General features: G+C 45.6%; 3 protein-coding genes across 4 annotated transcripts; 2 read left to right on the top strand and 1 right to left on the bottom strand.

The window, feature by feature from the left end:
- The first annotated feature begins 14,100 nt into the window (after positions 1 to 14,100).
- USP43 (ubiquitin specific peptidase 43) lies at positions 14,101 to 55,228 on the top strand. The gene is made up of 15 exons (XM_044299004.1): positions 14,101 to 14,968; positions 28,222 to 28,356; positions 37,713 to 37,801; positions 38,101 to 38,193; positions 39,558 to 39,693; positions 40,652 to 40,799; positions 41,312 to 41,468; positions 45,561 to 45,672; positions 46,016 to 46,119; positions 46,510 to 46,587; positions 49,849 to 49,975; positions 50,105 to 50,453; positions 50,568 to 50,726; positions 51,076 to 51,231; positions 51,323 to 55,228. Exons 1-15 carry the CDS (start codon positions 14,363 to 14,365, stop codon positions 52,321 to 52,323), a joined length of 3,450 nt encoding a protein of 1,149 aa, XP_044154939.1. The 5' UTR covers positions 14,101 to 14,362; the 3' UTR covers positions 52,324 to 55,228.
- A 12,725-nt stretch (positions 55,229 to 67,953) lies between these two features.
- Positions 67,954 to 83,702, top strand: LOC122939777 (testis-expressed protein 47-like). Its single transcript, XM_044295898.1, has 7 exons — positions 67,954 to 68,313; positions 69,249 to 69,321; positions 71,234 to 71,328; positions 71,666 to 71,730; positions 79,712 to 79,913; positions 80,115 to 80,271; positions 83,589 to 83,702. Exons 1-7 carry the CDS (start codon positions 68,191 to 68,193, stop codon positions 83,645 to 83,647), a joined length of 774 nt encoding a protein of 257 aa, XP_044151833.1. The 5' UTR covers positions 67,954 to 68,190; the 3' UTR covers positions 83,648 to 83,702.
- A 3,076-nt stretch (positions 83,703 to 86,778) lies between these two features.
- On the bottom strand, positions 86,779 to 244,907 carry ARHGAP44 (Rho GTPase activating protein 44). Of its 2 annotated transcripts, XM_044296188.1 has the most exons (21): positions 244,533 to 244,907; positions 140,749 to 140,788; positions 140,427 to 140,531; positions 132,489 to 132,565; positions 132,140 to 132,251; positions 131,679 to 131,755; positions 127,922 to 128,039; positions 126,952 to 127,020; positions 125,580 to 125,661; positions 125,072 to 125,199; positions 123,944 to 124,055; positions 122,869 to 122,950; positions 111,099 to 111,179; positions 110,142 to 110,255; positions 108,972 to 109,063; positions 108,672 to 108,852; positions 102,695 to 102,910; positions 98,519 to 98,950; positions 96,863 to 96,996; positions 96,362 to 96,709; positions 86,779 to 89,584 (listed from the first exon to the last, which is right to left on the bottom strand). In XM_044296188.1, the coding sequence occupies exons 1-21, from the start codon at positions 244,583 to 244,585 to the stop codon at positions 89,442 to 89,444; spliced, it is 2,796 nt and encodes a 931-aa protein (XP_044152123.1). In that variant the 5' UTR covers positions 244,586 to 244,907; the 3' UTR covers positions 86,779 to 89,441. The 2 variants fall into 2 exon arrangements, with proteins under 2 accessions (XP_044152123.1, XP_044152124.1); XM_044296189.1 differs by lacking the exons at positions 98,519 to 98,950; positions 102,695 to 102,910.
- Positions 244,908 to 247,066: the final 2,159 nt, after the last annotated feature.

The raw sequence follows: 247,066 nt of genomic DNA, 5'->3' as shown, positions 1-247,066 counted from the left end.
CTATCATATTCCCCTGTAAGAGATCAGGGCTGCCAGGCAGCAGGGGGCAGCCCCCCCCCCCCTCCCCAGTTTGAATATCGTTGGTGGCACAGTGTGCCCCCACCATGGCCCCCCCCCTCCCTCCCTCTATTGTATTAAATCGTTGGTGGCACAGTGTGCCAACCACCATCGGCCCCCCTCCCTCTATTGTATTAAATCGTTGGTGGCACAGTGTGCCAACCACCATCGCCCCCCCCCCTCCCTCTATAGCAGTAACATTGGTGGCAGTGTGCGGTCTCAACAGTAGAAGATTCATACTTTACCTGCTTGCTGCTGCGATGTCTGTGTCCGGCCGGGAGCTCCTCCTACTGGTAAGTGAAAGGTCTGTGCGGTGCATTGCTAAAGAACTGTCACTTACCAGTAGGAGGAGCTCCCGGCCGTTCACAGACATCGCAGCAGCAAGCAGGTAAGTATGAATCTTCTACTGTTGAGACCGCACACTGCCACCAATGTTACTGCTATAGAGGGAGGGAGGGGGGCCGATGGTGGTTGGCACACTGTGCCACAAACGATTTAATACAATAGAGGGAGGGAGGGGGGGCCGATGGTGGTTGGCACACTGTGCCACCAACGATTTAATACAATAGAGGGAGGGAGGGGGGCCGATGGTGGTTGGCACACTGTGCCACCAACGATATTCAAACTGGGGAGGAGGGGGGGGGGTCTGCCCCCTGCTGCCTGGCAGCCCTGATCTCTTACAGGGGAATATGATAGTACAATTAACCCCTTTAGGTGCCGCACCTGAAGGGGTTAATTGTGCTATCATATCCCCCTGTAAGAGATCGGGTGCTGCCAGGCAGCAGGGGGCAGTCTTGTACAAAGTTTGCAGTGTATTCTAACTAGAAGCGTCCCCATCACCATGGGAACGCTTCTGTGTTAGAATATACTGTCGGAAATGAGTTTTCACGAAGTGAAAACTTAGATCAGAAAAAGCTTTTATGCAGACGGATCTTCGGATCCGTCTGTATGAAAGCAACCTACGGCCACGGATCACGGACACGGATGCCAATCTTGTGTGCATCCGTGTTCTTTCACGGACCCATTGACTTGAATGGGTCCGTGAACCGTTGTCCGTCAAAAAAATAGGACAGGTCATATTTTTTTGACGGACAGGATACACGGATCACGGCCTCGGCTGCAAAACGGTGCATTTTCCGATTTTTCCACGGACCCATTGAAAGTCAATGGGTCCGCGAAAAAAAACGGAAAACGGCACAACGGCCACGGATGCACACAACGGTCGTGTGCATGAGGCCTTACCCGGAGTGTTCCCTTAGTGGACGGTCCTGTCATCTGGCCATGAGGTCCTCTCCTGGGGGATCAAGTATGGATGACGCTGAGGAGCTGCGAGTCCACACCTCATAGACATGTCCACGTCTTCTCTTGTGTGGAAATAAAAGACATTTCTGCTCCGATATCCTTGTATGAATTGTCACCGATGGAAGTCAGGCCCAGCCAGAATTACCGGACTGGGGGAGGGGGTTACTTATAAAACGTCGTCCGTTTTCAGGAACCCATCCGGTCTTCCATGGCACCTACATAGAAAATCACTAAATCAGAGCACATGGTGAATTAACATATATTTTAAAGCATACTTAGTTTTTTTTTTAGTTATCAAGATCTCTGCTTTCTGTCAATGAATGGGCTGAAAACCGTACAGAACTAGTACTTCCTACAGCTGAGGGTTGACGACAATTAAGACCCTGCCAAACGGCACGTATATAGGTCTGTGTGTTCTAATGGAGCCCTGACCTAAAGGGGAACTCCATTGACCTATAGACTGTATGTGGGGGTCATAAAATCACTTATATACCTGCGTGAGCCCACCCAGTGAGTAGCTAAAGGCCCAAAAAGTCCTTCTAGATAGTGATCGTTCCCCTGGACGGTTCCCATTAGGGCTCATGCCATGACCGTGATTGGCCCGGAAGGTCAGGGGAGCCGCGGCCGACACACGGTTTGAACCGCAAAATCGTTCGGTTGCTGGTCACTGTGTGCGTGTAGGGGGGAGGGGCTCACAGGTTCCGTTATGCACAAGAACGTAGTTTCTTTCCGTGTCCGTTCCGTTTTTTTTTTGCAACCTGTAAGCGGAACCATTCACTTCAATGAGTTAACAAAAAAACGGAAATTACTCTGTGTGCATTCTGTTTTCCGTGTGTCTACATGGCTGTTCCGCAAGAAAGATAGAACATGTCCTACTCGTGACCATTCGTGGACAAGGATCGGCATTGTTACATTGTATCAGCAAAAAAACTGATGCAATATGGATGGCACACAGACATCATCCGTGTTTTTTGTGGATCTGCGTTTTGTGGACTGCAAAATATGTATGGTGGCCCTAAGGCCTCATGCTCACGACTGTGGTTTGGGTCTGCATGCTATCCGCTTTTTCTGTGGGTTGGATGCAGACCCGCGCCCCACAAAAAAATTATAAAAAATAGAACATCTTATTCTTGTCCGTATCATGGATAGGACGGCTCTATTGAGGGCTCATCAATCAGGATCCGCAAAACGGACACAGTCGTGTGCATGAGGCCGAAGGGTATATTCACACATTTATCAAGTTCACCTCTTTTTATAAGTACTATTAGACTGGCGATTTGATTCGCCTCTCAGTCTTCTGTCAAGTCTTATTGATGAATTAGACTAGGCGCAATGGCGCACATTTACTAAGGGACTTGCAACTATTGTAGGCGTAAAATAGTCGGGCCGATTTTACGCCTCATCCGCCAGTTGGACGAGGCGTACAAATCACTTAGACTGCCCTAATTTATTTGTGAACGAAAAATAGTCGCATATGTGCGGAAAAAAGACACACTTCTCCCTGGAAAAAAAAAGTTGCACTTCACCTCTCAAAACTGTCGAAGAAAAATGAGCTGAATGGAGTAAAAATTAGACCGTTTTTGCGACTAATTCAGTGATAAAAAAGACGAAGACGCACCTACATAAATAGACTGAAAAAAGTTGCAAAAACTCGACAACTAGTAAATGCGACTAATACAATTAAGACTGTTTAAGGGCTCATGCACACGACCATATGTACTTTGCGGTCCGCAAAACACGGATCCGCCAAAAATACGGATGACGTCCATCTGCATAACGGAACAGCCGGCCCTTCATAGAACAGTATTATCCTTGTCCGTAATGCAGATAATAGGACATGTTCTATTTTTTCGCGGAACGGACAGAAGTAAGCTTCCATTTTTTTTTTGTGGACCCATTGAAATGAATGGTTCGCAAAAAAAAAAAAAAACGGGACACGGGAAGAAAATACGTTTATGTGCATACTAAAAACAGGCGCAGACACTATAATAAAGGTGCTCCACGGCGGTTTTATCTGAATCTGCATATGGCGGCACTGTGATGGGTGACGGGGTGCACACACCTGGAACCAATTACTATATTACGAAACCATGGGGAAACCAGCACTGGAGGCGGTACCATCTGCTATGCGTGAATGTCCCCGAATCCGATTAACCTCCATGTGTCATCCTGCGTCACTGGGGAGAAGATGGAGTTTCTGCTCCACCCAAAGACCAGACTTCCAGGAATCTCAGGTTATACGTGGCCGACATTCCCAGGTGAGCTCACACATACCATCACCTCGTACTCATCCCAGCGGTATGTGCCATGAGGGCATCACAGAGCCCTGGAGGGAGGAGGAGGTCCGCTGCTGGGGGCGCTATATCTTACCTGTTAAATATGGCGGATATCGAATGGCTGAAAAGGTGGTGAATTATCCGATTTTCAGAAACAATGAACGACGCCCATAGACCGGAACATACGAGACTCATCTGTAAGGGTCTGTTCACACATCGCCGCTTTAGAAAGGCTAGAAGAACATTCAGACCGCTGGGTCTTGTGATAATCTGCCAAAAACGTCTTTAAAACATTTTACGATGAATTTGGATCATTTAAGGTGGCCGGTAAGGTGTGGTAAAAAAAATCTGTACATGTGCGGCCCTGATGGGGTTAATAACGATATACTGACATGCAGATGGCTACCGTGTATAGATATCATCATATAAGCCAATGGGTCGGAAATTCTTTTGGATCCGTAGGCTCCAGTGCTATACTTTGCCCACTAGATGGCAGTACAGACCCCACCACAGCATTGTGAATTGCATTCTTAAAGGGAACCTGTCACCTGGAAAAGACCATTTGCACTAATCACAGTACCTTAAACTATCTCTCATAGTGTGCCCAAAGATGTATTCATATCTTCTTTCTGCGTTGTGCTGTCTCATAAAATCGACTTATAAAACTGTGTTTAGCACCTTTTTGAAGTCGTGCTGAAGTCACGGGGGCAGCGGCCTCCTTGACTTAACCGTCGGATAAGCCCGCCCCTATGCCGCTCCTCCGCATATTGATAGACATTTTTCCCTGTAGCCGTGACCGCGCTCTTCTCGCGCATGCGTCGTGCGTGTCCTGCCACAGCATGATCCCGGCTACGGCTCCCTCCCTCCCTGGCATCTTCTTGTTCACTGCGCCTGCGCCGTTCCTATACAGCACGCTCGCGCCCATCGCTTCTCTCCTGCGGCGTGAGCGCGATCACTGTCTGCTTGCACTGCAGCGCAGGCGCAGTGAACATGCAGATGCCAGGGAGGGAGGGAGCCGTAGCCAGGATCGCGCTGCAGCAGGACGCGCACGGCGCATGCGCGAGAAGAGCGCGGTCATGACTACAGGGAAAAATGTCCATCAATATGCGGAGGAGCGGCATAGGGGCGGGCTTATCCGACGGTTGAGTCAAGGAGGCCGCTGCCCCCGTGACTTCAGCACGACTTCAAAAAGGTGGCAAACACAGTTTTATAAGTCGATTTTATGAGACCGCATAATGCAGAAAGAAGATATGAATACATCTTTGGGCACACTATGAGAGATACTTTAAGGTACTGTGATTAGTGTAAATTGTCTTTTCCAGGTGACAGGTTCCCTTTAAAGGAGAACGCCGCACTAAAAGTGAACATTCAGCTGGAGTTGCCTCTGTTGGTCACGTCCTGACAAGATCAATAATCTCACCCCTGATCAAACTGCACACGGACTCTGGATGTCCCTTTTATTTGGAGCCATGATGTCTAGTGTTGGTCGAGCACCAAAGTGCTCGGGTGCTCGAGTAGAACACCTCGGGATGCTCGGGTGCTCGGCACAATGGAAGTCAATGGGAGAACCCGAGCATTAAACCAGGCATCCTCTGCTCTGAAGAGGGGAGGGGGTCTGGTTCACAGGAAAAGGTCAGAAATGGATGAAAACACCACTGAAATGGTTCGGGAACAGCATGGGGAGGATGTCTGGATGCATCTTGGACTCCCAGGTCGCGGATGGGAACGATGTTGTCCGAGTAGTACGCCACTTTTACAGACTGACAATAATACGCACCAAACCGAAGATAAAATCGGTTAGGAAACATTCTTTCCTGTATATTTACTTGTATATAAAGTGCAAGTGCTGCCAAATATTACAAGGAAGAGGCACTCCGATACAACCTGTATATCACATAAAGGAGGGCCTCATTCACATTGTGGTACAATTGTTCATGTAGTGGGGACTCCTACACTCATAAAGCCTATGCACTAAGTGATAGGGCTGCCAAAGATTACAAGGAATCGGTACTCCAAAACACCCTTTGTTACACATAAAGGAGGGCATCACACACAGCCTTGAAAAATATTGATGGCCTGCTGGTGACCCTCAAAAACAGGCATGCTCAACCTGCGGCCCTCTAGCTGTTGTAAAACTACAACTCCCACAATGCCCTGCTGTAGGCTGATAGCTGTAGGCTGTTCAGGCATGCTGGGAGTTGTAGTTTTGCAACAGCTGGAGGGCCACAGGTTAAGCGTGCCTGCTCTAAAACATTAGGGGCGAGGGCCTGCTGAGCTGACCCTCTAACACATTATGGGCGAGGGTCTGCTGCTGATCTGACCATCTGAAACATTATGGGCGAAGGCCTGCTGGTGACCCTCTAAAACATTAGGGATGAGGACCCGCTGCTGAGCTAACCCTCTAAAACATAAGAAGTGAGGGCAGACTAATAAGCATGTTGATATGATGGAGGAGGAGGATGAGGAAGATTAAACCATACACCCTTTTTGTGGTGGAAGGGGTGCATGGGAATACAGTGTATTCAATACACCATAAAAACACATTTAGAGTGCCTTCATGTTCAGCCGCTTTCCTCTGGTGGACTAGAGAAGTCAGGGGCCATCCAGGCCTTGTTCATTGTGATAAGAGTCAACCGGTCAGCATTTTCAGTTGACAGTCGGATGCGCTTATCAGATATTATACCGCCAGCAGCACTAAATACCCACTCTGACAAAACGCTGGTGGCAGGGCAGGCCAGCACCTCCAAGGCGTAGAGCGCCAGTTCGTGCCACGTGTCCAGCTTGGACACCCAGTTGTTGTAAGGCACAGAGGGATCACTGGGGACACTGACACGGCCTGCTATGTTCTCCTTCACCATCTTCCAAAACCTTTCCCTCCTTGTGACACTAGTCCGCACATCAGGGTGAGGGTGCTGGCGGGGTGTCATGAAACTGCCCAAGGCCTTGGAGAGTGTTGCCCTGCGTCTGTTGGAACTGCTGTGTGTTCCCCTCGTCTCCCCTCCTCGGTTGCCCAAGGAACTATGTACTCTGCCGCCAGCGTAGTCAGCTGGAAATTTTTGTAGCAATTTTTCCACAAGGACCTTCTGGTATTCACCATTTTGCTCGTCCTCTCCACCACAGGAATGAGAGATGAGAAGTTCTCTTTGTAACGGGGGTCGAGAAGGGTGAACAACCAGAAATCCGTGTTGGATAAATGCGTACAACACGAGGGTCACGAGAAAAGCAGCCTAACATAAAGTCCGCCATGTGTGCCAGAGTCCCAACAGGCAAGACTTCGCTGTCCTCATCAGGAGGATGACTCTCAATCTCCTCATCCTCTTCTGCCCATCCACACTGAATCAATGGAATAAACCTGCTGTGGGTACTACCCTCTGTAGCGGAGGCAACCGTCTCCTGCTCCTCCTCCTCATCCAATTCACACTGAGAAGACGAAGGTGGTCTGACTATCACCCTGTGTACTGTCAACCCCCATTTCCACCTCTTCCACATGCAAAGCGTCCAAGTAGACACAGAATTTGGATGGCGACGCTGATAATAGCGTTATCGCCGCTCAACATCTGTGTCGATTTCTAAAAGTTGTGTAAAACCTCACAGAGTCAGACATCCATGCCCACTCATCGCTTGTGAAGAGCGGAAGCTGACTGGAAAGGCGACGACCATGTTGCAGCTGGAATTCCAATACTGCCCTCTGCTGCTCCCAAAGCCTGGCCAACATGTGGAACATGGAGTTCTAGCGCTTGCTTACGTCGCACAACGGCCGGTGAGCTGGCAATTGTAAGCGCTGCTGCAGCGTCGTCAGATCGGCAGAAGCTGTCGATGACTTGCGGAAATGGGCACACACGCGGCGCACCTTCACCAGTAGCTCAGGGAAATTGGGGTAGGTTTTGAGAAACCGCTGAACCACTAGGTTGAACACGTGGGATGGTTGAACACTAGCCATGGTATGTGTGTGAGCTTGCCGAGCTCCAGAGCCGCCACCAAGTTACGGCCATTTTCAGACACAACCATGCCAGGATGTAGGTTGAGTGGCGAGAACCACAGCTCAGTCTGGTCTCTTATCCCCTGCCACAGCTCTGCGGCGGTGTGCTGTTTGTCACCTAAACAGATCAGTTTAAGCACGGCCTGTTGCCGCTTCCCCACTGCAGTGCTACACTGCTTCCAGCTACTGACTGATGGCTGACTGGTGCTGCAAGATGAGAATTCAGAGGTGGAAGTGGAGGAGAAGGTGGGGTTATAGCCACTAACGTAGGTGGCGGTGGAAATCCTGATGGAAGTAGGGCCCGCAATCATTGGCGTCGGTAGCACCTGTGCCATCCCAGGGCACGACTCGCTCCCGGCCTCCACAACGTTCACCCAGTGTGCCGTCAGGGAAATGTAGCGTCCCTGGCAACTAGCACTTGTCCATGTGTCAGTCGTTAAGTGGACCTTCCCCATAACTGCCTTGGTCAGGGCACGGGTGATGTTAGGGGACACATGCTGGTGTAAGGCTGGGACTGCACACCGGGAAAAATATTGGCGGCTGGGGACAGAGTACCGCGAGACAGCCACCGCCATCAGGCTGCGGAAAGCCTCAGTGTCCTCAAGCCTGAATGGCAACATTTCCAGGTCCAGCAATTTCAAAAGCTGCGCATTTAGTTCTATGGCCTGTAGGTAGCTGGGTATTTGCGCTTTCGTTAAAATGCCTGGGGAAAGGACATCTGTACGCTGCGCTGGGACACAGAAGTAGATGTGCTATCTGATGGTGTTCGCGAAGGTCCAGGTGCAGAGCGGGAGGCATCCGGGGGATGGACAGGGGGAACGTAACACAGGGGAAGAAGAGGCAATGGTGTGACCCGCAGACACTGATTGTGGACCCAGGCATTCGGCCCACCTATCAGGGTGCTTTGATGCCATGTAGCGGATCATGCTGGTGGTGGTGAGGTTGCTAGTGTTCACGCCCCTGCTCATTTTGGTAAAAAAAAAATTCGACTAAGGCCCCATGCACACGGCCGTTGTTCACAGCCGTGTGCGGGCCATGGAACCGCAGCCTGGATCCCTCCTGAGAGCAGGAGCGCACGGCGTCACTGGTTGCTATGACGCCGTGCGCTCCCTGCTGCCGCCGCAATACAGTAATACACTGGTATAGATCGTACCAGTGTATTACTGTACTGTGCCGGCAGCAGGGAGCGCACGGCGTCATAGCAACCAATGACGCCGTGCGCTCCTGCTCTCAGGAGGGATCCAGGCCGCGGTTCCACGGCCCGCACACGGCTGTGAACAACGGCCGTGTGCATGGGGCCTAAATGTCACTGATATTTAGGATGCACAAACGTTATACAGGAGATGTAGCGCAGATAATGTCGCTGTCTGCAGCGGCCAAACAATTGCAAGCTATTTAGCGCAATTGAAAAACCCAGTAACTCAGTATGTCTTCCGTATCGGTTCCTTTTTTGCGGAACCATCTATTGGAAATGTTATGCCCAGCCCAATTTTTTCTATGTAATTACTGTATACTGTACATGGCATACGGAAAAACAGAATGGAACCAGAAACACTACTGAAACAAAAAACGGAAAAACAGATCCGTTAAAAACGGCCCGCAAAACACTGGAAAAGCCAGGGAACCTGTCACCAGAATTTTGTGTATAGAGCTGAGGACATGGCTGCTAGATGGCCGCTAGCACATCCGCAATACCCAGTCCCCATAGCTCTGTGTGCTTTTATTGTGTAAAAACCCCCGATTTGATACATATGCAAATTAACCTGAGATGAGTCAGAGCTTGAAAATATGACTCTTCTCTGGTCACACAAGTAAGATATGACTCTTTTATGTTAATTTGCATATGTATCAAATCGGGTTTTTTTTACACAATAAAAGCACACAGAGCTATGGGGACTGGGTATTGCGGATGTGCTAGCGGCCATCTAGCAGCCCATGTCCTCAGCTCTATACACAAAATCCCGGTGACAGGTTCCCTTTAAGGCCTCTTGCACACAACCGTATGGCTTTTTCAGTATTTTGCGGTCCGCAAAAAATGGATCCGAAAAAAATCCGGATGACGTCCATGTGCATTCCATTTTTTTTGCGGAACGGAACAGCTGGCCCCTGATAGAACAGTACTATCCTTGTCCATTATGCGGACAATAATAGGACATGTTCTATCTTTGAACGGAACGTTAAAAACAGAAGGCATACAGAGTACCTTCCATTTTTTTTGCGGATCCATTGAAATGAATGGTTCTGTATACAGTCCATATACGGAACGCAAAAAACAGAATGTAAATGGAAAAAAATAATAGTTTGTGTGCAAGAGGCCTAAGGCCTCATGAACACGACCGTTCCATTTTTTGCGGTCCGCAAAATACGGAAGCAGCCTGTGTGCCTTCCGCAATTTGCGGAACGGAACGGGCGGCCCATTGTAGACATGCCTATTCTTGTCCGCAAAACGGACAAGAATAGGACATGCTATATTTTTTGGGCGGGGCCTCGGAACGGAGCAAAGGATGCGGACAGCACACGGAGTGCTGTCCGCATCTTTTGCGGCCCATTGAAGTGAATGGGTCCGCACCCGAGCCACAAAAACTGCAGCTCAGATGCAGACCCGAAAAACGGTTGTGTGCATGAGGCCTAACACTGAGCCGAACATGTGTCATCGGATCGTATATAGCATCTGATGATGCTTTCCGGCCAGCCAATCACTGTAATGCCAGCCGCCAACATGGCTACGGTATTACAGTGAGTGGCAGTACTTACCTGCACGTTTATTAGCTGCGTAGCAGCCAACTAACGTGCGCGGAGGAGACTCGAGCTCGCCCAACACTGATGTGTGAACGTGAATTTGCACATTTGGGGCACTCCACTTCCATCTATGTAGCCGCTCATAAGCCTGTGGTATAACGTGGCTGCTGTATAGCGGTATCGGGCGCTATATTACTACACTTTATTCCCTGCTGCGTTCACATGTGGTGGATTTTTATCTTCAGTGATTTAAACAAATTCGGCCAAAATTAACGATTTTGCAAGACCGTTCTAAAAACATGGCGGCTGAAGACTTTTGGACACAAATGTCGTTTTTTGTGATTTTTTTTAATGTTTTTGCGCCACATTCTACACATAGGAGTGTCAAGTGTTTGGCATGGGCGTGCCAGGGGCCTCGCCCCCAACAAATTTACTAACATTTACGCCTGGAAGCAGTCAGGGGCTGGTCTGGTTCTTCCGCCAGCCACACCGGCTGCACCTAATTTATGAGGAGGTGCGTGCATCTCCTGACAGCGCAAAAGGGGAGTAAAAAGCCGTTTTTTTGTAAATGACCCCCAAGGAACAGTTCGGGGAAAGTAATCCATAGAGTTTTGTCCTGCCGCTGCTTCTGACTACAGCCTGGCAGTGCAAGAGTTAACCAGCCAAGCAGGATCCTGCTGTGAGGACTCTGCTGTTTCCGCTCCCCTGAGCAGCCATTTCCTGGTGATGTCACTCCGATGATGTCACTCACAATGAGGCTTCACCAGGAGGAAGTATCTGACCTCAGGCTGTACAACAATAGGTGGGAGACCTGAAGAAGGACAAGAATCCTCCCCCTCCATGACCTCTGTACATGATGAGGAGTGTAGTACTGTGTGTGTCACATGGTGGGCTTAGGCGCACTAGCTCAGCAGGACTCTTTCCCACATCATAGGCTTAGATACATCCACTCAGCAGACAGTATCACACATGATAGGCTTAGATACATCTGCTCAACAGACGGTATCACAAATTATAGGCTTAGATACATTTACTCGGCAGACAGTATCACACATAATAGACTTAGATACATCTGCTCAGCAGCCAGTATCACACATGATAGGCTTGTATACAAAGGTTCAGAAGACTATAGCCAACAGGACAGGCTTAGATACACAAGAGCAGCAATCAGTATCTCACATTGTTGTCCCCACCAACTATACCGTACAGTAGCACACAAGATAGGCTCAGATACATTGAACAGTATCACACATGATAAGCTTAGATACATTGGACAGTATCACACATGGTAGGCTTAGATACACAGCTCAGCAGACAGTATCACAAATGATAAGATTATATACCCAGTTTAGCAGACAGTATCACACAGGATAGGATTAGATACACAGCTCAGCAGACAGTATCACATATGATAGGATTAGATACACAGCTCAGCAGGCAGTATCACACATGCTATGATTAGATACACAGCTCAGCAGACAGTATCACACAGGATAGGATTAGATACACAGCTCAGCAGACAGTATCACATATGATAGGATTAGATACCCAGTTTAGCAGACAGTATCACACAGGATAGGATTAGATACACAGCTCAGCAGGCAGTATCACACATGATAGGATTAGATACACAGCTCAGCAGACAGTATCACACAGGATAGGATTAGATACACAGCTCAGCAGGCAGTATCACACATGATAGGATTAGATACACAGCTCAGGAGACAGTATCACATATGATAGGATTAGATACACAGCTCAGCAGACAGTATCACACATGATAGGATTAGATACACAGCTCAGCAGACAGTATCACACAGGATAGGATTAGATACACAGCTCAGCAGACAGTATCACACAGGATAGGATTAGATACACAGCTCAGCAGACAGTATCACACATGATAGGATTAGATACACAGCTCAGCAGACAGTATCACACATGATAGGATTAGATACACAGCTCAGCAGGCAGTATTACAAAGGATTAGATACACAGCTCAGCAGACAGTATCACACAGGATAGGATTAGATACAGCAGCTCAGCAGACAGTATCACACATGATAGGATTAGATACACAGCTCAGCAGGCAGTATCACACATGATAAGCTTAGATACACAGCTCAGCAGACTGTATCACACATGATAGGATTAGATACACAGCTCAGCAGACAGTATCACACAGGATAGGATTAGATACACAGCTCAGCAGACAGTATCACACATGGTAGGATTAGATACACAGCTCAGCAGACAGTATCACACAGGATAGGATTAGATACACAGCTCAGCAGACAGTATCACACAGGATAGGATTAGATACACAGCTCAGCAGACAGTATCACACATGATAGGATTAGATACACAGCTCAGCAGACAGTATCACACATGATAGGCTTAGATACACAGCTCAGCAGACAGTGTCACATGATATGATGAGATACAGAAACTTAACAGACAATATGATCACACGACAGGCTTAGATACATCAGTTCAGCAGACAGTATCACACATTATAGATTAGATACAATTGCTCAGTGGTGCCGAAGTTACAGGCTCGTGCACACGACATGTATTTTCTTTCCGTGTCTGTTCCATTTTTTTGCGGACTGTATGTGGAACCATTCACTTCTATGGGTCCTCAAAAAATTGAAATGGAAATGCATTCCATTTCTATATGTCCCTTCCGCAAAAAAATAGAAGATGTCCTATTATTGTCCGCATTACGGACAATTAGGGGACAGATGTTCCATTCCGCAAAATACGGAATGTACACGGACGTCATCCAATTTTTGCGGACCTCAAAATACATACGGTCGTGTGCAGGAGCCCTTATACTTTGCAGCATTTTCCCCCATGATCCTGCCTGATGCACTTTATGGATCTATTAAAGTATTTTTCTGACATGTGCTATACACACCCATACAGGTCTATGGGGCTATTCATACATCCGTTTTTTTTCCCACCGATCCGTGTGCCCGATCCGAGAAGCTCAGCGCTTTCCTACCCTGGTCCGTTTTTTTGCCGATCAGAATAGCCCGTTCAAGTCTGTGGGAGTGAGAAAAGAAAACAGGCTGAAACCATAATTTTTTCCCATTTAGGCCTCTTGCACACGACCGTATGTATTTTGCGGTCCTCAAAAAACGGATCAGCGAAAAAAACGGAGGACGTCTGTGTGCATTCTGTATTTTACGGAACGGAACAGCTGGCTCCTAATAGAACAGTCCTATCCTTGTCTGTAATACGGACAATAATAGGACATGTACTATTTTTTGGCGGAACGGAAATACGGAAACGGAATGCACATGAAGTAACTTCAGTTTTTTTTGCGGACCCATTGAAATTAATAGTTCCGTATACGGTCTGCAAAAAAACCGGAACAGAAACTGAAAAAATATACGGTCGTGTGCAAGAGGCATTATTCGTGCAAAATCGGACATGGCGGTTTGAATAAGGCCTTATCCGCACGGTATGTGGGACCCTGGCCTGTGCACAGCTTCACACATGGCAGCTCCTGTCCATCAAGCCTTGATCCCTCTTTTGTCCATAGATTATCAGGGAGCTGATTAGGAGGCTCAGGCGACGAATGACACAGCGTGTGCGGAATTTGTCAAGCTGTCTTCTCCAGTAGTCACCAGCAGAGGCTCCCCCCACCCCCTGCACAAACCTGTCTGCCTGCCTCCTACTGCTTCCCTTCTGAAAGTAAAGCCCAGCTAATAATATTCCTAGACTGGAGGTGGAGCAGAGCCCAGGCAGCAGATCCACACAGCAGAGCTGACACCGCTGAGCTCCAGGACAGGATGGTCACACACCTGCCCCGGCCAGGTAGGACGTGTCCACCTCTATGGGGTGACAGGTTTCCCCTTCCCGCAGTCATGGGGAGATTGGATCTGTAATTCAGGCTTGTAGCAATAGCCACCTGAAGTCCTGCTTCCTTCTTCCTGGTCAACCTGTGCACAGCCCTGCAGGTAGAGTAGAGTCTGCAAGACTCCCAGGTGAAGAAGAAGACATGGAGGAGCAACACAAGGAGAGCAAAGACAAGAGCCAGGGCTCCAAGAAGCTCTTCAGGAGCAAGTCCCTCAGGTCTGTGGGAAATTTCATGCAGAGGATCCTGAAAACTTTGAGCAATTTGTCTCACCTGGTGGATGGAGAGCATAACAACTTGAACGTGGAGGATGACGATGGGGGCTTCAAGCAGAAAACCTACCCCGGAGAAGCCAAAGGCTCTGCAAATGAGGATTATAGAGTTGTCCAAGGAGGTGACGGCAACAATAACCTGGGTAAAGCTCATGTGATGCTTAAATCTCAGGAGAGGTCTTCCTTGAGCTCAGAGGACAAGGTTCCTGGCGTCCAGGGGCTGAAGAACCATGGAAACACCTGCTTTATGAATGCTGTGGTCCAGTGCTTGAGTAACACTGACCTCCTGGCGGAGTACCTGGGGATGGAGCAGTTCAGGGCAGAACTCAACAGGACTAAGGGGGATGAGGGTCTTCAGAAGGGGTCTACAGAGGAGAACTCACTGGTTGGAAAAGGGGAGGTCACTGAGAGGTTGGCCACCTTGGTCAGAGGCCTATGGACATTTGAGTACACCCCTCAACTTTCTGCAGAGTTTAAGGTGAGTGCCAAATTCTCATGACATTCAACTACTTGGGTTAACCTCTTCACTGCCTGCAAGTTTTCATACCTGTCCTCACTAATAGTCCTATATGGTTCTATAGATACTGGTTAATCACCGGTTAATCATCTGCAATAAGGATTACTTATTATCTACAGAGCGATGATGTCATCGCTGACCGATTATAACCTTATCATTCACAGACAGACGCTCTCTTGTTCTGCCGGGTGATTAACACTTCACAAACACTCATTAGTTTGTTTTAGCTAGTTTTGGTCACGTGACCAGGACCGGAGCTGTTGTCGGATCTTGATTGCGTGATCTACTGACTGATAAGTCTTTTACATGGTTGTGCTGCTCAGCAAAATGCTGCCTCTGTCCCATCCACATTTTTTGCAGACCCATTGACTTCAGTGGGTCCGTGGTCCGCATTTTGTGGCCAAGTATAGGTCGTGTTCTATCTTTTTGCGGAACGGACATAGGAATTCAATGTGAATATGGCCTTACAACATGGTAGATATGGAGCACCCAGTGTGATATGGAGCAGCCATGATGATTTTACTGACCTAAAAGGTCTGTCATCGCCCCACACCCCCAAACTTACCAGGTGCCAATTATAATCCTGGTGTCTTCTTATAGGGCTACACCCCCTATGGCTATGCCAATGCTCACCATCGTTAAATAATTAGGCTACTAAGGGCTAATCCCGTGCCCTGACCACTTAATTTTGATGGCCCATCTGTGCGGCCATCGAACATTGTGGCCAGCTCCTGTACAGTAGGTCAACGATGAGCAATGGCCACCATCCACTAGAAGCCAAGTGAGACATAGGACAGTGGACAGTCAGGAAACGTTGCCCATGGTGACCTACCTACAGAAATGCCTCAATGATGTCCCTATTGACTCCCCCAGGATGAGCGTCAAGGTGACCGATCTAAGGTGTCGGCTTAAAGTGGAGGCACGGGAATTATCCAATTGATAAAATGCTGCGTACAATTAAATTAAAAGCCTCTGCGTCCCCGGAGAGGATCCTTTTATCATCCGCTAGAGGCTTTCCCAGCCTGAGATGTACGTGATGTGTAGAGTGTCCCTCCGTGGACGTGTTTAACCTCCTCACTGCCAGAGAAAAGCAGATACGGCAATAGGCAGCCCTGAGAACATCTGTGAGGTCAGTTTTTTCTGATACACAGCAACAAATCCCCAGCGTAGCTGAATGATAAAGTTCTATCTTCCTGCAGCCACCACTACAGGGAGCCCACTGCATACTGTGCTATTATTGACTTCCATGGCTCTCAGTGGGCTCCACCTAGTGGTGGCTGCTGGCAGGCTGAATGTTGTGATTTACCTATGCTGGGGATTTGGAGCTCTGTGTCAGACAATCTGAGCTCCAACCCCTGTAAAAGTACATTAAGAAATGAATCGGTAAAGAATGTCAGACCTTTAGAAATGAGATGTCATCAAACGTCGCCTTTCCTAAAGGTTAGATCTTCACATTTCCAAAACTGCTGGAGACAGAGTAAGCCAGGCACACGTTTAGTTTTCTGTATTTGCCCCAACCAGGGCAAAGTGGCTTGTTGGTGCCACATGCCACCTCCTTGAGCTAAGGAGAGGTGACCATGTAAGATGGGACCACGTAGTGAAGGGTGTAACAAGTAGACGTGGGGTTCCATGAATGGAGACTCGCTCCACCATGACCACCTTCAGCAAGACATCGAATGCTTAAGATATTGAAGTCTACCGTATGCCCTGTGTCTTCCATCATCCATGGGGAGTGGAGGTGAGCCCCACAATAGGTGCTACCCTGGAAGCTATGTCCATGCCCCACATGGAACTCAAAATGGTCTGTCTTATTTTGTAACTACGTTTCAATCTGTCTCTAAAAGTTACATCACTACCAGAAGTCTTCTTCATAATCTCAATGCCAGGTGTCTGCAGGAATAGGGTAAAGCCACCCATATGAACAATCTTAATCTTCCTTCATGGAGACCACCAGACCTGACAAACCCTTTAAAGATGGTGTGTTTTCTGTTTTGCTGATAATCTATTGTCTTAATGTACTCGCTTGCCCCATAGCAAGATTGTGACACTGTAACCTGATGTCTCATCGCGCACAGAGCCTCTGTCGCTGGAGCGGGGAATGCGAACTGGGCGCGATACCAGGCATGTATAGTATATCACTTGCATATCCTATTCGTGAGCTGGCAGCTGCTGAATGGGGGGGGGGCCCTGCAGGTACCAGCTCAGTTGTACTACTACACCGCACCAGTATTTTGTACCGCCTTTGTACCACCCCTGGTTTTCTGCATGGTGGATGCATTCCTAAATCTCGGTGCTAATTCTGTATATATGGACACCACGGTAGAACTTCTTCTATTGAACGAGACCTCTAATGACCAGATTTATGGAGAAGCCCTGTGTTATTATGGTGGAAAGACAATGTTGCAGGAAGGCACAAACTGTGCACAGGCTGCTGTATAGGCCCGAGCTAGACTTGTGTGGAAGACGTGACCTGGAATGTTGCCTATTTAGTGGTGCCTGTGTACAGTACCAAACTGGGTCTCCTAGGGTCCCATCAGAGAAGATTAGTCTTGAGACCCAACCCCTATATCATCAATTACATTTTTAATAAGTTTTAAATCACAGAAATAGACCCCATAGATCTTTGGGACCTACTATGGTATTAGAGCTTGGGCCCTCTGGTGGGCCAGTCCGACCCTGGTCCCAACCCCCACACAGTGGAAACGGGTTTGTCAGCATTGTTTGGGATGTCCATCAGGTCCACCTCTGTCCAGCGCTTCCTGTTGTCCAGGGCTCGTCTCCTGTCTGAACAAACACATAGACTGTTCGTACACGGCCACATCTACAGGGCGCGGGTGAACTCCCGAACTGGTTTGTCCACATTGCACCTGTGTAATCCCAGTAACGGCTCCTTTCCAGTCGTCGCTGGACTGTCTTGTTGGTGACGCTCACAGTAACATAAACCTTTGAACTGAGTCTCCAGGCTGCAGGGTAATTACTGGGCAATATCCTACTGGAAAGTGGTCTGACGGGGGGGGGGGGGGGGGGGGCGCTGTCAAGCTTATACAAAGATTTATACTTTGTGCATTTTTAAAAACTGTGACATCACTGTGTGCATTATCCTGTAGTGACATCACTGTGTACATTACCCTGTACTGTGACATCACTGTGTACATTATCCTGTATTGTTACATCACTGTGTACATTATCCCTGTACTGTGACATCACTGTGTACATTATCCCTGTACTGTGACATCACTGTGTACATTATCCTGTACTGTGACATCACTGTGTACATTATCCCTGTACTGTGACATCACTGTGTGCATAATCTTGTACTGTGACATCACTATGTACATTATCCCTGTACTGTGACATCACTGTGTACATTATCCTGTACTGTGACATCACTGTGTACATTATCCCTGTACTGTGACATCACTGTGCACATTATCCTGTACTGTGACATCACTGTGTACATTATCCTGTATTGTGACATCACTGTGTGTATTATCCTGTACTGTGACATCACTGTGTACATTATTCCTGTACTGTGACATCACTGTGTACATTATCCCTGTACTGTGACATCACTGTGTACATTATCCTGTACTGTGACATCACTGTACATTGTCCTGTGCTGTGACATCACTGTGTACATTATCCTGTACTGTGAGCATTATCCCTGTACTGTGACATCACTGTGTGCGCTATCCTTGTACTGTGACATCACTGTGTGCGCTATCCTTGTGCTGTGACATCACTGTGTGCGCTATCCTTGTGCTGTGACATCACTGTGTGCGCTATCCTTGTGCTGTGACATCACTGTACATTATCCCTGTACTGTGACATCACTGTGTACATTATCCCTGTACTGTGACATCACTGTGTACATTATCCTGTACTGTGACATCACTATGTACATTATCCCTGCAATGTGACATCACTGTGTACATTATCCTGTACTGTGACATCACTGTGTACATTATCCTGTACTGTGACATCACTGTGTGTATTATCCTGTACTGTGACATCACTGTGTGCGCTGTCCTTGTGCTGTGACATCACTGTGTGCGCTGTCCCTCGGACAGTGCTCTTTCCCTCACTATCATACACTTACTTTGTACCTCGCTGCTCGGGTATTCGCACTTGGCTCCTGGCTGCACTTGACACACCGGTTTGGAATGTGTGGGACTTGGTAATGGAGGACGGGTATCGTGCCAGGCTCTCTGCTCTTGCGTCATGGGAATGGAGTGCTTTGGCCCCTCGTTCACCCCTGAGGCGATGCAGGGAGACAATGCTCCTTGTTCCTGCGCACATGTTTACATCCTACCTGCTGCACCTGACAATGGCGCCATTTACGACATACAATGCTATAGGAATAAATAAGTGATGAAATTTGACTTGGAAAGTGACAATCCCTTTTATGCGCCAGAAATGTGCACAGAGCAGTTGTCACTTCCCTTCCCTCAACTCTTCTTGATAGCCCAGCAGGGGGCGACAATGAGGTCATGGAAAGCTCCCCAAGATTAAGGAAAATATGAAATCCGGATTCCATCCAGGGGCACGATGGGAGTCATAGTCAATATAAAACGAGGCTACGACTGCACATGCTGATTAGGCCTCATGCACACGACCGTGCTGTGTTTTACAGTCCACAAAACACGGACGCTGCCTGTGTGCGTTCCGCATTTTGCGGATCGGAACAGGCGCCCATAAAAGAAATGACTATTCTTGTATGCAAAACGGACTACAATAGGACATGTTCTTTTTTTTTTTTTTTTTTTTGTGGGTCCACGGAACGGAGTAACCGATGGAGTGCGGACAACAGCACACGGAGTGCAGTCTGCATCTTTTACGGCCCAATTGAAGTGAATGGGTCCGCACCCGAGCCGCAAAAAAATGCAGCTAGGATGCGGACCAGAACAACGGTCGTGTGCATGAGGCCTAATCAGAAGTCTTCTCAAGGGGCTAAATATGTCTAGAAATGTCACTTATGAGCGGAATGTAAGGAATGAAGAGAACAACAGGAGGAGGCAATGTGGGCAGGACGCATCCGTCACCTCATATATCACCTTCCTATACACAGTGATATGGAGCATGCTGGTATAACCTGGGCATCTCCTGTATATAATTATATATGTACAGCTGGTATAAGTTATACATCTTCCTGTATATAGTGATATGGACCGTGCTGGTATAACCTGGGCATCTCCTGTATATAATTATATATGTACAGCTGGTATAAGTTATACATCTTCTTGTATATAGTGATATGGACCATGCTGGTATAACCTGGGCATTTCCTGTATATAATTATGTATGTACAGCTGGTATAAGTTATACATCTTCTGCATATAGTGATATGGACCATGCTGGTATAACCTGGGCATTTCCTGTATATAATTATGTATGTACAGCTGGTATAAGTTATACATCTTCTTGTATATAGTGATATGGACCATGCTGGTATAACCTGGGTATCTCCTGTATATAATTATATATGTACAGCTCGTATAAGTTATACATCTTCTTGTATATAGTGATATGGACCATGCTGGTATAACCTGGGTATCTCCTGTATATAATTATATATGTACAGCTCGTATAAGTTATACATCTTCTTGTATATAGTGATATGGACCATGCTGGTATAACCTGGGCATCTCCTGTATATAGTTATATATGTACAGCTGGTATAAGTTATACATCTTCTTGTATATAGTGATATGGAGCATGCTGGTATAACCTGGGCATCTCCTGTATATAATTATATATGTACAGCTGGTATAACCTGGGTATCTCCTGTATATAATTATACATGTACAGCTGGTATAAGTTATACATCTTCTTGTATATAGTGATATGGACCATGCTGGTATAACCTGGGCATCTCCTGTATATAATTATATATGTACAGCTGGTATAAGTTATACATCTTCTTGTATATAGTGATATGGACCATGCTGGTATAACCTGGGCATCTCCTGTATATAATTATATATGTACAGCTGGTATAAGTTATACATCTTCTTGTATATAGTGATATGGACCATGCTGGTATAACCTGGGCATCTCCTGTATATAATTATATATGTACAGCTGGTATAAGTTATACATCTTCTTGGATATAGTGATATGGACCATGCTGGTATAACCTGGGTATCTCCTGTATATAATTATATATGTACAGCTGGTATAAGTTATACATCTTCTTGTATATAGTGATATGGACCATGCTGGTATAACCTGGGCATCTCCTGTATATAATTATATATGTACAGCTGGTATAAGTTATACATCTTTTTGTATATAGTGATATGGACCATGCTGGTATAACCTGGGCATCTCCTGTATATAATTATATATGTACAGCTGGTATAACCTGGGTATCTCCTGTATATAATTATACATGTACAGCTGGTATAAGTTATACATCTTCTTGTATATAGTGATATGGACCATGCTGGTATAACCTGGGCATCTCCTGTATATAATTATATATGTACAGCTGGTATAAGTTATACATCTTCTTGTATATAGTGATATGGACCATGCTGGTATAACCTGGGCATCTCCTGTATATAATTATATATGTACAGCTGGTATAAGTTATACATCTTCTTGGATATAGTGATATGGACCATGCTGGTATAACCTGGGTATCTCCTGTATATAATTATATATGTACAGCTGGTATAAGTTATACATCTTCTTGTATATAGTGATATGGACCATGCTGGTATAACCTGGGCATCTCCTGTATATAATTATATATGTACAGCTGGTATAAGTTATACATCTTTTTGTATATAGTGATATGGACCATGCTGGTATAACCTGGGCATCTCCTGTATATAATTATATATGTACAGCTGGTATAAGTTATACATCTTCTTGGATATAGTGATATGGACCATGCTGGTATAACCTGGGCATCTCCTGTATATAATTATATATGTACAGCTGGTATAAGTTATACATCTTCTTGTATATAGTGATATGGACCATGCTGGTATAACCTGGGCATCTCCTGTATATAATTATATATGTACAGCTGGTATAAGTTATACATCTTCTTGGATATAGTGATATGGACCATGCTGGTATAACCTGGGTATCTCCTGTATATAATTATATATGTACAGCTGGTATAAGTTATACATCTTCCTGTATATAGTGATATGGACCATGCTGGTATAACCTGGGCATCTCTTGTATATAGTTATATATGTACAGCTGGTATAAGTTATACATATTCTTGTATATAGTGATATGGAGCATGCTGGTATAACCTGGGCATCTCCTGTATATAATTATATATGTACAGCTGGTATAAGTTATACATCTTCTTGTATATAGTGATATGGACCATGCTGGTATAACCTGGGCATCTCTTGTATATAGTTATATATGTACAGCTGGTATAAGTTATACATCTTCTTGTATATAGTGATATGGACCATGCTGGTATAACCTGGGCATCTCTTGTATATAGTTATATATGTACAGCTGGTATAAGTTATACATCTTCTTGTATATAGTGATATGGACCATGCTGGTATAACCTGGGCATCTCCTGTATATAATTATATATGTACAGCTGGTATAAGTTATACATCTTCTTGTATATAGTGATATAGAGCATGCTGGTATAACCTGGGTATAGCCTGTATATAATTATATATGTACAGCTGGTATAAGTTATACATCTTCTTGTATATAGTGATATGGACCATGCTGGTATAACCTGGGTATATCCTGTATATAATGATATATGTACAGCTGGTATAAGTTATACATCTTCTTGTATACAGTGATATGGAGCATGCTGGTATAACCTGGGCAGCTCCTGTATATAATTATATATGTACAGCTGGTACAAGTTATACATCTTCTTGTATATAGTGATATGGTCCATGCTGGTATAACCTGGGTATCTCCTGTATATAATTATATATGTACAGCTGGTATAAGTTATACATCTGCTTGTATATAGTGATATGGAACATGCTGGTATAACCTGGGTATCTCCTGTATATAATTATATACAGTACAAACCAAAAGTTTGGACACACCTTCTCATTCAAAGAGTTTTCTTTATTTTCATGACTATTAAAATTGTAGATTCACACTGAAGGCATCAAAACTATGAATTAACACATGTGGAATTATATACATAACAAGTGTGAAACAACTGAAAACATGTCATATTCTAGGTTCTTCAAAGTAGCCACCTTTTGCTTTGATTACTGCTTTGCACAGTCTTGGCATTCTCTTGATGAGCTTCAAGAGGTAGTCACCTGAAATGGTCTTCCAACAGTCTTGAAGGAGTTCCCAGAGATGCTTAGCACTTGTTGGCCCTTTTGCCTTCACGCTGCGGTGCAGCTCACGCCAAACCATCTCGATTGGGTTCAGGTCCGGTGACTGTGGAGGCCAGGTCATCTGGCGCAGCACCCCATTACTCTCCTTCATGGTCAAATAGCCCTTACACAGCCTGGAGGTGTGTTTGGGGTCATTGTCCTGTTGAAAAATAAATGATGGTCCAACTAAACGCAAACCGGATGGAATAGCATGTTGCTGCAAGATGCTGTGGTAGCCATGCTGGTTCAGTATGCCTTCAATTTTGAATAAATCCCCAACAGTGTCACCAGGAAAGCACCCCCACACCATCACACCTCCTCCTCCATGCTTCACGGTGGGAACCAGGCATGTAGAGTCCATCCGTTCACCTTTTCTGCGTCACACAAAGACACGGTGGTTGGAACCAAAGATCTCAAATTTGGACTCATCAGACCAAAGCACAGATTTCCACTGGTCTAATGTCCATTCCTTGTGTTCTTTAGCCCAAACAAGTCTCTTCTGCTTGTTGCCTGTCCTTAGCAGTGGTTTCCTAGCAGATATTCTACCATGAAGGCCTGATTCACACAGTCTCCTCTTAACAGTTGTTCTAGAGATGTGTCTGCTGCTAGAACTCTGTGTGGCATTGACCTGGTCTCTAATCTGAGCTGCTGTTAACCTGCGATTTCTGAGGCTGGTGACTCGGATGAACTTATCCTCCGCAGCAGAGGTAACTCTTGGTCTTCCTTTCCTGGGGCGGTCCTCATGTGAGCCAGTTTCTTTGTAGCGCTTGATGGTTTTTGTGACTGCACTTGGGGACACTTTCAAATTTTTCCCAATTTTTCGGACTGACTGACCTTCATTTCTTAAAGTAATGATGGCCACTCGTTTTTCTTTACTTAGCTGCTTTCTTCTTGCCATAATACAAATTCTAACAGTCTATTCAGTAGGACTATCAGCTGTGTATCCACCTGACTTCTCCACAACGCAACTGATGGTCCCAACCCCATTTATAAGGCAAGAAATCCCACTTATTAAACCTGACAGGGCACACCTGTGAAGTGAAAACCATTTCAGGTGACTACCTCTTGACGCTCATCAAGAGAATGCCAAGAGTGTGCAAAGCAGTAATCAAAGCAAAAGGTGGCTACTTTGAAGAACCTAGAATATGACATATTTTCAGTTGTTTCACACTTTTTTGTTATGTATATAATTCCACATGTGTTAATTCATAGTTTTGATGCCTTCAGTGTGAATCTACAATTTTCATAGTCATGAAAATAAAGAAAACTCTTTGAATGAGAAGGTGTGTCCAAACTTTTGGTCTGTACTGTATTTACAGCTGCTATAAGTTATACATCTTCTTGTATATAGTGATATCAACCAAATTCCCCCCCCCCCCCCTTCCCCGCACACTCCTGCTCCACCACACTGGACCTCAGGGCTTCTGTGGTCGAGAACAGTGAACTGGTCTAACCAGGAGGGCAGCCTGCCAGAGGAGGAAATGATGGCGCACAGGGTGTTTACTGCAGCCATGCCGTGTGTCACCACCTACTCAGCTCCGCAGACTGTATCACGCATGGCAGGATTAGATACTCAGCTCCGCAGACTGTATCACGCATGGCAGGATTAGATACTCAGCTCCGCAGACTGTATCACGCATGGCAGGATTAGATACTCAGCTCCGCAGACAGTATCACACATGATAGGATTAGATACACAGCTCAGCAGACAAGTATCACACAGGATAGGATTAGATACACAGCTCAGCAGACAGTATCACACATGATAGGATTAGATACACAGCTCAGCAGACAGCATCACACATGGCAGGATTAGATACTCAGCTCCGCAGACAGTATCACACATGATAGGATTAGATACACAGCTCAGCAGACAGTATCACACATGATAGGATTAGATACACAGCTCAGCAGACAGTATCACACATGATCGGAGCTGAGTATCTAATCCTCAGACTGTATCACACATGATAGGATTAGATACACAGCTCAGCAGACAAGTATCACACATGATAGGATTAGATACACAGCTCAGCAGACAGTATCACACATGATAGGATTAGATACACTGCTCAGCAGACAGTATCACACATGATGGGATTAGATACACAGCTCAGCAGACAGTATCACACATGATAGGATTAGATACACAGCTCAGCAGACAGTATCACACATGATAGGATTAGATACACAGCTCAGCAGACAGTATCACACATGATCGGAGCTGAGTATCTAATCCTCAGACTGTATCACACATGATAGGATTAGATACACAGCTCAGCAGACAAGTATCACACATGATAGGATTAGATACACAGCTCAGCAGACAGTATCACACATGATAGGATTAGATACACAGCTCAGCAGACAGTATCACACATGATAGGATTAGATACACTGCTCAGCAGACAGTATCACACATGATGGGATTAGATACACAGCTCAGCAGACAGTATCACACATGATAGGATTAGATACACAGCTCAGCAGACAGTATCACACATGATAGGATTAGATACACAGCTCAGCAGACAGTATCACACATGATAGGATTAGATACACTGCTCAGCAGACAGTATCACACATGATGGGATTAGATACACAGCTCAGCAGACAGTATCACACATGATAGGATTAGATACACAGCTCAGCAGACTGTATCGCACATGCAGGATTAGATACACATTTCAGCAGACAGTATCACTCATGATAGGCATAGCCACGTCGCCTCAGCAGACAGTATCACACATTACCTAGATACACTGTTCCTGGAGCCTGTCATGCATACATGTTCTCTACGAGTGTCTCTAGGTGAGCGGTGACATGTTTGGAGGATGAGTCAGGGACATGCTGTGTCTATATTTACCTTCCCTAGCCGTCCTCTAGTGACCTGTCCTTGTAGTATCCTGTATACAGGGAAGGGGACTGGGACCATGCTGTGGGGGGCGTGTCCTGTATGCAGGGAAGGGGATTGGGACTATGCTGCAGGGACTATATGTCATGTGTACAGGGAGGGGGAGTGAGACCATGCTGTGTGTGTGTGGGGGGGGGCGTCCTGTATACAGGGAAGCGGAGGACCACTGGGGCCATGCTGTGGGCGATGTGTCCTGTATAGGGGGACTGGGACTATGCTGAAAGGACTATAGGTCCTGTATACAGGGAGGAGGACTGGGACCATGCTGTGGGGGGCGTGTCCTGTATACAGGGAGGAGGACTGGGACCATGCTGTGGGGGGCATGTCCTGTATACAGGGAGGAGGACTGGGACCATGCTGTGGGGGGCGTGTCCTGTATACAGGGAGGAGGACTGGGACCATGCTGTGGGGGGTATGTCCTATATACAGGGAGGAGGACGGACCATGCTGCAGGGACTATAGGTCCTGTATACAGGTAGGAGGAAACCTGGGACCATGCTGTGGGGGGAAAGCCTGTCCTGTATACAGGGTGGAGGACTGGGAACATGCTGCAGGGACTATAGGACCAGTATACAGGGATGAGATTGGGACCATGCTGTGGGGGGGCGTGTCCTGTATAGAAGGAAGAGGACTGGGACCATGCTGTAGGGGGGCGTGTCCTGTATAGAAGTAAGAGGACTGGGACCATGCTGTAGGGGGGCGTGTCCTGTATAGAAGGAAGAGGACTGGGACCATGCTGTGGATTAGATCTGGGGCTCAATATAGCATTCCTGTGTTATTTGGCTTGCAGTGTGGACATTGAGGTGCGGTAATGGCTCAGGTATGTCAGACTGGTTATACTGAGTAAGGAATTCCAGCAATGGCCTAAGATCCATCCAAGATGGAGACTCTGCTCACATCTGACTACACGGAAAACAAAAACATTGGTGGAAACTGCGTAAAAGAAAAACTCTCCTGTCGCCTATAGCAACCAATCACAGCAGAGCTTTTATTTTTAAAGAGCTGAATATGAAATGAAAGCTGCGCTGCGATTGGTTGCTATGGGCAACGGGACAATTTCATATATGTCTGCCATAGTTTTTTATAAAAGCATGAAGCTATTGTGGGGTTTCGCTCAGGTAGATAGGGTAAGCGGTCGCAGTACAGAGGCAAAATACAAGTTCTTAAAACGTCAGTGTTTATTCACACTTGAGGCAGTTGCACAAATCAGCACGTAACTTTTGCAGCCTTTGTGTTAATTCACACACAATGGAAAGTTCATATAACACAAGTCACCTTGCTGGCAGTTCTGCCTCCAGTAGTCCACGGCAGGCTTTAGGGGGCCTGTTTCCCCAGCGTGCAGCTCTCAGCCCTCCAGCGTGGCACAAAGCCTTTAGATGCTAAAAAACAGAGACATCTCTGCTGAGCCCAGCTGCCTATTTAAGGACAGCCAGGTGCTGCCAAAACCTGAAGCGGTACTTATACTTCGGTCCGATATTTGACCTCACCTGGCTGGAAACCAGCCCAGCCGCACAACCCCTCACTGTGTCACACTATATAAAGGAGAGAGGGCCCTGTATAGGACCCCTTCCTCCTACTCATGGTTCACACTGTTAGGCCGTTCCTTCTAGGGATAGGAGTCCTGAGTCCTCCCAACTGTTTCCCGATATGTTATTTTTGGGACAACCCCGAGACACAGGAATGTAGCTATAGTGAAGCAAAGGTAGTACTCACCAGAGGGTGAGGGTGTTGTAGATGGGGTCCATTTTACAGATTTTTTTTATTGGGGCCCCAAAGCTTCAAGATGTGTGTTGGGGGCAAGGCAAACTGATAAAGGGGTCAGGGGGCACTCCGGCCTTTCCTCCTAAAATTCATGGGCAGTCCCAAGATGGAATAGCGACGAGAATTTTAATGTTGACCCCCTGCAGTTTTTGCAATTCCTGTCCCCGATCGGTAACCAACTCTCTTCTCTCTTCCAGAATGTCGTGGCCAAGTATGGCTCCCAGTTTCGGGGGAATTCACAACACGATGCCTTGGAGTTTCTTCTGTGGCTACTGGACCGGGTCCATGAAGATCTCAACTCACCATCTCAGAAGTCCAAGATGTCGGTCAAGGTTGGTCTACTGTGGAAAAACTGGTGTGTCCCTCTGCAGAGTCTGACACAGTCCAATCAGTGCTGCCGGTGTCAGACTGTGCAGTGACCCCCCCCCCCCAACTGGTAACACCCAGCTGGACCTATAGTTATCTCATTCGAGTAAAGGGGTGGCATAGAAAGTAAGGTAATCTCTCAACATAGAAATGTTAAACCTAAAGAGCACGTGTCAGCAGGATCAACCCTATTAAGCTAGACATGCTTCCTGTTAGGGTTGATCCTGCCGATTAAAATGATACCTGTCTTGTGAAAATTTATTGTAATGTTATTGAGAAAAAAAGACTTTAGAGCACTGAGGGTGGGGTTAACCCCCTCATTGCTCCTCCATCTTTTTTCTCAGGAACTCCACAACCGATTTTCACAAGATGGGTACCATTTTGATCGTCAGGATCAACCCTACCAGGCTGTATAGGTTTAATAGGATTGATTCTGTTGATAGATGCACCAAATTTAGCAAACGTAGTGCTACGTTTGATAAATTTGGTGCTTCAGTACACTTAGGGTGGGGCCTAACCTCTCGGTGCTCCTCAGCTCCCTAATGTTGGCCCTGCCCCAGCGGTGCACTGAAGTCTTCATTTGTCTGATGAATAAAAGTCTTTTTTCTTTGGAACGCCACAAATCGATTTACACAAGACATGTATCATTTTAATCGGCAGGATCAACCCTACCAGGCTGTATAGGTTTAATAGGGTTGATCCTGTTCACAGATGCACCAAATTTATCAAACATAGTAGTGCAACATTTGATACATTTAGTGCAAATGACGGCAAAGCAGACTCCTGCAGAATTGACGGCTCAGTTTTCCTCCTCCCATCGTATGGAATCACCGACTAATCTTCTCTTCATTATAATTTGTGATGTTTTTGAGCCCCTCTTAATTGGCTCCTGCAAATCCTCCCCAGACAAATCTGTTCATCTGCACCAGCGCTGTCAGGAACATGGAGGGGGATTCATTTTACATAGTTGGGCCATTATGGAATATCAATGTGATTTATCAATCTAGGAGATGGTGAAAGTGGAGCAAAAAGGGGGCACCATGAGGGGCCAAGGCTGACTTTACCCTTAAAGCGGTTGTGCAGGCATAGCTTATAGGTGCAATGGGTGGAGCTTAGCAGTGCAACAGGGTGGAGCTTAGTATGATGGAGTGGGGCTTATAGTTGCAATGGGGGTGGAGCTAATCCATGCAATGGAACAGAGTTTATATGTGCAATGGGAGTGGAGCTAATCCGTGCAACGGAACAGAGCTTATAGGTGCAATGGGTGGAGCTTAGTTATATGGGCAAAAAAATACACAATGCAACATTACTCTGCAAACCAAATAAAGTACAACAATTGCCAAAATAATAGAAAGTATTTTGGTGCAAATGCTACGCTAATAAATTTGAGATGCTTGGCAAATCATTTTGTACAAAATTATTTGGGCCCGTCTGCCAAACGTCAAGGCGATCTCAATAAGAGCCCAAATAATTTTGTACAAAATGATTTGCCAAGCATCTCAAATTTATTAGCGTAGCATTTGCACCAAAATACTTTCTATTATTTTGGCAATTGTTGTACTTTATTTGGTTTGCAGAGTAATGTTGCATTGTATATTTTTTTGCCTTTGTGCTTTCAGCCATAGCAACGCGCACTGGATGTGCTGACTGACCCACGATTTTTCTTTGGAGCTTAGTTATATGTGTTGGAGTTTATAGGTGCAAGTGGGTGGAGCTTATAGTTGTATTGGGGTGGAGCTTAGCTGTGCAACAGTGCAGAGTTTTTAAGTAAAATAAGGCGGAGCATATAGGTACAATGGGTGGAGCATAGTGATCTGGATTGGAGCTTATAGGTGCAATGGGGTGGGGCTTATAAGTTTAATGGGGTGGGACTTATAGTTGTAATGGGGCGGAGCTTGGCTGTGCAAAGTTTTTAGGTGCAATAAGGCGGAGCTTATAGGTGCCATAGGACATGACTCCTAGGTACAGCGAGGGGTGTTTTTTATGTAATTCTGGGGAATATTTTTTAATATTCTTTTTAATATTTTTTTTCAATTTTTGCTTTCCTTTTATTTTTTTTCAAGAATTATTTTTTTTTATTTCACGAAAACCTAATAGAGACCTTTTTTTTTTCTATTATTTGGAGTGAGGAAATATCCTGTCGTGAAAACATCCCGATTATAACATGACTCGTTGGGGGAGGGGGGTGTAAAAAAATAAATAAAAAAATCAGCATCTCCATCCATCCATTAGTCCTGGTCCTCAGTGCCTGTCTTGCCTCAGGCATGTAGGAGACGTGTGTCAGTGTAATGTTTGCCTCTGCTGTTCCCATTAGGTACATACGGTAATACCGCCGCGTGCGCTGCATTTCCCTCCGACGCCTGGATAAGACTTTTTAAAAATGTATGTCCCAGTGTGTGAGCTGGAGTTCACTGCCGGGCCGTGCGGCGGTCAGTAAGCTTCCGTGGCGAGCCTCCAAAAGAAATAAAGAATCTGCTTAACCCCTTCCCTGCTGGGCAGATTGGTCTCTGTATACAGTGCCGATGACTGTCCTTCCTGGCGACCTGGGGGTTAAATGATGAATTAGTTAATGCTCCCCTGTGCAGTCTTCCAGGCTCATTGACGTGCGTGCTATCATCTGCACTCACGTCTCCCGTCACTTTCTGCTACCAGAAGAGTCGGTGTACTGCGGGGGGGAACGACGTGACCTATAACTGGCGCACGTTATAATGGGCGTCACTGGTTTTAAAATCTGAAGCGTGTCAATTGAATTTGCGCGTAAAATCTGCATGCTATACTGGAGAAATAGATTTTTCTGCGCGTGTGCTGTGGATCCGCGAGGAAATCTGGGAAACGGCGGTGGAAAAATCCATCCTGTGTGCTGGCGGCATTCTTTTCACCCAATAGGGCGCCCTGACTACCGAGGCTGTATGTATTATATGGGCACTGGTCTTTTCGGATTTTGTCATGGGGCCCCTGACCCTGCAGATATAGAATATACCGTACGTAGATATATTTCTCTAGCCCTTACTGCTTTACTGGTGACTGACTGACTCTGAGCACTCAGTGATTCACATGTATTGGGGTCTGGGCAGTTCGGACACTGGGTACATACAGTGCATTGCAGGTGTCTGAGGGGGTGACCCCCTCCCCCCCATTCTCTTCCTGCGTACACCAGGCTTCCACCATGAGAGGCCTGAGCAGACGGCGGCGTCCCCGGTGTCGCCCGGCGCCCTGCCAGCGAGGCTGAATCCTGGGATTAGGCAGAAGCTCTGGACAATGGAGGCTCCATCAGGCGTGGAATCGCATTGTACCTCTCACCTCCGAGCTCGAGGTCACTTCCTCGCGTGGTAAATGGCGCAGCAGGAAGCGCTGTAGACGCCGGGATCGGGGAGGTGTTAACCGTTTAGTGTCGTCTGTTATCTCTATTATTCAGCTGTCTGAATGGTTTGTGCGGAGCTGTAGGGGGGCATCCAGGGGGACGAATTTTGGCGAGGAGAATCTGAGATAAATCCGCGCTCTATAGAGATTTTTTAAGGGTACGTGCAATTTTGCAGAAATCCGCTGCGGAATCCAAAGCCTTGGCGGCGCATTAACCACTGCCGCTTCCATGCATAAAAAAACTCCAGTTAAATAGATTCAAAACTAAAAAAACTCCAGTTGGAAAAAATTGGGCGTGGATTTCACGTGGATATTTTTGCATGAAATACCCTTAAAATCCCATACATTTTGCTACAACTGTAAACAACACAGATTTTCCAGACGTAAACTCCGTTGAGCGGTATACACTACGTCACCCAGCTTTTCCGGACACAGATATATAAAAACTTTTTTTTTTACCTTATATAAACTTATTTAATGTATTTTATATTTAATTCTTTCCATATTTTTCTCATGTGGCTCGTTAGTACACGACCCCGTCCTCTTTGGCCATCACGCTCGGTCATGTGACCCGGCTCCTTCCTGCTTATATATATATTTACATAGTAAATAAGACATTCTTCCAGGCTGGCGGGAAGGGAGAGGAGCGTCTCTCTGGCCCACGGAGGATGTGTTCTCACAGGTGTATGGCAGGCGCTGGTAGCTGTCTTCTGCAGAGCTGACAGTCTGATTCCAGGCAGGCAGTGGTACTGAAGGCCTCGCCTGGAGCAACACGGTTTTATTGCATGGATTATAAATAATATGTGGTGCATGCGTCGGGGGACTTTCCTACAAACTGCACGCGATGGGAAGCCCTGGAAATAACGAGGCTCCAAACTGGGGGGGGTTGGAGGGGTAACTGACAGCTCCTTAGCTTCAGACCAAAATCTGTAACTGATCCTCCAGCATAGGGCCACTGACATACTGACTCTGGCCAGGCTGAGCTCCAGCCGTTGTCAGCCGGATCAACCCCATGGAACCTCATTGGTGGGGTTAACCCTGCTGATTAAAATGATACCTGTCTTGTGGAAATCGGTTGTGGCGTTCCTGAGGGGGGGAAAAAAATACTTTTACAGAGGGGCGGGGCCTTCTCCTTGGCTCCGCAGCAGCTAGCCCTGCCCCTGCAGTGCATGAAAGCCCTCATTTGCATAAAGGGTTAAAGTCTTTTTAGAGAGGGAATGCTGAAAACGATTTTCACAAGAAAGGTATCATTTTAATCAGCAGGACAAACCCTACCAGGCAGCATGCCTGATTTAATGGTGTTGAGCCTGCTGAGAGGTGCTATTTAAATAGTGGGCTCCATTTTACAGCCAAAGGATGCAAATAGGTTAGTTTGGGCAGCTTTTCCCGTACCTATGGATATGCCGGGCTCTGAGACCTTACAGTTAAAGGACCCACACCTACCATCAGTCCATTGGGACTCCCTGAATAGTAACACCCCTGGGTTTAAGGTTTTCAATAACCCACCTTATGCGGCAGGTCCCTGTGATCATCAGATGTACTGTAGCATGCTCATCTTGTAGCGGCGGGGTGTCAGCAGTACCCAGCAATAGACAGATGGGTGAGGAGCTTGTATTTTGCAGCTTGTACTTGGCAGAACTCTCATTAACGGATCTACCATGCTTCCTTAACAATCCTCTTACGGCCCCCTCCCCTCCATACAATCACTTCCATCAATTCCTTGAATTTCTTTCATTCTACTCAACCCCCCTCACCCCAACCCCACCTCCTGCTGAACGGCACTGTTAACCCTTGTCATGCCAACACATAAAAGTACTCTTATGGTGTCTGATGCCAATTAGCTTTGACCGGCTGCCACCTCGGTTTCCTCGCAGTGCAGGGAGGGGGCGTCTGTTGTAGTGGGTGTCATCCATCTGCTTATCATAGTTGCCCAATTATAAAAAAACACACACATGAAAAAAAAACATTGTAGGATTTACCGCACATAATCCCTCACAGGAGCTTATCCTCCGTACTACAGCTGACTGCACACAATCTACACAAGAAGAAATCCATTGTCTACCCATTATTGTCATAAAGTCTTCAGGTTTTTTTTTTTTGGTTTTTTTTACCCTCAGAAGGGGAGACTGTGCGGGCATCAGTAATTATCTTACTACCATTATAATATTATGTGGTCATCTGGGCAGCAGTATTATAGTAGTTATATTCTTGTACATAGGAGCAGTATTATAATAGTTATATTCTTGTACATAGGAGCAGTATTATAGTAGTTATATTCTTGTACATAGGGGCAGTATTATAGTAGTTATATTCTTGTACATAGGAGGCAGTATTATAATAGTTATATTCTTGTACATAGGAGCAGTGTTATAGTAGTTATATTCTTGTACATAGGAGCAGTATTATAGTAGTTATATTCCTGCACATAGGAGGCGGTATTATAGTGGTTATATTCTTGTACATAGGAGCAGTATTATAGTAGTTATATTCTTATACATAAGAGACAGTATTATAGTAGTTATATTCTTGTACATAGGAGCAGTATTATAGTAGTTATATTCTTGTACATAGGAGCAGTATTATAGTAGTTATATTCTTGTACATAGGAGCAGTATTATAGTAGTTATATTCTTGTACATAGGAGCAGTATTATAGTGGTTATATTCTTGTACATAGGAGCAGTATTATAGTAGTTATATTCTTGTACATAGGAGCAGTATTATAGTAGTTATATTCTTGTACATAGGAGGCAGTATTATAGTAGTTATATTCTTGTACATAGGAGGCAGTATTATAGTAGTTATATTCTTGTACATAGGAGCAGTATTATAGTAGTTATATTCTTGTACATAAGAGACAGTATTATAGTAGTTATATTTTTGTACATAGGAGGCAGTATTATAGTAGATATACTCTTGTACATAGGAGCAGTATTATAGTAGTTATATTCTTGTACATTTAGAGCAGTATTATAGTAGTTATATTCTTGTACTGTTCATAGGAGGCAGTATTATAGTAGTTATATTCTTGTACATAGGAGGCAGTATTATAGTAGTTATATTCTTGTACATAAGAGACAGTATTATAGTAGTTATATTTTTGTACATAGGAGGCAGTATTATAGTAGATATACTCTTGTACATAGGAGCAGTATTATAGTAGTTATATTCTTGTACATTTAGAGCAGTATTATAGTAGTTATATTCTTGTACATAGGAGCAGTATTATAGTAGATATATTCTTGTACATAGGAGCAGTATTATAGTAGTTATATTCTTGTACATAGGAGCAGTATTATAGTAGTTATATTCTTGTACATAGGAGCAGTATTATAGTAGTTATATTCTTGTAAATAGGAGCAGTATTATAGTAGTTATATTCTTGTACATAGGAGGCAGTATTATAGTAGTTCTATTCTTTGACAATTTTCTTTTTATTGAAAATATGAACATCAAAGCAGATCATAAGTGAACAGTTCTCACAGTTCGCCACATACAGCATAAACGCCACAAGCCGCTGTAAGAGAGCGGGATTACAGCTCCATGGTACACACAAAAATATTGATCAAGCAGGTAGTAAATAATCACAGTAAAGACATAAGTTCTAGGTCCGACCTGCAGGAGTACCTGCACATGGTTCAAGGCATCATCAGTATCGCAAAGTGATCCACTTCTTTAATAACATTAGAGATTAAGGAAGGAGGGAGGGTGGAAAAAATAGGAAGGCCGGAACAGGGTGTAGGGAGAGGAGGAAAGGAAGAGGAGGGAAGGGAAGAAACTGCAGGGAGGGGAACGAGAACAAAAACCCATCCATGTGCCCTGTATATCTAGCGCCTTGAAAGTGTTTCCCAGTTTGGTGTCCTATCACTAGGAGCGTTTAGAGAAATCCTGATCGCTACTTTTATAAAAACGATCTATCAGGAGAGAGAAAGCTCGTAGCCGACTCCATCAAAGACCTATCGGTGTGTCCCTAAATCTCTTGACACTATCTAATGTACACTACTCGACTCCCCTGAACAGGAACCAAGGGGTCCACATTTTCACAAATTTGTTGTGGCTCCTATTCTCCCAACTCGCTAACTCCTCCATCCGACATATATGATAGTAGTTCTATTCTTTTACATAAGAGCAGTATTATAGTAGTTCTATTCTTGTACATAAGAGCAGTATTATAGTAGTTATATTCATGTACATAGGAGCAGTATTATAGTAGTTATATTCTTGTACATAGGAGCAGTATTATAGTAGTTATATTCTTGTACATAGGAGCAGTATTATAGTAGTTATATTCTTGTACATAGGAGCAGTATTATAGTAGTTATATTCTTGTACATAGGAGCAGTATTATAGTAGTTATATTCTTGTACATAGGAGGCAGTATTATGGTAGTTATATTCTTGTACATAGGAGGCAGTATTATAGTAATTATATTTTTGTACATAGGAGGCAGTATTATAGTAGTTATATTCTTGTACATAGGAGCAGTATTATAGTAGTTATATTCTTGTACATAGGAGCAGTATTATAGTAGTTATATTCTTGTACATAGGAGGCAGTATTATGGTAGTTATATTCTTGTACATAGGAGGCAGTATTATAGTAATTATATTTTTGTACATAGGAGGCAGTATTATAGTAGTTATATTCTTGTACATAGGAGCAGTATTATAGTAGTTATATTCTTGTACATAGGAGGCAGTATTATAGTAGTTATATTCTTGTACATAGGAGCAGTATTATAGTAGTTATATTCTTGTACATAGGAGCAGTATTATAGTAGTTATATTCTTGTACATAGGAGGCAGTATTATAGTAGTTATATTCTTGTACATAGGAGCAGTATTATAGTAGTTATATTCTTGTAAATAGGAGCAGTATTATAGTAGTTATATTCTTGTACATAGGAGGCAGTATTATAGTAGTTATATTCTTGTACATAGAAGCAGTATTATATTCCTGTACATAGGAAGCAGTATTATAGTAGTTCTATTCTTGTACATAAGAGCAGTATTATAGTAGTTCTATTCTTGTACATAGGAGCAGTATTATAGTAGTTATATTCATGTACATAGGAGCAGTATTATAGTAGTTATATTCTTGTACATAGGAGCAGTATTATAGTAGTTATATTCTTGTACATAGGAGCAGTATTATAGTAGTTATATTCTTGTACACAGGAAGCAGTATTATAGTAGTTATATTCTTGTACATAGGAGGCAGTATTATAGTAGTTATATTCCTGTATATAGGAGCAGTATTATAGTAGTTATATTCTTGTACATAGGAGCAGTATTATAGTAGTTATATTCTTGTACATAGGAGCAGTATTATAGTAGTTATATTCTTGTACATAGGAGCAGTATTATTGTAGTTATATTCTTGTACATTTTCACATTGTACACGTTCCCATGAGAAGTGCTGTCATATACATGGTGGTCTTAGAAGGCCTTATATTAGTAGTACCTGAGGGTTGACAAATATATCAGGATATGACAACTACTGCTTCATCCTAAACCTGTTCCCAAGGACCAAGCCACTGACTTGAGTAGGGATGAGCGAACTTGTGTTTTCAGCATACAAGGTTTGGGTTATCTAAAAATTCGGTTATGGATTTTGCTACCACGGACCATAACTTTATGGTCCGTGGTAGCGAAATCCATAACGGAATTCTTCGATAACCTGAACCTTGTACGCTGAACTTGAATGACAAGTTTGCGCAACACTACTAAGGAAGATACTGCTGCTCCCACTTCCTCAACTAAGCCATCCAGTACCTTTCATCAGTCTGAGCCCTGCCTCCACCTGTTAGACAATTGTTAACCCTTTATGTTCCAGGTCCTTCCAACAAACCAGGTCATGTCCTGTCCTGACCACAGCGGGAAGCATTACTGTAGGATTACATTTTTATATTGTATATTTTATATTCTTTATTTTTTACAGTATTGATTATTTGTATTCTGCAGCCCCCGGGTTCCGATCACGGCTCTGTGAGCTCCGTACCCTCCTCACCCACGGAGAGCTTTGTCAAAGAGCATTTTCAAGCTCAGTACAGGTACGTTAGAGAGTAAACATTTCAACTTTTAGTATAATAAAAAAAAATATATTGTTTTATTTTTTTTACTTTTTTGTCCATTTGTTTTGAATAATTATATAGATTATGATGTCATCTGGTGTCATTTTGCTGCCCAAAAGAGAGATAATAGCCGTTCCTCCCAGTGGTTAAGGAGCTGACACCACTGTAATTACCTATCCACAGACACCTCGCCTGGCTCCATATTATCTATATATAGAATTGACGACTGTTTGTTATATTTTGCATCCAGGTCAGGATTAATCTCTTTGTCCTTTCAGATCTTCCCTCACTTGTCCGCACTGCCAGAAGCAGAGCGACACTTATGACCCCTTCCTGTGCGTTTCTTTGCCCATTCCCCTGCGACAGACAAGGTGAGGAAATATCATAAGTATATTCTAGGTTTCTTCCATTTTTTTTTTCACGTTTAAGGCTTTTTTGTGGTAAAAATGAATTATTCAGTGTTGCAGTTTCCATATTGTCCACTAGATGTCAGTACCACAGGTAGCCTAATAAAGCTAATAAAGACCATCTCTCTTTACAGCCTGTTGTAAAACTTAACATAATCATTGTGTATCAGTTATATTATAAAGCAGAGTCTGGCCAATGGCGTTTTTTTTTCTTAAGTTACTAATATGGGTGACAATATTTGTTTTTTGACCCGTGGAAAAGACTCATTTTATTAATAACTATTTATTATCAGAGAATACGGAGTTACAAATGGTACAAAAATTGAGTCTTTGCTCAATTTCACGGCAAGTGGGTAGGCGGTCTGCAATTAGGGCCGTAAGGGTACTTTCACACTAGCGTTATTCTTCTCCGGTGCTGAGTTCCGTCCTAGGGGCTCAATCAGGGAAAAGTACTGATCAGTTTTATCCTAATGCATTCTGAATGGAGATGGAGAGCAATCCGTTCAGGATGCTTTAGGATGTCTTCAGTTCAGTCTTTTTGCCTTTTCAGGACGGAGATAATACCGCAGTATGCTAAAATTCTGAAAACGTGCAGGAACACTTGCGGGAATGCCGGATCTGGCATTTTTTCCCATTGAAATGGATTAATGCCGGATCCAGCTCCGAGTGTTCCAGCAAAACGGATCAGTTTTTGCTGTCTGCGCATGCTCAGATCGAAAAAAATATGAAAAATATAAATGCCGGATCCGTTTTTCCGGATTACACCGGAGAGACGGATCTCTCATTTCAATGCATTTGTCAGACAGATCAGGATCCTGATCCGTCGGACAAATGCCATCAGTTTGCATATGTTTTTACGGATCCGGCAGGCACTTCCGGCGATGTAACTGCCTGCCAGGATCCTCTGCCGCAAGTGTGAAAGTACCCCAATATGAAATTATACAGGACGTAGTGAGGGAAGGCATCAAATAATTACAGTTTGTCGCTTCACATAATATCTCTGACTCCCACTCTCTATATGTGTCTTGATAAGAGCCAGCAATGGAGCGGAAGGGGTTAAGCTGCCTCCGACTATGACCCAGCGGAACTGTGTTATTACGTGGATTACTGGGAATTGTAGTTTACTAATCACAGCAATTAAATGTCATTATTATTATTTACTTTTTTTACACATTACTCATGAAATTACTGAAAATGTTTTCTGGGTATTTTTTTTAATCTGTTTTTTTCCAGTCTATAATTATGCGTTTCTTAATTCTATGGGGTGCTGGGAAGTCAATATGGCCACCATATTGATCCTATGTTCATTTTTTATTTTTTTTTTTTAGAGCCCTGAACGTTACTTTAGTTTTCCAAACCAAGCAGCAGCGGTTCCTCCGCATAGGTCTGGCCGTGCCGTTGTTTGGCACCGTTGCAAGTCTACGTCAGATGGTGGCCGATCTGGGCAAAGTTCCTTCAGATCAGGTAATATCTTTTGTGATTTAGCAAAAACTAGATATTTCCTTAGCCTGGCATCCGATTGTCCAGTACTTTATGGACAAGACACTGATTGTCTTCTCAGGTATGGTTTATCGTTTAACCCTTTCCTGCACATTGACCTGATAGTATGCATGTAAGCTCTGCATGGGACTGGCCAAACCCACCGAGAACACCCACTGATAGATGCGGCTTACATAAGCCCTGCCCATTTATGGCCTGGGACAGCCCGAATTTGCCAGGACTGTCTCTGAAAATTAGGGAAAGTCCCTGCAAATTTGGCAACTATGGGTATGTCAATGGTCTTAAAGGGGTTATCCAGGATTTTCATAATGGTGGCCTATCCTCAGGATGGGTTAGTTCCAAATTTACCAACTGCAAAGTAGGTAAGTATGCTGCTCGGTGCCACAATCAAACCTGATCCAGACCAGGGGTGCACCAAGCCTTTCTGCTGCCTGAAGTGAAAACTGAAACAGCCCCCCCAACCCCCCAATGCCAATTTCTTATACTGACCCCTTCCCTCCAGGCATACTGTTAAAGACATACTTGGAAAACATTACATACAGAGCTACAAAACATACAGGGTCATACAGTGCCACATACTGTGCCCACTGTGCTTCCCAGTACTGCAGATAATCCCCCTTCTGCTGCCACCCTCTTGTCTCTACCTGGTGCTGCCTGAGGCAATCGCCTCAACTCGCCTCATTGGTGGTGCTCACCCCTGATCCCAACAATGTGCGGCATCATATCACTGTGAAGACAGCCTGGGCCCAGACAGAGATCCCTAGGGCTGTCTCTCATACATAAATATGCCAGTTTATTGTAATAAAATAAAAAAAATCAACATAAATATAAAGTCCCTTTATGGGTAAAAAAAGGAAAAAAAAATACATTTAAAAGATAATTTCAGAAAATGAGGTAACCCTCCTATACCTGGTCTCTGCAGGTGATCCTCGTTGAGTTACACTCCAGCGGCTTCCAAAGATCCTTCTCCGATGATGAAGACCTGAACACCATTGCTGAAGGAGACCCGATCTACGCCATTCAGGTCCCTCTGGCCTTAAACAAACTATCGGCCTCTAGTAGGAGCTCAGGTGGGTTCCAAAGCTGAAGGGTCAGGCTGCTGCCTTAAAGGGCATCTCCACTGAAAATGGAAAACCTTAGTTATGGGTTAAATTATGAACTATTATGGGCAGAATTCCACTTTCCTTTAGCTAAGTCATCCTATCTATCTCCCAATCATCCAATTTTTCATTGGATTGTCCCATGGAATGGGTCATAAGGTGGGTGGTGCTTAAATAATTTTGCATAAAGTAGGTGGTCCTGGGCAAATTGTGGGCATGGCTTAAAAGTGCCCTATCAATAGTCAAGAAAATGTTGGGAGGCATTATGGAACTGTCTGGTGAGGTTGCTAACAGTGGCCGTGGCTGTGACAACATGGAGAAGAGGCTGGCAGTCCCATAAATCACTTGTTATCGTACAAGATCTGATCAGAACTTCAAATGGTGTCACAAGTGATAAACCCACGGTCTGCTGGGAGGATTCTGTGTCGTTGCTGGAGTTACTGGTAATTGTGGTGAACTGGTCTAATTCTTCCGTCTTGCAGGGTATCCTCACAGCCTTCCCTCCTCCCCCCGCTGCTTCGATCAAGATGTGCCAAAGTTACCTGGAGGAGGCTCCATCTCATCTGAGTTCCTGGCATCAAGTTCTAAACTTCTTCTACTTCTGTGCAATTTGGAAAGTGGGAGTCAGCAGGCAGCAAGGTACATCTGCAGGGCTTAAAGGGAAAGTCCATTTGATCTTGGATTTTATGTATGCCTGTTGCTCCCTGGTATCAGCTATTCCAGGCTGAGGAAAGTCTAGACCAGGGATGGCCAACCTGCGCAAAAATATTTATGTTCCACACCAACATATAAGCAAGGTATCTTATTGTTCCTGATTTATTCAAAAAACATTCTCCGTCAGTTTTATCTGGAGTTATGGTCATCTTTACAGAGTCATGATATTAATAAATCCCAGAGTTGCCGCTTGGTGGTTGATTCCTATGTGAACCACGCGGTTAAAATTGATATTTTTGACCACTGAGGAAGAAACCTATGAAGGTTTCGAAACGCGTCTGGGAGAGAGATAAAAAAACACAGCAAAAGTTAAAGAACGCAAGGTCCTGTATCAAGGGGTAAGGCCTCATGCACACGGCCGTTGTGCGGTCCCCAATGCACGGGCAACATCCGTGCAGGGGGCCCGACCCACTCAACTTGAATGGGTCCGTGGTGTGTCCGCACCATAAAAAAAAATGACATGTCATATTTATTTGCGGTGTGGAACAACAGAAAGAAACACCACGTAAACACTCCGCAGTGCTTCCGGTGTTCCGTGACTCTGTACCGCATCTCCGAAATGGTGGACCCATTCAAGTAAATGGGTCCGCATCCGTGATGCGGGGTGCACACGGCTGTCTGCATGAGGCCTAATCCTGAAGCTACGGAGCACGATCGGCTTTTCAGAGACACACCACCCACATGCGCCAGGGGTTAGGTGCCGGCCCCCACGAGCAGCACCCAGCGCGAATACAAGCGGCCTGATCAGCAGAGCGATCTATGCTAACAAAGTCATCTAAATCTATAAACAACATTGGAAATCCGGTAAGAGGACAACATCATTACTTACCAGACCCTTCTTTATGACTGTCTGCATTACTTCTGAAAGTGAGCGACTAAGGGTACTTTCACACTTGCGGCAGGACGGATCCGACATGCTGTTCACCATGTCGGATCCGTCCTGCGGCTATTTCGCCGTGCCCGCGGACCGCCGCTCCGTCCCCATTGACTATAATGGGGACGGGGGCGGAGTTCCGGCGCAGCACGGCGCTGCACGGAGAAAGGCCGCCGGACTAAAATTACTGCATGTCAGGCTTTTTAGTCCGGCGGCTTTCTCCGTGCACCGCCGTGCTGCGCCGGAGCTCCGCCCCCGTCCCCATTGTAGTCAATGGGGACGGAGCGGCGGTCCGCGGGCACGGCGAAATAGCCGCAGGACGGATCCGACATGGTGAACAGCATGTCGGATCCGTCCTGCCGCAAGTGTGAAACTAGCCTAAGTAACAACTGCAGTAACTCGCGTAAATAACCGCGTGGTTCACATAGGAATCAACCACCAAGCGGCAACTCTGGGATTTATTAATATCATGACTCTGTAAAGACGACCATAATAATACTACCATAAGTCCAGATAAAAACGACGGAGAATGTTTTCTGATTAAATCAGGAACAATAAGATACCTTGCTTATATGTTGGTGTGGAACATAAATATTTTTTGCCAGTGCGTGAGCTCCGCGCTGATAGCAATTAGCGGGACCGTGACTATGCTGTGCGTTCTGATAAATGTGATTATATACAAAGCCTATACTAGTATAGCATCATTTTAAATTGCGTTTTATAAATAGGGATTTATTGCGAGTAATGTATGGAATATAATGTTATGTATACTGGTTTTTAAAGGATTAAATATTATTACATTATAGAGACAGCCAATTAGTGATACAGTCTAGAATATCCCAGACCCCATAATCACTGCTGTACATTTCGTATCTCCATTGCTGAGAACCTACGAATTCTTTACTAAAGGAGACCTGTCCGAAGGTTCTCATCTCTGAGATGCGATGAATATTTACATGTACTGATCCTGAGTTACATCCTGTATTATACTCCAGAGCTGCACTCACTGTTCTGCTGGTGCAGTCACTGTGTACATACATTACTTATCCTGTACTGATCCTGAGTTACATCCTGTATTATACTCCAGAGCTGCACTCACTATTCTGCTGGTGGAGTCACTATGTACATACATTACATAACTTATCCTGTACTGATCCTGAGTTACATCCTGTATTATACTCCAGAGCTGCACTCACTATTCTGCTGGTGCAGTCACTGTGCACATACATTACATTACTTATCCTGTACTGATCCTGAGTTACATCCTGTATTATACTCCAGAGCTGCACTCACTATTCTGCTGGTGCAGTCACTGTGTAAATACATTACATTACTTATCCTGTACTGATCCTGAGTTACATCCTGTATTATACTCCAGAGCTGCACTCACTATTCTGCTGGTGCAGTCACTGTGTACATACATTACAATACTTATCCTGTACTGATCCTGAGTGACATCCTGTATTATACTCCAGAGCTGTGCTCACTATTCTGCTGGTGCAGTCACTGTGCACATACATTACATTACTTATCCTGTACTGATCCTGAGTTACATCCTGTATTATACGCCAGAGCTGAACTCACTATTCTGCTGGTGCAGTCACTGTGTACATACATTACATTACTTATCCTGAGTTACATCCTGTATTATACTCCAGAGCTGCACTCACTATTCTGCTGGTGCAGTCACTGTGTACATACATTACATTACTTATCCTGTACTGATCCTGAGTTACATCCTGTATTATACCCCAGAGCTGCACTCACTATTCTGCTAGTGCAGTCACTGTGTACATACATTACATTACTTATCCTGTACTGATCCTGAGTTACATCCTGTATTATACTCCAGAGCTGCACTCACTATTCTGCTGGTGCAGTCACTGTGTACATACATTACATTACTGATCCTGTACTGATCCTGAGTTACATCCTGTATTATACTCCAGAGCTGCACTCACTATTCTGCTGGTGCAGTCGCTGTGTACATACATTACATTACTTATCCTGTACTGATCCTGAGTTACATCCTGTATTATACTCCAGAGCTGCACTCACTATTCTGCTGGTGCAGTCACTGTGTATATACATTACATTACTTATCCTGTACTGATCCTGAGTTACATCCTGTATTATACTCCAGAGCTGCACTCACTATTCTGCTGGTGGAGTCACTGTGTACATACATTACATTACTTATCCTGTACTGATTCTGAGTTACATCCTGTATTATACTCCAGAGCTGAACTCACTATTCTGCTGGTGGAGTCACTGTGTGCATACATTACATTACTTATCCTGTACTGATCCTGAGTTACATCCAGTATTATACTCCAGAGCTGCACTCACTATTCTGCTGGTGCAGTCACTGTGTACATACATTACATTACTTATCCTGTACTGATTCTGAGTTACATCCTGTATTATACTCCAGAGCTGAACTCACTATTCTGCTGGTGCAGTCACTGTGTACATACATTACATTACTTATCCTGTACTAATCCTGAGTTACATCCTGTATTATACTCCAGAGCTGCACTTACTATTCTGCTGGTGCAGTCACTGTGTACATACATTACATTACTTATCCTGTACTGATCCTGAGTTATATCTGTATTATACTCCAGAGCTGCACTCACTATTCTGCTGGTGCAGTCACTGTGTACATGCATTACATTACTTATCCTGTACTGATCCTGAGTTACATCCTGTATTATACTCCAGAGCAGCACTCACTATTCTGCTGGTGCAGTCACTGTGTACATACATTACAATACTTATCCTGTACTGATCCTGAGTGACATCCTGTATTATACTCCAGAGCTGTGCTCACTATTCTGCTGGTGCAGTCACTGTGTACATACATTACAATACTTATCCTGTACTGATCCTGAGTGTCATCCTGTATTATACTCCAGAGCTGCACTCACTATTCTGCTGGTGCAGTCACTGTGTACATACATTACATTACTTATCCTGAGTTACATCTTGTATTATACTCCAGAGCTGCACTCACTATTCTGCTCTTGGAGTACAGTCATTTCCCAGAATGGTATATCTATGGGGCGTTTAATTCTACATGAATTGTGCAGTGAAGGTCTTGGATATGGAGGAGGAACTTATTTTTGTCTTGTTTTGGCCAGGTTTGGACCGCCACTGGTTTTACGGGAGGACAGGGCAGTATCCTGGGATCAACTGGAGCAAAGCATCTTGGGAAAGATCCGATATTTGATGAAGAGTGACGCTCACCCTTCAGTACGTTCCCTTAAAGATACTGTGGGACCTAGCAAGTCACCACATGGGAAATAAAGGGGTGTCCAGGATTTGGAAAACAGGACCGCTTTCTTCGGAGAACAGCGCCACACCTGTCCACAGGTTGAGTGTGGTATTGAAGATCAGCCTCCATGTCCTTGGTGGAGATGAGCTGCAGTACTAGCAGTAACCTATGGTCAGGTGTGGCGCTGTATCTAGGAGAAAGCAGCCACGTCTTTCTAATCCCGCTCTACCCCTTTACCTCCACAGGTTTTGCAGTTCTAGTCTGTGGCTGCTTTGCTGTTGTATTGCAGAAATTCTTTTCATCTCTGTTCTCTACCTATAGGGCGGAGGAGTGATCTTCAATGTCTGTGTGGTGGGGGCGCCAGTGAGCAGCTGTTATTTGTCATCCAAGGATGCCCGACCCCTTCAGCACCCATCCGTGAGCAGGTTAGTGGGACATTAGACCACCCTAAAACGTGACTGCACCCCCATATGCCAAATGAGGCAACAGCGCAAAGCGGAGTTCCTAAAATATCTGCAGCCAGTAGCTTCCAGTATAATATTTGGATAGTGCTGGCACTGGAAGGGTTGCTTGCACCTGTCCTTTCAGTGGCTGCCACCTGCTGGCCATTTTCGGGTACTGCAACCTCTTGTCACATGAAGGACATTTTGCAATGTGAATTATGGAAAAGGTTGTGCTGCGGCGATTCCAGCTCTGACCCGGCGGGTGTAGTAGTCCGAGGAAGTAGTAGTAGAAGTGCAGAGAACGAAGCAGCGTAAAGATACCCGCGTGGCATGGCCCGACCCGTCACTGACCTCTTCTTCTTATTATGGAAGGGCTCTGCAACTATGCGGGACTGGAGGACCACCTCATGTGAAGCTGGCTATAGAATGGGAGCCCAGAGTCAAAGAGAGGTATGTAAAGGTGTTAATACACATACGACATCCATCCATATAGGTACATACATGCACACATACCAGTGGGATAAGCCCTGCCTCCCAGTAGTTGGCTTTTTACCTCTTGACACGGTCCAACATATACAGGAGTATACATTAATATGCACGCCTGTACGTTCATACACACTTATACATTTATACACACAGACTCTACTGCAAACACACACGCCTGTACATACATATATACACACCTATGCAGGAGTGCCCGTGCATTCTTATATATACACATGAATGCCTGTACATTCGTATACACACATGCACACTTGAATATACATTCATACGCACACAGACTTGCTTGTGCATTTATACTCTCACACAGACACCTGTATATTCATACACAGACTCATGCCTCTATATGCAGACACTCACACCTGTACACCCATACATACACAAAAACATGAATATACATTCATTCATTAATATGCAGGCTTGCCCTGTGCATTCATACACTCGTGTATACACCTGTACATTCAACCACACCGAAGCCTGTGCTTTCATACATACACACATATGCCTGTATATTCCTTTACACACGCACACCTCTAAATTTATACACACAAACAGACGTACACTTGTACATTCATACACGCATGCCAGCACCTGTGCAATCATACACACACCCCCCTGTACAGGCATACACACATGTACACCTGTAGATTTATACACACATACATGCACCTCTGTGCGTTCATACACACATGTACACCTGTAGATTTATACACACATACATGCACCTCTGTGCGTTCATACACACATGTACACCTGTAGATTTATACGCACATACATGCACCTCTGTGCGTTCATACACACATGTACACCTGTAGATTTATACGCACATACATGCACCTCTGTGCGTTCATACACACATGTACACCTGTAGATTTATACACACATACATGCACCTCTGTGCGTTCATACACACTCAAGCCTGTGCTTTCATACATACACACGTCTGTACATTCTTTTACACACACCTGCCTCTAAATGTATATACACATGTAATCTTACCTGCACATTCATAAACCCATTCGCCTGTATATTCATATATACATTCACACTTACAGTGCTGCCCATATCTATTCATACCCCTGGCAAATTTTGACTTAAAGCTACTTTTATTCAACCAGCAAGTAATTTTTTGACAGGAAATGACATAGGTGTCTCCCAAAAGATAATACGATGATGTACAAGGGGCATTATTGTGGGGAAAAAACATTTCTCAGCTTTTTACATTTGAGCAAAAAGTGTCCAGCCCAAAATTATTCATCCCCTTCTCAATAATCAATAGAAAAGCCTTTATTGGCTATTACAGCAATCAAACGCTTCCTATAATTGCAGACCAGCTTTTTGCATGTCTCCACAGGTATTTTTGCCTATTCATCTTTAGCAATGAGCTCCAAATCTTTCAGGTTGGAGGGTCTTCTTGCCATCACCCTGATCTTTAGCTCCCTCCACAGATTCTCAATTGGATTCCAGTCTGGACTCTGGCTGGGCCGCTCCAAAACGTTAAAGGGATTCTGTCACCTCCCCTCAGCCAAAAAACGATTTAAAAGCAGCCATGCAGCACAGCTTACCTGGATTAGGCTGTGCTCTTTTATCTTGAAATCCGTCCAGCAGTTACTTCAAAAAACGACTTTGATCAATAAGGAAATGCGTCCTGAAGGTGCCCAGAGGGGCGTTTTTTTCTTCTTAGTGAGCCCAGTACCGCCCCTCTTTCAGTGCCCAGCCCGCCTTCCTTGTATTTTCTAACCGCCGCCCCCAGCCTGCCACAGCCTCCCCTCCCTCTCCTCCCCCTCCCCTCCCTCACGCCGAACGAAGTCTCGCACAGGCGCAGTACCCACTGAGGGCTGCGCCTGTGCGATCATCAGGAGACTGAGGGCAGGAGCTTCATCCTCGTCACTGGGCATGCGCCGAGCCCAGTGACGTCCGATGCTCGCTCTTCCCTGCTGACTGAGGGAAGAGCGAGCATCGGACGTCACTGGGCTCGGCGCATGCCCAGTGACGAAGATGAAGCTGCCGCCCTCAGTCTCCTGATGATCGCACAGGCGCAGCCCTCAGTGGGTACTGCGCCTGTGCGAGAGTTCGTTCGGCGTGAGGGAGGGGGAGGAGAGGGAGGGGAGGCTGTGGCAGGCTGGAGGCGGTTAGAAAATACAAGGAAGGTGGGCTGGGTACTGAAAGAGGGGCGGTACTGGGCTCGCTAAGAAGAAAAAAATTTCCTTATTGATCAAAGTCGTTTTTTGAAGTAACTGCTGGACGGATTTCAAGATAAAAGAGCACAGCCTAATCCAGGTAAGCTGTGCTGCATGGCTGCTTTTAAATCGTTTTTTGGCTGAGGGGAGGTGACAGAATCCCTTTAATGTTGTTGTTGCTAACCATTTCTTCACTATTTTTGCTGAAATGTCCACTGGTGCCCAAGGCCACGTTTCTCTGCAGACTGCCTGATGTTGTCGTTGAGAATCCCCATGTATTGCTCTTTTTTTCATGGTGCCCTTTACTGTGATTAGGTTTCCTGGTCCATTGGCTGAAAAACACCCCCAAAGCATTAGGTTCCCACCACCATGTTTGACAGTGGGGATGGTGTTCTATGGGTTGAAGGCTTCTCCTTTTTTACGCCAAATGAAGGAAACATCACTGTGACCAAACAATTCAATTTTTGTTTAATCTGACCATAACACAGAAGACCAGAAGTCTTCTTCTTCTTTGTCCAGGTGAGCTTTTGCAAAGGCCAAGCGAGCTTTGTGCTTTATCTAGAGAAGTGGTGTCCGTTGGATTGTCTGCCTTGAGACATTGCCACCAGCAGAGCCCAGATTCACCAGGATGTCCTTGGTGGTGATCCTTGGATTCTTTTTCACCTCTCTAACTATCCTCCTGGCCAGCACAGGTGTCACTTTTGGCTTCCGACCACGTCCTCTGAGATTTTCCACAGTGCGGAACATCTTGTATTTTTTGCTCAAATGTAAATAAAAGCTGAGAAATGTTTTTTCCACAATAATGCCTCTTGTACATCTTATTATCTTTTGGGAGACACCTATGTCATTTCCCGTCAAAAAATTACTTACTGGTTGAATAAAAGTAACTAAGTCAAAATTTGCCTGGGGTATGAATAATTATGGGCAGCACTGTATATACACATAGATCCATGCATGCAATATACACCCCCATACATAATCTGTAGTGTAGCCACAGATTATCTTATCCCATTATATGATTCTCTTGAAGATTATTTGGGAGTATACAGGAGGAAGTGGTTCAGGATGATGAATCTGTAAGAAGTCAACAACTGGATCACCAGCAGCAGACCTGCACCCTAAACGAGTGCTTCCAGCTGTATACAAAGGAGGAGCAGGTAACGCACAGCGGTGTATACTGAACAGCAGCCGATCTGGTTGCTTTTTACAACCGAAAATAAAGACGCATTGAATAGCGCTATTATATTTTAGTAACTGGTGTCATATGTTAACCCTTTCTGTCCTAGTTGGCTCCAGATGATGCTTGGAGGTGTCCCCACTGTAAGGTGCTGCAGCAAGGTACAGTCAAACTGAGCCTATGGACCCTCCCAGATATTCTCATCATTCATCTCAAGAGGTTCCGGCAGGTCGGTGGCCGCAGGAACAAGTTGTCTACTCTAGTCAAGTTCCCCTTGAGAGGGCTGGATATGGCACCACATGTCGTTAAGCGAGGCCAGGGAAGCAAACGTCCCTTAGGACAATGGTCATCCTGGAAGCAGCCTTCATACCAACTGGACAATGGGAACCTGGATGTACTATATGATTTGTACGCAGTGTGTAACCATCATGGAAACTTACAGGGAGGTCACTACACAGGTAGGTCCCAAAACCATCCTGATGTGTCAGAAATCGCCTTTGCGGGGTACACTGAAACTTGGGGTGTGGTTGATATAGAATTGCGTATATCATGATATGCTCTCGTGCCCTCAGCCTACTGCCGGAACTCTGTGGATGCCCGCTGGTACAGTTACGATGACAGCAATGTGGAACACGTTATTGAGGATGAGGTCTGCACCCGAGGGGCCTATCTTCTATTCTATCAAAAGAGGAATGCCATTCCAGTCTGGTCTGCCAGCAGCTCTGCTAAAGGTATGGTCTGCTGTATTTTGGTCTCCTCATACTGTATCTCATGGTGCTAAGTGAGACTTGATGAAGATCAGGAGAAGGAAGTGGGTTGTCGGTGGCTGGTTGTTCCTAGTCTCTCTATGACCTCAGGAGCTATACTGGGTGAGCTTAGATAGTCTATGTACTCCATATCACAAGCTGGAAATATAAATCTCATGAAGGGTAGAACCCCATTCACACCTCCAAGGTGGACATGGTGGTGAACTTCAGGTAAACAGCGATCTTGAAAAGATTTAAGGAGTAGAATTGGTGAGCCTTGACTATAGAATATTGACCTTGCAAGAGATGTACTCATTATTTGATGTAACTGCAGGGTCCACAAGCTCGGCCATGTCTGATCACTGGGTCTTAAGGCTGAACGGAAGCAAAAGAGAGAGCCTTGGGTCTCGAGCAACAACTAACTCCACTCCAGTACCGAAAATACCAGACTCTCCCATCTTTCTTGAGAAGGAAATGAACATGGAGAAAGGTATGGACATTTCCTTTTATGGATATGTCTAGGAAGATGCCTACTTGTCTTGATAGTTCATGTTATTAAGCTGTTCTCCCATGTATTGTAGGGTCAAAGTCTTTTGCCCGAGGAGTGAAAGGCCGCAGTGCAAGTATGAGAGTGTCTTCAGCTTCTAAACTGAAGTTGAGCATCAGTAAAGCCATGCCTCTCAGGTGGTCATTTGGATCTAAGGACAAGGCGAAGCCTGAGACTCGTGAGCTAGTGGAATACTTGGAATCGGGAAGACGACCGAAGTACACCAATGAGCCCATTGTGCCCATGATGACTAATGCAGAAAAATCAGCCAACGGAGTTCCTCTAAACTTAAGCCAATCAAATGGCAATGGTGCCAATGGGAAAAGCTCTACAAATGAACAGTCCAGACCATTATCCTCATCTACAAAGATGGACACCTTAAGGGGTAAACCAAAGGAGAAACTGTCCCATCAGGATAGTACTGTGCAAGCTAGAAAGGCATATGGGTCTACACAGTCCCAAAGCAAAGACAGAACCTCAAGTGGTGAAAGTCCAGTTGTTTCACCCCCAAATAATGCTGTGAAAGTCAAAGCTTCTTCAGGTCAAAAGGGAGATATTAACCAAAAACACCATACAAAAGATAACAGAGCAGACAAGACCAAACCCTCTGAAGGAGAATCAGACGGGAAGTCAAACAAGTTGAGGACCAATTTATTGAAGAAAGAGCAAAGGAGACAGAGTAACTCTGAGATCCCAACCCTATCCGAGCTCCATAATGGCATCTCAAGGACTTCACTATCTAATGGGGTTGTAGTGTCTGATGGGAGAACTAGTGGTACGATGCCCTGGAAGCAGAAAGAGGATCTCTCCAACAATAAATCTATAATGGACATCAGAAGATCGCATAGTTCAACCAGTGTCCAGACAAAAGCAGACTGGACCATGAAGAAGTCCCTGTACAGAAATGGAAGTGCAACTCATCAGTCATCCAGACAGGTAGTCGCTGAGAAGACATCTTCAAGTCCTCTGCAAAGAATGAAATACCAAACTTCCTCCCTTGGCAGGAAGAAAACTGTGCCTGAGTCCAGCTTCTAATGACTGCTCACATCTAATGGGCCTAATGGCCGATTTGGGATAAAATTGGCACCATACTAAAACTTTCGTATAACCCCATCTGCCATCTGGTATAGGACTACGTGTTACTTGTTCACAAAATTCACTACAGTTACCTTCATCCTTCAAAATTGTTCAAAGTGGATAAGATGGTCCTGATCTTCTAGCAGAAGACTCTCGATGATCGAGCAGGTCTTCCATGTTTCATATCAACCTGCATAGCAGGAGAAACCTCCTTCCTATTCAAATTAGCTCTCCTCCAGAAGGAAGAATAGTGCCACCTATGGGTAAGTAAATGTCTCGCCCTTTTAATCAGCCGTGGAGCATGACTTAGGACTTCATCTAGTCATGTTTCAAGGCTCTTTTATGGGTTGGACATTGGCTCTCAGGATAGCTACCTACAGGTGGCACTAGAGAGAGAGTTTTTTGTGACATTAATTTCCTAGGAATTGGCGATGCCCCCAACATATGAAGAATGATTTCATGTGCAATAATGGCCACCGTTACTACATAAAATGGCCACCGAAATAATTTTTTGTGGATCAAAATGCAAACTTTTTCACATTTTTACATTCCACATTATTACAGACCACATCATAGGACGCACACTGTATATGGCAGGATATTATACTCATGTAGATATTGTATTATTTTTTTTACAGAAAAATCTACTGAGATGAAGACAGTATAAACAGACCAGTAAATATTTGTGAAGGAGTCCTCTGTGTTTTTATAAATAAAGTTATAACAGAGGATCACATGACCTCGCCCAAACATTGTAATTTATATATACTTTATATTACAATATATTAACTTTTCACTTGCTTGTTTCAAGTACCTTTTAACAAGTAACAACTGAAAAAAAAACCTTAAAGGGTGTGTCTACTTCTGCAACCACAGTTTTTTTTTATTGTGCCAATGCATTTGTTGCAAAAAATTAAGCAACTTTGCAAATAGTTTTGCTCAAAAATCTCCAACTCTCTTGTGTCTACAGTTCCTTTGCAGCCCAATGTGTCTCCATGGTGACAGACAACAAACCAACTGTGTGTAGTCTAGTCCTGCAGACACACTCCATTTTGCCATTTCCTAACTATAGGGTCAGACTACACATGGGTTTATTGTAGTCTGTCACCATGGATACACACAGATCTGCAGAAGAGCTGTAGACACAATACTTTTAATCAGGGCTTTTTGCACAGTTGCTTTGTCTTTTAGCCTTAGAGCAATAAAATGTTTGCAAAATTATTCATACCCTTTATAAAATATATATTTGTAATAGCTTAATATTATGCTTAGACATAATACAGCACACACAGTACAATATTTAATCTCAGGTGAGGCTAAAATATACACACATTGTAACGTTCCATTAATCCAGAATCTAAAAGTTGGGGATTTTTAATTGCATAGATTACACTACTAACCAGTAACCGGGCAGATTCTGGATTAAAGGAATTCTATGTGTATGTACTTAGCATCTATTCATATATGAAGGATTGATCCAAAAATGTAAATTTTTCTTCCGACCCCAGAGAACTTTGTAAATCTGTAGAGTTTCGCACATAATCTGAATGTTAATCCACCTCAGGTTTTCAGATACATTCTTAAAGGGGAAAAAAATTAATCTCAACATTTTTGCACTGAATCAAGTGGGATCGTCCCCTGAAAATGGTTTTATGGAATAATAAATAAAAAAAAAATTGTTTTCTTTCTATATGTGGAAATGTAATATATTTAATATGAAAAAGGTGGCAGCCATTTTAAAGGTTTTATGGGATAATCTGAATGTATGACTGCCCCCTGGTCTTGGTACCTGGTATACTTTAAGCACTGTGTCTATATCTCCTTAGAAGACATTTTTTTTAACACATATCACAACATTTTAAGACCAAATTGTACGACCTTTTAAACCCACCCCCCGTTATGTTCGGCACTCCCATTTTATGCAGATATACATAAGCTCTGCCCCTTCATGATCCCGTTTGCTGGATAGTCATGCACAAACGACTGTTGGGAGGTATGAAATTATATAACTTGTTTTTAAAGAAAATTAAGAGGTCATTCACAAATTTTTAACGTTATCAGTCAAAGCAATAACGCCACCTAGAGGCTATAAGAGCACATTGCCCATCATTAGGACAACACAATGTACAAGTCATTTATGTCTAATGAAATGCATCGTGGGGAGAAATATACTTAAAGGGATTGTCCAGGATTTGAAAACATGGCTATTTTCTTCCAGAAACAGCACCACCACTGTCCTTAGGTTGTATCTGGTATTTCAGTTCAGCTCCACTGAAGTGAATCTGATCAGGTGTGAAGCTGTTATTGAAAGAAGTTAGCCATGTTTTTCTATTCATGGACAAACCCTTTAAATTTACACAAGAGACTCAAAATGGTGACTTGGTGAAAGAAAAAAAATGACAGAATAATGGCGTAAATCACTACTATTTCAATATTTATTTTTTAATGGTCCAAACAATATATAAAAAAACAAAAAAAACTAAAATACAAAATAATAAAAAACAAAAATTACTTGAAATATAAAATGAAAAATAATGAAAAAAAATAAATAAAATTTTATAAAAATAAAAAATGGCTGCCACCGAGGTAGATTGCACACTGAAGGATTCTGGGTAAGGACAATCTCATACTGCGGGAGATGAATGTCAAGTCTATTTATTAAAGCTGCATCTTATGGCTGGATATATGATGTCTGTCGCTATACAGGCCTTATGAAGGCAAACATTTTGGTAAGAGAGACATGTACAAAAATTTTGTCAGGTGTTTTTACTATGAACTTCTATGCAAAAATTATTTTTCTGGATTGTTTTTTTTTGTATCTATTTCTATTTGTGTCTTTTTTTTTTTCCAAATTAAAATGTAATTCTCCAAAATGTGTGTGTTGCTTTTATTTAGTTTGTAACCATGGGATAGATAATCTGGGCCCAACCTATGGCACCTGTGTGAAGTTGTGAAGCATGTTCTTAAATTTCAAAAAGAAATACACCATTCGTTTGTGCTGGTTTGTGCCGCAAAAATGAACGTTTGTGCCGGTTCGGTTCCGGAGATATTGCGCGTTAGATTTTTATGAAGCCCCGCCCACTTTCCACCCCATGTTCTTAAATGTCAAAAAGAAATACACCATTCGTTTGTGCTGCAAAAATGAACGTTTGCGCCGCATTGCTTTCCGAGATATTGCATGCTTGATTTGATGAAACCCCTCCCACTTTCCACCCCATGTTTTTAACCCTGACCCTAGACCCCCCAGGTGTGCTGCAGCTTGCACCCCTCCCACCCCCCCCCCCCACAACTTTTTTGGGGGCACAAGCATATAATTTTATTTTTTTCTGCGTACGCTGACTGTGGCCGGAACTCTTAGCGTCCAGCCACTGTTAGCGCATCACACACCCCACCGCTGATCAACTTCGGACGGTTGATTAGTGAGTTTGAATAAAAAAAATAAAAAATGTGGCCTTTTTTTTATTTTTTTTGTCTGTTAGGTTTAGGGTAAGTTCGCGAACACCCGTCCTCCCACACACACGCACACCAAATAAAGTTTATCACGCACACACACACTCCCCTATGGCCCTCCGGATGTTCTCGGCTAAGGAGGCATACGCCCAGCTTGCCTCCGAGTCCGAAAGCCCCAGTGAGGATGAGGATGACCCCACTTTCCTTTTGTCATCCGCGTCCTCATCATCTAGCGATGATGATGAGACCCCAAGGTGGCGGAGACGCCGCCAGGCGGAGCAAGGGGACCGCCATGCTAGGGACCCTGTGGCCCACACTAGTACGAGAAGCTCTGGGGCTCGTACTAGTTTTCCGGCCCACCAGTTAAGTCCACCGGAGCCCCCTGCCGGTGAACTTGTCTGGTATACCCCAGAGCGTTTTGAGCCTGTGATTCCTGATTTTGTAGGCCAACCAGGAATCCAGATTTCCACAGTGGGCTTCACTGAATATGACTATTTTAGTATTTTTTTCAGTGACCACTTTGTAAATCTGACGGTGGAGCAAACAAACCTGTACGCCCCAAAGTTCATTGCTCAACACCCGGGCTCCTTTTTGGCTAGGCCCGGTGGCTGGACTCTGGTCTGCAGCCAAGATGAAGACGTTTTGGGGCCTCGTGCTGCACATGGGCCTAGTCAAGAAACCTAGTGTCAGGCATTACTGGAGTGGGGACGTCCTCTACCAGACCCCACTTTACAATTATGCAGATAATGCAGCATGTCCCCCCAAGGTGATCCTGCCTATGACCGCCTGTACAAAATCAGGCAGGTCATCGATCACTTTGGGGCCAAATTTGTGCAGGCCTATGTACCTGGAAGGGAAGTCCCGGTTGATAAGTCTCTCATTGCTTTCAAGGGGAGACTCATTATCCACCAATATGTTCCCTCTAAGCGGGCGAGGTATGGCGTGAAGCTGTACAAACTTTGTGAGAGTACCTCAGGGTGCACTTACAAGTTTTGTGTGCAGTGGCGTCTCTAGCTTTCAAATTTTGGGGGGGGCACACTGGGGGCCAGGACAAAAGTGGGGGCGGGGGCAGCTATAACAACGATATATTTACACAAGTACGCTTAGAAATTCTGCGATACTTTACCCAATACCTAAAACCGCAAAACAGGGAAGAAAAGTCCAGCTGTCTGTGGTTTAAAAAATAAATAAATAAAAATCACACAGATTTCAACATGTCCTAGCTGCCTGTGGATGACACTTTTATAGGGAGGGGGATCTGTGGATGACACAGCTATGGGGGGGGGGGGGGAATCTGTGGATGACACATACCGTATATAGCAGTGATGGCGAACCTTTGAGAGGCCGAGTGCCCAAACTGCAACCCAAAACCCACATATTTATCGCAAAGTGCCAACGCGGCAATGTAACCTGAATACTACATAACACCCTGCGCTGATGAATTCCAGGAAAAGTCTAAGTCATATTGGTACACCATAGACTGTTTCCAGGGTGTTGGTGCCCACAGAGAGGGCTACGAGTGCCGCCTCTGGCACCCGTGCCATAGGTTCGCCATCACTGGTATATAGCATCTTATGCTATATGTGTCATCCACAGATCCACCCCATGACAGTGTCATCCCCATTTCCCCCTCTATAACAGTGTCATCCACAGATCTCCCTCCCCGCCACTCACAGGAGTGTACATATGACATTTCTAAACTGTAATCCATATCCTGCAGTAACTTTAAATCAGGATTAAGCGGCCGGTCATCTCTACTAGTACCTTAACCTTACACCACTCGGCTAGCTTCGGTAACAGGGCCAGGCTACAGCCTACAGGTCCTGCCTGTTAGTTGTTATCGAGCAAGTGCTGATTTCTGCAGGTCAGAGGATACGGATTACAGTTTAGAAGAAATGTACACTCCTGTGAGCCGCGGTCCAGTGGCGGATCCAGAGCCTGGTTTTGGGGGGGGCACTTCCAGATTATTTTCTGTCCGCCGCCACAGAACAAGGGTGCTTATAGAACAGACTACACAGTGTAGCGGTATACTGTATATTGTGTGGCACAGTGTATGCTATATGTGTATAACAAACATACTTCACATGAAAACTTACAGTTACTTGGCTTGGCCCTTGGGGATCTCGGACGCCACTTCCACACTTTGGCCGGGGGCTCGGTGGAGCTGATGTTGTGTTTAATCCTAATGAGAAAGATTTCATAATAAGGATTTGGAGAAGGGGCAGAGGGATAGCAGAGCAGGAAGAGGCTGGTGCTGCTACTAGGGGGTCATACCATGGGAGAGTAATAAAGCCCACCATAATGCCCCCCATAGAAATAATTCTCCTTATAATGTGACAGTGCAAAAATACCCCCTTGTAATGCCCCAAGTTGAGCTAATGTCCCCCATAATGTGCCAGTATAAAATAGTGCCCCCAGTAAATGCCCCCATAGTGCTCCTCTCCCCCTTCCTCCTAGTGCCCCCCATAATGTACCAGTATAAAATGCCCCATATATAGTGCCCCAGTAGATGCCCTCAGTGTCCCCCATAATTTGCAAGTATAAAATACCCCTTCTTAGTGCCCCCGTAGATGACTCCATAGTACTCCTCTCCCCCCTTCCCCATAGTACCCACCATAATGTGTCCCAGTATAAAATGCTACTGTACAGAGCCCCCCATATAAAATACCCCTTCTTTGTGGCCTCAGTTGATGCCCCTATAGTGCCCACCAATAACATGCCAGTAACAAGTGCCCCCATCACGTGCCAGTAACAAGAGCCAGCCATCACGTGCCAGTAACAAGAGCCAGCCATCACGTGCCAGTAACAAGAACCCCCATCACGTGCCAGTAACAACAGCCCCCATCACGTGCCAGTAATAAGCCCCCCATCACGTGCCAGTAATAAGCCCCCCATCACGTGCCAGTAATAAGCCCCCATCACGTGCCAGTAATAAGCCCCCCATCACGTGCCAGTAATAAGCCCCCCCAATGTGCCAGTAATAAACCGCCCCCCCAATGTGCCAGTAATAAGCCGCCCCCCATGTGCCAGTAATAAGCCGCCCCCCAATGTGCCAGTAATAAGCTGCCTCCCAATGTGCCAGTAATAAGCCCCCCCCCCCCCAATTTGCCAGTAACACTGTTGTAAAAAAAAAAAAAACATACCTCCATGTCAGCGATGCGATGAAGGCCTCTTCCGGCCTGTGTCCCGCGCTGTATGGCTCAGGCGGCGCGATGACGTCATCGCGCCGCCTGCGCCGGCCTCTGATAGGCTGCAGGCACTAGGCCGGCAGCCTATCAGAGAAAGGGGAAGGGACACACCTCTCCCTCCCCTGCACCGCCGCAGCACATGCCGGCAGATGACTATGGAGATGAGCGCAATGGAAGAGCTCATCTCCCTGTGCCCGACTGCAGCGGCTCACTTGTGGGGGGCACGGGCATTTTAGTTGGGGGGGCACAGCATGATGTAGGGGGGGCCGTGGCACCCTCTGCCCCCCCCCCCCCCCCGGCGACGCCACTATCTGTGTGTACGAGGGGCCAGATTCCCGTATTCAACCCCCAGAATGTCCCCCCACTCTGGGTGTTAGCGGGAAACTTGTGTGGGACCTTATGCACCCACTGCTAGATAAGGGTTACCACCTGTACGTGGATAACTTTTATACTAGTATCCCCTTGTTCCAGTCTCTCGCCACCAGATCCACGTCCGCTTGTGGGACCGTGCGGAAAAATCAACGCAGCCTCCCTACCCATCCCCTCCAGGTACCTATCCCTAGGGGTGCGACCTGTGCACTTAACAGTGGAAACCTGTTGCTGGTCAGATATAAGGACAAGAGGGATGTCCTTGTACTGTCCACAATCCACGGTAACGGCATCGTCCCTGTGCGAGGTACCGTGGCAACGGTCCTCAAGCCCGATTGCATCGTCGACTACAATCGGTATATGGGAGGAGTTGATCTCCCTGATCAAGTCCTCAAGCCATTTTACGCCATGCGCAAAACCCGGGCATGGTATAAAAAAGTTGCTGTCTGTATGGTGCAGATTGCCTTGTACAACTCTTTTGTGCTGTCCCGAAGCGCTGGCAACACAGGGACATTCCTTCTGTTCTATGAGACAGTCCTCAAGGACCTGATATTTTCTGACCGGGAAAGAGCAGGCCGGAGTACCTCGGGAACTGGAGGCGCCTGGATCGTCCCTGGCCAACACTTTCCAGGTGTGGTCCCCCATACTGGAAAGAAGGGCGGACCCAAAAAAGGTGCAGAGTGTGTCACAGGAGGGGGATACGGAAAGACACCACTACTCAGTGTGACATGTGCCCCGAACATCCGGGCCTCTGCATTATTGGTTGCTTCAGGGAGTACCAGACTTCCATGGAGTACTAAATTTATGTTCCCCTTCCCCATTTTAGCCACTGACAATCGGATAAAAAACTATGGTTCCCTTACATCCTAACCAGTGGCACAGATGGGGTATTCTGCCCCTGTGGACTGGTTAGGACAGGTGGAAGTTTTAATTTAGGAGTTTTTTTTTTTCACTCAGTGCTAAAAAATAAGCTTTAGAGGTTTAGCCCGCCACCTTTGTGGGCGGGGCTTCTGTTTGGCGCCCAAACACCCTATTTAAACTTGGTGAGGCTCCAGGTTCAGCCTCCTGGAGCTCAGTTATCTGTTAACCTTGAGTTGTGTGGTTGGTGCTAGAGTTGTTTGCGTGCAAACCTCTGTCTCGCTGAAAACCTTTTTTACTTTTCAATAGAGCTTGCTAGGATCTTCTGGGTAAAGATCCTGAAGCTTGCGGTTAAAGGTCTTTTTTTCTTGAATTATGCTTAAATTCATATCTCTTCTATTTTCAGCCATGTCTTCTACCGGGAACGGTGAGCGAGAGCCCGGCAGGAAGTCCACGGGCAAGAGACGTCACCTGCAGTGTCATGACTGCCAGATCGTGCTGGAGGACTCCTACAATTTTTCCCGGTGCCCACCCTGTAGGGCCAAGACTCTCCCCCAGCTGGAGCCATCGGTCCTCGACGTGGTCGATTGGGCTAAGGGCTATATGGAGACCAATATGAACGCCTCCATACAAGAGCTGAAGAATACCCTGGTTTCCAAACGCCATCGTTCCCTCCTCCCCCCAGCGGGTGATGGAGGTATCAGGGTGTCAGGAGGCGAGAGATGGTTCAGCCTCTTCCTCCTCGGATGAGGAGGACGGGTTTTCATATTTTTTCCCGCTGGAGAAGGCCCAGCGGCTACTAAAATCCGTCCGGTCGGGGGACCAGGACGTTGATCCGGGGGAAGCCTCATCCTCTGCCTCTAGGGGGCCTAGGGCCTTTAAAGCAGATGATTCTCTCCTGTCCCTCATGAAGACGGAATGGAGAAAGCCGGAGAAGGGTCCAGTGTTGACCAAAAGATTCAAGGCTGTGTTTTGGTCAACACTGTTCAAAGAGGATCAAGTATCTTCCTGGGGGCCTGTCCCCAAGGTGGACATGGCAATTGCAAAACTTTCTAGGAGGACCCTGATCCCATCAGACGACGGGTCAAGTTTGCAAGACCCAATGGACCGGAAGGCGGACTGCGCCCTTAGGCGCGCTTATTCCTCAGCCTCGGCCTCCGCCTCGGTTGCGATTTCTTCGTCTGAACTGGCGAACTTTTTGAAAACTAGATTCAACCAGATTCAGTCTGACCTAGACCACGGGGTCTCTAGGGACGACATTCTGGCCTCATGTAAGACGGCCAGCCTTGCCATAGACTTCCTGTGTGACGCAGCTCCACAACAGTTGAAGCTGGCATCTAAGTCCATGGCTCTCTCAACCGCGGGCAGGCGTCCGCTTTGGTTGAAACCTTGGAAGGCCGATACGACCTCAAAGCACAATCTCTGTCCCATGGCATATGAACCCGGCAAACTTTTTGGTGCAGAGCTTGACCAAATAATGGAAGGGCTGTCGGACAAGAAGGGCAAGTCCCTTCCCCAGCAGTCCTTTCGTGGTCGGGGCAAGGGGTTTAGTTCCAGGGCGGAACCTCAACCCAGAGCCCAGAGGAATTGGGGCTCTCGTAGAGGAGGAAAATCCTCTCGGGGTTCTAGACCCCCCAAGAAGTCCTCGGCGCTCTGATTGCGGGCCTCCTCGAGGCTCTTGGTATTTAGCCGGTCTGACTGGAAATCCCAGGATCCCTTCTCCTCACATTCCCGTAGTCGGTCGCCTACAGAACTTTCTACCTTGTTGGCGGCAGGATCATATCCAGGACAGTTGGGTCCTGCGGGTAATTTCTCAGGGCTACCTTGTGGACTTGAGCAGTCCGTCTTCGGACAAGTTCGTCCAAACAAGGCTTCTTCCCTGCAACAAGCAAAAGATTCTAGAAAATTACGTGCTAGAATACTTCCAGAAGGAGGCCTTAGAAGAGGTTCCTCTCCAAGAGAGGGGAACAGGTATCTACTCCCCAGTTTTCCTGGTACCCAAGAATACCGGAGGTTGGAGGATGATTATAGATTTGAGGTTCTTCAACCGTTTCATAAAACAAAAGAAGTTCCGTATGGAAACTATCCAGTCAGTGACCAATCTTCTTATGCCGGGAGATTTCTTGGCAACCTTAGACCTCAGGTATGCCTATCTCCTTACCTTTTTTTTCCTTTTTTCGCTCCAAAGAGCCTGGCTGTTTGTAGTACTGATTACGAGTAGTGATAGGAGACGGTTGGATCCCACAGCAGTGAATCAAGGGGTGGGGGGGTGGGTATAATGGGGTTAATTATGTGGATTGATATATGACTATTCACTATTTTTAAAGTATGTGTAATGGAATTTATATTTTTGGGCTCAGAAAAACAATAAAGAATTGAATTTTAAAAAAAAGGGATGCTTATCTCCATATTCCCATCCATCCTGGGTCCAGAAGATTCTTAAGGATCGCGGTAAACATCGGGGGGTCCTAAAACATTTTCAGTTTGTGGCCCTCCCGTTTGGGATTTCTTCAGCCCCACACACTTTCACCAAAGTGGTGGTCTCTGTGGTGGCCGCGCTAAGGCTTCAGGGCCTCAGTATAGTTCCATACCTGGACGACTGGCTCCTCAGAGCTCCTTCCCAGGCGATCCTGTCCCAACACATCCAACAGGCTGTCACATTCCTGCATCTGTTGGGATGGATAATCAATTGGGACAAATCCCAACTTCAACCAGCCACCTCGGTAAGGTTCCTGGTGGATTCAGTCAGGATGACGATTCATCTCACTCCCGAAAGAAGGCAATCCGTGCAACAGACAGCCCGTTCTCTTTCCGTACCAAAACAAGTAACGATTCGAACATGGATGAAAATGTTGGGACTAATGTCTTCAACCGCTCAGGCGGTACCTTGGGCATTATGGCACTTACGTCCGCTCCAGTCGGAAGTACTAGCCAAGTGGAATCACAGTCCAGTGGGACTCAATTCCGTGCTCTCACTGCCTTACAAAGTCCGATACTCTCTAAGGTGGTGGGCCCACCTCAAGGACGGCAAGTCCCTGATCCAGCCCTCTTGGATCATACTTACTTCAGACGCATCCCTAGTAGGCTGGGGTGCGCATCTTCAGGACATGACAGTCCAGGGAACTTGGACACCTCAGGAGAGGTTATTGTCATCAAATCTCCTGGAGATCAGAGCAATCAGACTAGCTCTTTTTCATTTTGCTCCCTTCATTCGAGGGAAGGCAGTGAAGGTACAATCAGACAGCATGACCGCTGTGCTGTATATCAACAAGCAGGGAGGCACGAGGTCACAAAGTCTCCTGAGAGAGATAGGGGTGATATTGGATTAGGCAGAATTGAACCTCACCCACTTATCAGCCGTTCACATTCGCGGAGTTCTCAATGTGATTGCGGATCGCCTGAGCCGAGGTCTTCCAACCGGAGAATGGTCACTTATCCAGAGGTCTTCAAGGAGATAACGCTCAGGTGGGGCATGCCAGAGATCGATCTCATGGCAACGAGGTTCAACACCAAGGTAGAGAGGTATTGCTCCCTTTACAGGGAGGACAACCCGGTGGCTATAGATGCTCTGTCAATCCCATAGAGGTTCAGGCTGGCCTACATCTTCCCTCCAATTTCCTTGATACCAAGGGTCTTGATGAAAATCAGGCAGGACCAAGCGTCAGTTATCGCCATTATCCCATACTGGCCGAAAAGAGCTTTGTTTACCCAACTCTTACAGATGAGTCGGGGTCAATTTCTGAGGCTTCCCCCAGAGAGAGTACTGGTGTCGGGGGACACCCAGATCTCCTCAAATCTTCAAATGTTCAACCTGACGGCCTGGAGGTTGATCAGTCCCTTCCAAGGATAGAAGGGCTATCAGGGTCTGTCTTGAGAACCTTAGAGCATTCCAGATCAGAAGCTACCAATAAGGCCTACTCCAGAATCTGGAAGATCTTTTCATCCTGGTGTACAAGGCATCAGCAAACATCCGCTGAAGCTCCCATCCCGATAATTCTTCAATTTCTCCAAGACGGTCTGGACAGGGGGCTATCACCAGCTACCCTTAAAGTGCAGATTTCAGCAATCTCTGCTTGTCTCAACAGAGCTATTTCTCAAGACCCCCTTATCAAGAGATTCCTGAGGGGAGCCTCAAGATTAAAGCCTACAGTAATCAGACCTATCCCTGTTTGGGATTTATCGGTCGTGCTCAGGGGGTTGTCATCTCCCCCCTTTGAGCCCCTAGAGGAGGCGGGATTCAAGTTCCTGACCTGGAAGATCACCTTCTTGTTGGCTGTCACCTCTGCAAAGCGAGTTGGGGAACTCCAGGCTTTTTCGGCCTTTGAGCCTTATACAAAGTTCCTGCAGGATCGGGTACTTCTCAAATTTTTGCCTACTTTCATCCCAAAGGTTCCTTCCTTTGACAATATCAACCAGGTGATCTCCCTGCCAACATTGGCTCCACCCCCCTCCTCTGAGGAAAGAGGGCTCCATACCCTCGACATTTCGAGATGTCTTAGGATTTACCTGGAACGCTCCAAGGTATTTAGGAAGGATGAAAACCTCCTTATCCTTTTTTCCGGTGCCCATAAAGGGAGGAAAGCCTCTAAGCCTTCCATCAGTCGCTGGATTAAAGAGGCAATTCGGGAGTCTTATATGTCTCAGGGCTCGGAGCCCCCTGAATTTGTAAGGGCCCACTCTACTCGAGCAGTGGCCACTTCTTTTGCAGACAGAAGCTCGATCCCATTGGACGTGATCTGTAAGTCAGCTTCTTGGAGTTCTCACTCCACTTTTATCTCACACTATAGAGTGGATACTAAAATACATAGTTATTCCTCATTTGGCCGGACAGTGTTATCTTCCGCCAGGCATGAGGACCCTCCCATGGGGGTTTCTACTAGCTCAATCCCCATCTGTGCCACTGGTTAGGACGTAAGGGAATCGTTAATTTTTAACGATAATTTGTTTTCCCTTAGTCCTAACAGTGGCACACAAATTTCCCCCCCTTTTTTCTATTTTAATTGTGGTTATTTTTGTCTACTTGTAATTACACGAGGTTCTGAGGGTCACACCCCTCTTTATTGGGGGCAGGGAGGGCGTGTATATGTCAGTTTTTTATTATTTCATTAAAACTTCCACCTGTCCTAACCAGTCCACAGGGACAGAATACCCCATCTGTGCCACTGTTAGGACTAAGGGAAAACAAATTATCGTTAGAAATTAATGATTCTCAGACTTGAGACACTAAACGAAAAAGAAAAAAATATTTAGTAAAACTAAAATAAATAAAAAAAAGTAGACATATTAGGTATCGCCACATCCGTAAGAATCTGCTCTATAAAAATACCCCATGACCTAACCCCTCAGATGAACATGGTCAAAAAATAAAATTAAAACGGTGCAACGGTGATGTAAGGTGACAAGAAAAAACTTTTTTTGCACCGTTTTTATTTTATTAACAATGTTCATCTGAGGGGTTAGGTCATGGGGTATTTTTATAGAGCAGATTCTTGATGCGGCGATACCTAATATGTCTACTTTTTTATTTATTTTAGTTTTCCTAAATATTTTTGAAAAAAGATTTTTTGGGTTTTAGTGTCTCAAGTCTGAGAACCATAGTTTTTTTTTATCCGATTGTCAGTGGCTAAATTGGGGAAGGGTAACATAAATTTAGTACTCCATGGATGATCGGGCACGTGTCACACTGAGTGGTGGTGTCCTTCCATATCCCCTTCCTGTGACACGCTCTGCACCTTTTTTGGGTCCGTCCCTTCTTTCCAGTTTGCGGCGTAAACGTTCATTTTTGCAGCACAAACGCAGCACAAACGAATGCTGTATTTCTTTTTGAAATTTAAAAAACATGGGGTGGAAAGTGGGCGGGGTTTCAGCAAATCAAGCGCGCAATATCTCGGAAACTAAAGAGGCGCAAAGGTTCATTTTTGAGGCACAAACCAGCACAAATGAATGGTGTATTTGTTCTTGAAATTTAAGAACATGGGGTGCCAACTTCACACAGGTACCTATGGCTCCCCGGGTCACACCAGATGAGGAGTCCTTGGTATTCTTAAAGGGGTATTCCGACTTTTTTATGCTGATGACCTCTCCTATGGATCTGATTGGTGGGGGCTTCTTGTAGCTTACTCTAAGCCCGTGGTGGCGAACCATTTAGAGTCTGAGTGCCCAAATTGCAACCCAAAACCCACTTGTTTATCGCAAAGTGCCAACACTCCATATTTAACCTGAATACCAATATAGTATATCATTTAGGCTGAGTTCACATCGTTATAGGAGCAGGAGAACGGAAAGGACGGATTCGGCACATAACTGAACCGAATGGAGCCTACGGACCCCATAGACTATACTGGGGTCCGTTAGGTTTTCGCTCAGAGGAAGATTTTTGAAGCGGAGACAAAAGTCCCGCGCACACAACTTTTGTCTCCGCTCCAAAATCATCTTTTGAGCGGAAACCGAACGGACCCCATTATAGTCTATGGGGTCCGTATGCTCCGTTATGTGCCGAATCCATCCTTTCCGTTCTCCTGCTGCTATAACGGAGCAGGAGAACAGAAAGGCTGAACGGTGATGTGAACTCAGCCTTAGCTATAATCGCCTGCCTACATTCAGTGCGCTGCCTGTGCTGTGCGTGGTGCGCCCTGCGCTGATGAATGGCAGGAAAAGTCTAAGGCATATTGGTACACCATTATCCAGGGGGCAGGTGCCCACAGAGAGGGCCATAGGTTCGCCACCGCTGCCCTAGGCCAATGACATCACGTTCCTCAGTCACATGGCCTAGGTGCAGCTCAGCCCTATTCAAGTGATTGGGGCTGAGCGTGATACCAAGCACAGCCACTACACAATGTATGGCGCTGTGCTTGGTGAGCTGTAAGGAGGCTGCGGTGCGATCTCCTCAAACAGCTGATTGGAGGGGGTCCTGAGCATAGGTCATCAGTATAAAAAAGTCAGAAAACCCCTTTAAAGGAACATTCCAAGTGCCCAGGGACTGAGAGGGCAGTGCATGACTAATATTATTGGTGTCCTATTCTCTGCCCCTATTAGGTCCTGCACTAGGCATCAGTTTTTCTTGGAGTTCCCCTTTAATAAACGGTCACACGGGAAAGATTTGTCCCAGAACATCCACATCACCCCTCTATTCCCTATACAGCTTGTTACATATAGCGGTTATCCAAGATCAGAAAAACATGGCTGCCTTCTGCCAGAAACAGCGCCTCGCCTGTCCATGGGTTGTGTCTGGTATTGCAGCTCCTCTCCATTCAAGTGAACGGCACTGAACGGCAATATCTCACACAACCCATGGACAGGCGTGGCGCTGTTTCTGGCAGAAGGCAGCCATGTTTTTCTGATCCTGGATAACCGAGCATGCTGCGGTCAAAACTCACAGGAGAATGGCTGCAACACCAAGCCTTAGGACCCAGAACACTACATCAGATATGGGAAATATATGAAACTTTTTCATTTATTTTTTTTATCCTTTAAAAAGGTTGATATATTTTTTTCCAATTTTTTTTAAATAAAATCTGAAATGCAAATTTAAAAATCAGTCAAAAGCCCCAGGAAGGCAAGTAATTACTGACTATTCACCAGTTACTCGGCAACAGGAGTCTGGCTGGACGGCAACCGAAAATACCAACAAGCCAGACAAAGAGGCAGTAAATCCGAGCAGATCCGTCCTGTTGCCAAGATACCACAAGCGTAAATAACCCGGGTGTTAGAAAACTCCCCGCGCTCTCAAGCCTGGACCTTACACACACTTAACTTTTTAAAGCATACAGATTTTTGACTTTTAACTTTTTCTTTTTATGTTGCAATTTTTCGATCTTTTTTAATTGCATGCATTATTTTTGAAATTAGAAATATATATATATTATATTTTTTTTTTTACTGATTGCATAACCCCAAAAGACACAGATTTGTCTTCTACTTCTTTTTGAGACCCAGTATTTTTTTTTCTTCGCAACTAAACATGGAAGCTGGGAAGACCAGGGCGCCATCATGGAAGCCGGAACCAACTCCAGAAAAAATAGGGACGAGCTTCTTTCATCAGCTGCTCAACAAGCGCATGGTCTTGAACGCCCGGGATGATGTGGTCAGTCTGGTGCTCCCTCTAACTTTTTGTATAAGGAAAGGGGGTCCATAAAGTTAATTTAATGCAAAAGCCGACAGACCTTTAGTTTTGAGTTTGACTATGGGCATGTGTTATTTGCTAAAATGTAACCCTTATTAGATTTTGCCATCTAGTGGTGACAAGAGGAATTGCCATTGCCTTTGTATAGCTGCATCTTTTAGTTTTCAATGATATTATCTCATTATATTGTAATATATTAATAAATGTTATTTTTATATATACTATGCAACTTTTTTAGATGTTGTCTTTGTCTCTTCTACTTGTGTCTCCGCTGTTATCGCCGCTGACACACGGATACAGTTTCCGTCGCTTGGGACCTAGGCATAATTTTATTCATTAGACAAGCTATTTACAGTACTTTGCAAAAATATTCCACCCCCTTAGAAAGTCAATAGATTTGTGTCCCTTATGTAGCATAAACAGAATTTGTAGTTACTCCATCGAGAAGGGTTGTATCCCTATGACAGTACTTCCTGTCCCTTTATTCTGACAACTCAAGTGTTATCATGGGGATACTCGGCCCGATTGAAAACAGTCAGAAATCTGATAAAACATTTTTTTTAATGTAATGAAGTAAAGTAAAGGTGTATGGTCTCCTTTACCGTGGAGGTGATCAGCTGGAAGGCGCATGCTATAATCCTGCCGAGGACCGGCAGTTATAAGAAGTTACATTGTTGCATTTGCTATTACATTATTACTGTGTCCTTCTCCCATACCATGTAGATTGTAAGCCCTCACGGGCAGGGCCCTCTCTCCTTCTGTACCAGTTTGGAACTCGTCTTGTTCATGATTAGTGCAATTGTCTGTATTATGTATGTGCACCGTTTATCATATGTACAGCGCTATGGAATGAATGGCGCTATAATAATAATAATTATTATTATGTTTCCATCTAGAAATCCCTTCTGCACCGGCTGGTATTCGTCTCTAAGATCTCCCCCGATCTGGCCGATAAGAGAAAACTCGGAGGTAAATGATGAGAATTATATGTGATGTTTTTAAAAAGTCCCCATAACTGTCATTAATCCTTCTTTGTGAATTTTTTGGGGTAAACCCACAATGGTGGTCATGGACAGATTAGATTATCTACAGCTCTACTTAAATGTCTGCTCTTTCTTGGCGGACCCCTATTACTGGTCCCAAAACCAGGGCCCACCTAAGGATCTAGTGGACCATCGGCCAGCCTAAAAATTCCTGGAAATTATTGAAGGGCATCTGTCAGCAGTTTTGTACCTATGACACTGGCTGACCTGTTACATGTGCACTTGGCAGCTGAAGACATCTGTGTTGGTCCCATTTTCATATGTGTCCACATTGCTGAGAACAATCATGTTCTATAATAGGCAAAGGAGCCTCTAGGAGCAATGGGGGCGTTACCGTTACACCTAGAGGCTCTGCTCTCTCTGCAACTGCCGAGCTCTCTTGCACTTTACAGGACCAGGCAGTGAAAAAGTAATCACACCTGACCCTGTCAATCAAAGTGCAAGAGAGCTCGGCAGTTGCAGTGAGAGCAGAGCCTCTAGGTGTAACGGTAACGCCCCCGTTGCTCCTAGAGGCTCATTTGCATATAGTAAAACAGCATTTTTCTCAGCAATGTGGACACATATGAACATGGGACCAACACAGATGTCTTCAGCTGCCAAGTGCACATGTAACAGGTCATACAGTGTCATAGGTACAAAACTGCTGACAGATGCCCTTTAACATACAATAGTAACAATACTGAAGACATCACAGTCTCAGGGTGGGGATGGGAGATACCACTTATATACCTGACTCCCCCATACACATACAGACTGCTTGTGTTTTTATTGGGGAATAAGTCGCTGTCAGACTCTTTTAATAGCAGCTTATTTCCCATGGGAACAAAGAATCGGACACATTGAAATCCAACATGTCCGATCCCTCTTTCCCGCTGAGTCTTGACACTCATACACATTAGTCGCTGAGATCAGTAGGTTAGGCTGACTTACCTCTAATGTGTTTATGGGCACCTTAAAGTGGTTGTCCAGGATTTTAGCATTGATGACCTATTCTCAGGATAGGCCATCAACATCTAAATATCAGGGGTCCAACGCCCTGCATCCTCGACAAATCGGCTGTCTCGGAGCAGTGCAGTGGACGGAGCTGGTGACTGCGGCGCTGCTCCCATTCGCCCAATTCCAGGGCTGGAGCTAGCGCTGAACAGCTGATTGACAGGGGCGGGTTTCCTGTGGAAAGGCCTCAAGCACACAAATGTATTTTCTTTCTGTGTCCGTTCCCTTTTTTTGCGGACTGTATACGGAACCACTCATTTCAATGGGTCTGCAAAAAAAACAGAAGTTACACCGTATGCATTTCTTTTCCGTATTTCCGTTCCGCAAAAAAATAGAACATGTCCTATTATTGTCCGCATTATCGCCAAGGATAGGACTGTTCTATTAGGGGCCAGCTGTTCCGTTCCGAAAAATACGGAATGCACACAGACGGCATCCGTATTTTTCTGTGGATCTGTTTTTTGCAGACCGCAAAATACATACGGTCGTGTGCATGAGGCCTAAGCCTGATGTTATGTGTTGGCTTGTAGCCCCAAACTACACTATCAGCACCAAAGATGGCAGATCAGGACCTTGCCAGGTTTTCGATTATCTTGACCAAGCCTTGAGCATCATGGTTTTGCGGTTGATGTTGTGTCTGTTGTAGTAATAGATAATCTATGTCAGGGCTGGCCAACCTGCGGCTCTCCAGCTGTTGTAAAACTACAATTCCCACCATGCCCTGCTGAAGGCTGATAGTTGTAGACAATCTGGACATGCTGGGAGATGTAGTTTTGCAACAGCTTGAGAGCCGCAGGTTGGCAATCCCTGATCTATGTTATAATATATGTTATCTCATATCACAGAGTACTGGGAACAGCAATTCCAGCGGTATAACTGGGGCGAAAACGTAACCGGTCTTCTGCTCTTGTATCCTGCATACACCATCCACTGCCTTGAGGTAAAAAACGACCCTACTCAAAGGGGTACACACCACAGAGGTGTAGACTATGAGGCCAATAGAGAGAGGGTGTCCGGCCATGGTTGATCCCACTCCCTTTGCTATTTGGGGCAAAACCCTGTGCATCACGGGTAGAATTGGCCCAATGGTCATGGAAAGAAATGTAAATCAGGGCCTTCAGGCACCATAAAGGAAATCCCAATTTGTGACACAAACTAACCCATGGCTAATACTGACTCACTGAACCACCCAGTACTACATCCCCCATCATGTTATCAAGTCTCAATAGGTTATGAAAACAAGAGAAATATTCTTAACACAACTTCTTTTATTTCAGTCTAGCGGAGATGTCCTCTACTGCGTTATCAGAGACCTTCAACGAATGAAGACACAAGGGGACAGGTCAGAATTATGGACCATTGGTCGGGTAATACCAAGATATTTACTGTGATTCTAATAAAACATTAGAACCCCCCCCCCTTTCCAAACCTGAAGGGGTTGAGCAGGAGTAGAAAATGATGGTCGCTTTCCCAGACATAGACATACTGTAGCCCATGGTCAAGTTTGCAGCTTTTCCTGGAAGAAAGCAGCCATGTTTTGATAATTCTGAAAAATCCTTTTAAGCCTTTGAAGACAAGGACATTTTTGGCCTTAAATGGAGTCTGTCAGCAGTTTTGACCTCATTTAGTGAGGGATCAAAAAATGTTTTTGGGGTTTTGTTCTTTTTTTGGCAACACACTTGTATGAGGACTTTTTGTTCCTACTTGGTACTGTTTTTGGGTCTATATATACACTCACCTAAAGAATTATTAGGAACACCTGTTCTATTTCTCATTAATGCGATTATCTAGTCAACCAATCACATGGCAGTTGCTTCAATGCATGTAGGGTTGTGGTCCTGGTCAAGACAATCTCCTGAACTCCAAACTGAATGTCAGAATGGGAAAGAAAGGTGGGCTACAACAGCAGAAGACCCCACCGGGTACCACTCATCTCCACTACAAATAGGAAAAAGAGGCTACAATTTGCACAAGCTCACCAAAATTGGACTGTTGAAGACTGGAAAAATGTTGCCTGGTCTGATGAGTCTCGATTTCTGTTGAGACATTCAAATGGTAGAGTCCGAATTTGGCGTAAACAGAATGAGAACATGTATCCATCATGCCTTGTTACCACTGTGCAGGCTGGTGGTGGTGGTGTAATGGTGTGGGGGATGTTTCTGGGCACACTTTAGGCTCCTTAGTGCCAATTGGCCATCGTTTAAATGCCACGGGCTACCTGAGCATTGTTTCTGACCATGTCCATCCCTTCATGACCACCATGTACCCATCCTCTGATGGCTACTTCCAGCAGGATAATGCACCATGTCACAAAGCTCAAATCATTTCAAATTGGTTTCTTGAACATGACAATGAGTTCACTGTACTAAAATGGCCCCACAGTCACCAGATCTCAACCCAATAGAGCATCTTTGGGATGTGGTGGATCGGGAGCTTTGTGCCCTGGATGTGCATTCCTCAAATCTCCATCAACTGCAAGATGCTATCCTATCAATATGGGCCAACATTTCTAAAGAATGCTATCAGCACCTTGTTGAATCAATGCCACGTAGAATTAAGGCAGTTCTGAAGGCAAAAGGGGGTCCAACACCGTATTAGTATGGTGTTCCTAATAATTCTTTAGATGAGTGTGTGTATGTATATATATATATATATATATATATATATATATATATATATATATATACACACACACACACACACACTCACAATCACTGATGGAAATCACTGACCAAAACGAGGCTTTAGTGAGGAATTTGTAATAATTACATGATTTTCCTATTTTATGACGTAAAGTCATGATTTTATTAAAGACACGGAGGCGAGTATTGCATTAACTCTCTTTACTGTCCACCATAGCAGCAAAGAATGAAAAGTACAATCATGAAGAAAAAAAACATAGCAACCAGCTCCACCCCTACATTCCAGTATATATGGGCACAACCCCCTGGAGTCCTCCTCTTTCTTTGCGCGACCGCATCACCACGAAGCTCACTGAAACTGGAACCCCGACATGGATCCGAACCGAAGAAACGACTCTTGAATGACATCCTCAACGGAGGGAGGCCACGAACTAGTGACGGCAACAAACTCGAACAGGAACTAGGATGATCACTTCCCAGCGTAAGCTCGTCTCAACCTGAGGGCAGAAACAAATGGAATAAAAAAAAACAACTGGTTGCTAGCAAAAGTGTAGCCAACAGACATAGTCAGAAAACACATCACACGTGCAATTCACAATACTACGTAATACAATAGTAAATCTAGACATCCAAAAACCCAGGGTGGGAAAGGGAGGGCAAAACTCGCCTCCCTTTTTTTTAATAAAATCATGACTTTACGTCATAAAATAGGAAAATCATGTAATTTTATAACAAGACACGAAGGCTCATATTGCAAGTTCAAAGCTGAGAAATTACAGTCTCAAAAGCGTGTGACTGAGGTCGGAAATAAAACTCCCGAAACGTGGAGACTCTAGGACCAGTCTGCCTAGCCTCATGACATCCTCAAGGCGGGCTCCTGAAATCGTCATAGATGTAGCCGACGCACCGCGAACCGAATGTGCCGTAAAGATACCCGTGTCAATGCCCAGCCAGGCCGAGAATCCACTTCACCCAGCGCGAGAGAGTAACACTGGTGACCGGAGAATGAGGCCTGCGAAAAGACACAAACAAATGGGGAATTCAGGAGAACGTAGCGCAGAAGTGCGAGACTCATATTCCTGCAAGCAGGCCACTGGACATAGCTGAGGCGAGTGCGGGAAGTAAGGATACTACTACCGAGCGGATATTAGTTTTAGTCCGTCTGGAAATATTAAAGTGCACGCCCTCCTGGAGTAAACGAACGAGCGTCGACATCCTAAGCTCGTACGTCTGAGACTCTCTTACAAGAGATCCAAGCAAAACAACTGTGGCCAGTTGAGCGGATAGCTGGCGGAGGGACAACTGGGAATTAGACGACCACCCAGAAAGAAAATTCAAAACCACACACACGTCCCAGGTGGCCGAAAACCTAGGCCTGGGGGGACGGGAAAGGCGAGACCCCTTCAACAAACGACACACCAGGGGGTGTTGACCCGCAGGACAACCCTCAAAGCCCTCGTGTCGAGAAGAGATAGCCGACCTGTACAAGTTGATAGTACGATAGGCCTTACCTGCGTCATAGAGCGAGGACAAAAAAGATAGGATAGAGCTCACAGGCGCTCGAACGGGATCCACATTGCATGCTCCGCTCCAACGCGCCCAAGAGTCCCAAGCGGCTCTATAAGCACGTCGAGTCCCTGGGGCCCACGCGCTCTCCAGTAGGAAGACAGTCGTCTCTGAAACGTCTGACATCTCACTGGGGATCCCGAGACCCTGCATGTGAGAAGGCGAAGGGTACCCAATTGCAAGAGAGGATGAGGGTCCCCCGCTGGGTCCAGAAGGAGGGAGGGGAAGTCTGGAAGGAGAAGTGGAAAGTCGACCAAGAGGTCCAACAACTGAGGGAACCAAGACTGGGATCTCCAAAGAGGCAGTACCAGGATCACCTCCGCAGATTGTCGCCACACTTGAAGAAGAACCCGTGGAATGAGGGCAAATGGAGAGAAAGCATACATTAACGTCCCTTCCCAAGACTGCAGGAATGCGTCCACCGCCTCTGCAAGAGGGTCTGGCCGCCAACTGAAGAATTTGGGTACCTGAGCGTTCAACCTGGACGCAAACAGATCTACAGAGGGAAGACCCCAACGAGATGACAAAGCCTGGAACACTGCCCCATCCAACTTCCAATCGCTGGAATCCCGAATGTAACGAGAACTCCAGTCTGCCAACACGTTGTGGAGACCGGGAAGATGCTCCGCCACCACCATGATGCCCCTGGAAAGGCAGAACTCCCAGAAATCCTTCGCCAGGTAGGTTAATACTGAGGAGCGTGTCCCGCCCATACCGTTGACATATCGAACCGCGGAGACGTTGTCCATCCGCAGTCTGATACAAGTTGTGACAACGCCATTGGCGAAACTGCGAATCGCTAGCGATCCCGCTAACAACTCCAGTTCGTTGATATGGAGGCGGGCTTCTTCTGGAGACCAAGGACCCCCTGTGGACACTCCATTGCAGTGTGCCCCCCACCCGTGTAGGCTGGCGTCTGATTCTATGATCAGGTCGGGCTGAGGACCAAAGATTGCCTTGCCGTTCCAGATCGAGAGATTCTGGATCCACCACCGCAATTCGTCCTTCGTATCCCTGTCTAAGGAAATGGTGTCGGCATAGGAGGCACCCGCATGAAGGTGGGCGATCTTGAGCCGTTGAAGGGCCCGATAGTGTAAGAGGGCTGGGAACACCGCTTGGATGGAGGAAGCCAGAAGCCCAATCAACCGAGCCAGATGGCGAAGGGACAAAAGCGGACGAAGCAAGGCATGGCGAAGCTCCTTGCGGATGCTGCGCACTTTGGTCAGGGGAAGACTGAGCGTAAGGGCAACCGAATCCACTCTGAACCCCAGGAACTCCATCGAAGTGGAGGGGATCAGACAAGACTTCTCCTGATTGATAATGAACCCCAGATCCGAAAGAAGGGTGACAGCCATGGAGAGGTGCCTGCGAAGCATAGAGCGACATTGAGCCATGATGAGAATGTCGTCTAAATAGACTATCATGCGGACTCCTCTGCTGCGGAGCCAGGCCACCACCGGTTTCATCACCTTGGTGAAACACCACGGGGCGGAGGATAGGCCGAATGGCAGGCAAGTAAACCGCCACATCTCCTCTCCCCACCTGAAGCGGAGCAAGTCTCTGGAAACCGGGGATACCGGGACAGTCAAGTACGCGTCCTTGAGGTCTAATTTGACCATCAAGTTGCCGGGCAAGAGCATGTCTCGTAAAAGATGGATGCCCTCCATCTTGAAGTGACGATACCTCACGATAGAGTTTAGTGGTCTCAAATTGATGACGGGGCGCATCTGACCCCCTTTCTTTTGCACCAGGAAGATGTTGCTGACAATACCCCCGGAGTGTGCAGACGTGCGCTCTATTGCCCCCTTGTGAGACAATTCGGTCAGCTCCCCATGGAGCTGATGTAAGGTCGGCCTGGACAAACGAATTGGAGGGGGAGGAGGAAGGTGCGACGGAACGTCTGCTAGCGCTATCACGAAACCCCTGATGGTGTCCAGAACCCAAGGGTCTGAGGTGATCTTTAACCAAGCTTGGAAAAAGAAACGGAGTCTGCCCCCTACAAAATTTGTCAAAGAAGGCAACAGAGGCAGAAGATTGGGACTTACCCACTGGTCGTCTTGAGTTGGGAGCTCCACGGAATCCTCTAGATCGTCCCGGGAAACCTCTAGAGGGGAAAAACGACGGCTGGTACCGCTAATCTTGAAGGGAGGACCGGTTAGTATAGGAGCCTCTTCCCGAGCCGCGGGAATGGAAGTTGGACCGGCCGGACAGACGGCCCCTGGAACTGCCGGCCCTTCCAGAAAAACTATGGGTAAAGACCTTCCTCATGGAGGTCTGGGCTTTGTCTAGCGCTGTAAAAGCGCCGACATACTTCCCTAGTTCCTTGATAAAGGATTCTCCAAATAATAAGCCCTGGGCCTCTTTGCCCGCTTCAGAAAGAGCTAGATTAGAAAGCTTAGGGCTCTATTTTCATTAATATGGCCTTGCGTCTCTCTATGGCCAGGGAAGTGTTAACATTTCCTGTTAGACAAATTGCCCTCTGGATCCAGCCTCCTAACTCCACTGGATCTACCTGCCTACCTTCGTCTTTGGCGGACTCCGCCATATCAAAGATCCTTGTAAGTGGGCCAGTAAGGTCCAGGAGTTTATCTTGGACGGCCCTAAGGGCAGAATCCAATCCCTTTTTTGGGTTAAACCCTGTTTTAGCGAGAAACTGGACCATTTTGGGATCCACTGTGGGCGTCTCGCACACCTTGTGAGGGATTAACGGCCGTGGACATTCCGCACGTAACTTGTTACGAGACTCCTTGGTTAAAGGAGCGCGTATCTTGGACTCCAAATACTGTGCCACGTGAGTAGCAGGGAGCCACTCAGCGGAACGGGGATGATGGAGCTCCTCTGGGTTAAAGAGCGGTTCTCCTAAAGTGTCTATCCGGAGGTCCCCATGAACAGTCTGCTCCTCTAACGGAGTAGCTGAGGCCGATAAAGCTCCTAAAGGGGACTGGACTACCCTCACATCGGCCAATTCTCCGTGTGAGTCATATGCCGACTCGTCAAATGCCTCCTCAAGGGATTCCCTCTCGGAATCAGACTCTGGCTCAGGCAGGGTCCTGGCCGACTTCCACGCACGAGAACGTTCTGCCTGGTGTGGACAGGCTCTTTTCCGCGGGACAACCGCGTTACCTTGGGATGGAGTTAAACCATCATTCTGAGATGTTCTGGAGGCTGAGGGGGTCCCCACATTTGGTGCTGACATGCTAGCCTGCGCACAGATGGCCTGAGATATGGACTGTGTCAAGGCTGAGGACATGGACCCCATGGCTGCGAGAATCGCATCAGAAATAGATTGATGCAGGGTCGCATTTTGCATAGCAGGATGAATAGCATCTGTTCCACTTTCTAGATTTGGGGGCATATGGGGGGCTGGGAGGTTATTCTGGGCTGGAGAAGACATGATAGGAATTAGAAACTGCGGCAGGAGTAAGTCACCCCAGACCTCAGTAAGTAGCAGAGTGTGAAAGGCAAGAGAAAAAACCTGTGAATAAAAGAGAAAAAACGGGCTAAGTACAGGCGATTAAGAGAAAGATCAGGCGCAGACAAAATGGGGAAAAAACGACTCACCGGACCAAATGCAGCCGAACGGTGAGGTTAAATTGTGCGGCAGAGATAATGGCGACGGAACCCACAAGCTGCCAGCGTGAGGGGAACTAAGAATGCGTCGCAACTCCCGCGAGATAAGCCTATCAGGGGAGAGGACACTGCCGCAAGATCTCGGCTAAACTAGAAAAACTAAGATGGCGCCCGAAATCTCACTCTCGCGAGACTTCAGGCGCACCAAGACGGGACGAGAAAATGGCCGAACGGACGCGCGCAAGGCCACAGAGATAACAGAGGTGAGAGAGGGGGGGGGGGGGGGGTAGTGTGCGCAACGGAGACACACACAGGAGGCGCGCGAACGAAGCGCCGGGGGGAAACCGCCGACGAGCGGCAAGAGGGAGAAACAAAAGAGCCTAAAGGGGGGAAGATAACCCCAGAAGGGGATAAAAACCCTGAAAACTCACCAAACTATAATAAGGGAACGAAAGGAGGCTAAAGAGAAAACCCTACAAGTACACAGAACACCTTAAGGAGTAACCTTACCACAGAAATCAGAATAAAACCCCAACTGTACATATATATCACAATTAACAGCTGAGGAACCTAGGTACTTATCTGCTATGGTAGCAGCAAAGAAAGAGGAGGACTCCAGGGGGTTGTGCCCATATATACTGGAATGTAGGGGTGGAGCTGGTTGCTATGGTTTTTTCTTCATGATTGTACTGTTCATTCTTTGCTGCTATGGTGGACAGTAAAGAGAGTTAATGCAATATGAGCCTCCGTGTCTTGTTATAAAATTTATATTTTGACGTAAATACTAAATAAAATGCTTTTTGGTACTTTTATGTTATTCTTAGCCCCTTCATCAATCACCTCAAATAATGTGCTAGATTTATAGAATAGGCTGTTATGGTGATGCCCATCAAATGTATAATAAAATGTATTATATGAAAATACCTTAGCAAGCCCTAATAAGGGCGGGTTCACATCAACATTATAACGGAAAGCAACGTAATTCATAACAGGACTTTCTTTTCCGTCCTGCATAACGGAAACCAGATGGATCCGTTATGCTGCCCATAGACTTCTATTATTGCGGATCAAAACGGAATGCCTCTAAAGGTTTCCGTTTTGAATTCTGTCTTATGAATTCCATTATTTTTCGTAATAACGTAAAGCAATAACGGAATTCATAACGTTGATGTGAACCCGCCCTAACAGGCATCCTAGAGACAGGCTTAAGGTCCTTCAATGGACCCTGAGCTGACTGTGAGGACATCTTGATTGCAGGGTCACAGTGGCAATGCCCCACTGACAGAGTGCAGTTATAATACACGGTGCGGATCGTCTGATGACAATTGTGCCCGCTGAGGAAGATAACTAGTGATTCCTTGTGTTAATTTTAACTTTGTAGACATGTCAAAAAATTGGACGGATCTGGTGGGTACAACTGAAATGTCACACCAACCACTGGTACCAGACATCTGCCCATCTATGGCTACCTTTAAGGTGGCAACCATGAGGGATCTGTTTCATTACTAAATGCTATTCCCATTTGTTTGTTTTTACCCCCATCAGGGCGCTAGTCTTGGACCCTAAAATCGTGGTGATGTCTCATAACATCCCCAGTCGCCTGTTTAGTCAGTGGAGCTACAAAGTTTTGAATGTTCCTGGTCAGTATTTGGGAGATAAGTTCAACGAGGAGGCCACCGATGGGATCATCAATGAGTGTCTGACCAAGATACTGAAGATCGGGAAGCACCTCACAAAATACCCCAAGGTCAGTGGGGGCAAGGGAGTCAAAAATAGCTTCAAAAAATGTCCCAAAGTTAATTAACATAGGAAATAAACATAAAAACATACAATAAAGCAAACAAAAACAGCAACAACAAAAAAAAGTCTCATGGATACTATTCTCCACTTACTTCAAATTATGCATGAGGACGACCAAATATTTTGATTGTTAAAATTATTTTTCCAGGGCTCCAAAAATATTCCAGATTCCGTGTTTGAGAAGATCTCGGATCTGATGATACCTCAGACCTCCATCTTACATCTTCTCCAGTGTAAAGATCTGCTTACGCCAGAACAGTTCCTGAAGATGTATGACACCCCCCTACATATAATGCTGGACTCCGGTAAGTCTCCAACCCTCTTCCTGGAGGCAGGGCTTTCATTACATGACATGTTCCTTTTTGCAGAACATAAAATAAGGTCCTAATGGAACTGGTGACAAGCCAGATGTGTGACGGTCCTTCAAAAATGTAAATTCAAAAAAGTGCAATTTTAGTAGATTGCCAGCAGGTGGCACCATGTAGTAATATCACATACACGTTGAAATTACATTTTTGAGTGTTTGCTTTATTAAAAAGCAATAATGTGCACAATGAAACATCTGAAGTCGATTCGCATAAAACACTGTATGGAGCTCCTGCTCCGTACAGTATTAGAACAAAGTTTTATGCGAATCGACTTTGGATGTTTCATTCGAAGTTGATTCGCTCATCTCTATCCACGATGAATGTAAAAATATTTTTACAAAATCATGTAGTAAATGACAATCTCTAATAAAGCTAGAACCAGCCCTGTACCTCACATGGATCCAGAGATCTTCATTCATTGTTCCAACTGCTCTGCCAGATTTATTTCAAGTTTGCAGCTCAGGGGTGTGTCCTGTCTGCTACAGCTGGTGGCAGTTGAAGGATGGAACTGAGCATGTGCGTCCACCTCAGTGAGCTGGACAGAGAAATTAGAAAAAGAGCAAAACAGCAATTGAGTGCTATACAGATAGATTTCATGGATTAGTTTACTGGCTAAACTAAATTTTTTATTACATTGGTTTGAAAACTGTAGAATACTTTTTTGAGGGACAACCCGTTTAATCTGTTAAATGGCTGCCTTAAATAGCATTTGCTGAATCCTGTTAGGCTGAATACTAGGTGTTAGTGTTGTGGAGGGGATATTTTGTTATTTTCTAAACCTGTTTATCTGGTTAAAGGACATTTATTTGGGAGCTTAAACCAGTCTACGGTGTAGGTTTCTGAAATCCAAGGGGGAGGTAAAGTAATGTCCCTCTGTAGACTGTAACTCCCAGCATGCCGTGCTTCAGTAGATGCCTTGCCATAGCTTCATGCTGCACTTATCTAACAGACTGACATGCTGAAGAGCCTGTATGTTAACCCCAAATACTGCATGTATTAATAGATTTTACACAGATATCATAATTATGGTCACATAGTTAGAAAAGTCAATGTTTTGGTCTTGTAGGCCCCGTTTCAAGCCTACTATTAACCACATCCCTTTTATCTTATTAACCTTTCCTACACAGTCGAGTCCCATCATTCTGACCAGCAGCTAATATCCAGAGTAGCCATCATGTACAGCACGGACAGCAGCTAGACGGGCTGGGGGGGACTCAATAAGGTCCTGGTAGGTGACCACAGGTATCTGGAGCCATGCTGACTGCAGTGCATCCCACAGCTGCTGGAGAAGGGAGGATCCATAGAGCGAACACAACCATCGATAGGGGGTCCCACAGATGCCCAAAGCCACGGTAGTACTGGGAAGTCTTAGTCATGCTCTTCCAACCAATGTCAGACATTTTTAGCCGTGTGACATGTCGCATTGTCTTGCTGGAAGGTCCTATCCATCCCAGGGAAGACAATCAGCATGTATGGGTGTATATGATCTGCAAGGATGGATTCATACCCAGATCTGTTGAGAGTGACTTCCACAGGGATGAGTGGCCCAGAGAATTCCAGGAAAACCTTCCCCGGACCATAACGCTGCCACCACCAGCTTGTGTCCTTCCAGTAATGGCTGCAGGGTGTTTGTTCTCTGATGTTTCTCGCCTGACACGCCGACGTCCACCCGTTCCATGAAGCAGAAAATGTGGTTTATCGGAAAAGACAACCCTCTGCCAATCAGCGGAGGTCCAATTCTGATACTACTGCAAAAATTGAAACCTTTTCTGCCGATGCAGCTTGGTTATCAGAGGTGCAGTGACCATCTGTCTGCTACACAGGAGCGTTCTCTGAACTGTTGTGCTAGACACACGTCTGGTCGCCCCTGGATCATTTTGGCGGTGAGCTGCTCCTCTGTAGCGTGTCAGTCCGCCCTCGTGCACCTTCGTAGCTGATGTTCACCTCTCACATCAATGACACGTGGTGCTCCACAGTTGCTTATTCTCAATGGAGCTATTTGTCCACTCACAATACACTGTTTCCACAGTAGCGCATGAACAGTTCACACTGCGCAGTTTCAGAAATACCACCACCCTTGGCCTGAAAGCCAATAATCATCCCTTTTTTGCAATTCTAATAAATTGCCCCTTTTACCCATGACAACGATGAGGGATAGGTGTGTAGACAGCCTATCACACACCTTATATACCCACCAAGCCAGTTCAGCACACCTTATATACCCACCTAGCCAGCTCAGCACACCTTATATACCCACCGAGCCAGCTCAGCACACCTTATATACCCACCGAGCCAGCTCAGCACACCTTATATACCCACCGAGCCAGCTCAGCACACCTTATATACCCACCGAGCCAGCTCAGCACACCTTATATACCCACCGAGCCAGCTCAGCACACCTTATATACCCACCGAGCCAGCTCAGCACACCTTATATACCCACCGAGCAAGCTCAGCACACCTTATATACCCACCGAGCCAGCTCAGCACACCTTATATACCCACCGAGCCAGCTCAGCACACGGGACTTCCTTCCTGAGCTACACACTGCTGACGTTGAAAGTAGGAGGTGGTCATAATTAGTTTTGAGCGAAATGAGCTTCAGATGCTTCATCCGAAATAGCTTCATTCAAAACTTCAGAATAATACTGCACGGAAATCCGTCTCCGTACAGTATTAGAATGTGAAGTCGAGCGTGACTTCGTTGAATAACTTCGGTAGTTGATTTTTAAAATGGAAAACCACTTTAAAACTTGAAAACTTTCAAAACCAACTACCGAAGTTATTCAACGAAGTCACGCGCGACTTCACAAATAACTTACTTCGGCTCATCGGAGCCCATACATTCTAATACTGTACGGAGACGGATCTCCGTACAGTATTATTCCAAAGTTTTTGAACCAAGCTACTATGGATGAAACAACGTTCAACACTAGTTAGAATAATGGGACTTGACTGTGTATTTAAAGGGGAACTTCACCCAATGTAAACAATTCACCAATGACTTTTATAATACTTACCTAACTTTCCGAAGCCTGTCTGGCAGATAAACAACTTAGTGACATCTCTATATGTATAAGAAAAAAAAATAATGCAAAAGAAAAAAATGGTAAAAAACATTTACCTTAACAAAAAAAAAAAAAAAAAAGACTAAACGATTATTGCAATTTATATGGAATAAAAATAATGCACCAGACATGTCCTAAAACATAAAAACTAATTACATATCCTAATTACATGAATTTTTTTTACAGATCGTGTTTGGCCTGCTGCGGTTCATTTAACACCTGTGAAGACCCGAACGCTTCAATGATGAGAACTACTTTACAGCATAGCTAGGGCAGTATATGGTGGTACACAGAGTGGAAGTGCTACAATTTGTTGGAAGAGAAAAATGAACTTGGAATTATTCATAAAACCAGTTATAGATTTTCTAACTGAAATAAAAAATTGTTGTTTTTTTTTACTTTTCACTCATTCATGACCTAAAAATTTACAAACTATTCAAAAAACTCAACTGACGATCCATAAATTCACTGGTACAACAGTATCTTATAGTTCTCATACCACGACAGCTTTAGAAGGTCTTATAGGCCATGCAGAATCAGTTCTGGGAAAAGGTTCCTAACACGGCTAGCCCTGTACCTAACTTGGAGCCAGAGATCTCTATTCATTGCTCTTCTAGATTTATTTTTAGCTCATGAGTGTGTCCTTTTTGCTGCAGCTTTATCTCTATTACAGCTCAGAGGACACGTCCTTTCTGCTGCAGCTTTATCTCTATTACAGCTCAGAGGACACGTCCTTTCTGCTGCAGCTTTCTCCCTATCACAGCTCAGAGGACACGGCCTTTCTGCTGCAGCTTTCTCCCTATCACAGCTCAGAGGACATGTCCTTTCTGTTGCAGCTTTCTCCTTATTACAGCTCAGAGGACACGCCCTTTTTGCTGCAGCTTTCTCCCTATCACAGCTCAGAGGACACGTCCTTTCTGCTGCAGCTTTCTCCCTATCACAGCTCAGAGGACACGTCCTTTCTGCTGCAGCTTTCTCCCTATCACAGCTCAGAGGACACGTCCTTTCTGCTGCAGCTTTCTCCCTATCACAGCTCAGAGGACACGTCCTTTCTGCTGCAGCTTTCTCCCTATCACAGCTCAGAGGACACGGCCTTTCTGCTGCAGCTTTCTCCCTATTACAGCTCAGAGGACACGTCCTTTCTGCTGCAGCTTTCTTCCTATCACAGCTCAGAGGACACGTCCTTTCTGCTGCAGCTTTATCCCTATTACAGCTCAGAGGACACGTCCTTTCTGCTGCAGCTTTCTCCCTATCACAGCTCAGAGGACACGTCCTTTCTGCTGCAGCTTTCTCCTTATTACAGCTCAGAGGACACGTCCTTTTTGCTGCAGCTTTCTCCCTATCACAGTTCAGAGGACACGTCCTTTCTGCTGCAGCTTTCTTCCTATCACAGCTCAGAGGACACGGCCTTTCTGCTGCAGCTTTATCCCTATTACAGCTCAGAGGACACGTCCTTTCTGCTGCAGCTATCTCCTTATCACATGTCCTTTCTGCTGCAGTTCTCGCCCTATTACAGCTCAGTGAGTGTGTTTATTCTCAGGTAGCATTTCCTTTCTGCTGCAGTTCTCTCCCTGTTACTGTCACACCTTCTAACTTAGATACAGCTGCTGCTCAGTTGAAGAATGGAAGTAAGCATGTGTGACCACCTCTGACAGGTGGACAGAAACATAAAGGAAAAGAACAAACAGCAGGTGACACTAGATAGATAGATTTTATTGAACTGAATAACTTAGCGGTTATACTACATTTTTAATTACTTGCAATTACAAAACTTATTCAGGTCCAGGTGCTGGTTTGAAAAGTGCATTATATTTTTCATGGGACAACCCCTTTAAGTTTCTGGCACACGGGAGGAAGTCCAAGTAGAAACCCACACAGATTCGACGCCGATGTTGCCCTTGGTCTGATTTGAACCCAGGACTCCAAAGCAAAACAATAGCGCTAACCACCATAGTGTTGAAGAAAACTGCTAGAAATGTCACAGTATAAACAGTACACAAAAAATGATAGTGTTTTTAATAAAGACACAAATTATGCTTTAAAATAAAAAATAAAATGAGCTTGAACTTAAAGAGGTTGTCCGGGCCCTTTCATATTGATGACCCATCCTCAGGTCCTGCCGATCCGATATTGGTTACCAATCCAGAGGAGAGGTCATCAATATGAAAAAAGCCCAGAGAACCCCTTTAAAACTAGAAAATGTAATTATGGTGGAAAGTTAGCGAAAAGTATAAGGCCACTTTGACACCTGCGGCAGTGTGATCCAGCAGGCAGTTCCGTCGTCGGAACTGGCCGCCGGATCCGCCAATCTGGATGTGGCTGAAAGCATTTGTGAGACGCATCCGGATGCAGATCCGTCTCACAAATGCATTGCAAGAACGGATCAGTCTCTCCGCTTGTCATGCGGACAGATGGATCCGTCTTGTATCTTTTTTCACATTTTTACCGGTCTTCGCATGCGCAGACCGGAAGGACGGATCTGGCATTCCGGTATTTTGATTACTAATACATTCCTATGGGGAAAAATGCTGGATCCGGCATTCAGGCAAGTCTTCAGTTTTTTTCGCCGGAGGTAAAACCGTAGCATGCTGCGGTATTATCTCCGTCCTGATCAGTCAAAACGACTGAACTGAAGACTTCCTGAACGGATTACTCTCCATTCAGAATGCATGGAGATATGCCTGATCAGTTCTTTTCCGGTAGAGAGCCCCTGTGACGGAACTCTATGCCGGAAAAGAAAAACGCTAGTGTGGAAGTACCCTAAAATATTACTGCACTGGATGTTTCTTCCTGTACTGATAATTAGGAATAGGACCTTGATTTTTTTAAATTTATTATGAAAATGTTGAAAGGTCAGCAGTTTTGTCCCTATGACACTGGCTGACCTGTTACATGTGCACTCGGCAGCTGCAGACATCTGTGTTGGTCCCATGTTCATATGTGCCCACATTGCTGAGAAAAATTATGTTTTATTATATGCAAATGAGCCTTCTAGGAGCAAAGGGGGCGTTACCATTACACCTAGAGGCTCAGCACTCTCTGCAACTGCCACGCCCTCTCCACTTTGATTGACAGGACCAAGTGTGATAACATTTCCATTGCCTGGCCCGATCAAAGTGCAGAGGGAATGGCAGTTGCAGAGAGAGCTGAGCTTCTAGGTGTAATGGCAACACCCCCATTGCTCCTACAGGCTCATTTGCATATATTACAACATAATTTTTCTCAGCAATGCGGACACATATGAACAACACAGATGTCTTCAGCTGCCAAGTGCACATGTAACAGGTCAGCCAGTGTTATAGGTACAAAACTGCTGACAGATGCCGTTTAATGCCCCCTAATTCATAAGAATTAACCACACCACAAAATGTTTGATTTTATAGGTATTTTATTTTTTCTTTTATATATAAAAAAGACAACTTTAGAGCATTCGCTCTCGGAGGGAAGGGGAGGAGCGATGGTTTAGGGCCTGTTGGTGTTACCACAGATGGGTACGCACAGATACAATATAGTAATTGGCAGGATTATCACATGTTCAGACACAACATGGAGGGTATCGCCTTCAGGTGAAATCCACAGACTGTACACGCCGAAATACTAAAAAGGTGACGCCATATTGTATTTTCAGCAGTGCAGTCCTGGGTGTTCCGTTGACGTGTTGCATACATGGTTGGTAGTACTGTACAACAATAACATTTTACATGGATAACATGGTGCCACTAGGGTGAAAATTGTGCATAAGAACCTCCAACGGTAACACACACACAGGGCGGTAAAATATTTTATTTCAAAAAGGAAAAAAACTAAAGTTTGTTTGAGCCCTCCAAATTCACCAACATTGTGGATTTTTTTCATTATAGTCTTCATAGATTTCACACGAATATTGAACACACATTTTTGAGGATCGGGGAAAATGTCTACACTAGTTTTTGATTCACTCTTCCCATAAGTCCAGGTTTAGGATGGGGCACTTTGGCCGACGAGGGGACAGTAGAGGGGGAATTCACAACGTGAAATTGTCTGAATTATTTTATCAGATATTTGTTCAAATAGGCAAATTCACAATTTGTTCGAAGAGACTTCAAAATCTGACCAGGTTTTTGGCAAGTTTGTTGTTCACAAAAAAATAAAAAATAAAGTAAAATAAAACACAATGGGTTTTCTATAGATTGTTCAACCATTGCTTAAGATAAAATGTAAACATTTCAGTGTAACAGGAAAAATAGATATAAAACTGGAGATGAGAGACAGGACGAGGAATTCCTTTTCTATTATTTACAGATATTTTTTGGAAAATACAGCCCGACGGAGCAGCATTTTACTTTTTTTTACAATTATACATTAGGATCTTCTATAGATAACAAATACATATATACATGACTCAATGCCGTATGCTTATTTTCCTCTCTCCTATAGCAGACCATTAACACCTGACCTCATACACTCACGCATACACAAGCAAAATAAAAATAAAAAAATCATATAGCAATTTCTCCATAGATATCTATAATATAGTATTTTTTTAGAAAATATTTTTTTTCAACTAATCCCATCCACAGGCCATAAAAACCTTCCAATATGACGTAGGTGATTGTATTTATATTAAGTATATTTTTTTTAGGTAATCTGTCATTTTCAAAAAAATGTACAGGCAGCATATTTTTTTCACATATAATATAAATGTGGTTCAAAGAGTGAGCCAAAGTTATCCCATTGTGAAAAACTAAAATAAAATAAAAAATCTATGAATGCTGTTAGGGATGTTTCTAATCAAGAATAATTAAAAAATTTTTTTTAAATCATACTGCAATTAAAATAAGAAAAACAATTGGTGGTGGGGGGGATATTTAATTAATAAATTCAGATAATTATAGTAACAAATAAATATTTTGGCACTATGGTTGACTCTCGTAACTAACGGAGAAACTGTTTAAAAAGTGTAGTCAATTTTTAAATTTTTTAAGTGTCAAATGAAAAATGAAATTCAATAAACTCCAGAAGTTTTGGGGATTTTTTTCCCCCTCAAATGAGAAAAAATGTAAAAAACAAAAACAAAAAAAAAGGAAAATAAAAGTTACTTTTGAACTTAGTCCATACTTAAAAATAAAAGACATACACACACTAAAATAAACACAATTATTAAATTAACAAAATAGTACACCCTTCTAAAAGTAACAAAACTCCATTACATCCATAAATCTATATTTCAAAATGTAAAAAATTAACTTACGGTACTTTTTAAACTCTGTCCGTATTATTGACTTATATTGGAAATTTAAGGCCAGGGTCGTATATACCCTGCCATGTGTTACAGTACTGAAACGCAAGAGCGAAACTGAGGCCAGAACTGATCCTATATGGGATCGTTGATCTCATCCGGGGCATCTGTTTTGAAGCTGGACAGAAAAATGTTGCATGCCCGGCGCTATCAGGCTATGGACAACGGGTCAACAGCTTAATTCTAGAGGGACAGAAGTTTTCAGTTTGGCTTCTATTTTAGTGTATTATTATATGGGGTTGAAACAAGTAGGTGAAATGTTCTCAAGTTGAATCTTCTGTAACCATATTTCTAGGAGCTTTTGAAAATTTTTGGATACCTCAAGTCCACCAAATGCTATGAAAAGCTGCATAACCAAAAATATCTCGATTACAAAAAGTAAAATCACTCTTCACATGGTACATAATCAAGGCAATATAGGATCACAGCTTTACACTGCAGCATTGATAAGGAACATAGCATTCTTAAGGATTTGGGATCGGCCACAATTTATTTTCACCCCTTGCTTAGAGGTCTCAAGGATATCATATGTATTAGGGCTTCAACAGGGGCATTTAAAATAAATGGGCAATTTAAAAAAATATTTTCCAGAAATCTTTTTTTTTACTTTTAGAGGGAAAATTAAAGCCCTATTCTAGTAAGGCCTATGAAAAAAGGAAAAAAATATCCCAAGGCACCCCCTGTTAACTGCACACCGGGCTCATTTACAGATTGGCACAAGTTTGGCTGTAGATCGTGGTGGGCACAGATTGAGCTTAGCGTCAGAGGGCCGTGCTCTCCGAGTCCTCATCCGATTCCGTCCTGCCTTCGGCCGAGCGCCTCTGCTGTTCCTCTTTCATGGCATCACGTTTCAAGGCAGTATCGATTTCAATTAGAATAGATGGAATGTCAAAATGGATGATATCTGGAAAGCAATGGGGGATATTAGTATAGCTTTTTGGATGCATTGGTTTTTAGTTTGTTATTTAGAACTCACTTGCCTGAAATCCTCTATCCCTAACCTAAATACATATCATTTCCCCAATACTTTGCAAGCTAATCCTTGATTTACTTGTCCAAGGCTAAGGCTGAATTTAGAGATGAGCGAATTTTATATTTTGAAATTCGTTCACGCTTCGTTTGGTGGTAAAAGCTGAATTGCGTTATGGATTCCGTTACCGCGAACCATAATGCAATTTTATGACGGAATGCCTTTAGAGGCATTCCGTTTTTCATTCCGTCATAATAGAAGTCTATGGGCTGCAAAACTGATCCGTCCCGTTTCCGTTTTGCAGGGGAGTCCTCTCCTGCATAACGGACACGGGACGGATCCGTTTTGCAGCCCATAGACTTCTATTATGACGGAATAAATAACGGAATGCCTCTAAAGGCATTCCGTCATAAAATTGCATTATGGTTCGCGGTAACGGAATCCATAACGCAATTCAGCTTTTACCACCAAACGAAGCGTGAACGAATTTCATAACATTAAATTCGCTCATCTCTAGCTGTATTCACACACTCTATTTTTCATGTAGTTTCTGCAGTAAATTTTGAAGTTTAGGGAAAAAAGTTTTACTGTGATTAAAAAATACAAAAAATACAGCAAAAATATAATGTGTGAATGCCTCCCCAATATTATAAATTTTGCTCAGGGGTTTATAACATGCCCCGTGCTCAATGATGCATGCAGTTGCCAATCAGTTCATCTATAGGTTTCATAAGTTAATAAAAACTAGTTCCTTGTCTATCCTTACTACCAACATCATCAAAAAGTCATGGGATTTGGCTACCTATGGTTGTCCTGCCATGTTGCAATAAATCTAGAAGGCATCTGTCCAAACTCATCACCAACCCACCTGTTTGCAGCCTATAATCATCTTAAATCAGGATTTTTAACAAAATTTTGTAGCCAAAAATTTGAATTTGAAAACCATTTATTTTAAAGCTGATTTTTTTTTTTTTTACATTCTTAAAGGGGGTTGTCCAACTAAAAAACATCTTTAAAATAGCGCAGCGTGGTGTACATAAATTAATAACAAAATAAAACTCCACTCACCTGAACGATTCCCCTTCTGCTCCTGTCCAGAGGCCCAGTTCTCCATCATTCTCTACTTCCTGCTGCCCTGACGATCTCCTGACACAGGAAATGTGACCTCTGCAAGCTTCTGGCTGCAGTCACGTGTCCCTGTCCCCTTGTTTTTATGGTGGATTCTCAGGGCTGTATTAGATTAAACGATCTAGCAGAGGATTGTCAGGAGGGAATCCTGTTCCGCTAGCGGAGGAGACCACTGCTATTAGATGCAGCGATCTCCTCCATAGCATGGGTAGGAGGGATCATTATGCCATCACTCGTCCCCATGCTGACTAGTTGTTTGCCGGCACATATTGTGATCAGGCTGCATGATCTGCTGCAGGGAACCAATGATTTTTAAGCTTGCTCGTTCATTGGGTAATCGGCGGCAGTATTAGACTGCCAGATCATTCCTGTGAAAGCTCGTTAACGATTAACTGGCTGACAATCGGCCAGTCTAATATAGGCTTAGGGTACGGGAATAAATAGGCTTACGATGACAAAGTGAATAAAAGGTTTACTAAGCAGTGATAAAGGCATAATACACACAAAACATACACAGATCAGCATGAAGTAAAGAAACAATAATTTAACCTGCAGTCAATTCTTGGTAAACTCCTGCCAGCATTTAAGATGGTAGATACAAAAGACAGGTAGTTCTCACACAGGTGTCTTCTTTGGAGCCTTTTCTCTGTTACATGTAGCCATCCTTTATACCCCTGAGGCCTCTTTCACACGGGCGTTGCGGGGAAATGTGCGGGTGCGTTGCGGGAACACGCACAATTTTTCAGCGCGAGTGCAAAACATTGTAATGCGCGAGAAAAATCGCGCATGTTTGGTACCCAAACCCGAACTTCTTCACAGAAGTTCGGGCTTGGGATCGGTGTTTTGTAGATTGTATTATTTTCCCTTATAACATGGTTATAAGGGAAAATAATAGCATTCTGAATACAGACTGCTTAGTATAATAGCGCTGGAGGGATTACATTTAAAAAAAATAATAATTTAACTCACCTTAATCCACTTGATCGCGCAGCCGGCTTCTCTTCTGTCTTCATCTTAGCTTTGTGCAGCAACAGGACCTGTGGTGACGTCACTCCGGTCATCACATGATCCATCACATGATCTTTTACCATGGTGATGGATCATGTGATGACCGGAGTGACGTCACCACAGGTCCTGTTACTGCACACAGCACAGAAGAGATGCCGGCTGCGCGATCAAGTGGATTAAGGTGAGTTAAATTTTTTTTATTTTTTTATTTTAACCCCTCCAGCGCTATTTTACTATGCATTCTGTATTCAGAATGCTATTATTTTCCCTTGTAACCATGTTATAAGGGAAAATAATAATGATTGGGTCTCCATCCCGATCGTCTCCTAGCAACCGTGCGTGAAAATCGCACCACATCCGCATTTGCTTGCGGATGCTTGCGATTTTCACGCAACCCCATTCATTTCTATGGGGCCTGCGTTACGTGAAAAACGCACAAAATAGAGCATGCTGCGATTTTCACGCAACGCACAAGTGATGCGTGAAAATCACCGCTCATGTGAACAGCCCCATAGAAATGAATGCGTCGGTATTCAGTGCGGGTGCAGTGCGTTCAACTCGCGCAACGCATCCGCGCGGAATACTCGCCTGTGTGAAAGGGGCCTTAGAATCTTCCAGTGTGCAGTGAACTCAGCCCATAGAAATGCGGCCTTGTGCCCATCTGTACTAGGAACTACAAAAAAGTACTACATTAAAAAGTAATAACTGAAGGGAAAGAAACACAAAAATTAACCTTAAAGCAGATTTTCTGCATATGTCTTTTATCACTGCTTAGTAAAGCTTTTATTCATTTGGCCATTCTTTAAGCCTCTTTAGTCCTGTACATTTGACTCCACAGAAAAGCACCCACATGTCCCTGTCTTGTGATGTCCCTGCTGCAGCAGGATGTAGAAAATGGTGGAGGACAGGGCTGCCTCAGTACAGGAGTGATGGGGGATCTGTGCGGTGAGATCTTTTAAAGATTTTTTATTTTTTTACCCAAAAACACCTTGTTAGTCTACGGTAATTTGTTTTGCGGGACACAGGGTTTTCTTGCTGGTTCAAATTAGACCTGCAATTTTTTATTTATTTTTTTTGATCTTATGTAAAGACAAATGAGCAGAAAAGAAATATTAACTCCAATGGGAGCAGTGCTGCAGTTACCAGCTCTGTCCACTACACAATGGATGGCACTGTGTAGGTCTGATACAAGGTAACAGCTGATCGTCGAGGATGTAGAGTGTCGGATGCTACTAATCTGATATTTATGGCCTATATTGAGGATGGGCCACCCATATAAAACTTTTGGACAACCCCTTTAAGGTTCTGGTGAGCAGGGTTAGGGTTAGATGTCCCCATATACAAATAAAGCGCTTTAGGTCACAGTCTCTATGAATCTATATGCAAGAACATGCAGTGAGAAGATAGCTTGTGTTCTCTCTGCATGCTCACCAGCCCCTTCTGCCGCAGGCCGCCCTGTGATGTCATCAATGACATAATGGGTTTATTAGACAACTGCCCGAATACAGACGCAGCGCTTGGTTTTCTTATAGGAAACTATTTCCATAACTAGTTGGGCTCAAAATACAGACCATGTGCCTACCGCATTTTGCGGAACGGAAAATCCTTCTCCATGATAGAAATGCCTGTTCTTGTCCGGAAATAGGGGGAAGAATAGGACGTTCTATCTTTTTTGCGGCCCCATGGAAATGAATGGGTCCGCATCCTATCCATAAAATTTCGGAACGGTTGCGGACAGAAATAGACGGTCGTGTGAATGGGACCCTAAGTCTGTTGAAATGACATAAAACTGTCGGAGTGAGGGTGTTTTTCTAATTCTGTACAGCCCTTTACCAAGCACCTGTCATCAGGATCAACCCTACTGAATTAGACATACCGTCTGGTAGCGTTGATTCTGCCAGCTAAAATAATACTCTTCTTGTGAAATGCGATGGTGGCATTCCCAAGGAAAAAGGCGTTTTATTCTTTAAGCAGGGGGTGGCTTCAGTTCACCAGGGGGCGTGGCCAGCACCGAAAAGCCGAGGGGCACCGCACCGCCCCTTGGTGCACCGAAGACCTCAACTACAGAAAGAATAAAAAAAAATTTTTTCTCAGGAATGCCGCAACCAATTTGCAAGGCAGACAGGATCAACTCTAGCAGGCAGTATGTCTGGCTTAATATCGTTGATCCGGCTTACAGGTGCTCTTTAAATCCATGTCCTCTACATTCAGTACTGTTAATACCACGGACACCACAAAATAACTAAAATTTATAATACAACCAACACAACTCCAAAAAGACCCAGACACCTGTCTCACCGACACTTCTAACTAGACAAAGCCTTCAATAAGCAACGGGACGACCAAAAACATCTGGAAACAAGGGGTAGAACATTACAGATCATCCTAATAGGATCTTGCATTGGTGGACTTTATATTTTTTTTTGACAAGCGTTAAGAGAGACTGAGCCATGCAGTTTTTGGCTTGCAGACTCATGCGAAGGCTGCTGCCAGTGGGAGAGTTAGTGCCGAGGTTGTACATATAGCCGTCAGGGGTCCGTTACTTCCCACCAACCTGCGTTCCCCTAAGTAAGTTATATGGATATCAAATTTAAACACACAGGATCGTCTTTGGCAAGTTCTTTAAAAAAATGAACATGACACAGTGTAAAGCGGTGCCACGTATGACCGTGATGTCAGCACATTGCATGTTCATTCTCAAAAAGTCTGAAGGGGGGAAAAAAATTGTGGTTTTAGGACTCTCTTTGTGACAGCTATGTGTAGAAGCGTTGACCGAAGGTGGGAAATAGGCAACAGTGCAGCAGTGATGGGCAACCAAATCCAGATGAAGGGCTAGCTAGGATTTTCATGGCTGAAGAATGCCCTCTAACACAAGCACTACAGACCTATTAAACACGTGAGGTCCTGAGAGAGTGACTTTACCAAGATACCATACCTTCTATAAAGCTTGGGACTAGTTGCCAATTATTTTATGTTTTCAGGATACTTGTTCTGTTTGGTAACCCTAATGAAGGGTAGTTGTTGAGATTTACAGTATAACAAGTTTTCTTTACTGATCTTGAGTCATTTCCTATAGTCAAGTCACATCTAGAGGTGCCTTTAGAATTCTGATGGTTGCCATTGGAGACAGACTACAGTTGATTTGCACTCTGTAGTCAGATGAATGCTTGAGCTGCTGACAGCCATTCCTCCCATACCCATATAGCACCAGCTTATCTCCTGTGCAAACAACAAAGCTTCAGGGTATTTTCAAATCCATCAAGTTTGACGCTTCCTTCCCCTGACACCTGATGTTGGGGAACAGACGGGACACACCAATACACAGGTTTGGCTGAGTTTCATCTAAAGCTGGCCATTCACATTAAAGTAATGTTGTCCAAACCTGACAATTTCGGCAAGACAAGCCAACCATGTAATGTGTATAGGGATGAACCGATTCTCCCCCAACAGGAGATGTCAGGGAAAAGAAGGGTCAGGCTGTTACAGCAGAACTCTCTAGATTCGGCATAGCTGGAAATTACCACAATGCTCGCCGGTACTGTTGACTATAATGGGATCCAGGTATGGCTAGTATCACACTAGCGTTACAGGACTCCGGCAGGCTGTTCTGGCAAAGAACAGCTAGCCGGAGCTCTCTAGATTCGGCATAACCGGATGTTACCACAGTGCCCTCCAGCAAAATTGTGGTATCATCTGGCTATGCTGGAATGCTGGATCCACAGAGCTCCAGTTGGCCGTTCTTAGCCGGAACAGTCTGCCAAAGACCTGTGATGCTAGTGTGAAACTAGTCATACCTGATCGATCCTGTTGTTCTTGGGTAGATAAGCCAGTAAGAGAGTAGTCTGGTATTGGCCTACTCCCTTCACCCTATACAGAACACATGCATGCTTGGCCAAAACATGGATACAGAGGGAACAGATGTTGCCCAAATATGCATTCAGGTGACTACTCGCTAAAGTGTATGGGCAACTTAGCTGCAAGAATTATCCAGGTGAATATAGCTTTGGATGTGACTGGAGTATAAGACATCATGTTACTCAAAGTTATATGGAAATTTAAACTGTGAAATGGTGTAATAAGTTGGAGCTTTCTTGTATATTTGAGGCAGATAAAAAAAAATGGAAATATGATAAACTGCGCATGTGCTTAGAGGACACAATGACAAATGGTTACATTTTGGTTGCTCAAGACTACTGGTAGCATATGGTCAAGGTGGGTGTGAAACGGTTGGAGCTCCAGCTTACCAGGAGATTCCCCCTCACACATATCCAACACAGCGCCACTCACGTCAAACGGCTGCGAGGAAACGGGAAGGGAGAACGAGGGGAGACAGAGGGAACACAACATAAAAAGAAAACAAAAAAAAACAAAAAACATAACGCTTAGTGCTATTTGTTGGTGGGAGATGGAAAGTGAGAAAAATGGGCAATTTTTATTTTTAGAAAATTATTTCAAAAAGTTGGCATTTTATTTTCTCCCTTAAATATAAAACAATGCTGTGATAAGATGTTTTTTTTCCCCTCTTAAATATCTACACATAATTGGGAGACACACATGCCAACGAGGACTACTTACCTGTAGACATGCTATCTCCAGGAGACAGGCCATCTAAGATACTGTTGTCTGAAGACTGAGGACTGGAAGCAGACTGACTCGTGGGAGGCTGTGGAGGGGGAAGTGAGGGTCTCTGTCTTGGTTTAGGAGTAGGACGGGATTTTGTTAAAGTGCTGGTCACTGGAGGCGGAGACGCCAGGCTCGGCGTCAAAGCGAGAGAAACTTGGTAGTTGAGTCCATAGGGTGATGGTGTGCTAGGAGGGGTTGGGGAAAGACTGACGGGAGAAGGTTGACCCGTTGACTGATCTGACACTGCCCCTGTCTGAGTGTACGTGATTTTGGGTGGAACAGGTGCTAGTTTCTTAGACACTATGGACAGAAAAAAAAGGATGTTATATAAGGTAAGGTCAACATCGTCCAACCACAATGGCATGAGTCTATTGGGTCTATGTAGTTCGGCGTGGAGAGGACCATCTTATGTCATCCTCTGCCGCTACCTACCAAGTTGCATCTCAAATGTACCTTTCCTAAGAGAATGAGGACTTTGCTCTGTTGATAGTTGGTTCAGCCCCATTCCACCTGTGGACACCATATGACCAGTGCTAGGACTTCCCTTTGGCCCAGATACAGGAGAAATCTCCTTCCCTTTCAATGTACTGCAAAATAAAATCGCAAACGTCGTAAAAGAGATACTCGGAATCAGACTAAATTATTTTTGGACAAAGTAGACACGATCAAGTGAAATCAGACATCTTAACTACTTACTCTACAGACAGACTTTCCATAAATTTAAGAAAGACTGATTCTAAAGATTACTCCTGTCTCACATGGTTTTCAATCAGAATGGACATTTCTGGAAGATCACTACGACCTCTGCTGACACACAATAAATTTAGAGAACGTACCTAGAAAGTTTTGTCTACAGCTCCATCAAACTCTTCCTTTTCCACTCAATCAATTATTAAGGGAGGGGGATTGGCAGTCTAAGTTCAATAAAGCATATGATGTTCTAATATAAAAAGTAATAAATTCCGATTCATGTCGGAAAGGTAAAATATTATTTTATATTCTAGACAGCAGCTTAAACCAGTGGTTTCCAACATGACCCTTAAAAAAGTAATTCTACTCCTGGGAACCCCCTACTACCATTCCCACCTCAAAGATACTTGGAATAGGGTGGGGTACTGCATTCTATAATCTGGCTGACCCTGTTAGACTGGGATATCTGTACTAACTCTGGGGCGACAGTGGGATGGATCTTTCTGTTGAATGGTTCTCTCAAAAAGAAGTTGAACACAAGCTGTCCTACTTCAAAGATCCTCATCGATCAGCTGAAATCTGCAGGAGGACCTGGTGAGAAGTGCTCGATTCTCCTGCATTGCACTAAATAAAACTAAATGGGATGTCTGAAAAAAGCACTGATGTGTTGGGTCCTCTTAGGAGACAGACACTCTTTGAAGCTGTAATCTTCTCTTAACCACGCAGATTTTTTCATCGTCGCTTTCCAAGGGCTATAACTTTTTTGTTTTTCCATCAATCTACCTGTATGAGGGCTTGTTTTTTGCAGGGCAAGTTATAGTTTTTAATGCACCATTTTGGGTGCATATAATCATTGATTAAAGCCAGCGATCTAGTCTAAGACCCTTTTGCTGCGTCTGTAAAAAGGCGTATTGGTGGTCACTAAGGGGGTAAACTGATGAAGGTGGGGGCCACCTCCGTCAACATATCCTTTTACAAGTAATTAGAACCTATTGGACCTCGAAAGCTTTACTGTAATGGAATCCATTCACAGAGTGAAGACTCCACGACTCTTGATCACAGATTCGTGTTTGCTCATTTTTGAGACTTTTATTTTTTTATTTTTATATGAGGCTGACATTCATTTTTATGGGACTGACTCATGCCGCTGAGTCATTTTGTCCCCTTAGCAAAGACATTCATTTCCTTCATACTTGGTGGATATTTTAAGCTCCACAAGGCCCTTGAGGGGATTTGCTGCAGCTTTAAAATGAAGCCACCGAAAAACTGCTGAATTCTTCTCGGCTGTTTGGATGATTACCTGGCAAAGCATACATCGTTTCTGTTTTATTTTTTACTAAGCAAGTCTTTCAATGCAACATCTTGTCCCATGGAGGCGCAGTTTTTACAATGACATACATCAAACCTGTATTCAATTACCTAGTCAGCTTGGTTCCCTTGTCTCGAGCGCAGGAACAGCTGAGCCATGGGGGCGAGGCTGACATAGCGGGAAGGTTAGGGGTGCCAGATGGGTCGGGTTTGGTTAGGACGAGTGGGGTTTTGATGTAGAGCGGTGAGACGTTAGGCTCAGAAGCGTGAGGATCAGAGAGGGAGCTTTGCTTAGTGAGGTGTAAAAAGCAAGGTTTGGGGTTCGAGTTTATGTCAAGCTTTGGAGGGGAAGGAGGCAAAGTTTGGCTGTAGCCAGACCACCGAAAGGTAGAGGTGGCATCAGGCTTGGCAGATGGTGGAGCTTTAGGAGGGTGAGGATGGAGGGTAGGGTGCTGTGAGCTTGGGTACGAGAGGGGTCGGTCTTCTTCAGGGGAAGGATAGTTGTAACAGGAATCCGACCACTGGGGCGAAATCTCATCTCCGCTGTACTCGAAGGAGGGGGGAAGAGCGATAAAAGGAACACAGGAACAACAAAACAAAAAAAATTGAAACAGAAGACAAGAGAAAAAATATTTGTACATGGAATAACCCAACAAGAGAGTAAAAAAAGTGGTCAGAAGTGCAAAACGCGTAGGATGGTAGGTGAGGAGGTTCTATCTGCAAGAAAAGCCATTCGCTCTGCAGGTAATGGAGAGGATGAGTGCGGATGAAGTCAAGGTCAGTGGCAGACAGGAGCACAGATGGTCAACGCTCACAAACAACGGTACGAATGGAAGAAAGTCACGAGACATGCAATTCAGTATCCAGACAACACACAAATACGGACACAGCACATATGCAGGGTTCTTTTTATGTTCAAAACTATTTTTCGCAAATTTTTTGAGCAATGATTGATATTGTAAGTAACAGGTTTTATGGGGTTAATCGATGGATTATTCTAATGAAAAAAATGTATTCTAGAAAAAAAATCCTTACTAAAAACAGCTCCAAACCACACAGTATAAATCTGCATATAATGCTTTGCAAATACTTTTATTTATACATGACCACCAGTCACTTCCAGAGCTGCATTCAGAATTCTGATGGTGTCCTATTGCTCTCGGGCTTCACAAGGTCACATTTTTTTACTTCTGTATCTGAACGGAGTAACATTCTGTAACACAGGACCGGGAGGTGCGTCAAAAAGAATTGTGAACGCAGCTCTGCTAGTAAATGGAGTAGAAGACAAGATGAAGCTCAAGGTTAGAAAAAGGTGAGTAAAGTATTGTAAAGTCAATCTGACGATGATCAGATAGAAATACTGACTACTGGTGTCTTGTGTTTAACAACTTGATCCAAGGGAATAGGCAGAGTGTTACTTTAATTTAGGAGGGTGTTAGCTAGCCCTCAAATCAAAGTAATGACGGATATTGGGATGCCAGACATTTGTATACTGGTGAACAATTCAGCTTACAACCTGCTCCTAGTTTCAGACTTTTCTCATGTGCACATGTCCCTCCCATTATTACATGACGATTGGTGTGTCTAGGATGCTGCTGTCTTTCTTAGGCCTCATGCACACGAACGTAAATAGTTTTTGTGTCTGTCCTGTTTTTTTGGGCGGATAGGATAGGGACCCATTCATTTCAATGGGTCTGTAAAAAAACACGGACAGCAGGCCGTGTTGTCAGTATGTCCATTCCGAAGCCCCACAAAAAAATAGAACATGTCCTATCCTTGTCCGTTTTGTGGACAAGGATAGCTATTGTTACAATGGATCCGCAAAAAAAATAAAAATTGATGTAACACTGGCGCCATCCGTATTTTTTGTGGATCCGCAATTTGCGGACTGCCAAACACATACGGTCATGTGAATGTAACCTTATGCAAAATGCCATGTGTGTGCTTTCCTCCCTATCTACAAATTGTGTGATCTGTCTTCCTTGGATGATTTCCCCCTCCCTACACTCCAACCTCCTTCCCCTCCCTGCTGATATCTCTAACACTGAAAGAAGGGAGGGGGAGAGCAGAGAGAGAGTGAGAGCTGTCACAAAGGACTCATCGATTTCTGTCAGATTCAGCAGCCTCAGCAGCTAGGCGATGGACTTACACACACTTTGCAGAAGCAAAATAGTAGGAAATGTGTAATAAATACTACAGGTATTTAGAAATTGCTCAAGTTTCGGGATCCCATGTGAGTGTAATAAGAGGAAATGGGGTATTGGGGGTGATCTGTTGTCACCCCTGGAGTGAGGGTAGAGTTTATGATCTGTAACATAGTTATACTACTGTATACAACCACCAAACAGCTTCCATAGCGCAAAAAGTGCTAAAAACAGAACCCTTGCTGATTCGGTGGAGTTAAATGATATATCAGATGATCCCTCTCAGGGTGGGGCTTTTTAATGGAAGTAATAACACTCACTATTGAATTATAAGATGTCCCTAATAGTGACAGGTTCTCTTCAAAGTGGATATCCTCAAACTCTATTTCTTAATGTAAACAGGTCTGAAATCTGTAGTAATTATTGTCTCATTAAATGACAATAATAGCCAGAGATTAGTTTTTTCTGATATAGAGTTCCAAATCCCCTGCGTAGTCATACGTATCCGACTGCCTGTCGTCACCACTAGAGGAAACTCACTGTATACACAATATGCACTAAGCTCCCTCTAGTGGTGACGACAGGCAGCTAGAAACTGGACATTATGTCAGAAAAACAAGACAGAAATATTAAGAAATAATTGATATAGAATTTGGAACCTAAAAAAGTCACATGAGGATAAAAAGGTGGAGCATCCCTCTAAGGAAGGGATATATGGCAGGTGTGATGATTACACTGTATTAACATGTCTCCCTTTACAGATGACATAATATCAGGTTAGTTTTGTTAGAAGGGGACGGGACAGGTATGAGGTGACATGTTAGAGGTAGGGGGCCGAGCTATGTCCAGTGTAAATAAATCAGTGATATAGATATTGATTATTAAAAAGAAGCCGAACAGCAGCGTTAGACCGTGGGTCAGCCATGAAGCAGATGAGTGAGGCGTAAAATTGGGGCCACACGTATGCCAAAGCTGAATGGTATTGCTTAAAGGGGTTTTCAGTTTTTTTTCATATTGATGACCTATCCTCAGGATAGGTCATTAATATCAGATTGGCGGGGGTCCGACACCCAGCATCACCACCGATCATGTGGTTGAAGAGAAGGCCGCGCACCGTGCGAGAGCAGCTTCCCTGTCGACGGCGAGCTGGTGTAACTACAAGCTGTCCCATTCATTTCCCGTTCCCATTCAAGTGTATACTACAGAGCCGTCCCATTGAAATGAATGGGACCGCTTGTAGTTACACCTGCGCTGTCAACGAAAAGGAAGGAAAACAAGCAAGGGAAGGCTGCGCCCGCACGGAGCGCGGCCTTCTTTTCAACCAGCTGATCGGCGGGAGTGTCAGGTGTCGGACCCCTGCCGATTTGATATTGATGATCTAGCCTGAGGATAGGTCATCCATATTAAAATCCCGGAAAACCCCTTTAATGTTTAGGCCGCTTTTAGGTCATAAATAAGGGAGAGACCTTCCCCTGAGGTCAACTTTAAAAAACTAATGGCCACTCTCGATTGGGGGGAGATTATTAAAGGCTGTGCGCCAGTTTTTAGGCACAAAAAAAAAACTTTTTGTGCAAAAAATGTCAAAACTAAACTTGTTTTCTTTAAAGCAGATGTCCCATAACTAATGTAAAAATGAGAATCAGACATCATATGGTACTTATGACAATCTCTTTTTAACAAAGCAAGAACCAGCTCTGTACCTCACATGGATCCAGAGATCCCCCCTCTTTCATTGCACCAGTTGCCACTACAGTGCCACCCTTGGCTGTGTCTGGTATTGCAAGTAAAGCATTTCCATATTTAAGTTTTATGTAATAGTAAGCCTGTAAAATGCTGTTCAGTGGTAGAGGTATAAATCTGTATCACAGATTTCTCTCACATCTACTTGATGCACAAAAGAGATTTTCTGGTGGAAGGACAATAATACAAAAGGGGAGAAATGGCTTTTCCCCCTCAAGTTACAGACATAGGGGAAAAATTGTTAAAATATTACTAAATCTTAACTCAAAATGCATAAAAAAGGGTCCTAAAAAATGAGAAAAAAAAATGAACCTAAAAGCGGTCTTGGGGGAGAAAGTTCGTTACTGAGGGCAGGTTGGCTCAAAGCAAAGCGTGTGGTGATGATCGTTGGTTGAGATCTTACCTTGTCCTCTCGGGACCTGGCTGGGAGCCGCTACTGGGAGGAGTGGGGGAGGGAGACTCTACAGACAGGTCGGGATTTGGTGATTGAGGTGTGGCTGCGGTATCGAGCGGAGGAGGAGCAGGGGGTTGAATGGCGGGCGGGGTGGAGGGGCCTTTGCGGACTAAGGAAGAGCTGCGGCGGGCAACCCAAGAGGTGTCCATCACCCTGACGCCCATGCTATGGGGGGAATACAAAGACATCTGCTTACCATCTCTACAAGGGAGGTTAAAGAAAGAAAGAGACTGAGCCAATATCACGGTACAACGGGCTCCCCAACAGGAGGGGAACAAAGGACAAACAGAAGCATAAAATAAGGTTACAGCAATAAAACATATACATCACAGTGAAGCACATTAACCACCTTCATAAAAAAAATAGCAATACATAGATCAGTATTCAAACAGAAACCCATCGTTCATAGCACACACTCTCGGAAGGTCGGAAGTATAAAATGGCACCTAAGGCCCCAAAGACCACCTTGAAAATGGGGGCTATATGTACTTGTTCGTACTCCTCAGCTACAGGGCATTCAAATTCGATGAGAGCAAGTGGTATACCCAATGGTTCCGCTGACAGAAATCCTACCTTCCACACATGTTTTTGTTTGACAGGACGGTGGAAATTGGCAAAAACATAAAACATACACAAAAAGACAATTCAATAATAGCAATAGACAACAGTGAGGTAAACGTCTACCTGTCCAAAGCACTGGGTCAATGACAGGGCTGTACTTGGTTGGACTGGATGACCAGCCTTACCAGAACGTATAGGTGGTTAGCCAAACTGTCCAAGGGTGAGCTTTTCAGACCCTGAGTCAACCGACCACAGGTACAGCACAGTCCACTGCCATCTCAATGTATTGGGTGGCATTAAAGGTATCATCAGCCCCAATATGACATAGCTAGGTCAAAACTAAAACAAATGGAGGTTGTCCTAAGGACCTCAATGTCTCCTTAGTCATATAGAAGGAACTTCCAATAATTATGTTCCCTCATCTTGCCATCAACAGAGTACAGGCTGCCATTCATGACAGTCCATGGTCCGTCAATGGACTCTAAATTGTTGCAATCTGACCAACGGATGGAGGGCCACCATGAATGGTCATTTCTCTATGGTCTTGGAAGAGCAAAGGTCATACACACAAGAGACACTGGTGGAGGTGCTACATGAAAGTCACAGTGAGATCTGGTACAATAGACATGCACATAGTGAAGGACTGAGGGAGCTGTGGGACAAGATTACACACTACGCATTTCAGGAGGACATCCCGGAGGTACATCTTACCTCTGAATTTTCCTAAGGCTGCATGGACAAAAACACAAATAATGTTAGAGCGGGGTCAGGGCTGAAAGGACAGGACAGGGCCGTCTTCAGGTGGAGGGTGCCCCTGATGAGGGAACTATAGGTCTAACTCCGAGTCTTTTATAATTTATTTAGCAACCCTGCAAATACTGTACCTACCTTACCTCCTACTGATCCAGTCATATCATGTCTTATACTCCAGTGACCTCCAGAGCTGCAATCAGAATTCTGATGTCAATTTAGATCCCATCATGCATTTCACTCTGCTGAACTCTATTATGGGATATATTGACTACTAAGCAGTGTCTGGTGCAAACGCTGTATTTTCTACACTGCAGACACTGAACCAGCAGGGAGTGATGTGAGATTTTATCAGGAAATTAGTGGAATTCAGCTCTAGCTGCGAGTGGAGTATAAGATACTTGGAGATGGCGTGGAAAGCAAAATATCTCCGCCGTTTCACAAGGTACAATGATGTGCACAACTAGAGCTACACATGTGTAAGAGCTTTATATTAACCTACAGTGTTCTTTGTGTAGGGGCTCGATGCCATACCGAATATACAGATGCAGCATTACCATGGTAACCAACCAAATTACTATGAAATTTCCTGAAAACGTGGGAAGGTTTAAGAGCTGAATACTCTAGCATCATTCAGAGGATAGAAAGTGGCAGGTCCATATGTTAAAGGGCATCTGTCAGCAGTTTTGTACCTATGACGCTGGCTGACCTGTTACATGTGCGCTTGGCAGCTGAAGACATCTGTGTTGGTCCTATGTTCATATGTGCCCGCATTGCTGAGAAAAATGATGTTTTACTATATGCAAATGAGCCTCTAGGAGCAATGGGGGCGTTACCATTACACCTAGAGGCTCAGCTCTCTCTGCAACTGCCGCAACCTCTGCACTTTGAGCCGGCCAGGCAGTGAAAACATCATCAAACTGATTATATATTTCTTCTTTATAGATGTACCAATTATTCCATCTCCTGGTGTATTACTTAATATGACTCATTACTTTATCCTATATGTCTAAATATTCGTCTCTCTATAGGTCACCAAATATTATCTATAGTGGCATTGTCGATTCTAATGTGCCTAGGTACCTATACTATATATACACTTATTCACACATGGCATTTATATTTTTTCCCCTATATCTGATATAATGTCTGTCCCTATAATCCACCACATTTGGCATGCTGGCGAGAGGATAATAGAACCTCCTCTGGGACATGACCCAGCATTCCCCGCCTCTCCAGATCTGACAGCGCAGCACACAGCAGGCTTGAGCATTTGACACGCAGGTGGAACGCACGTCGGCTCCACCCGTGTCACGTGACTCACGCCGCACGTGACCAGCGTGCCCGGCGTCCCTCGTTGTTTTAAGGGCGCGCTCTCTATGATATTGCCCAGCATCCAGAGCTACTTACTACAGGGAGCCAGCTACAGGTAAATACCGATGGTGCCTTAACCCCTTGCCGCCCGAACAATCCTCCCACTTTTTGAATATGTACTTAATAAGATCGCCTCTGTATTATGCCTACCTTACTGCTGCTCCTGCTAGCGCTGTCTAGTTCATTCGATTACCACTGGCCATACAGACAGGCATATATACACACATATATACTACCTATACATATATATTGGCCCAACTATGTTACGAGTCAGTAAGGTCTTGTGACCTACTATGAGAACAACAGACCGCATTCTTGTATATTACCATGCCATTATTACAACCTCTATACCATAGTTGGTTATACGATTTTGTTCACTCCCAGACTTTAAAGGGAACCTGTCATGTGGATATTTGATTATAATCTAACTAATTATATACAATCATTAACTACTAAAAAGTACATTAGATGTATTCACTTACTGGTGTGACAGATGGTTACCTCATAATATACACACAAAGATGCCGCATGCTAATGAGCTGATTTGAGTCCAGCGTGATGTCATCGAGTCCAGCGTTTATTTAATTCAGAGCTATAGCCACTCCCCTGCCCACCTGCTGATGATTCATATGGAAAAAAAACTGTCAATCAGCAGCAGGTGGGCGGGAAGAGCCAGGAGCTCATAAATATTCAGGACTCATCATTATCAGCTGGAGCTTTTCAATCCAAGATGTTGGCAGATTGACTGGGTCAATTAAAGAAAGTGACCCAGCATTTTGCTAAGAGAATCAGTCACTTATTTATGTTGCCCTTAGTTAGGACACCATAAAACTGGTGACAGGTTCCCTTTAACAAGCTGTCTCTTGCTTTTAGTTCCTTCACACCTTTATATTTCTTCACTATGTTCTGATTTTGTGTTCTATAAAAAAATCGTATTTATTTTATTTTTTCATCATCAATTTTTGATCTCTATGCATGTACCCTACTGCTCACGGAAGTACGTATCGCTTTGTTTTAGATTATAGACCGCTGAAGAAGGCCCTGACAGGCGGAAACGTCCGGTCGCCATATTGATTTATATATGCCTGCCTTATATACCCTGTAACTGCACTGGATCATGATGATCATAATGATGATACAAGATTAAAACATAACCTAACGGCAAAGAAAAATACGGTGTGCTGCAATTTTCTACTACTTGATTACGACTACCAAGTCCTTGCTGGCACCAGCAATAACGGTGTGCGGTACTCCAAATTTAACAGAGTGAAAACATCATCATGCCTGGCCCTGTCAATCAAAGTGCAGAGAGCTCGGCAGTTGCAAAGAGAGCAGAGCCTCCAGGTGTAATGGTAACGCCCCCGTTGCTCCTAGAGGCTCATTTGCATATAGCAAAACAGCATTTTTCTCAGCAATGTGGACACATGAACATGGGACCAACACAGATGCCTTCAGCTGCCAAGTGCACATGTAACAGGTCAGCCAGTGTCATAGGTACAAAACTGCTGACAGATGCCCTTTAGGGGGTTGTCCGACAGGATTAACTTTATATATGGGGCAGAAAGGGTTAAAAAAAAATGAATAATTACTCACCTCACTGATCTCCTGCAGCTGATGTGGGCACCACTGTATCCAATGATTAGCTGAGCAGCCATCTGCTACCATTTCCCAAGTGTCCAGCCAGTGGGGACCAGAGGGGAGCAGACAGGTGTCACAATTGGTGGCAGTGGGCTGACTAATGCCTTTTTAACCTATTCTATCCCACATATTAAAAAATGTAATCCCGATGGACAACCCCTTTAAGTGCATATAGGAACAGTAGTCTCAGGGTTAAAGATAAGCCACATCGAAGAGCGAAAATCTAGCCCCCAAGAAGAGAGAGTTGGAGAAGGAAACTTGTAAGAAACACCATATTCTATCGGTAAGTGATGGCCCAAACAGCCTCCGTTACAGCATTTTACTTGTTATAGCAGCAGCTTGTGCTCCGGAGCTGTTCTTCCTACTAACAGCTAAAAGAGGAAAAGTTTCAACTTTTGATCTCTGTCATCCAGTCATAGAAGCAGCATACATGCATGGACGGGCCAACGCGCCATACCAACCATCTACCTTCGAAGGAGAAAGTGGGCGCTATTCTGCTATTTAATTAAAGGGCTGTGATAGTCAATACAGGTCACAATTCTATTGGGAAGGCAGATTTAGAGTTTAGTTTCTACTATGCAACCGGCTGCATAAAAACGAGCCATTCTGTTGAGAGCGGGCAGGACGACTGAGCAGCCACCCACCATCATCTCTCTTAAAACACTGCTGCGAATCACTGGCCTCCACGGGGGATCTGGGTAATCTGCAGACGCTTCGCTTTTCATCTTGGTAAATTTTTCTTGGCAGATGAAACACAGTCCTAGCAACGTGGCGACCTAACACAGGCTGCCTACCAAGCCACGGAGCGGCCACCTCGAGACGCCCAGTGGGTGACCTGAGATCATACGTTTCCAGCAGAACGCCGCTCGATACTTGGCAAGTGATTGCAGAAAAGAGCAAAGTACTGTCCAGCCTCATCCCGTTAATGCACCTTCACGAGGCGCAGTTGTGGTTTTATCCCATACGTACAGCTCACTCATACGCTTTAAAATTTTCAAGATCTCTGCTTGCTGTTGGCTGAAAACACCATCCTGACCTAGTCCTGCTCATTACATTACAATGTATCACAGCCATGGTCAAAATGAGTCCAGCTTCTGGATAGTTTTTATTCATTGACTGCGCTGCCATTCAATTCATAGCCAAGCGCTGTAATCACCTTCTCTTTGGAGGTCCTTTAAAGATGTGTGACAGTCACTCCATTCCTTTGGGGGGGACTCAGGGACCACCGGTTTTGTGATATTTAGGGGTCCTGGCAGTCGGACTCCTACTAACCAGATGCTTATCCTCTGGATGTTTGTTAGGGTGGGACAACCCTTTTAAATTCCAACCAGAATTATAATCCAGAGCTGCGTTCACAATTCTGCTGGTCATCATTGGAAACAGTCAACAAGCATGTCGACAGACACACCCCTAGCTTAGCTGAGCTGTAATAATGTGGAGGGGGGGGGGGTAAATTTTATACTCATGTCTTGCAAATAGCAAACAGTGACCCATACTGTAATGTAAGCAAAGTAACTACCTATTAAAAATGTGCAAAATACCACAAATTACATAAAAGCCAATCTCATTGGATAGTAACACATGATAAAATAAAATGCTATACCCATCCTTCTTGTAGAACTCCAGCATCATGTTATCGGTCGCCACGCTGAGCGGTCGCCTGGCCTGGTCATGCTGCTTGCGGTCTGAGTGATCCATATCCGGGGAGGGCATGGAGCTGTAGTTGGCATTGTGGTTGGTGTGCACGGGGCTGCCGTAGTTCCCCGTCACATTAAACTCTATATCTGTTGGAAACATTTTTAATTATTAAAGAGAGTCTGACTGTGCTGCGCCAGACCACCGGAGCGTACACGGAGCGCCAGACAATATAAAAAATGCCGTTATCTGTAGTCTGTGCACTCACCGCCTGGGAAGAACCAGTCAGCATGTTGGATTATAGGCTCAATGATCCCTACAATCTGTAAGGACACTGTGGTCATCATTTCAGTGATATTGCTACATGAAGGAAGAGATAAAAAACATTATAACAAACATAAAAGATCATAATTACCCTGAGAATGTGTTATAACGGATAAACATAAAAACAGCTAAAATGTACAATACAAATTCACTAGAAACTGTGAACAAGCTGCTGTTGACGGACCTGCTTTAATTATTTTGTATAATTTGTTTGTATAATTGTGCCCTGCTATGAACGGACTGCAGATTTGATACCAATGTGATTCCAAAGACATACTGATAGGGACCTTAGATTGTGAGCCCCATTGGGGACAGTTGGATGATAATGTCTGTAAAGCGCTGCGGAATTAGTAGCGCTATATAAGTGTATAATAATAATAATAATAATAATATTAGACTAGGGGCTCGTTCACACAACCGTGTGAAGCCCGTTGCTATAATGCGGACCTGCAATACACGGGCACCGTTCTGTGGCCATTCCGCATCACGGATGCCGACCCATTCATTTCAATGGGTCCGCAAATCCGGAGATGCAGAAAGGTGCGGAGCGGAAGAACGGAACACTACGGAACCACTACGGAGTACTTTCTGGGGTTTCGTTCCGTGCTTCCGAACCGCAAAAAGATAGAACTTGCTCTATCTTTTTGCGGAACAGGAGGATCGCGGACCTGTTCAAGTGAATGGGTCTGCGATCCCCATGTGCCTGCCCCACGGACGATGCCTGTGCATTGTGGACCGCAATTTGCGGTCCACAGGATGGGCATGGGCTTCACACGTTCGTGTGAACGAGTCCTAAGGGCGCCACTCGAACATGCTACCTAACAGCATTAGCACCGTATTATGTATTTTTTTTGATCATTTTTATGTTTATGTATCAATTTGTCCTAGGCATTCACTTTATTATTAGAATAAAGTCACTATGAGATCTGTCAGGAGCATTTTGCCTGCAACCATTCTGCTTACTGATGGTTTCCAGGTAACAACCTTTTTTGTTAACCCTGCACATATTAAAAAACGGAAAGAAAAACCAATACTGTCCTTCACAATAACAGATGGTAGACACATTGTTCATCACCTCACAACTTTAAACGTATCAGAACGTCTGGCCACTTACCCTTCTGCTTGTGGCCAGAGAAGATTAGGCCCCAATACAATGGCCATATTGCTGGGAGTCATCTTGTTAGCGTCCTGATATTCTGTTAACTTGGACAGAAACTTGATCACATACCTGAAATGAAAGTAAGAAGAGTTTCATGGGAATTAAAATGTAAGTAAAACCTCTCCAAAGTAAAAAAAAAACAAAAAACCTAAAGTAAAATTTAAGTAAAACCTCCCAAAGTTACAATTAAGTAAAACCTCCCCAAAGTAAAATTTAAGCAAAATCTCTACAAAGTAAAATGAAAGTAAAACTCAAAATACCATTTAAGTGAAACCTCCTCAAAGTAAAAATTAAGCAAACTTTCCCCAAAGTAAAATTTAAGTAAAACCACTCCAAAGTAGAATTTAAGTGAACCCTCTTCAAAGTGAAATTTACGTAAAACCTCCACAAAGTAAAATTTAAGTAAAAAATCTTTAAAGTTAAATTTATGCAAAAAATCTTCAAAGTACAATTGAGTTAAATTTTCTCTACACAAAAATTTAAGTAAAAGCACTCTAAAGTAAAATGTATGTAAATCCTCTGCAAAGTAAAATTTATGTAAATCCTCGGCAAAGTAAAATTTAAGTAAAACCTACCAAAACTAAAATTTAATCAAAACCTTCCCAAAGAAAAATTTAAGTAAAACCTCTAAAAAGTTAAATTTAAGTGAAACTTCCCCAAAGTAAAATTTACGTAAAAAACTCCACAAAGCAAAATTTAAGTTAACCCTTACCAAAATAGACTGCCATTTAGCCAGACCAGATATTTTCTGTGACACATTTTTCACTATATATTATGCACACTGGTCATCTTGATCACTTTTAGGTGGTCGTCTTAATCAATGGTTATCTTCAACTTGAATTCAGAGTCATGGCCATTTATTCTCCAGGACAGCCCCCCCCCCCCCCAATAACAGGAATCCCTTTCACTTACTTGAAGTTGTTGTAATTGGGTTTTGGAAGTTTCTCACATGCGTTCCACAAAGCCTGCAGCCTCTTGTCCTGGTCCTGGATGCTGAGGTAGGGAAATACGGAAAGAGAAGGACTATAATTAGGAGGACCCCATCACATATATATTTTTAACATGTAAGGACTATTCCTACTCTGATGATACCAGTGTGGGGCAGTGATGACTATATGGGTTGAACAATGCAGAATCCAAACATTTTAGTAAGGTCCCAAAACATGTCAAAGCTTGATGATAGCTTCTAAAAACAACAAGCAGAATAGTGAGTGCAGCTCTGCAGTATAATAGAACATGTAACCTAGGATCAGTACAGGATAAGTAATGTAATGTATGTACACAGTGACTGCACCAGCAGAATAGTGAGTACAGCTCTGGAGTATAATACAGGATGTAACTCAGGATCAGTACAGGATAAGTAATGTAATGTATGTACACAGTGACTGCACCAGCAGAATAGTGAGTGCAGCTCTGGAGTATAATACAGGATGTAACTCAGGATCAGTACAGGATAAGTAATGTATGTACACAGTGACTCCACCAGCAGAATAGTGACTGCAGCTGTGGAGTATAATACAGGATGTAACTCAGGATCAGTACAGGATAAGTAATGTAATGTATGTACACAGTGACTCCACCAGCAGAATAGTGAGTGCAGCTCTGGAGTATAATACAGGATGTAACTCAGGATCAGTACAGGATAAGTAATGTAATGTATGTGCACAGTGACTCCACCAGCAGAATAGTGAGTGCAGCTCTGGAGTATAATACAGGATGTAACTCGGGATCAGTACAGGATAAGTAATGTAATGTATGTACACAGTGACTGCACCAGCAGAATACTGAGTGCAGCTCTGGAGTATAATACTGGATGTAACTCAGGATCAGTACAGGATAAGTAATGTATGTACACAGTGACTCCACCAGCAGAATAGTGAGTGCAGCTCTGGAGTATAATACAGGATGTAACTCAGGATCAGTACAGGATAAGTAATGTAATGTATGTACACAGTGACTGCACCAGCAGAATAGGGAGTGCAGCTCTGGAGTATAATACAGGATGTAACTCAGGATCAGTACAGGATAAGTAATGTATGTACACAGTGACTGCACCAGCAGAATAGTGAGTGCAGCTCTGGAGTATAATACAGGATGTAACTCAGGATCAGTACAGGATAAGTAATGTAACGTATGTACACAGTGACTCCACCAGCAGAATAGTGAGTGCAGCTCTGGAGTATAATACAGGATGTAACTCAGGATCAGTACAGGATAAGTAATGTATGTACACAGTGACTGCACCAGCAGAATAGTGAGTGCAGCTCTGAGGAGAATACAGGATGTAACTCAGGATCAGTACAGGATAAGTAATGTAATGTATGTACACAGTGACTGCACCAGCAGAATAGTGAGTGCAGCTCTGGAGTATAATACAGGATGTAACTCAGGATCAGTACAGGATAAGTAATGTATGTACACAGTGACTGCACCAGCAGAATAGTGAGTGCAGCTCTGGAGTATAATACAGGATGTACTCAGGATCAGTACAGGATAAGTAATGTATGTACACAGTGACTGCACCAGCAGAATAGTGAGTGCAGCTCTGGAGTATAATACAGTATGTAACTCAGGATCAGTACAGGATAAGTAATGTAATGTATGTACACAGTGACTGCACCAGCAGAATAGTGAGTGCAGCTCTGGAGTATAATACAGGATGTAACTCAGGATCAGTACAGGATAAGTAATGTAATGTATGTACACAGTGACTGCACCAGCAGAATAGTGAGTGCAGCTCTGGAGTATAATACAGGATGTAACTCAGGATCAGTACAGGATAAGTAATGTATGTACACAGTGACTGCACCAGCAGAATAGTGAGTGCAGCTCTGGAGTATAATACAGGATGTAACTCAGGATCAGTACAGGATAAGTAATAATGTATGTACACAGTGACTGCACCAGCAGAATAGTGAGTGCAGCTCTGGAGTATAATACAGGATGTAACTCAGGATCAGTACAGGATAAGTAATGTAATGTATGTACACAGTGACCCCACCAGCAGAATAGTGAGTGCAGCTCTGGAGTATAATACAGGATGTAACTCAGGATCAGTACAGGATAAGTAATGTATGTACACAGTGACTGCACCAGCAGAATAGTGAGTGCAGTTCTGAAGGAGAATACAGGATGTAACTCAGGATCAGTACAGGATAAGTAATGTAATGTATTGTACACAGTGACTGCACCAGCAGAATAGTGAGTGCAGCTCTGGAGTATAATACAGGATGTAACTCAGGATCAGTACAGGATAAGTAATGTAATGTATGTACACAGTGACTGCACCAGCAGAATAGTGAGTGCAGTTCTGAAGGAGAATACAGGATGTAACTCAGGATCAGTACAGGATAAGTAATGTAATGTATGTACACAGTGACTGCACCAGCAGAATAGTGAGTGCAGCTCTGGAGTATAATACAGGATCAGTACAGGATAAGTAATGTAATGCATGTACACAGTGACTCCACCAGCAGAATAGTGAGTGCAGCTCTGGAGTATAATACAGGATGTAACTCAGGATCAGTACAGGATAAGTAATGTAATGTATTGTACACAGTGACTGCACCAGCAGAATAGTGAGTGCAGCTCTGGAGTATAATACAGGATGTAACTCAGGATCAGTACAGGATAAGTAATGTATGTACACAGTGACTGCACCAGCAGAATAGTGAGTGCAGCTCTGGACCAGCTGTTCCTGAGCTGCGATTACCTGTGGGTGTGGTCGCCTGTGGCTGTGTGTAGCTGCTGCTGCTGCTCCTGAGCGTTTGGAGGAAAATCTATCCACCTGAGGCCGGCTCTCTCCTCCCCAGGGGGAGAGTGGGTTCTCAGGCATGAGCGAGGGAAGCAAGCCCCAGGCTCCTGTTCCCAGCGGCAGGCCTTCAGGGGACAGGAGAAGCCAGCGTTTGGCCTGCATGGAGGACTCAGGGGTAAGAAGATCTGGCAGGAGTCGCAGTAATGTGGCTTCTGTCTCCCCTGAGTCTGAGGGTAGTAGGAAGAGCCGCAAGGCTGGATCCGCTAAGGAGGACCCGAATGCCAGCATGGGTGAGAGTGGCCCTTCCGGGGCCCAGCAAAAGCCGAGTGTTCACGGAGGTGAAGCAGATCTTGAGGAGGAAGGCTGGGGCGTACTGAGGGCCCGGGAGTCCATTTCCACCTACGGATCCTGGGTCATGAGCCACCTCCGTGAGTACGAAGACGCGACTAAGACCCTGAGGAGGCTCCGGGAGGAGCTGCGCGGCTTGAGGTCTTGTGTTGGAGTGGCCCCAAAGAGGAAGAAGCAGGGGCTGGAGAGCCAAATAAAGCAGCTACAAGCTGACATTGGCGAGATTGAGCAAAGGCGGACTGTACTCCGAGATAAAAGCGGCCCGTTTAAGGAAAAACTCCTAAACGAGGAACGTTTTCGGAAGATGGCGGAGGAGAAGGGGCAGATGGGGCAGCAGCCTGACAGCCAGGTGGAGAAGGAACCAGTCGTGCAGGAGGAGGATGATGATGATGACCAGCAAGATCCACCTGGCAGCCTGCAGGAGCAGATTCCGTACAGTGGGCCCCCTGCACGCCAAATAGCAAGGTCACCCAGCTGCGGCTCGGGGGATGAGTATGAGACCTGCGGCCCGGGAGGGGCCCTAGTGGAGGAGATCCAGCTCCTGGAGTCCCCAGTGCGTTTCCAGGACTTATGCTTTGGTGATGAGTTGCCACCGGAGACGCCTGGGGAAGGAAAGAAAAAGGCTAAGAAGACCAAGCTCCAGGAGCAGGTAAGATATGTATACACCCCCCTCCCTGGGACCCCCGGGTCGACCGCAGGGCCGGCTCACTGTATTAGCCCCTCTTCTCAGCCCAGCCCGTGTCCTGCAGTGGACTCGGTGCAGGAGAGAGGGGAGAGCGAGGTATCCGATATGGTGGTGAGCTCCGTCTCTGTTTGCAGTAACGGGGATGGAGCTGGTGCGACACCGGCTGAAAAGCCGGACAGGAAGGTTACTGCGGAGGATGAGAGAAAAATCTCTGGCGCTGGAGTTTGCTCCCTGATGGGAGGAGGGGGTGGCTCCACGCCACAGATGGCTGCAGGAGCTCCGATGGCTCCAACCGCTGATGACGCTGTTCCCTCGGGCCAGCAGAGGCATGAAGGAGCTGTCGGAGCTATGACGGTTACGCCTCCCAATGAAGGTCAAGAACTGAGGCCAAAGCCTTTGTTTTGCATTGGCGCTGCTGGTTCAGATGAGCGGCGCCATGAAAGAACAGATCAGCAGCCTTTGGATCAGCGGCGCCCGGTAATGGATCAGCGGCGTCCAAAAGTTGTAAATGGTAGTACTGAGGAAGCGGAGGGCAATGATAAAAGTGGGGTTGGGGCTGTGGTCTGTCTTTTGGGGGCAGCTCCGACCCCAGGGCCCAGTGATGCTGAGGTACCAATAATTACACCAAAACACACCGGTTCAGCCAGTATGAGTGAGGGAGCAGGTGGGGGGCAGAAAATTATTTTTAATAAAAATATGTCTGGGGGTTTGGATGGTGGAGTGAATGGTGTTAGGAGGGAAGGAAGGGAGGTCGCAGAATCTGTTGTAAGTAAGGCTGGTTTGGGGATGGAAGATATGGAAGTGGGTGGTGGAGGGTCTTTGGTAAGCGGGGAGGGTGTGGAACCTGGTCCGGTTGCCCCCCCGGCTGTGGCAGCCCCTGTGCGCAGTTTTGCTACTGTCACGGCCGGGGTGAGTAGGGGACCCTCCTTGTCCTCTGGCTCTGGGGACGGCGTTTTGCAGCGGCGTCTTCTGGAGGCTCTAAAGAGAGGGGAGAGCACAATCAATGTAGAGGGGAGGGAGGTTGATCTATCCTTTTGGATAGATAGGCATGGCCTCTCAGCCTTCCGAGAGCAAAGGAGCGGGGAGACCACGTGGTCCCTCCCGACAGCTGGGCAGGGTGCTCTCCGTAGGAATGTGGTCCGTCTGAGGTGGAGGGGCAGTGATACATGTCCTTCAAGATCAGAAGTTGTTGAGCTCCTTCTAAAGATGGGCTTCAAGGCGACAGACATCTACGCCTTGATACATCCCTATGGGACCCCTGAGTTCGATGTCAGCTTTGTTCGGCCGGAGGGACTTGAGCTCTTCTGGTCGAACTATGAGATGGCAAAGGACGAGCCCAGCTGGCGAGATTTTGCCGTCCAGGCAGTGTCTCGTCAGAACAATGTGAAGAGGGTGACCGTTCTAACCCGTAACGAGTCACTCTCGTGTATTGACATCATGACGTGGCTCGGCCGATATGGGGAGGTGGTGGAGGTTCCCAAGAAGAACAGGGATGAACATGGCATCTGGTCTGGGGCCTGGACGTTCATGGTAAAACTTAGGCTTTTAGGAAACACAGTTACTCACATACCATCTGCCACCTTCCTTGGAAGGGATCGCATCCAGATTTTCTACCAGGGTCAGCCGAAGCTCTGTCACAGATGCGGCAGCCCCACACACTTCAGTGCTAACTGCACTGTACAGAAGTGCGCGCTGTGTGGGGAGATTGGCCACCTCGCTGCATCATGTGCAGAGATTAGGTGTCACCTGTGTGGTGACTTAGGTCACCCATTCAGTCGCTGCCCTCATTCCTTTGCCAATGCGGTCAATGCCCCGGCGGGAGGAAGCCGTGAGGCCAATTCTACTGGGGCAGGGGCTGGCAGAAGTGAAGGAACAGAGGGGCCAGGGAAGAAAAGTAAGCAAAAGACGCCTGCCCAACTGAGGCGTCAGGAAAATCGCTGAAGGGAGAGGGAGATGGGTGAATCCCGGGAACCTCAGGCAACTGGGGAAGCTGGGATGACCCCTGATCTCACCCCTGAGACTGCTGCTACTGCTGAGGCCCAAAGGGACAGTGAGCTGGATGAGGAAATTAGGAGGATCCAGGAAGAGGAAGGTGCCATCTCCTCATTATCCCCCCATGACGGGGGAAGTGGGGGATGGCAAAAGCAGGGTAATAAACGTACAGGGAAAAAGGGAGATTTAAGATCTTCTCCCACCCGCCAGATGCCAAAGGAAGGTACAACCAACCCCCCTCTGATTAGTCTCTCAAACCGGTTCCAAGCCATTGGTGACACCTCCCCCTCCTCAGGGGAGGGAGCCGGTGGGGAGGTTTCGGGAGTCGCGGTGACACCTGGGCCTGCGGGGGACGCCGAGCCTCCTTCTACTGGGGAAAACATGTCCTCAGGGGTGGGGGCTGGCTTGGAGTCAGAGCACAAGGGCAGAGGTGAAATGGACACATCTGTTTGTTTGAAGAGGGGTAAGCCATCATCTGATGAAAAAGTTGGTGGGGGCAGTGGGAAAAGAAAGCCATCTAATTCAATCACCCATGATGGCGGCACTCACTCCGTTGACGCTGGCGTCCATTAATGTCGCCAGCATTAAGTCAGATACGGCTAGATTTGCGGCCTTTGATTTTTTCAGCCGGGTTGAAGCTGACATTTTGTTTTTGCAGGAGACCAGGCTGCCACATTTGGCATCTGTATTTAAAGCTAAAAGGGAGTGGCGACGTGGATCCTCCTACTGGTCTCTTGCGGCCGAGCCGTATAGCGGGGTGGCAGTCCTTTTTACTGCACCGGTAGAATGCCGACGGGTTATTGAATTAGAAATGGGGAGGTGCCTGATCCTGGATGTCCTCATGAGGGGACAAGAACTTCGTCTAATTAACATCTATGGTCCCCAGTCCAAGTGGGACCGTAAGTGTCTCTTCATGAGGATCAAGCCCTATCTTTTTACAAGTCGGCAGGTGGTCTTTGGAGGGGACTTCAATACTGTCACGAGGCCCCAGGATAGGGGAGGTTCCAGGGACAAGCTGACTTACGACAGCATTGCGCTTAATAAAATAGCTAGTGAGGCTCGTCTGGTGGATGTCCACATCCGGCACACCCCAGGCCACCCGGGGTTCACCTATCATAGGGCTAGTTGTAGGTCTAGAATAGACAGGTTTTATTTAAAGGAGGAAGCCGTCTCTTCAGCCGTGTCCGCTGTGGAGGTGGAGTTCTCCGACCACTGTATGATTTTGTTTTCTCTGAATGTTGCAGAGACCCCCCGAATGGGAAGGGGCTACTGGAGGCTCAATTCGTCTCTCTTGGAAGAAGCGGAGATAAGACAGTCCTTTGAGGATTTCGTTCAGAGCCAGGTACCATTGCTGGATCTCTGCGGCAGTAAGTCTGAGTGGTGGGAGATCTTCAAGGAAAGGGTGGGGAGATTCTTCCGCCAGCTCTCGAGCCTCAGGAGTCTGAGTAAGTATCGCCTGTATCAGGGCCTGAGGAGGAAACTCGAACGTCTTGTCTCGACTGGGGGTAGCCGTGAGGAGATCTCCAGAGTGAAGTCTTTGCTTATGAGGTGTCAGTACGATAGGCACGCATCTTTGGTTTTTGAGAGGGATTACGGGAAATACCGCTCGCCCGACCCTTACAAAAACTGCAGGATGTCAGTGAGTAGTAAGATTGTGTCAGGACTGATTGATAGTACGGGTTCTCTGAGAAGGTCCAGATCAGGGATCCTGGAGGTTGTCAGATCCTTTTACTCACATCTCATGGCAAGGAGGGATCTTGATCGTGATAAGATATCGGCTTTCCTGACTGAAACTGTCCCTGAACCAGGGGTAGACCCCTCTCTTGACGGTTTGACGGAAATGATCAGTGAAGAGGAAGTCAGTCTGGTGATTGAGGGGCTTGCTCCCAAAAAAATCACCTGGTCCGGATGGCTTAACATCTGAGTTTTACAAGACCTTTAAGGACACCTTAGTTCCCCTCTTGACTGAGGTATTAAATGAGTGTCTCTCCTCGGGTACTCTACCAAAGTCAATGAGGAGGTCGGCCCTGATCATCCTGTCAAAGGGTAAAGATCCTTTCCACATTGAGAATTGGCGTCCCATAGCGCTCCTCGGTGTGGACAGAAAGATTTTGGCAAAGGTGCTATTTAATCGGCTGGTGAAGTTTGCACCCCAGCTCCTTTCTGGGGCCCAGCATTGCTCTGTTCCCGGCCACAGTACTTTTAGTGCTGTGCTCAGTGTCCGGGAGGCCGTGGAGCAGGGCAGGGCAGGTCACTGGAAGGGGTACATGCTGTCCTTGGATCAGGCAAAAGCATTTGATCGTGTTAACCACGAGTACCTCTGGTCTGTCCTTCTGAGATATGGCCTGCCTGGGGGGTTTGTTGATTGGCTTAAGACCTTGTATGCAGGGGCAGAGAGTTTCCCGCTTGTGAATGGTTGGATTGGGCGTCCTTTTGGGGTGGGATCTGGGGTTCGCCAGGGTTGTCCTCTGAGCCCGCTTTTGTACGTGTTCGCGATCGATCCCTTCCTTAGAGGGGTTGATCGTGGGCCGTTGGCGGGCATCGGGATGGACCGGGCGGCTCCGGAGACTACACTGAGGGTGGTGGCGTATGCTGATGACGTAACTATCTTTGTGTCTTCGAGAGGGGAGGCAGAGTGGGTACTGTCTGAGGTAGAGCGCTACTCAGAGTCATCTGGGTCCAAGATCAACCGAGATAAGTGTGAGAGTCTCTGGCTGGGAGGTGGAGATCCTGGTTTTGATCTCCCGGACACCCTTCCAGAGCCCCAGGAATCTACAAAAGTCCTCGGCATTGAATTTGGCCAGGGGGATTACCCCCATCAAAACTGGGATAGCAGGCTTAAGATTGCCGCTCAGAAGGTGGACCAGTGGAAGGGTTGGTCTTTAACCCTCAGGGAAAGGGTGAACATTATCAAAACCTACCTGATCCCTTTGCTGTTATATCTGGGCAGTGTGTGCGTCTTGCCGGAACCTTTCTGGACTCGGGTCTACAGTCTGTTCTTCCAGATGTTATGGGGAAACAGACTGAACCTTGTCAAGAGGGAGGTTACTTACCGTACGAGGAGACTAGGAGGGTTGGGTATGGTCAACCCTGTGGTGTTCCTGGTGAACACCTTTATTAAGATTAATCTCTCGAACCTCTGGCAAGAGAGGGCTCCTCTGTGGGTAGCCTCCTGTCGGGGATGGTTTCGGCCTTTCTTCCAGGAATGGGAGACAGGGGGGCAAGTGAAGGATCTCCGCACACCACATGGGCATCTCCCGGCTTATGCTGCCCTGGTTCTGAAGGTATTACGTCGGTGGGGTCTGGGGATGTGGGAAATCAGGACTCAGTCAAGGAGACTCCTTGACCAGAGGGTTCTGTTGACCCATTTCCAGAAACCTCTGGCCCTCAGGGACTGCCCAGGTCGGGATCTGAGGGTTGGGTTACGGCTTTTAAATTCCAATAGGATCCCCTTGAAGTTCTTTGACTTGACTTGGCGCTGCTTCCATGGGAAACTGTGTGTGAGGGACAATCTGAAGTGTAGGAGCTCTGAGGACAGGGGGTGTCCCCGTGAGGAGTGCGGTGGTGTGCTGGAAAGCATGGACCACTTCCTGCTTCATTGTCCCTTTAACACAGAGGTTTACACCAGGGTGGGGACCTCCATTGGCTGGCCTAGGCTGGTCACTCTCTCCTATGCGGAATGGGCCTATGGAGCATTCAGACACCTGGGTGGTAGGGACCTTTGCACTTTATTCCTAGTCAGCTCAGTGGTCAGGTACTACACGTGGCATGCACGGTGTTTAGTTTCGACGCAACGCAAAATCCTCCCCGAGGATGAGGTGGTTAGGAACATTCTCGGAGACCTGGTGAAGGTGCGCTCTCTGGAGTACGAGAGGTTGGGGGCGGGTAGAGCCTCTCTCCTCTGGAGGGGTTTTGCCTTTAGGGTACCCTAGCCTGTTGTCTCCCCTCCCGGTGGTGGGCTGAAGCTGACACTGTAGATTTTTGTTTTGTTTTGGTGGCTGTATGAGGACATAGGGCTTGCAGGCGCCAAACTTGGGCTTTAATGGGTTGTGTGTGGCTGAAAAGCCTCACGGTGGGTGGTGAGGTTAAGGTCTACTATGTAATGTACTATGTAATGTAGTTTATATGTCTTTATGTCTATATATATTTGTATATTTGTATAGGTTGAGTTGTCGGGTGTAGTGTTAGGTTGGGTGGTGGGTAAATGGGGGGAGGGTTCCATGGAACATTGGGGACTTTGGGACATATAAGAAAATCCTGGGCTGGTTCATGGACGTCTATTATCATGTACTGGGGGCATGGGATGCGGGACCAGCTCAGGGACCCAAAAAAAAAAATAAAAAAAATAAAATAAAAATATATATATATATAATATAAAAAAAATAAAAAAAATTGTGTGTTGCATTGGGGTGGTGGTGGGTGGGCTTTTTGTAAGTTTAACTTCTGTATTTGTTAAGTGTAGGTAGGTGCAACCGGATCAGGAAGGTTAGTACATGTACATAGATATTGTAAATATTGTACATAGCTGGTGTTCTGTGGCGAGTGGGCTGGACCGGTGCTGTCTGCGCCGCGCTGAGGAGCATCATGTCCTGTATGGTTGGTTTGGTCTCTGTTTTATATATTTATTTATCTGTTTGTTTTAAAATTTTAATAAAAGAAATACAGGATGTAACTCAGGATAAGTAATGTAATGTATGTACACAGTGACTCCACCAGCAGAATAGTGAGTGCAGCTCTGGAGTATAATACAGGACGTAACTCAGGATCAGTAATGTAATGTATGTACACAGTGACTGCACCAGCAGAATAGTGAGAGCAGCTCTGGAGTATAATACAGGATGTACCTCAGGATCAGTACAGGATAAGTAATGTATGTACACAGTGACTGCACCAGCAGAATAGTGAGTGCAGCTCTGGAGTATAATACAGGAGGTAACTCAAGATCAGTACAGGATAAGTAATGTATGTACACAGTGACTGCACCAGCAGAATAGTGAGTGCAGCTTTGGAGTATAATACAGGATCAGTACAGGATAAGTAATGTAATGTATGTACACAGTGACTCCACCAGCAGAATAGTGAGTGCAGCTCTGGAGTATAATACAGGATGTAACTCAGGATCAGTACAGGATAAGTAATGTAATGTATGTACACAGTGACTGCACCAGCAGAATAGTGAGTGCAGCTCTGGAATATAATACAGGATGTAACTCAGGATCAGTACAGGATAAGTAATGTAATGTATTGTACACAGTGACTGCACCAGCAGAATAGTGAGTGCAGCTCTGGAGTATAATACAGGATCAGTACAGGATAAGTAATGTAATGTATGTACACAGTGACTCCACCAGCAGAATAGTGAGTGCAGCTCTGGAGTATAATACAGGATGTAACTAAGGATCAGTACAGGATAAGTAATGTAATGTATGTACACAATGACTGCACCAGCAGAATAGTGAGTGCAGCTCTGGAGTATAATACAGGATGTAACTCAGGATCAGTACAGGATAAGTAATGTAATGTATGTACACAGTGACTGCACCAGCAGAATAGTGAGTGCAGCTCTGGAGTATAATACAGGATGTAACTCAGGATCAGTACAGGATAAGTAATGTAATGTATGTACACAATGACTGCACCAGCAGAATAGTGAGTGCAGCTCTGGAGTATAATACAGGATGTAACTCAGGATCAGTACAGGATAAGTAATGTAATGTATGTACACAGTGACTCCACCAGCAGAATAGTGAGCGCAGCTCTGGGGTATAATACAGGTGTATTCTCGCCCTACATTTCAGTTGCCTACAACATTATGAATTAAAGATGAAATAATCAGAAATTGAATTGTGGTATTGTACAGTATTTCCTTTGAGGAGGCTGATAAACAGAAACACTAAACTTACTTGGAAGCTTGGATCCATTCCTCATAAAGCTCAAAGGTCATGAGTGGTTCAGGAAGCTCTCGGAGGTAAGACTTCAGTGCTCCTGAAACAAAGGGCACAATCTCAGTAATGCAATGGTTAATGGAGATTTACCTAAAAATATGGCTGAGCTGTGAGACAAGAGGGAATGGCGGTAATGGGGAGGTTAAGCGCAGTATACATGCACTGATCTGTTTAAAGGGGTTGCCTCATTTCAGCAAATAGCATTTATTATGTAGAGGAAGTTAAATGGGTAATCCAACCCCTATAATTCCTCCCAAAATGCTCGGGCCCCTCATACTGGTTATACTTGCCCCGCTCCATGGCACCCGCGGCGCTTCTGATGCCTGAACGGCCGCCGCTGCATCACCCTGTAGCGCGGATCAAAACATCCGTCGACAGGGGGAGGGAGGTGTTGGGAGCCAATAGCAGGCCATGATGGGAACGAGCCTCCCTAGCATGCCCCTATCAGACATGCAGTGGCGGCTGTGCTGGCATCAGAAGCGACATGGGTGCCAGGGAGTATAACCAGTATGAGGGGCTCGGGCATTTTGGGGGGCATTATAGTGGTTGAATAACCCCTTTAATACAAGCCACTTACTAATCTATTGTGATTGTCCATATTGCTGACTGGATTAATTTTTCCATCACATTATACACTGCCCGTTTCCATGGTTACGACCACCCTGCAATCCATCAGCGGTGGTCGTGCTTGCACACTATAGGAAAAAGCACAAGCCTATGTGCTGGCCCACGGTCCCGACCACCAGAGATGCCAACGCTTTTTTCTACAGTGTGCATGCACGACCATCGCTGATGGATTGCAGGGTGGTCGTAACCATGGAAACCAGCAGTGTATAATGTGATGGAAAAGTGAATCCAGCCAGCAATGGAAGCAATATGGACAGTCACAATACATCAGTAAGTGCCGGGAATTAACTTTCTCTACATGATAAATGCCACTTGCTGAAGTGAGATAAGCGGTGGCCTCATTCAGCACTACAAACAATGGGCAGCATTGGCGTCTGCCGCGCCACCTGGTGGAGACACAACCGACCTGCAATAGCGTGGGGGTCAGCGGAGTATTCAGCTACGTCCACCACACAGCAATCCAGGGCGGCTTTCAACTTCTTTAACTTGGAGGCAGATGGGGCCACTCGGAACAAGCCCTAGAGGAGAAGAGAAGGTTGTCGAGAAGAAGCGGGTACACGTAGGTACGCTGGCCATAGCAAGCAATCGGGTCACCTCTCCCCAAAGGGCCTTGGAAAATGAGCGCTGAAATCTGATTGGTTCCTAAAAGCAACCCCATCCGTTTTTCCTTTCCAATTCCTACAACTCGCGGAGCTGCCGTCTTCGAATGATCGTGGGGCATCGCCTCACCTTTAAATCGATTTGCAGTTCTCGGCATACGAGTTTGCACATAAGCGAAACTTTGCCAGGAATGCAGGCTACCCCACGGGAAGTGGAAATGAGTCCCAGCTGCTGCATTTCAAAGCTCTGCCATTCCTGTCCTCTCCCTTTTCCTCTGACCTACGATTAACTTGGAAATATGTTTGACGGAGCGGGAGGCGAGGGGACGGAGTGAGCAGATGTGACATGGGGAGGCTGACAACTTTCCAATGCACCTAGCACTTCACTTCCTCACCACCAACAGGATCTTATCTGTACACTATATACTTTTATATAAGATCTCTGCTTGCTGCCAGCGTTAATCCTGTCGCTTTTTCTATTCTAATGCCTGCATCTCCCCAAATATACTACAGCAGCAGAGCATGCTTTGCACGATGGGGACTGGTCGGAGATGAAATTCTGAATGCAGCTTTAGCTGTGACTGGAGTAGAAGACACGATCAGAGTCGCAGGTGAAATCTTGGCAGTATTAGGGTACTATCACGCAAGCTACTGCTGGTTGTCGGGGTGCACCTATGTATGTGCAACCTCACAAGTACAGATACCGCCCTGCAATTAGCGGTAACCACAGTGCGGTATTCATGACTAGGCGGCATACACATATTTATGTGATGCAAAGGGCCACGGGCTCTTTTACGGTGACATATCCAGCAAGAAGTACATGCCAAACGGCTTTGGCGCTGCTGATCTGCGTGCAATCAGGAGAGTAACAACAGATGGAGTGGAGTTTATTGTAAACAGGCTGAGAATCCAGCGCCGGCCGCGCTCCTTCCTACCTCCTCCTGCATTCCACACTCCAGGAGCATGGTGACACAAGCCTCGATGGGGAAGGCGATCTCCCGGCCGCTCACTGTCAAATGTTCATCTAAGGGCTTTCCGAATGATGGCTTTTCAATCCAGGCCTCTGCAGGGGGAAAGACACGGACACTGAGCGGCCTATTCCAACGCCCATGCAGAACACAAGGGGTTAAAGACGTTTATCAGGATCTCCAGTACGTAGAGACTCCTACGTACTGGAGGTGTTACACTCCTCCCCCCCCCCCCCCCCCTCCTGTTCAAAATTTCTGCTTGCTGTCACTGAATGGAGACATTCCTGTGCACACCCCAGAGGCTGTAAAACCAGCCCGTATCACGACCTACTGACAAAGCATGCAGGATGTGTTCCCGAAAAAAGCGACTTCTGATACACTGTCCTGCCCCGTTCACAGCAAGCAGAGGTCTTGAAAATGACACAAAGTGTATTAAAAAGCTGCAGAAATGTGCATTGTAGAATGATTTACTCACCCTGCTGAGCCTTGATCTGCGGCAGGACGGCTTGCAGTAAAGCAAGGGACTTCCTGTGGTACTCGGCCTGCACTTCTATTAGCTGCGGGAGACGCACAAATCCTTTTTAATATAACGTATTATACGTCATTACCACTGACAGATCAGCTGCATGCAACACTCACACCAAGGATACGTGGGCTTCTATATGTTCGCATCACATGGGGAATGCCCGGGAAACATGGCAGCCCGGCCCATCAACCTACGGTACTGCCATTTACAAGGCTGTTAGTATAGTATCAGTCATGAGAAACATAAGACTACTTACCTGCAGTTATTTTTTTCTGCAACATCATATAATGTGTTTTAAAGGGGTATTCCGGTTAGAACAAAATCCACGCATGAGGGACAACTGTTTCATCCGACCACCGGGATCTCTACCGATTAAAAATAAGGGGACCTCTGACTCCCCCCCCCCCCCCTTTGAGGGGTCGACCATGTGCACAGCCGCTCTATTCACCTCTATAGGACTGACGGAGATAGCCAAATACAGCGATCTCTATCTCCAGCAGTCCCTTCGAGAATGTATGGAGCGGTGGTGTGCATGCATAATGGGTCCCCTGATCTCGTGACTGATGGTGGCCCGAAATAAGAGTTATCCTCCGGATAGGGCATAACTTGTTCTAAATGGAACGCCCCTTTAAAAGGGTTTTCCGAGATTTGAAAACTGATGACCTATCCTCAGGATAGGCCTACGGTATCTGATTGGTGTGGAGGCCGACACTCGGGACCCACATTAGCTGTTTGAGAAGGCGCCGGAGCTCGTAGTAGCGCCGCAGCCTTCTCCAGCTTTCCCTAGGCCAGTGACGTCACATTCATCGGTCACATGGCCTAGGCGCAGCTCAGTCCCAATGAAGTGAATGGGGTTAATACCAAGCAGAGCTGCTATACAATGGACGGGTGATCGGCGGGTGTCCCAGGTCAGACATCCACCGATCAGATATGGAAGATAGCTAATCAGTTCCACAAGCCTGGAAAACCCCTTTAAGTATATGAAGTATCTATAATTAAAAAAAAACTGATCAGTGGGGGTCTGGAGCAGACCACTGAAACGAAGGGGCAGAAGCACTAGCCAGACGCATTTCCCCTTTCTGATTTATGTCTCCTCGGAGAGGTAGGATGAGCGCCATTCAGGATCACATGCAGTTCTTGCTCACCAAGTCCAAGGCAAAGGCAAGCGGAGCCGATCAGAAATGAAGCGAGTGGAGCACTTCTGCCGCTCGATCGATACCCTAACCTCACTGATCAAGACCCCCATGAGACTATTTGGGATTATGCCGTCATGTGAACCAGCGGTTCTGCGCACGCATACAGCGTTATGGCATCAGCTTACCGTCTGAAAGTAGTTTGCATAGTCTATTTCTTTGGCCACAAAGCTGTACATATCCGCCGACAGCTGATCCTAAGGAAAAAGAAACCGTTTATATACTACACATGGACTGGTGCAGCAGAAGGATCAAACTAAGATAAACCATTATACTGTACAATCCTAACCCCGAGATATAGTTGAGAGGGAATCTTAAGGTCTGAAACAAGATTTAAGGGGGTTTTCTGGGCACCTGTGTCTCTATGCTTATGTTCAGGCACAGTCTGGCACAGTTCTGCCTTGCACCTTTGTGTTGATGCTGCTAGGGCTTGCTATGGGTGGGAATAGCAATGTGAAGCACAACAGTTCTCCGCCGTCTGTCAGATGTTACTTTTATTCGCTATTCTTTTGCTCACTGACTCTGAATGATCTGCTGCCCAGCATGTGAAACACAATCCCTCCTGAGACATCAAGGAGGAAAGCATGGAGCAGAATAAGAGGCATATGATGTGTGAAGTCCTGTACTACAGGGAAGGAAAGTATGTAGAGTACTGGAGTAACACAAGTAGGTGATAAACACCGGAAGCGTGGTCAAGTGACTGCTTACAGAGGCATCTCCGCTACAGACACTACAACTGTAAGTGATCAGTTTTACTGCATGCAAACCGTTTGCACACAATTTTTAAACATCGACAGACAGCGCCACTCTATCCGCAGGTTGTGTGTTGTATTGCAGCTCAGCCTCATTTACATCAATGAAACTGAGCTGCAGACACAACCCATAGACAGATGTGGCGCAATAAGCATCCACGTTTTTAAAATACTGAACAATTCCTTTAATGGTCTTTTTTTCACCCACAGTCTTGAATTCTATCTAACCCCTTTATTTGACTTTCTTCTCCATGCCTTTCAACCATGGGTTAAAACCCTCTATCGCATGGTCCGGACCTCATGTCTCCTGTACTGCTTACTGTAAGATTATACATACATCACCCACCCTACAGATCTCCACACGGTTTGCCGCCTCTTCCATCTCTTCCCTGAGTGCATCAGCCTTGGCCCCAGAGGGTTGCAGGTTGCTGGAGATCCCGGACGACTTAGCAGATTGCTGCCACCTGCACACAACAAGGGACATGTCTCCAATAATGTTATAAACTGGGGAGCAATGCTATAGTCCTGCCTATGAGCGTCACACTAATTCCTGCACGTCCCCACTACCGTCACTTATTACCAGGCTTTGTCTTCAGCCATTAGGTCTTTATGTTATTCTTCTACCTGCATTATCCGAAAAACGCATGTTCCTTCTGAGCACAGTGACTCATCCCAGGTTTGGAGCGAGGTTGTCTCCAACCAGTGAGTCATTCAGGTCCTGAGCTTCTCATACACACTGCATAATGGGTCATAATAGGAAATTTGGACCTTTTTCAAGGTCTTGATGCTTCTTGCCCCCACTACCACCCCCTTTCCAAGGAGAGATGAGCCCTAGGCAAGTTACCACAACCTGGGGCCAACCTGACCTAGCTGCTTTGGTTACCTCTAGAGCAGGGGGGGGGTCAACAACCTTCACATCTCCAGGTGTTGTCAAACTACAATTCCCAGCATTCCCTCCATTCTCTTTTATGGGATTTCTGAGAACAGCTGAGCAAGTGTGCATTCTGGGAGTTGTAGTTTCCACAATGGCTGGAGTGCACCAGGTTGATGACCCCGGCTCTAAAGTATAATCAGGTGATGACGTTGCATAGTAGACTATAAGGCAATATGCTCTGTACAGATAGAGCCAGCAGGGGGCAACAGAGAGAATTTTTTTTTACAGGTTAAAGGGGTATTCCCATCTAATAAAGTAAAGGTATAGGTTCAGCAGGTGATAGCTACTGACCCTGCACATGGACTAGTGCAACGGCATGAACAGATTAGGATAAATAGGTTGGATAGAACCGGCACTCAAAACAATCGGAATACACGTGGAAATTGAATAAAAATATTTATTAAGCAATAAACACTATATCCTGTGTGCATGGCCATGTACTAAAATTTATCCACTCACTCACGTAAGACAAAGAAGTGTTGTAAGACTCACGAAAGTGAAACAGCCAACACAGGTCTCTCACGAGAGTAGAGACGGGATCCAAGCAAAAACTGGACCCGATACAAACACAGCGGAGAAAGGCTGAAGCGTGGGACGCCACGGCAGAAATCCTTCCGCAGACCTAACCGAGTAAACCTACACGGGACACAGCGAGTAATACAAATCTAAGTGGAACTATACCGAATCGCTGCACGAGAGGCGGCATAAGAACGGTGATAACAGACGTGCTGGACAATTGACTTTTCGTATACAGCGTACTCAGACCCTGAGACCACTATAGGTGATGGACAATCTAGTCATGGTGTAAAACACAGACCATCCCTGAATATCTTCTATCCCATACCCTTTACGGTGGCATAAGATTTTAATTGTATGCATTTGGGACTATGTGAGATCTGCATGAGAATATACGCTACCGAATATACCTGCAGCACAACATTTACTAGCTCTGGTCTGCTCTGTCGCAGACGACTGTGATCCAACAGCCTTACCCAATTGGGGGGACACGGATGCAGCCCTCTGTGCCTAGCACTCAGATCATTGTGCCCTAGAGATATATACTCCTCTGGTTGACACATATGTTATATATGTTTTTTTATATGTTTTTTATATATGAATTTTACCCTGGTGCACACACAGGATATAGTGTTTATTGTTTAATAAATATTTTTATTCAATTTCCACGTGTATTCCGATTGCTTTGAGTGCCGGTTCTATCCAACCTATACTATACCTATCAGAATCAGGGGGTGTTTCTTTGAACCTGTGCACCTGCCGTGTCAAATCAGAGTGAGCCACCTGCTTTGTACTCCTTGTTAACCAGATTAGGATAAATCATTGTTATACTAGAGGCTCTGAAATATAGTTGAGGGGGAATCTTACTGGCTGATATGTATGTGTCACATGCTGTATGAACAAGAGATTGAGGTCTAAAACAAGATTTAAGGTTTTTTTCTGGGCAGATGTATGTGTCTATTCTTATTTTCAGGCACAGTTATTTTCATTGTCTGGCTCAGTTCTGTGCTGCACCTTTTTGATGCTGCTAGGCCTTGCTATGGGTGGGATTAGCAATGTGAAGGACTACAATTCTCAAAAATCTTCTACCGTCTCACAGATGTCACTTTTATTTGCTAGTTTACTATTCTTTTGCTCATTGGCTCTGCATTATCAGCTGCCCAGCATGTGAAACACAATCCTTCCTGAAGCAAGAATCAAGGAGGAATAGTGGTGATAAAAGGCATTTGACGTGTGAAGTCCAAAACATTCTCCCAAAAACTCATGTTCCTTCTGAGAACTGTGACTAATCCCAGCTTTGAAGCGCATGAGTCTCCAAATGGGTCTCACATTCAGTGGGAGACTCCGTGAGTGATTCAAGTGCGCATACACACTGCATAATGGGCCATAATGGGCAGTTTAGACCTTTTGGAGGTCTTGAAGCGAAATCCCCCCAACTCCCTACCCAAGTTTCGATTACCCATGGAGAAATGAAGCATAACCCGGGGCCAACCTGACCTGGGCCCCATACTAGCTACTTTGGCTACCCACAGAGCAGGGATCAGCAAACTTCAACAGTCCAGCTGTTGTGAAACTATAACTCCCAGCATGCTCCATTCTCATCTATGGGATTTCTGGGAATCGCTGAGCACAAGTGTGTATGCTGGGAGTTGTAGTTTCACAAGGGCAGGAGTGACGAAGGTTGCTGACCCCTGCTTTAAAGTATAACGGTCCAGCAGGTGATAGCTACTGACATTGCACGGCAGTCTATAAGGCAATGGAATATGCTTTGTACAGATAGAGCCAGCAGGGGGCAGCAGAGAGAACACATTTTTACAGGTTAAAAGGGTATTCCCATCTAATAAAGTAAAGGTATATTCCTAGGATATGATATCATGTTATGATCTGTGGGGGTCCTACCTCTGGGACCCCCGACCCTGAGAATGAAAAGAGTACAGCCATCATCTTCTAAAATGGAAATACCTCTTTAAATCTCCATAAAACCTAGAACTTAAGTACATAACTGTATTTAACCTATACTGATTAAGAGTTACACCAGGTCTTAGATTCCAAAATAATTACGTATGCAGCTTTGGATGTGACTATTTTCACACTGGCGTTTTGGCGTTCCGTTTGTGAGATCCGTTCAGGGCTATCACAAGCGGTCCAAAACGGATCAGTTTTGCCCTAATGCATTCTGAATGGAAAAGGATCCGCTCAGGATGCATCAGTTTTCCTCCGATCAGTCACCATAACCCTCCGGAGGCGGACACCAAAACACTGCTTTCTGACGAAACTGGGCCAAACGGTCCTGACACACAAAGTAAGTCAATGGGGACGGATCCGTTTTCACTGACACAATCTGGCACAATAGAAAACGGATCCGTCCTCCATTGACTTTCAATGGTGTTCAAGACAGATCCATCTTGGCTATGTTACAGATAATACAAATGGATCCGTTCTGAACGGATGCATGGCGTTGTATTATCTGAACGGATCCGTCTGGGCAGATCCATGACGGATCCACAGCAAACGTGAGCGTGAAAGTAGCTTAAGAGGTGACATAACTAAAGATCATGTACAAGATACATAACATCACATGTAGAATTAACCCAAAAAATGGGGTCCAGAAATGGAGATGCCCTTGAAGGGTGCCCATAATGCAGCCATTTACCTTGCTCTAGAAGAATCCATGTCCAATACTAATTTGGCTAAGTGTTTCCTCTGTTTCTGGATATTGGGGATCTCCACCTGGAATAGTCAAGATGCAAGAATCAATACAACGTATAAGAAATCACAGCACACGTTACCTTTAATAAGACCACCCCTTCAAAGGGGAACTCCATTGGAATTGATGAGCTGACCGGACACGCATTGGTCTGTGATCTCAGCCGATAAAAGGGCTCTACAGTGATCAAACCCCTTTAGCACTGCTCAGAAATGTGCTGAGAAAGCTCTGAGTGGTGCCAAAGGGGTTTTATATACAATCCTTCCATTCTGGATATCGGTGGTGCTCTGCTATCTCAGAAGTCACCAATGTGATTGACCCACATGGGTCTATGACCTTTCAAAAGATCGCACTGATCTGGAGTTCCCCTTTAAGCATGCACAGAAGAGACACCTATAACCTCGTACCTCTGAGAGTACGAACAGCGGGTCCACCACATCTCTCTCGACCTCCTGCTCGAAATGGATGAGCTCCTGTGCTAGTTTGTCCTCTGCTTCCCCGCACAGCTTCAGCATCTTCCTAGAGTGGGAGAAGGAAAAACTATTTAGAAAACCAGGAACTCTCGCTGCCAGCACACACATCTGCTTCCTGTAGTGCTACTTCCTCACAGGTATGGGTCATACATAGAAAGCTCCCCTAGGGAGCATAAAATAATAAGTCACACATGCAAGGATGTTTCCATTCACTGACAGCAAGTAAAATACTGAATGGAGTGAAAAGAATCAAAGACTGGTATCAAGCATTTAGGAGTCTTACCCAAGTAAAGAGTCATCCCCTAAGACGGCTGATCCTTCCATGAGACACTGGGCCAAGGTTATAAGAGGTAACTTTTTCTATGGGAATAAAAGAAGGAAATGAGGAGAAATACACTACTGGAAAATGATAAAACAGCACTTAAGATAAAAAGCACATCTTACAGTATGAAGGATGTTTCATTCAGTGATCAAAGTTCAAACATCCTTACTTTATATACAGATGCTCCACAGACTTTTTTGTCTGGCATCACTGTTGTTTTTCATCTAACATCACAGTTGTATTTTTTGTCTAGAACCACAATAGTTTTTTCTGCTGGCATCAGTTTTTTTTCCATCTGGCACCATTGTCGTTTTTGTTTGTCTGGCATCACTGCTGTTTTTTTCCCGTCTGGCATCAATTCTTTGTTTGCCTGGCATCACTGTTTTGTTTTGTCTGGCATCACAATTTTTTTGACTGGCATCACTGTTTAATTTTTTGTCAAGCATCACAGTTATTTTTTTTTGTCTGGAACCATAATTGTTTTTTCTGCTGGCATCAGTTTTTTTTTTTTTGTCTGGCGGCATTGCTGTTTTTGTTCGTCTGGCATCACTGCTGTTTTTTTTCTGTCTGGCATCACAATTTTTTTTGCCTGGCATCACAATTTTTTTTGCCTGGTATCACAATTTTTTTTGCCTGGCATCACTGCTGTTTTTTTTCTGTCTAGCGTCACTCTTTTATTTTGTCTGGCATCACTTTTATTTTTTTGTCTAGCATCACTGTTGTGAATATTGGAGGAGCAGTTCCTGTAGTTCATCAGTGGTGTGGATAGCGGTAGAGTGGGTCCTGGACAGTCTAGACCTGTGATGGCTAACCTTCGGCACTCCAGCTGTGGTAAAACTATGACTCCCAAGATGTACACTTGCTTGGCTGTTCTCAGAACTCCATAGAAACGAATGGAGCATGCTGGGAGTCGTAGTTTCACCACAGCTGGAGTGCCGGAGGTTAGCCATCACTGGACTCTAGACAGACAGATGCACTGAAAGATTGCCATACAAGAAGAGCTGCTGTATCTCAAAGTACAGCCACGGCATCACATACTGGTTGTGCAGTAGCCTCGGACCATAGGAAACAATCTACTTAAAGCAGGATTGCATTTAAACACTCCACTAGCCACTGACCTCTCATCAGAGCGTGCCGCAAGAAAGCCCACTGGAGGCATGAATGGAAAACAGTAGGGTTCAGTGATGAGAGCAGGTTCTGCCTTGGTACTAATGATGGCCCCATCAGAGTTTGCAGGAGAACCAGAAAGCGCCTACTGCCATCATGCATAGTGCGGAGACAGACTGGACCAGCACCAGGTGCTGTGGTGTAGGGTGCCATGACCTACCCTGCCCGTTCCCATCTAGTATTTGTGAAGGAAACCCTGACCAGCCTTCGGTATGTCCACGACATTGTGGAACCAGTCCTACTGCCTTTTTGTCTCCATTAGACGTGGTGTTCCAATACAATAACTGCCCGCTATACAGCGTGCCCATCAGAGCCTCCAGCAGCTCGATCTCCAGGTCTCTCCCCCATCAGAGACTGGATGGGGCGATGGATCTCCCATATTCTCCTTGGCTGAACGACGGGTCCAAGAGGAGGACATCCACCATCTGTATGACCGCTACCATGCTGTGACCTAGAAAGGCCTGGGCACCACGTGCTGTCCGCAAACCTAAAGCTAATTCTGTGTACACAAGCACGTGCTACAATCGGACGCACACCAAAAGTACAATGTGTAAAACCAATTAAAAACCAGGAACTGGAAATCCATATTTAATAACCAAAAAAGATTCTTATTTGGGGCGACACCCGACGGCTGGATATATCGTGCGATTACTGATGCAATTACCTTTAGGGCTCGTGCACACGTGTCCGTTCTGTCTTTTTTGCGGGCCATATGCGGAACCATTCATTTCAATTGGCGGTCTGCAAATTGAGGATCCACCAAACACGAATACCGGCCGCCTGCTTTCTGTATTTTGTGGCTGGACCCTAATAGAACAGTCCTATCCTTGTCCGTAATGCAGACAATAATAGGACATGTTCTATTTTTGTCAGGAACTGACATGCAGACACAAAACGCACACGGAGTCAATTCCATTTTTTTGCGGCCTCCACATACCGGCTGCAAAAAAAAAAAAAAAGGGACGGACACAGACAAAAATATGTTTGCGTGCATGAGCCCTTAATGTGACCCTGCCTCTTTAACCACCTCCGGACCGCCTAACGCAGATGTGCGGTCCGGAGGTGGCAGCCCTGCGCACAGTCACGCATATATGACTGTTACAGGGGGGGGTGATCAGTGACAGGGGGGTGATCACCCTGATCACCCCCTGTCATTGATAACCTCCCTGTAAGGCTCCATTCAGACGTCCGCATGTGTTTTGTGGATCCGATCCATGTATCCATGTATCCGTAAAAAATCATGCGGATGTCTGAATGGAGCCTTACAGGGGGGGGTGATCAGTGACAGGGGGGTGATCACCCCCTGTCATTGATAACCCCCCTGTAAGGCTCCATTCAGACGTCCGCATGTGTTTTGTGGAATCCTATCCATGGATCCGTAAAAATCATGCGGACATCTGAATGGAGCCTTACAGGGGAAGGTGATCAGTGACAGGGGGGTGATAACCCTGATCACCCCCTGTCATTGATAACCCCCCCCCTGTAAGGCTCCATTCAGACGTCCGCATGTGTTTTGCGGATCCGATCCATGGATCCGTAAAAATTATACGGACGTCTGAATGGAGCCTTACCAGGGGGGTGATCAATGACAGGGGGGTGATCCGGGAGTCTATATGGGTGATTACCCCCCTGTCATTGATCACCCCCCCTGTCATTGATCACCCCCCCCCTGTAAGGCTCCATTCAGACGTCCGCATGTGTTTTGCGGATCCGATCCATGGATCCGTAAAAATTATATGGACGTCTGAATGGAGCCTTACCAGGGGGGTGATCAATGACAGGGGGGTGATCCGGGAGTCTATATGGGTGATTACCCCCCTGTCATTGATCACCCCCCTGTCATTGATCACCCCCCCTGTCATTGATCACCCCCCCCCCTGTAAGGCTCCATTCAGACATTTTTTTGGGCACAAGTTAGCGGAAATTTTTTGTTTGTTTTTGTTTTTTCTTACTAAGTCTCATATTCTACTAACTTGTGTCAAAAAATAAAATCTCACATGGACGCACCATACCCCTCACGGAATCCAAATGCGTAAACATTTTTAGACATTTATATTCCAGACTTCTTCTCACGCTTTAGGGCCCCTAAAAAGCCAGGGCAGTATAAATACCCCACATGTGACCCCATTTCGGAAAGAAGACACCCCAAGGTATTCGCTGAGGGGCATGGCGAGTTCATGAAAGATTGAAATTTTTGTCCTAAGTTAGCGGAAAGGGAGACTTTGTGAGAAAAAAACCAAAAAAATCAATTTCCGCTAACTTATGCAAAAAATAAAAAATTTCTAGGAACTCGCCAGGCCCCTCATTGAATACCTTGGGGTGTCTTCTTTCCAAAGTGGGGTCACATGTGGGGTATTTATACTGCCCTGGCTTTTTAGGGGCCCGAAAGTGTGAGAAGAAGTCTGGGATCCAAATGTCTAAAAATGCCCTCCTAAAAGGAATTTGGGCCCCTTTGCGCATCTAGGCTGCAAAAAAGTGTCACACATCTGGTATCGCCGTACTCAGGAGAAGTTGGGGAATGTGTTTTGGGGTGTCATTTTAGCGGAAAATGATGATTTTTCTTTTTTCCTTACAAAGTCTCATATTCCACTAACTTGCGACAAAAAATAAAAAATTCTAGGAACTCGCCATGCCCCTCACAGAATACCTTGGGGTGTCTTCTTTCCAAAATGGGGTCACTTGTGGCGTAGTTATACTGCCCTGGCAATTTAGGGGCCCAAATGTGTGAGAAGAACTTTGCAATCAAAACGTGTAAAAAATGGCCGGTGAAATCCAAAAGGTGCACTTTGGAATATGTGCCCCTTTGCCCACCTTGGCAGCAAAAAAGTGTGACACATCTGGTATCGCCGTACTCAGGAGACGTTGGGGAATGTGTTTTGGGGTGTCATTTTACATATACCCATGCTGGGTGAGAAAAATATCTTGGCAAAAGACAACTTTTCCAATTTTTTTATACAAAGTTGGCATTTGACCAAGATATTTTTCTCACCCAGCATGGGTATATGTAAAATGACACCCCAAAACACATTCCCCAACTTCTCCTGAGTACGACGATACCAGATGTGTGACACTTTTTTGCTGCCAAGGTGGGCAAAGGGGCACATATTCCAAAGTGCACCTTTCGGATTTCACCGGTCATTTTTTGCACATTTTGATTGCAAAGTTCTTCTCACACATTTGGGCCCCTAAATTGCCAGGGCAGTATAACTACGCCACAAGTGACCCCATTTTGGAAAGAAGACACCCCAAGGTATTCTGTGAGGGGCATGGCGAGTTCCTAGAATTTTTTATTTTTTGTCGCAAGTTAGTGGAATATGAGACTTTGTAAGAAAAAAATAAAAAAATAAAATCATCATCATTTTCCGCTAACTTGTGACAAAAAATAAAAAGTTCTATGAACTCACTATGCCCATCAGCGAATACCTTGGGGTGTCTACTTTCCGAAATGGGGTCATTTGTGGGGTTTTTCTACTGTTTGGGCATTGTAGAACCTCAGGAATCATGACAGGTGCTCAGAAAGTCAGAGCTGTTTCAAAAAGCGGAAATTCACATTTTTGTACCATAGTTTGTAAACGCTATAACTTTTACCCAAACCATTTTTTTTTTTGCCCAAACATTTTTTTTTTATCAAGGACATGTAGAACAATAAATTTGGCAAAAAATTTATGTATGGATGTCGTTTTTTTTGCAAAATTTTTACAGCTGAAAGTGAAAAATGACATTTTTTTGAAAAAAAATCGTTACATTTTGATTAATAACAAAAAAAGTAAAAATGTCAGCAGCAATAAAATACCATCAAATGAAAGCTCTATTAGTGAGAAGAAAAGGAGGTAAAATTCATTTGGGTGGTAAGTTGCATGACCGAGCGATAAACGGTGAAAGGAGTGTAGTGCCGAAGTGTAAAAAGTGCTCTGGTCATGAAGGGGGTTTCACCTAGCGGGGCTGAAGTGGTTAAAAAAGAGCATCACAATGACTGCGTATTAGGGCTCATGAACAAGAACGTATTTTCTTTCCGTGTCTGTCTAGTTTTTTTGCGGACCGTATGCGGAACCATTCATTTCAATGGGTCCATGAAAAAAAAAAACGGAAGTGCATTCCATTTCTGTATGTCCATTCCGCAAAACAATAGAACATGTCCTATTATTGTCTGCATAATGGACAAGGTTAGGGCTGTTCTGTTCCGTTCCACAAAATACGGAATGCACGTGGACGTCATCTGTATTTTTTGCGGATTCGTGTTTTGCGGACCGCAAAATACATACGGTTGTGTGCATGGGGCCTTAACCGTACGCACTGCGGTATCTGCTTAATAATACCAGACAATGAAGGCTACATAAAACAGCGAACCAAAAATGTAGCATTAGTTAGGAGCTTACTTTACACCAAATATTGGGACAATTTAACTGCATGGTAACTGTTAAGTTACACCCCTTTAGAAAATGTCTCCACTGCGCTCTGCATTACCCTAAGTTCACACCTGAGCGTTTTACAGCGCGTTCAAACGCGCTGTAAAACGCTCAACACGTGAAAACCAATGCTTCCCTATGGCCCTGGTTCACACTTGAGCGTTTTACAGCGTGTTTGAACGCGCTGTAAAACGCCCGACGCATAAACAAGTTCTTGAACTGTGCGGCCTGCAGCATTATGGGGAAACTGTGCGGCCTGCAGCATTATGGGGAAACTGTGCGGCCTGCAGCTTTATGGGGAAACTGTGCGGCCTGCAGCATTATGGGGAAACTGTGCGGCCTGCAGCATTATGGGGAAACTGTGCGGCCTGCAGCATTATGGGGAAACTGTGCGGCCTGCAGCATTATGGGGAAACTGTGCGGCCTGCAGCATTATGGGGAAACTGTGCGGCCTGCAGCATTATGGGGAAACTGTGCGGCCTGCAGCATTATGGGGAAACTGTGCGGCCTGCAGCATTATGGGGAAACTGTGCGGCCTGCAGCATTATGGGGAAACTGTGCGGCCTGCAGCATTATGGGGAAACTGTGCGGCCTGCAGCATTATGGGGGCACTGTGTGTCCTGCAGCATTATGGCGGCACTGTGTGTCCTGCAGCATTATGGCGGCACTGTGTGTCCTGCAGCATTATGGGGGCACTGTGTGTCCTGCAGCATTATGGGGGCAGTGTGTGTCCTGCAGCATTATGGGGGCACTGTGTGTCCTGCAGCATTATGGGGAAACTGTGCGGCCTGCAGCATTATGGGGAAACTGTGCGGCCTGCAGCATTATGGGGAAACTGTGCGGCCTGCAGCATTATGGGGAAACTGTGCGGCCTGCAGCATTATGGGGAAACTGTGCGGCCTGCAGCATTATGGGGAAACTGTGCGGCCTGCAGCATTATGGGGGCACTGTGCGGCCTGCAGCATTATGGGGGCACTGTGTGTCCTGCAGCATTATGGGGGCACTGTGTGTCCTGCAGCATTATGGGGGCACTGTGTGTCCTGCAGCATTATGGGGGCACTGTGTGTCCTGCAGCATTATGGGGCACTGTGTGTCCTGCAGCATTATGGGGGCACTGTGTGTCCTGCAGCATTATGGGGGCACTGTGTGTCCTGCAGCATTATGGGGGCACTGTGTGTCCTGCAGCATTATGGGGACACTGTGTGTCCTGCAGCATTATGGGGGCACTGTGTGTCCTGCAGCATTATGGGGGCACTGTGTGTCCTGCAGCATTATGGGGAAACTGTGTGTCCTGCAGCATTATGGGGAAACTGTGTCCTGCTGCATTATGGGGAAACTGTGCGGCCTGCAGCATTATGGGGAAACTGTGCGGCCTGCAGCATTATGGGGAAACTGTGCGGCCTGCAGCATTATGGGGAAACTGTGCGGCCTGCAGCATTATGGGGAAACTGTGAGTCCTGCAGCATTATGGGGAAACTGTGCGGCCTGCAGCATTATGGGGAAACTGTGCGGCCTGCAGCATTATGGGGAAACTGTGCGGCCTGCAGCATTATGGGGAAACTGTGCGGCCTGCAGCATTATGGGGAAACTGTGCGGCCTGCAGCATTATGGGGAAACTGTGCGGCCTGCAGCATTATGGGGGCACTGTGTGTCCTGCAGCATTATGGGGGCACTGTGTGTCCTGCAGCATTATGGGGGCACTGTGTGTCCTGCAGCATTATGGGGAAACTGTGCGGCCTGCAGCATTATGGGGAAACTGTGTGGCCTGCAGCATTAGGGGGCACTGTGTGGCCTGCAGCATTAGGGGGCACTGTGTGGCCTGCAGCATTAGGGGGCACTGTGCGGCCTGCAGCATTAGGGGGCACTGTGCGGCCTGCAGCATTATGTGGAAACTGAACTGTGCGGCCTGCAGCATTATGGGGAAACTGTGCGGCCTGCAGCATTATGGGGCACTGTGTGTCCTGCAACATTATGGGGGCACTGTGTGTCCTGCAGCATTATGGGGGCACTGTGTGGCCTGCAGCATTATGGGGGCACTGTGTGGCCTGCAGCATTAGGGGGCACTGTGTGGCCTGCAGCATTAGGGGGCACTGTGCGGCCTGCAGCATTAGGGGGCACTGTGCGGCCTGCAGCATTATGGGGGCACTGTGCGGCCTGCAGCATTATGGGGGCACTGTGCGGCCTGCAGCATTATGGGGGCACTGTGCGGCCTGCAGCATTATGGGGAAACTGTGTGTCCTGCTGCATTATGGGGGCACTGTGCGGCCTGCAGCATTATGGGGGCACTGTGCGGCCTGCTGCATTATGGGGGCACTGTATGACTTACCGATCTTTTATCCGTGTCGGTTCCTTGCTGGCCTTGTAAACACGCGGTCAGTTTCTTGTGGGTGCTGTGGGTGACCTGTTTAACCAGCTCCAGACGTTTCTCCACCTGTGAGGAGGCAGAAGGAATAAGCTCAGCTCCTCCTTGATGTAACATGGTGGGGGGTGATTTTACCTAACAGGTGACCCCATAACCGGCCAATGGTAGAACCAACAGGAAACCAAAATACTGAATGATGTCCCATTAATGTGCTGGCGGACGTAACCTGGTATGTGGTCACAGAGGTGGTGTACATATATGCGGGTGAGTCCACAGAGACACCTACCTGTAGTAGATCTTCACTCAGCACCTCTGTCTTCTCAGCCCTGAAAGAAAAGATGAAACATAAATTGTAGCGCCACACACTACATAAATAATACTGATAACCCAGCGCTGCACAAGTATGACGGCTCTATTCCTAACATGATGGTAAAAGGGTAGGTACAAAGAGTGATGTGCCCGCTCTGCCATCTTCACCCACCACTGACTGTGGGGGATGGGAAGCGCGGCACTTCCATGAATTATCACGGGCTGGGTCATCGATCTGCATTAACACCGCTGCGCGGCTGGTGCTCACCACAGTCAATGCGCCACGGAGGAGGTCACATCTGACTACGAGATAACCAAAAACAAGAATGAACCCGCTCGCACCTCCTCATGCTATGCTTAGATCTAATAACTGCTTCTCAGCGCAATCGATAGTATACCGCCCCCTATGTTGCATGAGGCATTAGTACACATTTTGATCAAAAAGTATAAGCCCACGAAAAGGTTGCCTCTTCGAGTGGAAACCTACTCGAAATTTGGCACGGCACTGCATGGCGACCACCGGCACCACAGCACCGCACCAGCAGACGGCGAGACACCCCTGCTGCTTGCCGGTGCCACCCTGGCACTGGGCGCCACCAACCCACCAGCATAGCAACAATGGCCGCCACGCAGGAACGCACCACGTGAACAGTTGTCAAAGCTCACCTTATCATATGCTCTCAGGAACTCCAGCTGGTAGACTATGAGATCCCCGAGACAAACACCATCATCACATAGACTGCACAGACTCACTGCCGTCCCCAAAGAGAACAGCGCACTTATTTACTGAAATCCTCTGTGCTGCTATGCAAGTCTTGGTCTGTGACCTACAAGATCAGCATAATCCTCTCCTGAAATACTCTGTGCTGCTGAGGGCGACCCTGTTACTTCCACTATGTAACTCTCAGTCCTTGACCTCCACAAGATCAGCTCACCAGTCTCCAGAAATCCTCTGTGCTGCTGGGAGGACCCTGCTCTTGAAATCCTCTGTGCTGCTGGGAGGATCCTGTTTCTTTTACTATGTAACTCCTAGTCTGTGATGTCCACAAGAACAGCACACCTGTTTCCTGAAATCCTCTGTGCTGCTGGGAGGACCCTGCTCTTTCCACTATGTAACTCTCAGTATGTAACCTCCCACAAGATCAGCACACTCCTCTCTTGAAATCCTCTGTGCTGCTGGGAGGACCCTGCTTCTTCCACTATTTAACCCTCAGTCTGTGACGTCCACAAGATCAGCACACCTGTCTCCTGAAATCCTCTGTGCTGCTGGGAGGACCCTGCTTCTTCCACTATTTAACTCTCAGTCTGTGACGTCCACAAGATCAGCGCACTCCTCTCCTGAAATCATCTGTGCTGCTGGGAGAACCCTGCTCCTTCCACTATTTAACTCTCAGTCTGTGACGTCCACAAGATCAGCACACTCATCTCCTGAAATCCTCCGTGCTGCTGGAAGGACCCTGCTCTTTCCACTGCGTAACTCTCCATCTGTAACCTCCCACAATATCAGCACACTCCTCTGCTGAAACACTCTGTGCTGCTTAAAACCGCCTCACATCATGTCATTGCTGCCTCTTGCATTTCAGTCATCATAATCACATGTGCAGCTAGGTCTACCCCCCACAAGATCAGGATCTTCTTCTCCTGAAATACTCTGTTCTGCTTAGAATACCCTACCCGCCTCATGCAAGATCTGCACATCCCACTTCTGAAATACTCTGCCCTTCTAGGAGAGGGCCCTGCTCCTTCCACTATGTATGTCTGAGTTTATAATCCCACATAAATTCAGGACACTTGGTCCCTGAAATACTCTGTGCTGCTGGGGGATTCTGCTCCTACTGTTATATAGTTCAGCCTGTTACCGCCGTCGAGCCTCAGTGCTCCTCCCCACATCATGGCCCTCACAGAGCGCCGCTGCCTTCTCAAAACAGCTGATCGGCGGGGGTTTGGGTAGTCGGACCCCCATCGATCGGAAAATCGTGGAAAACCCTTTTAAATACTCTGTGCTGCTGCTTCTGATTCCACTGTATAGGTCTATTAACAGCTAAATCAAGCTCATATATGAGACTTCTGTGATAACAGGCAAGGAAAGATGCCAAGTGATTCTGCTCCTGGCAGTACAGAGCACTGCACAACGAGGGTCAGCGCCCACTAGTACCCCCATCCCGCCGGCGTCCCCTGCCGCGCGCCTTGTGTCACTATGTAGTAATCTCGCCACGCTTGGTAATTAGAGCAAATTAAAAAATATCAATGCTTCATGGCAGGACTGGGGAGGACTCATCCGGGAGGGGGCTGCAGGCTCCAGCCGTATCACACTCCAGCAGGCATCTTATAAATGTCTAAGTGGAGGATGTCTGCCCCCCGGACACACGGCTCACCACAAGCAGACACGAAGATCCAAAATCCTGTATTCCTGGCATGGTGGAGATAGGAACCAGACAATGCAGCCCCAGAGCCCCGGGAACGAGCACACGTGCTGCGCTGCTGAGAGGTGTATCTAATCCCATCATGTGTGATACTGTCTGCTGAGCTGTGTATCTAATCCTATCCTGTGTGATACTGTCTGCTGAGAGGTGTATCTAATCCCATCATGTGTGATACTGTCTGCTGAGCTGTGTATCTAATCCTATCCTGTGTGATACTGTCTGCTGAGCTGTATATCTAATCCTATCATGTGTGATACTGTCTGCTGAGCTGTGTATCTAATCCTATCCTGCGTGATACTGTCTACTGAGCTGTGTATCTAATCCTATCCTGTGTGATACTGTCTGCTGAGCTGTGTATCTAATCCTATCCTGTGTGATACTGTCTGCTGAGCTGTGTATCTAATCCTATCCTGTGTGATACTGTCTGCTGAGCTGTGTATCTAATCCTATCATGTGTGATACTGTCTGCTGAGCTGTGTATCTAATCCTATCCTGCGTGATACTGTCTACTGAGCTGTGTATCTAATCCTATCCTGTGTGATACTGTCTGCTGAGCTGTGTATCTAATCCTATCCTGTGTGATACTGTCTGCTGAGCTGTGTATCTAATCCTATCCTGTGTGATACTGTCTGCTGAGCTGTGTATCTAATCCTATCATGTGTGATACTGTCTGCTGATCTGTGTATCTAAGCCCATCCTGTGTGATACTGTCTGCTGAGCTGTGTATCTAATCCTATCATGTGTGATACTGACTGCTGAGCTGTGTATCTAATCCTATCATGCGTGATACTGTCTCCTGAGCTGTGTATCTAAGCCCATCCTGTGTGATACTGTCTGCTGAGCTGTGTATCTAATCCTATCATGCGTGATACTGTCTCCTGAGCTGTGTATCTAATCCCATCATGTGTGATACTGTCTGCTGAGCTGTGTATCTAATCCTATCATGTGTGATACTGTCTGCTGAGCTGTGTATCTAATCCTATCATGTGTAATACTGTCTGCTTAGCCGCGTATCTAATCCTATCATGCGTGATACTGTCTCCTGAGCTGTGTATCTAACCCTATCATGTGTGATACAGTCTGCTGAGCTGTGTATCTAATCCTATCATGTGTGATACAGTCTGCTGAGCTGTGTATCTAATCCTATCATGCGTGATACTGACTGCTGAGCTGTGTATCTAATCCTATCATGCGTGATACTGTCTCCTGAGCTGTGTATCTAAGCCCATCCTGTGTGATACTGTCTGCTGAGCTGTGTATCTAATCCTATCATGCGTGATACTGTCTCCTGAGCTGTGTATCTAATCCTATCATGTGTGATACTGTCTGCTAAGCTGTGTATCTAATGCTATCACATGTGATACTGTCTGCTGAGCTGTGTATCTAATGCTATCACATGTGATACTGTCTGCTGAGCTGTGTATCTAATCCTATCATATGTGATACTGTTTGCTGAGCTGTGTATCTAATCCTATCATGCGTGATACTGTCTCCTGAGCTGTGTATCTAATCCTATCATGCGTGATACTGTGTCCTGAGCTGTGTATCTAATCCTATCATGTGTGATACTGTCTGCTGAGCTGTGTATCTAATGCTATCACATGTGATACTGTCTGCTGAGCTGTGTATCTAATCCTACCATGTGTGATACTGTCTGCTGAGCTGTGTATCTAATGCTATCACATGTGATACTGTCTGCTGAGCTGTGTATCTAATCCTACCATATGTGATACTGTCTGCTGAGCTGTGTATCTAATGCTATCACATGTGATACTGTCTGCTGAGCTGTGTATCTAATCCTATCATATGTGATACTGTTTGCTGAGCTGTGTATCTAATCCTATCATGTGTGACACTGTCTGCTGAGCTGTGTATCTAATCCTATCATGTGTGACACTGTCTGCTGAGCTGTGTATCTGATCCTACCATGTGTGATACTGTCTCCTGAGCTGTGTATCTAATCCTATCATGCGTGATACTGTCTCCTGAGCTGTGTATCTAATCCTATCATGTGTAACACTGTCTGCTGAGCTGTGTATCTAATCCTATCCTGTGTGATACTGCCTGCTGAGCTGTGTATCTAATCTTATGTGTGACACTGTCTGCTGAGCTGTGTATCTAATCCTATCATGTGTGATACTGTCTGCTGATCTGTGTATCTAAGCCCATCCTGTGTGATACTGTCTGCTGAGCTGTGTATCTAATCCTATCATGTGTGATACTGACTGCTGAGCTGTGTATCTAATCCTATCATGCGTGATACTGTCTCCTGAGCTGTGTATCTAAGCCCATCCTGTGTGATACTGTCTGCTGAGCTGTGTATCTAATCCTATCATGCGTGATACTGTCTCCTGAGCTGTGTATCTAATCCTATCATGTGTGATACTGTCTGCTGAGCTGTGTATCTAATCCTATCCTGTGTGATACTGTCTGCTGAGCTGTGTATCTAATCCTATCATGTGTGATACTGTCTGCTGAGCTGTGTATCTAATCCTATCCTGCGTGATACTGTCTACTGAGCTGTGTATCTAATCCTATCCTGTGTGATACTGTCTGCTGAGCTGTGTATCTAATCCTATCCTGTGTGATACTGTCTGCTGAGCTGTGTATCTAATCCTATCATGTGTGATACTGTCTGCTGATCTGTGTATCTAAGCCCATCCTGTGTGATACTGTCTGCTGAGCTGTGTATCTAATCCTATCATGTGTGATACTGACTGCTGAGCTGTGTATCTAATCCTATCATGCGTGATACTGTCTCCTGAGCTGTGTATCTAAGCCCATCCTGTGTGATACTGTCTGCTGAGCTGTGTATCTAATCCTATCATGCGTGATACTGTCTCCTGAGCTGTGTATCTAATCCCATCATGTGTGATACTGTCTGCTGAGCTGTGTATCTAATCCTATCATGTGTGATACTGTCTGCTGAGCTGTGTATCTAATCCTATCATGTGTAATACTGTCTGCTTAGCCGCGTATCTAATCCTATCATGCGTGATACTGTCTCCTGAGCTGTGTATCTAACCCTATCATGTGTGATACAGTCTGCTGAGCTGTGTATCTAATCCTATCATGTGTGATACAGTCTGCTGAGCTGTGTATCTAATCCTATCATGCGTGATACTGACTGCTGAGCTGTGTATCTAATCCTATCATGCGTGATACTGTCTCCTGAGCTGTGTATCTAAGCCCATCCTGTGTGATACTGTCTGCTGAGCTGTGTATCTAATCCTATCATGCGTGATACTGTCTCCTGAGCTGTGTATCTAATCCTATCATGTGTGATACTGTCTGCTAAGCTGTGTATCTAATGCTATCACATGTGATACTGTCTGCTGAGCTGTGTATCTAATGCTATCACATGTGATACTGTCTGCTGAGCTGTGTATCTAATCCTATCATATGTGATACTGTTTGCTGAGCTGTGTATCTAATCCTATCATGCGTGATACTGTCTCCTGAGCTGTGTATCTAATCCTATCATGCGTGATACTGTCTCCTGAGCTGTGTATCTAATCCTATCATGTGTGATACTGTCTGCTAAGCTGTGTATCTAATCCTACCATGTGTGATACTGTCTGCTGAGCTGTGTATCTAATGCTATCACATGTGATACTGTCTGCTGAGCTGTGTATCTAATCCTACCATATGTGATACTGTCTGCTGAGCTGTGTATCTAATGCTATCACATGTGATACTGTCTGCTGAGCTGTGTATCTAATCCTATCATATGTGATACTGTCTGCTGAGCTGTGTATCTAATCCTATCAAGTGTGATACCGTCTGCTTAGGCTACTTTCACACTAGCGTTCGTCGGTCCGCTCGTGAGCTCCGTTTGAAGGGGCTCACGAGCGGACCCGAACGCAGCCGTCCAGCCCTGATGCAGTCTGAATGGAGCGGATCCGCTCAGACTGCATCAGTCTGGCGGCGTTCAGCCTCCGCTCCGCTCGCCTCCGCACGGACAGGCGGACAGCTGAACGCTGCTTGCAGCGTTCGGGTGTCCGCCTGGCCGTGCGGAGGCGAGCGGATCCGTTCAGACTTACAATGTAAGTCAATGGGAACGGATCCGCTTGAAGAGGTCACCATATGGCTCAATCTTCAAGCGGATCCGTCCCCCATTGACTTTACATTGAAAGTCTGAACGGATCCGCTCAGGCTACTTGCGCACTTAGAAAATTTTCTAAGTTATTAATGCAGACGGATCCGTTCAGAACGGATCCGATCAAGCGCAAGTGTGAAAGTAGCCTGAGCTGTGTATCTAAGCCCATCCTGTGTGATACTGTCTGTTGAGCTGTGTATCTAATCCCATCATGTGTGATACTGTCTGCTGAGCTGTGTATCCAAGTCTATCATGTGTGATACTGTCTGCTGAGCTGTGTATCTAATCCTATCATGTGTGATACTGTCTGCTGAACTGTGTATCTAATCCTTTCATGTGTGATACAGTCTGCTGAGCTGTGTATCTAATCCTATCATGTGTAATACTGTCTGCTGAGCTGTGTATCTAATCCTATCATGTGTGATACTGTCTGCTGAGCTGTGTATCTAATCCTATCATGTGTGACACTGTCTGCTGAGCTGTGTATCTAATCCTATCATGTGTGACACTGTCTGCTGAGCTGTGTATCTGATCCTACCATGTGTGATACTGTCTGCTGAGCTGTGTATCTAATCTTATCATGTGTAACACTGTCTGCTGAGCTGTGTATCTAATCCTATCCTGTGTGATACTGCCTGCTGAGCTGTGTATCTAATCTTATGTGTGACACTGTCTGCTGAGCTGTGTATCTAATCTTATCATGTGTGACACTGTCTGCTGAGCTGTGTATCTAATCCTATCCTGTGTGATACTGTCTGCTGAGCTGTGTATCTAATCCTATCATGTGTGATACTGTCTGCTGAGCTGTGTATCTAATCCTATCATGTGTGATACTGTCTGCTGAGTGGTGTATCTAATCCTATCATGTGTGATACTGTCTGCTGAGCTGTGTATCTAATCCTCTCCTGTGTGATACTGTCTGCTGAGCTGGTGTATCTAATCCTATCATGTGTAATACTGTCTGCTGAGCTGGTGTATCTAATCCTATCATGTGTGATACTGTCTGCTGAGCTGGTGTATCTAATCCTATCATGTGTAATACTGTCTGCTGAGCTGCTGTATCTAATCCTATCATGTGTGATACTGTCTGCTGAGCTGGTGTATCTAATCCTATCATGTGTAATACTGTCTGCTGAGCTGTGTATCTAATCCTATCATGTGTGGTACTGTCTGCTGAGCTGTGTATCTAATCCTATCATGTGTGATACTACCTGCTGAGCTGTGTATCTAATCCTATCATGTGAGATACTGTCTGCTGAGCTGTGTATCTAATCCTATCCTGTGTGATACTGTCTGCTGAGCTGTGTATCTAATCCTATCATGTGTGATACTGTCTGCTGAGCTGTGTATCTAATCCTATCATGTGTGATACTGTCTGCTGAGCTGTGTATCCAATCCTAGCATGTGTGATACAGTCTGCTGAGCTGTGTATCTAATCCTATCATGTGTGATACTGTCTGCTGAGCTGGTGTATCTAATCCTATCATGTGTAATACTGTCTGCTGAGCTGTGTATCTAATCCTATCATGTGTGATACTGCCTGCTGAGCTGTGTATCCAATCCTAGCATGTGTGATACTGTCTGCTGAGCTGTGTATCTAAGCCTGTCACGTGTGATACTGTCTGTTGAATCCCTGTATCTAAGCCTGTCATGTGTGATACTTTCTGCTGAGCTGTGTATCCAATCCTAGCATGTGTGATACAGTCTGCTGAGCTGTGTATCTAATCCTATCATGTGTGATACTGTCTGCTGAGCTGTGTATCCAATCCTAGCATGTGTGATACTGTCTGCTGAGCTGTGTATCTAATCCTATCCTGTGTGATACTGTCTGCTGAGCTGTGTATCTAATCCTATCATGTGTAATACTGTCTGCTTAGCCGCGTATCTAATCCTATCATGCGTGATACTGTCTCCTGAGCTGTGTATCTAACCCTATCATGTGTGATACAGTCTGCTGAGCTGTGTATCTAATCCTATCATGTGTGATACAGTCTGCTGAGCTGTGTATCTAATCCTATCATGCGTGATACTGACTGCTGAGCTGTGTATCTAATCCTATCATGCGTGATACTGTCTCCTGAGCTGTGTATCTAAGCCCATCCTGTGTGATACTGTCTGCTGAGCTGTGTATCTAATCCTATCATGCGTGATACTGTCTCCTGAGCTGTGTATCTAATCCTATCATGTGTGATACTGTCTGCTAAGCTGTGTATCTAATGCTATCACATGTGATACTGTCTGCTGAGCTGTGTATCTAATGCTATCACATGTGATACTGTCTGCTGAGCTGTGTATCTAATCCTATCATATGTGATACTGTTTGCTGAGCTGTGTATCTAATCCTATCATGCGTGATACTGTCTCCTGAGCTGTGTATCTAATCCTATCATGCGTGATACTGTCTCCTGAGCTGTGTATCTAATCCTATCATGTGTGATACTGTCTGCTAAGCTGTGTATCTAATCCTACCATGTGTGATACTGTCTGCTGAGCTGTGTATCTAATGCTATCACATGTGATACTGTCTGCTGAGCTGTGTATCTAATCCTACCATATGTGATACTGTCTGCTGAGCTGTGTATCTAATGCTATCACATGTGATACTGTCTGCTGAGCTGTGTATCTAATCCTATCATATGTGATACTGTCTGCTGAGCTGTGTATCTAATCCTATCAAGTGTGATACCGTCTGCTTAGGCTACTTTCACACTTGCGTTCGTCGGTCCGCTCGTGAGCTCCGTTTGAAGGGGCTCACGAGCGGACCCGAACGCAGCCGTCCAGCCCTGATGCAGTCTGAATGGAGCGGATCCGCTCAGACTGCATCAGTCTGGCGGCGTTCAGCCTCCGCTCCGCTCGCCTCCGCACGGACAGGCGGACAGCTGAACGCTGCTTGCAGCGTTCGGGTGTCCGCCTGGCCGTGCGGAGGCGAGCGGATCCGTTCAGACTTACAATGTAAGTCAATGGGAACGGATCCGCTTGAAGAGGTCACCATATGGCTCAATCTTCAAGCGGATCCGTCCCCCATTGACTTTACATTGAAAGTCTGAACGGATCCGCTCAGGCTACTTGCGCACTTAGAAAATTTTCTAAGTTATTAATGCAGACGGATCCGTTCAGAACGGATCCGATCAAGCGCAAGTGTGAAAGTAGCCTGAGCTGTGTATCTAAGCCCATCCTGTGTGATACTGTCTGTTGAGCTGTGTATCTAATCCCATCATGTGTGATACTGTCTGCTGAGCTGTGTATCCAAGTCTATCATGTGTGATACTGTCTGCTGAGCTGTGTATCTAATCCTATCATGTGTGATACTGTCTGCTGAACTGTGTATCTAATCCTTTCATGTGTGATACAGTCTGCTGAGCTGTGTATCTAATCCTATCATGTGTAATACTGTCTGCTGAGCTGTGTATCTAATCCTATCATGTGTGATACTGTCTGCTGAGCTGTGTATCTAATCCTATCATGTGTGACACTGTCTGCTGAGCTGTGTATCTAATCCTATCATGTGTGGTACTGTCTGCTGAGCTGTGTATCTAATCCTATCATGTGTGATACTACCTGCTGAGCTGTGTATCTAATCCTATCATGTGAGATACTGTCTGCTGAGCTGTGTATCTAATCCTATCCTGTGTGATACTGTCTGCTGAGCTGTGTATCTAATCCTATCATGTGTGATACTGTCTGCTGAGCTGTGTATCTAATCCTATCATGTGTGATACTGTCTGCTGAGCTGTGTATCCAATCCTAGCATGTGTGATACAGTCTGCTGAGCTGTGTATCTAATCCTATCATGTGTGATACTGTCTGCTGAGCTGGTGTATCTAATCCTATCATGTGTAATACTGTCTGCTGAGCTGTGTATCTAATCCTATCATGTGTGATACTGCCTGCTGAGCTGTGTATCCAATCCTAGCATGTGTGATACTGTCTGCTGAGCTGTGTATCTAAGCCTGTCACGTGTGATACTGTCTGTTGAATCCCTGTATCTAAGCCTGTCATGTGTGATACTTTCTGCTGAGCTGTGTATCCAATCCTAGCATGTGTGATACAGTCTGCTGAGCTGTGTATCTAATCCTATCATGTGTGATACTGTCTGCTGAGCTGTGTATCCAATCCTAGCATGTGTGATACTGTCTGCTGAGCTGTGTATCTAATCCTATCCTGTGTGATACTGTCTGCTGAGCTGTGTATCTAATCCTATCATGTGTGATACTGTCTGCTGAGCTGCGTATCTAATCCTATCATGTGTGATACTGTCTGCTGAGCTGTGTATCTAATCCTACCATGTGTGATACTGTCCGCTGAGCTGTGTATCTAATCCTATCATGTGTAATACTGTCTGCTGAGCTGTGTATCTAATCCTATCATGTGTGGTACTGTCTGCTGAGCTGTGTATCTAATCCTATCATGTGTGATACTACCTGCTGAGCTGTGTATCTAATCCTATCATGTGAGATACTGTCTGCTGAGCTGTGTATCTAATCCTATCCTGTGTGATACTGTCTGCTGAGCTGTGTATCTAATCCTATCATGTGTGATACTGTCTGCTGAGCTGTGTATCTAATCCTATCATGTGTGATACTGTCTGCTGAGCTGTGTATCCAATCCTAGCATGTGTGATACAGTCTGCTGAGCTGTGTATCTAATCCTATCATGTGTGATACTGTCTGCTGAGCTGGTGTATCTAATCCTATCATGTGTAATACTGTCTGCTGAGCTGTGTATCTAATCCTATCATGTGTGATACTGCCTGCTGAGCTGTGTATCCAATCCTAGCATGTGTGATACTGTCTGCTGAGCTGTGTATCTAAGCCTGTCACGTGTGATACTGTCTGTTGAATCCCTGTATCTAAGCCTGTCATGTGTGATACTTTCTGCTGAGCTGTGTATCCAATCCTAGCATGTGTGATACAGTCTGCTGAGCTGTGTATCTAATCCTATCATGTGTGATACTGTCTGCTGAGCTGTGTATCCAATCCTAGCATGTGTGATACTGTCTGCTGAGCTGTGTATCTAATCCTATCCTGTGTGATACTGTCTGCTGAGCTGTGTATCTAATCCTATCATGTGTGATACTGTCTGCTGAGCTGCGTATCTAATCCTATCATGTGTGATACTGTCTGCTGAGCTGTGTATCTAATCCTACCATGTGTGATACTGTCTGCTGAGCTGTGTATCTAATCCTATCCTGTGTGATACTGTCTGCTGAGCTGTGTATCTAATCCTATCATGTGTGATACTGTCTGCTGAGCTGCGTATCTAATCCTATCATGTGTAATACTGTCTGCTGAGCTGTGTATCTAATCCTATTATGTGTGATACTGTCTGCAGAGTCATGTATCTAATCCTATCCTGTGTGATACTGTCTGCTAAACAGTATCTAAATCTATCAAATGTAATACTGTCTGTTGAGCTGTGTATCTAAGCCTATCATGGGTGATACTGCCTTGTAACTGGTGTACCTAAATCTATCATATCATTGCTGAGCTGCAGTATCTAAGTATTTCATGTGTGATACTATCAAAGCCTACCATGTGTGAGACTGTCTGATGATTTGGCATATCTAAGCCTACAATGTGTGATAGTGCCTATGATACAGTGTGTATCTAAGCTCATCATGTGTGATACTGTTTGTTGATCCAGTGTATCTAAGCTTATCATGTGTGATATTATTTGCTACGCTGCTATATCTAAGCCTTTTATGTGTGTTACTGTATACTGGGCTGTGTATCTATGCTGGACATGTATGATACTATAGGCGGATTCAATGTATATAAGTCTACCATGTGTGATACTGTGTATCTAAGACTATCGTGTGATACTGTCTGCTGAGCTACAGTACAGTATCTAAACCTATCAGAAACAATATATGAATAGAGGGCTTCCTACTGCCGACACCCCAACCCTGGGATCAATGCTGACCAGACTGGAGATGGCAGGAAAGGTCCATAAGGCTACTTTCACACTAGCGTTCGGGTGTCCGCTTGTGAGTTCCGTTTGAAGGCTCTCACAAGCGGCCCCGAACGCATCCGTCCAGCCCTAATGCATTCTGAGTGGATGCGGATCCGCTCAGAATGCATCAGTCTGGCAGCGCTCAGCCTCCGCTCCGCTCAGCAGGCGGACACCTGAACGCTGCTTGCAGCATTCGGGTGTCCGCCTGGCCGTGCGGAGGCGAGCGGATCCGGCCAGACTTACAATGTAAGTCAATGGGGACGGATCCGTTTGAAGATGACACACTATGGCTCAATCTTCAAACGGATCCGTCCCCCATTGACTTTACATTGAAAGTCTGGACGGATCCGTCTGAGGCTACTTTCACACTTAGAAATTTTTTAACAATATAATGCAGACGGATCCGTTCTGAACGCAAGTGTGAAAGTAGCCTAAGGCTACTTTCACAGTAGCGTTCGATCGGATCCGTTCTGAACGGATCCGATCATATTAATGCAGACGGAGGCTCCGTTCAGTACGGATCCGTCTGCATTAATAACTTAGAAAAAATTCTAAGTGTGAAAATAGCCTCGTACGGATCCGTCCAGACTTTCAATGTAAAGTCAATGGGGGACGGATCCGCCTGAAGATTGAGCCATATGGTGACCTCTTCAAGCGGATCCGTTCCCATTGACTTACATTGTAAGTCTGAACGGATCCGCTCGCCTCCGCACGGCCAGGCGGACACCCGAACGCTGCAAGCAGCGTTCAGCTGTCCGCCTGTCCGTGCGGAGCGGAGGCTGAACGCCGCCAGACTGATGCAGTCTGAGCGGATCCGCATCCATTCAGACTGCATCAGGGCTGGACGGAAGCGTTCGGGTCCGCTCGTGAGCCCCTTCAAACGGAGCTCACGAGCGGACCGACGAACGCTAGTGTGAAAGTAGCCTAAATTGGGCCACGTACACAGAGACACTCTCTATTATATCCCTGGTCCTCTACACCACCCTCATAGCGATCAAAGAGGTCTTAGTGGTATCAAAACCCCCAGGTTTTTCTCTACAGAAAATTCCAGTAAAGAAATAAAAATGCAGGCTTTCATAAAACACATCCCAAAAAACCAGTAATCAAACCTTCAAAGCAAAGTTCCCTACAGTCAATGGTCATAAATTGTTTCATGTCCGTGATCACAACTAAAAGGCCAAACAGTAAATTACGACTCCCATCATTGTTGCCCAACACCAGTCAGGTCAGTGCCTCTACTTATAATAACCGGGCACAATATAAACCAGTCAGCACTATTATACAATAAACAATGGTATGTTCACACATAAATGAAAGCTGGATACAATAAAACCTTCAGCAACCTGTCATAATGAGTTACAACGACTGCCCACTAAGAAGAAATTTAACTGCACTACACTTACAGTGGATATAAAAAGTCTACACACCCCTGTAAAAATGTCAGGTTTCTGTGATGTCAAAAAATTAGACAAAGATAAATCATTTCAGAACTTTTTCCACCTTTAATGTGACCTATAAACTGTACAACTCAATTGCAAAACAAACTGAAATCTTTTAGGTGGAGGGAAGAAAACAAAAAACAAAACAATAATAATGTGGTTGCATAAGTGTGCACACCCTCTTATAACTGGGGATGTAGCTGTGTTCAGAATTAAGCAATCACATTCAGAATCCTGTTAGATAGGAGTCAGCATACACCGGCCATCATTTAGAGTGACTCTGATTAACCCCAAATAAAGTTCTGCTGCTCGAGTTGGTCTTTCCTGAAGTTTACTTAGTTGCATCCCACAGCAATAGCCATGGTCCACAGAGAGCTTCCAAAGCATCAGAGGGATCTCATTGTTAGAAGGTATCAGTCCGGAGAAGGGTACAAAAGGATTTCCAAGGCATTAGATATACCATGGAACACAGTGAAGACCGTCATCATCAAGTGGAGAAAATATGGCCCAACAGTGACATTACCAAGAACTGGACGTGGTCTGGGAGGCGACCAAGAGGCCTACAGCAACATTACAGGAGCTGCAGGAATATCTGGCAAGTACTGGCTGTGTGGTACATGTGACAACAATCTCCCGTGTTCTTCATATGTCTGGGCTATGGGGTAGAGTGGCAAGACGAAAGCCTTTTCTTACGATGGAAAACATCCAAGCCAGGCTACATTTTGCAAAAACGCATCTGAAGTCTCCCAAAAGCATGTGGGAAAAGGTGTTCTGGTCTGATGAAACCAAGGTTGAACTTCTTGGCCACAATTCCAAAAGATATGTTTGGCGCAAAAACAACACTTCACATCACCAAAAGAACACCATCCCCACAGTGAAGCATGGTGGTGGCAGCATCATGCCAAGGGGCTGTTTTTCTTCAGCTGGAACTGGGGCCTTAGTTAAAGGGGTTCTGCACTTTCATTTAACTGATGATCTATACCTCTGGATAGATCATCAGCTTCTGATCGTCGGGGGTCCGACACCCAGGACCCCCGCCGATCAGCTGTTTGAGAAGGCAGCGGTGCTCCAGCAGCGCTGCGGCCTTCTCACTATTTACTGACGGCCCACTGACGTCACTACTAGTATCAACTAGCGTGGGCGGGGCTAAGGGCGGGGCTAAGCGCCGCTGCCTTCTCAAACAGCAGATCGGCGGGGGTCCTGGGTGTCGGACCCCCGACGATCAGAAGCTGATGATCTATCCAGAGGATAGCTCATCAGTTAAATGAAAGTGCAGAACCCCTTTAAGCTAGAGGGAATTATGGACAGTTCCAAATACCAGTCAATATTGGCACAAAACCTTCCGGCTTCTGCTAGAAAGCTGAACATGAAGAGGAACTTTATCTTTCAGCATGACAACGACCCAAAGCATACATCCAAATCAACAAAGGAATGGCTTCACCAGAAGAAGATTAAAGTTTCGTAATGGCCCAGCCAGAGCCCAGACCTGAATCCGATTGAAAATCTGTGGGGTGATCTGAAGAGGGCTGTGCCCAGGAGATGCCCTCGCAATCTGACAGATTTGGAGGGGTTTTTGCCAAGAAGAGTGGGCAAATCTTGCCAAGTCAAAATGTGCCATGCTGATAGACTCATACCCCAAAAGAGTGCTGTAATAAAATCAAAAGGTGCTTCACCAAAGTATTAGTTTAAGGGTGTGCACATTTATGCAACCATATTATTTTATTTTTAAATATATTTTTTTCCCTCTACCAAATAAATTTCACTTTGTTTTTCAATTGAGTTGTACAGTTTATAGGTCACATTAAAGGTGGAAAAAGTTCTGAAATGATTTATCTTTGTCTTTTGATTTACATAACAGAAACCTAACATTTTAGCAGGGGTGTGTAGACTTTTTATATCCACTGAATATACAAGAATACAACCACTATAATACTGCTTCTTTGTATAAAAATATAACTACTATAAAACTGCCTCCTATGTACAAGAATATAAATATTATAATACTGCTCCTATGTACAAGAATATAACTACTATAATACTGCTCCTATGTACAAGAATATAACTACTTTAATACTGCCTCCTATGTACAAGAATATTACTACTATAATACTGCTCCTCTGTACAAAAATATAACTACTATAATACTGCTCCTATGTACAAGAATATAACTACTATAATACTGCTCCTATGTACAAGAATATAACTACTATAATACTGCTCCTATGTACAAGAACATAACTACTATAATACAGCCTCCTATGTACAAGAACATAACTACTGTAATACTGCCTCCTGTGTACTAGAACATAACTACTGTAATACTGCCTCCTGTGTACAAGAATATAACTACTATAATACTGCTCCTATGTACAAGAATATAACTACTATAATACTGCTCCTATGTACTAGAACATAACTACTATAATACTGCCTCCTGTGTACTAGAATATAACTACTATAATATTGCCTCCTATGTACAAGAATATAACTACTATAATACTGCCTCCTATCTACAAGAATATAACTACTATAATACTGCCTCCTGTGTACAAGAATATAACTACTATAATACTGCCTCCTGTGTACTAGAATATAACTACTATAATACTGCCTCCTGTGTACTAGAATATAACTACTATAATATTGCCTCCTATGTACAAGAATATAACTACTATAATACTGCCTCCTATCTACAAGAATATAACTACTATAATACTGCCTCCTGTGTACTAGAATATAACTACTATAATATTGCCTCCTGTGTACAAGAATATAACTACTATAATACTGCCTCCTGTGTACAAGAATATAACTACTATAATACTGCCTCCTATTTACAAGAATATAACTACTATAATACTGCCTCCTGTGTACTAGAATATAACTACTATAATACTGCCTCCTGTGTACTAGAATATAACTACTATAATGCTGCCTCCTGTGTACAAGAATATAACTACTACAATACTGCCTCCTGTGTACAAGAATATAACTATTATAATACTGCTCCTATGTACTAGAATATAACTACTATAATGCTGCCTCCTGTGTACAAGAATATAACTACTATAATACTGCCTCCTGTGTACTAGAATATAACTACTATAATACTGCTCCTATGTACAAGAATATAACTACTATAATACTGCTCCTATATACAAGAATATAACTACTATAATACTGCTCCTATATACAAGAATATAACTACTATAATACTGCTCCTATGTACAATAATATAACTACTATAATACTGCTCCTATGTACAATAATATAACTACTATAATACTGCTCCTAGGGTGTGGCAGTTTTATTGGTCACTATCCACACTATGTACAAGAATAAGGACCATGATGAGGTATGAACAGTAATGTATTACATACGATGCATTCCTGATGAAGACACTGTAAGGCTGTGGGCAATGTTTCGTTTGGGAGCCGAGTTTCGAAACTCGTTTGTGTTTCTACTGGAATATTTCGGTTCACTCGCCAGCCAGGGGCCTAATAAAAAATTCTGTGTCAGAGAAGAATATAACACACGATGCTGGTCTCTTCCCGAGCAGCGCTGAGCAGGCGCTCATGTGGCTATCCTCCGCCATTCTCCGAATCTCTCCTGTCAAACTGCATCAGCTCGATAAGCCGTGAAGACTGCACAGTGTGGGGGAGCCAAGATCCTGGCTGTGCACTCTCGTGCCTATAGGAGAATGGAGGATTCTGGGAAGAGCGAGTGTCGCTGCCGCCCTGTATGAAGCTAAGTGAATGGGACAGGACGTCATTGTGCTGAGCTTTGTGTGATCGTCTTATGTGATGGCCTGCGGAGGGGGAGAAGACAGCGGCTATTAAGGAATAGATGTACTTCGACTTTGTTAATGTATTTTTTTATTGTTGTTGGAGAGAATTGTGACTGTATGCCATGAGCTTACATCACACCTGCAGAGCAAGATACCGTACGTAAAATGCCATCAGGCCGTCAATGCGAAGGTCGACTTCAAAAACGTGTTGTATTTCTCAAAGACGTAGAAATGAAAATCTGCAACTCGCATTTCTAAGGTGCACGTGCCAGCGAACCCCCACATGGAATAGACCCTGTGATTCATTAAAGCTAATACATAGAATTCCAAAAGGAATCTATGGAGACATTAAATCTGATGTGCAGTGCAAAGTCAACAGTCAATTATTCAGAACAGAATATTTACTCCTCATACAAATGGCAAGAATTAACTCCTTTCACTTACATTAGATGTGGAACATCAAGCAAATCTGTCAGGAATTTTAATGCAGAATTTTTGTCATGTTGTCAATATACTAAATACATTAATAGTTATTTATAATAGTTACTTATGTACACACATTCATTTACTAAAGCGCCCAATTCTGGGCAGTATTTTATTGTAACAGTTATAGTTTCGAACACAGAAGGAAGTATTATAGTAGTTATATTCTTGTACATGGGAGGCAGTATTATAGTAGTTATATTCTTGTACATAGGAGCAGTATTATAGAAGTTCTATTAATGCACATAGAGGGCAGTATTATAGTAGTTATATCCTTGTACATAAGAGTAGTATTATAGTAGTTATATTCTTGTACATAGGAGCAGTATTATAGTAGTTATATTCTTGTACATATGAGGCAGTATTATAGTATTTATATTTTTGTACATAGGAGCAGTATTATAGTAGTTATATTCTTGAACATAGGAGGCAGTATTCTAGTAGTTATATTCTTGTACATAGGAGCAGTATTATAGTAGTTATATTCTTGTACATAGGAGGCAGTATTATAGTAGTTATATTCTTGTACATAGGAGCAGTATTATAGTAGTTATATTCTTGAACATAGGAGGCAGTATTCTAGTAGTTATATTCTTGTACATAGGAGCAGTATTATAGTAGTTATATTCTTGTACATAGGAGGCAGTATTATAGTAGTTATATTCTTGTACATAGGAGCAGTATTATAGTAGTTATATTCTTGTACATAGGAGGCAGTTTTATAGTAGTTACAGTCTTGCACATAGGAGCAGAAATATAGTAGTTATATTATTGTACATAGGAGCGGTATTATAGTAGTTATATTATTGTACATAGGAGGCAGTATTATAGTAGTTATATACTTGTACATAGGAGGCAGTATTATAGTAGTTATATTCTTGTACATAGGAGGCAGTATTATAGTAGTTATATTCTAGTACATAGGAGCAGTATTATAGTAGTTATATTCTTGTACATAGGAGCAGTATTATAGTAGTTATATTCTTGTACATAGGAGGCAGTATTATAGTAGTGTGGGGACTCACTCTGGTAGACAGGATTAGCGGACGCAGTATAAAGGCAACAACAAGTTCTTTGGATCAAACAGTCCAGTGTTTTATTCACACTTTAGGCAAGTGACAAAACAAGCAGTCATATTCAAACAAAAAGTCACCTTGCGGTGTTGATGGTAATTCACACCATGCGGCAATTCTGCCTCAAAAAGTCTTTGCCGATAGCAGCACCAACCTGTTTTTACGCCAAACAGATAACAAGCCTTCATCCAGACACAAGGCTCCCAGATCCCAACACAGAGACCTGGCTTTTGAGCCCAGCTGCCTATTTAAGGACAGCCAGGTGCTGGCTGTAAGTCAGCCCAGCAGCACATGCTAAGAGGAAAATACCTGTTTTCCCAGACCAGACCTCTCACTGTGTCACAGTAGTTATATTATTGTACATATGAGTAGTATTATAGTAGTTATATTCTTATACATAGGAGCAGTAGTACAGTATATTCTTGTACATAGGCAGTAGTATTATAGTAATTATATTTTTGTACATAGGCAGTAGTATTATAGTAATTAAAAGAAATACTAAAAATTTATAGTAAAAAAAACTATTATCAGACCCTAGCCTAGAGGGACCCCGCCCCCTCTTAGTGGTAACGGTTTGTTTATTTATTTACCACTCTCTTAATACAAATCACTCGGCGATGTCATAATAATCTGGATCTGATGATTGGACTCATTACTAAATAATCAGGCACAGAATACAACAGTTCATCTGAAGATCTGTTCCCAGTCTCCATAAGTGACACAGTGGAAGGAGCCAACTTCAGAAAATGAACTTCAGTTCAATTAATTATTGGCCAACTCACAGCTCACGCTTTCATGGCAGATTCTCCGAATTTATTGGCCTGAGAAGGCGAGCATTTTGCTTTTATTTCCATACGCCTTTTTGGGATAATTCAAGGCTGCTAGAAATTGTAAGTGCGGTAGATTAGACGCCAAACAAAAGCAACAAGGAATAAGCGAGCACAAACAAAGCACAAAGAGGCTAAATGAATCGGAGCTGGAAACAAAAAACTTATATGAATGAGCTGATTAAACAGTAATTGTGTAACGTTTAAAGAGGTTTTATGTTTTTATGTAAATAAATGTTATCAATGTAGCAAATTCTACAAATTTCTGATATATGATTTGTTTCCATTTTTCAAAATCTCTGCTTGCTGCCAATTAATGGTAGAATTCCTGTTTGCAGAGGAATGCACAGAAATAGTCGTTTATAGGACTTTATTCATATGGGCGCTGCTTTAAGAGTATCAGTTACATGCCATATCAGCAACACTCCTGGGTCTGTCCTCTCGGACACTTATTATTGGCTTCAGTACTTGTGAGAGTCAGCAATGAAGCTTCTGACTGTGACAACCACAGATGCACCGATTCCATAACAGTGCGTCATCCACAGATCCCCCATAACAGCGCGCCATCCACAGATCCCCCATAACAGTGTGTCATCCACACATCCCCCATAACAGTGTGTCATCCACACATCCCCCATAACAGTGTGTCATCCACAGATCCCCCATAACAGTGTCTCATCCACAGATCCCCCATAACAGCGCGTCATCCACAGATCCCCCATAACAGCGCGCCATCCACAGATCCCCCATAACAGCGCGCCATCCACAGATCCCCCATAACAGCGCGCCATCCACAGATCCCCCATAACAGCGCGCCATCCACACATCCCCCATAACAGCGCGCAATCCACACATCCCCCATAACAGTGTGTCATCCACACATCCCCCATAACAGTGTGTCATCCACAGATCCCCCATAACAGTGTGTCATCCACAGATCCCCCATAAGTGTGTCATCCACAGATCCCCCATAACAGTGTGTCATCCACAGATCCCCCATAACAGTGTGTCATCCACACATCCCCCATAAGTGTGTCATCCACACATCCCCCATAACAGTGTCATCCACAGATTCCCCATAACAGTGTGTCATCCACAGATTCCCCCATAACAGTGTGTCATCCACAGATCCCCCATAACAGTGTGTCATCCACAGATCCCCCATAACAGTGTGTCATCCACAGATTCCCCCATAACAGTGTGTCATCCACAGATCCCCCATAACAGTGTGTCATCCACAGATCTCCCATAACAGTGTGTCATCCACAGATCCCCCATAACAGTGTGTCATCCACAGATCCCCCATAACAGTGTGTCATCCACAGATTCCCCCATAACAGTGTGCCATCCACAGATTCCCCATAACAGTGTGTCATCCACAGATCCCCCATAACAATGTGACATTTTGACTATACATAATCAGAACCTCTCCTATATAAGAGATTGCCATCATCAAATCAACTGTTTGTTGAAGCATAGGGCGTACACCCAATACTCCTTTATGCAGTAAAAATGCAACTGTTTTAATCCAATTAAGACTAGATCCCCTTCCTCCTCCTACAAAGCAAGTGAATCAGTGTCTGCCATTACATACAATTTGCCGGGCCATGCAGAAAATACCCAGCTGTGTGCTGAGCGCTGGACAGTCCTGCCAGCTGTATACATGGATGACATTGTAATTACTCCTCCTATATATTACAATATATAAATCTGGTGGATCAGCTCAACCATAGTGGTCCATATCACTATATACAAGAGATGCCCAGGTTCTACCAGCATGGTCCATATCACTATATACAAGAAGATGTATACCTTATACCAGCTGTACATGTATAATTATATACAGGAGATGCCCAGGTTATACCAGCATGGTCCATATCACTATATACAAGAGATGCCCAGGTTCTACCAGCATGGTCCATATTACTATATACAAGAAGATGTATAACGTATACCAGCTGTACATATATAATTATATACAGGAGATGCCCAGGTTATACCAGCATGGTCCATATCACTATATACAAGAAGATGTATAACTTATACCAGCTGTACATATATAATTATATACAGGAGATGCCCAGGTTATACCAGCATGGCCCATATCACTATATACAAGAAGATGTATAACTTATACCAGCTGTACATATATAATTATATACAGGAGATGCCCAGGTTATACCAGCATGGTCCATATCACTATATACAGGAAGATGTATAACTTATACCAGCTGTACATATATAATTATATACAGGAGATGCCCAGGTTATACCAGCATGGTCCATATCACTATATACAAGAAGATGTATAACTTATACCAGCTGTACATATATAATTATATACAGGAGATGCCCAGGTTATACCAGCATGGTCCATATCACTATATACAAGAAGATGTATAACTTATACCAGCTGTACATATATAATTATATACAGGAGATACCCAGGTTATACCAGCATGGTCCATATCACTATATACAAGAAGATGTATAACTTATACCAGCTGTACATATATAATTATATACAGGAGATGCCCAGGTTATACCAGCATGGTCCATATCACTATATACAAGAAGATGTATAACTTATACCAGCTGTACATATATAATTATATACAGGAGATGCCCAGGTTATACCAGCATGCTCCATATCACTATATACAAGAAGATGTATAACTTATACCAGCTGTACATATATAACTATATACAGGAGATGCCCAGGTTATACCAGCATGCTCCATATCACTGTATACAAGAAGATGTATAACTTATACCAGCTGTGCATATATTATTATATACAGGAGATGCCCAGGTTATACCAGCATGGTCCATATCACTGTATACAAGAAGATGTATAACTTATAAAAGCTGTACAGGTTATAAAAGTATAAGTGATATAACTTAAGACTAAGGTCAGTGAGTTGACAGCTATGAAGACTACTTATGGCAGGAACTGAGAAGGAAAGTAGGCCAATTGTAGAAAAACCTGGAGTCAGCATTAAGACGTCTTAGGCTAGTGTCACGCTTCGGTGTGAGAGGAAAACACCACACAGAGCATAAAAGGGAAGGGGGGGAACAGGGAATCAGGCCTGAGAACTAGGGAAGGAAGATGGACACCTCCTAGTAGAACCCTAACCAAAATCCAGACTGACTACCAGTATGAACAGACACCAGAGGTAGGTGTGTTAATAGGCAGGGATACCTAGAGTCCTATCTATCTTTATAGAACCCTGGTACTAATGTCAGGGATGAGACTACCTGTTCCTTCAAAAGGAAGGACGAACAGGAGTCTCCTTCAGGCCTAATACAAACAATAGGGAAATGCAACACACAGAACCCAAACAAAATACAAAAAGGGAAAGGAAAGACTTAACTTCAAAAGGTGTTATGGAAGCACCAGGAACTCAGCCGAGATCCACACACCAGCAATCCACAACTGAAACTGAAGCTATAAACCACACAGCATTGTGGGAGAAGCAACAATAAATAAGGAAGGTTAAATGACCACATTAGCAACACCTGAGGCAAGGGGTGAGGCCATTACCAGAAACAACACAGACGCCTATTGATCCACAAGGAAAACCTGTCAGATCAAACCACGTGTTGTCAGTCTCGCCCATCTCCTGCCACCTGTCATGGGAACGCCCGTGACAGTACACCCCCTTCTACAGGTGACCTCCGGGCAACCAGGACTAACCTTATCTGGGTGAGGCCTGTGAAAAGCTTTCACTAAACGACAGGCATTCATGTCAGATGTCGGTACCCACATCCTCTCCTCTGGTCCACAACCCTTTCAGTGAACAAGATACTGAAGAGATCTACGGAGATCTGAAATTCCAAACTGCCGTCCACCATGAGAGAAGCGGGTGGCAAGGAAGACGGCTCCAAAGGTTCAACATATCTCTTCAACAAAGATTTGTGAAACACATTATGAATTTTCAAGGCCTGAGGAAGTTCAAGATGAAAAGCTACAGGATTAATAATGGTAGTGATCTTATATGGACCAATAAATCCTGGACTCAAATCCAAGAAGGTACCTTCAACTTAACGTTTCTTGTGGATAGCCACACAGAATCACTCACTCTTATGTTTGGACCATTCATATGTTTCCTGTCAGCCACACGTTTATACTTGTTGCTAGGAATCGAACCGATATTGAATTTTTAGGGCCGATACCGATAATTTGTGAACTTATAGGCCGATAGACGATAATTTATACCGATATTATGTGAATTTTCATTTTTGAAAAAAATAAAAAAAGTTCCTGCTGAAAAGCCGGAATTAGACTTACCGGTAATTCAGTTTCCACGAGATCACCACGACGGCTACAAGGAGATTGACCCCTGACCTCTGTAGGGGCAGGAACAGAGAGAGGGTTTAAATCCCCCCCTCCCACCACCAGCACCAGTGTGTCCAAAATTACAGAGACAGAAATAAGTGGTGAGAACAGAAAATTAATGAACCGAGAGGGTATTACTTCATAACCTCCCAGGTAAGACTAAGGAAGGGTAGGGAATATATGTGCCGTCGTGGTGATCTCGTGGAAACTGAATTACCGGTAAGTCTAATTCCGGCTTTCCACCTCATCACCACGACGGCTACAAGGAGATATAAAAAATTATAGCTTAGGGGGGGACGACCGCCTGAAGGACCTTACGTCCAAAAGACAAGTCTGAAGTAGATAGGTCTAACCTATAGTGTTTAGTAAAGGTGTGGATGTTAGACCAAGTAGCAGCTTTACAGATATCCTCAAGAGAAGCTCCGGCCCGCTCGGCCTGGGAGGAGGACATAGCCCGGGTAGAGTGAGCTCTCAAATTTGGGGGGCACGACAGACCTTGGGACTCATAGGAGATGGAAATAGAATCCTTTATCCACCGTGCTAAGGAGGACCTGGAGGCTTTTTGACCCTTATTCTTACCTGAGAATAAGACAAACAGGTTGCTGGATTTACGGAAACCTTTTGATACCTCGAGATACCGTAAGACAGAACGTCTTACATCTAGAGAGTGGAAGCTAGATTCCCTAGTATTAGAGGGATTACTGCAAAAGGAGGGTAAGACTATCTCCTGGTTACGGTGGAAATCTGATACCACTTTAGGCAAAAAACCTGGATCTAACTTAAGAATGATTCTGTCATCGGTGATACGGAGATAGGGTTCCTGTATCGATAGTGCTTGGATCTCGCCTAGCCTTCTTGCGGACGTGATGGCCACCAAGAATGCAGTCTTAAGCGATAGATGTTTGGTGGAACAACTAGATAGGGGCTCAAACGGAGCAAGAGTCAAGCCAGTGAGTACCGTATTGAGGTCCCAGTTGGGGATCCTAGATTTTAGAGAGGGACGTAGTCGGGAGGCAGCTCTCATGAATCTTTTAATCCAGCGATGACTGGCTAGATCTTGATCAAAGAAGCAGGCAAGTGCCGAGACCTGTACCCTCAGGGTAGAGGGTCTAAGACCTAATTCAAGCCCCTGCTGGAGGAAGTCCAAGATTTTCAAAAAATTGGGCGGCTCTAAATTTGGGGCAGGGTTGCCCATCCAGGTACAGAATCTCTTCCAGATCTTTAAGTAAATTTAGAAGGTAACCTTCTTTCTACTCGCTTTTAGGGTGGCTATCACTCGGTCTGAGAGCCCCTGGGACTTCAACCACTGGACCTCAGGATCCATGCTGATAACCTGAGGAAGCTCGGATCTGGGTGTAGGATTGGCCCCTGGTGAAGCAGGTCCCTCCTGGAGGGAAGAGGCCATGGATCCTCTACTGATAGATTTTTTAAAGAAGAGAACCAGCTCCTTTTCGGCCAGTAGGGGGCTATCAGAATTAGTGTCGTATCTTCTAGGTAGAGTTTCTGGATTATCCTGGGAAGTAGAGGCAAAGGTGGGAATGCATAACTGAGATCCCAGTCCCAATGAATCGTCAGCGCATCCAGCGCCCAGGGATTGTCCCGTGGGTTTAGCGAACAGAACGTTGGTACCTTCGCGTTCTTTTTGGAGGCGAACAGATCCACTTGTGGGGTGCCCCATCTTTCTGCCAAAACCTGAAATACTTCTTGATTCAGGGACCACTCGGTATGATCTATTGACTGGCGACTGAGATAGTCTGCTTCTACGTTCAGTATTCCTTTTAGGTGAATTGCGGAGATAGAACTCACATGGGATTCTGCCCAGTTGAAGATCTTTCTTGCAATAGACATCAGTTTCTCCGATCTCGTGCCTCCCTGGTGAGAGAGATAAGCCACAGTCGTCGTGTTGTCTGAAAGGATCTTTACGTGCTGACCCACCAGAAGAGTCTCTGCAGCCTTCAGGGCTTTCCAGACTGCTTCCAGCTCTCTGAAATTGGAGGACTGAGAGCGGATTGTTGGACTCCAGGAACCTTGGAACAAATGATCTCCTACTTTCGCTCCCCATCCTTTTCCGCTTGCATCCGTAAGTACTTGAATGTAGGGAATCTTCTCCCAGGCAACTCCCAAGGACAGATTGCTTGTGCTTCTCCACCAATTCAGGGAGGTCTTCACCGCTAGGGGAATCAGAACTTTGTGATCCAAGGAGGACTGTTGTTTGTTCCAAGTTCTGAGGATCCATGCTTGGAGGGATCGGAAGTGGGCCTGACTCCATGGGATGGACATGATACAAGACGAGAGCAGACCCAGGAGGCTCATAGCTTCCCTTATGGGACATGACCTCCTGTTCTGGAAACGTCGAACCTGTAATTGAAGGTTTTTGACCTTGTCTGGTGGAAGGAAGGTATGCTGGGTTCGGGAATCCAGGATGACGCCCAAGAACTGGATAGTGCTGGAGGGCACCAGGTTCGATTTTTTCATGTTCACCAACCAACCCAGATCTTGAGTGAGAGACAGGAAGGTTTGTAGGTCTGTTCTGAGTTTGTTCTCCGAATTCCCAATTAGTAGGAAATCGTCCAGGTACGGTATAATCACCAGACCTTTGTGTCTCAGGAAGGCCACCATCTCGACTACCAGCTTTGTAAACACTCTGGGTGCAGATGATATCCCAAAGGGGAGGGCCGTAAACTGGAAGTGATGAGTTACTCCCTTGAGGTCCTGGATGGCGAACCTCAAGAACCTTTGTGACTCTGGATGAATTGGGACGTGATAGTAGGCGTCCTGAAGGTCTACTGAGCACATCAGGGCGTTCCTCCCTATTAACGGAATCAGGGACTTCAGGGATTCCATCCTGAACTTCCGATAAATTACAAACTTGTTCAGGGCTTTCAAGTTTATAATTGTGCGGAATGAGCCCTACCAAAACTCTCTACCAAAAACAGGTTCGAATAGAACCCTTGCTTTTGCTGTGTTGACGGGACTTGTACTATCACGTTCGTCGCCAGAAGACCTTGGACCCCTTGCAGAATCTTTTTGCGCACTTTGGGGGAACTTGGGTTGGTGACAATAAAGCGGTTTGGGGGAGATGAAGAAAGTTCGATGTGGTACCCGGATTTTATTATGTCCCGAACCCAAGGGTTCCGGGTAGTGGACTCCCAAGGAGTCAGAAAATTCTTCAATCTCCCCCCAACTCTGGCGTCACTGCTTGTCCGAGGGCTTATTCTGGGAGGAGGAGGGGTTGCTTCTACCCCTGCCCCCTTTTGGGTAACTCCAGCGTCCTGACTTCCCTTTATCCTTAAAGGGTCTATTCTGGCTGGTGGGGGCCCGAAAAGGATATCTCCTTTTATAGGGTCTCTCCTCTGGGAACCCCTTTTTTTTTGTCCGCCGCTTTCTCCAGGATACGGTCTAGGACAGGCCCAAAGACATATTCCCCCGAGAACGGGATGGAGCATAGTTTCATCTTTGATGTGTTGTCGCCTGACCAGCTCTTCATCCACAAGGCCCGGCGGGCCGCATTAGAGAGCCCTGCATCCTTTGCCGCAAATCTGACAGACTCGGCTGAGGTGTCTGCCATAAATGCTGTGGCGGATTTCAATAGGGGGAGGGACCTTAGGATCTCATCCCTGGAAGTATTATCTCTGATGTGAGATTCCAGTTCCTCTAGCCACAGCCTCATGGATCTTGCCACTGAGGTAGCTGCGATGTTTGTTTTTAAAGTGAACATCGCCGCTTCCCACGATTTTTTTAGGAGGCTATCTGCCTTCCTATCCATGGGATCGCGCAGCTGAGAAGTGTCTTCGAACGGCAAGGCAGTCTTCTTATTGACCTTTGCGACTTGAATGTCGACCTTTGGTGTTTCACTGAAAATTTTTGCTTCGCTTGAGTCAAACAATAGCCGGTTCTTAAAGGACCTGGACACCCCCAACCTCTTTTCCGGGTTGGACCACTCGTCAAGTACCATATCACGTATGTTCTCGTTTATTGGGAACACCCGGGTCTTTTTAACCCTGAGTCTCCCAAACATCTCATCCTGGACCGAGTGGGCTCTAGGAGTTTCTTCAACCCCCATAGTGGCCCGGGCCGCCTTTAGAAGATCTGGCATCTCATCCAATGAAAAGCAGAATCTTCTATCTGATTCCGAAGTATCAATATCAGAGGAGGCCCCCTCGTCCTCCCAGGCTCTAGATGATGAGGCATCTTCCTCTATCATCTCCGGGTCTGATAAGGAAGGAGATGGACCCCTACGTCTTTTTGGTGGAGGTGCATCCCTGGGTGAAGGCATCTGGGATAAGGAGGTTCTTACTTCCTCATGGATCATGGACCTTAATTCGTTAAAGAAGGAAGGCTGTTCTTCAGCGATAACGCTAGAGATGCAGTCTTTGCAAAGCTTTTTGCGATAGTCGTCCGGAAGCCGTTTAAGGCAGGACACACACTTTGACTGTTTTCTGATTTTTTTCTGGGCCTCCTTAGCGACCTGGGAAGAATAACCCCCATTAGCCATCTAGGTATACATGGAACTAACAGACAGAAGCCCCAAGCCAGAGAAGTGGAGGAGGAGGAACAGGCAACCTGGTACAGTGTCTAGGAACAAGTAACAGGGTGGAACAAAGCGCTTCCCCACAGGGGAACTTACTGCAGGCGGCACAGAAGGGTCTCCAGGGGAGCGGGGTTCGGTCGACATGACTGCACGCTGCTCCGATGTACGCCGGTACACTGAGACATTCGGCACCGCTGGCGCCGAAAATTTGAATGTGAGACGCCTCTGAATGACGTCACTTCCCTCGTCCACCGGAAGTGACGTCTGCCGCTTTCCTGAAGCGCTTAGGCGCGCACCCGGCGATAGCCAAGCAGGCCCGGCGGGAGACGCGACCCGGGAGCAGGCTCACATATCGTAATGGAGCGAGTCCTCCCTCCTTCACCCCTGCCCAGCGTTAGTACGAGGACCGCAGGAGGGCAGGGGGAACACCCGGTAGGTGTCAGGACGTTACATTCTCTTCATCTCCCCGCAGGGAGACTCTCTCTGCCCCTGTCCTCTGTAGGGACAGGAAACACTGGTGCTGGTGGTGGGAGGGGGGGGATTTAAACCCTCTCTCTGTTCCTGCCCCTACAGAGGTCAGGGGTCAATCTCCTTGTAGCCGTCGTGGTGATGAGGTGGAAATGAATATGTTTATTGTTAACCAGTAGATTTTTTTGGGGGTAAATCTTTCTTTTTCATTTATACTTAATATTTTATTAATTTTTTTAATAACTTTTAGCCCCCTTAGGGACTAGAACCCTTGTCCTATTCACCCTGATAGAGCTCTATCAGGGTGAATAGGAGCTCACACTGTCCCTGCTGCTCTGTGCTTTGTGCATACAGCAGCATGGAGCTTACTATGGCAGCCAGGGCTGGCTGCCATGGTAACCGATCGGAGCCCCAGGCTTACACAGCTGGGGTTCCGATCGGAGGAGGAGTGGAGAGGGGACCCTGTGGCCACTGCCACCAATGATTAATACTGGGGGGGGTTTGGTGGGGGGGGGGCGCACTGCGCCACCAATGTTATTAATACTGTGGTGGGGTGGGGGGGCGCACTGCGCCACCAATGATTAACACTGGGGGGCTTGGGGGGCGCACTGCGCCACCAATGAAGATAAATCTCTCATTTATTCATATACAGGAGGCGGGAGCTGCAGAATCACATAGCCTGCTCCTGACCTCTATGAGCAATAGCTGTGATCTGCGGTAGTTAACCCCTCAGGTGCCGCGGATCACAGCTATTGCTCATAGAGGTCGGGAGCCGGCTATGTGATTCTGCAGCTCCCGCCTCCTGTATATGAATAAATGAGAGATTTATCTTGATTGGTGGCGCAGTGGCCATAACCCCTCCCCTTCTCTTGTCCCCTGTTCTCCCATTGGTGGCAGCAGCAGCACAGGGGGGAGGGAGACACTGCTTCCTTCTCCCCTGTGCTGTTGAGGGAACACGGAGAGCGCTGACAGCAGCACGATCTGTGTTCCCCATAAGCTATCGGAATATCGGCAAAATAAATGCCGATACCGATAACAGTCAAAATCCTCAATATCGGCCGATAATATCGGTGAAACCGATAATCAGTCGATCTCTACTTGTTGTCCATATTCATCAAGTTATTTAGAATTTTCCGCCATATAGATGACAATGATGACAAAAACGTTCCTCCTCAGGGATACAAGATGTATCAGAACCAGAAAATGTGCCAAACTGTGGGTGAAACCCATATGCCCCAAAAAACAGTGACTTACCAGTGGACTCCTGTCTACGATTGTTTATGGCGAACTCTGCCAAAGACAAAAACGAAGACCACTCCTCCTGGTTCTCAGAGACAAAACATCTCAAGTAAGTCTCAAGACTTTGATTAGTGCGTTCCGTCTGTCCGTTCGACTGAGGATAAAAAGCCGAAGAAAAGGACAGTTGTGCCCCCAGTCTAGTACAGAACGCCTTCCAGAATCTGGAAACAAACTGACCCACGATCCGAGACCACATCAGAAGGAATGCCATGGAGTTTCACAATGTTATCAACAAACACTTGTGCAAGTGTTTTAGCATTAGGTAGTCCCGGCAACACTATAAACTGCACCATTTTACTAAAGCGATCAACTACCCCCAGAATAACTGTCTTTCCTGAAGAATTTGTTAAATCAGTGATAAAATCCATGGATAAGTGAGTCCATGGTCTGAACGGGATAGGCAACGGAAGTAGAGATCCGGAAGGCCGAGTATGTGTCACCTTAGTACATGCACAGGTACTACAGGCTGACACATAATCCTCAACACACTTACGCAACCCCGGTCACCGGAATCTACGAGAGATGAAGTCGTCAGTGAATCTACTCCTATGGTGTCCCGTAAGAACCATACAGTGATGTTCCTCAAACACCTTGTGATGCAATTCTGATGGCACAAACAGTTTCCTAGAGGGACAAGAATCTGTTTAGTCTCCCTGGGCCTCTTACACCTTCACCTCTAGGTCAGGGTAAAGAGCGGATATCACCACCCCTTCTGACAGTATAGGACTCGGATTTTCAAAATCACCACCTCCAGGAAAACTAGGTGACAAGGCATCTGTCTTGACGTTCTTAACCCCAGGACGATAGGTGACAATGACGCTTGTCTCGGGTTCAGTCGTTTAGCTGACTCCAGGTAAGCCAAGTTTTCGTGATCTGTGAACACCGTGATCGGATGAATCGCCGCTTCCAACTGAGGCCATCCCTCAAAAGCCAACTTAATGGCCAGTAACTTTCTGTTACCCACATCATAATTTCTCTCTGCGGAAGATAATATTTTTTTAGAGAAAAAGGCACATTTACACCATTTAGCAGGTGACGGGCCCTGCGATAAAACTGCTCCTACCCCCACCTCGGACGAGTCCACTTCCACAATGAAAGGTTGTGATACATCCGGCTGCACCAATATAGGGGCAGAAGCATTCCTTAATTGCAGAAAAGGCTCGCAACGCCGACTCAGACAACACAGACATCTTCTTAGTCATGTCAGTTAAGGGTTTTACTATTGTCGAATAATTCTGAATACATTTTCCGTAATAGTTGGTGAACCCCAAAAAACGCATAAGAGCCTTCAGATTTTCAGGTCGATCCCAGTCCAATACAGCACGGACTTTCTCTGGATCCATTCGAAAAACCGATGACAGCAGGTAGCCCAAAAACTGCACCTTGTGTACAGCAAAAACACACTTCTCTAATTCTGCGTAAAATGTATTGTCTTTTAGGATCTGTAACACCCATCTAACGTAATCCTGATGTATCTCCACGTCTGGAGAATAAATTAGAATGTCATCCAAATACACGACTACAAACCTCCCCACAAGGTGATGAAAAATATAAGGAGGATTGGTCAACCTGAAAGGCATGACCAGGTTCTCAAAGTGCCCCTCAGGAGTATTAAAAGCCGTATTCCATTCATCCCCTTCCTTCATCCTAACCAGATTATATGGCCCCCTTAAATGCAACTTGGAGAAAACCTTGGCACTAATAATCTGATTAAACAAATCGGGAATCAAAGGAAGAGGGTAAGGATCACGGACAGTAATCCGATTGAGACATGGCCGAAGACCTCTGTCCTTTTTTTTTTAACAAAAAAGAACCCTGCTGCCACAGGAAACTTGGAAGGTCTTATGTGTCCTTTAGCCAAACTATTGGCAACATACTCTCTCTTGGCAAGTCTTTCAGGTTCAGAAAGGTTATTTAACCTAGATTTTGGCAATTTAGCTCTGGGAATAAGATTGATATTCCCAATGCGGAGGTAAATCCTGGCATCCACTCTCAGAAAACACGTTGGCCAAATGAGATATAAAAGAGGGTAATGTCTTAGTAGCTAAAACAGAAAAAGATGTATTAAGTCAATTGTCAATGCAATAATCCCCCCCCAATCCAGAATCTGTCTAGCTTGCCAATCGATGGTTGGATTGTGCTTGCTTAACCACGGTAGGGTTGTTTCGGGTATCGAATTTTCGATACCCAATCGATACTTTTGCCTGGTATCAACCTCGATACCAGGATTTGCCTTGTTTCGATACTAGGCTTTGCTATTGCGCAGTCTAGTATCAGAGAACAAGGAGCGCTCTGCTCTTAGCGTCCTCCGTGTTCTCCTCAGCAGCACAGGGGAGAAGGAAGCAGTCTCTCCCTCCACCCTGTGCCACTGCCACCAATGAGGAGAGAGGGTTGGGCGCACTGCACCACCAATGAAAGTAAATGTTGAATACAAATCCCGGAGGCGGGTGCTGGCGGGGATCTGTGATTAGCGGCAGTTACCCCCTCAGGTGTCGCACCCGCCTCCTGTATTAAATGTTAATTATATTATAATTGGTGGCGCAGTGCACCCCTCCCCTGAATCCCCCCAATATCGAAATCATTGGTGGCGCAGTGCGTCCCCTCACCTCAACCCCCCAGTATTAAAATCATTAATGGTGCAGTGCGCACCCTCCCCTCAACCCCCCCTCAGGTATTAAAATCATTGGTGGCGCAGTGCACCCCCAAACCCCCCACCCCCCAGTATTAAAATCATTGATGGCAGTGGCCACAGGGTCCCATCCCCTTCTCCCCATTGGTGGCAGTGGCAGCTCCGATTGGAGCCCCAGCAGTGTAATCCTGGGGCTCCGATCGGTTACCATGGCAGCCAGGACGCTACTGAAGCCTTGGCCGCCATAGTCACCTCCCTGCTGCTGTGTGTACTATGCACAGGGTAGCAGGCAGAGTGTGTGGTCCTATTCACCCTGATAGAGCTCTATCAGGGTGAATAGGACAAGAGATTAAAAGATCCCAGGTTCTGGCCCCTAAGGGGGAAAATAGTTATTAAATAAAAAGTAAAAAAAATAAAAATATATAAATATTAAGTATAAATCACCCACTTTCCCAATTTTACATATAAAATATAAATAAATAAATCACATTTCGCCACGCCTGAAAAGTCCAAACTATTAAAATATAAAAAACATGTCCTATGCGGCGAGTGCCGTAACAGAAAAATTTTAATTAAAAAAGGCGCGATTTGCCATTTTATTTGTCACCTTGCCCCCCCAAAAAGTAGGATCGGACTGTTCTATTATGTTCCATAAAATGCGGAATGCACGCAGCTTTTTTTTGTGTTTTTATTTTTTTTGCGTGGTATCGAATGGTATTGAGTATCGCAATACTTTTTTATGGTATCGAAAACGAATAAATAACCCTAAACCACGGTAAACCCAGAACCACTGGTGCAGTGAGACCCTCCAACACAAAACACGAGAAATTCTTGATGAAAGTCACCCACTCTTAATCTGATATCATGCACCACTTGAGATAAACACTTCTGAGCTAGAGGTGTAGAATCAATAGCAAAAACCGAAATGATTTTCTAATGCACTTGGTGACAACCCCTCCATACGGACAAAATGCGCATCAATCAGGTTCACCCGGCCCCACTGTTGATAAACACCTCAATCCCCACAGTTTTTTACTCTAGCGCTACCTCAGTAGTCAGGAGAAATCGGGTACTACCAGTAAAACACAAATGCCCATTTTTTGACTGTCCTCTCACCCCTCCAAGAGTCAGATGGGAATTAAATGTCCCTCTTTTTTCCGTTGAATGCATGGACATACTCTGATAAAATGTCCCTTTTGTCCGCAGAAAAAACACACTCCCTTCCTATTATCAGTATATTTAAAAGCAGATCCAGGAGTAGCTCCCCCTAATTGCATGGGTTCGTCCCCAGACATGAACCCAGGAGTAGCTTCACCCAAATTATCAGAGGACGACGATACATCATGTCATAGTAGGTCCTGAGAGTGAGGGCCCCTAGATCTCTCTTTCTCAGGCGTCTATCCATGCGTATAGCCAGAGACATAGCAGCCTCCAAAGATACTGGGGTTTCATGAAAGGCCAAGGCATCCTTTAGCCGCTCTGATAACCCTTGACAAAACTGGCTACGGAGGGCGCCTAATAAACTCAGAGCAATAAATCTCAGGGGAATGATCACCCTGACGAAGGACACGCAGCTTGGTTTCGGCTAGAGAGGTCTGATCCGGATCATCATAGATAAGACCCAAAGCTTCGAAAAATTAATCTACCGACCGGAGAGACTGAGATCCGGTCGGCAGAGAAAAATCCCATGACGGCGCATCCCTCTTAAGCAAGGAGATAACCACACCGACTCGCTGTTTCTCATCCCCAAATGAGTGTGGACGTAGCCTAAAATACAGTTTGCACACCTCCCTAAACAAAATGAAATTATCACTTCCCCCAGAGAATCTGTCCGGGAGTGCAACTTTAGGTTTAAGACAGGCCTGGTAAACACCACTAGGACCAGCAGCCTGTCGTCTCATCTGCGAGACGTCATGCGAAGGTCAGCTACCGCCAAAGACAGCACTTGCAGCTAACCTGCCAGTGCAGCAATAGGATCCATGACTGCACACAAACAAAAAATTTACGGTTTTAGTGGTCTATAATGTCACGCCTCGGTGTGAGAGGAAAACACCACACAGAGCATAAAAGGGAAGGGGGGAACAGGGAATCAGGCCTGAGAACTAGGGAAGGAAGATGGACACCTCCTAGTAGAACCCTAACCAAAATCCTGACTACCAGTATAAAACAGACCCCAGAGGTAGGTGTGTTCATACGCAGGAATACCTAGAGTCCTATGTAGCACTATAGAACCCTGGTACTAATGGCAAAGACGAGATTACCTGTTTCTCCAAAAGGAAGGACTAACAGGAGTCTCCTTCAGGCCTAATACAAACAATAGGGAAATGCAACACACAGAACCCAAACGAAATAGAAAAAGGGAAAGGAAAGACTTAACTTCAAAGGAGCTATGGAAGCACCAGGAACTCAGCTGGGATCCACACACCAGCAATCCACAACTGAAACTGAAGCTATAAACCACACAGCATTGTGGGACAGGGCTGAAACGATTACTCGATTGAATCGAGTAATTCGACACAAAAAATGAGAATTTTTTGCATTGAGGATTCGTTTGTGTCATGTGACCACGGAGCGGGAGTGAAGCGCTTGCTATTACTTACCGCTCTGTGGTCACCCGCCGGCCTGTACTGCGCTGCACTTTCAGCCCTGACACATCGTCAGGACATAGTGCACGTATGCGTCCACTATGACCCGACGCTGTGTGACGTCAGTGCAGCGCGCGGAGAAGATGGAGGACCTGCGGAGCCCCTACAGGAAAGGTAAGTACTGGCCACTCCATGTCCACAACCTCATTGCAAGAAACAGCTAAGTAGGAGTGAGGACGCTGCCATGAGCACACTGCAGAGATCTGGGGTGACATGATGCGGGCAAGGAGGATCCGGGTGGCCGGGGACTGCAGGCGATGCGCACTTGCGAGCTTCATTACTGCTGAGCTCAGGGCTTCCACAGCCTGGACAGACAGTCTATGAAAAGCATCCTGACTGGGCGGCGGGACTGCGAGCGAGCGGCACTTACACTGCGCAGTCAATGGGACGATTAGCAAGAAGCTGAAGAGTCTTGAGCAAGGCACAGTCAGCATGGAGTGGCCGTATGTAATGAACACCAGGGTGTGAGCTGCAGGCTCAGCAATAATAGGAATGGAAACTACTATAGGGAGCCCCCCCATAAATATGAATTCTTTTTATTTATTAGAGTACTCGATTAATCATAAAAATAAATCTGTAGAATACTTGATTAGTAAAATAATCGTTTACTGCAGTCAGCCCTATTGTGGGAGGAGCAACAATAAATAAGGAAGGTTAAATGAACACATTAGCAACACCTGAGGCAAGGGGTATGGCCATTACCAGAAACAACACAGACGCCTACTGATCCACAAGGAAACCCTGTCAGAACAAACCACCAATCTCCTGCCACCTGTCGCGGGAACTCCCGTGACAGATAGCTTCACACTAGTGTTCGGGAGATACCACAGGCTGTTTCGGCAGGGAACACCCTGCCAGGTGTCTCCGAATCCGGCAGTGCCGGAAGCTATAGTACATCAACTATAATGAGGACCGATGGAAATCGGGCTTTAACCCAGCAGGTATGCTGAGAAGAACATAACTTCCTTACACTGTAATATATTTTCTGGATCAGTTCCTCCATTTGCTGATATTGTGCCCTCATAATGAGATGGACGGCTCCTTATAAGTCACTCCTCTGATACAAACACTACTCAAAAAAAAAGTGAGGGATATTTGTCTTGCAGGTGAAATTTCAGGATGAACCTAAAATGACCTCTAACCTTTACAGGTGAACTTAATGTGATCTTCTCTAAACTTCTGAAGGCACATGTCCAACTGTTCAATGTTTCAGTATTTTTTGCACAACTTTCTGTTCTCTAACAAGGAGCTTAGCGGCTAAATTCACAACAGGTGTTTGATCCATGAATCGCCCAATAAATTTCCTGGTTCAATTAGAATTGGTATTAAACAGTCCTCCTCATCATGCTGTTCACATTTTGAAGACACCTAGAAATTGATCAACGGTACTTCACCATTGCGAGGCTTCAAGCAGAATGTTCTCAGACGTAAGTGGCAACTGAGCTTAGAGTTTCACAGAGTGTCATCAGCAGGGTGTAACAGAGATACAGAGATACTGGAAGAGTCACAGAGAGGAAGAGAAGTGGACGTCCTTTGGCCACATCCCACACTGATGACCTCTTCATTGTGAACAATGCCCTGCGGAACCGGATGATGGATGCCACACAACTCCAGGCACATTTAAAGGGGTTCTGCACTTTCATTTAACTGATGATCTATCCTCTGGATAGATCATCAGCTTCTGATCGGCGGGGGTCCGACACCCGGGACCCCCGCCGATCAGCTGTTTGAGAAGGCAGCGGCGCTCCAGCAGCGCCGCGGCCTTCTCACTGTTTACCGCCGGGCCGCCCGCCCACTGACGTCACGACTTGTATCAACTAGAGTGGGCGCGGCTAAGCTCCATTCAAGCGAACAGAGCTTAGCCGCGCCCACTCTAGTTGATACAAGTCGTGACGTCAGTGGGCGGCCCGGCGATAAACAGTGAGAAGGCCGCGGCGCTGCTGGAGCGCCGCTGCCTTCTCAAACAGCTGATCGGCGGGGGTCCCGGGTGTCGGACCTCCGCCGATCAGAAGCTGATGATCTATCCAGAGGATAGATCATCAGTTAATTGAAAGTGCAGAACCCCTTTAAGGGAGGTGAGAGGCACCCAAGTGTCACATCAGATCATTCGATACAGTTTACATCAGAGTGGTCTGCATGCTAGATGACCTGCAAGGGTACCTGACCACGCCACCAGGCACAGGCGTCATCATCTTGCATGGGCCAGGGAGCATCTATGTTGGACGAGGGACCAGTGGGCTTCGCTGCCGTTTCCTGTTTTCATCATTCACACTGAGCAGATATGATGGCCGCCAACGATGTTCGAGCTGTCAAGGAGAGTGCTATGCATCAGCCACTGTTGTCACCAGACGAGCCTCTGGTGGTGGTGGTGTTACAGTGTGGGCAGGTGCGTTTAGTCAATACAGAACTGCCCTACACTTTTCTGAATGATACAGTGAAATGCCCATACTACTTGAAGAACATCATTAATCCAGTCATTGTGTCTCTGCATAAACAACACAGGCCTAATTTCATCTTCATGGAGGACAATGCGCCAGCTCATCAATATCGCATCATTAGGGAACGGCTGCCGGAGACTGGGGGATCTCAAATGGAGTGGCCTGCACTTTCTCCAGACCTGAATCCCATTGAAAACCTATCCCTGTTTCGCTGTGTAGAGGCTCGTAACCCCACAGCCTCAATGACCCGAGGGCCGCCCTTCAAGAAGAGTGGGATGCCATGCCTCAGCAGACAATAAGACGGCTTGTGAACGGCAGGAGACGTCGTTGTCAAGCTGTAATTGATACTCAAGGCCACATGACAAGTTATTGAGACACTGACATTTTTGTGGCAGTATACCCACCACTGGTGTTGGCTTTTGTTTCAATAAATTGTTTGAGATGAGGAAATCTCCATTGCTGCTTCTAATTAAATGCCCGACTTTCATCATATAATATCACCTGAGCGGGAACTTTTTACGTTTTCCATAAATTTTACCGAAAGCCAAATATCCCTAACTTTTTGTGAGTAGTGTATAATGAAACTGTTGGTCTCTGGAAAAGAGATCCTGAAAACCTAAGAAACTAATACCGAAAGCATATTTCAAAATTCAAGAACTTTTCATGGCACAATAGTTAACATTAATTAGCTGAAAACGGATTATCCCCGTAAAAGAGTAATAATCATGGGGTGTCACTTTTACATATACACCCTGTATGGATGAGCTCAATGGGAAACCGTTTATGGAAAAGGGTGGATTACTTTTGCTACTGGGCCAATTACCTCTATGTAGATCCATGCTGGGCAGCATTGTCATAAAGCATCAATGAGAAACCCTTAGGGTACTTTCACACTAGCGTTATTCTTTTCCGGCATTGAGTTCCGTCCTAGGGGATCAATACTGGAAAAGAACTGATCAGTTTTATCCTAATGCATTCTGAATGGAGAGCAATCCGTTCAGGATGCTTTAGGATGTCTTCAGTTCAGTCTTGTTCCTTTTCAGGACGGAGATAATACCACAGCATGCTGCGGTTTTATCTCTGTCCAAAATTTCGTAACACTTGCTGGAATGCCGGATCTGGCATTTTTTCCCATTGACATGCATTAATGGCGGATCCGGCCCAGAGTGTTCCAGAAAATAGATCCGTTTTTGCGGTCTGCGCATGCTCAGACTGCAAAAAAGTGTGAAAAAATAAATGCCGGATCCGTTTTTCCGGACAACACCGGAGAGACGGATCCGGGAATTTCAATGCATTTGTCAGACGGATCAGGATTCTGATCCGTCTGACAAATGCCATCAGTTTGCATACGTTTTGACGGATCCGGCAGGCAGTTCCGGTGACGGAACTGCCTGCCGGAATCCGCTGCCGCAAGTGTGAAAGTACCCTAACTTTTTGGGTTGGGAGTGAAGGGAGAACCATTCTGAAACCATAACTCAGCTCAGCAAAAGAGCATTCACACAAATGTTTGCAAGATGTGATCCCACGGACATGAATGGGTGTGCATCCAGTACGCAAAAAAATGCGGTCGTTTAAATGGGGCCTACAGGGTTAACAGAAACAGGGAGGGATCATTTAATTGAGGTCCACACTGAGTAGAAATTTTATAAAGGGAGGAATTGCCCTTTACAAGCTATTAAGATGAAATACAACATCTGGGACAGTGGAGAACAGGAGTGGTACAGCATAGTACTGGATACAATAGGAGAAGGGATCATCTTTACTTCCTATTCACAGACCTGAGCAGAAGTATTAGAACTTGAGGAACCGGTATCCAGAGAACAGTATATATTACAACATGCGACCTGAATTCTGGAACGCTGCTTTGTGTTGAAAATCACAGACTCACTATAGCATTTTTAAATATTCAGTCCTGTAATACTATAATAATACTGCCTCCTATGTACAAGAATATAAAAACTATAATACTGCCTCCTATGTACAAGAATATAACTACTATAATACCGCCTCCTATGTACAAGAATATAACTACTATAATACTGCCTCCTATGTACAAGAATATAACTACTATAATACTGCTCCTATGTACAAGAATATAACTACTATAATACTGCTCCTATGTACAAGAATATAACTACTATAATACTGCTCCTATGTACAAGAATATAACTACTATAATACTGCTCCTATGTACAAGAATATAACTACTATGATACTGCCTCCTATGTACAAGAATATAACTACTATAATACTGCCTCCTATGTACAAGAATATAACTACTATAAACACTACCTCCTATATACAAGACTATAACTACTATAATACTCCTCCTATGTACAAGAATATAACTACTATAATACTGCTCCTATGTACAAGAATATAACTACTATAATACTGCCTCCTATGTACAAGAATATAACTGCTATAATACTACTCCTATGTACAAGAATATAACTACTATAATACTGCCTCCTATGTACAAGAATATAACTACTATAATACTGCCTCCTATGTACAAGAATATAACTACTATAATACTGCTCCTATGTACAAGAATATAACTACTATAATACGGCCCCTATGTACAAGAATATAACTACTATAATACGGCCTCCTATGTACAAGAATATAACTACTATAATACTGCTCCTATGTACAAGAATATAACTACTATAATACTGCTCCTATGTACAAGAATATAACTACTATAATACTGCCTCTTATGTACAAGTATATAACTACTATAATACTGCTCCTATGTACAAGAATATAACTACTATAATACTGCCTCTTATGTACAAGTATATAACTACTATAATACTGCTTCTATGTACAAGAATATAACTACTATAATACGGCCTCCTATGTACAAGAATATAACTACTATAATACTGCCTCCTATGTACAAGAATATAACTACTATAATACTGCTCCTATGTACAAGAATATAACTACTATAATACTGCTCTATGTACAAAAATATAACTACTATTAGGGCTCTTTCACACCTGCGTTCTTTTCTTCCGGCATAGAGTTCCGTCGTCGGGGCTCTATGCCGGAAGAATCCTGATCAGGATTATCCTAATGCATTCTGAATGGAGTGAAATCCGTTCAGGATGCATCAGGATGTCTTCAGTTCCGGAACGGAACGTTTTTTGGCCGGAGAAAATACCGCAGCATGCTGCGCTTTTTGCTTCGGGCAAAAAAACTGAAGACTTGCCGCAAGGCCGGATCCGGAATGAATGCCCATTGAAAGGCATTGATCCGGACTTAAGCTAAACGTCGTTTCGGCGCATTGCCGGATACGACGTTTAGCTTTTTTAGAGTGGTTACCATGGCTGCCGGGACGCTAAAGTCCCGGCAGCCATGGTAAAGTGTAGCGGGGAGCAGCATACTTACCATCCGTGCGGCTCCCGGGGCGCTCCAGAGTGACGTCAGGGCACCCCAGGCGCATGGATGACGTGATCGCATGGCACGTCATCCATGCGCATGGGGCGCTCTGACGTCACTCTGGAGCGCCCCGGGAGCCGCACGGATGGTAAGTATGCTGCTCCCCCGCTCCCCGCTACACTTTACCATGGCCCGCTACACTCCTACTATGGCAACCAGGACTTTAATAGCGTCCTGGGTGCCATAGTAACACTGAAAGCATTTTGAAGACGGATCCGTCTTCAAATGCTTTCAGTACACTTGCGTTTTTCCGGATCCGGCGTGTAATTCCGGCAAGTGGAGTACACGCCAGATCCGGACAACGCAAGTGTGAAAGAGGCCTAATACTGCTTCTATGTACAAGAATATAACTACTATAATACTGCCTCCATGTACAAGAATATAACTACTATAATAATGTTCCTATGTATAAAAATATAACTACTATAATACTGCTCCTATGTACAAGAATATAACTACTATAAAACTGCTTCTATGTACAAGAATATAACTACTATAATACTGCCTCCTATGTACAAGAATATAACTACTATAATACTGCCTCCTATGTACAAAAATATAACTACTATAATACTGCCTCCTATGTACAAGAATATAACTATAATACTGCCTCCTATGTACAAGAATATAACTACTATAAAACTGCTTCCATGTACAAGAATATAACTACCGTATTTTTCGCCGTATAAGACGCACCTAGGTTTTTGGGGAGGAAAGTAAGAAAAAAAAAATTTTTAACCAAAAGGTGTGCTGTGGGTTTGGAACTAGGTGGTCTGTGGATGGCACTATTACTGGGGATCTGTGGATGACGGACACTGTTATGGGGGGATCTGTGGATGACGGACACTGTTATGGGGGGATCTGTGGATGACGGACACTGTTATGGGGGGATCTGTGGATGACGGACACTGTTATGGGGGGATCTGTGGATGACGGACACTGTTATGGGGGGATCTGTGGATGACGGACACTGTTATGGGGGGATCTGTGGATGACGGACACTGTTATGGGGGGATCTGTGGATGACGGACACTGTTATGGGGGGATCTGTGGATGACGGACACTGTTATGGGGGGATCTGTGGATGACGGACACTTATGGGGGGATCTGTGGATGACGTACACTTATGGGGGGGATCTGTGGATGACGGACACTGTTATGGGGGCAACTGTGGATGACGGACACTGTTATGGGGGAACTGTGGATGACAGACACTGTTATGGGGGGGGATCTGTGGCTGGCACTGTTACAGGGGGGGGGATCTGTGGATGGCACTGTTATACATGTGTCATCCACAGACCCTCCCAGCCCATAACTGTGCCATCCACAGATCCCCCGCCGCTCCAGTATACTAATATAATATGTCTGATTTAATTAATGGTTATTAAATATGCATCTTTATTCCTAATAGTACCTTAAATCCTAAGCGCTTCAGTACAATGCCGGCAGGCCGGGCAGCCGGCGCGGCGCGTCACTCACTGACGTCACTTGCCTGCGCCGCCTGCTTCATTCATAAAGTAGGCGGCGCAGGCACGTCACATCAGGGAGTTACGCTGCCGCCCGCCCGGCCTGCATTGTACGGATGCGCTTAGGATTTAAGGTACTATTAGGCATAAAGGGGCATAATTATTAACCATTAATTGAATATGACATATTTTATTAGTACACCGGAGCGGCGGGGCGGGCCTTTAGTACAGTGACTGCACCGCCCCGCCGCTATTGCCGGCCCCAGCTCCTCCTCCCAGTCCCTCCCAGAGTCCCCGCTCGCTTTACATCGCTGCCAGCGATGTAAAACTGACTGCATTCGCCGTATAAGACGCAGGGGCATTTTCCCCCCATTTTGGGGGAAGAAAAAGTGTGTCTTATACGGCGAAAAATACGGTACTATAATACTGCCTCCTATGTACAAAAATAGAACTACTATAATACTGCCTCCTATGTACAAGAATAAAACTACTATAATACTGCCTCCTATGTACAAGGATATAACTACTATAATACTACTCCTATGTACAAGAATATAACTACTATAAAACTGCCTCCTATGTACAAGAATATAACTACTTTAATACTGCCTCCTATGTACAAGAATATAACTACTTTAATACTGCCTCCTATGTACAAGAATATAACTACTTTAATACTGCTCCTATGTACAAGAATATAACTACTATAATACTGCCTCCTATGTACAAGAATATAACTACTATAATACTGCCTCCTATGTACAAGAATATAACTACTATAATACTGCCTCCTATGTACAAGAATATAACTACTATAATACTGCCTCCTATGTACAAGAATATAACTATAATACTGCCTCCTATGTACAAGAATATAACTACTATAAAACTGCTTCCATGTACAAGAATATAACTACTATAATACTGCCTCCTATGTACAAAAATACAACTACTATAATACTGCCTCCTATGTACAAGAATAAAACTACTATAATACTGCCTCCTATGTATAAAAATAGAACTACTATAATACTGCCTCCTATGTACAAGGATATAACTACTATAATACTACTCCTATGTACAAGAATATAACTACTATAAAACTGCCTCCTATGTACAAGAATATAACTACTATAAAACTGCCTCCTATGTACAAGAATATAACTACTTTAATACTGCTCCTATGTACAAGAATATAACTACTATAATACTGTGTCAATGTACAGTGGCATGCAAAAATTTGGGCACCCCTGGTCACAATTACTGTGAACAGCTATACAAGTTGAAATGATCTTCAAAAGGCATAGTATAAAGATGACACATTTGTAGTGTCCCACTAGGTAAATGTGGGTACTACACAAGGGTCAATTGGGCCACGTTGTTCCCACCTCCTGCGGGACAGGGTCATTGTATTTTATATGATGTTTTTATGTGCATTTTCCCTGTAATCTCTGTGTATCAGGCCTGTTAGGGGGAGTTCCTCCTCCTAGACAGTAGAGGGAGCTAGGGGACCCCTAGTATTTATAGTCAGGCTCAGCTCAGGGAGAGTCAGTGAAGGGTCTGTGTAGAGTCAGAAGTCAGGGTGGACTTTAGCTAGGCATCAGCTGAAGTGGAGTTTCTGACATGCAGCTAGATAGCCCAGGCTTCTAGCTTGCCACCAGGAGAAGGGTTTACCTCCTGAGAGAAACTAAGTTCCTCCAAAGTACAGTGCAGAGCAAAAGTGATTCCAGCCGAACCAGAGAGCTGAAGGGCAAAAGGATCTATTTAAAGCAAGGAGACATATACCTGAGGAAGTTTTCCCTAACCAAGGATGAAGCCAGCAATAGGGCATACGGGCCTTGGGATAAAGACAGACAGGATTCTGAGGAAAGTGCAGCCTGATCTGTAAGTGTTTTACCCTCTGAGTATCTTGCAAGAACATTGTGCCTGCCATTGATGTGAAGCCTGCTTGTGACTGCTTCTTACATATGGAACTTTGACAAAAGACTGTATATAGTTAACTGTTCCAGTAAACAGAAGTTTTGGTTCACCACAACATCGCGTTCCTCAATTATTCCTACCATAAATCGGTGTGCCACCGTTACCGGCACTGGCGTCACAAATTTAAAGGGATCTTGCCACCGGCACATTAAAAAAAACTGCAACATCCAGGGCACCTCACCTACGATCAGGCCTGGTCCCTATACACAGAGAGTGCCCCAGAGGACCCCTGTGCCAGCCTCTCCATCACTGCTGTACGTCTGCCCAGGGTATGTCAATGTAAATATTTTATTTGTAATAGAACGTAGACGACAGATCAAACGTTTAATCCGAGTAAATGTATCATTTTAAAGGAAAAATATGTTGATTCAAATTTTCACTGTGTCAATAAATCCCCAAAAAGTTGGGACAAGTAGCAATTAGAGGCTGGAAAAAGTAAATTTGAGCATAACGAAGAGCTGGAAGACCAATTAACACTAATTAGGTCAATTCGCAACATGATTGGGTATAAAAAGAGCTTCTCAGAGTGGCAGTGTCTCTCAGAAGCCAAGATGGGTAGAGGATCACCAATTCCCACAATGTTGCGCAGAAAGATAGTGGAGCAATATCAGAAAGGTGTTACCCAGCGAAAAATTGCAAAGACTTTGTATCTATCATCATCCACTGTGCATAACATCATCCGAAGATTCAGAGAATCTGGAACAATCTCTGTGCGTAAGGGTCAAGGCCGTAAAACCATACTGGATGCCCGTGATCTCCGGGCCCTTAAACGACACTGCACCACAAACAGGAATGCTACTGTAAAGGAAATCACAGAATGGGCTCAGGAATACTTCCAGAAACCATTGTCAGTGAACACAATCCACCGTGCCATCCGCCGTTGCCAGCTGAAACTCTACAGTGCAAAGAAGAAGCCATTTCTAAGCAAGATCCACAAGCTCAGGCGTTTTCACTGGGCCAGGGATCATTTAAAATGGAGTGTGGCAAAATAGAAGACTGTTCTGCGGTCAGACGAGTCACGATTCGAAGTTCTTTTTGGAAATCTGGGACGCCATGTCATCCGGACCAAAGAGGACAAGGACAACCCAAGTTGTTATCAACGCTCAGTTCAGAAGCCTGCATCTCTGATGGTATGGGGTTGCATGAGTGTGTGTGGCATGGGCAGCTTGCATGTCTGGAAAGGCACCATCAATGCAGAAAAATATATTCAGGTTCTAGAACAACATATGCTCCCATCCAGACGTCATCTCTTTTAGGGAAGACCCTGCCTTTTTCAACAAGATAATGCCAGACCACATTCTGCATCAATCACAACATCATGGCTGCGTAGGAGAAGGATCCGGGTACTGAAATGGCCAGTCTGCAGTCCAGATCTTTCACCTATAGAGAACATTTGGCGCATCATAAAGAGGAAGGTGCAACAAAGAAGGCCCAAGACGATTGAACAGTTAGAGGCCTGTATTAGACAAGAATGGGAGAGCATTCCTATTTCTGAACTTGAGAAACTGGTCTCCTCGGTCCCCGGACGTCTGTTGAGTGTTGTAAGAAGAAGGGGAGATGCCACACAGTGGAGAAAATGGCCTTGTCCCAACTTTTTTAGGATTTGTTGACACCATGAAATTCTGATTCAACATATTTTTCCCTTAAAATGGTACATTTTCTCAGTTTAAACTTTTGTTCCGTGATTTATGTTCTATTCTGAATAAAATATTAGAAGTTGGCACCTCCACATCATTGCATTCAGTTTTTATTCACGATTTGTATAGTGTCCCAACTTTTTTGGAATCCGGTTTGTACTATAACCACCCTCGGTTAGTAACTACCCCTGTGACCTCACCATTCGCCTCACCCTGCAGGGCTGCGTACGGCACATTTCCTTTGTATTTTAAGGAAAACCAATATTTTATTTTCATCTTTTACTTTTTCAAAATAACAAAAGGACCCCAAGCAAAAATGTGCGCACCCTGCATGGTTAGTACCTAGTAGCACCCACTTTGGCTAGTATCACAGCTTGTAATCGCTTTTTGTAGCAGTCAAGAGTCTTTCAGTTCTTCCTTGAGGGATTTTCATCCATTCAGCCAAGAGTCTTCCAGTTCTGTGACATCCTGGGTGTCATCTTGCACGATCTGCTCTTTTGAGGTCTATCCACAGATTTTCAATGATGTTCAGCTCAGAGGACTGTGAGGGCCGTTGTAAAACCTTCATCTTGCACCTGGCAAGTTCTCTCAACTGCACAGCCAACCTATTTTCTTCTGCCCAACTAGTACAGCTCATACCTGGCCAGGGGGGGGGGGGGGTTCTTGGCTCCATATTTCTCTTGTAGGTGTTCCTCTTTATCTAGTTGGTTGATTGTCAGGGAGGTTCCATACTGGCATCAGGTATGTACCAAACCTTGAGTGGTATCTCTAGTATCATGTTTTACTCACTGTTACCATTGCAATGGTTCCCTATGTAGCTGTATGGTTCCTGTGATGTCCTGGATTTCACTGGCTGAATACATGCTACAGCCACTACTATGTATGTGGAGATGGTGAGTCTTCCCAGCACAACATCTTTGGAAGAAACATAAGTCTATCTTGTGTCGTCAACTGCCTCCCGTCTCCTGGTCATGGACACATGTAACCTCAGTTTCTCCTTCGGAGACAATTTTCCTTATAGAGTAGAAAATCTACAGACAGGGTCTGTACCCTTTAGCACTATCAGTAGATTACTCCTCTGATGTTTGCAGCCATTGTGGTTCCTCCCAGGAGGAAAGCAGCAAGCAATAGTGCTTCTCGTAGCCTGAGTCACAGACAATTGGCTTGTCAGCAGCGCAAGTCTTCCTCAAGACACAATAAGCAGCGAATAAGAGTCTTCATATTCTGACTTCTGTGTGTCTGAGAAAGGGAAGCTCTCAGTCTGATGACCTTTTAAGAAGATATATTTTATTGAATAGTAAAAAGGCACCTTGAGCAAATATTCAGAAACATTGTAAGATGGTATTTGGATGCCACTTATCAGTGTGGCCACTAGAGTGGAGAAGTTCTATTGATATGGTTAGAAGTAATGTTAAGGCTGAGTTCACATCACCGTTCAGCCTTTCCGTTCTCCTGCTCTGTTATAGGAGCAAGAGAACGGAAAGGACGATTCGGCACATAACAACTGAATGGAGCCTATGGGCCTAGTAGACTATAATGGGACTGTGTGACGAATACCGTACCCCAACTGACTTCGGTAGTCAACTATGTCGAGCTCACGAGATACGGTATGGTCACTGGTTACAAAGGCGTGACGTTACGTCCTCCTGGAGGAGCGGTTAAGGTCAGTCTTGGTACAGTTTTCACAGACTCCTCTAGTCCACACAGGCACAGAGAGGCAACAAGCTGAGAGAGCCTTTTCACTGCCCCAGTGAAACAGCGCGTTCTCAGCCCTGGAAGACTGCCACCAGTTTCTTGTTTTATATAAGTCCGATCCGCTAACAGGATTATATAGGGTAAGAAACCAACCCGTGGTAGCGTATTGCTAGACCGAAACACGGACGTGGAGATTCGTGGTCGAGATACCAGACAGCACAAGATTAAATTATATATTTAATCGCCTTAAAGGGAACCTGTCACCGAGATTTTGTGTATAGAGCTGAGAACATGGGTTGCTAGATGGCCGCTAGCACATCCGCAGTACCCAGTCCCCATGGCTCTGTGTGCTTTTATTGTGTAAAAAAACGATTTGATACATATGCAAATTAACCTGAGATGAGTCCTGCATGTGAGAGGAGTCAGGGACAGGACTTATCTCAGGTTATTTTGCATATGTGTCAAATAGTTTGTTTTTATACAATGAAAGCACACAAAGCTATGGGGACTGGGTATTGCGGATGTGCTAGCGGCCATCTAGCAACCCATGTCCTCAGCTCTATACACAAAATCCCGGTGACACCTTCCCTTTAAGGGATGACTAGTCAATACACTATACACGCACAAGGAATATATACAGTGGTCTGAGGTTACAAATACAGGTGGTATGGTACAAACAGGATTAAGCAGAACAAAAGTCAGTTTACCAGATGGATGAGTCCTTTTGGGTTGTGAAGAGTTCTTAGCTGTATTCACATGGAGGGCAATGATGTCAGCAGGTTGCAGGTCCCTCTAAACACATGGCACTATGTGACCCTCCTTCAGAGAAAAGACACGCCCGCATGCTGGCACAAGCCTTTTAAACTGTAGCCGGCCCCTCCTCTCCTCTGGGAAGGGTCCCCCCCTCCCTGCTGATCCTGGCAGCTCAATGACCCACAAAACCCTTTAGGGTTCATAGCTCCAGACCAGAAGGTCACAGGGAGATGATTCTGGGACCAACAGACCCGCCTGGGTTCCGGCTACTAGTAGAGTCCAAGCATGGTACCGTTATTTGGTTTCTGTGGGGAGATATGTATATCTCCCTTCCCTAGCCTCCTACCGCCAGACTATGACCAGGGGCCTGTTCATCGTTGCCACTGGGACACAAATGTGTATCTGGTTTAAATATGTAATGCACGGGAGATTCATAATTCCTTATGAACCGCCGGTTCCAACCTGTCTGATAATCTGAGTGAAGTGGTGAATGGCTTAGACCCCTGCAGGGACACTTTTCCTGTTAAATTAGCTGGGTTCCTGGCTGGCTGAATGGAAGTGTGAAAAGTTGTAAACACTGGTGGACTGCTAGAGGTCCTCTGCCATCTGCTGGCTTTGAAGCAGGGCCCTCCTGTGGAGCTCACTACCTCTGCTACCTTTCAGCAAATGGTGGGTGTGGGAACATGGCTGAGAGTAAATAATGATTCATATTCCTCACAGGGATCCTTTAGGTTTCTGCTCAGAGGAAGATTTTTGAAGCCGAGACAAAAGTCGTGCATGCAAGCCTGGTCATCAGAACGGAGCAGGAGAACGGAAAGGCTGAACGCTGATGTGAACTCAGCCCAAGTAGATGGGTCTTGCAAGTCATCAGAGAAGGAGACACCTTCAAGTTTGCCACATTTCACCTGATGGTTTCTGTTGAACCAGAAGATTTTTGGATCATAAAAGAGGAATTTCTTATGAAGATGCATTAGATCCATTTCAGATGAGACTGAAAGTAGGTAGTTTGCCCCTGTATGTTGCAGTTTACCCTCCCAGTAGAGAATGTGCGCCATGTTTTACCCTACTAGATGTGAGCAAGTGTTTACAAAAGAGCAATTCAGGAAGATTACGAGCAGTGATATCACCTGTCACCTGCTTTCATCATTCATCATCGTCGTGACCGACGTTCTGGTCTTATCATCGCATAACTACTAATTCCCTTTACTCTTATTCTTCAAGCTCTCATTTGGCTTCTCTCCAGTTCCTAGAACTTTTATGGACTCTTTCTACCTCCAAGTTAAGATCACTACCATCTACCAGTAAATGGAAGGTGTATTCATTCAGCCATGAATTAGCCTGGCCATCCCACTACTCCCACAGATGCCTGCCCCTGGCAAAGAGACACTTCAGAGATCTCCAGCAACATATCCTCAGATCCTGCCACCAGATATGTTCTAGCTTCAGGTTCAGTAAAGCTGAGCAATCATTTCTCAGCAATCATTTTTATGGCTGAAGCAGAAGAACCTCACAAAGTGAAGACATTCACTACAAATGCCAAGTAGTTGGTCCTACAAATATTTGGTTCTCATGGTTGAGGGCGCTTATCTTGAAGACTGGCACATGCATGACCTCTAGCATAACCTAGTCAAGCTCTAAGGAGACAGCCTCTTGGCTAGCTGCCTTGTACTTTTATCTAATGAATGTCAGGATGAAACAAAATTTCTCTAGCATAACCTAGTCAAGCTCTAAGAAGTAGCCTCTTCGCTAACTATCTTGTCCTTTTATCTAATGAATGTCATCAGAATGGAACTGAATTTCTTCTATTTCCTACAGAATTATGAAGCTCTAGTAATGGACTTCTATGGCCAACTGGCTCAGCTGTAACTTGCGCCTGTACAGTCTGCAGATCTTCTGGTCGATCATCTGTCTTTCAGCTGAAGCCAACATCTCCCGTTCATCCTTCCTCAGGATCTAAAAAGCCAACATTCACTGTTCTTCCATTGGCTCGCTGGGCCAAGTTTCCACTACTGTTATTGCTCTGAGAGAAAGAACTTTGGGTATTTCCTCCATATCTATAGCCACTGCTATCATCCTCATCTCTACAGGCTGCAGTTCATACCTTGGGGACTAAGAGAAGAAGCACTAGGAAATTAGGACTTTGGAGTTTGTGGTTAACACTTTGTATCTGAAGAACTGCTACAAGTAGGATATTTTAGAGATATTTTATGCTCCTGCTGATCTAGTGATCCTTCTATTCCTGTAGGAAAGCTTCCAGAGGAAATTAAACTTATCACCCAAAAGTTCATGTCTACTATTATGTGACAGATTGGCTGTTCGCAAATCAGCCACTCATCACCAGATTATTTAAAGTCCTCAGAAACTTTAGACCAGATGTAAGACCTCCTCTCCTTCTTGGTATCTTGTCTCTGGAACTTCCTGTCAGTGATACCAAAAGTCTCTTCTGTAAAAGGCATTAATAGTAAACCATGTCTACCAGCTGTCTTTTTTTATCCAGCATGTGATCTTTAGAAAGAATCTTCATTCTTGAGATGTCGATAGACCAATTGAGTGTGATTGTAGAGATATAGGCGGCCTCTCCTCCTATTCCAGGAATGGCTTGTTCTGCCAGTTTAGCTTCCACTCCTTTATCAGAAAAGGCCTAAATCATTCTTCAAATATCTGCCTCCTGGTCAAACGATGAACCCATGTATAGCTCAACAGACTCTATGTAAAGGCTTCTAAGATTCAGTCTGTGTTTTCTAGTGCTGTTTTGCAAGATTAAGGCCTCTTTCACACGAGTGTCATGTTTTTTGCCCTGATAAGATGCGGGTGCGTTGCAGGAGAATGCGCGATTTTTCCGCGTTTTGCACGCGCGTGAGAAAAATCGGCATGTTTGGTACCCAAACACGAACTTCTTCACAGAAGCTTCTGGTTTGGGTTAGGTGTTCTGTAAATTGTATTATTTTCCCTTACAACATGGTTATAAGGGAAAATAACAGCATTCTTAACCACTTCAGCCCCGCTAGCTAAAACCCCCTTCATGACCAGGCCACTTTTTACACTTCTGCACTACACTACTTTCACCGTTTATCGCTCGGTCATGCAACTTACCACCCAAATGAATTTTACCTCTTTTTCTTCTCACTAATAGAGCTTTCATTTGGTGGCATTTTATTGCTGCTGACATTTTTTCTTTTTTTGTTATTAATCGAAATTTTACGATTTTTTTGCAAAAAAATGACATTTTTCACTTTTAGCTGCAAAAAAAAACAACATCCATATATAAATTTTTCGCTAAATTTATTGTTCTACATGTCTTTGAAAAAAAAAAAGTGTTTGGGCAAAAAAAAAAATGGTTTGGGTAAAAGTTATAGCGTTTACAAACTATGGTACAAAAATGTGAATTTCCGCTTTTTGAAGCAGCTCTGACTTTCTGAGCACCTGTCATGTTTCCTGAGGTTCTACAATGCCCAGACAGTAGAAAAACCCCACAAATGACCCCATTTCGGAAAGTAGACACCCTAAGGTATTCGCTGATGGGCATAGTGAGTTCATAGAACTTTTTATTTTTTGTCACAAGTTAGCGGAAAATGATGATTTTATAAAAAAAAAAAATTTTCTTACAAAGTCTCATATTCCACTAACTTGCGACAAAAATAAATAAATTCTAGGAACTCGCCATGCCCCTCACGGAATACCTTGGGGTGTCTTCTTTCCAAAATGGGGTCACTTGTGGCGTAGTTATACTGCCCTGGCAATTTAGGGGCCCATATGTGTGAGAAGTACTTTGCAATCAAAATGTGTAAAAAATGGCCTGCGAAATCCGAAAGGTGCACTTTGGAATATGTGCCCCTTTGCCCACCTTGGCAGCAAAAAAGTGTCACACATCTGGTATCGCCGTACTCAGGAGAAGTTGGGGAATGTGTTTTGGGGTGTCATTTTACATATACCCATGCTGGGTGAGAGAAATATCTTGGCAAAAGACAACTTTTCCAATTTTTTTATACAAAGTTGGCATTTGACCAAGATATTTCTCTCACCCAGCATGGGTATATGTAAAATGACACCCTAAAACACATTCCCCAACTTCTCCTGAGTACGGCGATACCAGATGTGTGACACTTTTTTGCAGCCAAGGTGGGCAAAGGGGCACATATTCCAAAGTGCACCTTTCGGATTTCGCAGGCCATTTTTTACACATTTTGATTGCAAAGTTCTTCTCACACATTTGGGCCCCTAAATTGCCAGGGCAGTATAACTACGCCACAAGTGACCCCATTTTGGAAAGAAGACACCCCAAGGTATTCCGTGAGGGGCATGGCGAGTTCCTAGAATTTTTAATTTTTTGTCGCAAGTTAGTGGAATATGAGACTTTGTAAGGAAAAAAGAAAAAAAAGAAAAATCATCATTTTCCGCTAACTTGTGACAAAAAATAAAAAATTCTAGGAACTCGCCGTGCCCCTCACGGAATACCTTGGGGTGTCTTCTTTCCAAAATGGGGTCACTTGTGGCGTAGTTATACTGCCCTGGCAATTTAGGGGCCCAAATGTGTGAGAAGTACCTTGCAATCAAAATGTGTAAAAAATGGCCTGCGAAATCCGAAAGGTGCACTTTGGAATATGTGCCCCTTTGCCCACCTTGGCTGCAAAAAAGTGTCACACATCTGGTATCGCCGTACTCAGGAGAAGTTGGGGAATGTGTTTTGGGGTGTCATTTTACATATAACCATGCTGGGTGAGAGAAATATCTTGGCAAAAGACAACTTTTCCCATTTTTTTTATACAAAGTTGGCATTTGACCAAGATATTTCTCTCACCCAGCATGGGTATATGTAAAATGACACCCCAAAACACATTGCCCAACTTCTCCTGAGTACGGCGATACCAGATGTGTGACACTTTTTTGCAGCCTAGATGCGCAAAGGTGCCCAAATTCCTTTTAGGAGGGCATTTTTAGACATTTGGATCCCAGACTTCTTCTCACACTTTCGGGCCCCTAAAAAGCCAGGGCAGTATAAATACCCCACATGTGACCCCACTTTGGAAAGAAGACACCCCAAGGTATTCAATGAGGGGCCTGGCGAGTTCATAGAAATTTTTTATTTTTTTGCATAAGTTAGCGGAAATTGATTTTCTTTTGTTTTTTTCTCACAAAGTCTCACTTTCCGCTAACTTAGGACAAAAATTTCAATCTTTCATGGACTCAATATGCCCCTCACGGAATACCTTGGGGTGTCTTCTTTCCGAAATGGGGTCACATGTGGGGTATTTATACTGCCCTGGCTTTGTAGGGGCCCTAAAGCGTGAGAAGAAGTCTGGAATATAAATGTCTAAAAATATTTACGCATTTGGATTCCGTGAGGGGTATGGTGAGTTCATGTGAGATTTTATTTTTTGACACAAGTTAGTGGAATATGAGACTTTGTAAGAAAAAACAAACAAAAAATATATATATATTTCCGCTAACTTGGGCCAAAAAAATGTCTGAATGGAGCCTTACAGGGGGGAGTGATCAATGACAGGGGGGTGATCACCCATATACACTCCCTGATCACCCCCCTGTCATTGATCACCCCCCTGGTAAGGCTCCATTCAGACGTCCGTATGATTTTTACGGATCCATGGATCGGATCCGCAAAACACATGTGGACGTCTGAATGGAGCCTTACAGGGGGGTGATCAATGACAGGGGGTGATCAGGGAGTGTATATGGGTGATCACCCCCCTGTCATTGATCACCCCCCTGTAAGGCTCCATTCAGATGTCCGTATGATTTTTACGGATCCATGGATCGGATCCGCAAAACACATGCGGACGTCTGAATGGAGCCTTACAGGGGGGTGATCAATGACAGGGGGTGATCAGGGAGTGTATATGGGTGATCACCCCCCTGTAAGGCTCCATTCAGACGTCCGTATGATTTTTACGGATCCATGGATACATGGATCGGATCCGCAAAACACATGCGGACGTCTGAATGGAGCCTTACAGGGGGGTGATCAATGACAGGGGGTGATCAGGGAGTGTATATGGGTGATCACCCGCCTGTCATTGATCACCCCCCTGTAAGGCTCCATTCAGACGTCCGCATGTGTTTTGCGGATCCGATCCATGTATCCATGTATCCGTAAAAATCATACGGACGTCTGAATGGAGCCTTACAGGGGGGTGATCAATGATAGGGGGTGATCAGGGAGTGTATATGGGTGTTCACCCCCCTGTCATTGATCACCCCCCTGTAAGGCTCCATTCAGACGTCCGTATGATTTTTATGGATCCATGGATACATGGATCGGATCCGCAAAACACATGCGGACGTCTGAATGGAGCCTTACAGCGGGGTGATCAATGACAGGGGGGTGATCAATGACAGGGGGTGATCAGGGAGTGTATATGGGTGATCACCCGCCTGTCATTGATCACCCCCCTGTAAGGCTCCATTCAGACGTCCGCACGTGTTTTGCGGATCCGATCCATGTATCCGTGGATCCGTAAAAATCATACGGACGTCTGAACGGAGCCTGACAGGGGGGTGATCAATGACAGGGGGGTGATCAGGGAGTTTATATGGGGTGATCATGGGTTCATAAGGGGTTAATAAGTGACGGGGGGGGGTGTAGTGTAGTGTGGTGTTTGGTGCGACTTTACTGACCTACCTGTGTCCTCTGGTGGTCGATCCTAAAAAAAGGGACCACCAGAGGACCAGGTAGCAGGTATATTAGACGCTGTTATCAAAACAGCGTCTAATATACCGGTTAGGGGTTAAAAAAAATCTGATCTCCAGCCTGCCAGCGAGCGATCGCCGCTGGCAGGCTGGAGATCCACTCGCTTACCTTCCGTTCCTGTGAGCGCGCGCGCCTGTGTGCGCGCGTTCACAGGAAATCCCGGCCCTCGCGAGATGACGCGTATATATGCGTCGTTGTGCGCAGGGCTGCCGCCTCCGGACCGCACATCTGCGTTAGGCGGTCCGGAGGCGGTTAATGCAGAATGCATAGTACAATAGGGCTGGAGGGGTTAAAAAAATATATATATATAATTTAACTCACCTTAATCCAATTGATCACGCAGCCCGGCATCTCTTCTGTCTTCTTTCTTCAGGACCTGGGTAAAGGACCTGTGGTGACGTCACTGTGCTCATGACAGGCCATGTGATGAGCGCAGTGACGTCATCACAGGTCCTTTTCCCAGGTCCTGAAGAAAGAAGACAGAAGAGAAGCTGGGCTGTGCAATCAATTGGATTAAGGTAAGTAAAATCTATATTTTTTTTAACCCCTCCAGCCCTATTTTACTATGCATTCTGTATTAAGAATGCTATTATTTTCCCTTATAACCATGTTATAAGGGAAAATAATAATGATCGGGTCTCCATCCCGATCGTCTCCTAGCAACCGTGCGTGAAAATCGCACCGCATCCGCACTTGTTTGCGGATGCTTGCAATTTTCATGCAGTCTCATTAACTTCTTTGGGGCCTGCGTTGCGTTAAGTATTAGCGTTTATTTATTTTTTTCATTTACGCTATGCTGTGGGCCCTATGTTATGTACTGGCAGTCATGGGGGGGCGCTATGGGGGTGGAAGGAGCACTATGGGGGCATCTACTGGGGGTCCTATCTCAGGTACTGGCACTTATGGGGGCAGTATGGAGGGGGTGGGGAGAGGAGAACTATGGGGGCATCTACTAGGGGTCCTATCTTATATACTGGCATAATTGGGGGCACTATAGAGAAGGGGGGTACTATGTACAAGAATATAACTACTATAATACTGCCTCCTATGTACAAGAATATAACTACTATAATACTGCCTCCTATGCACAAGAATATAACTACTATAATACGGCCTCCTATGTACAAAAATATAACTACTATAATACTGCTCCTATGTACAAGAATATAACTACTATAATACTGCTACTATGTACAAGAATATAACTACTATAATACTACTCCTATGTACAAGCATATAACTACTATAATACTGCTTCCTATGTACAGGAATATACCTACTATAATACTGCCTCCTATGTACAAGAATATAACTACTATAATACTGCCTCCTATGTACAAGAATATAACTACTATAATACTGCTCCTATGTACAAGAATATAACTACTATAATACTGCTCCTATGTACAAGAATATAACTACTACAATACTGCCTCCTCTGTACAAGAATATAACTACTATAATACTGCCTCCTCTGTACAAGAATATAACTACTATAATACTGCTCCTATGTACAAGAATATAACTACTATAATACTGCTTCCTATGTACAAGAATATAACTACTACAATACTGCCTCCTCTGTACAAGAATATATCTACTATAATACTGCTCCTATGTACAAGAATATAACTACTATAATACTGCTCCTATGTACAAGAATATAACTACTATAATACTGCCTCATATGTACAAGAATATAACTACTATAATACTGCTCCTATGTACAAGAATATAACTACTATAATACTGCTCCTATGTACAAGAATATAACTACTATAATACTGCTCTTATGTACAAGAATATAAATACTATAATGCTGCCTCCTATGTACAAGAATATAACTACTATAATACTGCCTCCTATGTACAAGAATATAACTACTATAATACTGCCTCCTATGTACAAGAATATAACTACTATAATACTGCTCCTATATACAAGAATATAACTACTATAATACTGCTCCTATGTACAAGAATATATCTACTATAATACTGCTCCTATGTACAAGAATATAACTACTATAATACTGCTCCTATGTACAAGAATATAACTACTATAATACTGCTACTTTGTAAAAGAATAAAACTACTATAATACAGCCTCCTATGGACAAGAATATAACTACTATAATACAGCCTCCTATGGACAAGTATATAACTATTATAGCTCTGCTTTCAAACTACTTTCTTGAAAGAGTTAATTGGGAAAGAAAAGCAATTAGACAGAATTTTTGGAAAGCACTCCATTATATAGCGGCATGATTTATGGCTGTGTTTGTGTGGTCACTGGCAGGAAGCCTGAGCAGCAATAATACCAGGCATTGGATAGAAGCCTTGCAGGAGTTTCTGCTCCACACTAATCTCATTATATTGAGTGAACCCCATATCGAGAAGGCATGATAACGTCAATGCACCGGTCAGCACCTTGCCAACATTTTTATAATTGTTCCCAGACTCCTTCCCGGCAGCAGCAGCCGGTGGTGTAGATCTCTGCGCAGCTGGCGGCACCAGATAGTACATCACTATGGTCTGTACTTTCTCTAGGAGAAGAGCACTGAAGGGATGACAATATCTGACCGATACATTATCAATAGTAGAGAAAGGGGAGAACTGGGCCATACTGGGGGACGATGAGCGCTGCCACCAGTCAGACGTCACATACTCCCTGCTCTCCAACCCTATTCTTATTCTAGCAAGGTTCTCCAAACTGCTGGCAAAGCAAAGGGGCTCCCCTGTGTACTGCCATGCCTGTGTTATCACATATATCAGGGCTGCACAACGTTTTCTGGTTGGGGGCCACATTGCCAGACTTAACCAATGACAAGGGCCGAAATTAAAATTTAAAGGTGTATTAACAACTGAAATATTGTACTTATGGCAAATTGAACAGACATTTTATACCATTAATGTCTAGTTACACTTCCAGGACTCCCATTTAAAGGGAGAAATGCATGAAAAATACATGTGAGCAGCCACAAAACATAGGCATACATGTCTATTACCAGATGGTTGGGGGCCGCACAGAATGGTATCAAGGGCCGCATGTGGCCCCCGGGCCGCAGGTTGTGCACCCCTGACATATATCAACCAGGGCACTTACTGTAATACAGGCAGACTAATATACAGCAGGATAGATAGATATTAGACAGGATATAGGTCGATATTAGACAGATAAATAGATATGAGATAGACAGAGAAATAAATCGATAGCTATTTGATAGGTAGATAGATAGAGAAATATTAAATAGCTAGATATTAGATACAGAAAGATCATACATAAATATTAGATACAGTCAGGTCCATAAATATTGGGACATCGACACAATTCTAACATTTTTGGCTCTATACACCACCACAATGGATTTGAAATAAAACGAACAAGATGTGCTTTACCTGCAGACTGTCAGCTTTAATTTGAGGGTATTTACATCCAAATCAGGTGAACGGTGTAGGAATTACAACAGTTTGCATATGTGCCTCCCACTTGTTAAGGGACCAGAAGTAATGGGACAGAATAATAATCATAAATCAAACTTTCACTTTTTAATACTTGGTTGCAAATCCTTTGCAGTCAATTACAGCCTGAAGTCTGGAACACATAGACATCACCAGACGCTGGGTTTCATCCCTGGTGACGCTCTGCCAGGCCTCTACTGCAACTGTCTTCAGTTCCTGCTTGTTCTTGGGGCATTTTCCCTTCAGTATTGTCTTCAGCAAGTGAAATGCATGCTCAATCGGATTCAGGTCCGGTGATTGACTTGGCCCCTGCATAACATTCCACTTCTTTCCCTTAAAAAAACTCTTTGGTTGCTTTTGCAGTATGCTTTGGGTCATTGTCCATCTGCACTGTGAAGCACCGTCCAATGGGTTCTGAAGCATTTGGCTGAATATGAGCAGATAATATTGCCCGAAACACTTCAGAGTTCATCCTGCTGCTTTTGTCAGCAGTTACATCATCAATAAATACAAGAGAACCAGTTCCATTGGCAGCCATACATGCCCACGCCATGACACTACCACCACCATGCTCCACTGATGAGGTGGTATGCTTAGGATCATGAGCAGTTCCTTTCCTTCTCCATACTCTTCTCTTCCCATCACTCTGGTACAAGTTGATCTTGGTCTCATCTGTCCATAGGATGTTGTTCCAGAACTGTGAAGGCTTTTTTAGATGTCGTTTGGCAAACTCTAATCTGGCCTTCCTGTGTTTGAGGCTCACCAATGGTTTACATCTTGTGGTGAACCCTCTGTATTCACTCTGGTGAAGTCTTCCCTTGATTGTTGACTCTGACACACATACACCTACCTCCTGGAGAGTGTTCTTGATCTGGCCAACTGTTGTGAAGGGTGTTTTCTTCACCAGGGAAAGAACTCTTCGGTCATCCACCACAGTTATTTTCCATGGCCTTCCGGGTCTTTTGGTGTTGCTGGGCTCACTGGTGCATTCCTTCTTTTTAAGAATGTTCCAAACAGTTGTTTTGGCCGCGCCTAATGTTTTTGCTATCTCTCTGTCGGGTTTGTTTTGTTTTTTAAGCCTAATGATGGCTTGCTTCACTGATAGTGACAGCTCTTTGGATCTCATCTTGAGAGTTGACAGCAACAGATTCCAAATGCAAATAGCACATGAAATGAACTCTGGACCTTTTATCTGCTCATTGTAATTGGGATAATGAGGGAATAGCACACACCGGGCCATGGAACAGCTGAGAAGCCAATTGTCCCATTACTTTTGGTCCCTTAACAAGTTGGAGGCATATATGCAAACTGTTGTAATTCCTACACCGTTCACCTGATTTGGATATAAATACCCTAAAATTAAAGCTAACAGTCTGCCAAAACAGCCAAAATGTTACAATTGTGTCAATGTCCCAATATTTATGGACCTGACTGTAGATAGATGATAGATAATTAGATAGGAAATTTATATTAAATATATTAAATAGATATTAGATAGAGTTTGATACTTGACAAATTTGAAATAGATATGAGATAGGCAGACCGACAGATAAATAGATTAGATAGATAAATATGAGATAGATAGATAGATAGATAGAAGCAAGGGCACAGTTTGTACAGTCGTTCGGAGCTCTCTCAGGACTGACGATCTGTGATCGGTGGGGGTCCCATTAGTCAGACTCCTGCCGAAAAGACACTCTAACACTGGATAAGAGGAATTTTACTGCATCATTATTTCGCTTTCCAGGCCACCGACTACAGATGTAAGCACTGGTTGTAATTACTGACACGGTGTCACGGTCCCTCCCATGACAGAGGTGAGAATATCAGAGAGACTGGCGGCACATAAGGGTATCTGACAGTCTCCCTGTTTTTCCCTTTCAGTGTTGTGTTTGGTAATGACCACAACTCTTGGTCAGGTGCAGCTTGTAGTCATTACTGAGGCCCTATTTAGTTCTGACTCTCACTGCTTAACATGCGGTTGATATTTCCTGCTGGAGTTGGTTGAGCTGGTTTGTTGTTCCTTTGGATCTCCTGCTCCTCTATTCTACTTAAAGCTATGTGCATTTTGTTGTTTGATCAAGTGTGTTGTAGTCTAGGCCTCAGGGAGACACTGGTTCCTTCATCTGGGAAGGAATCTGTAGTCTCATTCTCTGCCACCATTCCTAGGGCCTTCCAGGGTCTTCAGGGCCTAGGATACAGTGTATGAGTATTTCCACCTTCAGGGTCTACTCATACTGGCAGGAGTCAGGGAGAGGTCTAGGGATTCCTAGGAGGTCACCATTCCTCTCCCTTAGCTTTGAGGCCTAGACGTTGGTCTATTCCTTCTGTGTGTCATTTGATGTTATCCCCTCCCCATTACTCGTGACATTATCAACCGCCCAAAAAAAAAAACATAGTTTTGTTTGTGTCAGTGCAGCAATGGATACTGTTTCTGCACTGGTCGATCGAATTCAGGGATTGTCTTTGGAGGTGGCTGACCTCCGCACGGCCGTCTCACAGTTTCAGAGACCAGAGGTGGCGGCTTCCAGCAGCGGGAACCAGGCATGCCCGGAACTAGGGCTGCAGTAAACGATTATTTTAGAAATCTAGTATTTTATCGATTATTTTTTATGATTAATCGAGTATTCTAATAAGAAAAAATTAATTAATAGACTGTTTTCCTTTATAAAAACTCACCAGACCCCCTGCCATCAGTCCCCAACGCCCTTCGTTCTCCCCCAGTGCCATCAGCTCTCTCCCCTTGTGTCATCAGCTCAGCAGGGATAGTGCGCTCGGTGATGTCACAGTGCAGGGATAGTGCGCTCGGTGATGTCACAGTGCAGGGATAGTGCGCTCGGTGATGTCACAGTGCAGGGATAGTGCGCTCGGTGATGTCACAGTGCAGGGATAGTGCGCTCGGTGATGTCACAGTGCAGGGATAGTGCGCTCGGTGATGTCACAGTGCAGGGATAGTGCGCTCGGTGTTGTCACAGTGCAGGGATAGTGCGCTCGGTGATGTCACAGTGCAGGGATAGTGCGCTCGGTGATGTCAAAGTGCAGGGATAGTGCGCTCGGTGATGTCACAGTGCAGGGATAGTGCGCACAGTGATGTCACAGTGCAGGGATAGTGCGCACAGTGATGTCACAGTGCAGGGATAGTGCGCACAGTGATGTCACAGTGCAGGGATAGTGCGCACAGTGATGTCACAGTGCAGGGATAGTGCGCACAGTGATGTCACAGTGCAGGGATAGTGCGCACAGTGATGTCATGGTGAAGGGACATACCCACATCACAAACTAAAAGGAAACAAAACCCAAACCACGCTGAACCAGCCACTAACGACAGGGGGTGCTCTAACACCCTATGCTGCCAATCATCAGCCCCTCTAAACAAGGCCAGTGAGCACTACTACCCCTATCATCCCCTGGCCATTCCGGCACAGGTGACACAGCTCTAACTAGAAGTCCATGCTCCACCACTGGGTGGTAAACGTGTTATCATAGGGGTTCTCCGTGCTGGGACACACATGGTGAGCACTAATCACACAGTGCCCCTCCACACATGCAGCCACTTACCAGCCTTCCGCCGATAACAAGCAGCCAGCAGTTCTGATCTGTACCGCCACTAGTGCCCCGCCTCCTCCGCTGCCAGCCACTCAGTACACAGCGTCGGGTCATAGTGCACGCTTACGTGCACTATGACCTGACGATGTGTCAGGATCCAGTAGAGCGCATTGCGGGCCGGCGGGTGACCGCGGAGCGGTGAGCAATAGCAAGCGCTTCACTCCCGCTCCATGGTCACATGACACAAACGAATCCTCGATGCAAAAAATTTGCATCGAGGATTATTTTGTGTCGAATTACTCGATTAAATTGAGTAATCGTTTCAGCCCTACCCGGAACCTAAGGTCGCTCTCCCGGATAGGTTTTCCGGGGGAAGTGACAACTTTGTTCAGTTCAGGGAGTCGTACAAACTATATTTTAGACTATGTCCTAACTCTTCTGGGGATGAGAGTCAAAGAGTGGGGATTATTATTTTGTTATTGAAAAGTGATGCTCAGTCTTAGGATTTTTTGTTGCCAACCGGATCACAATCCCGTCGGTCGGTAGATGAATTTTTCTGAGCTCTGGGACTGATCTACGATGACCCAGATCGGGTTTCCCTGGCCGAGACTAAGTTGCATGGCTTACGGCAGGGAGAGCGTTCTGCAGATTCCTATTGCTCTGAATTTAGGAGATGGGCAACTGATACTGAGTGGAATGACCCAGCCCTCCGTAGTCAATTCTGTCAAGGGTTATCCGAAAACCTGAAGGACGCATTGGCATTTCACGAATATTCAAAGTCATTGGAGGCGGCCATGTCTCCGGCTGTATGTATTGATAGACACCTGAGGGAGAGATCTAAGGTTCCTCTCGCTCGGGGCGCACTATTATATGGTAAAGCGGCCTCTTCCGACACTTTGGGTAGGGAGGCACTTGAGCTCATGTCTGATGATGAGCCAATGCAGTTGGCAGAATTCACTCCTGGACCTGGTAATAAAAACGTTAGGGTTAAGAAAAGACTCTGCTTTTTCTGTGGTAAAGGGGGAAATTTTGTTAACGTATGTCCTTATGTTAAACATCAAGGTGAAAAAGAGGGAAAGAAAACTAATGTGTTTAGTCCTCTTCTCACTCTTGGTGGTGTGGGTGGGGAATCTGAGAATGTACTTTTGTCATTTACCAGTAGTACCCGATTTCTCCTGCCTGCCAATGTGGCGCTAGACTCCAAAACTGTGGGAATTGAAGTATTTTTTGACAATGGATGGCCAATTTGTCCGTATGCATGGTTTGACAACAAGTGCATTAGACAAAAATATTTCAGCGTTTGCGATCGATTCCGCTCCACTCTCACAAAATAATTTGTCACAAATTGTGCAGGACATTCGCCTAAGGCCTCATGCACACGACAGTTTATTTTCACGGTCCGCAAAAACGGGGTCCGTAGGTCCGTGATCCGTGACCGTTTTTTCGTCCGTGGGTCTTCCTTGATTTTTGGAGGATCCACGGACATGAAAAAAAAGTTGTTTGGTGTCCGATGGTATAAAAGAACTCCAGACTTTACATTGAAAGTCAATGGGGACGGATCCGTTTGACGTTGACACAATATGGTGCCATTTCAAACGGATCCGTCCCCATTGACTTTCAATGTAAAGTCTGGAGTTCTTTTATACCATCGGATTGGAGTTTTCTCCAATCCGATGGTATATTTTAACTTGAAGCGTCCCCATCACCATGGGAACGCCTCTATGTTAGAATATGTTAGAATATACTGTCGGATATGAGCTACATCGTGAAACTCAGATCCGACAGTATATTCTAACACAGAGGCGTTCCCATGGTGATGGGGACGCTTCTAGTTAGAATACACTACAAACTTCATACAAGACTGCCCCCTGCTGCCTGGCAGCACCCGATCTCTTACAGGGGGATATGATAGCACAATTAACCCCTTCAGGTGCGGCACCTGAAGGGGTTAATTGTACTATCATATCCCCCTGTAAGAGATCAGGGCTGCCAGGCAGCAGGGGGCAGACCCCCCCTCCCCAGTTTGAATATCGTTGGTGGCACAGTGTGCGCCCCCCATCGGGCCCCCCCTTCCTCCCTCTATTGTTATAAATCGTTGGTGGCACAGTGTGCGCCCCCCATCGGCCCCCCTCCCTCTATAGCAGTAACAACATTGGTGGCCAGTGTGCGGCCTCCCATCTCCCCCCCCCCCCCCATCATTGGTGGCAGCGGAGTTCCGATCGGAGTCCCAGTTTAATCGCTGGGGCTCCGATCGGTAACCATGGCAACCAGGACGCTACTGCAGTCCTGGTTGCCATGGTTACTTAGCAATAGTACAATAGTAGAAGATTCATAGTTACCTGCTTGCTGCTACGATGTCTGTGTCCGGCCGGGAGCTCCACCTACTGGTAGGTGACAGGTCTGTTCGGCGTATTGCTAAAGAACTGTCACTTACCAGTAGGAGGAGCTCCCGGCCGGTCACAGACATCGCAGCAGCAAGCAGGTAAGTATGAATCTTCTACTATTGTACTATTGCTAAGTAACCATGGCAACCAGGGCTGCAGTAGCTTCCTGGTTGCCATGGTTACCGATCGGAGCCCCAGCGATTAAACTGGGACTCCGATCGGAACTACGCTGCCACCAATGATCGGGGGGGGGGGGGGGGGAGATGGGAGGCCGCACACTGCCACCAATGTTGTTACTGCTATAGAGGGAGGGGGGCCGATGGGGGGCGCACACTGTGCCACCAACGATTTATAACAATAGAGGGAGGAAGGGGGGGCCCGATGGGGGGCGCACACTGTGCCACCAACGATTTATAACAATAGAGGGAGGAAGGGGGGGCCCGATGGGGGGCGCACACTGTGCCACCAACGATATTCAAACTGGGGAGGGGGGGGGTCTGCCCCCTGCTGCCTGATCTCTTACAGGGGGATATGATAGTACAATTAACCCCTTCAGGTGCCGCACCTGAAGGGGTTAATTGTGCTATCATATCCCCCTGTAAGAGATCGGGTGCTGCCAGACAGCAGGGGGCAGTCATGTACAAAGTTTGTAGTGTATTCTAACTAGAAGCGTCCCCATCACCATGGGAACGCCTCTGTGTTAGAATATACTGTCGGATATGAGGAGTTTTCACGAAGTGAAAACTTAGATCTGAAAAAGCTTTTATGCAGACGGATCTTCGGATCCGTCTGTATGAAAGCAACCTACGGCCACGGATCACGGACACGGAGGCCAATCTTATGTGCATCCGTGTTCTTTCACGGACCCATTGACTTGAATGGTTCCGTGAACCGTTGTCCGTCAAAAAAATTGGAAGGTCATATTTTTGGGACGGACAGGATACACGGATCACGGCCTCGGCTGCAAAACGGTGCATTTTCTGATTTTTCCACGGACCCATTGAAAGGTATTTTTTCTGAGGTATTCTCTGAAAGTGGAGACCAGGAGTTACTTCCATATCGGGAGTATGAATGCCCCGTCAACCTTATTCCCGGAGCTAGGTTGCCCAAGTCTCGGTTGTATAATCTTTCTGAACCCGAAAGAGTAGCTATGCGAGAGTATATCACCGAAAGCTTGGCTAAAAGACATATTAGACCATCCAAATCACCAGTGGCTGCAGGGTTCTTCTTTGTAAAAAAGGACAGAACCCTTAGGCCATGTTTGGACTTCCGTGAGCTTAATCGCATTACTGTCCGTGATCCCTATCCACTTCCTTTGATCCCAGGATTTGTTCAATCAGATTGTCGAACTCACTACTGCTGAAAGAAATTATGATGTAGGTAACAGAGAGTTTCTGGCCATTAAGTTGGCTTCTGAGGAATGGCGTCATTGGTTGGAAGGAGCGATTCATTCCAATACGGTAATTACTGATCACAAAAATTTGGCATATCTGGAGTCGGCTAAACGTCTGAACCCAAGGCAGGCCAGAGGGTCGTTGTTTTTTTTACCAGATTTAATTTCGTTGTCACCTATCGTCCTGGGGTTAAGAACGTCAAAGCGGATGCTTTGTCGAGTAGCTTTCCTGGGGAGGGGGGTGATTCGAAGGATCCTAGCCTGATATTAGCTGATGGGGTGGTTTAATCCGCCCTTTATCCTGAACTTGAAGCAGAGGTGTTGGAGGCCCAGGGAGATGCACCTAATTCTTGTCCTCCAGGGAAGTCGTTTGTTCCTTCGGAACTACGGCACAAGGTGTTTCAAGAACATCACAGTACTGTTCTTACGGGACACCCTGGGAGCAGATCCATGGTTGATCTCATTTCCCGGAGATTCTGGTGGCCAGGAGTGCGCAAATATGTTGAGGGCTGTGTGTCAGCTTGTGAGACTTGTGCACGTCTGAAGGTGACACATACTCAGCCTTCAGGATCTCTACTTCCCATGTCTATCCTGTCCCGACCGTGGACTCACTTGTCCATGGACTTTATCACAGATTTGCCAAATTCCTCAGGGAAAACTGTGATTCTAATGGTTGTTGGTCGCTTCAGCAAGATGTCGCACTTTATAGCATTATCAGGTCTACCTAATGCTAAAACTCTTGCACAAGTGTTTGTCGATAACATCATGAAACTACACGGCATCCCCTCTGACGTGGTGTCTGATAGGGGGACTCAATTTTTTTTCAAGATTCTGGAAGTCGTTCTGTACTCGTCTGGGGGTACAACTGTACTTCTCTTCGGCCTTTCACCCTCAGTCAAACGGACAGACTATGCACACTAACAAGAATCTGAACTTATTTGAGATGGTTTGACTCGTAGAATCAGGAGGAGTGGTCTTCATTTTTGTCGTTGGCTGAGTTTGCCATAAAAAACCCTAGGCAGGAGTCCACTGATAAGCTGCCGTTTTTCGAAGCATATGGATGGAACATCCGCAGTTTGGCACATTTTCTGGTACTGAGACTTCTGGTATACCGGAAGAGGAAAGATTTTACTCTTCGTTGTCATCTATTTGGCGGAAAATTCTAAACAATTTAAAATAAATGGGCAAGAAGTATAAACGTATGGCTGACAAGAGACGTGTGAGTGGTCGAGACCTGAGAGTGGGTGATTCTGTGTGGCTCTCCACAGAAAACATTAAGTTGAAGGTACCTTCTACAAAGTCGGGGCCAAAGTTTATTGGGACATATAAAATCTCATTATTAATTTGGTTGCTTTTCGTCTTAAACTTTCGCAGGCTTTAAAAAAATTCATAATGTTTTTTTACAAATCATTACTGAAAAGATATGTCGAACCTGCTGAACCTTCCTCCTTACCTCCGGTCTTGGTGGATGGTAATCTTGAATTTCAGATTGACGGATAAATCGTGAGTACACTATCCTGGCAATCTCTACAGTATCTCGTGCACTGGAAAGGTTATGGCCCAGAGGAAAGCATGTGGGTTTCTGCGACTGATGTTAATGCCAGACGCATTGTGAAGGGCATCCTGATAAAGTCGGTCCTGGGTGTCCGGAGGTCACCCGTAGAGGGGGGAATACTGTCACGGTCTTTAGAGCTTAGTGTTACTGCCAGCCCTGTGAGAGATCTCAGGAGATCAGATAGACTTGCTGCACATGAGTCTATCTGACAGGTTCTAGGTGTTTCCTTTCAGTTTGTTGTTGTGAGCGGGATCCCACCTCTCCACAGGTTCAGCTCATTTGCTGGTTAGAGGCTCTATTTCAGTCTGTCTCTGACTTCTCACCATGCAGTTGATCTTTCCTTCAGGAGTTCCTGCTGGTTGTTTGTGGATACCTTGTTCCTCACTCTTCCCAAGCTAAGTTCCGCTTTTGAGCTGTGTTGTTTGTGTCACTCTAGGTCTCAGGGAGACGCTGGCCCCTTCACTGTGGAAGGTACCGGCAGTCTCATTTCCCGTTCCCTAATCTAGGGTTTGCTACAGTATTAACAGGGTCAAGGTACGATTGTATGCGTTTGTCCACCATCAGGGCTTGCACATACTGTCAGGAGTCAGGGAGAGACTCAGGGATTGCTAGAAGGTAACCACCTCTCTCTCAATAGCTTCTAGGCCTAGACTGTTACCCTATGCTGTCTGTTTATCTGGTGTACCTGTTATCCACATTACCCCGTAACACCTAGGTTCTGGTGTACGAGTATTTCAACCTTCAGGGTCTACTCATACTGGCAGGAGTCAGGGAGAGGTCTAGGGATTCCTAGGAGGTCACCATCCCTCTCCCTTAGCTTTGAGGCCTAGACTCCGGTCTATTCCTTCTGTGTGTCATTTGGTGTTATCCCCTCCCCATTAATCGTGACAAACGGAGTGTTAGCTCTGCAGCTCAGAAACGCGTGTGGTTATTGCGTTTCAGTGTCAGAGAAGGACTGGGGCCTTGCAAACAAGCACCTTGAGCATCCTTCCTCCTGTCTCCACGGCAACCCATCATGGAGGCTGTAACGGCCTCCCGTTCGGTATCCATAGAGACAGTGGGAGGGGTGAGAAAATGGGGAGACGCAGTAACAAGAGGCGACGGGAGAGACACCACGAGCTGGGATGAGGAGAGGGCGATACGTTTTATATAATACACTGTGACGTATGGGGGGGGGGGGAGAGGGGAGATGTGGGGGGCCACAGCTGCAGGTAACGCACTGAGAGACAATGCAGGAGGGGAGGGGGGTAGAGGCTGGAATATGCAAGGTGGGAACAAGGACATGAACAGAGGAGGAAGAAAACGAGAGAAGCTTCTAAAGAACCAGGGGATGATCCAAGATCCTGCTGCTCCAGGACTACAACCACCAACATGCTTCCTTTCCCAGTAGTCACAGCTGCTGTAGAACTACAAGTACAAGCAAGATTTCATCCCAGTTGTTCTGGTATGGCAGCAGGCTAGCATGTGTGTCCTTCCAGCGGTTGTAGAACTATAAATCCAAGCAAAACAAGGTTATCCCCCCCCCCCCCCCCCACACCATCTGGGTGAGAATTTAAAGCTGGTAGAACCACAAGTCTCAGCAAACCAGGGTATACATCCCACTCCATCTGGTTGTGAAATTAAAGATGGTAGAACTACAAGTCTCAGGAAAACAAGTGTATCCATCCCACGCCATCTGGAGGGGAAATTAAAGATGGTAGAACTACAAGTCTCAGAAAAATTTGGCTATCCATCCCACTCAATCTGGGGGAGAAATTAAACATAGTAGAGCCACAAGTCTCAGCAAAACCAGGCAATCCACCCCAAGCTATCTGGGTGAGAAGGTAAAGATGGCAGAACTACAAGTCTCAGCAAAATCTGTCTCTCTCAAAGCACCACAGATGCAGAACTACAAGTCTCAGCAGGTTCTGTGTCTGAGCTAATACTCATTTACTGGAGAACTACAAGTCTCAGTGTACCCTAGTTATCTATGGTTCTCCGCACAAGCTAGACCTCAAAGCCTAGACCTCTTGGAGAACTACAACTCTCAGCATACTCTCTGCGATGCTTATATCTCAAAGTTAATGCCGTTTCCGAGCACCTGCAAGTCCCATCACGCTTTTCGGGTGCTTCGGTTAGCGGAGCACAACAAATATCAGCATGCTCAGGTTGTCACCACCGCTCTATGTCTGCTGCCCCTTTCGCCGATCACTATGTATATGTATATATATATATATATATATTTTTTTTATTTATTTTTTTCTCATGGGGGTGCGCCGTATAGGGGGCAGGGGACGGTATTTACTATATAGGTGGCTGCAGGAAATATACGTATGGTGGCGTAACCGTGGTGACTACAGAGAAGCCCCAAGTACCACTCAAGGGGCAGCCCCTGTCTGTTTCCAAGGCGATGAGGTCTGCAGTGTCATGTGAACTCTTTCGGCTCTGATGTCACACAGAGGGGAGGGGCATATCTGTCAGTGTAGTAACCATCTTTATATTGGGCGAGAATACTTCTGGATATGAACAGTTACCTTTGATGCCCCGATATGGAAGAGATAAATCTGGAGACATATACGCTACTAAATAGTGAGCTGCGGAAACGCCCTACTGACCTTGAGCAGACGCCATAATGTTCTAACGATGCGACATACTTAAAAGGGACATATCTTCAAAAGTGAAGCTAGTGTCCCTCTGCGCTGGGTAATGGACGACCCCCACTCCCTGACCGCTACACCTCTACAGTACTTGCTACGGTACATAGTGCGGTGGGCGAACTTCCTGCAGGGACAGGATAATGGAGGGGGCGGCAACGTCTGCAGCTGAACCTCACATAATGATGGCTTAGGATTTATTAATTATGCAAATTGTCTCAGCTACTGTAATTAAAGTCAGCCTGCCTCTGTTTGTTCTAGAGATCTAATTAAGAGATCTGCGACTGCTCCAGAAACAGCGCCCCTCTTATCCACAGGCTTGGGGTGGTACTACAGCTCAGCCCCGTGCGTCCAAAGCAATAGCAAAGCGGCCAAATTCTACTGACTCTCATAATGAATCCAGAAGAAAAGTAAACTCACAGAGGATAGATTACATCAGGAATCCTCAAACTGCGGCCCTCCAGCCGTTTAAACTACAACTCCTACAATGCCCTGCTTTAGGCTGATACCTGTAGGCAGTTCGGGCATGCTGGGAATTGTAGTTTTGCAACAGCTGGAGGGCCACAGTTTGAGGATGCCTGGATTAGATACACAGCTCAGCAGACTGTATCACACAGGATAGGATTAGATACACAGCTCAGCAGACTGTATCACACAGGATAGGATTAGATACACAGCCCAGCAGACAGTATTACACAGGATTAGATACACAGCACTGCAGAGTATCACACAGGATAGGATTAAATGCAGCTCAACAGTCATGGTCTGGTGGTAGTGGACCATGACACTTTTGCCGTGCATGCTTGTTGCTGGTGGCAGCGTGTTGTTAGCATGATTTTACACTTCCCCTTTTAGGCTGCTGTTCCATCCCATTTTGGTTTGTTTAGGGTTAAAGGAGTGTGCAAGGTGGAGCTGGGTGTGGCCTCATGGCTCTTATACTGGAGTTGTGAGCTTGAGGTTAGTGGTATGTCTGCCTTTGTAGGAGTAGGAGCTTTGCTCTTCTCTGGATGGGTCACCTGTCCGTGTGGGCCTCTTTGTGGAACTAACTGTCACGATATGGAGAGGGGGAAAAAAACACTGCACGTCTACATATACCATGCCACTAGGCCTGGAAGCCAGGATAAGGGAGCAGGTCACCTCCTATGCATCCCTAAATACAATCCCTGACCTCCTGACTGTATGAGCCAACCCTGATATTGGGAGGGCTCATACCGGGAACCTTGGACCCTAATTCGCCCTGATGATCCCTGATGGTAATGTAAGGAGAAAGAGACAACCGGCTCCTCCAAGACACGGAAGAACCGGAGTCTCCCACAGGCCTAGCAACAATGAAAGAGCAGAGAGCAAGCAAAAACACATAACAGTAGGTAAAAGCCCTGCGCAAACGACACGCACTGGAACAACCACCACTTACCTGCCACTTCTGTGTCTTGGAGGAGCCAGTTGTCTCTTTCTCCTTACATTACCAGTGGATATACAAGAAAAAGGAGATAAGTGGAGCGCCAAAGTGTAGGGGGTAGGTAAATAAAGGGGTGGCAGGAGATGACATCAAAAGCCGTCACTACTTTAGGTTTTAAGGGGCTTAAAGTGCCACCCCACAAATCACCCAGAAGGAAAGTACGCGTGCAGAGGCGTCAAAGATAAATCAATTAAAAGATATACAGTATATGTGGTATAAAGCCACATGAATAGAGAATTATATATAAAAAAAGAATTAGCACACACTTCGTGGTGATAAAATCAATATAGAACAACTATTATGGTCTTTTTGCGGCCCGACTTTGACTACCAGTTCCACTTAGTGTGAGCAGCCTCACCTATCTCCATTTCTTTTTGGTCTTTTCCTTGTGGGTAGACCTTGGCACCCTATTCCCCCTTACATTTTTGTCCTTACATTAACATAAGGGAACATCAGGGCGAATTAGGGTCCAAGGTTTCGGGTATGAGCCCTCCAACCATCAGGGTTGGCTCATACAGTCAGGGATTTTATTTAGGGAGGTGACCTGCTCCCTTATCCTGGCTTGCAGGTCTAGTGGCATAGTCTATATAGACATTGTGGGGTGTTTTTTTTTTTCTCCACTCCCCATCGTGACATCAACAGACATCAGTATTACACAGGATTAGATACACAGCTCAGCAGACAGTATCACACATGATGGGATTAGATACACAGCTCAGCAGACAGTATCACACATGATGGGATTAGATACACAGCTCAGCAGACAGTATCACACATGATGGGATTAGATACACAGCTCAGCAGACAGTATCACACATGATGGGATTAGATACACAGCTCAGCAGACAGTATCACACATGATGGGATTAGATACACAGCTCAGCAGACAGTATCACACATGATGGGATTAGATACACAGCTCAGCAAACAGTATCACACATGATGGGATTAGATACACAGCTCAGCAAACAGTATCACACATGATGGGATTAGATACACAGCTCATCAGACAGTATCACACATGATGGGATTAGATACACAGCTCATCAGACAGTATCACACATGATGGGATTAGATACACAGCTCATCAGACAGTATCACACATGATGGGATTAGATACACAGCTCAGCAGACAGTATCACACATGATGGGATTAGATACACAGCTCAGCAGACAGTATCACACATGATGGGATTAGATACACAGCTCAGCAGACAGTATCACACATGATGGGATTAGATACACAGCTCAGCAGACAGTATCACACATGATGGGATCAGATACACAGCTCAGCAGACTGTATCACACATGATGGGATCAGATACACAGCTCAGCAGACTGTATCACACATGATGGGATCAGATACACAGCTCAGCAGACAGTATCACACATGATAGGATCAGATACACAGCTCAGCAGACCGTATCGCACAGGATAGGATTAGATACATAGCTCAGCAGACAGTATCACACAGGATAAGGTACACAGCTCAGCAGACAGTATCACACAGGATAGGACTAGATGCACAGCTCAGCAGACAGTATCACACATGATAGGATTAGACCCCCTCCTGTCTCTGAGCTCTACAGGCAGTTCTTTCCTCCTCATGACTTAGTTTTTGCTCTGATGCATTGTCAGCTTTGAGACCTTATATAGAAAGGGCTGTGTCTTTCCAAATCATATCCAATCACCTAAATTTACCACCGGTGACTCCAATCAAGGTGTAGAAACATCTCAGAGATGATCCAGAGAAATGGGAGACCCCAGAGCTAAATGTCAAGTGTCAGAGCAAAGGGTTTGAATACTTATGTCCAGGTGAAATCTTAGTTTATCCTTTTTAATAAATTTGTGAACATTTCTAAAATTCAGTTTTCACTTCCTTATTATGGGGATCAAAATGATGGGGAAATGTGTCTTTTTTTCTTATTTTACAAGGAGCACCATAATTAGGGATGAGTGAAGTGAGCTTTGGATGCTTAATCCGAAGTCGATTTGCATAAAACTTTGTTGTGGTACCTTGGAACTGAACCTGAGTTCCGTATCAAGGTTTTTTTACAGTAAAAATGTATTCACTAAATGATTACACAAAGTTTTGTGAGACTTCGCGAAGTAATAACTTCGGCTCATCGGAGCCAATACATTCTAATACGGTACGGAGCTCCTTCTCCGTACAGTATTACAATGAAGCTTTATGCGAATCGACTTTGGATAAAGCATCTGAAGTCGATTCGCTCTTCCCTAAACATAATATATGGAAAAAAATGAAAGGGTCTGAAGACTTTTGGAATGCATTGTAATAGGATTAGATACACAGCTCGGCAGACGGTATCACACAGGATAGGATTAGATACACAGCTCGGCAGACAGTATCGCTTATGAAAGGATTAGATACAAGATTCAGTAGACTGTATCACAAATGGTACATCTAGCTATCGCAGCTTACCTGGCAATATCACACATAAGAGGCTTAGATACAACATCTAAGCAGACAGTATCACACATCATAGGCTCAGATACTGCCACTCAGCAGACAGTATCACACATGAAAGGCTCAGATACTGCCACTCAGCAGATAGTATCACACATGATAGGCTCAGATACTCCCGCTCAGCAGACAGTATCACATACAATGGGCAGGGCTGGTTTAGTGGGGCAATCTGAACAACTGGCTAAGGGCTCATGCACACAAACGTATATTCATTTTTTATGTGGACCATATAGGGAACCATTCATTTCAATGGGTGCACAAAAAAAAAATGAAGTTACTCCATGTGCATTCTGTTTCCGTATGTCCGTATTTCCATTTAGAAAAAAAATAGAACATGTCCAATTATTGTCCGCATTACGGACAAGGATAGTATTGTTCTATCAGGGGCCAGCTGCTCCGTTCCGCAAAATACGGAATGCACACGGATTTCATCCGTATTTTTTGTGGACCGCAAAATACATACAGTCGTGTGCATGAGGCCCAAGGAGAGCAGCCGCCTGAGGACAGAAACTCCAGGAGAAATCTAAAACCACATAGTATTAATCCATAAGAAGCACCCGCCATGTACCCTGCTGCCACTAATGGGGGCTGATCTCAGCCTGTGTAGGACTCCTACTTATATAATTAGGATGACCACAAGTACAAAGATGAATGTTCCTTATAAAGGGGTATCCCGACCACAAACATGTATATCCACAAATTCTACGAGAAATGCTTGGTGAGCGGGGAAATGACCAGTGAGACCCCTAACACTTACTAGGCTGAGGGTCATATGTTGGTGTTGTACAAATCAAAGCTGACAGGAGAGGACTAGAGAGCTGACCACTACTATGGGAGATGAGGAAGCAGCCTATATGAGCAAGCCTGAACGTTCCCACAGTCTGGAAAGAGAGCACATGTCTCCAATGTGTACTAAGAAGGACAAGGGACCAGGGGTGCGATCCAGCAGGTCCTAAAGAGCAACTGATTTAGAGAACAAGGTAGAAGCAGGAGAACGACTCAGTTCCTTTTAAGAGGTAGCAGGAGCTGAGCGTCACTTTCAACAGTATTTGTGTCCTCAGGATGCCAATATGGTTGATACCTATGGCAGGGAAGGGAGTCATACACTACTCAAGCTACCATTCTCTAGGGGCAATAGGCTGAATAAGGCCTGCTGCCTAGGAGTCTGCAGAATAGCGCTTAGGACACAATGATATTACTTGGACAGGTGGAACAGGCCTCAACCGCGCCAATCATCATGGGATCAGGGTAAGGCGCTAAAAGATTTAATATTTTCGGTTTGGTCTCTAAAAAAGTATGAGGGAGTACAATAAAGTATGAGGGGGCACTATAAAAGGATAAGGGCGTATACAGTCAGGTCCATAAATATTGGGACACCGACAATTCTAGCATTTTTGGCTCTATACATCACCATAATGGATTTGACATGAAAAAAAGAAGATGTGCTTTACCTGCAGACTGTCAGCTTTAGGCCCCATGCACACGGCCGTGTTTCACAGCCGTGTGCGGGCCGTGGAACCGCGGCCTGGATCCCCCCTGAGAGCAGGAGCGCACGGCGTCGCTGGTTGCTATGACGCCGTACGCTCCCTGCTTCCGGCACAGTACAGTAATACACTGGTATAGATCATACCAGTGTATTACTGTATTGCTGCGGCAGCAGGGAGCGCACGGCGTCATAGCAACCAGCGACGCCGTGCGCTCCTGCTCTCAGGAGGGATCCAGGCCGCGGTTCCACGGCCCGCACGCGGCTGTGAAACACGGCCGTGTGCATGGGGCCTTAATTTGAGGGTATTTACATCCAAATCAGGTGAACGGTGCAGGAATTACAACAGTTTGCATATGTGCCTCCCACTTGTTATGGGGCCAAAAGTAATGGGACAGAATAATAATCCTAAATCAAACTTTCACTTTTTAATACTTTGTTGAAAATCTTTTGCAGTCAATTACAGCCTGAAGTCTGGAACGCATAGACATCACCAGACGCTGGGTTTCATCCCTGGTGATGCTCTGCCAGGCCTCTACTGCAACTGTCTTCAGTTCCTGCTTGTTCTTGGGGCATTTTCCCTTCAGTTTTGTCTTCAACAAGTGAAATGCATGCTCAGTCGGATTCAGGTCCGGTGATTGACTTGGCCATTACAGAACATTCCACTTCTTTCCCTTAAAAAACTCTTTGGTTGCTTTTGCAGTATGCTTTGGGTCATTGTCCATCTGAACTGTGAAGCGCCGTCCAATGAGTCAGCAGTCACATCATCAATAAATACAAGAGAACCAGTTCCATTGGCAGCCATACATGCCCACGCCATGACACTACCACCACCATGCTTCACTGATGAGGTGGTATGCTTAGGATCATGAGCAGTTCCTTTCCTTCTCCATACTCTTCTCTTCCCATCACTCTGGTACAAGTTGATCTTGGTCTCATCTGTCTCCAGAACTGTGAAGGTTTTTTTAGATGTCGTTTGGCAAACTCTAATCTGGCCTTCCTGTTTTTGAGGCTCACCAATGGTTTACATCTTGTGGTGAACCCTCTGTATTCACTCTGATTAAGTCTTCTCTTGATTGTTGACTTTGACACAGATACACCTACCTCCTGGAGAGTGTTCTTGATCTGGCCAACTGTTGTGAAGGGTGTTTTCTTCACCAGGGAAAGAATTCTTCGGTCATCCACCACAGTTGTTTTCCGTGGTCTTCCGGGTCTTTTGGTGTTGCTGAGCTCACCGATGCATTCCTTCTTTTTTTTTTTTTATCTCTCTGATGGGTTTTGTTGTGTTTTTCAGCCTAATGATGGCTTGCTTCACTGATTAGTGACAGCTCTTTCGATCTCATCTTAAGAGTTGACAGCAACAGATCCCAAATGCAAATAGCAGACATGAAATTAACTCTGGACCTTTTATCTGCTCACTGTAATTGGGATAATGAGGGAATAACACACACCTGGCCATGGAACAGCTGAGAAGCCAATTGTCCCATTACTTTTAGTCCCTTAACAAGTGGGAGGCATATATGCAAACTGTTGTAATTCCTACACCGTTCACCTGATGTGGATGTAAATACCCTCAAATTACAGCTGACAGTCTGCAGGTAAAGCACATCTTGTTTGTTTCATTTCAGATCCATTGTGGTGGTGTATAGAGCCAAAAATGCTAGAATCGTGTCCATGTCCCAATATTTATGGACCTGACTGTAAAGAAGTATGAGGGGGGCACAATAAAGTATGAGGGGGGCACAATAAAGTATGAGGGGGCACTAAAATATATGAGGGGGTACAATAAAGTATGAGGGGGCACTATAGAGTATGAGAGGGTACAATAAAGTATTAGGGGGCACTAAAATATATGAGGGGGGCACTATAAGGTATGATGAGGCACAATAACATATGAGGGGGGTTCTATAAGAGATGAGAGGGCACTATCAAGTATGAGAGGGGTGTTATAATACATGAGGGGGCACTATAATATATGAGGAGGCATTATACCATATTAGGGGGTACTATAAAAGACGAGGAGACACTAACATATGAGGGGGCACTTTTTTTAGGGGTGAATAGCTATATTTAAAGGGTTTCTATCATTAGAAATACTGTTATGCAGCTGACATTAGTGATGCACAGTATGTTTTTTATACTTTTGTCCCTGCAGCCATTCTCCTAAAAAAAACACACTTTCATAATATGCTAATGAGCCTCTAGGTGCTATGAGGGCGTTTATTCAGCACCTAGAGGCTCTGTCTACTAACCATTTATCCCACCCAGGTCCTCCGTTTAGCTTGCCCTGCTCCTCTTGAGTGACGTCCGAGTTAGATGGATCGCTGAAGAAATCCTGCGCCTGCGCCGTCCACTTCTGTATTCGGTGCAGGCACAGTGAGTGAAGGATGCGCTCCTGGTGCCAGCTTCCTCACTGCGCCTGCGCCGACTACGTTACAGTGAGGAAGCCGGTGTTCTGCCAGATTCCTATACCTGGGCAGAATGCTATACCGGAAGTGGCGCCTGCGCCGAATACAGAAGTGGACAGCGCAGGCGCGGGATTTCTTCAGCGATCCAGCTAACTCGGACGTCACTCCGGGCTAAACGGAGGACCTGGGCAGGATAAATGGTTAGTAGATCGAGCCTCGTGCTGAATCAACGCCCTCATAGCACCTAGAGGCTCAACAGAATATTTTAAAAGTGTGTATTTTAGGAGAACGGCTGTTATGTACTGCTGACATTAGCACATCACTACTGTCAGTCAGCTACATAACAGAATTTTTGATAGAAACCCTTTAAGGCACTCTTAGGGCCGCTTCACACGAGCGGATGCCGTGCGTGGCATCCGCTCCGTGAAAGAGTGCCAAGACCCGCTGCAGACTGCAGAGGCACGGAGCGGTAACATGACTGTTAATGCTCCGTGCCTCTCTGTGATCTCTTTACTACGAAATCACAGTGACAACTGTGATTTCGTAGTAAAGAGATCACAGAGAGGCACGGAGCATTAACAGTCATGTTACCGCTCCGTGCCTCTGCAGTCTGCAGCGGGTCTTGGCACTCTTTCACGGAGCGGATGGCACGCACGGCATCCGCTCGTGTGAAGCGGCCCTTATAGCTTTACAATTAGTAACACAGAAATGGAAGTATCATCAGGAATGGGGGTTGTGTAGGCTGGAAAATACAGGGAGGATACTGGCAAAACTAGGAGCCAAGAATATCTCAAAATACTCTGCCGAGTCAAGTTGCGTCTGGGAGAAGTGGTCATGGTGGTCTGAGCCAGATGGGAAAGAGAACAACTTTGATCAGAGATCACTATGTGCTGGTAACGGGGGAGGTCAAGATGTGGTGGTATTATTTGGGCCTTGTAAAGTGGCATCACCGATAATACTGGTCTGCACAGTAGCGGTGTTTATTCAGTAACTGTATGGTGGTATTATTCAGGCACTCTTGGTAATATTTAGTTGTGGTATAACAGGATAACGATATATATCTGTATATACATTATTTTTTATGTGGGTGAGGGACGTATACCTTGAGGATTGTGGTCCTGATCCCGAGCTCTATGCGCCGCTGGTATTGAATCTATTTAGTGCAATATGTCAGCATTTGGCACAATATCATGGAAAAGGAGGGGCGTTATGGTATCTTGCGTTATGGAGGACATCTGCTACTATAGTCTCCTGCTGCTACTGAAATCTACACCTAGAAGCCGATGTACAAGATCAGTGGAAGATTAGACTGTAATGTGTACGGGTACACGACTTATCGGTCACCGCCACAACGGGCACCATCCGACCCTGTACGCTCCGGTTCTTGAAGACATCAAGGTGTGAAGATAGATGGGGCTGCCCTTTAATTTCTCTATATTTGCCCAATTAGCGGATGGACTGAGGACAGGTCCTTTCTTGGCATTGTCTCCGCGCAGGCGCCATTGGGCGCCCACCCACAGATTAGTCCCACTGAACGCTGCATTCAACATGCAAAACCGCAAAATTCAGCCTGTGAACATACCCATAAGATAGGCTCAACAGACAGCATCACAAATGAGAAGCTTAGATACACCAGTGCACAAGCTTAGATACATAAGCGGAGCTGTATAATGTCAAGTATGATAAGCTTAGATACTTGGTGCAGCAGCACAGTATCACACATGACTGACTTAGATACAGCAGCACACTCTCACATATGATTTAGATATGGAAGCTCAGCAGACAGTATCACACATGATAGGATTAGATACACAGCTTAGCAGACAGGATCACACATGAGAAGATTAGATACACAGCTCAGCAGACAGTATCACACATGATATGCTTGGATACACAGCTTAGCAGGCAGTATCACACATGATAGGATTAGATACACAGCTCAGCAGACAGTATCGCACATGATAGGATTAGATACACAGCTCAGTAGACAGCATCACACATGATAGGATTAGATACACAGCTCAGTAGACAGCATCACACATGATAGGATTAGATACACTGATTCAGCAGCAAAGTATCACACATGTTAGGATTAGATACACAGCTCAGCAGACAGTATCACACATGATGGGATTAGATACACAGCTCAGCAGGTAGTATCACACATGATAGGATTAGATACACAGCTTAGCAGACAGCATCACACATGATAGGATTAGATACACAGCTCAGCAGACAGTATCACACATGATAGGATTAGATACACAGCTCAGCAGACAGTATCACACATGATAGGATTAGATACACTGATTCAGCAGCAAAGTATCACACATGTTAGGATTAGATACACAGCTCAGCAGACAGTATCACACATGATGGGATTAGATACACAGCTCAGCAGACAGTATCACACATGATAGGATTAGATACACAGCTCAGCAGACAGTATCACACATGATAGGATTAGATACACAGCTCAGCAGGCTGTATCACAAATGATGGGATTAGATACACAGCTCAGCAGGCTGTATCACACATGGCAGGATTAGATACACAGCTCAGCAGACTGTATCACACATGATAGGATTAGATACACTGATTCAGCAGCAAAGTATCACACATGTTAGGATTAGATACAGTGGCTCAGCAGACAGTATCACACACGTTAGTATTAGATACAGCAGCTCAGCAGACAGCATCACACAGGATAAGATTAGATACAGAGCTAAGCAGACAGGATCATACAGCTGATTCAGCAGCACAGTATCCCTGGGAATACGCAGGTGCCCACACCGAGCATGGAGCAGCGTACACGCATGGTATATGTAGACACATGTATGACTGAGCCGGGCAGATCTTCACCATGTCGGATTGTCCACATCGCCTCAAACTGCTGTTACTCCCATCATCCCAGCGGCTGTATGATGCCCCCTCCCTGTCGCAGAGTAAAATCAGAGCTGTCTCCTGATCATTTCGGACTCGGATGTTCCCCGAGGTGCAGTCGCTCTCCCATCTATGCAGTTGATGCTGAAATGACTGTACAGAAATTTCAGAACAAAAAAAAAAAAAAAAAAAAAAATCTTCCTGGACAAAGAATCCCGAGCTCAAAGAAGAAGCGCTGAGTGCACTCGATAGGAGCAATTATGGTCATGTTCTGGGACACTTCTAGGCCAGTGGTAAATTCCATCTTTTAACAGTCTTGGTGGGTCTGGTACTAAAGCCATGAGACCCTCATCTACTTCTGTATGGGTGGGATCAGTGGCTCTAGAGGACCGAGGGAACAGATGGGTAGAGACCCTGAGCCAAGAAAATAGCGAGTAATACTGCTCCATCAGCAATCTATACAGTGCCTACATAATACTACCACGCTGACAGTGCAATATGGTTACCGCATAGCAGTGTAACACAGTAACACACTGCCCCCATAATACAGGCGAAAAGGAAAAACATATGTATATCATACAGTGAACACATACCAGGGCCTAAATAATCCCACCATATAGTGCCTACCTATGAGTGCTATATGGTGTACACACTGACCACATAATATTGCCATACAGTGTTAAAGGGTTTCTACCACTTAGGTGTCACATATTTAGCTGTCAGACACTAGCGATCCGCTAGTGTCTGCTCTGGCCAACCATCCTAATATAATTGCTTTTGGGGCGCTGGTTTGGCTAAAAAAACTACTTTTATTAATATGCTAATGAGCCTCTAGGTGCTATGGGGGCGTCATTAGCACCTAGAGGCTCCGTCTACCTTCAGAAACTGCCGCCGCCCAGCGCGTCCCTCCAGCCCGCCCATCTCCTCCTGAATGCGATCCTCCTTGTGAGCGCCTGTATTCTGCGCATGCGCAGTGAATGTCTGACAGCTTCCCTGCTCAGACATCTCCACTGCGCCTGTTCCTCGGAGCACTATGGCGTCATCGCGCAGGCGCAGTGGAGATGTCTGAGCAAGGAAGCGGTCAGACATTCACTGCGCATGCGCAGAATACATACGATCGCATTCAGGAGGAGATGGGCGGGCTGGAGGGACGCGCTCGGCGGCGGCAGTTTCTGAAGGTAGACGGAGCCTCTAGGTGCTAATGACGCCCCCATAGCACCTAGAGGCTCATTAGCATATTAATAAAAGTAGTTTTTTTAGCCAAACCAGCGCCCCAAAAGCAATTATATTAGGATGGTTGGCCAGAGCAGACACTAGCGGATCGCTAGTGTCTGACAGCTAAATATGTGACACCTAAGTGGTAGAAACCCTTTAAAATAATAGTACCATACAGTAAACACATAACAGTGGCTAGATACTACTGCCACATACAGTGCTCCAGATGCGACTTAGAATTTGCAAAAGGCGACTAGACGACCTGCCGATAGTTCCGACAGTTCCCTGCTCCCGCTGATCCCCAGACCTATCAGGTAGTAAATCCCAGCTCAGGCAGGCGTGATGACGCCATTGCTTTCGCCTTTGCTGGGACACAGCGCAGTGACATACGTGCGTCTGGCCGTAAACCAGAAAAGGTTGCGCCCTGCATTGTGAACGTCGCTGAACAGTGCAGGGAAAATTACTATTGTTGGGGGACTGTGGGGGACATTACTATCGGAGAGGCACTGTGGGGGACACTAGTACTGGACAGGCACTGTGAGGAAAATTACTACTAGAGAGTCACTGTAGGGTAAATACTATAGGAGGGGCATTGTGGGGAACATTACTACTGGGGATGTATTGTGGGGGACACTACTACTGGAGGGGCACTGTGGAGGGACATTACTACTAAGAAGACACTGTGGGGGACACTACTACTGGAGAGGCACTGTGGGGGACATTACTACACGAGGGGCACTGTGAGGGACATTACTACTGGGGAAGCACTGAGGAGGACACTACTACTGGAGGGGCACTGTGTGGGAATATTACTACTGGGGAGGTACTGTGGGGGACACTACTACTGGAGAGGCACTGTGAGGGACATTACTGGCAGCATTATTATGGGCATTCTAAGTGATATTCTAATACTGGGGACAGCATAAGGGGCATTACTGGTGGCACTGGGGACTTTTAATACTGAGGTACTATAAGGGGCAGTACTGGGGCATGTTTTAATATGAGGGAACTATATAGGACATTATTGAAGGTACTGGGGGCATTTTTTTGTGCAGGGGCATTATTACTGGGGGCACTATAGGAGACATTATTAATATTGGGGGCGCTATATGAGCATTTTTACAGGGGGTAAAATATGGGATATTAATGTTGTAGGCACTGTAGGGGCATTTCTATTACGGTGGCATATTAGGGGACATTATTTTTGGGGACATTACAGATTCATTATTGCTGGAAGCACAATGTAGGGTTTTACTATGATTACTGGGGGCATTTTAGGGGCCATTATTATTACTGGGGGACACTCTTTGGGGGCATTATAATTGCTGGAGGCACTAAAAGGACATTATTTCTACTGGGTTCACTATTTGTCCAGCAGTAAACTATTTGGGGGCATTGGGGAGCATAGTGGGCACAGTATTGTGAGTGGCAGCAGGATGACATTGTTGGGACACCAGGATGGGGAGTTTGTGTTAAAAAGGATGGGGAGGTTGATGGAAACATTGAGAAATCTAACATGTCTGGGTAACAAATACTGCAGACACGAGACGAGGCTGAAAGAATGTGTCATGGTGGTCTGGGTCAAACGGAGGAGAACATCTACATCACAGGAGAGGTCATTGGCTGGTAGAGGTATGTGGTGCTGTATTCTCCTCTATGTTTAGTAGTGCTGTCAGGCAGTATACTGTATGTAGGGCTGGCTCACTACTGTAACTTGTTTTTTTATATTTTTTTTATTTGGTGACTAAATTTTTCAGTTTAGGAGCCAATCTTTCCTAGGTATTTTTTATGGCTTGGAGCACTGCATATAGTTCTTGCATAGAAAGATAATATGGTGAACACATAAAAGTGCCATACACTTGCAGTACGCAGCCCTGCAGGGTGAGGCGAATGGTGAGGTCAACGGGGTAGTTACTAGGGGCTCTTTCACACCTGCGTTCTTTTCTTCCGGCATAGAGTTCCGTCGTCGGGGCTCTATGCCGGAAGAATCCTGAAAAGTTTTATCCTAATGCATTCTGAATGGAGTGAAATCCGTTCAGGATGCATCAGGATGTCTTCAGTTCCGGAACGGAACGTTTTTTTGGCCGGAGAAAATACCGCAGCATGCTGCGCTTTTTGCTCCGGCCAAAAATCCTGAAGACTTGCCGCAAGGCCGGATCTGGAATTAATGCCCATTGAAAGGCATTGATCCGGATCCGGCCTTAAGCTAAACGTAGTTTCGGTGCATTGCCGGATGCAACGTTTAGCTTTTTCTCAATGGTTACCATGGCTGCCGGGACGCTAAAGTCCCGGCAGCCATGGTAAAGTGTAGCGGGGAGCGGGGGAGCAGCATACTTACCATCCGTGCGGCTCCCGGGGCGCTCCAGAGTGACGTCAGGGCGCCCCAGGCGCATGGATGACGTGATCGCATGGCACGTCATCCATGCGCATGGGGCGCTCTGACGTCACTCTGGAGCGCCCCGGGAGCCGCACGGACTGTAAGTATACCGCTCCCCCGCTCCTACTATGGCAACCAGGACTTTAATAGCGTCCTGGCTGCCATAGTAACACTGAAAGCATTTTGAAGATGGATCCGTCTTCAAATGCTTTCAGTACACTTGCATTTTTCCGGATTTTTTTTTTTTATGGCGTTCACCGTGCGGGGAAAGTAACATGACCGTTTTATAGATCAGGTCGTTACGGACGCGGCGATACCAAACATGTGTAGGGAATTTTATTTTTTTCATTTTTAATCAGTGATAAATGTGTTTTTTCATTTTTACTTCTTTTTCACTTTTTTGACTTTTTTTTTTACCCAGACCCACTTGGTTCTTGAAGATCCAGTGGGTCTGATGTCTGTATAATACAGTACTGTACAATATATATTGTACTGTACTGTATTTTACTTACCACTTTGTCTGAACAGATCTCTGCCTTCAGCACAGATCTGTTCAGCACCATGGACAGCAGGATGCATGAGACGGCGTCCTGTTGTCATGGGAACCTTCCCCGTCTGCTCAGTAGTGGTCAGAACTGCGCAGACGGGGAAGGGTAAGGACGGGGCTGTCGGGGGGCTGTCGGGGAGCTCTCTCCCTCTCCCATCGGGGGGCTGCAAAGGCACAGCAGCCCCCCGATGGGAGAGGGAGGGAGCCACATCTTACTGTTAACTCTTTCCATACAGCGGTCCGTACGGACCGCTGTATGGAAAGGGTTAAACGGCTGACATCCATTCACAGATGTCAGCCGTTTATACCAGGGTGTCAGCAATGTGCTGACACCCTGGTATACCCACTAGAAGCCAACGATTATTCGGTGGGAGGCCTGCTGCACCGCCCGCCTCCCGCATCGCCCGCAACACCCCCCCTGCACCTCCCACCGGGATAAAATCATTCAGAGGTGCAGGGGGGTGATACATATATATTTTAAGAGGCAGGCAGAGCGGGGCTCAGAGCGGCCGCCATCAGGGGGCCCCCTCCTCTCCATTAGTCCGGACCGCGCGCCGCCCGGGACTCCATGCTCAGCTAGGAAACTTAGCAGCGCTGCCAGGTCAGAAAGAATTCTAGAATAGTATTGCGGGCCGGCGCTGGGGGTCCCTAAGGACTCGGGGGCAATTGCCCCCCTTGCCTCTATGGAAGCGCCGGCCCTGCATACAGCATGGAACACAAAGTAAAATTGGTCAGCATACAGACAGCATGCAGAAAGCATGGGGCACATACTGTAAACCTGCAGGGTGATTATTCAGCTCTCTCCACTGCGCTCTGGCTCCTGATGAAACTGGGCAGGGAACAATTTCTGCTGCTGTACGAGGGAACCGCCAGGCACTGCAGGCGGGAGATCGGGCAGACCGCTGAGAGCCTCCTCAGCGCGCCTTTGCAAGCCAATGAAATGCGGCAATGTCAGAGGTGGGTGGGCGAATCACGTAATTGACAGCCGCTCACACGTGCCAGCAGAGACAGACTCGCGTGCCATGCCGGGCATGCGTGCCGGGGGTTGCCGACCCCCGATATACAGTCTTTGGTCAAAGTTCCATATGCAAGAGGTAGTCACAAGCAGGTTTTACATCAATTGGCAGGCACAATGTTCTTGCAAGATACTCAGAGGGTTCAACACTTACAGATCAGGCTGCACTTTTCCTCAGAATCCTGTCTGTCTTTATCCCAAGGCCCGTATGCCCTAATGCTGGCTTTATCCTTGGTTAGGGAAAACTTCCTCAGGTATATATATCATTGCATTAAATATATCCTTCTGCCCTTCAGCTCTCTGGTTCGGCTGGAAACACTTTTGCTCTGCACTGTACTTTGTAGGAACTTCAGGTTTCTCTCAGGAGGTAAACCCTTCTCCTGGTGGCAAGCTAGTAGCCTGAGCTATCTAGCTGCATGTCAGAAGCTCCACTTCAGCTGCTGCCTAGCTAAAGTACAAACTCACTTTTGACTCTATACACAGCCTTTTCCCTGAACAGGACCTGACTATATATATTATGGGTTCCCTAGCTCCCTCTACTGTCTAGGAGGAGGAACTACACCCTAACAGGCCTGATACAAGAGATACACAGGAAAAAAAAATAAAAAATCACATAAAACATCACATTAAATACAATGGCCCTGTTCCACAGGAGGTGGAGAACAACGTGGTCCAATTGACCCTTGTGTAGTGCCCACATTTACATAGTGGGACACTACACACTGATCACATAATACTGAAAAATAGTGTTAAAATAAAAGTACTATAAAGTGAACACATAACAATGGGCTATATTATGCTGCCATATAGTGTTTGCATAAAACTGCCTGCACAGGGCATGCTTAACAGCATCACACACTGATCACATATATCCATGATGTGTGAAAATAGGGTGAACATACAGTGAAAATATTAAAGTGGCTAGATAATACTGTCATACAATGCTAATCTAAAACTCCTATATGATGAATATATAACAGTGCCAGACAATAATAATAATAATAAAATGTATTTATATAGCGCCACCATATTCTGCAGCGCTTCACAAATTCAGAGGGTTCATGTACAAAACAAAACTAACTGGCTGATATGCAACTGAGACACTAGGAGTCAGGGCCCTGCTCGCAAGAGCTTACAATCTATGAGGAATTGGGGGTGACACGTAAGGTGGTTGATTGTGATAAGTAGGATTTGAGCCATTATTGAACTGACAGGAGTGGTGCCGGAGGATCTGCTGGGACTACTAGAGGATTGAGTTTAGGCCAGAGGAGTTGGTGGGGGGAAGGTTTAGTCGGGGAACAGTCAGTTTAGGTAGCTTGATAAGCCTGCCGGAAAATATGTGTTTTTAAGGCACGTTTGAAGATGGAGAAGTTGTGGATTGACCTAGTATTCCGGGGCAGAGTATTCCAGAGAGTAGGTGCAGCTCGAGAAAAGTCTTGCAGACGAGAAGTATGAATTATGGAGGTTATTAATCTTAGGTCGTTTACAGAACGGAGATACTGACCACATACAGTTAAGGGTCCATTCACACGCCCGTAGTTTACTGCGGGTCCGCAATACACCCGGCTGGCACCCCCATAGAACTGCCTATTCTTGTCTGCAATTGCGGACAAGAATAGAACATGGTATATTTTTTTGGGGAAGCCGCGGACTGGAAGACCGGAGCCGCTCTCCGTATCTCTTCCGGCCCCATAGAGAATGAATGGGTTCGGATTCGTTCCGCAACTGGAACGGATCCGGACCCAATCTACAGACGTGTGAATGGACCCTAAAGGCCTCTTGCACGTTTTTTTTTCCGTTTCCGTTCCGTTTTTTGCTTTCTGTACATGGAATCATTCATTTCAATGGATCCGCAAAAATAAAAAACGGAAGGTACTCCGTATGCCTTGTGTTTCCGTATTTTCATTCCGTTCAAAGATAGAACATGTCCTATTATTGTCCGCATAACAGACAAGGATAGTACTAGGGCTGCAGCTAACGATTATTTGAATAATCGATTAGTTGCCGATTAATTTCTATGATTAATCGGGAAAAACGACAAAATAACAAAACAGAGAGGTGTATATGATCTTACTTGAAAAATTATGTTCAAAGGCCATATGAAAACAAATTGTGGACGACACTATTATGGGGGATCTGTGGACGGCGTAGTTATGGAGAGGGGGATCTGTGGACGGCGTAGTTATGGAGAGGGGGATCTGTGGACGGCGTAGTTATGGAGAGGGGGATCTGTGGACGGCGTAGTTATGGAGAGGGGGATCTGTGGACGGCGTAGTTATGGAGAGGGGGATCTGTGGACGGCGTAGTTATGGAGAGGGGGATCTGTGGACGGCGTAGTTATGGAGAGGGGGATCTGTGGACGGCGTAGTTATGGAGAGGGGGATCTGTGGACGGCGTAGTTATGGAGAGGGGGATCTGTGGACGGCGTAGTTATGGAGAGGGGGATCTGTGGACGGCGTAGTTATGGAGAGGGGGATCTGTGGACGGCGTAGTTATGGAGAGGGGGATCTGTGGACGGCGTAGTTATGGAGAGGGGGATCTGTGGACGGCGTAGTTATGGAGAGGGGGATCTGTGGACGGCGTAGTTATGGAGAGGGGGATCTGTGGACGGCGTAGTTATGGAGAGGGGGATCTGTGGACGGCGTAGTTATGGAGAGGGGGATCTGTGGACGGCGTAGTTATGGAGAGGGGGATCTGTGGACGGCGTAGTTATGGAGAGGGGGATCTGTGGACGGCGTAGTTATGGAGAGGGGGATCTGTGGACGGCGTAGTTATGGAGAGGGGGATCTGTGGACGGCGTAGTTATGGAGAGGGGGATCTGTGGACGGCGTAGTTATGGAGAGGGGGATCTGTGGACGGCGTAGTTATGGAGAGGGGGATCTGTGGGTGGCGTAGTTATGGAGAGGGGGATCTGTGGGTGGCGTAGTTATGGAGAGGGGGATCTGTGGGTGGCGCAGTTATGGAGAGGGGGATCTGTGGGTGGCGCTGTTATGGAGAGGGGGATATGTGCACTGTTATGGGCATAACAGTGCACAGATCCCCCTTCCCATAGCAGTGCCATACACAACCCCCCCCCCATAGCAGTGCTATACACAGGAGCGTCATTGTAAAAAGATAAAATAAAGATGCAGTGACCGCCCGCCCGCATAGCAACGAATCAGCGATTATTCGATAACTGGATTCGTCGACAACGAATCCAGTTATCGAATATAATCGATTACATCGATTAATCGTTGCAGCCCTAGATAGTACTGTTCTATTAGGGGGCCAGCTTTTCCGTACCGCAAAAAACTGAATGCACACGGACGTCATCTGTATTTTTTGCGGACCGCAAAATACTGAAAAAGCCAAACAGTCGTGTGTAAGAGAACTAAATGTGTGAATACAAGGTTCCATACCGTAGACACGCAAGAGTGGCTAGATAATACTGCTCTTTGGGGCATACATAAAACTCCTGTATGGTAAACACGTAATAGTGTAAAAACACTGATGACATAATACTGCTATATAGTGGCAAAACAATAGTACCATACAGTGAACAAATAACACTGCCATATACTTCATACACAATACTGCTATATGCCATGCCCAATATACAGGTGAGGAGGAGAGCGGCGGCAACATACCTGACGGCTCTAGCAGCCTCCTGATTGGAAGCTACACCTGTCACTCAGAACAAAGGGGAGGGGCTGGGAATCATCAAGCGCAAGGAGGACTCAGGATATGAAGGAACTGCATCCCGGCACTTGGAATTATGGAGCTGGAAAATAAAAATTCTGATTTCCCGATCATGCAAGTTACATCAACATCCCCCGAGGTCCGTTTACTCTGTTCTCTACGTCATCAATATACTGATGTCAGCAGATTTTAGGGGTGAGAATTGCCTACAGAGTCTCACGGACAGTCAAAGGTATGAGATCGGCGCTCCAGACAGACACTGAGCAAACGGAGTAGCAGTGACGTGAAGAGATAACATGAAGGGAGCAGCATTACGAATACAGCTCTGGATGTGAATGTAAATCAGCACTTCAGGACCCCTTGTCAAAGGATTTACCAGAAAGGGGGTCAGTGGGTGGAAGGTAAACTCAACTGAACACGTCTTCTATGAGTGACGGCTCGTCCAGTGTGAATGAACGCTCCAAGGAAACCGGCTCATCATCATTCATAAATTAAGATTGAATATGCATCATTATGCTAATTAAATCAACATGGTGCTTCTCATATGCCAGGGGCACAAACAAGAGGCTTCAAACATGGAACAGCTTACTACGCTTTAAAAGGCAGAAAACATTAATTTGGGTCCTGAATTTTCCCATCTGGCTCCTGTTCAATCCTGATACTGAACTGCAGCTCATCTAAGTAGTTGTCATCTAAAGGTCATATAAAGGATGTGCCAAACCATAGGCAACAACTTCCGGTTTATATAGAGAAAAAAAAAATGGTGACATTTTTATAGAAATTTTGTACAGACATTACATTACTTATCCTGTACTGATCCTGAGTTACATCCTGTATTATACTCCAGAGCTGCACTCACTATTCTGCTGGTGCAGTCACTGTGTACAGACATTACATTACTTATCCTGTACTGATCCTGAGTTACATCCTGTATTATACTCCAGAGCTGCACTCACTATTCTGCTGGTGCAGTCACTGTGTACATACATTATATTACTTATCCTGTACTGATCCCGAGTTTTACATCAGACACGGAGGCTTCATATTGCTTTCTCTTCCTTTACTGATCACCATAGCAGCAAGGAGAAACAAAAAACAAATGCAAATGGTCACCATAGTAACCCATATGTCCCACCCCTACAGCCCCAATATAAGGCTGCGTCCAAGGTGGTACTTCCTCTTTCTTGCTGCTCACCAGATAAGTGACATGTTAATTTTATCTGCTGACTGTTATTCCCTAAGTGTTTAATTCGGTCTATTCCCCGGGTTATTTTTATCCCCTGGGGCTTGTTTTCCTCCCTTTAGGTGGTTACGTTTGGACAGTGATATATTTTTTATCTTGTTCCTTGCCCCTTAGTTTTCCCCTGTCTGGGCAGCCTCTGCCTGCCCCAGTAGCACTGGGGCCTTATCGCGCGCAGCGTTTTTCCCTGGGACCCCCTCCGCTCGTTCCCTCTCTTCTCCCCTTGGGACTTTTACTTGGGGCCCCCCCTTTTAGCGCCGGGCAGGATCGCTGGCCTTACCGCCATCTTGCCTCCCCTGTGCTGGGCCACGCCCCCCGTCTTGCGCGCGTCTGCCGCGCGGATCGGCGCCTTTTTTCTCCCCGCTTTCGCGCTCTCTGGCTGGCTGGAGCGAGATCTCGCGAGATCCGGCGGCCATTTTGGTTCCCGTTCCCGCGAGATCTCGCTTCCTCCGATCTCCTGCGTGCCTGCTGCCGGTTCTCCTGTGCTGCGCTCGCTTCCTCTCGCTCCTGGGGTGATTAACCCCTCAGTTATCTAGCGCTGCTTTCCTTTTGCCTCCGGCTCTCCTCCCAGCCCTCCTCCTACAGGTACCCTGTCTCGATTTTGCTTGGCCAGCATGGACCCCTCTGCCCAATCCCCCTCCGCCCCCCTCCCTGGCAATGTTAGTCTCCCTGGCTCAGACTCACAGGCGCAGCTCATCCAGCGCTCTGTGTCTGATGCAATCCTACAGGCTATGGGTTCCATGTCCACTGTTTTGTCCCAGACCATCTCCCAGGCCCTGTCTGCACACCCCCTAGCTGGGGCCAGACTTGCTCCCCCTGAGACTGCACAGCACTCGTTTGCTGCTGAACCTCCTGTTGGACAGGAGACAATGACCGGTGTGTTGATGACCACCCCAGACGACGCGCTGAGGTCGCGTAAGAGAGCTTGTCCCCGCCAGGCTGATAAATCGCGGGTGTGGAAGCACGCTAGAGCCCTAGCGGATGCCGTCTCTGACTCGGATCTGGGTTCGGGCCCGGAGGATCCAGCAGAGGCTACTGATTTTTCTGAGGAGGATGACTCCCCTCGGGGGTCCGACCCCATTGCCACTCCCCCTGCTATGCCTTTAACTAAGGATTCCTCCGCTGCCTCTGCTGACAATTTCCCTTTGGATTCCTCCGGGGCTCCCATGTTTGATCCTGAGGCCCTCCACCATCCCAGATCGGCGGAGTGGCTCCCTGAGTCCCAGATTAGCAGCTACCTGGAGCATTGGGCCCGCCGTCCTCTGTCCAAGGAGGCGCGCAGTAAACTACGGGCTGAGTGCCCTCGGCCCATTATACCCCATAAAGTCTGCGACACGCCCGTCGTGGACCCAAAGATGACCCAATTTTTGTCTAAGTCGGGGTGGAATGCCAAGAAGGGCTTGGATTCGGCCCTTAGAGGCTGCCAGGACAAGCTCCTGGATATTTTCGGTCCACTGGCAAAAATTATGGAGTTGGCGGAGTCCGCCAGACAGGAGGGTTCCCACATTGACCCTGAGGAGCTCACGGGCTGGGCCCAGCGGGCGATTTGCATCGCCGGGGGAACCAATGCGTCCCTATCTGTGGAAAGGCGCAAGGCCATCCTGCTTAGGATAGACCCCAAGCTCATTAATCTCGCCCAGACGGAGACGGGCAAAGAGGCGGAAGGCCTGCTTTTTGGGGACTCCTTTATAAAGGACCTCAGCCGCTTCGTCGGCACGTTTTCCGCTCTGGACAAGGCGCAGGCCACTATGCGCAAAGTCTTCCAGGGCCGGGTCTCTCACAGGGCCGGCAGCAACAGGGGCCGTCTGTCCGGCCGCTCCAGCACCCGAGGCAGGGGTGTATCCAGAGGCTCCTTCTCCCAGCGAGCTGCGTTTCAAGACCAGCGGTCTTCCCAGACGTTCTTCCCATCCAGAGGGGGACAATGGCGCTCCCGTTCCTTCCGAGGAAACACGGCTCCCCGCAAGTCATCCGGTAAGTCAGACCCCGGACGGGGATTCTTCGGTACCTTATGTAGGGGGCAGGCTTCGGCATTTTTTACCCGCTTGGGAACTAATCACATCAGACCCGTGGGTTCTGATGACGGTCAGGGGCTTCTCCATAGAGCTCATAGACACCCCTTGCTCAGTGCAACTCCCGCCGGCCTCTCTTCGGAGGGGATCGGACTCCGCTCGGGTGGACGAGGAGCTCGTTTCCCTTTTCCTCAAGGGGGCCATAGAGAGAGCTCACGGCCACTCAAGGGGGGTGATAAGCAACATTTTCTTGGTCCAGAAGAAAGGGGGGCAGATGCGTCCCGTCATCAATCTCCGCGCGCTAAACAGCATCGTGCGGTACCGACATTTCAAGATGGAGGGCATCCATCTACTTCGGGACCTCCTCTCCCCCGGGGATTGGCTCGTGAAGCTGGATCTGAAGGACGCGTACCTGACGGTTTCGGTGGCCCCCCACTCCAGGGATCTCCTTCGCTTCCTCTGGAGGGGCGAGGTTTGGAGATTCACATGCCTTCCATTCGGCTTGTCGTCGGCTCCGTGGTGTTTCACCAAGCTCCTGCGTCCGGTCATGGCCTGGCTGAGGAGTCGCGGGGTGCGCCTCATAATTTATCTGGACGACATCCTCCTGATGCATCAATCCAGATCCTCGCTGCTGCAACACCTCCGTTGGACGTCGGATCTCCTGGAGTCGCTCGGCTTCCTGCTCAACCTGGAGAAGTCTTGGCTCACTCCCTCCCAGAGGTTAGACTTCCTCGGATTCACAGTGGACTCGATCTCGGAATCCCTCAGCCTACCGGGGGACAAGTTACGGTCCATTCGCAAGGAACTGCGACGGGCGTTGACCAGTGCCCACCTGTCCCTGCGTCATCTAGCCCGCATCATCGGCCTGCTAGCATCCTCCATACAGGCGGTCTTCCCGGCGCCGTTGCATTACCGGGCCCTTCAGCGCTTGAAGATTGCGCACCTCCGCTCGGGGGCCTCCTTTGCGGACATGGTGGAATTGGATTCGGAGGCCAAAGAAGAGATCCGTTGGTGGATCGCCAATCTGGAAGCTTGGAACGGCAGGGCGATCTTTGGCTTCCAGCCGGAATTCACCATCGAATCGGATGCGAGCCTTCAGGGCTGGGGAGCGCACTGCGACGGGGTCTCCACCGGGGGACCTTGGTCGCAGGTCGAGACGCGCTTGCACATCAATGCCTTAGAGTTGCTGGCCGGCTCTTTGGCCGTCAAGAGTTTTACCAACGGTTTGGCCAATGCATGTATCCGTCTCCGGATGGACAATATTTCAGCGGTTCGCTACATCAACCGTTTGGGCGGAACCCAGTCTGCTACCCTGGCGGGGTTGGCGAAGGATTTTTGGGCGTATTGTCTCTCCAGGGACATCATGGTGCAAGCCGAGTACCTGCCGGGACTTCACAACGTGCGGGCGGATTGGAGTTCCCGCCATCTTACGGACGGCAGCGACTGGCAGTTGGACCCGTCGATTTTCTCGGAGGTGTCATCCAGATGGGGACCCTTTTCCGTGGACTTGTTCGCCTCCCGGCTCAACTCTCACCTCCCTCGGTTCTACAGCTGGCGCCCGGATCCGGAGGCGATGGCGGCGGACGCGTTTCTGCAGGACTGGTCCTCCGGCCTTCTCTATGCGTTTCCCCCATTCATGATGATTCCTCGGATGCTTCTCCAAGTGCGTCGCCATCGGGCGGAGTTGGTGGCGATAGTCCCGTTCTGGGACTCTCAGGTATGGTTCCCGTCTCTCCTGGAACTTCTGGTGGACATTCCAGTCCTTCTGCCGAACCCGACCTCTCTCCTGCGCTGCCCTCAGGGGACTCCCCACCCCCTGCTCCTGGACGGATCCCTACGTTTGATGGCCTGCCGGCTCTCAGGACTCCAGGAGCGGTCGACGGAATTTCGGAGGCAGCTAGGCGCCTCTTGGACGACGCTTGGGCTCCCGGCACCCGAAAATCTTATCGGGCGGCCTGGCGAACTTGGGCTGGCTGGTGCCTGGAACGGGACCTGGATCCCGTTTCAGCTCCTGTAGCTCATTTGCTTCAATTCCTCACCTCTCTTTTTGAAGGGGGTAAGGCTTACAGAACGATCAACCTTTTTCGTTCGGCGATTTCTTCGTCACATCTAGGGTTTGACGGCGTTCCGGCAGGACAGCATCCTTCCGTTTCGCGCCTCCTCCGAGGCGCGCGCCTATCTCGGCCTCCCCGCCCGAGGTTTTCTTCCACTTGGGATGTTTCCCTGGTGCTTACCTTTTTGTCCTCTTGGCCTACCAATGCTGACCTTTCCTTACGTCAGCTTTCCGCGAAGTTGCTCACTCTCTTTTGCTTAATTTCTTGTAAAAGAGTTTCCGATGTGCGGGCTCTGGACCACGACGCCAGGTCCTTCACCCCGGAGGGCGTGTCATTTAACATTTCGAGACGCACGAAGACGAACATCCGGGTCGTTTCGTACCCCAGCTTTCCGGCTTCCCCGGCCTTGTGTCCGGTGGCTTGTTTGAAAGAGTACGAGGCCAGGACTCGTCCTCACAGGTCTCCGGCCTTGCCGCAGTTGTTTCTCTCCATCCGTCACCCGTTCGGCCCGGTGACTAGCCCCACCTTGGCCCGTTGGTTGAAATGGGTTATGGCTCTTGCCGGTGTGGACACTTCGGTGTTTACAGCTCATTCGGCGCGCGGGGCGGCGTCTACCTCCTTGGCGGTCTCGGGTGCTCGCCTGGAGGACATCCTGCGATTGGCGGACTGGTCGAGTGCCTCCACTTTCCGTGAGTATTATTTCCGTCCTCCTCCTCATTTGTTTGATCCTTTGGTTAACCAGCTTTGAACTAGCAATATGAAGCCTCCGTGTCTGATGTAAAACTAAGTGATTTTCCTAGTCTACGACGTAAAGTCATAGTTTTATTAAGACACGGAGGCGAATATTGCCCTCCCTTCCCTCCCCTGGGCTCTGGTAGTATGGGGGTGTGTTTGGCCGCTTAGCTCTATTTAGTGGGTAGGCCGGTTTGGGACTGTTATTACGCTGGGAGGGTTCAGTTGTTCGCCATTATGTGCTCATGCTTGTATGTATGCTTACCATCGGCCTGGACCTCAGGTGTCCGCTGGAGATGGGTTTTGGCTGGGCCATGACCTCGCTTTATCGGAGTTTATTTCTCTTGTTCTTTCAGGTTGAGTCTTCCTGCCTTTGATTGCTCCTGTTCTGGATGGGGTTGTTTCTTCCGGCTCCTGCTTCTTCCACGTTGGATTTGCTGAGAGTCTTGGATGTTGGTTCCAGTCCGTCTCCTGATGTGGACCCTGTCGCTGGAGAGTTCCTGCTTGGATTCTGAGGGTTTCGTTGGCGCGGATTGTTCTTGGACTGTTCCTGAGTTGTTGTTCATCGGTTTTTATGGACTGGTTCGCAGAGAAAGAGGAAGTACCACCTTGGACGCAGCCTTATATTGGGGCTGTAGGGGTGGGACATATGGGTTACTATGGTGACCATTTGCATTTGTTTTTTGTTTCTCCTTGCTGCTATGGTGATCAGTAAAGGAAGAGAAAGCAATATTCGCCTCCGTGTCTTAATAAAACTATGACTTTACGTCGTAGACTAGGAAAATCACTTAGTTATATCCTGTATTATACTCCAGAGCTGCACTCACTATTCTGCTGGTGCAGTCACTGTGTACATACATTACATTACTTATCCTGTACTGATCCTGAGTTATATCCTGTATTATACTCCAGAGCTGCACTCACTATTCTGCTGGTGCAGTCACTGTGTACACACATTACATTACTTATCCTGTACTGATCCTGAGTTATATCCTGTATTATACTCCAGAGCTGCACTCACTATTCTGCTGGTGCAGTCACTGTGTACATACATTACATTACTTATCCTGTACTGATCCTGAGTTACCTCCTGTATTATACTCCAGAGCTGCACTTACTATTCTGCTGGTGGAGTCACTGTGTACATACATTACATTACTGATCCTGCACTGATCCTGAGTTACATCCTGTATTATACTCCAGAGCTGCACTCACTATTCTACTGGTGCAGTCACTGTGTACATACATTACATTATTATCCTGTACTGATCCTGAGTTACATCCTGTATTATACTCCAGAGCTGCACTCACTATTCTGCTGGTGCAGTCACTGTGTACATACATTACATTACTTATCCTGTACTGATCCTGAGTTACCTCCTGTATTATACTCCAGAGCTGCACTTACTATTCTGCTGGTGGAGTCACTGTGTACATACATTACATTACTGATCCTGCACTGATCCTGAGTTACATCCTGTATTATACTCCAGAGCTGCACTCACTATTCTACTGGTGCAGTCACTGTGTACATACATTACATTATTATCCTGTACTGATCCTGAGTTACATCCTGTATTATACTCCAGAGCTGCACTCACTATTCTGCTGGTGCAGTCACTGTGTACATACATTACTGATCCTGAGTTACATCCTGTATTATACTCCAGAGCTGCACTCACTATTCTGCTGGTGGAGTCACTGTGTACATTACATTACATTACTTATCCTGTACTGATCCTGAGCTACATCCTGTATTATACCCCAGAGCTGCACTCACTATTCTGCTGGTGGAGTCACTGTGTGCATACATTACTTATCCTGTACTGATCCTGAGTTACATCCTGTATTATACTCCAGAGCTGCACTCACTATTCTGCTGGTGCAGTCACTGTGTACATACATTACATTACTTATCCTGTACTGATCCTGAGTTACATCCTGTATTATACTCCAGAGCTGCACTCACTATTCTGCTGGTGGAGTCACTGTGTACATACATTACATTACTTATCCTGTACTGATCCTGATTTACATCCTGTATTATACTCCAGAGCTGCACTCACTATTCTGCAAAACAGTGAGTGTAGCTCTGGTGTATAATACAGGATGTAACTCAGGATCAGAAAAAGATAATACTGTAACGGATACGCCAGAAAAAAAAGGAGGCGTCTCCTGGAAATGACTGGGTTAATATTGAAAGACAACAAACAGAAGAAACACATATTAAACACATAAAAACAAGAAATAAATGGGGATTTTCCTTTTCTTGATATTTTTGGCCAGGGTTCTAGCAGGACTGAAGACATGATTTATGCTCCTTCCTCTTTTCCTGCTGAACAACATACTGAACTGAAAGATGTGGTGCGAACATGAAGAGCAGAGGAAGCTCAGCCAGCGACATAACACGGAGCGAGCAGAGACCATCCGCAGCACATCCAAGTGTGAACCCTGCTCCATGTATGCACCCCGAGGGTCAGCGTGTCATTATCCTGTACCCCAAGTGTCACTGTGTCATTATCCTGTACCCCAAGTGTCAGTGTCATTATCCTGTACCCCAAGTGTCAGTGTGTCATTATCCTGTACCCCAAGTGTCAGTGTCATTATCCTGTACCCCAAGTGTCAGTGTGTCATTATCCTGTACCCCAAGTGTCAGTATCCTGTACCCCAAGTGTCAGTGTGTCATTATCCTGTACCCCAAGTGTCAGTGTGTCATTATCCTGTACCCCAAGTGTCAGTATCCTGTACCCCAAGGGTCAGCGTGTCATTATCCTGTACCCCAAGTGTCACTGTGTCATTATCCTGTACCCCAAGTGTCAGTGTCATTATCCTGTACCCCAAGTGTCAGTGTGTCATTATCCTGTACCCCAAGTGTCAGTGTCATTATCCTGTACCCCAAGTGTCAGTGTCATTATCCTGTACCCCAAGTGTCAGTGTCATTATCCTGTACCCCGAGTGTCAGCGTGTCATTATCCTGTACCCCAAGTGTCAGTGTGTCATTATCCTGTACCCCAAGTGTCACTGTGTCATTATCCTGTACCCCAAGTGTCAGCGTCATTATCCTGTACCCCGAGTGTCAGTGTGTCATTATCCCATACCCCGAGTGTCAGTGTGTCATTATCCTGTACCCCAAGTGTCAGTGTCATTATCCTGTACCCCAAGCGTCAGCGTGTCATTATCCTGTACCCCAAGCGTCAGCGTGTCATTATCCTGTACCCCGAGTGTCAGCGTGTCATTATCCTGTACCCCGAGTGTCAGCGTGTCATTATCCTGTACCCCAAGTGTCAGTGTGTCATTATCCTGTACCCCAAGTGTCAGTGTCATTATCCTGTACCCCAAGTGTTAGTGTCATTATCCTGTACCCCAAGTGTCAGTGTCATTATCCTGTACCCCGAGTGTCAGTGTCATTATCCTGTACCCCAAGTGTCAAGTGTCATTATCCTGTACCCCAAGTGTCAGTGTCATTATCCTGTACCCCAAGTGTCAGCGTTAATATCCTGTACCCCAAGTGTCAGTGTCATTATCCTGTACCCCAAGTGTCAGCGTCCTTATCCTGTACCCCAAGTGTCAGCGTCCTTATCCTGTACCCCAAGTGTCAGCGTCATTATCCTGTACCCCAAGTGTCAGTGTCATTATCCTGTACCCCGAGTGTCAGTGTCATTATCCTGTACCCCGAGTGTCAGTGTCATTATCCTGTACCCCGAGTGTCAGTGTCATTATCCTGTACCCCGAGTGTCAGTGTCATTATTCTGTACCCCAAGTGTCAGTGTCATTATCCTGTACCCCAAGTGTCAGTGTCATTATCCTGTACCCCAAGTGTCAGTGTGTCATTATCCTGTACCCCAAGTGTCAGTGTGTCATTATCCTGTACCCCAAGTGTCAGTGTGTCATTATCCTGTACCCCAAGTGTCAGTGTCATTATCCTGTACCCCAAGTGTCAGTGTGTCATTATCCTGTACCCCAAGTGTCAGTGTCATTATCCTGTACCCCTAGTGTCAGTGTCATTATCCTGTACCCCGAGTGTCGGTAGGTTGTCCATGCTGTAGTCTTCCAGAACATTTCCCGATTCATGGGAGTGATGACTTAGCAGTGCCGGTCGCCTGTACATGCCCACGTCTTACGAGGAAGAACTTGCTGTGTAATTACTTCCAGGAGGAGTTGTACGAGGTCCACAGGATGGAAATGTTACTGAACCACTTCCACACTCCTAACCTTTCCCCTGCTAAACAAATCTGGCACAGATTTACCTCTGGAGGATCCTATTCCCCAGCTCCTGAAGGGACGGCATTGCACACATAATATTGCAAAATCTCCACGTGACCCAGTCTTACTACAGAAACATTCCCGAACTCGTACATGCCGGCCGCGGCCCCGGCGTAATACAGGAAGCGTCTGACAATCCGGCAAGATAACAGGAGGCTGATAACGGATGGCAATACTTGCCCAGAGAGACAATGGTGCCATCCATGACCCAGTCATCCTGACGTTATACCACCAAGAATAGACCTTTCATTTCTCACACTATATGGGACTATTTTTTATGAATACTGGATTAGCAGAAATTCTAGATGAGAATGTTCTGGATTTTAGGATCTTAAAGGCGTCTCTGGGATTGTGATACTGATGACCTATCCACAGGAAAGGTCACCTGTATCTAATCGATGTTGGTCCAATGCTCCGTACCCCCTCCGATCAGCGGTGTGAAGAGGACATGAAGCTCCAATGAGTGCTGCAGGCTCTTACTAGGCAGTGACGTCACGCTCATCGGTCACATGGACTAGGCATAGCTCAGTCTCATTCAAGTGAATGGGTTTGAGCTGCAATACCAAGCATGGTCACTGTACAGTGGACGGCGCTGTGTATGGAGTGCTGTGAGGAAGCAGCAGCACTCAGGGAGCTCCGCAGCCTCTTCAAACAGCTGATTGGAGGGGGCGCCAGGTGTAGGACTCTGTCAATCATATATTGATGACCTATCCTAAGCTTAGGCCATCAGCATGAAAAGCCCAGACAGCCCCTTTAATAATGAGGTTCCGCTTAAATATAGCATCAGTCTTTTATCTTTCAGGCATCTGTGCTGGTCCCATGTTCATATGTGTTCACATTGCTGAGAAACATAACGCTTTGATATATGCAAATGAGCCTCTAGGAGCAACGGGGGCGTTACCATTACACCTAGAGGCTCTGCTCTCTCTGCAACTGCCGCACTCTACTTACATTTATTGACAGGGCCAGGCTGCGAAAACATCATCGTCCCTGGTTCTGTCATTATCCTGTACCCCAAGTGTCAGTGTCATTATCCCGTACCCCAAGTGTCAGTGTCATTATCCTGTACCCCAAGTGTCAGTGTCATTATCCCGTACCCCAAGTGTCAGTATCCTGTACCCCAAGTGTCAGTGTCATTATCCCGTACCCCAAGTGTCAGTGTCATTATCCTGTACCCCAAGTGTCAGTGTCATTATCCCGTACCCCGAGTGTCAGTATCCTGTACCCCAAGTGTCAGTGTCATTATCCCGTACCCCAAGTGTCAGTGTCATTATCCTGTACCCCAAGTGTCAGTGTCATTATCCCGTACCCCAAGTGTCAGTGTCATTATCCCGTACCCCAAGTGTCAGTGTCATTATCCCGTACCCCAAGTGTCAGTGTCATTATCCCGTACCCCAAGTGTCAGTGTCATTATCCCGTACCCCAAGTGTCAGTGTCATTATCCTGTACCCCAAGTGTCAGTATCCTGTACCCCAAGTGTCAGCGTGTCATTATCCTGTACCCCGAGTGTCAGCGTGTCATTATCCTGTACCCCAAGTGTCAGTGTCATTATCCCGTACCCCGGGTGTCAGTGTCATTATCCTGTACCCCAAGTGTCAGGGTGTCATTATCCTGTACCCCGAGTGTCAGTGTCATTATCCTGTACCCCAAGTGTCAGTGTCATTATCCTGTACCCCAAGTGTCAGTGTCATTATCCTGTACCCCAAGTGTCAGTGTCATTATCCTGTACCCCAAGTGTCAGTGTGTCATTATCCTGTACCCCAAGTGTCAGCGTGTCATTATCCTGTACCCCAAGTGTCAGTGTCATTATCCTGTACCCCAAGTGTCAGTGTGTCACTGCTTTGAATCTCACAACCTGAAGATGCCGGTAGAACACACAATAGATCTGGGGCGCTGGTTGTAGCGGGGGCATTAGCAAGTGCCATATGTAGTAGAATATATAGGGGACACATCAGGCTCAGCTACTGGTATATAAGGTGTATCTCACAGTGGTGGCAGCCATATTGTGCTGGGTGGTATCCAGGCCTGATTGTAGGACCTGGTGGATCAGGGAGGACAGTCTCAGTGTATCAGAGGTTATGGAATTGCTGCCCTCATATCAAATACCAATACGTCGTGCAATGATGAACAATGGAGTACAATGGTCACCAAACCCATGAGGTGCAGCCTGTGCTGCAGGACACAGCATATGGTGAGCGCACAGCCCGCAGGTTTACTGCTTTTAAAGATCCAGAAAATGGGAGCGAGACGACTCTCCATGACCTGCAGGAGGGGGGGGGGGGGGGAAGCTGAACGCCAATGGGAAATGTAGAATATGCAGATAATACACAGAGATACAATTTACTGAACTTACATCCTATACAATGCATTATGTATCAGCAGCGCGGCCAAGCCCTTCATGGAAGTGTCAGATCCTGCAGTATAACGAGCAGGATACACACCCAGCAATACAGGGCGGGCAGGTGCACCCAACCATGAGCAGCACCCCGGAGGCATGACAGACAGACAGATATGAGATAAATAAATTAATAGCTAGATAGATAGATAGAGGGTGGATAGATAGATAGATAGCGGACACATATGAGGTATAGGTATAATTAGATAGATAGGAGATATTGGATGACAGATGAGAGCAGACAGACAGGAGACACAGGTAGAACAGACAGCAGACATGTACCATACTCTGGGCTGTGGGATGCCTGGGTCCTCCCAGTCAGCACTGCAGGGGTTAAGGGTGGGGGGGCTGCCACCCTCACTGGGGCATGGAGGGATGGATGAATGGGGGTCAGCCTGTGAGGTGACAGGGGCTGGGGTCTTACCTGCCCACCGTCTGGTTGGCCAGCTGCCTCATCCGGTTGAATTGCTTCTTCATCCTGGCGCCGGGCGGCAGATACTCCGTATATTACACAGACAGAGATGATTATTTCTTGCAGTTTTCCGTATATTGGATGATGCAGAAAATAAATAAATAAATAGACCCTCCCCCCAGTGTCAGCAGCACATTACATGTCCCCTGTTATAGGGGGGCTGCGGCGCACAGCATCCTCCAGTGCACAGGGGGTGCCAGCGGGCACAGGGCATCCATGGGTGGTGCTGTAGGTGTCCAGGAGAGAGGGGTGCCGCCTGTTAGCCCCCTCGGATATCTATTGCATGCTCCAAGCTGTGCCCGGTCCTCCCCTCTCTGCGCTCATCAGCTCTGCTCTCACATTCTCAGCAGCTGCTATTACACTGCAGCCCAGGCAGCAGGAGGGGAGTGCGCCTGCGCGGGGACTGGGGGCCGCACGGCACGCCGGGAATTGTAGTCCTTCCTGTGTTCAATGGGTTGTGTGCAAGGTGGCGATAGAGTGACAAATGATGTGAGGAGGAGGAGGACAATGGCTGAGAATTAGCTATTTCATATCATCTATCTATCCATCTTATACCTACCTAATCATCTATCTATCGTCTATCTCATATCTATCTTCTGTCCTGTAGAATAAAGACCATTTGGACGCCATGCACATGATCATATCCATTTCGCAGTCCGCAAAATGCGGATCTGCACAACAAGGATACGGGCCATATGCATTCTGCGGCCTATGATAAAATACCTATTCCTGTACACAGAAAAGAATTGGACATCTTCTATATATTTTTGTGGGACAGCAGAACGGACATACGGATGTGGAAAGCACACGCGGTTCTGTCCGCATTTTATGCAGCCCATTAAAATGAATACGTCTGCATCTGCTCCACAAACATGCAGATTGGATGCGAACCAGAAATATGGTCGTGTGTGTGTGGGGCCTTAGTGAGTACTTACCGGTCAATCACGGTGCTGATGCCGCCATCTCCGGTGTGATCTCACAGGCTGAGGGATCACCCACTGGCATCCCGACAGGATGGGTGCCCTATTCTACTGCTTCAGCTGCAGTTACTATTAGATAGATCAGGCATGCTCAACCTGCGGCCCTCCAGCTGTTGCAAAACTACAACTCCCAGCATTTTCGGACAGCCTACAGCTATTAACCTACAGCAGGGCATGATGGGAGTTGCAGTTTTATAACAGCTGAAGGGCCGCAGGTTGAGCATCCCTGAGATAGATAAGGAAGAGATAGATACTGTAGATCAGGCATCCTTAAACTGCGGCCCTCCAGCTATTGCAAAACTACAACTCCCAGCATGCCTGAACAGCCTACAGGTATCAGCCTACAGGAGGGCATTGTGGGAGTTGTAGTTTTACAACAGCTGGAGGGCCGCAGGTTGAGGATGCCTGCTGTAGATAGATATCAGATACATAGATGGATGGAAGATAGATAAATAGAGGAGGTAGAGAAAAACAGATATGAGAGAGATAGACACACAGTGCTGCCCATAAGTATTCATACCCCTGGCAAATTTTGACTTAAAGTTACTTTTATTCAACCAGCAAGTAATTTTTTTGATGGGAAATGACATAGGTGTCTCCCAAAAGATAATAAGACGATGTACAAGAGGCATTATTGTGCTTTTATTTACATTTGAGCAAAAAGTGTCCAGTCAAAATTATTCATACCCTTCACAAACTGTCACAGTCTGTGGGGAAATCAAAAGTGCTATACCATTCCCAATAGTCCAAGCTGTTCTAAAGCATCCTAATTACCCTGATCAATTGGGAACAGCTGTTTTACTCAACTCAACAGGTGAAAAACAGCAGCTTTCTGCAGTTGGTTTGTGGACAGTCATGGCTAAGACAAAGGAGCTCAGTGAGGACCACAAGTCAGGAAAGGGCTACAAGGCCATTTCTAAATGTTTTCAAGTTCCAGTGGCTACAGTGCAAAGTATTATTAAAAAAATACAAGATGTTCCGCACTGTGGAGAATCTCAAAGGACGTGGTCGGAAGCCGAAAGTGACACCTGTGCTGGCCAGGAGGATAGTTAGAGAGGTGAAAAAGAATCCAAGGATCGCCACCAAGTCTATCCTGGTGAATCTGGGCTCTGCTGGTGGCAATGTCTCAAGGCAGACAATCCAACGGACACTGCAGACCAAGTAGGACGCCACTTCTCCAGATAAGGCACACAAAAGCTCGCTTGGCCTTTGCAAAAGCTCATCTGGACAAAGAAGAAGACTTCTGGTCTTCTGTGTTATGGTCAGATGAAACAAAATTTGAATTGTTTGGTCACAATGATGTTTCCTTCATTTGGCGTAAAAAAGGAGAAGCCTTCAACCCAAAGAACACCATCCCCACTGTCAAACATGGTGGTGGGAACCTAATGCTTTGGGGGTGTTTTTCAGCCAATGGACCAGGGAACCTAATCACAGTAAACGGCACCATGAAAAAAGAGCAATACATGGGGATTCTCAACGACAACATCAGGCAGTCTGCAGAGAAAC

Source organism: Bufo gargarizans, chromosome 6, assembly GCF_014858855.1.
Source record: "Bufo gargarizans isolate SCDJY-AF-19 chromosome 6, ASM1485885v1, whole genome shotgun sequence".
NCBI lineage: Eukaryota > Metazoa > Chordata > Amphibia > Anura > Bufonidae > Bufo > Bufo gargarizans.
The sequence above is the reverse complement of the archived record's forward strand: the minus strand, read 5'-3'. Positions and strand labels throughout refer to the sequence as shown.

Bases quoted from the DNA above. Each gene is read 5' to 3' on its own strand.
- USP43 (XM_044299004.1), top strand. From the start codon at position 14,363: ATGGAGGAGCAACACAAGGAGAGCAAAGACAAGAGCCAGGGCTCCAAG. The intron at 45,673-46,015 runs GTACGTTCCCTT...CTCTACCTATAG, and splicing joins AGAGTGACGCTCACCCTTCA to GGCGGAGGAGTGATCTTCAA. The intron at 46,588-49,848 runs GTATGTAAAGGT...ATTCTCTTGAAG, and splicing joins GAGCCCAGAGTCAAAGAGAG to ATTATTTGGGAGTATACAGG.
- LOC122939777 (XM_044295898.1), top strand. From the start codon at position 68,191: ATGGAAGCTGGGAAGACCAGGGCGCCATCATGGAAGCCGGAACCAACT. The intron at 68,314-69,248 runs GTCAGTCTGGTG...GTTTCCATCTAG, and splicing joins TGAACGCCCGGGATGATGTG to AAATCCCTTCTGCACCGGCT. The intron at 71,731-79,711 runs GTCAGAATTATG...TACCCCCATCAG, and splicing joins ATGAAGACACAAGGGGACAG to GGCGCTAGTCTTGGACCCTA.
- ARHGAP44 (XM_044296188.1), bottom strand. From the start codon at position 244,585: ATGAAGAAGCAATTCAACCGGATGAGGCAGCTGGCCAACCAGACGGTG. The intron at 128,040-131,678 runs GTAAATGGCTGC...TGTTGTGTGCAG, and splicing joins ATGGATTCTTCTAGAGCAAG to GTGGCAGCAATCTGCTAAGT. The intron at 125,662-126,951 runs GTAAGCTGATGC...CGTCTCCCGCAG, and splicing joins ATGCAAACTACTTTCAGACG to CTAATAGAAGTGCAGGCCGA.